Source organism: Peromyscus californicus, unplaced genomic scaffold (assembly GCF_007827085.1).
Source record: "Peromyscus californicus insignis strain IS unplaced genomic scaffold, ASM782708v3 Scaffold_6__1_contigs__length_162567912, whole genome shotgun sequence".
Classification (NCBI taxonomy): Eukaryota; Metazoa; Chordata; class Mammalia; order Rodentia; family Cricetidae; genus Peromyscus; species Peromyscus californicus.
Window position 1 is genome coordinate 21041119 of NW_026294584.1, and position 248930 is coordinate 21290048.

General features: G+C 43.2%; 1 protein-coding gene across 5 annotated transcripts; it reads right to left on the reverse strand.

The window, feature by feature from the left end:
- Positions 1-6207: 6207 nt before the first annotated feature.
- Positions 6208-188949, reverse strand: Slc25a13 (solute carrier family 25 member 13). 5 transcript variants are annotated; one of them, XM_052720290.1, is made up of 18 exons: positions 188806-188949; positions 160453-160506; positions 149550-149692; positions 119396-119511; positions 96991-97130; positions 84305-84451; positions 82348-82486; positions 81548-81641; positions 81259-81343; positions 77213-77297; positions 76634-76792; positions 64549-64601; positions 62853-62933; positions 39445-39585; positions 18719-18857; positions 7736-7894; positions 7549-7639; positions 6208-7319 (listed from the first exon to the last, which is right to left on the reverse strand). In XM_052720290.1, the coding sequence occupies exons 1-18, from the start codon at positions 188818-188820 to the stop codon at positions 7133-7135; spliced, it is 2028 nt and encodes a 675-aa protein (XP_052576250.1). In that variant the 5' UTR covers positions 188821-188949; the 3' UTR covers positions 6208-7132. The 5 variants fall into 5 exon arrangements, with proteins under 5 accessions (XP_052576250.1, XP_052576249.1, XP_052576251.1 ...); XM_052720289.1 differs by having other exon boundaries at positions 77213-77300; XM_052720291.1 differs by lacking the exon at positions 188806-188949 and adding an exon at positions 170321-170419 and having other exon boundaries at positions 77213-77300.
- Between the last annotated feature and the right edge of the window lie 59981 nt (positions 188950-248930).

Below are 248930 nucleotides of genomic sequence, written 5' to 3' on the forward strand. Positions count from 1 at the left end.
ACTCTATCATATAGTTCTGTTACAGTTCCGGTTTTTCCAGCTGTTTGAAGAACACTCTATCACGTAGTTCTGTTACAGTTCCGGTTCTCCCAGCTGTTTGAAGAACACTCTATCATATAGTTGTGTTTCAGTTCCGGTTTTCCCAACTGTTTGAAGAACACTCTGTCATATAGTTGTGTTACAGTTCCGGTTTTCCCAGCTGTTCCATTATGGCCAGAAGCAGAAATTTCCATAAGATTTAAGTTTCAAAGCAGAAAAGTGAAAAAGAGATCAGTGTCTCACAGAAGCCAAAGCTGATCTACTTTATGTTGGGGACATTGATAACTCATTGCTATAGGATTAAAAACTATTCAAACGCTTTGCAGATTCAAAGTGGAAGCTATCAACAAGGTCATACTGATGCCAAATGTCATCATCATAAATTGGCCAGCTATGTATAGAGAGGATTAGAATGTAGTTATTAAGACCCTTCCTAACCTGAGTGAAAGGAAAGAATGCCAGCCTTAACTTCAAAGAGACGAACATGAGGGCCTCTCTGGGTCCACACTCACCAGCAAACTAAAGACAAAGGAAAAAAAGATTACAGACTTCCAAAGCGGTAAAGGGTAGCTTGAAGCTCCAGGTTAAGCTCGACCTGTTTCTTCAGTTAGGAAGAACGGGGCACTCAGTGCTCAGCAGAGCAGGACAGAGCCATGAACTGAACATGAAAGCTGGCCCCCATGGTAATAAACCTCAGGAAACACTGGCTCCACTTCTCTCTGCAGAAAAATTAAGAAGCCTGCTGCTGGCTTCTCCTCGTCTTCCTTCGCCTCCTGTCTTTTTGATTTTATAAAAACAGAGTATCAGCCTAGTATATAACACTGCGACCAGCCCAGATGACAAGCCTTGTCATAAAAAGCCAACTCTTAAAGGCTGGAGGGACGGCTCGGCGGTTAAGAGCACTGACTTGAGGATCTGGGTTCGTTCCCAGCACCCACGTGGCAGCACACAACTATAAAACATATAAGGACTTCTCAGATTAATAGCACACACCACATCATGTAGAACTCAGGTGACAAAATCCTGCTTCAGAAGTGCACAGTCTGAACACACCACACTCTCAAGGAGTGAAAATATGACACTTAAATGTTAAAAAAAAATAAGTATTTTTTGTCCAACAAGAAAATACTGCACATTTTTGGTGTAGTTGGTAACTTGCTCGTGTTTATGTAAGAATGGAGGAGACAAGAGAGATGGTAGGTGCCTTCTTTAATTTAGGGGGTAGGAAGAAGCCTGTTGAGAATACAGTATGACTTTCCTGCCATTCGTGGTGATGAGAATTTCATGACCAAAGTCATTCCAGCAACTCCCACGTTCTGCAAAGGTCCTTTCTTCTCTCCAGACATGTATTCATAGGTGGTTACTTTTAGGAGGCTAAGTATCCATGGGTATTGACTTTTAACTTGGTTTTCCATTATTTCCAACCCTTGTCAAAGAATGACATTTTCTAATTAGAGATTTTGAAGATGATCCAGTTCCGTTGGCTTCATATCATGTTGCATTGTAACAGTTTGTAAACTTACCTCTGCTTTTTCCACACTGCCTTCCAATTTTACTCCCATGAGGCAAATGCTTCACGTTTACCTCAGTCTTCTTTACTGATTTTACTAGGCTGTAAACTTATTTAAGAGGCCCCTCAAAAGGCTGGTTCAGGATTTACCTGGTCCTCAAGTCCTGGAATTCTTTGAGGTAGCGAATGTACTTGGTAAGATAAACAACTGGATATCGGGCTTTCCCCTTACTCTAGGGTAGGCATGGCGTGTCCAACAGTGAGGACTGACCACCAGAAATCTGGGTGCATGTCCTAAGAACTTTCTGCATTGAGTTTTACCACGAAACCTTCCTAGGGGAGGGTGGGTTGCCAGGAAACCGGATTCAAACTGGAGCTCCAACACTGTGGGGCCTAAGTACTGTGAGCCAGAAACTTACTGAGGGTCTTGGTCTCATTTTTAACATGGAGAAAAGGATACTACCTCTTCAAGGACCAGGGGCGGCTTACTAAGACCATGTCTGGCATGTGACAGCCCCTGTTTAACGAGTCCTTATAGACCAGAGAACTCTGTCCTCAGAGAGCAGTGTTTGGGAGAAGACCTCAGCAGGAGCTGACATCAGCAATGTAGGGCAGACCGATGGGATAATATATATATATATATATATATATATATATATGCCTTTAGTGCCTTTTATTACTTTACTCTGGACTGCTTTTCTCCACCTTATTGTACAAGCCTCTTTTAAGAATTTAGGTCAACTTTAAAATCACCTTAGTAACTGCTCCACTGCAAAAAAAAAAAAAAAAAAAAAAGAATCACCCTTGAAGAGAGAGCATCATGCTGAAACAGCCATAAGCAGCAGAGCCTTGGTGGCCAGATCAGAGAGAAGAGAGGCGTGTTTGTGACCCGGAAGTCAGCCTCAGACAGGCACAATTCCTGTGTCTTCCTAATTTTCCCCCAAGAGTTGTTCAAGGGGACTGTGGTTTTGCCTTAAGCCAAACTCCTTTAACAGCCCACCATCTCAAAGCAAACAACGGTATTTTATTAGGAACCCCAGCAGATGAAAGCAGGGCTCCATTTGGCTGCTTCTCAGTCAATTAATGCATTAGCTAAAAACAAACCTTTCTGGAAACGAACCCACCACTCACAGCAGCTTCCAAGAGATTTGAGAAACAGAGAGCAAGCTTTGAATACTTATTCAAGGATAAGAAAAGTGATTCACCACCCATCTCAAGCCCAAGGTAACACTCAGCTCAGAGGGGATGATTTTTAAAACAACAGTTTAGTGTTCACCATGACCGGGGAATTCACATCCATCTTTGAATTTATGCGATGCTTCCTGACTCACAGCAACACGTTACTAATAGTTAAAATTATAGCTATGTTGGTTTGATAAAAGATCGGCCTATGATTTCTAAAGAAAGTGTTCAGTGTGCAGGGGTGTGCCAATTGGTCTTCATTTCTAGTTTTAACTCTAGCAGCAGAAAAGGCCTGTGAAAGGCAGTGGCAGTCAGCTTGATGTCAGTAGCCTGTGTCCCCAGCCTGATGGGACAAGCTTGTATTCCCAGTTATTTGGGTGGCTGAGAGCGACAGACAGATCAAAAGTTCCAAGTCTGCTGGGCCAACTTGGGAAGGAACTGATTCAAAATAAAAAAACAGAAAGGGCTGCGGATGCAGCTCTGTGATGGAACATCTTGTCCAAGGCCCTAGAGTGTAAGTCTTCAGTGTCATAAAAACCACCACAACCACCACCACCAACAAAAGAGAGACACAGTGGAGGAAAAGACATTTATCAAAAATCCATCAATCTGACTATTCATCCATGCATAGCTTCACAATGGGAACTGAAAATTCAGATTCAGTACAAGATTCAGAACAGCCCCTCCCTCACAGAGCCCTGTTAGGTTTCAAGCGAGAGGCTGCCACTGCTCAGAGAAACACGAGTGAGGATGCCCGTGTCTGAGACATTAAGAAGAAGCAGGCAATTTTGTGAGCACATCTTGTCTTCCTAATACCAAAGGTTGAATCCAGGGGAGAAGATTGCCACCCCCCACCAAAGGTAAAACAAAAGGAACACACCCCTTTGTGGAAGACGCTTGTGGAAAGAACATTTTAGAAAGCTGTGGAAAAATCCACATCCTGAAAGCATTCGATTACCCAGAAATTTAAAATGGGATTTTGTTCAGTGGCAAGAGTACAAATTCATCCCTGCAAGTCTGGCTTCTGTGGTCAGAGACGCACGATGGCTTGGAGGGAAGGTTAATTTGGAAGGCAGATAAACTGGGCTCTAAAACAGAGTCATCAAATGTTATCACTGAAGGGCCCCCCCATCCCTGCACCTGAAGCTTTCCAACATGCCGTACATTCCGAACACACAGTCTGAGGAGGTTACAAACGGTTTCAAGCGCAATTTGCTCCCCGTTTTTATTCCCTGCTCACTGAGTTATGTGCTGCTAAACATTTCCAGAAGACTGTCAAAACGTAAGCATCCCAAGGTTTACACAGGCCACACCATTAAATAACATATAAGCACGAAGATTTAAACATTGTTTTCCAGCAATGCTAAATATTTTAGCTAAGTAAAAACTGAGGCTTGAAATGCAATAAGCATTTAAATGACTCTTTTCTGTGCCAGAATTCTTATTTTTCCCTGTGCGACCCTGGCTGCTGGGATTAAGGCGACCCCAGGGAGCTCGCTCGGCAAATGGTTGTGGGTTAGGAGGTGCAACAGGGGCTTGGCGACAGCGTGCCACCCAGCTTCAAGAAACCCAGCCACGACTGGAACCCAAGAATCAGTGTGTTCCCTTTGTGGTCAGCTTCACATTTTTTCCTCTCCTTGGAAAAAAATTAAAAAGGCTGCTACGAAAATTAGGCCTGTCTCCCACCTCCCAAGTAATCATGAGGTGGGCCAAGAGCAGAGCCGAAAGGCTCCAGGGCTCTACACTAGGGGAGCCTGGTTCCCCTGGGCAGGAGGCAAGAAAGCACACTGAGTGAGATGCCTCCAGTGTCTCAGCCTTACAGAGGGACACAGTCCAGGGACCGTCTGCAAACAATGACAGCAGCACGCCGCTCCAGACATGTTGTGCTGTCACTTGGGGGAGAAGAAAAACCCAGAACCAATTTCACGTGGTTTTCACCGCATGGTGATTGCAGTCCAATTCTGGGCCTGTCACAGGCATGCCACCCACTGAGCAGAAGTCACGGAAAGCAGGCCTCCTTCAAAGGCTCTCAAGCCACTGCCTCTCAAACAGAAAAAGTCAAGGATTTCAAAGAAGTGTGGTCCCATCTCCACCGACTTCTGGACCTCTGGTTTCTTCTTATTCACTGTGCAGAATTACCCTCAGCCCCACATAAGTCTAGGCAAAGCCAGGCCGCTCTCCCGTCAAGACCAACAGCTCGTAAAGAAATGGGTGGACTGTGTACTTTTTATGAGACCTGGGTCAGTTTTTTTTCCACGAAAAATCTGATCTTCTATAAAATTTCTAGCAAGTGTCAAAAGGGAATGTAAGAACTCAGAGGCTTTCCTCCACACTCCAAAGCCCAGAGCTGGAGCTCTGTGTTTTATAGCATCCTCACACTGGTACTAATCTTTGAGGGCGATATGTAGGTATCATATAATGTGATGGAAATTACGCCTTTGGTCAAACAGATGTGGAAGGAGTCATATGTACACATGCCCTATTTCTGGTAAAGATCCACACCTGTAACAGGTGTGCAAATAACTTGTGATGTTGACTCTTTCCAACTTGAATATCACTTTGTGAGTCAGCCTGTAGGAACAGGGATGGGGGCCTTCAGACTAAGAATGTTCCTACACACCTCACCAGCTCAATCAGTATCATCTTTGGGCGAAGACTGCTGTTGAAGGTAACCACAAATTCTTTTCAAGATTAACTTCTTTTCCAAAATCAGCACAAGGAAGCAAAGTTCAGGGGTTAGCTACAGCAAAATATGAGTCTGGTATAACTTGGTAGAAAATTACAGTACAAATATCATTTAACCCCAGTTCTTATGTCCAACTTCCATTGAAGCTTTATATTATTTTGGTCATCATGATAAGAAATTGCACCAAGTGGGGCTATAAGGGGATGGCCCCACCATAAAGTGCCTGCTGTCCAAGAATGAGGACCTGAGCTTGGATCCATCAGTCACATAGAAACCCATGACTGGAGGCACTCACATGTTACCCAAAAGCAGGTGGTATGTTTGTGTATATGGGGACATGTGGATCCCTAGAGCTCATTGGCCAGGTAGGTAGCCAAATTGTTGAGCTCTAATTCCATGAGAGACCCTCTCTCAGTAATTAAGATGGAGAGTGAGCAAGGAAGGCATCCAGTCCTGAACTCTGGTTTCCATACATACATGCACACATGTGTATTCACACTTAAGTACTTACAGATAAACATACCGCCTGAGCACATGTTTTCCAAACACACAAATTGTCTTTAAGTATTAAAGATGACCAGGGTGAGATATCAGTTCAGTAGTTCTTTCCCTCCCAGAGTGAGACACACGTTCTCCTACTCATTCTACACGGTGAAAATGAGCTCACACATTACCTTGAGAGCTAACTCCAGGAGGAACAGGATCTCCCCACACATGGCATGAGGACGAATCCATTCATGACAATCATGGTTGCCATCCATCATGGAAATACACAAGAGCAAGCAATCAGTAGCTTTGAAAATAGTTTATTTTCCCCTTCACAAGCACACAAACCTCTGACCATGATACAAGGCACCCCAAATTAAATAAAAACGTAGAGTTTATTTGTCTGACATGATTCAAGATAAAGTGATTTTAAAGGCAAATGGGTGCCAACTATGGGGGTGGGATTAGGCTGGTACCAGCACAAGGGGGTGGACATTATTCTTACAGTGTCTGTTAAAATTGGCAGTAATCAGCATGTGTTCATCATATAAGTATTTATCCCAAATCAGCACGCTCAGGAGTAGAATTGTGTCTCAGTTTCTTCTGTCTCTATAATAAAAATGCCAAAAGCACTTCCTTAACATTCAAAACTTTTCCCTAGTAGACTTGGTACGAGTAAGAGAATATGATTACTAAACATCCTCAATGTGGCTTTCATTACGAAAAAACATGTTTCACATAAAACCTTCATAATATAATCCAGAGGCCAAATTTGTGCATGTTTAAAATTTGAGCCCAGGCTGGGTATTGGTTTTTTTTTCCTTCCAGTGTTTTTCATTTTTATAAATATGTACCCAGCTTTCTACCACTTTAAACATCCTCAGGACTCTTTGCTTTAGGAACCACGGCTGCCTTTCAGTAGACTATCATTCAGGTAGGAGACCTCCATCATTTTCCTTCAGACTTAATCGAGAGCAAGTTAGTGTTGACCAAATCCCAGTGTATAAAAGATACAAACAGGTTTGTGGGCAGAGTGCCAAAGAATAATTAGAAATAATTCCACATGATCTTGGTACAAAAACATCCAGAAAATGAATGATTGCATTTCATATAAAAAGCCTTGACCTGAATTTAAATGAGACAGACGCAGAAGGGGTGAAGCCATGCTTCAATCCGAGATGGGACTCTGCAGTTCCGACCATTTTACAGCCAGATCCAGGTCAGTCCTCCTACGGGCCTCCAGCAGTCACGTTTGAGGTAGATGTCGATGGCTTGAAGAGAGGTAGGTAAAGTCCAAACTTGTTTTCAATGCCTGCAAATGTTGCAACTGCCAGTTTATAGCCCCCGACATGGTCAGGATTGGGAGCAGGCAGAGTAATCCGGGATTTAGGAACTGGCTCGGATCCCACAGGCTTCCTAGGAAAAGAGTAAATCCGAATCAATGGAGTGTTTTAAAAATCCCAGGAGAAACCAATAAAACCATGCAACAAGAAGCAAAAATTGGATTCTAGTCAACTGCATGCTCCCTTTGAAGTGACCTTGTGGACAGTATGACAGGATCCAGAGAGCTTTGTGTGCTTTTCTCAATGGGAACTGAGCATCCGAGGAGGCAGGAATTGAGCAGTACATTCACCATGACACTTACACTCCTCCAAAGTCGACATAGAACCATCGCTGTAGCAATTCGTAAGTCAGCAAGGTGACCCCAAACTGTGGCGAGGACCGGAACACACGAGCTATGACAAAGATGGAAAGAAATAACAGACACCATTAGATTTTTAAAAAATGTACCTGATACCAAAAGGTTAGTTAAGAACCAATTACTTCCGTACCAGCAGCTCCTTTCCACAAGGCTTTTGGGCCTTCTTCCCGGAGGATCTTTCGGAAGCAGTCCATCACACCGGTGTAAGTGGTCTGGCCAGCCCGGGCAGCCACTTGTAATCTAGTCTTGATAACATCAGCAGGGGTCACTAAAGATGCTGCCGGCATACCTGCAGGCGAGACCACACAGTACCATCTCAGTCCACTCACATTCTCACTATATAAAAATAACTGTGCTTTGAACTGCTGGCCGTGGAAGGAAAGGTGAGAAGCCAGTGTAATGAAATGCCCATTTTGCTGTCCCCTGGAAAGCACGACATGCCAGTACTGTCTGCGAGTGTCCACCGCCCCCTCCTACCTTCGTTTGTTGTTTCTATTCTTAAATACATAAATATTTTTAAGCAATTATTTATCCGTAACACTATTTCAAGTGGTTGAGAACAAACAGAGAAAGTGGTTTTCAAAAAAAAATTTTTTTTGCTTTCCTGTTGAAATCAGAACCTCACAAAGTTATTAGGTCTGATTTTTCAGAGGTGAAGCTTATTATGTATTTCCTCTTCATGGTTTCCTGGCTGCTGGCAGTCACAGGAGGCTGCCTTCTCTCACATATCCAGCCACCCTGCACTCCAAAACCCTAGCCTCTCTCACCAGGCTGTAACGATAGCAAACCAAATACCAGGAGCCTGTGTGTGACTCTCACACCGACACAGCTAGATATAGCTAGAAAATTGTAACAGAAGCCTTACAATTTATACTGGCTGGTAATAAAGGTTCCTTCAGTAAGAAAGGAACAATAACAACAACAACAACAACAACAACAAAATCCCTCTCAAAATTACCAACGGGAAAATTTTCTACAGTTGTTTTTATCCAAAAATGGGGCAGCCCATGTTTAGAGTTTTTAAAAGGGAGACTATTCAGAAAACACTGTCTCTTATGGTTTTATTACTTTTCCATTATGAACCTATTCCAAACCAAACTGGTCAGATGCAGATGCATAAATCTCCTTTGCTTTTTTTAAGGCTTAATAATTCTGTAAGAATTTCTGTCCAAACCAACATGGTCTGGCTTAGAACTCCACCTCATCCCTCAACAGACAGTTTTAAAGTCACAGTGTGAGCTGGGGTGGTATGTAACTGTGTACTACATGCTCCCATTTCTACCAGAAAAGCAGCGTCTCTTCCTCTTGCACCTCCACTCAACTCCTATGACACTGATTCTGAGAAACAGTCCTTACAAAACACTCTGCAGTTTTACATGTGAAAAGCGCACTTTCTACCCAATGTTCATCTAAGAAATTGCACTGGGCTTCCTATTAGCTTGGAGGGATTACTGTCATTTTGAGCCAGGAATTTATCCTCTGACATGATGAAAGGAAACACAAAAAAATGCTTAGACACCCACTGTATTCACACTACCCATTTTGCTTCACTTCCTGGTTTAGAGGGAGTTTAGCAGGGAGTCTCTTCTAGACATGAAATAGAATCTTTCTAACCACATTGCAGGTATGATCATGTGGGGCTGTGAAAGACACAGGGGCGATAATGGGGGAAATGTTCTTTTTCTATTACAGTGCTTTTCATAAACATTTCCTGGTCATGACAGAAGTAATGGAGAAGAAGAGAGTATGAAGAATAGATCCAATGGGAATAAAAATGCCTGACTGAAAATGCTAAAAGAAACACAAAAACTACTTAATAAGTTGTCTGGCAAAGCAGATGCGTGTGTGTGTGTGTGTGTGTGTGTGTGTGTGTGTGTGTGTGCGTGTGCACATGCCCTAGAAACCCTACAACCCAAACACAAGCCCAGCCATATCTATCTGTAGCCCCCACAGTCCCTAATGGATGAAGTCTAGAGCCTAGGAGCCACTCCAGACATCACTGTGGAGACTTCTAAGGTGGGGTTGACAGTAAACCCGGAGAACTGGGTTTAGCTACTCTAAAACTTGGCCAGGCCAGCCACAGGTCCTGCAAAGGGCTTGGCCACCAGATAACTGAGTGGGCAAAGACTCTGAATCCATTTGCCTGGTCATTCTCTGCTTTCAAAAGCATGAAGGCACATGGATGAAATGGCCTGGGTGTGGAAGAAGAGGAGATATCCAGAAGACAGGAAAGTGTCTTCTGTGTCCTCAACAGGAAGATTGCAGTCTATCAGTAAGACTCACACATGCATAGCTCTGGGCCATCTACCACCTTAGCAAGAAAACCTACATGGGGTGCTCAGCAGCCAATAAAAACAACTGAGGTTTTTCCAGGGAGCCAGAAACTATAGAAGATCACTGACAGCAAAAAAAAAAAAAAAATGTGACTTGGTGAATCCCGACAGCTTTGGGGACAAAGACATTCATTTTCCTAAGTATTATATTAGCATTAATATAATACTTTGTGTTTCTCCATTTAAGGTTTAAAAAGTGAATGCATATTTCTTTTGGGTCAGGGCCGATATAGTCTAAATTCCACTTCTCGGCTGCTATCGATATGATCAACCTGCTATTGACAGCAATGTGATAAAGTTATTCATTAAGAAGGAGAAAAATCTCATGTTCTGTTTATATTTCCAAGTTTAATTGCAAGAGGCGTGTTGCACTGATAATTCACAAAGGCTGGTTGATACTGTCCAATGGAAGATGACTAGATTTTCTTTTAAAACTGAAATGAAAGTGTTTGTTTTCACTTAGGACACTGGATCCATTTCCATTGATGATGGTGACTGGACTTGTTCCTCATGTCCTATGTGTTTTCTGTCTCTTCCACTTCCTGTTACTTCCCTTTTGATCTGGAGATCAACTATCTCAATAAATATAGTAACTGTGACACAGCTGTGGCCCACAATTATCTACGGCACGGCTGTGCCTCTAACACACACACAATGATCTATGGCACGGCTGTGCCTCTAACACACACACAATGATCTATGGCATGGCTGTGCCTCTAACACACACACAATGATCTACGGCACAGCTGTGCCTCTAACACACACAGCCTCTTCCAGCAAATCGAGGATGAGAGTCCACTTTCGCTCTGGCCTTTTCTTTCCTTCATGTGTCTCCCAACTTCTCTTCTTGCATAATAAATACAAACATCTGAGTCAGCGACAATTTTGAGTGACTTACAGCTACAACTTTTCTGTCAATGCTGCTTGGAGTATCCCACATTGTTCTTCTTAAATTCACTCCTTATTTGGCTGCAGAGAAGGGAACCTTGCAAGCAGAGGAGACACAGCCTTCATCCTCCCCCTGGATGCTACTAAGCCTGGGAACATCACTGTGGTTCCAGACTTCATCTCCTGGGCAACTGGAAAGTATTGCGTTGCAGATGAAAAACCCATCTTCCATTACTCACTTCTTGTTGGTTGTCCTTCTCTCCTAACCCTGATATCCAGGGAACCTCTTTCGAAGGTAGTAGACCAACATGCCTGTCAATGTTCGTAGCTCCCACCTCTGAAATTCCGTGCCACATTCTACAGTGTTGTCCCTATCACGTCTTTATTTCCCAAATGTCTAACTTTTTCTCCTTTTCCTTATTCTTTTCTCAAGGCAGGTTCTTCCTGTGGCACCCAGGCTGTCCTCAAACTCTTAATTCTCCTGCCTCATCCTCCTGAGTGTTGGGGTCATGGATGAGCAGCACTACATGAGGCCTCACTTGGTCTTCTTCGGTCAGATCTATTTTATCATTCAGAACCATATGGATCTTTAATTCTGACAATCATTTTGTTAATTAAAAAACAAAACCCACCCAAAGTCAATTCTGGCTACAAAGTGAGTGCAAGGTCAGTCTTGCTCATCCTAATGTGAAGCTGTCTCAAATAATAAACCACGTAATCAATGCATTAGACCTTGGGTCCAGCCTCAATACCGCCAATAAACACATAAAATAAATTTCAAATGCCACAGAACTTCACATGTGTTATGGCAAGTCAATTTCCTGATTTTGACTTTGTATGATAGTTATGAAAGATACAAGGTTCCTAGAAAGAGTACGTGGAATTTTACTGAATTGTTTTTTACAACTTCCTGTGTACTTACTTTTATTTAAGAATAAAAAGTAAGACACAAAGAATCCCCTCCAGGCTTCCTAATTACAGTTCTTGCAAGTTCCCCTCTGGTCCCTAAATTACCGTTTTCTCCACCATTTTTCAGTTCGCTTTCCTTGCTCTCCCTCCCTGTCTGAGGATGCTTGGCTGTCTGCTGATACTCCGAGGAAACGGTGGGCTCAGCAGCCACTGAATTCGGCCGTGGGTGGCACCTGCCATACTGCAGACCTGCTTCCCCCACAGCTCTCTGTTTCGGAAGGGAGACTCCTTCATGCTGAGGGGGCTAAGGCAGGCTGGCAGGGCTGAACCTTTCCCAAATGCTGACGTGTAGAAAGCTGAACTGTGCAGCGAGAATAATTTATTTTCTCCTCCACTGGGAGAGAGCTGTTAATTTATGTTTCGCTGCACCTGTGGTTAAGGTTCGACATGCGCTTAAGGCCTGCCTTGCTTTCCGTCAGTTCTACACAGGCCAACGGCTCATTCTCTGCATTACAGTTCTGAGGTTTCAACTTGTGGACAAATGTTGCTTGAAGCTCTAGGTGACATGGGGAGTGGCTAAGGTGGCTGCTGTGTGTCCAGAAATGCAGCTCTTTAACTTCTTTCTTTTAGCACACCTAAGGTATTCTACTGTTCACTCAGAGGTCGAGAGTCTCCACTTTGGCTTTTACATTATCAATAGCTTTTCCTGCCAGGGCTTTGGCCTGTAACATCATCAATTTCAGACTCAGGCTGGTTGCTTCCTGAGTGCTGAGTGCTGATGCTGCTCTTTTTAATGTGTAATTTCTAGAAGTTTGAGACATTCTCGAAGAATTGGATGAGTATGTGCACTTCATTACCCCAATCTGTCTCCACTATGTTTTATTCTCAAGGCTCTCAGAATTGAATCATTCAATTATCAAATCTGTGTTAGTAGCCACTTCCCTCTTAGGGCTGTGTAACATACTTGGAGCCACAGGCCCACAAAAAAACTGCTCCTGATCCACACCCAAAAAGAAACATTAAGTTCTTGTTTAGAGCTGAGAAGCCCCAGGGTAGTAATAAAGGCATCCCAGGTGTGCTGGCTGGTTTTTTGTCAACTTGACACAAGCTGTAGTCATCTGAGAGGAGGGAGCCTCAGTTGAGAAAATGCCTCCATAAGACTGGGCACAGGCAAGCCTATTAGTGATTGATGGGGGAGGGCCGAGCCCATTGTGGGTGGGACTACCCCTGGGCTGGAGGTCCTGGTTTCTATAACAAAGCAAGCTGAGCAAGCCTTGGGGAGCAATGCAATAACAACCCTCTTCCATGGCCTCTGCGTCAGCTCCTGCCGCCAGGTTCCTGCCCTGTGTGAGTCCCTGTCCAGACTTGCTTCAATGAAGAACGGTGATGGGGAAGTGTAAACCAAATGAATCGTTTCTTCCCCAAGTTGCTTTTGGTCATGGTACTTCAGCACAGCAATAGAACCCCTAACTAGGACACCAGGTGAGTGCTCAGAGAATAGGATGGCTATGGGCTAAAACACCAGCATAAGGCTGGCGATGTCTCCAGAACTTCACACTTTCCACCAGCAAACTCCGTTCCTAGAATCTGTTTCTCCAAAAGGACAGATCCAAAACCGGAGAAAATCTTTACGCCTCAAGATCTGCTTTATTTTGATAAAATCCAAACTGTCATTTGGACAGTTCTAAGCATCTATGATTAAGAACGATATGATTCTATCTCTTTACTGAATTCTATTTTAGAATCCTGGATATATTCATTTCCATGAGTCGTACATTTGTGTTCTCTTGGGCATCACTCAGGCATTTATTCTCTTAAAGTTCAGTTTCTTTTATTAAGCTGTTTTTCTTTGAGTCTTCTTTAAATTCCTGGAATTCTTTGATGACATTTGTGATTTTTTTTTTTTTTTTTTTTTAAATTCTGTGTCCTGGAGTTCATCAAGGCAATTCTTATCGGCAGACATTTTCATAGGACTGGTAGATTTGGTGGTGGAAAGTGATGCTGTCTTCATCTTTCATATTGTTCATATATTTTGCCATGAGATAGGAGCCTGTGGACTTCTGTTAGTTCCTCTTGTCTAATATGGACAGAGTGGGTTGGGACAGAAGAGGGAATATGCAGGTTGGGCTGGGCCTAAAGGTTGGATGTGGCTTAGGTTGAATGAAGGCAGATGGACACAGAGGACTGGGCTGGTGTGCCGAGTTAGGGACCGTGTCCTAGTTCAAGCTTGGAGTTTGGGGATAGATGTGGGTGTTAGGGTGGTATGAGAAGGGAAGTATTAGGTGAACTTCCCAGGCTAGACCCTAGAGACAGATGTGTAGGATCTGGCTGGGTGCGGAGGTTGGATATAGCATGGGAGGGGCTCGTAGGCTGAGGTAGGCAGGGAGGGTCCTGATGGAAGCCTAGAGATTGGTAGCAGCATAGGTAGGAATGGCCAGACTTGGCTGGGGCACTAGATGTGGGATTGGGGATAGACTTGGGGGGTTGGGGAGAGCGTACGGAGGGGAGGATCAAAAGGACTCACCTAGCTAGACCTTATTCAACAGACCCTTGCTCAGCCATGTTTACTGCTGCTTTCTTCACAATAGTTAGAAAATGAAAACAACCTAAGCCCTCCAGCTGACTAATAGATAATAAAAATGTGGTACGTATGCACAATGGATGCAATGGCTATTATTGTTTGTCAGTTTGACTACATCTGGAGTGAACTACAATCCAGAAATGGAGGGCACATCTGTGTGAGATTTTTTTTTTTTTTGCTTGGTTTGAAGTAGGTGAATCCACTTCTAGTATGGACCTTTGAGGTAGGAAGACACACATCTTTGATTTTGATGTTGAGGCAGGAAGGCACACCTTTAATCTGGGCCACACCTTCTGCTGGAAGTCTATATAAGGACATAGAAGAAGGAAGCTTTTGCTCTTGGCCTGCTTTCCCTCGTGTTGTTAGCACAGATATTCCTACACTGGCATTGGAGCCTACTTCTTTGGGATTCCTACATATACTGAAGACCAGCTGAGACATCCAGTCTTGTGGACTAAGTAACTATGGGATTCTTGGATTTTCCATTCATAGCCAGCCACTGTTGTAGCCTGTATGTCATTCCAATAAATTATATCTATATCTATATCTATATCTATCTATCTATCTATCTATCTATCTATCTATCTATCTATCTATATATATATATATATATAGAGAGAGAGAGAGAGAGAGAGAGAGAGATCAATGGACTGAACTAGAAAAGAACATATTGAGTGAGGTATCCTAGACAAAGAGAGACAATGTATTACATGTTTTTTTCTCACCTGAGGCTCCTAACTCCAAGTCTTCAGAAGAGAGTACATAAAAACTAGGGAAGTAAAGAAGGATACAGATGCTCGTGAATGAGAGGTTGCGGGAGGCTTTAGAGAGAGGGAGATAAACACAGGAGGAGGAGGGAGGAGAGTAAATTAATAAGGCTATCTGAAAAGATCATAAGGAATCACACTATTAGCTATCTACTTAATAAAAAAAATACCTGTAACACGTAAGTCTGTACGTACACATTCACAAATAGTTTAAATGAAATTTTCCCACCTGGGCTAATGATGCCACCCTCAAGAGCCACAGACTATCTAATAAGAATCTCAACACAAGGCATGAAATACCCTCTTATGAGCTGTTGGTCAGTATTGTCTAAGAGACTTCTAGAACATTATTGGCTACTGTTGGTGCCAAAGGTTAAGTTTCAATTGCCAAAGATACCATGCACTTCGGACACAGGACCAGGAGGACCAGAGCTGGGATCTAATCCGAAAGACCCTTCCCTGAGCACCATCGTTCATGACAGCAGAAGGCACCAGGCAAGCTTTGGAAGGAGAGCAGCACCCAACCAATAGTTCTACCCAACTATGATGTCTCTGAACCACAACACCTGGCACAACATCATCATAACCCTCAGGGCGCAAGAGTGGCACATGTACCTTGGTGCTCTCCAACTGGACTTAAGGCCCAGTCAACAAGAAGTGAAATCACACCTTGTGCTGGAAACCTAGCCTACTACTTAGGGTTAGTGAAGTCACAGATGTTGGAGGAGAACCCACTGCCAGTTTACAAACAAGCATAACCCCCAACTACATTCTAAATATTTGTCCTTATACCCACAGGTAAGTAGTTCTCACCCCTCATCAGGGAAAATTCTCTTTGCAGCAGATAAAGACCATACAGAAAACCACAACTGATCAAAATGTAGAATCATGAAGCCTAGCCCCAACTGACAGATCTACCACACAACCCCTGTATTTAAAGCTCAGGGTATTTGTGGAAGAAGGACAGACAGACTGTAAGAGCCAGATGAAAAGGAAGTCTGCTATAAGATTGTGTCTCCCGGAAGGCTTACCAACATGGCTGCCTAAACATGAACTAAATAAGCAAGGATGATGGCCATAGTCATAACTAACACGAAGGGGAAAGCTTGAGACCTCAACCCTGTAGAAAACCTAGAGGCGCCTAAGGAACCCCGAAAGCAGGAGAAACAGTCTTCCCCCGGAAGAGCACACCAGCTGGTTTTCCAATACCAGATAGTCAACTCCAAAAACAGAGATGTACAAGTAACATTATATAGATCAAGTAGGTCGTATTTATATGTTTAGAACATACACACACACACACACACAAAATAACAACAGCAATGACAGAAAAAGAGGCCATGAATGTGAAAAGGAAGGGTCACAATGGGGACATAGGAAGGACTGCAGGGAGAAAAGGGAAGCAAGGGAAGTAATGTAATAATATCATAATCTCAAAAAATTATAATGAAAAATAAGGATATGATCCAGCTATTTAAACTATGTTTAGGGAGTTTAAAATTATACACACTAAAATCACGATAGTTGAACATCTCTGAATACTAACATGATGGCAACTACTTTAAATCTTTGTCTATTATTCCATTTAATCCCACAATACTTTTGTGAAGCTATAACAGTCATCCCCAGATTTGAAGAAGCAGGTCAAGAGGGAATCAGTGGCTTTTGTAGGTCATAGGGGTCTACATGGGGAAGTGAATCTGAGCCTTGGAGTCTGATCCCACAACACAGGCCACTAATCATCACCCTACAGTAGTCAACAATGCTGAAGGATCAAAATGCAAACCACAGGTACAGTTCCATTGAAACTCCATCAAAACCATTCACGTAGGAAAAAGCAAATAAGTTAAGTAAGGCTGGTGAGATGGCTCAGGAGTAAAGGTACTTGCTACCAAGACTAACAGCCCAAGTATGGTTCCTGAGAGCCACACAGGGAAGAGTAACCGACTCCCTCACTTGTCCTCTGACCTCTGTGGACTATAGCATCTATCTACATATACATCTTCATAAAGCACACGAATAACTGTAATAAAAACATTTAAATTAAATAGCAACTCTCTTCCAGCAAATGGAATCATGGATAATACCTACCGTTCCTAAATATTTTTACAGTGAGCTATATTACTTTCATAATGGGGGGGGGATGAAAATAAATGTTTAGCTCTCGTAACATGCCCTACCTAGTATATTCCTACCCTGATATGAAAGTGGTTCTCAGTGCATGTTTTCTCCGAGTTCAATGTTTTTATAGTTTGAGGAAAACAAGGTTAAGAGAGAATCTTTGATCCTGAGCTGAGCTCTAGTATTCCTCCTTAATTTCGTATCTAGTACTTGGGGAGCAATTTATGGACAGATTCTTCGAGATTTAGTCTTCATGTTTACTGAATTCATGATACATGCTAGGCACTATGCTAAGAGCCTCCCATGATACAGGCTGGCCTCTACAGTTTGAGATTCAAAGCTGAGGAAAAGAAACCTAGTGAAGTAACAATTCGACAAAGGCCACACGTCAAAAAGCAGTACTTCGTTTTCCTCAGGCCCTAGTTTATTTCAATTGAGCAATTTAAAATAAATTGTATAATGCTTTCTTTCCATTTTTCCTCATTTATATGTACGTAAATGTGACCATTCAGGACACAGTGAATGAATGGTTGAATTGGAAGTGAAAAATAGGAGTTCTGTATTCCAGATCTTGCTTCCTTAGTGTTGATACAATGGTTTCCAGATCTCATTATGACTTAAACAACTAGAGTCCTCAACTACCTAGGACAGAATAGCCCTGGCTCACAGGCCAGCATCCATGTGTTTGAGGAAAAGATTAAGGATAAAGGAGAAGTGTGACTTGGTTTCCTGCTATTGGGGTCCTGCAGGGAAGGTGAAGCATGAAGTAGCTACTCAAAGCTGGGGTTCACCTCCCATCCTGCTTTCAGGAACAGCTCTAACATCCAATCTGATGACAGCAACATGTCTACCAAAAATGTTGGGAGCCAGGCAGCCTAGAACTGCCCTAGGGTTTGTTAACTCATTAAAAGTTTGTTACCACTTAGAGAGCTAATCCAGACAGATCCAGCCATTAGCTTCTCTGGACAAGGAGGTTCACAAAATCCAGGTGATGATCCTCTACTGTGCCAATAATCAGTATCTATTTTTAATTCCCTATTTTTCTGTGTACTGGGATAATTTAGTGCAGCCCAGCACTAAAGACAGAAGACAGTTACTTCTATGACTCACTTAACATACATCTAGCCCTTGACCTGACAGCCACTTCAAGAAATGTCTGGTCAGCCTAGTCACTTCTAGTTCCATTACACTTCTAAATAAATGACAATAACTTTTGTTTAAGTTCTGGACAAGCTTACATGCACTAATTTGTTTAGACACCTTTAGGGCATGAGCATTTAAAGTTTTAAAAAGTTGAGGCCAACTCATTTTCACTCTTCTAACTTGACAAACTATCGATTAATTCCTTATCTGCCCCACGAAAGCTATTCAAAGACAATCAGGAGGACTCTGTCAAAAACTGCCAGAACAAACAACCCTATTTCTGCAGTATGGGTGGGGTTAGGTTAGCCAGAGGCTGGAGGGTTTGGGGGAAGGGTGGTGGGCAAGCACAGCACTGCATGGGTGAGACTTACCGGCTATAGCACCAGCTAAGAGCAGGCTTCCTGGGCTCACCTGCCCATCTTCGTTTGCAAAGGAGGCCTTCACATGGGCATAGCAAGGGAAGTAGATGGCCGAGAAAGGAATGTCCCGCAGAAAGCATGCTTTGGCACCCTGTGAGGTTTGCAAGGGCAAGAAACACCACATGAAACACACATCCCATTGAGGAGGTCAGCCTTCTCTGGAACTGACCTCAGAACAAAATATTCCTGGAGAAGACCAAATTTGTTCTCACACTGAAAGGGGAACAGTAAACTGTAACCCGAATTCTTGAAGCCACAAGCCTGGGTTTTGCTCTTCTAAACACAACTAGATTTGTCATAGGGTGTGAGGACATGGGAAAGGGGAGTTCTCGTTTACTCTAAGACTGAGATTTTAATTAACACAATTTTGGAACTCTGCCTGTGACTCTTTTCAAGTCTCCGTGGGTGGAAGTTGCTGGCATTTGAAGGAAGATCTGTTGGCTGGTCTCAAAGCAAGACAGGAAGCAAGAATCAAGGTGCCTCTGTGTTTATACATCAGGAGATAGACAAGCTGTGTAGGTGCAAAGGGAAAGGTCCCATTTCTGTATCTTTTGAGAATCTGATGAAAGTGTTGGAGTCTTTCCCAGAAAAAAGCTACATATACATAAAAATATATCTTTTTAGCGAGCACTTGGATTCTTATCCATTGTTTTGTGTTCATGAAATATTGATAAATGCCTACCTTAAAATATTTACCATGATTCTGACACATTCAAGAGCTCAATATAGGACAATTAACTTCAGAAATGAAGTTTTCACTAAATAATTTCTGATGCCAAAATCATGCCATGCTAGGGCCCCAAGCATTGATGATACAATACCAAGGAAGAGAACACGGTGTTATAATGCAAACTACAACACACACACTGTTTCTTAGGCAGGCTGAGTAGGAGGGAAATTAGCCCCTTTCAACACTTAATGACTTAATACTGTTTCTTTCACAGATTTCTAATGCTCCAAATTTCTACCAATTATAGAAATTCCCAAAAGACAATAATGAATTCATCCAGACTCAACAGATCCAGTCACGTCCAATGACAGACACGGAAGCACAGTTGTGCAGTACTGAGGATTTCTGTCTGTTGTTGACTCCAGTCGGCCCAAGTTTTTCTGACCACTCATCTGTCACTTCCTGTAACTGACTCTACCTAACAAACACATTTCACTCCTGACAGAGATCTGGGGGTATAAAACCCTGGGTCTTCTTTCACAGAAACTGTTATTAACCCAGGTCTACTGCAACTTAATTAGTCATCTTACACAAGTAATACAAGTAGAACTTTATACTTAATCCTATTAAATTGAATCCTAGTTTAGCTCCACCTTCCAACCAGAACAAAAGGCTTAGAATCTGGATTCTGTCCAGATTTGACGGAATTTGGGTATTCCTCTTTTGAGTGACCCAGGGAGACTTTCTGCGTCCATTCTGCATGAAGGTCTTAGAAAAAGGGCTGGTCCCCCTCAGGGGTGAGTCAGCTCACGCAAGTGCAGCCTATCACTCCCCCAACCATTAGATGACTAATAGAAAGTAAGTACGACAGCATCCATCACTTCACACACGTAAAACCTGATGCCCAGGACGTTTATCTATCAAGTGTACATTTGAGGGGCACGTTCCAATCCAGTAACTGCAGACAAGTCTAAAACACTAGATGCTAAGAATCTGCTTTCGGACAGTGCCAGGAGCTACCTGGAGCACCCAATGCTTTCTTTAGGGTTAGTTCTTCAAATAAGCTTAGAGAATTAGTACCACTTTCTAATTTCTTTTCTCCTCTGTTTTGATTCTTGCTTCAAGTTTTCCTGTGAGTTCTAGTTATCTGTCCACATGTGTGTGCTGTCCAGAAGATGCAGACTAAATATGCAATTCCAATAAAGATCAGTTAACTAGGGCTCCCTCCCTTAATGTGAGTGAAAAGTACCTCACATTACTTCCTAAATAAATCACAAGGATTTCTTGATTGGTATGATTCTTCCTGCAAATTGTTCTTTTTACTATACCTTTAGCCATAGGGAGCTCCAATGTTACATTTTATAGACAGACCTCTGTCCTTTTTTCTTTGCTAATAAATAGTTTCTCTTAAGGAAACTAAATTTCTATAGAGAAATCCCACTATAGCATATTCTGTTTACTTCAAAACCTACAAATTGAATCTGTTGTCCACTGTTTTCACTCGTCAGGGATTGCAAGCACTGTAAGCATTTTAGAGCATGGTCCACAGAAATGTAAGCAACAACTCCAGAACTGCGGCCACGCTGGAGTTGCTCTGGCTTATTCCGTTCCTTCTTAAACCCACAGTGTACGGCTTTCGTTTTGTTTTGACCAGAAACGATCTAGTGTCTTCTCCTTTAGTCGTGTTGTTTATACTTTGATTCTACTTTAAAACTTGGTGACTTTCCTTGGTTCAGGGTGTCCTGCAGGTCGGTCCCTCTTAGTCTCACCCGTTTCAGAGTTTTGCTTTTCCAGTTTCTTTTCACGGATGCACCTAACTCCTTTCAGCTATCAATGCTCCATTCACCTGACCAGCCACGGTCCACCTATCGCTCCTCACCTTCTTTGATGATTGCGATGTTGGGCACGCAAACGTTTTAAATGCCACCTCTTCCTTCACTTCACCCCCAAACACCACCCTTTCTGTGAGCATTTTTTAAGTAGAAGATAGACAGGCATGGATTCCATATGGTTCCACACTGTCTACATGGTCTCAATACTGTTCTGAATCTTTCAGACCTATATACCTGTCTATTTCAGTGTTGGTGTTGCCTGAAACATATTGGAAAAAACCAGGAATCAGGAATGACTACCTGATTTAATTTAAAAAACATCTAACAAAATCTATAGCTGCCAGGCATGTTCTTGACAACACTGATTTTTGCTTTGGTGATGTCTGTGGATAGAAGGGGCACAACTAGAAAGATCCACAAGAGACTTTGGAATATATTGTTAGCTTTCCACAGGACACTAACTCGCTTCTTTGAAAAATACTCTAGAAAGCGAAACCATGATTCTAGTTTTTTAGACAAAGATCCATTATTTGTTGGAGACTAACAAGCTGTAGCAGAAGACAGTCATTTTGTACTGCAGTGCTAAAGTTTAAAAAAGAGAGCTCGGTCTGTGTTAGGCTTCATAGATTCAATGTGATCAAGGTCAGTCATACATAACAAAGTAAGAGGCACAAACTGAAAATACCCTTGGGACCGAAGAAGAGCAGGGGCACAGGAAAAACAGCTGAGTCCTCCCAGAAGCAGCCTTAGGTATCCCAACATCACACCGCCTCCCTCCTTTCTTGAAAGCATGAGTCAGCTGTACATCCCTGGGAGAAGATGTAGCAAGATTGAAGAGATGAATAAAGACCTAAGACAAATGGCCTGGTCAGAAATCAAGCTTAGAATCAAGCTTAGAAACAAATGAAGAACAAACCCAGAGAGAAGCAGAGTTGTACCAGTAACATGATGGGCACGGAGTAGGAACAGGCTGTATTCTTTCAAGAAACAAGGCAGTCCGGTCAAACAAATCAGAACAAATGTTAGGCTGTGTAAGAGTTCTTAGGTTGCTGATGATCTGAACTCCAACCATCCCTGTTCCTTAGGCAGGATGGCTGTGCCACCAAGTGAAGGCTGAATGCTGCTTCTCTACCTACTCAGATAGCAAAAACACCCCATAGGAGGTCCTCCATTACTGAGGAGCAAGAGCTGGGCTCTGGGAACAACTTTGGACTGTCAAACACCAAGGGGCAGAGAAGGGAGTGGAGCTTCAGGAAAAAGTGAGGCAACACCTGTCACAGTCCTGTGAAGGACCCACTGTCACAAAAATAAGAGGACAAATGTGGCCAGAAAAGTTGTGTTCCCTTGCCTCTCCCTCGGGTGCCTACCTCGATTATTCCCTAAACCTGTACTGGCTCAAGAGACTCCTTTCAGCAAATAGTTCAGAAAGTGCTCTTAGCTTCTCCTGGCTAGCCAAGGCATCCAGTCTTCCGGGAGAGGTAGCTTTAAAACCTAGAGGAACAGTCATGCTTATTCAATTTCCCTGGCCGCCTTTTCTTGACCACTCCCTCCAGGTCTTAGTCACAAAGCAGGCGCCAATTTGCAGGGCCGCCTCAGGCAATCCCTGACCTGTTGCTCCCAACAATGGAAAGGGAAGCAGGATGTTAAAAAGGCTTTTAGGTTTCAAGGGTGAAGAAAATGTTTCTCTACCAGATTCCTGGATAAATCCTTCACTCGGTGAACCCATTCTCCCGCACAACATCAGAACCTGAACCCGCTGGCTTGAATCCTACTTGGCCCCGTGTAAAATCTTTACTAGGTGATCAAGTCATTCTGAAGGAGCAGCTCTGCAGGACAGAGCCAGGCCGTGCAGCCATGTCAGCAAGGCAGAAACGAAGTTGGCCATTGAAAAAAAATTAATCAATTATATAGATTAACCATTTAAATCTTCAATCTTTCTTCCCCCTTATGAGAATGTCCAGAGTTCCTGGCCCCTCTTTCACTACTTATCTGGGTGGATTTGCCCTTATTCTCTGATTGGTCTTGAATTCTCTAGGTATAGAGCAAAATCACATATGGAAAATTACTAAACATAAAATGCAATCCTCTAACCTAATCACTAAAGTACCCCCTATCTCCAAAGAAGGGAAATTTTTCTTTTTCTTTTTAAAATGAAAGTCTTGTTGATGAACAGATGGGAACAATAAAAAGCATATCCAGGCAACCTAATATGCAAATAATCTTGGATTGACTCCGTTCCAATTCTGGACTATTCGAATGTCTTCTATCACCATTCCTCTTTACGGGATAAGGCAAGCATCTTTAAGGTAGGCTCACTTCAAGGTAACAGCCCACAATTCACACGGTCAGTTAGGAGGCATGAGGATGCTGACTACAGCCACAGTATCTTTACAGCAAAAGAATCATTTTTTTTTCTCTCCTGTCTTTTTGATGTGGACACAGTTGAAAGACCAGAAGAGCTTTAATCAGTTCTTAAGTTGCTGAAATCATCCACTCAAGTTTACTCTGGCAGTTCCACAAGACTGTCAAGATACAACACACAGACCACCCCCCCATCTGTCACACACACACACACACACACACACACACACACACACACACACACCTTTAAAAGTTCTTCATCCTGTTGTACCCCACCAGCCTCATCAAACCAACATTAGGCAAGGAAGCCAGTCCTGAAGGATGGCGCTGATAAAGATGTCAGAGACAGGGCAGGTCTTTTTGCATGCTAATTCCTGCTTATTCTAGCAGTACCTGCAAACACAGCTCTAAACAGACGATTTCTAATACAGGGAAAGGTAATTACACTTACAAAGGCACCTCTGTGTCGGGCGGGCGGGCACCAGGAGCCAGCAGGTCTGGGGGACTGGGGCTTAAGGGAGACTCCAGCAGTGAATGCACATTGTCTAGCATGGGGGAAAATGCCAGACTGGGGACCCCCACAGGATTCAGGACAACAGTGGCGCACCTTGTCTGAGGAGGTTATTTAATGCTTCTGGCACCTGTCGTCAGAGCCCCCCCCCCCCTCCTTTCCGATCTTACAGGTTTAGAATTTATTTGGCATGCATAATTGTATATTTTGATCTGGAGCTATAACAATGGGTAGCGTGTCATGTCTTGATCCCTTAGCATTCCTCTTGGCTTACCCTCAGCAAGTTAACCCTTCCATGCACAGCTTGGCAGCAGCAGGGGTTTCTGCCCTGGGCTCAATACTCAGTTTCACCTCCCCTCCCCCACCCCCCACCCCCCAAAAAAAACCAAAGGAAGTTATGCAATATACTTCAGTAGAATGCAAAGTGCTGGTAAATGTGTAGCAGGAAAGACATGAAAAGAAAAACACTGGTGTATGTTTCAACATCATCATCCCAATTTTTGTATGTGATGATATAATGCTAGTTATATGAGACCTGAACTGGATCTTGCCAAGAATCTCACCAGCATCAAGACCCGCTAAGAGGATGGTACCACCATTAAAACCAAATAAACCAGCCACCAACTGAAGATGTCAGTGAACATCTAATGACTTCAATTTGAATACAAAATACAAGTGCCTCCCATTTGGTTCTAACCAAGGGGCTCTGATGGCATTATTTTCTAAATTCCAAAAAATTATCTCGGCAGCCCAGCGTCTCTTGGTGAGAGGAAATACCAGGTAGTGGTCAGCTGTGCTGTGACTGTGAGCTGCTTTGTCACCAACAGGGCAGTCACTCAGCTGCACCAGGAGCCCTGTGGCCAACACAGACGGTTCTGTGTGCAAGTTTAGTCTCATGTCACCATCACAGCGCTAACCTGTAGAAAGGTGCTTTCCTTCACATTTCTCTCCTCCTCCTAGCTGCATTATGCCTGCCAAACCTATTTCCAGTCTGCATCCTGTTTAGTTTAATACAGTTTTTATACTTATCGTCCTCCTGTCCAACACACATTCTTCAGACTACTTAAGTTAAAAGCAGTCTTCATTTTATTATTTGAATATTAATTACAGCTTAAAATATTAAGCACCAATAGCTGTCGTCATATACACATATCTAAAAATCAAGACAATGCTACTAGTCCTCCATTTCATTCGAATGTTTACCTATTATCAGTTTTCCTTCCGCCTTACATATTAATGTGTATTTGTAAATGGAGCTGGGCTTGAATCTATGGCTCATGCATTCTAGGAAAGGACCCTGCCACTGAGGTACATCCCCAGCCCTCTAACTTCCTTCTGTTCACCACAGAGTCCTGTTTAGCTGGGACCTATGTAGGCCAGCCTACCTCAAACTCACAGAGACCCATGTGCCTCTGCCTCCTGCGTGTGTCACCATGCCTGGCTTATATTTCTTTCTTAATGCCTAACTTGACATGCTTCTTGAGTTTCTGTCAATCTTTAAAAAAATAAATAAATAAAAGGGATCTTAGTCTACCCTTGTTCCGAAAACATAGTTTTACAAAATATAGAATTCTAGACTGAAAAAGTTTTGTTTCCCCTCCAGACACGACGATGACACCATGCGAACAACTGTCCTTTGAATCTGGGTGTGTCATCTTTTCTGGTACCCAGGAGCGTCTCTGCAGCTGTGAGGCTCCACGCTCTCAACGAGCTGCACCGAGTTGGTATTTTCATCCTGCTCTTGCAATCTGTTAGACTCCATTCGTCCTGGGGAATCTTCCGCCATCATCTTTCCTTTCCTTCTGATTGTCTTTTATACTTAGTAAGCCATCTCAAATTCTCTCGGAAATGCTTTCGGAATAATTCCTATCTTCTACTTCTCTAATTCTTTATTCAGCTATGTTCAAATCTGGCAAGGCCACCTGTTGAATTTAAAATTCTAACCATCATAATTTTACTTACTAGCTTTTTTTAAAAATAAACCTTCAATTTATATTTCAGTTTAAGACCTTTACACTTTTGTATGTTTGTATTTCCTGTTCTTGTCATCTCTTACTGCTTTATGTGACTTGAGACCTTTTATTTCCCTTGGTACAGTATCTGAAAAAACCTTTGAGGTTCAGGATAAAAGTGGGCTCCTTCTGAGAGGACTAATGTTTTGTTCTGTCAATCACACAGGGATACTCCCAGCCTGGCATCACTTCACCCCACAAAGAAATGTAAGTTCAGCCTGTACACTCAGGTCAGACCAGCTTAGACCTTCTCACTGCTAGAAGAGGGATTCTCCCACCCCTTCCTCTCTTCTTCTATTGATAAGCAAAACCAAGTCCCTTGTAACTTAATGAGGAATGGAACATGGCATTTTGCCATTCACCAAGGGTATAGCTTTCTAAGGTTGCAGTTTTATGGGGGAAGATCCTTTAGCACCAGGAATAGGGTCAGGGGGAGGGGTGCTCCAGCAGAAAGAAAGCATGTGCCAACAGACTGGCTCTGCACATGTAGGGTTGACCTCCAGAACAAATATCGCCCGAAACTCTCCACTTCCTCCTCTTAATCCCAGCCGTATTCCTTCATTCTCAGCACTTCAGACATTACTAAGGTATTTATTTGGAGAATGCCTTGCAGCTGCAGATTTCTGTGAAGTCACCTAACTTTATATTTCCTTCCTTCCTAACTCGTGAAAAGGCTTTTACAAAGTATGTTATTCAACCTTTTCAGTTGTTTCTATTTGGATGTTCTACCAATGGCTGGAAACTCTACAGAGAGACCCTACTGGAGGAACTGCTCAGGTTAGTTGCTTCTTAACCCGCCCCCAACACACACTTACGTCCTTCAAAACACCGAAGATCACAAAGGCAGTGTGCCTTGCAATTAGTTTCTCTTTTCTTCTAACTCCTTCAATACACTCAGTGAAGGTTATTTCTCAGTAACACTAGCCGCTATGGCTGATGTCAGCTATGTCGGAATTCTCTTCCAGCGTGAACATGGATACAAAGTCTGATGAATGCTCACTTACTGCCGAAAAGACGGCTCTTCAGCTAGGGAAGAAGTAGATGGCTTCCAAAGAAACAAATATTCAAATGTATCATCTTAAATAGGGATCTGATTCTAAATCATGGTTGCTCCACGCCAAACCCAGTATACTGTAGGAGCCAGAGCACAGGTCTTATAATAAGAGGATTTTCTCTATGTCAACTTCCTTATCTATAAAATATCAATTTTATAGGCATATTACATGTAAATTTAGTAACTGAAATAAATATAGTAATTAACATACACCTAGTATAATACTCAGCATGGGATCCTCGAAAAGTGATGTCAATCACCATTATCAATGCTCAGCACCCTGCCTATTGGAGGGAAAGAGGAAAATGGCCAGTGTATTATTTTTAACAACTTGTAGCTAGAAAAGGACTCTGGTTTCATAACTAAATCACAGAAGAATACATTTTTCAGCCTTAGAGTCAAATTGCTTTTAGTGAAAAACTTAATCCTACTAAAGACATGGATACAAGTTCCCTAAACTGCTCATTCCCCACACAGGCCTCTGACTGCCAAAGACCTATCTGATTAATATTTAGCTAATTAACATTTTTTAAGCAGGCTGTCCTTTAAGTACATACCTCAACCACCATTAGAAACCAGAGAATGAAAGGCTGGCTTAGTAGAATGAGAAACATGCCCAGCACTTCTGGAAAAATACGTTCAGAGGGGCCTATGAACAGGGGTTGTCATCAGTCTCCATACTTTCTAACATGTACATTATACATAGTCCAACAGTTTAGATCCTGCAGGTTCTTTGCAAAGAGAACAGACTAAACAATGAAAACAACAAAACAAAATACAAACTTGGTAAAAATGCTTGCCTCTGGAAAGACAGATTCACAGAAGTCTGGGTATGAATAAAGTAACATCTAATTGTCATAAGCCCTTTTTGTATCTGAATTGTCTGTGTTGACTATCAAAATACTTAAAAGAAGTTGATGGGACTACAATGACAAGTTTACATTCCTCCATGGCCTCAACACTGACCACTTTGAAGATAATGATGCCATACATATCTCTGTAACTTCAGTAAATAGAGTGTTTGCATGTAATACTTGGTGACTAAACAGAGGGATGGTTGAGGTGGTTTGCATAAAAATGGCTCCCATAGACTCATGCTTGGATGCTTCTCCAGTTAATGGAACTGTCTGAGAAGGATTGGGAGGTGTGGCCTTGTTGGAGGAGGTATCACTGGGAGGGCTTTGAGGTTTTAAAAGACCAAATGAGGCACAGTTTCTCTCTGTCTCTGTCTGTCTGTACCCCTCCCTCCCTCCTTCACTCCCCACCCAATCACTGCTGGTAGATCAGGATGTAAAGCTCTCAGGTACTGCTCCAGCACCATGCCTGTCTACTTCCTGCCACAATGATCATGAACGAAATCTCTAACACTGCAAGGAAGCCCCCCAGTTAAATGCTTTCTTTTGTAAGAGCTGTCTTAGTCACAGTGTCTCTTCTCTGCAACAGAACAGTAATTAAACAATGATCAAACAATCATTTGTGTTTTAAGCACCACATTCCCCCTACAGCCTATTTAACACTGAACTCCACTAGGCACTGTTCTATAAATATCATATTTTCAAAAGCCATCTCCATTTCATTTGATCTTCCAGTGTTCCAAGCAAACTGGGTGTGGTTGAGCCTACCTGTAATCTCGGTGCTGAGGTGGGGGCTACAGGGTTCAAGGTGATCCTCCCTGGCTACATACAGAGTTTGAAGCTAGCCCAGGCAATAGAAACCCTTACTGGAAAGAGGATGGTAGGAATTCTTTCATAATCTTTTAGTTGACATCCTGCAGCTAAAAATTATAATTAGTAACTAGGGCATCATATGTACTGTGTGCTAAGCTCTGTCTAATGTGCTTTATATGCACACAAGATGATTATTTCCATGGAAATTTAAGGTACTATGCATGTCTTCTTTCCTACCCAACTCAACCAGCTTTATGAGCTATATCAAGTTTCAAAGAGAGATGTGGCTGAGTTTGAAGTCCAGACTCATCACTTGATTTATAAGATAAAATCCATCAAGCCTTCCTTTTCTCAGCTGTAACTTGGAGCTTAAAAAGAAAGTATCTGCCTGGTGGGCTGTGGTGAGGATACACTGATGTAAGAGGAAGCCCTCCATAAACAATAGCTTGAATGAACTTGTGACTGACTGTACACACACTGTTCTAGCCCTGGACCCATCTCTCTGCATCCTGAAAGTGCTAGGCATCTCTGATCCTGCCACCTCCAGCTGTGTAAAATCCTGCCTTCGTTGGCTTTTTCTTCTGTCTCCAGATACACATGTTCTACCAATAAAATAGTAACAAACAGGCTGGGTGGGGAGCTGAGTAGTACAGCACGTGCCTAGTGTGCACTAGGCCCCAAGGTTGACTCCCAGGTATTGGAAAAGACAAACGCAATTAAAAAAAATGGTAATCTCTAAATGCCCTTCATTATCCCTTGACCACTTTTTTTCCCCCCCTAGCTTTTCTTTCACAGTGAAACTCCTAGGTTGGGTAGTTTATATACTTGTATTTCCTCATGGAGGTTTCTGCTTCTATGATTCTATTTACACTGGCGGCTTCTTCTTCCTCTTCCTCCTCCTCCTCTTCCTCCTCTCCTTCTTCTTCTTCCTCCTCCTCTTCTTCTTTTGTTTTTATTTGTTTGTTTGTTTTTACAGGGTTTCTCTCTGTAACAGCCTTGGCTGCCGTGGAACTTGCTTTATAGACTAGGGTGGCCTGGAACACACCACTGTCCGGCCATGCCTCCTCCCTGAGAACTACATCTGCTCTTTCCCTGACCTGTAACTCCTGCCACCTCAGTGAGAGTGGTCTCTGCGGACCACCAATAGCTTCCTGCAGCCTGAAGATACCAACACTCGTGGTTTCGTGCCCACGGATGACCTCACATAGCATCTTCTGTGCCCATCCATCTGCCTTCTAGAACCGTCACAAGAGGAGGAAAATTGGAGAGATCAGGAAGGCCTATCTTTGTCCTGCCCCTGCTTGCCTGGGTCACCCAGCTAAGCATCCTTCCATTTCTGGGCCTGTATTCCTCAACAACAAGGAGAAGAGCAGACAGAAGATCTTTTAAAAGTTTCTTGCAGCTTCTCCAACTCTGAAACCCAAAAGTCCCTTTACCACCACAAAAATCTACATTTTCTTTCTGCCTTTCGTTATTTTCCAGGACTTTACGAGACTGAAGCTTCCTTCAAAGGCCTCTTCAATTGCTATTCCAACTGCCACTGCCCCCATCAGGTCCGTGTTCCCGTGACCCAGATGCATCCTTCTGTCCTCCCTGCCTGAAGTCTGACTCTCCCATCACAGTAGTCTACAGGCCAAACCATGTTACCTTTCCTCAAAGCTTACCCGGCTACTTCAGTAGGCCTTCCCCCGGGCTAACGATGTGATACTGTTCCACACCACATCCTTCGGAAGCGCCTGGCCTTCTTGCTGTGAGTGGGATCTACTTCCCTCAGCTCTGTACTGTCCTTGACAGCTCTTCTTAGCTGCGTATAAGCTGCATTCTAGAGATCTGTGAGCTGGATGACTGCTGCCATGAGACAGTAACATCCACGGTAACCACCCCTTGCCCGTCCCCCCAACCCCCCAGCACCAAGACAGCGCACACTGGCAGAAAGGGATCTCCCCCTTTTACACTCAACTCACCCAGGATTGTATTTTGGGGGGGGAGGGTGTCATTACACAGCAGTTCACTTACTTTCATTCCTCTAACACCCTTAAAAACATTTGGCTTTCAGTTACCACGTATTTGCTCAACAACCAATTATCTGGTATCTACTCGTGACCAGAAAAGGTTACAAAGCAGCAGTGAACAAGAGAAGTCCATTATCAAAGACACCGCAGAGAAAGGGACACAGGCACAGAGAAAATATTAGATCACAGGCACAGAGAAAATATTAGATGGTCACTAGCGTGGCCATCTGGAAACAAGTGGAGATGTGATCACAATGGAGTGGTCGCCTTTCTGAGAAAACCGGAATGGAGATGTGATCACAATGGAGTGGCCATCTTTCTGAGAAAACTGGAATGGAGATGTGATCACAATGGAGTGGCCGTCTTTCTGAGAAAGCCCGAGCTGAGCTTCGATCTGAAGGGAAGAGCCTTCAGCACCATTTGACGTATTGGTTTTCTCGAACACTGACTTTTCCTAGCTACCAAACTGTGTGCAGCAACTTGGCTTTTCACAGTCACCTTCTAAGTGGCCACAACTCTGCCAGGCGCCAGAGTCAGCTTCCGATCTTAGTGTGTTGACTAATCTGTCTCCACACTTGCTTTTTCGAGATGTCCTGGAGCCTGTCTTGAGCAGAGTCACCCACTTAGTAACACGCAGTTACCTTTCCCCGGTGTCTCTTCATGGTTGTACAGTTCATTTCCATTTTTTCAATTTTAATTTTAGTTGTATTAATATTTTGCCTGCCATGTATATCTGTGCACTACCCATGTGCCTGGAGCCAGGGGAGGCCAGAAAAGTGCGTCAAATCCCCCTGGAACTGGAGCTACAGAAAGTTGTGAGTCACCATATGGGTCCTGGGAATTGAAACGGGGTCCTCTGGAAGAGCAGCCAGTGCTATTGACTGCTGACACATCTCTCCAGCCCCTACCTCATTTCTTTTTGGCAATTTTCCATTGTCCAATACACCACAGTATGTTCATCCACGCATTTACCAAGGGACATCGTCTTTGCTCCTAGCCTTGGGCAATTATAAATAAAGCTTCTATAAACAATAACACGTGTACTCAGAGAGTGAATTAATGTTATTCACATTACTCCAGCTGCTATGTCTTGGAAAAGTGAAGAGTCAGAGAGAAAGCCCTCGGGAGGCTCCGACAGAGGTCCAGTTAAAAGATACAAGGAGGGCTGGGAGGAGGGGAACGGCCACTAGGGTGGATGCAAGGTGACAACAGCATGTTCCCTTGGTGTCAGGAAGTTTTCAACTGATGTGTCCCCAAAGAAATACCTGCACAACAGCTTTCTTCATGTGGGACAGAAAGACATAGAAAGAGATACTTTGTAAGCAGGCAAAGGGGGTATTATTCCTATAGGTGCTTCTATATAAACAGGATGAAATTGGTAAATGGATGCAATATGATTAAAGCCACTAACACTGAAATGTACATACACATTGACTCGCAACTTCACTGCTGGGAACCTGTACTTTATACACACTCACAAAAGTATGTCATGCACACACTGGAATAGTCTCCATGGCCTCACTTCTAATAGCTCTGTAAGGGAGAGATTGGCACGGTCCATTTTCAATGAGGTGTGCTTAGAGTTCATCACAGTTACAGGTAAGCAGGAGGTGCGAGGCCTCTCTTCCCTGGATGGAGGCTGGCATCAGCTGTCTGAGAACTCTGAGAGTCGGAAAGTCACAGGTAATGTGCTATATGACAATATGGTCAGAAAAGGGAGCAGTTTCAAGGCCCAAATTATTCATTAGTCCCAGCCTATAGGAAAAGAGGACAGAGATTTCTCAAGTTTGGAAGACTTTAAAAATACCAAATCATGTGCCAGCCATTATCTTAAAAATACCAAACCAATGTGACAGTCATTCTCTTATGCTGTATCCCATTCTGCAGAATTATATATTAAATGCTGCTTCATTTCACTAATCTCTTCAATTTGTTATTACCTATTCCAACATCTCTAAAACTGGAAAGAAACAATAATTACTGATAATAGGAAGCTAGATTAAAAATACGTTGAGCAACACACACACACACACACACACACACACACACACACGAACCTTAAAAACATTTTACGTGGCTGTTAAGATGACAGAAGAGACTTCAGATGCAGCATGCTTAGAGACACTGGATTTATAATCAATGATACTCTGCTATAGTTTGGGTTACGAAGAAGTAGAGCTTTACTCATACATCCTGGATGATTTGAACTTGGGAAACAAATGTACTGATGCTACGCTGACCTTCAGAACACACTGACAATAGTTTCAGCAATCTGTTTACACAAAATGGATGAGCATGTATACAGATGAAAAACAAAAAACCTATCTGAATAATGTCATCTACGGTGTAATAAAGCAAATGCTTTTGATGAGAACAGAGTCGGTGGAGCCCATTTCTTAAGTGACCTTCCACAGGCAGCTAACCTCTGGGATCATAGATGAGAAATACCTCTGTCAGTACATGATGGCGCTCATCCTAGTTGCTTTGGTGGCCAGGTTTTGTCTTCAGAGAAACAAATTGTACCAACACTTTCTAGTAAAACTGCATTTGATCTCTATTAGCTGGGCTGCCATTCAATGCTAAATAATAAGCCTTATAAACTGACAGCGCCAAGAGAAAAGGGAAATTCACACAGCCCTCTTTCCTATGATAGATGATTTATTTAATGCTGCAGGAACTTAGGCCATAAGACAGGAGAAGAGAACCATATCCATCTACATATAGAAGGATATGATTCTGTGTGTGCATGTGTGTGCATTGCTGGGGATGGCACCCAGGGCCTTGTGCATACCAGGTAAATGCCCCACCACGGAGCTGCAAGCCCAGGCCTTGATTTCTCATGCTCTGAAGAAAAATAGTTCAGGAGATTTTTTTTTTAAAAACATATTAAATAGTCTTTCAAAGGCAATTACTTACCCCCCTTTATTTCAATCAGCTATTTCCTGTATGCTTTAACTAAATCTCTAAATGTTACCAGTTCAGAGGAGGCTTTTGTTTCACTTAACTATTTCTAACTTCAGGAGTGTAAAATGTTTACTGTATTCACTTTTTTTTTTTTCAGTTGCAAATGTATTTTTAAGGCAAGTACTCTAATTGCCTTTACTGGGAGGTCACAGAATGCTAAGGTATTTTGCAAGTCAATTCAAGAGAAAAAAACAGAAAGGCCGGTTAAATCAATTCAGTTAAGGTGAAGCTCAGCAGTCCTAAACACACAGACAGAACCAATAGCTCACCCTGCCTGCTTCCAACATTGTAATGATAACAGCAGCAAACAAAGGGGACCCTGGGAAGGAGAAGGAAGAGCATCTGTCCCAAGAAAAATTCGGACAGGGGTCCTCCCTGTATAAGGAACAACTAACAGCCTTAATGTATTGGGTTGCTCCAACCATTTGCATTTTTTCTAACCAACTACAACAACAGAGAAACACTTTATAAGTAGAGAGCTCTACATCCTGAAACAAGTAGAGAGCTCTACATCCTGAAACAAAATCACCCAGAACCACACAGAAAGGCCACAGTTGTGATGCTCCCTAGTGGGGCAGTTCTTAACACTGATTCCATGGAAAAGTGAGATGGATCTGGAGTCCAGGTTCACAAGACAAAACTGAGTAACAGAATCGAATCCATCTTGGGTGGTGTCACAGGCAGCCCACACCAGAGAGGTCCCAACTGCTGGGGAACTGACCCTTGGGTCTCTGGGAATCTGGCTGATAAGGATGCCTGCAGGAAGGTGGGGGTGACCAGGGCACTTTCACACAATAAAACCAAAATTTCAGCTCAAAAACACTAGTAACTTCATGTGGTAATTACCAATTCACCAAAATAGCATTTTGGAAGGCAGCGCCAAGCTGTGTGGAATGCTTCTGAACTAGATTAAACCACTAGACTAGTAATTAACTAACTTTATATGGGAGAGTGCTCTTGCTCAAACGTGAGCGATCTTGCTCATTTCAGAAAAGCAACTTTAGCACAAAAGCACAAACAAGCGACGTCTGGGCTTCAGTCTCAGCTCAAATACCATGACTGGCAGTCACAGCTCACCCAACTACAAAATCAGGGTGCCAGGGACTCCCCAGGAGCCTTAGAGGGGATTAAGATTGTGACATAATGTGGAGATGAAAAGCACCAAGCCCCAGCCTGGTGTCATGTGCAGGGAGTCGCACAGCCTGCTCTTGCACCAGCAAACAAGTCCCTACCATTTCATCTACAGAGATAGTCCGATAACAGTCATTGCCATAGTACCAAGTGCCTTTTACTAGACAGCCTGTTGAAAGACTGCCTGGCATCCTGTCATAGTGACAAGCCACTACATCATGTCACAGGCAGCAAGGACCTAAAATGTTAGAACAGAAAGTGTTTTCTCTCCAAGTTGATCTACGCCATGCCTCCTGCCAGTACTGTTTACTTCTTAGAGCTGGTAATATGTGTGCAAACAAAAGAGCTATAGCCACTGTGTTCACTGGCCAATCGTAGCATCTTAAGTGCTATTTAAAAATAAAAGAGCCAACATATCAAGGGCCTTAGAGATGGCTTTGTAGGTACAGCCACTTAACAAAACGTGGCAGCCAGAGTCTGACCCCAGGAATCCATAATAAGATGGAAAGAGAGGTTTGCCCTCTGACTTCATGCGCATGCACACACACATCACATATGTAAAGTTAAAATAGCCCACATCCACATATTTATTCCAAGCTAGCACATGCTAGTTTAAGATGAATCCCAGTAGAGAGAGTCACATGCTCTCTGATTCTGGGAAGGCTCAGATCATGGGGTCCCCTAACAGTCACATGACCTGGAGAAATGCAGAGAACCATCTGGGGCAGGTGGAGTTGCCTAAAAGAAACTCCATTGGAAACCACTCTGAATTTCACTGAGGTCCCCTGCAGAAGCCAGAAACAAAAAGAGAGAAAGTATTGGAGAACCATCTGGGGCAGGTGGAGTTGCCTAAAAGAAACTCCATTGGAAACCACTCTGAATTTCACTGAGGTCCCCTGCAGAAGCCAGAAACAAAAAGAGAGAAAGTATTGGGGGAACGGGAACTCGAACACCTCATTGAATGCCCAAAGTGATTGGCATGGCCAGTTGTTACCCAGACAGGGTTTGTTCCACCCGTTTGGGATGACTGGGGAGGAGAAGGCAGCAGTGTCTCAATGGTAGTGTTTATGGAGTAAATTTCCAGGGCCATGGAGTCAAAAGAGCTTCACCAGCATGGCTTGGGGTAAAAATGGAGGCGATGCACTCTAGAACTCAACCGAAGCAGATGTTTAAAGGCAGAGAAAATACTGATGGGATACTGCTTCAGAATTCACAGCTACTTTGAATAAAGCATCTCTGGATCTGTACATAATTTATTAACTATATATTTCTGCATATATAAATTAAGCTGCGTTGGGCAGACTTTGAATCTCGCTCTGTATTCCCAAAGATTTATTTTGTTTGAGTCAACAACAAATTCTTTTTGGGAATCTTCTGATTTGAGAACAGTGAGTACCTTTTGTTATAAAATTCAGCACTGGGCATAGATGCAGATGACTTCAGTTTATTACAGCACAGCTGTGTGTGCGTGTGCGTGTGCGTGTGCGTGTACGTGTGCGTGTGCGTGTGCGTGTGTGTGTGTGTGTGTGTGTGTGTGTGTGTGTGTGACAGAGAGAGACAGGTGTCACTGTGTACCTCTGGCTGGCCTGAAACTCTATGTAGATCAGGCTGACTTTGAACTCAGAAATCCACCTGCCTCTGCCTCCCGAGCTCTGGGACTAGGGATATATGTCATCACACTTGCCTATTCTAATACAACTTATGGTAGAAGAGTAGGGAAAACTTTTCAAACCACCACTAAAAATTGACACTGTCATCCTGGAAAGCTAGTTTATAAATATAAAGTGAGTGAGATTTATAATAATTAAGATGAGGTACCAATATAGAACACTCACCTAGTACCAGAATATATGGAGGATCAAAAAGTAAATTCTTGATCTAAGAATTTGGGTCTGGGGCTGGGGAGATAGCTCAGTTTGTAAAGTGCTTGTCATGCAAGGTTAAGGACTTCAGTAGGGGTCCCCAGGGCACACATGAAAAGCTAAGTGTAGCCATGTGCCGGCAACCCCAGAGCTGGGGAGGTGGAAACAGGAGTCACTGGGGCTGACTGCAAGCCAGTCTAGTCAACGAGTGAGTTCCAGGTTCAGTGAAAAACAACGGTCCCCCAAAGTGGAATGCTGTGGGATGGTCTGTATGTCAAATATGTTGCTGATTGGTCAATAAATAAATCACTGATTGGCCTGTGGCCAGGCAGGAAGTATAGGCGGGACAAGGAGGAGAATAGAGCTGGGAAGTGGAAGGCTGAGTAAGAGAGACACTGCCAGCCGCCATGATGACAAGCCGCATGTGAAGATGCCGGTAAGCCACGAGCCATATGGCAAGGTATAGATTAATGAAAATGGATTAATTTAAGCTATAAGAACAGTTAGCAAGAAGCCTGCCACGGCCATACAGTTTGTAAATGATATAAGTCTCTGTGTTTACTTGGTTGGGTCTGACGGCTGTGGGACTGGCGGGTGAGAGAGATTTGTCCTGACTGTGGGCCAGGCAGGAAAACTCTAGCTACAAATGGCGTCCAATGTGGTGGCAAGAGTTTCCACCTAAAAACTGAGAAAAAAAGATTCTAAAACAGAGCTAAAAACAGCTTCCTAATTGTCTCTCTCAAATGAGCGGCAGCTGCCGGTTTGAGCTACTGGCGGGTTCCTAGCGTGCGTGCATGCTCGACCTGCAGTATGGCTGGAATGAGGCCTCTGCAAGTGGCACATTAAGCTGCGTGGTGGATTTAGCCTTTGCTAGTACAAAACAAAAAAAAGAGGTTTCTGGGCTACTCACTGCTTGGATAAAAGCATAGACCCACGATAGCTCCCAGAGCTGGCGGTAAGCATACCGCTGCCATGTTGGGAAGCTGAGGTGGGCAGAGCCAGCAGCCACAGCTGCTGCAGTTTAAGGCAATAGAGTTACAATAAGACAGATTCAGATGTAATAGTTTAAAATGTGTGTAAAATACACGTAGGCTTGAAAGAGATTAAAAAGGTGATATATACAGTTACAAAAACAAATACATAGTTTTAAAAAATAAAGTCTTTAAAGAGACAGTAAAATTAATATAAAAAATAAGCCCCATAAAGATGGATATCACACAGAGAATCTGGATTGTGTTGTCTTTGGGATTCTTAACTACAGAGAGATATTTGATTGTAAAGGAAGCTGAGTTAAACAAATACGCATATTTTAACGGTACCTTGACTTCAAAATTTGGATATAAGGATATGTTACTTTGGAAAGGAGACTCTGCTTTTGTTTCCACAGAAAGCCAGAGGCTATGGATTTGTTCCAGATTAAGATACATCAGGTTTGACCAGCCAAGACCACCTGAAAGGTCTCCGATGACACCATGGCCCAGATGATCCAACATCCAGAACCGTTTCAAGGCAACTGGCTCAGACGATACACCCTCATGGACTACTCCATAATCCTAAAGTATTCTTTGTGTTCCAATAAGATACAGCGCCCCCCTCCAGCAGGAAGTAGTAAGAGAAGCTACGTCCAAATTCCCAAATATACCAAGCTGACTTTGGAGATGTGTAAAGGTTAAAACCTTCCTTTTTAAGAAAAGAAAAGGGGAAGTGCTGTGGGATGGTCTGTATGTCAAATATGTTGCTGATTGGTCAATAAATAAATCACTGATTGGCCTGTGGCCAGGCAGGAAGTATAGCCGGGACAAGGAGGAGAATAGAGCTGGGAAGTGGAAGGCTGAGTAAGAGAGACACTGCCAGCCGCCATGATGACAAGCCGCATGTGAAGATGCCGGTAAGCCACGAGCCATGTGGCAAGGTATAGATTAATGAAAATGGATTAATTTAAGCTATAAGAACAGTTAGCAAGAAGCCTGCCACGGCCATACAGTTTGTAAATGATATAAGTCTCTGTGTTTACTTGGTTGGGTCTGACGGCTGTGGGACTGGCGGGTGAGAGAGATTTGTCCTGACTGTGGGCCAGGCAGGAAAACTCAAGCTACAGTGGAAAGCAACAAAAGACACCCAATGCTGACCTCTGGCCATCACATGCATCTGTTCACACAGCCAACATATGAACGCCCCCCAACACACACACACACACACACACACACACACACACACACACACACACACACACACACACAAATGAGAGAGAGAGAGAGAGAGAGAGAGAGAGAGAGAGAGAGAGAGAGAACATCCAGTTCTTATATCAATGCAAGTCCAAAAAGAGCTGCAGCCAGTGGCTGAGGCCAGTGCTGCTGGACAGAGTTGCTCTGAACCTCTCTATCAGGCGCCACACTCCCATCGCAGTCGTTCGGCATTTTAGCCTCTCTCTAAGGACAGTTTGCTGGCAGATGTCAGGAAGGGACACCTCCTAACTGGCACGATACTGACCCATGGGTTCCAGCAGAATGTCTTGTCAAGGTGGAGAAATGAACTGCCTTCAGAAGTACAGTTTTGCCCTTGAAATAACATTCATTAAACAAACAAGGAAAAGAAAAGTTACCTTGTAGATGCCGAAGAAGCCCAGGTCTCGCACCACAGACAGAGCACTGACTCTGGGGCCGGTGGTGATCTCTCCAGCCACTTGCAGGCGTATCTTGACGATTTCTAAAGGGTTTGTGAAAATTACCTGGGAGCCTCCTGCCTAGAGAGAGAGAGAAAAAAAAAAAGGGAAAATGTAGGGTCAAAGCTAAGACATGCTAATGGCGCAGAAGAGAAGGATAACATCTTTGAACAAAGCATAGGATAGTCTGTCCTCACAGGATAATCGGCTCAGTTCCTAGCCATCAATTAAAACAGGTGGTGGAGCAGAAAGATGGCTAAGTGGGTAAAGGTGCTTGCCACCAAGCCCGAGGACCTGAGTTCAATCCCTGAGACCCACATAGTGGAAAGAGAGCTGACTCCTGCTAAGTGGTTCTGTGACCTTCACTTATGTGTGCACAGACACAGAGAGATAAATGCAATTAAATTTTTAAAAAGAAATTAAAAATGCAGCTAGGGATTATAAGTGTGAATCAAAATCTAGTGGTGGTGTGGAAGGCTTCAAGTACAGAGTTCCTACCTCCTCAGTGTGGAGGACAAAAGAAGACCAAGACCAGAGGAAGGTTACCGTTGGCCCCACTCACACTGAAATGACAAGGAATCTTCAGGGGCATGAACAAGGCCTTAGCATGCCCTAGACTCCAGGTCTGATCCCCAGCACCAGGAAACAAAACTGATTGCAGGAACTATAGATAACTGCTACAACAATACCCAAGCCAAAGATACAAAGGCAGCAACAAAATAATAAAATAACAGCAGCATCTTCAAATACCACTTTATAGAATGACTCTTACAATTTTATTTATGCATTGCCTGTGTGTAGAATCACTCTATTTACATAAACTAAATGATATGTCAATGTCGTGAAAACATGAATTACATTGATTACAGCCTAAGCTTTGTACATTGTGTGCTCATTTGTTTCAGTATGTCTGGAGACCACCACACCCCTGAGGTCACCAGTGAGATATTTAAAGTGTGCAATACAGGAAAGAAACCTCATTTTGAAGCAAAATCCACATTCATTACAAGCAACTATGATTTTCTTCTTAATATTCTTCAACTTGTTATTTCTTAATCACAAAGACAGCAATATCATCCAACTGAATTAATCAAGAGGCAGCACAATTCTGAATATTTATTATGCAATGATGTCACTAACACCAGACCACAGATATGAGGCTAACACAGCTTATAAGATGCCATCACAGGAACAGATAAATTGGGGTCAACATCAAACAAAAGTACCTCCTGGAAGGTTTTCTACTCTCAGGACTCAATGCATGCATCCTTTCAAATCGCCTGCCTGTACTAAATGGAATGCATTAAACTATAATGGTGGTCTCGGAAGTACTGCTTATAATAGCTAGAAAAGAGACTGAGAAACAACATAAATATCCAACGGTGAGGAAGGACTAAATGAATATGCCCATTCATTGAATACAAGGTACCGACCACTGTGCTAAATGTTCAACGTGCGTACAACTGGGAAGTGTTACAGCACGCACAGAAGACCCGCACCAAAGGGCTAGTGCAGCGGTGATAAAATTACAGAGTTTAGTCTTTTTCTTGGTATATTGTAAATTTCTGTGTAGATCATGTGTTACCAGAAAAACAATGTTAATTTAAAAAGTGGAGGACAATGTTCATTTATTGTTTTCCTCTTTTCAACAATTTAATATTGTGGTGGTTTGAATAGGTATGGCCCCCGTAGACTCATGTGTTTGAATGCCTGGGCCATAGGAAGTGGCACTGTTAGGAGGTGTGGCTTTGTTAGAGTACAGGTGGCCTGGTTGGAGGGAGTGTGTCATTGTGTAAGCAGGTGGGCTTTGAGGTCTTGTATGTTCAAGCTACACCCAGTGTGACACACAGTCTCCTTCTACTGTCTGTGGATCAAGATGAAGAACTCTCAGCTCCTTCTCCATCATCATGTCTGCCTGTATGCCACCATGTCCCACAGTGATGACAATGAACTAAACCTCTGAAACTGTAGGCCAGCCCCAATTAAATGTTTTCCTTTATAAGAGTTGCCCTGGTCATGGTGTCTCTTCACAGCGACAGAAACTCTAACTAAGGCAAATATCTTCATCAAGACACATTTGTTCTTAAAAAGCAGACATTCCCTGTCTCTGCATTTACAGAGCAGTGGTGTTCACCTTTTCTCAGACACAGGCTACCTCTCCCTGTCCGCTCCGACCATGTTTTATCCATTTCCTTTTCTAAAGAGGTTTTCCAAACAACTTGGGAGGTCCCAGGAAAGTCTCAAAAAGTGGGATATAGAGCCTGAGCTAGCGTGTCCCGGGGCTTCTGTGTCCTCCTGGTCTATACAATGATACCTTGTCCTCTGCTCAGAAAAGCTGTTTCTTCATGCACCGCAGCTTCCTGCAGCCACCTGGACTAAAGCCCCTGCTCCCCCAACCTGAAGCATGCTATGGAGCTTCAGGTGCTTCCTACACAACATGCAGTCGGCAGATGAAGGTTAGCAGGAAGAGAATGAAATGAACTTAGTGACGACATTAAGTACACGGGGAAGAGTCTCTTAGTGCTTCTGGACCACAGAGCTCTTCCGATTAAAGTGAAGATCATCCTCAAAAACAAGAGTGAACTATAAAAGAGGATAGGTTCGAGCTCAGAGAGAGAATGCTCAAGGCCCTGGCTTTGATTCCCAGCACTACAAACAAACAATAAAAAGGTCTATGAGACAAAACTGTTCAGAGGATTTACTGGGATGCAATTAGCCTACAGGCTGGTTTCTCTTTCTGATTGTTGTCTTTTTCAGATTAGAGAAAACTTTCATTGAGCATGCAAGGGGCAGGAGGCTAAGCTTCAAAGAGGCACTATTGCCTGCAACCCTAATGGCTGACTTCTCAAAGCCCCAATCAGGTAACCCAACACATCCTCAGGCCAGCCCTCTCACAGCAGGTCAGGAGGCAGCTGAGTGCCCCATGTAAAGATACAGTCTCAGGTCACTTATCTGGCAAATTACCGCACTTATTATAAAAAGTAAAGAAATGATGAATATATACCTGCCCGGTGCTCAAGGCAGAGCAGTGGTTCTGCACGTACAGGGTCTATTCCCTTTCTCATAAGGTGCTGGTTCTGTGCCCGGGCCAGATCACATTCAACTCTAAGGGGTAGTGACTCCACACCAGATAACTATTAAGAATTTCTGTATCTCTGCTTGTTAAAATCCTTCCTATGTAATAATGCATATGGAAGCCTGAAAACTCTCTTCATTATACAATCTGTAGGATGCCTGTCAATTCTGAGGGTTTTCTCAGCTTCCATGAAAGCTATGATTTCTAATTCCCATCTCCCATATTATTTCAGAGAATAGCTTTTATGTTTTCCTTTGATCTCACAGCCAAGCATTGCCATTATCAAAAGGTATAATTTTTAGGCACAGAATTGTCTCATTATTTTATTTCTTTACAAACACCTGTAAAAGTTAACAACGTAGCCAATAAAGTAGGAACTTATTCTCAACTCCCTAACTCCAAGACAATAGACAGACATGAATTCTTAGGACCAGCAGAGCTACACTGCAAGATAAGAATAGAAGACACAAGAGAAAAAACGCACTTCATACGGCTGCTGGGACTAGATGTATCAGAAAGAAATTGTAGTGGGACCAGGAAAATGGAATGATATATACCAGGGCTCTGGCAGACCAAGGAAAAAAAAAACCTACAGACCCAATGTGGCACACTCGAAAGGTATTGAAGATGAAACAGGTCCTTCAGAGTCTGGCTGAAAGGAAACGAGACTTGAAGGCACCGAGCGAAGATGCTTATCATGAGTCGTCACACACAATGTCTGGGCATCTCCAGGGCTTGATCACTGCACAACACACTCACCGCCTGCTGCTCTTCCAGCTCCTGCTCTATTGTCCATTCATACTACCTTGGCCATCTCCCTCCTCTGTAGAGATCAAAGATACCTCAAATGGGCCAACAATGAACAGGAACGTCGATTGTACACAAAACTTTGTGTCCCTCATCACTTGAGAGCTCTGGCTGTGGGAAGATACTGGCCTTTGTGTACACGTGGTTTTTTTGTCACAAATCATTTTCTTAGGACTTTCGGGAGTCTCTGGTGGGTTTCAAAGGCTGGCTGGCATTACTGGACTCACAGTGGCACACTGTACCTACAGTGAGGGCACTGACTTCTTCCTGTGTTTCCTGCTCTAGCTTCTGTCACTGACTCCAGCTGAGCTAGAAAACACAGGCTTGCTGTGGAGGTTTGAATGAGAAATGTCGCCCTTCAATGCTAGTGTCTGAAACCATGGTCCCCAGGTGGTGACACTGTCTAGAGATACCGCAGGGAGGTGCAAACTCCATGGAGGAATTACATCAATGGGGGGTGGGCTTTGAGAGTTTAACGCCTTAGCCCACTTCCTGTTTGCTCTCCATTTTATGCCTGCTCTTAAAGATCCACCTTTCTCAGCTTCCTATTTCTGCAGTCACATTTATGAATAGCTTCCACACTTCCCTGCCATGATGGATACGTATCCCTCTGAACCATAAGCCCAAATAAACTCTTTCATGAGTGCTTTTGGTCATGATGCTTCATCACTGCAGCAGAAAAGCAACTGACTCACTTGCTTCCACTCCCAAATATTTATCCACATATTTATTCTCTAAATGTTTTATCAACACTCATGTTCAAAGTTGTGCTAAGAGCACGGAGTGGTGGCACAGGACCTGTAATCCCAGCACTTGGGAGACAGACGCAGACAAGAACACGAAGAGTTCCTTGGCTATGTAGAAAGTTTGAGATCAACCTGGGCTATGAAAGATCTTCTCTTAACTTACCCACTTTTTTGCCAAAAAATAAAATAAAGCAAAGTTCACCCCAGGAATTTTGCAAGAGCAACAAAGTATCCCTGTTCTTAGAGAACATAACGTAAGAGCAGAAATAATAATGGACATCCAGTTAACATCCCGCAGGGGCCACTTGGGCGCTGCTTGGCATGCACTGTGTGTCTTTACAACAGGGTAAACACAGAAAGGTCGGAGCAATTGTTATAAATTAAGCAATTTTACCAAAAGTCACAGTTGACTATGACCAAGCTGAGACACCAAAGCACCTATGCTTCAGAAAGTGCATGTATTTGGAGATGGAGCTTCCAAAAAAGGAAAATTAAGTTAAAACGAGTTTTATTGTATATGTTTGTTGGTTTGCTGTTGGTTTTTTTTAAGTGGGTAGTAAGACAGGGTCTTGCTATGTAGCCATGGCTGGTCTGGAACTTGATCTATAAATGATGCTAGCTTCACACTTATGTGATCTTCTTGCCTCTGCTACTTGAGTGCTGAGATTTCACATGTTACACCACCACGCCCCACTAAAACGGAGTCTTTAAGGAAGGCCTCAATCCAATCTTACTAATATTTTTATAAACAGAGGAAATTAAGCACAGACATATAAGAGTACAGAGAAATGGCCATGTGAGGACACAGGACAAGCTGGTCCAACACTTGGAAAGCTAAAGGCAAGAAAACCACCATGAGTTTGAGGTGACCTTGGGCTGTACAACAGAGTCCAGGACAGGCTTGGTTATACAGTGAGACCTATGCTCACAAAATAAAACAGCCACAGAGAGAAGACAGCCAACTGTAGCCAAAGAGGGTGGCCTAAGAGGGACCAACACCAAAGATCAGCACCTTGGTCTCAGGACTTCTAGCCCCCAGATAGGTGAGAAAACACACTTCTATCGTCTGAGCCAACCAGACTGTAGCTAGCACCCACATTTTGGCAATCCTTGCATATTAGTCCAGCAGTTTACCCAGGGCTACAGAACGGCAAGCAGAAGAGACAGCATGTGAGAAAAAATAATCAGCATACATGACAGAGGTAAGGTCCAGACAAGACCACTCAAAGGAGGGCAAGGTGTTTCCTATCTTCAGTCTTCTGGGACATGAGAAGATAAAATGTTTGCTGGCAACAGAAGAGAGCTTGGGATTCAGATGTCTAATCCTTGGTGTCATTAAACATGACTGTTACCCACCAAGGAAGTGCTTGAGAACATCACAGTTGAGTTACCTCCTGAATCACAGGTACGCACGCGCGCATGCGCGCACACACACAAAAGCATGTTTTACATGACTTAGGATTTTTCTGTTGGTTTGCATGTGGTCCAAGAGCCATAGGCCGCACACAACGTAGTGTGAGAAGAAAAGACATCAAAGCCGTGAGAGGATTCTCTGCGTAACGGACCATTGTAACACATCAATCAAATAAAACGTCAGGCAGGAAGGTAAGCATGACAAGACTTAGAGCGCCAGTTACTTACTGCATACCAGGCATTATGCTAACTTGGAGGTGGAGTTGGTCTCCATAATAGTCACTTTTTTTTTTTTTCATTTTAATGAACACACTAAGGTGGACGCAGGTAGTTTAACTTACAGGGTGTCACAGAGCTAGAATGTGAGGCTTAGATGCTAAGGTAGAGTTACTTGCATGGGTCTGAGAACATATTTGTATTTGTTCTTGTTGTTGTTGCTTTGAGACAGAGTCTCGCTATGTAGTCCTGGATGACCTAGAATTCACTATGTAGACCACACTGGCCTTGAACTCACAGAGCTCTGCCTGCCTCTGCTGAGATGAAAGGCAGGCACTAAAATCTTTTTTATATATATAAAAAAAAAAAGAAAGGCAGGCACTACCAGGCTGGGCTCATATTAACCCCTCTTATCATGGCAGCAGGAAGGCCCTGCCCAGAATGCTTGGCTCTAGACCAGCATTTCAACCTTCCTAATGCTGCAACCCTGTAATACAGTGGTGACCCCCAACCATAAAATTATGTCTTTGCTACTTCATAACTGTAATTTTGCTACTGTTATAAACCATAATGTAAATATCTGATATGCAGGATATGTGATATGCGAGCCCCAAATGGTTTACTAGTCACAGACTGAGAACTGCTACTCTATATAGAACAGGTGGGTATGAAAGAGAATAGCCAAAAATAAAACCACTGAGCCAAATCATGGAAAGATCAGGCTGGGGAGGAGGACTGGACCCTGACCATCAGGGTGAAGAGGGACGTGTACAGTGGACATGGAGGTTAAGTTGGAGTAAGGAAAGGGCCTGTAAAGTAAACAGACTGTTTAGGAGCTGCAGGGGAGCATCCAAACCTTGGGAAGAGGCTTAGATAACAAAGGGGTGTGTTTGGTGCTAATTTGGAAAAGAGGGAACCAAGCTCAGGGTAACAATTAGGGTTTTAGCAGATTGGTGAGAGATAAAAGGTACAATTAAGATAATTGTGTCTGTAATGAGAAGGGGAGGGGTGAGAGGCAGCGGGTGCAACCAACAGGGTTAGAATGTAGAATGGGAGGTGAGGTCAAAGGAGTTGAGCTAACGTTGAGCTATTCCACAGGACAGAGAATAATAAAGAGAGCCATGGACACCCAATGTGAGAGGAAAACTAAGACTCAGATGAGGGGACACCCCACTGGAACTCAACCTAGGAGTCTGTATGAGGCTGGAAGGACAGTTACAACAACAGCAGTGAACAGAAACACTGGCTGTACTGTAGTGTCCCGGAAATCTGGGGGAAATGGTGGAGAATGGCGCTTCTAGAAAGGAGGTGGTGAACCAGTGAACAAGATCTGTAGACATCAGATACAGTCGAGCCTGGAGGTGACCTGATGTGAAAGCGAGGTGACTGCTGAGGCAGAGATGGCAAAGTGAGAAAAGGACTGTCATTCCCAGAGTATGCAAGGACAATGGGTATTTAAAGTAACTAAGGAGAAAGGGTGTAGAGTGTAGAGATACAACCCACAGACCCAGAGAGGCTGAGTCCTAAGGAGGGCTCTGAAGGGTGGGGGGAGGGGGGTGTCAATGAATGGATCTCCCTGGGAAGGGGAAATAGAATAGATTTTGTCAGTGGACTGGGGCAAGCGGGGATGGGAACAGGAGTCAAGGAGGAAGGGACAGAGGGAGAGAAGACACGGAAAGACTACTGGAATGGGAGCACTTAGGGGGTGATATGGAAACCTAGTGCAGTGGAAACTTCCTGGAACCTATGAGGGTGACCCTAGGGAGGACTCCTAGTAATGGAGGCTATGAACCCTGAACTAAGCATCTTCTGTAACCAGGCAAGGCATCCAGCAGTGAGATAGGACACCAACCCAGCACTAATCCTTCAACTCACACCTGTCCTGCCTGCAAGATGTGGTGGCCCAGTGCTTGGGAGAACAGCCAACCAGCAACTGCTCTAACTTGAGGTCCAAGCCACAGGAGGGAGCCCATGCCCAACACTGCCTGGATGGCCAGTAATTGGAAGCTGGATGGCCCAGAGACCTAGGGTAGAACCAAACACGACTAACCAAAAGAAGTTAATGAAATGATTGCTCATGATATTCTGCTATACTCACAGATCAGTGTCTAGCCCAATTGACATCAGTGAGGCTTCCTCCAGCAGCTGATAGGAGCAGGTGCAGAGACCCACAGCCAACTATTAGGCAGAGCTCAGGGAACCCCACAGAAGAGGGAGAGGAAGGACTGTAGAAGCCAGAGGGGTCAAAGACACCAAGGGAATATAGCCCACGGAACCAACTAAACAGGGCTCAAAGGGGCTCACAGAGACCGAAGCAGCAGTCATGGAGCCTGCATGGGTCTGCGCTAGCTTTTCTGCACATATGTTATGGTTACTAGTTTGGTGTTTTGTGGGGCTCCTAAAAGTGGAGGGGGTGTCTGATTCTTTTGCCTGCTCTTGGGACCCTTTTCCTCCTGCTGGGTTGCCTCATCTAGCCTTGATCTGAGGGTTTGTGCCTTGTCTTACTGCGTCTGTGATGCTGTGTTCGGTTGGCATCACTCGGAAGCCTGCTCTCCTCTGAAGGGAAATGGAGGAGCTGTGCATCTGGGGGACGGGGGGGTGGGGACGGGAGGAGTGGAGGGATGGGAGACTGCGATCAGGATGTATTGTATATGAGAAAAGAATCAAAAGAAAATCTGAAGACTTTCCTGGAAAGTAAGTTCTAGGCCAGTCTGAGTTACTTTTAGAACAGCTAAAGTCGTGACACACAGCCAAAGCCAAGCCCACTTGGAGCTGATGGCAAAATAATATTCTGAAGTTACAACAAGAAGCTACACAGAGATGATCTTGATGGTTAAAGAGGAAAGCACTTGTGTGTTCTCTCGCTAAACTCAACACAAACAGCTTGCAAGCCACAACAGGCAGCCAAGTATTGTGTTTAGACACAATGGAGAGCTGTATTTGTACCTGCCAGCAGGGGACCTAGAGTCACAGGGTCCTACTGTGTGTACACATAAGAGCCTACTCTGTGCACATATGACCCATAGATGGGTAAGTTCGGTACCATGTGGATTCTTACCCAGGCAGTTACCATACTTAACAAAAACATCTGACGATCCACTTCATTTCCCTGAACACTAGCCAAAAAGGATCCTATGGCATTTATAAAAGACAAGAACCTGATGTTCAAAAATATTACATATCTTCAGAGTAGAGAGACAGAATTGGTATATCCAAAAAGAGTTTACTTCTCAGCTTTTGTTTGCAAATAAGTATCATTAGTAGAAAATAGCTATGTGAAATACACAGGACCAAAATGAAGAAAATTACAGGTTTTGTGGTTTGTTCTAACAGAGATAAAGGAGTCGAAGACTAAGGAACCACCTATTGTTGCTAAAAAGATTCAATGTTATAAATGTATGTGTGCCCATAACACACTTTAAAATGCAGATGTTACAAAAGACAAAACAAAACACCACATTTTCTTTTAATCAAGTCAAATATTATTAAAATAGAATTTCCCCAAATTAATTTAACATTCAAAGCTGTTTTCCTAAACAAAATCTCAGTTTAGTTTTCTGAGATGTTAAAAAATAAGACAGCCTGAATAAAGCCACGTGGAGAATTTTGTTGGTGCCCATTAATGAAATAGACTGTCAGAAGAGTTTAAAGTGTAGCATACAACAAATAAATGAGAAGACCCAAAGACAGAGGGACCGCTGCAAGGCACACACAAGGAGCACAACGTGCCAGCGTCCCAGTCAGCTGCTGTTTACTGATCTTTTCTCCTGTAAACTGGGGTAGCTAGGCGACCGACCGGCTTTTGATATCTATCAGCATCAGTCCCATCAACCACGATGAAGGAATCCAGCTCAACAATCTTTCTAGCATAGTTTCCAGCTTCAGTTAACTCCTGAGTCCCGTGAGTCTCATCTCATCTAGAACACAGTTCGCCGGGGATCCTGTATGCCAGACAAGGTCCAGACACTTTGACAGTACAATGCAAGGATCGAAAGATATTGCATTTAGTTTACTTTGTCACGCTGTGGTTTGCTGGATATGAGGGCTTTCCCAGTAGAAGCAATACAGCCCTGTAGTGGACTTGAACAGCCAACCACTGTTTTGTTTTGTTTGAGAGAGGATCCCTCTTCATAGCCCTGGCTATCTTGGAACTAGCTATGTAGACCAAGTTGGTCTTGATCTCACAGATCCTCCTGAGTCCTGGGATTAAAGGCATGAACCACCACGGCCTGGCTAACTGCCTCTCTATTAACATCTCCTTCATTTCTTTAGTTTTTGAATGTGCAAACTCTCTAGTTCTTCTGGTCTTCTTAGCACCAGGAGGTACAGGCCTTTCCTCTAGGAAAGCTGTCTCCCAACCCCCACCCCCCCCACCCCCCGCACTGCGACCACTGCTAAAATCATCTAGAGAAAGTTCTGACAGTACCAACTGTACATGATGTCCTGTAGGTCTCTTTCTGGAATGAAGAGGTTCCCTAACAACCAAGACAAGGGTAGTGTTTCATCTTTGTTGCTAATGGTGGGCCTTGAGCAGACTAGGCAGGCACTCTACCACTAACCTCCACCCTAGGCCCTTGGAAGGATAGTCATTTCTAGACTGACTTACCAAGAATGAATGGTCCCTAGGTAGGACCAGAAACAAGTCACGGTTATAACTCTTGATTGAATGACAAGCCCGATCAGCCCTTTGTCTTCATCCCTCCTCTCAAGAGGCCAGAGTCTGGCATTTGTGGAGCATGTGCAGTGCAGCAGGTACAGTGCTGAACCCCACAGAGACAGCATCTGTCTCCATTCATGCCTTACAGGCTCTGTCCCTGTCTTTCTGGAGATGAGAGAGGAGCAAAGAGCCCAGAATGGCCTAATTTCAAACCAAAGCTCGGAACTTTATTCTGATTTATTATTAAAGAAGCCAAGCGTTGAAATAGGTTTTCAGTTTTCTTTCTTCTTTGAGTGGAGTGCCTGCTTATGACTTTGGTAAATCTGATCATCTGGACCAGAGTTCCCATGACTTGGTGATGCTTTTGTTAAGCAAATAAACAGAAGATTCAGATAGACCAAAGAAATATGAGGAGACATGGTTTTGAAATGAATAGAGTTGGTTTAACAAATGTGTCCCATTCTTCTTTGTAGATAAGGCAACAAATCATAAAGAAGTCAAACAAGTAGGAATTATAACCCCAAATCATTAAAATATGAATCTTCAAGGCCTGCTTTAGACTCACTGAGAAATGTGTAACTAGTGACAATTTCTATCTTATTGACTGAGGCTTGCAAAGTGGTCACTCTGGTTGCCACAGATTTTACATAAATGCACCATTAGTTCAGGATCAGAACAACAGACACCTCCCCTCTATATGCATACACCACAGCTCACACCTCTGGCTAACAGCTTGGGCTGTTGTAATTCTTGCCGGCCTCCCATCATCCTCACAATCCACCTTTACACCCTGTGGCCCGAGAGCACCAAACAGGGAAATGGGCTGTGGAAGCTGCAACTATGTCAGCATGGAGCCCACACACCAAGCTTCCCAAATGAGTATGGCTCTCTCCACACAAAGCATCATCATTTCCAAAATGCTCTAATTTTTCACATGATATGATTTCTTGGGGCTCAAAGCAAAATTATAGTTTTTTTCTTCTAATATCCCCTCTCACTAAAATGGGCTAGATGGATAGTCTGCAAAGAACCTAAAATGTGGCTTCTATCACCGCTGCCTTTGGTCAATGCCTAGATGTTTTTATGAGCTTGCTGTCTTTGCTTCCTCACAAGTTTGCAACCCCGATTCCTCCTCCCATGTTACAAGAGGACTCCCTTCACTGTTAATGTCTCTGAATGCACAGGGAACGTTATGGTTGGGGCTGAGAGCATAGATAGTTCCCTCAGACAAACAGAATTAAAAAAAATGTTTAGAAAGTCAACTTAACCCTGATGTCATGCCTGTTTTCTCTAAACGTCCAAAGAACAATGACCTTCAATAAACCTCACTAAACTGACACTGTTCTTTAGGTAAAATGGGTATAGGCAGATATATGACAAGAGATATATGACAAGAAAACCTATCTCTTCCAAATTACTTGAATAGGCTCATTATCATGACTGTAGACAGTATCAGCCATTTAAATAGACTATACCTTCAGGAGCTCCTCCTCTTCCTTTTTCTCCATAATCCATTTTCTTTCATTTGTGTGCACACAACTAGCCTTTCTGCAAACCGTCTTCACTAAATGGGACACTGTCCCCAAACATTCATTCTTGGGACCTGGGGAATCCTTTCAAAAGCAACTATGATGGTTTAAAAAAAAAAAAAAAAAAAGTCTCCAGTCGACAGCCTTGTGAACACTAACAGCCTTCCTTTAAAGACAACTGAAGCCTTGCGAACACTAACAGCCTTCCTTTAAAGACAACTGAAGCCTTGCGAACACTAACAGCCTTCCTTTAAAGACAACTGAAGCCATCAGTCTGCTGTCCACAGAAACACAGCACTACATATTTTTAACACAGTATAGTTTCTGCTACATTTTAAATGAAAAGCATTAAATATATCCATAATTTAATCACCTTCCTTTAATTTGAATTCACATGGTAGATACTTATAGCTACTTAAAAAATTAAGTGGCAAAATGTATATGAAGAATATGTATCTTGATATTTTAATTATGCTCAATTGAATGTACTTAGATTTAAAGTGCTTTTCACAAATGACATGTGCTAAGAATATCTAATTGCACACTGACATTCTAAAATATGTGCTTACATGTGTCAAAAATAGATTAATATAAAGTTATTGGATGACTTTTTTCAATAAACCAAATATATTATTTTGATTATATAGATACAAACAAAACTGTACATATAAATAAGTTCTATACTAGTAAATGCCTAATGATGTGTCACATTAATATGAACATATACAATTGTGACAGCATTTGAGATTTGAGTAAGTCAGAAAATAGGCTTCTTAAGAATTCTTAGGTTCAATGTATTTTTCCAGTTAGTCATCCTTACTTGATGTCAACGGAAGCATCAAAATAATTTGAATGTAGGCCAAGTTGTTTTACTCTTTATAAAGATCACAGATAGAAAACAGATATTCATCAAGTAACAGTAGATGGGTTAAATTAATGTACACTACTCAAAAGCAGTCAGGTATTAAAGACAGCAGCCTCTTAGACAAGCTGGCAAATGGGACCAGTTGCAAGAGGTCATTCAAGGTCATTCACTCCATGCTGGGTCAGGTCCCTCACAAAAAGCATCCTCACCCTCCCACAATCAGGAAGTCCTTCTTCAAAGTTGAAAAAAAATACCTTTGCTTACCTTTTGACATTGGGACATGATATTATGTTCAGCCTCAAGAACCACACAATTCAGTTTTTAAAGAGAAGAATCACAAATCCCATTACACTTTAAGGAAGCCGACCATTTTGTATTGAGCTGAATTCATGGCTACCTTGAGCAACGTGTGTGTTGGACATGCCTAGGATCTTAGTCTAATGAACCTGAATCATACAATTCAAAATTTGTATACAAGATTTCTACTTCCACATACCTCAGAATGAGAATACATTTTGAGGTACGACTCTTTGAAAGAGGGAATGCAAATACAATGAGGCCATAGAGTTGGCTCTACTTTGTGACTGGCGTCCTAAGAGATTAGGACACATACAGCACACAGACTGAGAGGGAGTCCTTGACAATAACGAGAGAATGTGATCATTCCTAGAAACCGCATCTGGCAAGACCTGTGCCTTAGCCTTCCGGCATGCTAAACTGTGGTGAAAATAGATAGATAGATAGATAGATAGATAGATAGATAGATAGATAGATAGATAGATAGATAGATAGATAGATAGATAGATAGATAGATAGATAGATAACTGGTGCTTACACACCTGACCCATGGGACTTCACTCCGGCAGACCCAGTCTACCGAATTTCTCTAAAACTATGGTGCTGTACGTGCCTAACCACGAAGCAATATAGGATTTTTCTCCTTAAGTTGGGTATATAAATTTCACAATTCTGAAAAAAAAAAGGTAAGAGCAGATTCTTCTTACCATTTATTTGTTTGTTCCTGAGATACCAAACTGGAATGTTCTATTCTTAATGTTTTTAACCACACAGCAAGGCAGAAAAGAGGCTATTATGTTTACATATTTCATAAACATCAAATTTCATATTTTCAGCTTCATGGGGTCTTAATAGGCCCTTAGGAGCCTGGCCAGGAAACCAAAGTGGAATCTATTTGACATTAAAAAGCAATTAAGTTAGAGACCTGTCAAACTTGTTGACATTTGGGGTCTGCCTGTTCTACTGTGACTGCTACTATCAGAACCAGCTAATGCTTAGCAGGCTGTTGGTGTCTAGTACCTTAACTCTAGGACACCTCTGGTCAAATACAACCTCAAAGTTTTGTATCATAACAAACCCCTTCTCTGTTTACTAGAAACAAGTTGATGGCCTCAGTGTTTAAAGTGTCCCGAATCAAATACTGTAACTGCTGAAAAAGGAAAGGAAAGAAGTCAGCAGCAAGATATCTGGCTTGCTGAATGCCTGCCATGAAAGCTGGATCTTCCTATACAAGATGGCGTTTCCTAGCATCCAAAGGCAGCTCTGATCCAAAAACATTAACGTCTTCATGTGCTCTGGCTGCTATGCCCAAACTTCACAGATTGGGCCCCTGTGCCAGTCAAAGTATGTCAATGACACAATTTGTCATCTGGGAAGAGGTTACCTCAACTGAGAAAATGCCTTCATCCAGATGGTCCTGTAGGCAAGGCTGTGGGGCATTTTCTTGACTGATGTGGCCCTGTGCCACCCCTGGACAGGTGCTCCTGGATTGTATAAGAAACAAGCTGAACATGCCATGGAGAGCAAGTCAGTAAGCAACACTTCTCCATGATTGCTACTTCAATTCCTGCCTTGAGTTCTTGTTCTGACTTCTCTTCATGATGGACAACAAAAATGCAAGCTGAAACCAACCCTTTCTTCAAGTTGATTTTGGTCATGGTCTTTTATCACAGAGATAGAAAGCAAACCAGGACAGTCACATACAAACAATACAAGTTGCTTTCCTAGGGTTCCTAGAGGTGAGCTGCCCCTGGTCAGGTATCACCACAGCACAGGGTACCTTCCTAGTTCACACACACCACTTTCCTGCTATGTCCTTGCATGCCAAAGCACGGAAGAAACTGTGTGCTCATGACCAAGTCCACCTCTCAGAGTGGCGTTTCCCCCTCCTAAGGCCAGAGTATTGGGTCTTAGATTCCAGTGTATGAACCGGGGGAAGAGAGAAATCCTGAATCCACAGCATCCTGAAGGCCTTGGCGCCATTTCCTGAATCCAGAGCACCCCAAAGTCCTTGGTGCCATTTCCTGAATCCAGAGCATCCCAAAGTCCTTGGCGTCATTGGATATTGTTCTTACTTTTGCCTTCAGTCCAAGTAAGAATCATCTAGAGAAATCTCTCAACAAGGCACATGGAGGCATGCAGTCAGTGGAACTCTGGTCCACACCAAGGCTTTAGTCCCATCTCCATGGAACCTTCCGGGGTGAACTTCAATGGAGATGCTTCCTCAGCTTCTTAAAAATTCTCCAAATTTGGATATTGCTATGGCTAGCATTTTTTTTTTTTTTTTGGCTCTTCATCAGCTCCTTCTTTAATCCTCTCTTTTATGATTCTTTCATGGTTTTGACATGACAATTTTACAAGTTAACTATTCAGTAAAACTCTTTTCTGCTTAGAACATTAGTCATCACAAATAAACTATACCAAATTGTCTCCAGTCATTACCTTCATCCTGTTCTTAGGGCTCTGAAGGTATTTGAAGGTTGTTTGTTATTTTTAGAAATGAAGTCAAGTAAAGTAAGTAGGTACTTTTCAAAGGTTGGTTCGGTGACTGAGTGCTCATGGAGTATTTCTTTGGGAAATGTCCTTGATAAGGCAATATGTGGGCATGGCTACAGCTGTTCCCTGAAGTCCATCAGTTCCCCTATCTGTTCCTCTTGGAGTTAGCACACCCCATGGGTCATCCATCTGTAAGTTAATAAACCATGCCACATGGAATATAAAACTATCCTCCTCCTTCTAGCTAAATATTTCATCACCTGATATAGCTTTTAGGCTCTGCAAAATATTTCCCTGGAATATTTCAAATGAACACAATAACAAAAATTTGAAATAGTGAAACCAGTCATTAAAGTCTCATCAAATTACAATACATTATATAAATATAAGCACCGAAAAATAATAAAATTTATATCCATAGCATCCTCTTGGTTACCCGATCTGTTACTCAGCTAAATGACTTAGCTCACATCATCTGATACGTGTAAATTTGATATGTGTAAATGTGCACAGTGAAACAAAAACTCTGTTTTAAGGTTAAAACAAAACAAACAAACAAACACTATGAGGCCATATCTCTACAGCAAACCTTGAGACAAGAAAGATCATAAAAATAGGACTTAAATCCATTTCAAACTATCACCTCACCAGCCCTGACTGCCAGAGCCTGCTTGTTCATTTTTTGAGGAAATTTTCTCCCTGGTTGGAAGTGAATGACTGGGCTTGAAATCTCAAGAGACTTCAAGCTCAATGATAAGGCATCTGGCTTTGGGTTAGGGTACCCACACCATTACTTAGGGCTTACTTACAGAATTCAGAACTAAAAACAGAACAGTGCAAGAAGGCTTTGACAGTGTCCTTGGGTGGTGGAGAAGATGGATCTGCAAAGCGCAGTCCCTGCTAACATTTGGGTGAGGTCACCAGTCAAAACTGTCCCTGGGATTTATAAATAATCAAATCTACCCACCAAATTTCTTCTCTCAGTAAGTCACTGAGTAGTAGAGCACAGCTGAGCGACTTGAGGTAATTACCTGGGTCTAGGACAGGAGCTGGGGAGGTTGAAAGGTCAACCGGAGAGGCCAGGTGCCTAACAAGAGCATGAAGTGCATTCTTAGGCAGCAAATACCATGGAGAGGAGAAACTGACAGTGGACTGAAAAGAGGTGTGGAGAGATGGAAAGTCACTGTGAGAGGGGTCAATGGCCACGTGGAGAAAAGGAAGGAAGCACTCAGTTTCCAGAGCTGCTCAAATTTCAAGTACCTTGCATGTTATTTCATGATACCCTCAAGGCAAACACTTATTGATTATTGCTGTTTTTAGTGAGTTTCTGCTCCTCCGTCAATAGGAGCAATCTGGAGGTCTGGCAATGCAAATCATGCTCAAGAGTTGTTTTGACCTCAAAACTTTTTCATTTAGCAAATATTTAATGAGGCTGATAGCAAGTGGCCATGGATTAGCTGAGATCATTGGGATATGTTAAATAATTAAAAGACTCCTCCCTTATGTCACATGAAGAGGGGCACAGAACATGCATAGCACTCATGAGAAATACAAACAGCATATAGAACACTTGGAAATGACAAGGGCAATGCTGGGGAGAAAGAGAAAGAGAGAGAGGAAGGACCTACGGTAAGGAAAGGTGAGGATAACGGATGTGGGAAGCATTGGAAGTTTGAATTTACTCAGCACTGGGTACAGGTTAATATGATAAAACTGAAGAAAACCCTGCAGTCCCGGTTAGAAACCCTCCATGCGTTAAATGACACAGTGTCCTAACTCTAGGACTGCCGATATAACAGCTCTGTCAAGACAAACATCTGCAACAGACACATGCGAGAGAGGCAGCATTCCGGCGTCTGGAAGTAATGACTCCACTCACTTCTCTCTGCTGACAAGCAAAGCCTAGGAGTAGTGCTGATGGGACCAGCAAAGGCTTGGATCTGGGAAGCCTGGGCGCTCACTCCTATAGCACCAGGCTTGAGTGGAGCATTCAAAAGCAAACATTTACATCGCTTAGGAGACATCCAGATGTAAGACAAAGCAGAAAAAACATGCATAACAGTGAAGACCTGCCTCACTCAGGAAGGAGGTAACCCCGAGGAAGGAAGGAGGGAAGGCCACCAGGGGAGCTACCAAGGGCCTCCAGTTACACTCCAGTTTGGCATTTTAAGGTAACCAAGAGGCATACTTAGGTCCATACCTCTGTGTTTCCCATGGTTTTTCAAAATAATCATTAACATCAACTAAATGTGATATAAAAATGACTAATAACAAAAATTTGCCTTAAAAACAATACTTGGGGTGTTGGGGCCCAGAGAGATAGCTCAGCAGTTAAGAACACCAGCTACTCTTCCAGAGGACCCAAGTTCAGTTCCCACATGGTGGTGAACTACTCCCAGGGGATTCGACACTTTCTTCTGGCTGCCTCGGGCACCAGGCACACAGTTGATGCACAGATATACATGCAGGAGAATACCCATATTCATAAAATGAAATAACAACAACGAAAAGATTAAATAGTTTCTAAGGGATCATTGAAATGGTTAATGGGTTAAGTAAGGTACTAACTAACTAGCTGCTAAGCTTGATGGCCTAAGTTTAATCACTAGAAGCCACATGGTGAAAAGAAAGAGAGCTAACTCTTGCACTTGGTCCTCTGATCTCCACATGCACGTGTGCATGGATACACACGCACATACACACAAACACACACATACACACACAAGGAAAAATAGGTATGTGGCCAGCATGGTGATAAGCATCTGTAATCCCAGCATTCAGAAGTCTGAGGCAAGGAGACCTTGAGTTGCAGTCTAGTTTGGTTACACAAAAAGACCCTGTCTCAAACAAACAACAGCCAAAATAATTAACACACAGCTACATAAGCAGATATAAAACTCTTATACATACGAGAATACAGAAGCTGGGCCATTAGGCACAGGCCTGTAATATGAGCTACCTAGGGGGCTTAAGTAGGACAACTGCAAGTTCAAGCCCAGCCTGGGCAACTTAATGAGATCTTGTTTTGAAATTAAAAGCAGGAAAAAATAATAAAAGAGGTTGGGAGATACAGTTTAGATGTAGACTGCACACCACGCCCAAGGCCCTAGGTTCACTCTCCAGAACCATAAAAGAAAAAGAGAGTAAGAATACAAGCAGATAATAGCATGCGGCCCTGACCAGTTGTTAGGGAGAATAATTAGTCACATTCCAAACCCTTCCAATTGTGCTATACAGTTTTTGTTGGTTTTTGTAGATGTATATGTAGGCACATGTGTGTGCTGGTACAAGAATACACACACACACACACACACACACACACACACACACACACACACACACACACGCATATGGAGACCTGGCATTGACGTCTAGTGTCTTCCTCCATCTTTCTGCACCTTATATATGCAGGCAGAGTCTCTGGCTAATTTTGGCTGGTCTGGTAGCCTGCTTACTTTGGGGAATTCCTATCTCTGTTTCCAATCAGCTGAGATCACAGGCAAACTGCCACTCCCACTTAGCTTTTACATGGGTGTTGGGAATCAGGGCTCAGATCCTCATGCTTGTGTGGCTAGTGTTTTCCCCACCAAGCCATCTCTCTAGCCCTGGCAGAACTTTACCAATCATTTCCAGAACCAGCAGAACTCATCAATGACTTTTCCCATGAATGAATACAAACTCATGAACATCAGAGGCATTCACGTATGTAAGCACCCGGGTACACCTCAACAGGAAAATACTGGGACTGTATTATCACAATCACAGCCATAGCCTTTACAAAAGCTATTACAGAATTTTGTTTTCTACTGATATAAAAATAATTTTTACTAAGTACAAGGTCTATAATACAGGTGCTGTTGACACAATTTTTCTGGTGAATATTAGATTTTCATGCCAGATAATTTCTTTCTTTCTTAAAGACAATTACAACACCATTGTCTTTCCTTACATGATAGGATTTCATAAGATCAAAGAATCAAAGCCGAAGATTCCAAGCTGCCCATACCCCTCACCAAGGCTTTAACCCTACCGGCTCTGGGTTTACTGGAGTCACTAGCAACCTGCTTGAGCTCCTCGACCAAATTTCATGATGACCTTCACTACCAGGCTCTCAGCCACATTGTTTGCAGAAAGAGAAGGATGCAAAGAGATGGAACACATATCTTTTGTACCAGCGGAGTCCAAGGGCCCAAGTCTCTCTTAGAATTCTTACATCATCAATGAATACATTTAAAAATAGCAGAAAATCCACTCAGAGAAAAACACCACCACCACAAAGATTTCTTTCAGATTTAGGAGTTTAAAAAACTCCAGTCTCAGCATCTAGGTGAGTCATGAATTATGGTAAAAATATCTACCAGTCAGTGTGGATCTATTTAGAAAAAAAAAAAAAGAAGGAAAGAAAGAAAGAAAACTCAAGTAAAAATTTTAGCTAGGGTTCTAAACTGAAACTAATCTCAGGAAGAAATATGAGCTTTTTTAAAAAAAAAGTCAGCTTTACACTTTTATATGTGTCAGGAAAGGAAAAGTAGTTTTAGTTTCTTCATTTAAAAGTACTATTTTATGAAGCTAACAAGAAATAGGGTAAGTTTTACTCCTGTGAAGTGCCCGTGACTGTCTCCCTCCAAATGTACTACCACTTCCATTCTTCTACAATGAGTAAATAAATGAGATTGGCCAAGCACTGTGAAGACGCAGGTTACGAGCCAATGCTCTCCGCATATTTTCCCTGTTGTTGTCAAAAACACTGTAAAACAGAGAGGGCTTTGTTCAAAGAAATGAACAGCTTTGGTTGACATGAGTGAAAAGTCAGCCATGTGTGCTGATGCTCAGCAATAAGGAAGCAAGGTGAGCTCCCGGGGACTTAAAAGTCAATGCCCAGCCATGCTTGGCTGAGCTAAAGCAAGGAACTGCTCACGGGACACGAGGTCACAGAACCCTTTGTATTCTCAATTACACAGAGCAGGCCAGAGAACTCATGTCTTTCTACGGTATACACAGGCGCTGAAAGAGAGAAATAGCCTAGAAGGAAAGATGCTGCTGTGACTTGCTCGCACGCACGCGCACACACACACGCACGCACGCATGCACGCGAACGCACGCACGCATGCACGCGAACCATCCAGTCTTCTCTCCCCTGGGTTCTTTGCTCCCTACAGGACTGCCTAACTGAACTCAAACTTTTCCCTACAGCAGTGGCTAGTGTGGGGAGGGGAACAAAACCAGAGGCTTGCACTTCAGAGGAGTGCCTCTGAGGCAAAGGGCGGCAAACCTCATTTCACAGATATTTTAAGTAGCTGGAAAGCCCAAGTGGCTCCGATTTTAAGCCTGTGTTTAGATCAGGCTTGAAAAGGGGCTGTGTCTCTTTACAGTAGCTAGGCACCACTTCTGATGCCAATCTGAGCTCTGTGTTTGAAATGGGCCACCATACTTGAAAACAAGACCACCTACAGAGGGCACCTTGACAATGCATGCCCCGGCCGATCTCCTCGGCACCCCAATGCATGCGTGGGCAAAATGCCTACATTAAGGAAAAAATACATCTCCAGGCTCTGTGCCATGATGGTTGCCTGACTAGAGTCAGAAAATGAATTTTACATTTTAAATTCTTACACGGTTCTAGCATCATCACGTGTCTATGAAGTTTAAAAAATGTAACTTACAAAATACAAAACGAAACCTCCACCTTTACCTGATCAAAATACCCTGCTGTCTCAAGGCTCTTTACAACAGGTTGAAGGACTAGGCTAAACTCAGCCTGTAGAGACACCTATTCAGTACCTTAGGCCCACTGCAGCGTCCTGAAGGACTGAGCTAGATCCAGCCTGTGGAAGCATGTAATTAAATATTAGGAAACAAGCCGGAGAGAAGGCTCTTCCAGAGGGCCCCAGCTCAGTTCCCAGCAAACACCTCAGGTAGCTTGCAACTGTTTGTGACTCCAGCTACAGAAGACCCAACTCTCTCGCCAGGGCAGTGCACACTTGAAATGCTTTCACAACCAGACGCACATGCACAGGCACACGCATGCATGTGCACAGGCACACAAACACACACATACACAAATTAATTGATTAATTAAAAATTAGAAAGTCTCGCTACTTGAATGGCAAAGGCAGGCTTGCTTGAGATGAAGAGTCCTTAAGGGGAGCACTTCTGACTTCCTCAAGTCACTTATTACTAACTACCATGTGTCCCTTGCATTGAAGACATTCATCCTGAATGCTCCTAAACATTCAGGGACAAGGGACCCTACCTGGCCACTTCTGACAGGTCAGTGATCAAACAGAGTCAGGCATAGCCCAATTCCATCGTCTCTTAAAAGTTACCAGGAGCATGGGCTCCCGGCAGGTGCTACATTCAGCCCGAGATAGACAGTGAGCCTCTTCCACACAAGCATTTCATATCATCAGGAGTCTGCTTCTAAACTCTATGATTTTCAAGGAGAGGGGGGGAAAAAGCCTATTTCTTGCCTGAACAGGCCAATTTAAAAAGAAAAGAAAAATGTGACCTCATCTTTTTTTATATGGAAAGTTACATGAGGTTAGAAGGGAAATATACCAATATTGGATAGCCTGGGTGATCAAAGTGAATTTACTTAGTGAACCTTATCTTTAAATGGCTCCCGCCCATGTGCAAGCGTTAATTTACTTGAAGGATTTGCATTCACATGGACAAACTGGTCCATGAGACACAGCCAGACAATGTTCTGCTGAGCTTTAGAACGAGCTGCAGGTTGCTCAGCCATATCCCAAAGCAATGAGTTCACACATTTCTGACAAGGCAGAACACCCTCAGCCATCTGCTTCCCAGAGTTTCTCCCAGAAGCCCTGGAAGTGGGAAGGTTCGCTGCCACTTGCAAGACAAAGCCAAGCCGAGAGCTGGAACAGTTGACTGCAAGCTACAAGCTTAGTGCTTGACCCAGCAGAGGCTGCCACTGGAAACAAGATATTATGAGGAAACTTCAGAAAGGGCTAGCAAAGACATTTTAAAGGCCAAACACTTGTGCGGCAAAGGAGCTGACAGCAGAGCTGACCCAAAGCAATGACAAATGGTAACAGGCATGAAGATCAGGCAGAAAGATCAGCAGTTTACCCTTCACCTCAGGAACTGCAGCCTGTCTAGGAAACTCTGGCCTTGGACAGGATCTGTGGTCAAACAGAAGCCTTAGTCCACACGTGCTGGTCATGGCAGTGACACATGTATGAAGAACAGCTTTCCAGCGTAGAAATGTAGAAGAGATACTTACACAGCCTCCAGCAAAAATCTCTGCCGAAAGTGGGACCGAGCCATCTTTGTGCATAAACTTATCTCTCACAAAATCGTTCACCTTGAAGAGAAATATTTATAGAGGCTGATGAAAAATATAAAGAAAGTCATTAAACACACAAATGTACATCTGTCAATATATGTTACTTTTTTATCTCAGTTGATTGCACAAAGTAACAGATCTTAAAATAGTTTAAGAGAGACTCTTAATAGCATAGAGGTCATATGTATGTGTGTGTGTGTGTGTGTGTGTGTGTGTGTGTGTGTGTGTGTGTGTGTTTGTGTGTGTACATATATATGACATATACATACACATACACACACATATTTATATGACAGGTAAATATATATAGGCATACCTGATATTACAGGTAGAAAAATTCAAAGAAAAATGGCCTAAAGAGCCCAAAATTTAAAAATGTCCTGCAATTATAGTAGCATGAAAAGGGAGACATTGATAGCATAGATGAAAACATACATTTTATAATTTAAAACTTGTCTTATAAGTTATAATTAAAAGTCATAATAAGTCTTTTAACAAGAAATAATTTAAAATAGCATTCCTCACTGAAACCAATGTAGGTTGCTTAGTTTTGTTTGCTTGTTTTTTTTTCAACTTAGTAGGTATTTAGTATCTAAAAATTCCTCAGGGAGCTGGAGAGATGTTTCAGCAGTTAACAGTGTCTCGTACTCTTTTCAAGGATCCAAGTTCAATTCCCAGCATTGTAAAGTGGCTTCTAACTGCCTGTAATTCCAGCTCTGGGGTGAGCCAATGCCCTCTTCTGGCTTCCAAGAGATACCTGCACACACTTGTCATACGTTCACACCTATACACACCTGTCATACATTCACACCTACATACACTTGTCATACCTTCACACAAACATAAACCTCTCAGACATACACATTAAAAAATGAGTATAATCTCTGGGTAGGTACTACAAGCAATTTTAAGAAACAACAATTACATAGTTTGGACAGATAAGGGCCAGAGACTAGCTCTCTCAAAGTCCTGTCATCAAATGACACAAGAAGTATTACAGGGACCAAGGCCCAGTCTAAAGCCAGTGTTGAATTGTCTAGGGCTCTGAGGCCTTAGGGATGTATACGTCCTATCTCCCCACTCTCCAGACACTGAAAACGGGTACCAACCACCTGCAGCTGAGCTGGGACAAGCTTCAACCAGAGCAATGAGCTCTCAGCATCTGGCTTAGAATGCTCCTCAAACACGCTGTGAAGATGCATTCCATAGCATCGGGAGTAAGTGCAAGAGGACATACAAGAGGGCATACTCAGCATTCTGGTTCTGACTCATGAATTCGGCTGCTGGAACCCTACTGGCCTCACTCGCTGTACTCCGAAAATCACACTTTAAACTTTAAGATGACAGGTGCCAAGCACCTCATACGTCAGGTATTGTGGGAACTTTTCTGCTGCTGCAAAGATGAGGAAAAGCCATGGCAGCAGCCACCTACAATCATCTCCAAGCTCATTACAACAGTTTTGGATGTTTAATGTTCCACAGAGAACAAGGAGAAGTTATGTGTGGTGACTGCTCTGACCATCAAACTAATTAGTGTGGTTGAAGGACCACAAACCTGCTGAATCACAGAAGAATACCTGCTAGACTGTTGAGTCTGTGTCTCTTAATAAGAAGCCCCAATTCAAAGACTTACTGTAAGTTTTATGGCCTTCTCCGGGGCGACTCCCAGTAACTGCGGCAGCAAACCTAAAAATCAACAAGCAGCAGAAGCGTATTAAATAAATTAGCATTAACTACACAAATCAACAGCTCTGCAGAGGGGATCCCCACTTGAAAACGGGGGCAATCTTTGCTGCAATTTTCTGCTATTACCTTTAATGAGAACACTTGTGATGGAATTTAAGAACCGACTTCTAATAGCCACATCAGCCCTGAGTAAATTCCCTTGCACATTCTGGACCGTTTGCACATTGGGTAAGTCAACAGTGTTAGTAACACAGGAAACCTCATTATCTTGGGGAGGTTGCTCCTTCCCCTCTGCCTCCTTCTAGCACACACCTTTCTCTCGCTCCCTCAAGGCCCACAGTGCAGTCATTCAGTCATGGGGACAACTATGACTTCGTGATGGGCGGGAACAAATCAAGAGCATGATCTTATGAAGGGAGAGGCCTTTCTGGGACTTGATAACTGAAGAAAATTAATTTCCAAGTGAGAAACAGAAGGGGCATTGAAAACAAGGGCGAGTGAGCCCTGTGTGCTCTAGAAGGATGGAGAATGTGGGCCTGGCCCATGAGAGGAGCATAACTGAGGTGAGCACTGGATGCTACAGCCTCATCAGATGCTGGGAGCCTCAGCCTCACTTGTTCTGTTAGATGAGAAATGAGTTTGAAGCATAAGAGTGACGCACTATTGTATTTTTTTCTTTTTCTTGTCTTTCCTTTTTTCTTTTTGTTTATTTATTTTTTTCTTTTTTGGAGACAGTGCTTCACTGTGTAGACCAGGCTGGCCTTGAACTCATGGAGATCTGCCTGCCTCTGCTGGGATTAAAGGCCACTATATCTAGCGCAAATTTATATTTTTAAAACCAACTCTAGCCACTTTGTGGAGACAGGGTAACTAGTGTGTGTGTGTGTGTGTGTGTGTGTGTGTGTGTGTGTGTGTGTGTGTGTATCCACAAGTACCATTTCAACTCACATACATAAATCTCACTTTCAGTCCCTTCTCCAGGGACATGGATAATCACACATGTTCTTAAAGCTGCAGCCTGAGGCCAGAGCTTGCAGTCTGCGGGCTGTATGTCTCCAAACCCATACATGTGCTTGATTGAGTAGCAGAAGTTTTCAAACATAATCCATCCAAGCTCTTTGCCAAGAAAGAACGACAGATCTGACAGCCTTGGGCCTCTTTCTGATGTCTGTTTAAGACAGGTGACATTCTTTTCTTTGGACACAATCTATTCAACCAATTTGCCAAGGTCCCCACCCTACTTTAAGGCAGACCAGTGCCCAGTGTTGGCTTTCGTTTTATATGTCCTGTTGCTATCCTCACAATAGAGCAGTTTCCTTTTTTGCTCGTGGAAATATGAAAGGGGGGAATGGGAACTATTCATGAGCAAACCATAACAGCTTTGTGTTTTAGAAAAAAAAGGTGAGACAGTCCATTTTACTGTGGAACCACATGACAATGGGGATGCTGACAGTAAGGAAAATGAAGACACACCCATATGATGTCCATTATGTGCCAGGCACCATTTGAGGTCTCTATTAACCCATTTAATCCTAGTAACCACCCCACAGAGAAGAAACGAAGGTTTTCGGAGCTTAGGTAATGGTAAGCGTTTGGTAAATGGAGAGCTGATTTCAAACCCAAGTTCTTCCTAGTCAAGAGTTCATACCAGTAGGCAATACATAATTGTCATGTGATTAACAAGTATCTTCTACGCAGCCTTTGTTGTTCCCTGACACAGCTTGTGGGGTGGGGGGGGTGGGGGGAGGTGGGGGGGGGAGGAGTCCTAAGGCCGTAATACCTCTTCTGTATTTTCCGATCTCACTGAACTCCTGGGGCTTCTGCTAACTGGATAGTATGTAGACTACTTACTAAGAGCTAAGCAGTGACTTAGCAACCTGAACTCTGTACAATGGAGCTGACCCTCTCCAGAAGCACGATTGAGTATTCTTTGAGGGAATGCATCCCAATGTGCCCAGGGGCAGAAAAGTGAAAAGAGGCCTCAGATGGTGCAGGGACATTGGCCAGTTGGATGCTAGGCATGAACTAAGGTCACAAGGAAGCAGAAACCACAAATAAGCAAAGGAACTGGGTGGGTGGAGCAATGTAGGGGGAAAAACGTATGGGACCGCCAAAAGAGAAAACACAGTCCAGAAAAGGCAGAGCTTGGAGACTGCACAGAGACAGCCTGGCTGTTTTCTGGACCCAATGAGTCACACAGGCTCTAGGGTAACTGCTGCCCCTAGATTGCCACAGATTTTGCCTTTACTCGCTCTCATGTGCACTCGTACTAAAACCTCCCCTCCCCTCCCCTCCCCTCCCCAGCCCTCCCCTCCCCAGCTTGGGGGATGCTGTGCTCCCTATACTCCGGATGAGCCAGAGCAGCGCTGGAAGGATTGGGAAGAGCCTCCGGCTGGTGCTCACACACTAGCAAGCACTGAGTCTACAGTGCACTTGCCTATCAACCTCTGAAGAGGCGACTTGCAATTTGAAGAAAGGTTCTGTTATTACCCAGTGATATACTAATTTCTCCTAGGAAAATGTGGGCAAATGCCATTTAAACCAATTCTTACTACCAAAAATCTTGATTTTTCTTTCTGCATTCAGGCCAAATCCCTAATATGCTTGAATATTTAGTTGCTACATGTATTTTTCTCATCATTAAATCATAGTGCAACCCTGAAGACACTGGGATTAAAATGATGATCTCTTGTCTTCATAACTATCCTGTGAGTCTCTTTGATGATGACTAAAACCCAGCCTAGAATTAATGACTGTAGTGTTACATACCATCAGTTCAGCCAGCCAGGAAGCTGGCTGAAATTTGTCCTTCTTGCTATAAATTCAGCGATGTGTTGTGAACATCAAGAAACAAAACAGAAAACCCTTTGTTTAAGATTGAAAATGGAGCAACAAATATTTATTCATGGAGCAACCATCTACCCATTGTCTTCTGTTTGTGTCCAGTAGAATGGACTGGAATGAACACAAATGGGATGGATGACGTCTCAGAAAAAAAAAAAAAAAAAAAAAAAAAAAAAAAAAAAAAAAACCAACAAAAAAAAAACCCCTCAGTTTACAAACAGCCCTACTTGTCCACCAAACTACACATGCTATTCTACTTGTCTATAGGTACCAGAAAGAGGACAAAAACACCTGAAAATACTTCAGTGAGTATCTGAGGGTGGGACATCAAAGTAGCAGAATAATACTGTGGGGAGAACCCGTTATTCTGCCTGCAGGATGGGGGATGTGTCAAAGAAGCAGGGTTATTTGCCGTTGAACTCTGGGAGTCCACCCAAGCTCTCTGGAGAAGAGATCAAAGCAGAATGGAAGGCAGGAATGGCATGTGGAAAGGCACCAAAACCTCAAGATCATGGTCCTTTCAAAATCAGCAAGATGACCAGAGACTGTGGCTGAACCACAGATCTAACAATAATGGCTTCATGAGGGGCATATACCGCACACCAGGTATTACATCTGTTGTTTTATATACATTAAGACACTGGATTTAAATGATAATCTTATTTGGCGCAATACCAAAACTACATCATCATCACCATCCTCATCTCTCAATCCATAAAGAAAATGAGGCTGACTCCCAGGAGCTGCAGGTCACCTGGCTGTTGGATGTGCAGCATGGTTCACCTAGGCAGTCTTGCTCCAACCTGTCAGCTCACCTGGTTAGTACACTGCTTATCATATTTTGAGTCACACTAAGGAGCATGGACCAAATTCTGTAGACACATGAAGTGACTTTTAAAATAAAAAGCAAGGTTAGCAAGAAGTTCTAGAAGTAGTTGGAGGACATCTGTGGGTAGTTTAAAAACCACAATAACAAAACTAAAGTAATATAATCAGAGACCAAGTTTCCTCATATTAAATGAAGACCTCCTGAAAAGAACAAAACCAAACTATACATCCATCCCTAAGACCTGGGCCAGGTGCTGGCACTGAGCAAGGAGAGAGGAGAGAACCATTCTTATTCTTTACTCTACTGCAGCGTCACAGGAAGCACACATGACTCCAGGTTACAATACGAGGTCACAGAGCAGTCTTGACACTGTCAGCTCTGAGCAAAGACCTCCTGAAGGCATCATAAATGGCCAGACAGTGAAAAGCACAGAGGTGGGACTTGCAATAACTCTTCCTAGACGTGGTCCTCAGAGGAAGGAGGGTAACATGGTTTAGTAAGCCTCCAGTTGCCATTCCAGTTACAGCACCTCATTACAATAGCACTTAAAGCTCAGGAACATATGTGTTTGACATCTGGGTAAGTCAGCAGAAAAGTCAGGTTTCTAATATAAGATGTTTCTGGTGGTCTCCAAAAATTCATTTTAACCATTCCAAACAGAAACGGGATGTGCGTGTGTTGTTTCTAACTTGTCAAAACAGCACTCCATTTTCCAACTGCCTCAGATGAAATTTATTAGTGCGGTTTCTTTTCTAATCTTCTCTTTTTAACTTAGCTCCATCAGCACACATGGCAATTCTTCCTTGGCACATTTTAATAGAAGGCTGCTAATGCGAGAAAAGATTTACAGGGCACAGAATTAATGCAGTATTTTCTCTTCAAATTTCACGGGTTGAAAATATAAATCACACTGTTTCTTCCCCCCTTTGAGCAGTCAATGAGAACGGAGCTGGAGGTGTGGGCACAGAGCCCACACCAGCATCCCAAAAGGAGGTTCCTTTGAGCAATGTGCTCAACCAGAGACCTGCTACACTGTTCCGTACCAAAGAACTTTTTATAAATACTTCATAAATATTAGGCAATTCTAGAATTTCAGAGTTGGCAAAGGCTGGGGAAAAGCTCATTAACAATTCAAGCCCAGTTAAAGCTTATTTATCCCCATAGTCGGGAGCAGTTGAATGGCAAGGCATAAGCTTTAGAAATGGACAGATCTGGGTTACAATTCTGGGTTTGTGCCTCTTTCTAGTCGAGAGATCTTTCCTACATTTGGCCTCAAATTCTGCATTCCCCACTGTTAAAACAATAATGCTAGTTACTATCTACTGTTTATTTTGATAATTTAAAGAACAAATGTATACAAAGCCCAGGACACTCATCATCTATTTAACACATTCCTAACTGCATGCTTCTTTCCACCTCATCAAGCTGTAGCCTTGCATCGCATCTTATTTCGAAGGGGCAACTCAGGCCGAATAACCCTTTTGACTCAGCAATGGGTAAGGGGTAACACAATGCAATCACCGTGGCATCATGCCTAGCCTTGGAAGAGCCCTCCTTAATTGGGGGCACTGGGACTGAATCTAGGGGTCCCACCTAAAAAAATAGCACAGAAATAAAACACATCTTCAATTGTTGTTTATTCAAGTTCAAATACAATCTTCTAGTTAAATATTTAAAGAGGTCTCAAGCTCTGCTAGTAAGCAAGTGTTGACAGTGTAATTTCTCCCGAGTGGCGGAGGGGTCACAGGACTAAGGGCATGGGCCTGAGGCCCCACTGCCAGGTTCAACTTCCAACTGCTGTTTACAGGCTATGAAGCTGTCTGTAAATGAACTTATCTCTTTGGGCATTAGTTTTCACCCCTTCCCCAGTGGGAAGAACCATAGTCCCACCTTCTTCGGCTAGTTATAAAGATAAAATGGGTTTATACAAATCTTAAGAACAGTGCCAAGCACACAGTAAAGGCTTCAGAGGTGGACTGTATCGTCATCATTATCACCACCGTCACAACAACACTAAACATCTATTCTCCCTCTTCTTTCTTCCTGGGAACCAGACTCCACATAGCGGCTCAGCAGCTTGGTCCATGGCCCCCAAGCTATTCAGTGCCTGCAGCAGTACTCACATGGATATGTTCCTGTTCATTAACAACTCTCACACCAGGCTCTAGGCTTTTCATGTTTAGCTTTTCTCTCTAGAGAACACACTGCTCAAACTTCCTCCTAGAAGATGCCTCTCATTGAACAAAACCGAATGGGTGACGCCACACCTCCCAATCTGCCACTCCGTCATGAATACCAGGCTCTCTGGAGAAAGCAGTGATCAGAAGTCAGGTTCATCATCCATGGAAACTGTGACCAATGTAACTGCTATTCTAACCACGCTACACAAGCCAAGCAGCTCTATAAAGGCAACGGGGTCTCTAACAAGGAAGGAACTCCAAACCTAAGGCAGCAAAGCTGTGTTAGTTTTCGGACAAAGGCCAGCTCAGGAGCGGCCAGCCCTGAGAAAGGTGGACTAGCCTACACATAATAGGGTGGAAGGCATGCAGGGTGGAATTTAGTAGGGAAACTGAATACACCTGACACCCGTGCTCCCTGAAGCCACAGCCTGCACACTTTGAACCCAGTGGCAACCCTGTGTTGTCTTACCCTCCTGACCTCACTATACTTGTCCCCTGGTCCCCAGAGAGCCCCCCTTGCTTTCAACATCAGATTAACCCTCACTCCGAAGCTATCAGCACTCAAGCAGCCTGCCTTACAGCTTTCTTCTCGTGCCTTTCTCTCCACGCTAGTTCAAGCAGTCTTTTCTTCCTCCTCCCCACTGCTGAGTCTATCGGCTTCTGCCTCATACTGCCCCAGGCAGGAGGCTCCTCCACCTTCGCAAACATACTATCCTGTTTCAAAGCCTCACTACAGTCCAGTTCTCCACAGACTCTCAGAGCAGCTACTCCATGGTGGCTAGATTATGGAGGTGGGGGCGGGTAGGAGAGTGGGGGTGGGCAGTTGGGATTTCAACGCTTGTTTATTGGGTTCCATACTTCATGAAAATTTTTGACCACAGTCTATACTAGGGTTCAGGATGCCTTTGGGAGTCTAAGTATCAAAACATAAAAATGAGTGACATCAATAAAGGTTTAGAAAAAAGAGGTCTTTTGATGCTTCTCTCTTGGGGTTTCCCAGAAGTAAAGGCTGCGGAGAAGCATCATACAGTTTCCTTCAGTTTTGTGCTGGAGTGCGTGGTAACTTTGCAAATGCTGGCCATTTAGCATCTACACTCTGAAGTTTGGTCCGTTTCAATCTGAACAAGGACAACAGCCATTGAAATACTACTGTTCCAGAAGTCTGAAACCGATTTGTCATTAATCTCTCCTCCAGGTTACATAAAATCCCCACACCTGTCAGCCTCCCGAAGTGGCTTCGCTCAGCACTTCTCCTATGTACCCACTCCTCACCCACCCCAGGTCAGCTGTGTCACCTCGATGTCTACGAACGGCTTCCTGTGCTCCCTCGTGAAGAGTGTCCAAGTCTTCTGCTCATTCCTGATCGCCTACAATCGAGTATCTGTCTTTTGATTTCTATAATCTAACATCATAAAGGAAAATGTGAAGAAACTGGGCATGACAATTGGATTCAAAGCAGCCCATTCTGCTGGGCAAGAGTGGACCCATGACTCAAGGGAGCTCAGGAGGTAACTGTGGTCTCTTCAAAGGTGCACATGTCACTAAGTGATGCTAACAGGAGTGACCACAACTTCAATGGCTTTATTTTAGTGTTAGGATTCTTAGGTCTATTTTTATCCACAAGAGTTAAGTATGATGGAGGGCTCTCAGGAAAAACCCACTGAATTTAGATTCTCTCAACTACACTGCCATCAACCATAACAAGAGACTTGGCTTTAACTAGCTGTCCACCAACTTTTTTCTAGAATAGACTGCAGTCAATGGCTTCCTGAAATATCACCACAACATCCTCTAGATGTCACCTTGAGAACATGCCAGGATTGAGGATGACTGCTTTGAATCACAAAAACAATTTGAAATAGACAGTACTAAAATTTTGCATGTCTGATTCAATGGGATAATTTGAATAATTTTTTTATTTATGTAGGGACTGACTTTTATTTTAGTATTCATTTTCCAATAAATACTTATCTAAATTAAGGCATGGTTCATACAATGATCAAATTTGCTTTTCTGGGATTTTTTTTCTTATATTTTTTTATTTCAAAAACAAGCTTTAGGGTTGGTTCTCCCACCAACAGAAATAGAAATCCTTCAGGAAGTGTCTCTGACAAACTCTGATTTCTCTTGGGTCTATTTCCTGTGCCCAAAGTCCTCCCAAAACATCTCCCAATGTCGGAGGCTTCTCATCTTACCCCCTGGGCACTGGAGAGGAGAGGGGGTGCCATCAGTTCAAAAGCAGCAACTAGTTATGTCTGGAACGTTAAGAACATTTGATTATGGATGACTACCCAGCAATTGTTTCTCTTAGACCGGCTCAGATTATAGCAGGCCAATGACTGACTCGATTTGCTCAAGCAGTTCATTCACAGCAAAAGAACTGTCAGGGAATTCATTAAAGTCTCAAACCCCTTTGAGTGAGTTAAATCGCTCTGGAAACCTGGGAGGAAACAAAGATTTTTACGAGTGACTTCAGGGAAACCTGGATTATCCACTTAGTCTAAGGGTTAGATGTTCAAAATTTACAAAAATACCTGAGAAGAGGTAGTCATTTTCTTGTAAAGAGAGTCACCTGCACTACAGAGGAGTTTAAAACCAATGTCACAGGCCTCCTAAAGGGATCCTTCCCAACAACCAAGAGTTGTGTGAAAAACACAGTCCTGGGAATAGAGCGAAAGCCCTACACGGGGCGCAGAGAGTCGGGACTCACAAGCTCACAATTTTAGTTTTTCCAACTCCCCACGGCACTCCCCTGAACTCTACTGCTGTCAAGCAGCCTTCCTGGTGACCAGGGGCAGGGACCCAGACGTGTGTTCTGATTATTGCCCGGGAAGTTGCAGGGCTGTGGACAGATGCTGGCAGTTGCCAAAGGAAAGAAAAGGGAAACAAGCCCTAAGCACTGTCGGAATTCTCTGATGGTAACCTTCACTCTGGTTCCAGAGGGAACTACTTCTAAACACAAAAACAGCTTCCAGTGTTCCTGTTGTGAGGAAAAAAAAGAGTGGGGCAGGGAACCATCAACCTTGGAATAAAAACATGATGCAGAGGTACCCGCTTTCACAGGGGTTGCCAGGCCAGCATTTGTGAAAGCATATGCAGGGGTAGTTCTAAATAGGAGAGAGACTTCATTTGTACCAAATTCTCAAATTATCCTATTTAAGAAACATGATCAACTATATATTTTAGGGTGGAGAAAAGCTCTGTCTCATGCAAATTCTAAAATATGAGAAAATGTCTAATGTTTCATAGCTCACTTACAAATTAGTGATATACTCCAACATTTCAACTACTGCCAGTACAGAGTATTAACAGCAGCAAGTTTATAGTCCCCATTGGACCATTTTCCTCTATAACTATAGAACTTCAAAAAACGATGATACTACATTTAATGTGAAACATACAGAGAGTCGCATGAGGATGTTTTATATAATGATTTTATATATAAAGGCTAAGAACTACTTGTCTTTTTATCTCTATTGTTTTTAATAGTGACTATTTCCCATGGGTTACCTACAGTTTCATTTAGTCTCTCTCTGGCCCATTTACACACACAATGATTGTGCACAATGAACTCAAGAGTACTGGTCCCTCAGCAGTCCAGAATAGAAATACATCATTTTCAGGGCCTTATTCTTCTTAACTTTAACTGTCTATCATCTCTTTGCTCAAGATTCAAATTAAAGACAGGTACTAAGCAAGAGTTTTACAGTCAACTTTTTGTTTTAAAATCCATCCTCTAGCAAAGAAAAACACTCAGGAAGAAAAGAACATTAGTGAGTCCCGGTGCTAATCTTATATTCACATTCTACTTATCATCCTGACAAACAGATCCAGTCCCTGCCCTGAGGGGTTGTGCACCCAAAGCAGGTTAGATAAATGGCTATTTATAAGCCTGGAAACAGGAGAGAGCTGTCTCTTGGTGCCTAGAATGAGCCTCCTCTCTCTATGTCAGCTCACTCTCCCGTCTGGAAGTGAAAAGCAGTGTGTCTTCTCTCTACACCCACAGCTCAATCCTCAAGAGGGATGAACTGTTTTTCACAGCCAGGCACTCATCTCAAGTGCCCTCTGTGCTCTTCAGTCCATGGGGTCAAAAGGTGAGGTCACCCAGAGAAAGATCTAGATATAACCGAGAATCGGGATGTGCCAGATGTAGTCACAGAGGCGAGAAAGGGGACAGAAAGTTAAAACACAAGCAAACCGAAGGAATAACACTGTGTGAGAGGCAAGGTTCCCACAACTGAAAAGGCATCCCTACCATTAATTTCAATACTCATAAAAGTATTCCGCGAAGCAACACCAAGACTTGACAGCTGCGCACACTAGAAGTTCAAAATGTTCCTTTAAAACACCACCACCACCACCACCATAGATGCAGGTAAGGTGGTATTTTTGCCTGAGTTACTGTAGAGCAGTAACTGTGGCATTAACCTTGTACTACCTGGTAGCCATTTATTTGAAAGGTTGTCACCAAAGAGGAAAAGCATTTCAAATGGAAGGTGGTGACCCTACAGGGGTCATCATTAATCATCTAGGGTCAAAGACCTTCCAAATTGTAATAGGAGGCAGGGGGCAAGGGAAAGAAGAGAGAGAAAAGATCAAAAGGCCTTTGATGAGGGGTATCTCCCAACACAATGGCACCTGCAGAATGGAACTTCTCGGCAGTTGGAAGCCCCCAGCTTCTAAGGTGACAGGGTTTTTGTTCATTAACTCAGCTTACTTAAGAGACTAAAGTCAGCAGGTGGCAGAAGAGGCCTAGAGGTCTCTCTCTCATGGCTGTCACTTTCATCATACCTCAGCGGAGGACAAGGCACTCACTGCTTGCTTCTCCAAGACCAAGCACTAGGATCGCGAGGAGGAAAGAGCTGCAGTTCGACAAATGGCAAAGGGCCCACCGAGAACCACCTTCCAGGTCTGCATTGGAGCTTAGGAAAATGTACAGATCTGCTCTTTGCAAAAGGCAAGCATAGGCAGGAAGCTGGGAGTAAGGGTATGTCTCCTCAGGCCAAGCCTGATAGAACAGAAGGTTTGTGGGACCCTTGGTTAGTAATGATGCACTTTTTCCTCCTGTTAACACTGTTTAATAACCTTCACATGTAAAAGAAGCAGGTGGACAGAGAGAATGCCATGGCTATGTGTGAATCAAATCCATCAGATGGAGGAAAGGGGCAACTAATTCAGGATGTGGTGGGCAAGCAAGGCTCCAGTGAACACTTGGAGCCTTATCTGCCTGACAAGTGTCCCCTGATGCAGGACTAGTCTTTGCAGCATCTACGGCAGGAATATCCCAAGGCCTTTAGTGGGTGCTTGTTCTCGGACACTCCAAACCTTGTACGTTCCACTCTTCCTATATGTACATACCTAAGGTAATGTGGAATTTACAGATATAACACAGCAAGAGGTGAGCAACAGTAACATTAATAAAACAACCCTAAATATATACTGTTGTTAAAGGGATATGAATGTGGTCTCTCTCAAAGTCTCTTAGTGTGTCTGTCCTCACTCTTCCTGGGATAATACAAGCTGATATGAGGCCTCGGTGACGTGAGAAAGAGAGGGAACGACTGTGTGATGTGGCACTAAGATGCTACTGACCTGAAGATAAGCGAGGCCAACCACAGGCTGCATTTTGGTGCAGAAACACGAGTGAGTTCATCATGTTCCTCAGGCTAGTATACTATTTACAGTTTGTGAGTTGCTTATTTCTGGAATTTTCTAGTCTGTATTTTTAGAGCACGGTTGACCATGAATAACTGAACCCATGGAAAGCGATACCATGGAATGGGGACCACTGGACATTCCAGGGGATTCACAAATTTCAAGCAAGCTGTGTCCTGTTCCTAGGATTCGTTTCCCTGCTAGATGGTGGAATACTTCAAGAACACAAACAATAAGCCTTTCAAAAACTCACTAAAAATATGTATAAAAATAATTTATTATTTTAAGAAATAAAACACACAACAGAGCAATAGGAATGGCTTTCAGGCTATGGGCTGTTTTGATTAGCCATGCTCTGGATGCCTACAGCTACACCCATTAGCATGGATAATTGAGAATCTGCTGGATTTCCATTTTAACACAGTCTCTCTAATTCATTTCAGGCACTGAGATGGGAAAGCAAAACTTTGGCCACGATTCCACTCACACAAATGCAGCGCCGCACCACTCCATGCTGTACTCACCTCTGTACAGTCCGAAGAAGCCTTCATAGCGGAGCACTTTCTTGAAACAGTCGAAGCTGTTCTTATACATGAGCTCTCCCACAAAGGAGCCAGTCGATCGTTGGTTCTGCATTCGAGTCTTTACAAGGTCAATAGGATACACAGCAGTGGCTCCAACAGCTGAAATTAAGTAATACCATTATCTCAGCCGGAATTAAGGTGAGTTGGGGGAAAGGAACAGGTGGACAAAAATTAAAGAAAGATTTGAAAACAGATTTTTTTTTTTTTAAATGCACAGAATTAGTGAACTACCTTCCTATACTCTTATTTGTAGATTTTTATTCCTGGAAAAAGGATGTCACTAGAGTTTAAATTAAAAGTATATCTGCAAAGTCTAACCTCAGAAAAGGGAAAGAAAACCATCACTTGTAGGATGCTGACCACGTGAAAGTGTAGCAAAAGTCCCCTCTGCTCTGGTCCCCTCAACAGATGCAGGCTGGTAACTGACTTGGGGATGATGCTGAAATTAGGGAGGCAGGAAGAGGAGGAAAGACCACAGGACAACACAGAAGGGACACTTGACACTCATCCGTGACTAACCTCCAGCAACAGAACCCAGACCAAACCTGTAGGCTGACTCTGCGACCTGGAGAAGAAGTGGCCGTGCGACATCGCCTGAGGCCTTCTGCTTCACGTAGGCAGCACAGTGGCAAGCAGGAAGCAGGAAGCCCAGGATAGAGAGGGAACAACACAGAAACATGTATGGTTATTTAACATATCACTGACTGAACTCTACATCTAATACAAGTGAAACAGAAAGATAAAACGAGATCCGAGGTCATCAAATGCTTATTAATAATAGGTGTTTGGCTACTAAGCATGACTGGAATTGCATTGGGACATAAAATCATGACATGAAAAATAACATTATGAGCCATTTTTCCGATGTTCAGTTCTCATCAGTGTTCACAGAAACGTCAATGTAAAAATACCAAGGAGACATCATTCTTGATTAATCAAACTGGCTGGGCTTTTTATTTGAATTTTGTTTGGGTTTTAAATGGTAATACTCAGACTAGTAAGAATTGATAAAATATATACATATACATCCAAACATTTGAAATGAATGTAATCTCTAATGCTGAAATACTTTCTTTAAATTAGGCAAGAAACAACAATGAAAAACCAGGGAAAAAACAAGGATTGGGCTCTTTAAAAAGCAGCACCCCAAGAGCAAAAGTTCTGGAAATACACTAACTGACCAATAACAGGTTTAAAATCCTATACTGGGGGGCATGGAGACACAAACCTTTCATCCCCGGGGTTGGGAGGGTGAGGCTGATCTCTGTGAGTTCGGGGCCAGCCTGATTTACATGTCAAAGTCCAAACAAACCAGAATCACACAGTGAGACACTGTCTCAAAATAAATAATAAATAAATGAAATAACAATCACTTTTAAAACAAAAGTATATTATTTAAAATGGTATCTCCAAAGAAGAGCTGATGTTGGTTTAAAAAAAACAAATGTTCACAAAACTTTCATTTTATAAAGAAACCGTAAGGGGTTGGAGAGATGGTTCAGTGGTTTAGAGCACAGGCTGCTCTTCCAGAGGACCCGGGTTCAATTCCCAGCACCTCCGTGGTAGCTCACAACGGTCTGCAACTCCAGTGTTAGGGTCCGATGCTGACACCAGCCACACATGTGGTACACAGATGCAATGGAAGCGAAACACCCACACACATAACAATAGATTAATAAGATTTTAAATTAATGAAAGAAAACAAGCTGAAAAGAGCATGGTGAGTGGGCAAGTATTTGTGATATTCCTTTTACCTTTATGAAGTGCTTGAAATACTTCATGGCATTTTCTTGACGTGAGTGAGTGTTTTGTCTGCTGTATGTGTATGTACCACATGTGTACCCGGTACCCACGAGGGTATAGAATCTCCCAGAACAGAAGGTAAAGATGGTTGTGAGCCACCGTGTGAGTGCTGGGAACTAACCCCAGGTTCACTACAAGAGCAACAAGTGCTCTTTGTAGCTGAGCCGCTCCTCCTGCTCTTCATGGTATTTAAAAGAAAATGAAAGAGTGGAATATGAGCCGGGCGGTGGCGGCACACGCCTTCAATCCCAGCACTGGGGAGGCAGAGCCAGAAGGATCTCTGTGAGTTCGAGGCCAGCCTGGGCTACCAAGTGAGTTCCAGGACAGGCACCAAAAACGACAGAGAAACCTTGTCTCGAAAAAAAAAAAAAAAGAGTAGAATATGAAGTCTTTTGTTGTTGTTAAGATTATTTGTTGATACACACACATATAAAATTAATACTAGTATTTTCTCATCTCTATTACCTAGTGACACTCAAAATGTTTACAATGGCCCTAACTGGATGGGCAAATTATAGGTGACTGCAAAAACTGTTTCCACATTTGGGCCATCCTCCTAAAATCTGCATCTCTCGGCACTCAGCTGTCTACTGCTGTTCTTGTGATCTGCTATCTTTCACATTTCTGAGGCCAAAACATTTTAGAATATTGTACTACCCTGTCAGCGTACATAAAGTATTAACTTTGTCCCACAGAGTTGTCAAGTAAAGGTGGCATACAGTCAGCACCAAATAATACCTGTTGAATGAATAAATGCATTCAATAACACTTGTTTTCAAAAGGCCCGATAATTAACATCAGCGAACAATGAAAACAATCACCAACCTCAGCTACCAACGCACTGGATTTTAACTGCTGTCAATGCAACACAATTCCAATACAATGAGATCATTTGAAATCTTCAGTCATTTAACCAAAAACAGCTTTACGTAGAAATATGCATGTCGAAGAAGGCAACACATTTCTTCTGAAAATACCATGGGTTGTCTCCAACTCTACCCCTGTACTCTACCTTCAGTGTGACAGAAGTATTCAAAGGAGGAACATTATTTTATTTGCATTTATGAAAACATGTGATACTAAAAATGTTCTGGCGTCAAAATAATGAATGAGAGTACTTTAAAGATACTACAGGAAGGGACCTGCCCTTACTGCTGACTCTTCCTTTAGGGGACAAACCAAATTCCAGGTTCCCATTTAACTTTTAGAAGCTGCAAAGTGCAGTATGTTCTTCAAATGACACGGGGAAAGGAGTCCACCTTCATTGCTCCCCGTCTAGGACAAACACCGTAAGAGCTATAGGGTGCTGGGACCACGGGTAGATGACCTGCCTTGTTTGAATTTGTCAGGAGCAGTGGGGTCCATGCAGTAGAAACCACACTAGGTTTCAGGTAGGGTTGCTATGAATTGCTCTAAAACCCCTGACCATCAGCCAGTCACTTCCTACTGTAGTAGAGTTCATCAGACTCCTCTAACCCTTTCGGGGCCAGCACCAAGCACCCCTTACGAGCCCTCCAAAGCTGCAAAGGGCACAGAGCGAAAACGGAGAGGCGCTGCTGCCAGGGGGAAGCAGATCTGAAACAGCCCCTCTGCTTTCCTTAATCCCCAAATTTCTACAATAGCTGGTGGCATGCAGACGAAGAGATAATTATCTCAGACACAGCGTCTGAAATCAAAGGGAGGAGAGAGCAAGGCTGCTTCCACCTCTGCCCGGGATTACACAGTTCTTTCTGCTGCACCAGGGGTAATCGGCTTCCTCTTTTAACCACAGCCAGCTGCTTTCCCAGAGGTGCCTAGTTAGGATTTACTGAGCACACACCCACTCCCTTCCACTTCCATGCCTCACACAGAACTCACTGCTGCCTCTGGGTGGAAGGAGCTAGAGGGAGGAGGGGTCCTGGCTCCAGGCCTGACAGCCCTAAAAATGCAGCCCGAGTCAACCCATTGTGGTCAAACTGGCGTCTCTGTACAGACCCAGAGCTCCAAGCCAAAAACAGTTAAGTCTCACAAGACTCGAGGATGGCTTAGCCTTAAAGGCGGTCTTTTTCTAAAAACGACGCTCTGTCTGTTCGTGGATTTATTTTACAAGTGCCATGCAGGCAAAGCACATGCAATAGGCGTGCTCTCTGAGTTCCAGCTACAGAGGGTTAAGTGAGGAGGACCCATGTCTTAAGTTTCTGACTCCCACAACTCCAAGACATGGGCTTCTGTTAACCATAAAATAAAATTTAGCATTCCTAACATTGTTTCCACATAACTTATGAATCCTTTCACAGAGAAAATGGGTCTAAAAGCCTCTGAACTATGACTCCAGACTAAACAAAATTATCTCATTTTGATACTCAGAAAGAGCGGAAGGCACGGCTGTGAGACAATGCCCTGACAGTGCCCCGCTGAGGAGCAAAGACAGCTTTCATTTAGCAACGCCAGATGCTTCGGGGGACAGTCACAAGAACCAGCGCTCCATGCCCACGTCCCTCAGTACCAGATGGAAAAAAGAAAAGAGCTGCTTGTGTTGGGAGTGTTGGGATTTCTAGTGTTGGGGGAACTGTCCTGTCTTTCTAAGAAATGCATGCCCTGTGTCTGTTCACCAGAAGGTTGCTGAACAATTTCCCTTTTCAGCCTCTTCCAATGCTTGCATTCGGAGAGCAAAACTGGAGAATGATTAAATCAGAAACCAACTCTGGGAAGGCAGTGGAAGTGTAAGGGGCCTGGTCACTCCGTGGAAAACACCAGGCGAGAACTCACTCCTGCTCACTCACCTGCCTCTGGGCCTCAGCCAAGTTGAAGGGCAGCATTCCTTCTTCTAGGGGAGCAATCCGCTCAATGTCTGCTAAGGTCATGCGTCTGGACAGAGAGCAAAGATAACAATGACAAAGGCCCAGATTTCTTAAATTCACATTATAGAATTCCAGAATGTTCCTTTTATCACTTCCATATTTCAGTGTTGTCCTTCATTATTTGGTTTCTTTCTCTCCTGCTGTATTCTCCCTACACCTCACTCCTAACCCTCCTTTTATTAAACTGACTTTAAAAAAAAACCCAACTTACCCCCTTGGCTCATATAAATCTGCTAACTGAAACAAGATGTCAACTTCCATGGGTGTAACCTGACCAAACTTCTGGGCTGCCAGAGCAAATTCCTCTGTATGGAGAGAGAGAGAGAGAGAGAAAGAGAGAGTCAGAGAGAGCAACACTAAGTTCATCATTTACTCAAAGCAGTGGAGGAATGGAAATCCCAAGACGTCACCATGGAGTCATTCCACCTCTCCTCAGTTCCTTCACCCACATGGAAGAGGGCAGGCCACCATCCTAACACTCAAAGAAAAAGCTTGGTGCCATCTGAAGGCTCTCAATGAACGACCCTGGATGGCATTCCAATTATGGGGCAAGGAAAACAAGGAAGCGTGTATGACACTTCACCTGGCTCCTGGTACTGACACCCTGAACCCCCAAGTGAATTTTCTAGTTTTTTTTTTTTTAATCCTATTGAAATGCTGATAATATCTTCGCTGAGTTCACAGATCACATCGTCAATATACGTTTCTGGAACTCTCAGATATTTTTGAGGGCCACTGACCCGCCTGCTAATTTGGCTCAAGTTCTTGTAAGAACTGAAAAGATTCAACAAACTCTGTATCTTGTCTTCATTCAAAGGCTGTCTTCAGTTTACCAAAAATTTTGTGAAGATTGTTTGCCTTAGTTTGTCTGATCATAGAATGGAGGCCACACATCACCAATTAATTAACATGTATGAATGGGACAGAAAATTCTAATACTAACTCCAGGTTACCTTTCTCAGTCCCATTGCCTAACACTTAAAGCAAAAATTCTGCTGTACTCTCACTCACCCTTAGTCACCTCCACGTCTTTCCTGCTGCCAGCCAGAGTGCTGTAGATCTTTCTAATGAGTTCCATGTTGTTAAGGAGTGAATTAAATCCATTAAAATAGGAGAAACTAACTTGATGGGATGTTGTGCCTCCGGCGGCCTTGGTGAGCAGAAAACAAGAATGAGAGCAAGAAAAAAAAAGATAAATAGGTGAAGAGATTCCAAAAGAACATATATTTAATGCTGTTTTGGAAGTAACCAGGAATGATCTAAAGTATTTTCCTTTCAGACTGGAAATGAAACTATAAGTGATTTCTAAAAGTAACTGCAACCAGTCATGGCCAGGGCTTGTACTTCCATATACAACCCCTGGAAAACTAAATAAATACATGTGTAGGATTCGAACAGGACGAGCAGTCATTTACAGAGATCAAATTTCAGTTCGAAATGTTTTATAAGTTGGTTTATTTCATCTAAAGAGCAAATCTTAAGGCCTTAAACATACAAACTAGCACACCCACGTATGTGCTCACACATGCAAAACTGGATTTTATCGGTGCAGACACACTATGAGGAGTGACTAATGCAACCTTAATATCAAGACATGGCATGACACTTAAACCAGCAATCAAGAGTCACTTAAGTCTTTACGTTGGTGAGATTGCTAAAGTATCAGTATATTCCGGTAAAATTTGGAGATGCCATATGCTTAGGTGGGGGCTGAAGCTGATCAGAATTCTGATACTCAGAATTTGTAAGGAAACATTTTTCTTCACTGGGGACAGGGAAACAAATAGCAAATGTCCTCTGTAAATGGAACTTCAGTTTGGGGTTTCAAATTCTATCCTTCCCTAACAAGACAAAATATTTTTTATTGGGAAAGCACCTCTTTAATAACAGCCACATAAATCTTCACTTAGCAATCATTTAAAGTAGCTGACAGGAGAGTCAGTGGTGAGGCATGGGCCTACAGGAAACCTGGATTCCACTGTAATGATCTTCCCTGGTGACCTAGACATCCCATGGCCAAGGCTTGGAACCACTACCCAGCATGCTGCAGGACACCCTGGAGGTCCAACAGGTAAGGGCATCAGTTGGACATCCCTTGGGATGGGACAATCACGGCACATAATGGCAGAGCTCTGCTTGTCACAAGCACCTCTGCAACCCCAACAGACACCAAAAGCCAAGGAAAAAATCTGAGCTTTGAGACTTCTGGTCTACCTATGACTCCAACAAGAGGCCAATGTGTGTGTGCTTGTGTAGGTGCCTGCGTGCATGCATGTCTCTTTTTCCTTAAAGAGGAAACATGAAAATCAACATAGGACATGTCTCAAAATATAAGGCAAGATTAGCATGCAATCACAAATCATTTTTATCTTTCCCCTTTTTAATCAGTTAATACAGGTAGACCCTCTGTATTCATGAATTCTACATGTGCAGAGGCAACCAACTGCCGAGTTTTACAAAGATTTGGGGGGAGAAATTCTAACTGCACTTAACTGCGCAGATGTTTTTCCTTGCCATTATTCCCTGAACAACACAGTGTAACAAAGATTTAAAAATACTTACACTGCATTAGATGTTACAAGCAATCTAGACATGATTTAAAGTACAAAGAAGATACATGTAGGTAATATCCAAAGACAATGTCATTTTGTATAAATGGTTTGAGTATCTGCAGAATTTAGTATATGAAAGCACCCTGGTGCACTCCTCCTGGGACACTGAGAAACAATTGTACACATTCCTAAGACTCCCTATATAACCCAGACAATCAATTAACCTATCCATTAAAATGAACCAAAACATTTTTGGTTTGTAAGGATGGTAATATAAGTGATCACATTAGAAAAATAGTAGTGTTTTAAATAGGAAAAAACAAACCTATATACTTCATAAGAACTGTTCTTTACTATCCCAGCTTACTTAGCTCAAATCAGGGAAAAGCTGCTTCATTAGGACAATGACAACTTACAGCCACTAGGCATTCTTCAACAAAAGGAGTCAGGACGTGGGGGCGGATGGTGACCATGATGTCCCGGAAGTCAATGGCGGTGACTTTTCCAGTCTTGGCACCGTCTCGTTGCACAAAGGCTTGCTTCGCATGCTCCAGCTGTATTTCCTACAGTCAGAAAAGGTCAAACAGTTATGCCTCTTCCTTTCTTCCTGTAAATGGCTGCTCATTTTTAAATCAGACAAAAGAAATAAGCCTACTGTTTCCTTTGAGAGAAAGAACCTTTCTCAGATCGGTGAATATAAATTGGAGAAAGCATACTCTACTTTAAACCTTACGCCCACTGGAATCAGAGCCAGACATGGTGGCACTTGTCTGTGATCTCAGCACTTGGGAAGCAGAGGCAGCAAGACCAAGAGTCGAGAGGCGGTCCCGGACAGCACATTATGGCTCCGACGTCAACCTGAGCTACATGAGAAGACCCTGTGTCTTAGTTACTGTTATAATGTCGTGAAGAGGAACCATGGCCAAGGTAACTCTTACAAAAGAAAGCATTTAAATGAGGGCTTGGTCATAGCTTTAGAGGGTTAGTCTAAAAGAGGCAGGCATAGAGCCAGAGCAGTAGCTGAGAGCTTTACATCCATCCGGGCAGCAGGCAGAGAGAGAAATTGGGCCTTAGCATGGGATTTTGGAACCTCAAAGCCCACCCCCAGCAACTCCTCCAAAAAAGCCACACTTCCTAATGGTTTTGAAAAGTTCCAGTAACTGGGGACCATGCATTCAAACACGCGAGCCTGTGGGGCCATTCTCACTCAAAGCACCATACCCTGTGTCAAAGAAAAGAAGAGAAGTTAGGAAAAGAGAAGGAAGATGAGGGAGGAGGAAGAGGAGGAGAAAATAAAAAGTTAAAAGAATAAAATCAGTTTCCTTTCTTCTAGAATCTGAGATAAAAAAAAGAAAGAAAAGAAAGGAAGGAAGGAAGAAAGGAAGGAAGGAAGGAAGAAAAGAAAAAAGAAAAAAAAGAATGAAGTTTGGTAGCTTCAAGGAGCTGGCCAGACCCAGCTAACATGATGTGAATAAAAGGGAAACACACATGGGAGCATGAGCCTCTCTCCAAAGTCAGGCAACCTTGACCATGATCTAATATGCAAATGCTCGAGGTCACAACAGTGAAGGAGCACTACTGGTATTTGGGGCTAGTGAAGTCTGCCCTATGCCAGTCCATCTTCCCAGTAGCTGCTGGTAATTCTCTACCCAAGGCTATGAGGGTCAAAACTGATGCCACATACAGCCCTATGTTCTAGAATGAGAAGTTGGACAGTGTGTGGATCAGGAGGCAAAGATGTGCCAATGCATTTGGATATATAACTCACATGATCAAATTCCAGAAAGAATCATGGCTCTCTATTGCTATTCCCAGGAAATAGGTTCAGGCACACAAACCAAACATGGCCCCACTGAAGCTCACGTCTCCCCACATGGCAGAAGCATCCCTTCTGTAGAAAACATGCTATCACCTTCCTCAGGACACACAGCCTACCATCCAGATGGGCCTCAGAAAGTTAATCTGCATGAAATTAAAAAGTATCACCAAAGGACTAGCAAGTTATTTAGACGAAATGCAGTTTCATTAGTAAGGATGCCATCTCAGCTTTTGTAACATAATGACACAGTTATGTCAACATAGATTGTCCTTATGAGTCACTGCAATTTGAAGGGACAAGTCCTCCATGTCCTTTCCTTGCAACACATGGGTGAGCATAGGAAACACGATTGATAAAATATTAATAATGTTGTATCTGGGTAATGAATACAGTCATGAGTTATGCTATCCTGTCTGGTTTTCTATAGTTTCAAACCAGCATAAACGCTGGAATTTTAAAGATTAAGTCATTAATAAGCTGGGAAATAGTCATTATCTTATTTGAAGCTTCTTCTCAGTTACGGTGTCTGCCATTTTTGGTGCAGTATGACCCTGATGAAACCCTCCTCATGGGCCCAACTCCTTTTAGAGCCCTGCATTTGATCTTTACTTAAGGTGTCAGCCTGCCCATCCTCAAAAGCAGCTGCCACAATACGTCCAAGACTTCTCACGAGCTAAAGGTTACTGTCTACCTCCAAATCTCCACTCCCACCTGCTAGATCAAAATCTCTAAGAATATACGCTGTATGTATCTTATAAAGGCCATAAAATTATACATCATTAACCCCACTATTAATGTCCCCCACCCAGGACTCAACTCTGATCCCTTTTCTGGGTTCAAAGCTTCGTTATTGGCATGTTGGTTTCCTGGTGACATCACCTGAAAAGCTGTCGTTTTCAATTCTCTAAGTTTCCTTTCGCCAAGTGTAAACCAGTTACCAAATTATGTTCTCTGGGCCTTTCACGGTTCACTCAAATGCATCTGTTCCTTTTCTCTCTTAACAGCAGTGGCTCAGTGCCTCCTCAGACCTGGCTCAAATGTCTCTGTGGTCCTCGCTGTCAGTCTCTGACCACAGTAGTCCACCTTGAATGCATCAGGTCACCTTTCAAAGTCACAAACCAACAGGTCCAATGGACTGTATTATAGACATCCATCTCCAGCACAAGGTGCTCAGGACTGTTGGGGAGCTACCTGGAGCCACATCTCTGCCATGCAGACCCTCTATTTGACTAGAAAACCCAACTTGGCCTCTGCATTAAAAATTAGTGCCCTGTCATGTGGTTCCAGACATGAACGTGTTATGAGATAATATTCCACTCTACATCAGAAATAGCGTCAACATTATTGGCTTTCCCACTATGGATGAGGTGCCACATTCTGCTTATGCTTTTCCCTAGCTATACTGTTGTGGTGCTAGGCACAGCGGGCACTAATATGATAGATGTTATCAGTGGCAGGCTGTCTGTAAGGCCAACTAAATGAACAAATAAGGATCTATTCAACAAAAATGGAGCTGTCTATCGAAGAGACCCCAAATCAGGAGGAAGGAATTAACTGCTCAACAACTGTAGTGAAAATGACCATAGTAGTTATTCCATTGAAAGCAAAGACCATAGTAGATATTCCATTGAAAGTAAAGCCCTCAGACCCACCGCAAACGTTATCAAAAGCCAAAGTTACTCTCAGCAACAGCAGGGGTACCTTCGGGTATTTGCCATTTTCCTAGTTAAAACTCAAAGGACCCAAAGGCTGTCATTCCAAAATCAGCATCACACACCACAGCCAACCCATCTCCTCACGGAGCAGAAACCCAGACTACGAAGACCAGCTTGTCTGGAATGGCAAAGAGCAAGGCAGATACCAAAGGCTGGGGAGGGCCCGTGACCACACCACAGAAGAGGGGATGTGTGTGTGGTGGGAAGATGTCTATGAAGGGAATAATATTGCCTCCTTTGCTGCCTACATAATTTCAATTGAAAAGTTGCCAGCAGACAAAAAATAAAGAAACAAACAAAAAACCAACAGCTCCTTTTACGCTGATGATGAGCAAATTGAAAGTTCATTTTGGATAACTCCTACTAACTGGAGACATTAAAATTCCATGCAGAACTTGAAACTGTACCAGTGAAGTTGCCTCAGTAGGAAGACAGGGAAGGTTTGGCTATTCCTTCCACATAAACTAGATCACTAAAGACGGGGCTTGCCTCCACCCCCACAACTGAGGCAGCGTTCTGATGTGTAACCTAGGCTTACCGTACACTTACTACACGGTCCAGAATAACCTCAAATCCTCTGAATCCTCTTGCCTTTTCTTCCTGAGTCCTAGGATCTCAGGTTTGTACCACTGGACCCAGTACATAGATAATAAGCATTTGCCTTACTGCATCCAGGGAGGGAGCTGTAGTCTACCTGTCAAGAGCAGCAAAGCTGGAATTCAAGCCTGGGTACCCCCTCCAACTCCCAAAACACAAACACCCCATGGACAAGTGCATGCTTGCTATTTCACCATGGTGCGTGGGAAGCCCTGGAGCACCCTACTGTGGGAAATTTGACTAAAAATACACTTGACACGGGACTATAAATGTTACTCTATTTATCTATGTATTTATTTAAGACAAGGTCTCGTGAAGCCCAGTTTTCTACTCACTCTACATACCACCCACAGATTCCATCTCCTCCCTCCTCCCACCCCCCAGTCCTCCCTCCTAAGGCACCCCACATCCCCCAAATCAAGGTCTCCCATGGGGAGTCAGCAGAGCCTGGTACACTGAGCCTAGGGCTCAAACTTCTTACATAGCCAAGGAAGACCTTCCACATCCCTTCCATTTCTTCCACCCGCTGAATCCTGAGATTATGGGCATGTGCCCCTATGTCTAGTTTATATGGTGCCGAAGACTGAACGTAGGGCTTCATGACTGCTAGACAAGCCCTCTACCAAATGAACCACATCCCTAGGCCTGTTTTAAGTTATCCTCCATGCTCTAGATTTTGCCTCTGCCTGGGAAAATAATAAAATTGCTAAGTTTCCACTAAGGCAAAAGGCAACGTGTGGAGAAAGCCTGGTTCTCCTCACCCACAGTCACGGGGAATGCAAGGCAAAAGAACGAGGAGGTATTTCCTCCCTCACGTCTGATCCCCTCTTAGTCCTAAGAACCCTGACAGAAGAAAAAAATCGGGAAGCCTGTAGGACCAAACACACCAGCAACTCTACAAATGTTAAATTCAAGAATGTGCTAGCTTTGAAATAAATGACCAGGCTTGTTACCCATGACATAGTGCCTTGAATCCCTTGGCGGTGTCTCTTTGGCTACTAAAGAATATCTGACACGTATGTAAGGGCCACCAAGAGGTTGGTGTCTCCCGCATGTATGCCAGAAGGGACAAATGCAGGATGGAGAACACGGACCATCACACTCACTTCCTAAGTGAAGGGAATGAGCAGCAATGGAGAAGCAATTGTCATATTAAATATTTAAAGGTTAAATGATTGGCAGGTTAACAATCCAGGGAAGGGGCCACACTGACTCCTTGTACTTCTTTTAAAAAGTAAATCAATGGAAAGAAGATACTGGGGTAGGTTACATCCCAATCCACTAGCATCTCGTGTATAAAACTACAGAGAATTCAAATAGATGCACCACATTAAGCAAGTGTCACAGTAACACTTGAACTCGGGGGGAAGGAACACCTGTCACAGCTTTCATTTTCCTTTGATGGAGGGGAGTGGAAGCCCCAGTGACAGCAGAATGTAATGCACCATGACACCATACTTGGGAGAGCTCAGATGAGCCAGCTGGTGTTTCAGGCCCCATGGCTTTCTCACAAAATGCACACACCAAGGCCTGCTGTTTAGGTCATGCATGACAGACACTTGGTAAGTGGTAGCTCTGATTTCTGTTGAGGTGAAGGGCTTAAGCACCTGTAAAGTCCTTTCTAATCCAGAACAGTGCTTCTGCTGAGTCATCCGAACCAGCCACAGGCTCAGAAAGATGACTATATGAACATGATAGAGAATCTTAGGGACAGCTGAGCACTAGCAGGCCTGAGGTTGAGACCGTGTTTGATTGAAGCCTTATACTAACTTGGGAAATAAACATTATCTTCATTTTACAGAGACACACTTGAAGCTTGGGATAGTTAAGATAACTAGCTCAGGGCTGGAGAGATGGCTCAGAGGTTAAGAGCATCGACTGTTCTTCCAGAGGTCCTAAGTTCAATTCCCAGCACCCACATGGTGGCTCACAACCATCTGTAATGAGATCTGGCACCCACTTCTGTATACATAATAAATAAATAAATCTTTTTTTTAAAAAAAAAAGATAATTAGCTCAAAGTCCCACAGCAGCTGAGCTGAGATCAACCCTGAGGACCATATGACTCCAACAATAATATTCTTCATGGCTAAATACTTATGTTATCTTGAGGAAAATCACAGTGGAACCATAAACTGATTTGGACCCTAAGAAGAAAAAAGAATTTAGGAAAAGCTTTGACGGAGCTTAGGAAGTCATCTCAGTCAAAAAGGTAACTTTAACCCACCCCCCAACACACACACACACACACACACACACACACACACACACACACACACACACACGATGATTTGGATGCTATAAAAATAAAGCAAGCTGTATCTCAAAAAGAATTCTCACTTAGGATCATGGAGGAGACAGAAGAGTCCAGCACAAATTAAAAATCCTTCAAGCAGAAAGAGATGCAGTGGTTGACCATAACGAGAAACACAGAGAGGAGAGTTTATGTTAAAAACAAAAGTTACGCCGGGCGGTGGTGGCGCACGCCTTTAATCCCAGCACTCGGGAGGCAGAGCCAGGCGGATCTCTGTGAGTTCGAGGCCAGCCTGGTCTCCAAAGCGAGTTCCAGGAAAGGCGCAAAGCTACACAGAGAAACCCTGTCTCGAGAAAAAAAAAAAAAAAAAAAAAAAAAAAAAGTTACACTCTCTACAAAAGAAAGCTGGAAGTATATGTAGAAGTGTAAATCTGGGAAAGTCAAAACATCTGAAAGTCAGGAGAAACAGAAGGTAAATTTTGTGCTGAGAGTATGGTGTGTGTGTGTGTGTGTGTGTGTGTGTGTGTGTGTGTGTGTGTGTGTGTGTATGCCTGTGAATATGCTTGTGCAGAAACCAGAGGATGATGTCAGGTGCCTGGCTCTACATTCCCTAATTATTTCTCTCTCATTGAACCTGTACCTAGGCTGACAGCCAGTGAGCTCTCTTGATCCTCCTGTCTCCACCCCCTAATACACTGGGGTTACAGGCACATGCACAGCTACACACAGTTTTTCACACACGTGCTGGGATATGAATTCAGACGTCATCTTTGTACATGCTTATCCACTGAGTCGTATCTCCAGCTCCAAGATCTACATTTTAAAATGGAGTAAGAATGGAACTGAGCAATGACTACGCAGGGTGAAGGCATTTCCATCCTTCACACTTTCCCATAATTCACACATTCTGCTGTACGATCAGATTTCAAGAGTTCACGATGAAATTCTGGCCTAGTTTCTTGGGTTGAACCTTCAATAAGAGCCCTCAGAAGAACGTCACGTGATTCTCTACACATTCGGCAACGCCGTGATGGAAAACAAGTACAGTGCGCTTCTATGTTTCCTTGCTCTTCTGATTTTCTGCTAAATTTCTCAGTGGCTAACAGCTGGGGAGATGCTAGAAGAAGTGTTCACTCTCAGCAGGGTGTTACTGTAAAAGCCAGTTCAAACTGTTCAACAGGAAGGCAGGCTGACCAACCCTGGACACAATAGCACAGTGAACCTTGATTTCCTTTGTCCCAAACGTAGAAAGTGTATGAAAAATGGAATCTAACCATCCGAGTGACATGGATGCCAAACAATTTATCTTTGAAGAGCTGGGGTAGACGATGTCAGCTTACTGCACTCCATATTTGTCTCTGAAACACTAGGGTTATTTCACTGATAAACCAGTACCAACATGCATTACATAGTCTGTCGGGACCAATTTATAATCGATATGAATAGATTCACATACCGCAGACACAAACACTGATGTGGTCTCCGGCTACTAAAGACTTATGGCCTTGATACTTCCATTAACCCTAATGGCAAGTTGGGGGGCAAAGGGGAAATACAAATGACTTGGGCTACTCAAGCCCACAGAAGGATTTGTTAGATGGCCACTAACCTGTTTGAATCATTTGGACTTCACGCAGCTCTGCAAATGGTCGTTTTCCATTAGCATCTGCAACCCCTTCTCAATACCAAAGCTTGAGAATTTGCTGTTGCCATGGGTGAAACCATGTTTGGTTTGGTGAAGGCAACAGAGAGCAATTTCTTTTTCAACAGAAGTGGACTTTTGTGTTGGCACTTTTGTGTTATAGCAGGATACCATGACAAACATTGCAGCCAACCCTAAGTAATGATTCTCTAGGAAGCCAAGGCCAAAGATGACTACTAACAGCAGAGAGTCCCTGGCTGATCTAGAAGCAACGGACTTGGAAGCACTCTTAGGCTCAGAATATGAACAACCAAAGATCCATTTCTATACAGAAAAAAAAAAAACTTTAGCTGCTCGATATGGTAGGTCAGATCTGGGTGAACCCCACAAGCTAAAATAATGAGCAATCTGACTTAATAGTAACAACCAACACCTAAAAGCATCCATGTGCATATGTTCTGGCGTCTGACAGATATGATCTAAGCACAGGGACCCCAACCAATGTGATAGTAGGTCTTGGCACAGACACAGCGCTGCCTCCTCCAGTCTGCTTCCTGTTCTATCAACTAAAATTTGTGTCTCTTGAATATCATCACCTTCATCTGACAAAACAAAAGGCCCTGAACAAAACAAGTAAGTACTCATATGCCTGGAGTCAGGTGATTGCATTCTTAAGCTCTACTTGGTAAGAGGGTATGAGATGACTTCCAGACCCATGCCCTCTCAAGTCAGCTAGCCCATTTCTTGATTAATGGAATCTCGGCCTCAAAATCTGCCTCCTCTACCCATTCAGGACAGCTGATTTTCTGAAGTGCCTTCTAAAGCAATAGGAGGCAGGTCCCTATAGATGCAGAACACTTTCCCTGCTCCATAAAATGGGGAACAGAATTCCTTCAAAAAGCCCCAATCTATATAGGTGGGAGTCCTGTGGAAGTGTCTTCTTAATTCCCAACAACTAAGAAGGCAATGCACACTGAATGTGTGAACAGCTTTCTTGTAGAACCCAGGACCACCAACTCAGGGATGGCACCCCCCACAATGAGCTGGGCTCTCCCCCATCAATCACTAATTAAGAAAATGCCTTACTGGCCTGATCTTCTGGAAGCATTTTCTCAGTTGAGGTTCCCTCCTCTCAGATGACTACAGTTGGCATGAAACTAGTGAACACACTTAGGTATTTCAGAAGCTGTCTGTACCCGGCAACGAGCCCACGGAAGAAAAACAGGAGGCCTGAAGTAGGGGGCTCAAAGCTCAACCTGCCTGGAGACAGGCATTCAAAGGAAGTAAACAAAACATCTGGAATGGGGAGAAGTGACCCAGTGTAGGCCTCAAACCCAGCACTGATGGAAAGCCTGTCTCGATTCATCAACTCCTTCTTTCTTCTGGGTCTGGAGTTGTGTCTAAAGCAAAGTCCTTGTCAATATCATTAGGTGCTCACAGCCACTTTGAATCAGTAAAAGTTTCAGGCATCCATTCTGGCTCCAAAGGCCAAATCATCCCATGCATGACACTGTGGGATGCTCCTATTAACCATCAGGGAGCAGAGTCAAGTTTAGGCAAATGCCTACAAGCTGCAGCTGAAACCAGAACACGTAACCCCTGAATCATCTAGTCCTGGACTCAGGCTCCCCACCTCTTAAGGAAGGCCAAGAAGCAACCGTGAGGAGTTTACAGTTGACTGGCCGCAACATAATTGAAACTTGCTTGAAAGCGGCAACTCAAGCATCCTTACTATATTGCTAATGTCCCATTAAAACTAAAAATTAATTAGGCTGGGTTCCACAAAGTCAATTTGAGTCATTTGTCTCAATAGCATTATTATAATCATTCCTCATCAAGGGAATATGCCTCCTCCTATGTGCCAATGTCCTGTGTAAACAGCAACAAAAAAACTACCTCACATTCCATCCCCCACCTGAGTCACTGAACTAGGTTTATGTCCCCATAGAACTGGAAATGGAGATTCATAGACATTAACATGTTTAACAAGGAAAATATAAAGCCAGGAGTAAGGTATCTTGTCCTTGGTTTTTGCTCTTTTTTTTGGGGGGGGGGGGGGGTGTTGAGAAAGGGTCTCACTCTGTATGCCAGCCTGGCCTTGAACCTGCAGCAAGCAATCTTTCTGTCTCAGCCTCCTGAGTGCTGAGATTACAGGTGTGATCCATCAGGCCTGGTTCAAGATATCTTTGAAGCTTTGTAAGGACAATGACAGCAAACTTAAAAGCCTGACCAATTCTGTGTATGTAACAGTATTATTAAAAGTCTAAACGAGGGCCAGGGAGATGACCCAGTCAATAGAGTGGATCTGAGTTCAATCTCTGGAAACCGTGTATAAAAAACTTAATAAAACGAAGTACAGTGGGGCATATTTGTGTAAGAGGCCCCAAGATCTTAACACAACTGACACCATGTTAGAGGCACCATTTTAACCTTAAAACCCAGCATGTAGGCCTCAACACCTGCCTAAACAGGATCAAAGACCTAGTCCATCAAAGACCTGGTGGATAGTTCCAGCGTCCAGGAAAGTCCCTAAATGTACTAACCTTGTCGTTTAGCGTCTGTGGCTTTGCTTCTTGCCAACTGAAGGGTGTCAACCGGGATATGGTTTTTGTACATAAAGGATAGAGAACTATGGGGATCTGAGCTGCATGATTTGGTTGTTTCCCATGCAACCACTGGCTGGCAATCAAGACTTCCTATTCGGCTTTCAAAGTGTCTAAGTATGTTGTCTGGTAGGCAGGCAGCATTTGTGACCTCAGTGCTGGGGAGGCGGAGTGAGGCGGGTCCCTGGGCTTGCTGGCTGGCCATCCTAGTCACTTCAAGTTCTCATGTCTCAAAATAAAAAGTGGATGTTGCATGTGGTGATATTTTATTTGTATGTTAATAAATAAAGCATGCCTGGAGATCAAGGGGAAAAAGGCCAGCCATTTTTAAGTAAATATAGAAGTCAGGCAGTGCTAGCACACACCCTTAATCTGATCACATGGCAGGCAGGGTCTCTGTGTGTTCAAGGACAAACTAGGGGACAGCCAAGCGTGGTGACACATGCCTTTAATCCCAGTACCAACCATAGAAACCTGGAGGTCTATACAAGCAGGCAGTGACAAGGAAGTGAGGTAGCTGGGCTAAGAGCCAATGAGAGGGCAGAACAGCAAGGCAATAAAGGCACAGGTAGACAGGAAGTAACTTTTTGGTAGCTGCAGAGCTGAAGAGGTAAGGTTGGTGGCTATCACTATTTCCCTGATCTGTAAGGCTTTCACTCCTATATTTGGCTCCTTGTTCTTTATTTAATAAGACCTCTTAGAAATCAGTCTATAGTTGCCTGGGGAACAATAATGCGCTCTCTCTCTCTCTCTCTCTCTCTCTCTCTCTCTCTCTCTCTCTCTCTCTCACACACACACACACACACACACACACATACACACGCACGCACGCACTCACGCACATGCACGCACACACACAATGAAAAGTCCAAAAAAGAAGCACCTTTGGAAACTAAATGGCTACATACGCCAGTCAGTGTCTAAGCATGGATGCCACAATGTGCTTTATAAAGGAGTAACCCCGCTGGGGATTTGGCTGTTTCCATCCTTACCACTCCATCCCCTTTCTGCCTTCATCCTCTGTGTCTGGAAAGATTGACAGCAAGAAAAAGACCCAGATAAGCTGAGATACTAACAACACTTAACAGAGGAAGGAAGAGCAAAGAACTGAAGGGTGATTTCCCAGGCAGCCTTCCTCCAGGCTCAAGAGTGAAAGATCCCAAAAGACTAACATTCAACAAAGGTTTTTAAGTAACATATTTTGTGAAAGAAATGTGACCACTGAAGAAACAAAATGAGTTAGTAAAAATCCAAAAGAAGTGAATTTCTTATGGAGATTTGTATACCAATAGATATTGACCCCCAGTGACTAAACGTTAATATGGAAATTTAAAAAAATTTTAAATGTCACTTGAAGAGGAAAACGAAGCCATAATCATAATTTTGTTTTTTTTTAATTCATTCTTAGTCTAGAAAAGATAGGATTTATTATAGCATTATCACAGAATAAGAACAGTATAATCATATTTAAAATTACTGTTGGTTGGGCTGATCTCATCAATGCTCCAATAATCCAATCATAATAAGGGGAAGAAGGAACATGGAAGGGACTGAACTAGCTTAGGAGAGGAGCTGGGAAGTCAATACCCTCACAGCAGGGGTAGCCTAACAGGGCCACACAAGGTAACAATCTCTAAAGGCTGGTCCAAGAAACAGTTTTCAAAGCTGCCTGGATGATTTCAATATGCAGCAATTTGAGATAAAAGACCTCAGAGGGAACTTTTACAGTTACAGGTAGCTGGCTACATCTGCTAGTCTTCTCAGGGAAAAACACAATATTGGTGCATAGTAGGACAACCAGGCACAAATCCCAGTTGCAATCCTGATTGCTTTCTTAGAACTCTGCAAGAACAAACAACAAATGCTCTTAACCACTGAGCCGTCTCTCCAGCCCTATGATTTTGCCTTCTTTGACCTAGCAACCTTGAGGGGGTCATTTTCACATTCTCAAACAGAAAGAGGTCCATATAATTCTACAATTTCAACATACTGAAAAAGAAATCCTTCTAAATTTCCAGCCTTACAAGCCTGCGGTGAATCAGGCTTTGAGGCAAAAGCAAGAACTTATACTTAATTATTTTTAATTATTCTTTCCCTTTTTTTTCCCCACTTTTTAAGAATAAGACTCCAGGAGCAGGACAGATCAATCCATGGTTAAGAGCACTGGCTGCTGTTTCATGGGACCCAGGTTCAATTCCCAGCACCAACATGGCAGCTAACTCACAGCCATCTGTAACTCACCCTAGGGCATCCAATGCCCTTTTCTGGCTTCCTCAAACACTGCATGTGGTTGCACAGACAATAGACAAAATACCCATACACATGAAACTAAAACCATTAAAAAAAGAAATACTGGCAGAACAAAAATACAAATAAGACCTTTGATATAAAAGTATATCAGAAACCATAAAGAAAATAATTCAAGGTAAAAACATCAGGTAATTTAAGAAGAAAAGAAAGAATTAGACCCACCAGCAAAAATTGAGTGAACTCCGCATACGTAAGGTGTCTTTTCCTTTCTTTTCCAAAATGTAGTTGCACAAATTCCGAATCCCAGTTAAATGGAATATGCTGGTGAATTGTAGTCTGTCCAAAAACTTGCTTAACATCCTCTGAAAAAGAATAAATGGTGATTAAAAGAAAGGAAGTTGGCTTCTTTCTTAGATGTATTCAAATGGGCACTCTTACTTCTTATTAAAAAGTGACTCAAGCCGGGGGTGGGGATGGGGGTGAGGGGGGTGCACGCCTTTAATCCCAGCACTGGGGAGGCAGAGCCAGGTGGATCTCTGTGAGTTCTTCAGAGTGAGATCCAGGACTGGCACCAAAACTACACAGAGAAACCTGGTCTGGAAAAACCAAAAAACAACAACAACAAAGTGACTCAAATATGAATCCATACTTGTCATAAAAACTTGGCAGAAACAGAAATCAGAATATCCATGGAAAACGTCGAAATATTAAAGCTAATAATCTTACCAAATGAAAAAAAGTCACATAAAAAGCTAAATTTTGATCTGATTTGTTTTGTCTCAACATACAGTGACTGTTTCTAAGATGGGATTTCATCTTCAGTGGCTGTGGTGGTTTGAAAGGGAAATGTCCCTCCTAGGCTGACACACTTAAACACCTGGTTCCCCACTGGCGACTCCATGTTGAGGGGATTTATGGAATTAGGAGGTCGAGCCTTGCTGAGAAGTGTGTCACTTGGGGCAGGCTGTAAAGGTCTATCTTTTTCTCACTTCCTCTCCCGCTCTCTGCTTCCTGTGCGTGGATATAAATATGGCCGGCCAGCTTCCTGCTTCTGCCATCTGCCATCATTCCTTCAGAAGCCAAAATAAGCTTGCTTCTGGAAGCTGCTTTTAGGCATGGTGTTTTATCACGGCAACTGAAAAGTATCTAATACAGAAGCAGAAAACCCAGACACAACAATCATAACATAAGTAAGACAAAGAGAAGGCATTATCGAGTTTCTGAAAGATTTAGACCCTGGTGAAGAACTGAAGCTCATGTCCAGCACCCGAGATCCATCTGAGCTGGAGTCAGTACAGATTTCTCAAGTCCATCTTGCAGTAAAAGACTAGAAGAAAAGCCAGCAAGCAGTCTGAGTTGTTAACTTTAATCCCTGCCTCCACAAGGCAGGGTTTCTCTGTGTAGCCCTGGCTGTCCTGGAACTCACTCTATAGACCAGGCTGCTCTTGAACTCAGAGATCTACCTGCCTCTGATTTCCAAGTCTTAGGGTTAAAGGCGTGCACCACCATCCAGCCTAACTTTAATTTTTTGGGGTGGGGGTGGGGGAAGCGCTGGAGAGAAGTTCTCAAATTGTTCAGATAATTTCATTCCAAGTTGTGTTACTCAATGTCCTGGCTTCTACTCATCTCTGTTCACTCTCTGAAGAGGGGCTGGAGTGTGGCTGGCTTGTAGAGCACCTGTGAGCATTGGGGGAGGGAGGCAGAAGGGTGCATGTGTGTATGCACACAGAGAGAGGTATAGGAAGACTCACAAAAGAGTATGAAAATTATTTTTCTAAATAAAGTATTATTTTAACCACTAGTCTCCATCCGTAATGAAAATGTGCCTTTAGAGGGTAACGAGCAAACAAGTGCGTATACTGGTGAAGTTTATCCTTGCTTTCACTTGTCTTAATATACCTGTCAAAGGTGCTCTTTTGAATAAGCAAACTACGCCTGGTTCCTTCTCTTCCCCCTTTTCCCTTCAAAGGAAGCAAAAAAAAAAGACCAACTTCTTGAGTCTTCTTAAGAGTGCCAAAATCCTTTGCCCTTGTTTCCACTGCTTCCCCCAAATTTCCTACTTCCGCCTCATTATGCCCACAAAATTTTCATTCCGTGTTTTTAATGGTTCCAGAAAATTTTACTTGTCATGAAAATAGCAAGGCCACCATCAGCACATGGTTGCCTGTGTTTGCCGAGAGAGTAATAAAATCAAAATTATGCTGGGCATGAATTTTATGAATGGTGGCAAAAAAAAAAAAAACCTCAGACTGACCATGGTGAGGACAATAAAATAAAATTTTCAAAGTATAACCTTCAAGTTTTCTTAGAGAGAGAGAGAGAGAGAGAGAGAGAGAGAGAGAGAGAGAGAGAGAGAGAGAGAGAGAGAGAGAGAGGCAGGCCATAAGGGAAATAACATAAACCAAGAAAAAATTGGTAAAGAAAGAGAGGTATCCAGAACATCTTTCCCAGGGGCCAATAAAATGAATTAGCTGAGAGGCTCCCTCTTGCACTGAGAAGAAGTTTCTGAGTTGAAATTGGAATGTCTAGGGCTCTAATGCCACTATCAGCAACAGTCACCTTTTCTTGGGCGCTCACCAAGTGGCAGGATTACTCTAATAGTTCCAAGTCCTTTCACCTGAAGCCACATTGTCTTCAGCAGCAAAGTTTCCTAGGATAGCCTGTAGCTCCTGTCCATTCTGTGTTCACATCTCAGCAGGGAGCAGGCCCAAGAGAGTCAACAAAGGCACCACAGTTGCTATCCGATAGATTAGCAAGTGAGCAGCCACACGCACATGATAAGGACGCCACCAAAACCACACAAGAATTTGTTTTCACACCTTCAATACAGTTTTACAGTGCAATAAGTTCTTAACAACAAGCAAGCAAAACCAACTGTTTAGGGCACTAAGGGAAGCTGAGGATTCCTTTCTACCATGGAGTCCATGAAAAGTGTTTTAATTCACTAAATCCAGGATAGCTGTCAACAGCATCCTTTCTCAGTCCTTCCTTCATGTCTCATGGAAAGTAAGAGGAGGTACTGAACAGACAGAACATATAAAGCTAAGGCACCCAGGCATTTTAGTGTCCACGTGGCCTGTGGAAGAAGGCAATCTGTAGAAAGAGTAGAAACACATGCTACAGGTTTTGGTACCTTTTGAAGGTCTAAAACCTCCTATGTATACTTATACCTACACACACATATCTACACATACACATAGGAGCTTCAATAAATTAATGAATAAGTTTCAAGTAGACGTCATCCTAACCGATAACTTTATTTTTTCCCATAGTTAACTATCATCTACTACTACTTCCTTGAGGTCAGACAAGAGCACAGAACTGTGAACCTTTAACTCTAGAGGTAGGGTGCTTTCAATTCTAGAGAGCCTAACTTTCTAAGTACTGAGGTCACGTGCTGAACTTTAGAAACTATGCTACCACGAAGATATTGCTCAACCCTAAAATCTGCCAATCCTAGTTATTTTTTAAAAAGGATATTTATGTGTTCCATGTGTGTACATTTGTCCAGAATTACTGTACATCTTTTAGTTCCAAATAGATTATGAATCCTTTGATGGCACAAGCCTCATTGTCCACATCTGATTTCCCTTCCTGGCTGGCACAGTGTGGGCAGAAGACAAGGTCTCCCTACGTAGATTTCTTTTTCTTTATTAAGAAATTTTCTACTCACTCCTCATGCTATCCACAGACCCCCCTCCTCCCTCCTCCCAACCCCCAGCCCTCTTTCCCAAGCCACTCCACATACCCCAAATCGAGGTCTCCCATGGGGAGTCAGCAGAGCCCAGCACACTGAGCCTAGGCAGGTCCAAGCCCCTTCCCACTGCACCAAGGCTGCGCAAGGTGTCACACCACAGGCACCGGGTTCCAGAAGCCTGCCCATGCACCAGGTACAGATCCCGATCCTCCTGCCTGGGTGCCCCCCAAACAGATCGAGCCAAACAACTGTCTTCCGTGTCCAGAGGACCTAGTCCAGTCCCATGGGGGCTCCACAGCCACCAGTCCACAGTTCATGGGCTTCCACTAGTGTGGTCCGTCATCTCTGCACATCCTCCCATCATGATCTCGACATCCCTCACCTGCAGTATCGCTCCTCTCTCTCATCAATTGGATTCCCGGAGCTCAGCCTGGTGCCTGCCTGTGGATCTCTGTATCTGCCTCCATCAGTCACTGGACAAAGGCTCTATGATGACAGCTAGGTTATTTGCTACGCTGGTCACCAGAGTAGACTGGTCCAGGCACCCTCTGGACCACTGCCAGCAGACCAAGGTGGGGTCAACCTTGTGGATTCCTGAGAGCTTCCCCAGCACCCTGCCTCTTCCTATTCCCATGATGTCCTCATCTATCATGGTATCTTCCTCCCTGCCCTCCCACTCTGTCCCTGTCCTATGTAGATTTTTAACTGAAGTCAGTCGGCAAAGTTTACACTAGTTGACGGGTCAAAGACAGTAGTTTTCTGAAACATTATGGTTTCCCTTACAGAAAAGCAATTTCTGTAATCAGTTTGCAACAGTTCATTGGTAGTCATGCTCTGCTCATCCTGAAGCCCTCTTCCTAATGACCTTCAGGTCTACAGAGGAGAAATAACCTCTACGTTCACACCCTCAAGGTTTTTGTGACACAAGGGTAAAAGACCTTTTTGCAAAATGAGCTTAGTAAGCTATGGAAGGGATTCAGTCATCATTAATCATTAACTCTCCCCTGAAATAGCCAACAAATCTGAAAGAAGGAGCTAGGGTAGGTTCCAGACCACCCAGTGCAACATGGTCATGTGCAATGTCAGTCATGCGTAGGCCCTGGAGGACAGAGGGCCACTGCATTGACGGACATTCCTTCCACGGTCCATGTGACTGCTAACTCCTTGGAACTGGATGGCAAAAACACTAGGCAGCCTTCAGAATGTGGCCCAATTACCTGTTTCTCAGCTGTTGTCACACACCAGCTACTGTAAAACGGATGCTGTGGAGAGCTAACTGCAACTTGGAACCAGCAGAGCGTATAAGCACTGCACCCACTTCTGTGGGAGAAATGTGTATCACAGGAGGTAAGGGGCTAAACCCAAGTCTAACCCCACTAAATTCATCAGGATCAGGTCCAAGGGTATTAGCACTGGGGGGGGGGGGGTGGTGAGGGGGGTGGTAGAGAGTTTCCACAACAAGGAAGCAGATTTTGAAGAAGGCAGGCACAGAAATGGGAAGCAAAAGCTTTTTAAATTCTGATGTCAGTCCTGAAGACTGTGCCATAAGTTTACTCATGGGTGCTTTTGCGTGAGTTCTGAAGCAGAAAGCGAAGTTCATTTCTTTTGAGGCAAATCAAAGGTTTGGACACAGTATTTGAGCCCAAAGCCACCCTGAGACATGGCAAATCCTGCGTAGACAGTCAAGGCATTTCCATGCAGCAAATTCTACTAGTTTTAAATTCCTAAGGCTTGATGTTCCATTTACAGGAAGAAGGAAGGAATGTTCTGGGAAGAACACAGCCCTCCTCAGTATAGAGAGGGTGGGCGAGGCAAGAACTAGAGTCGTGATGTGCCGCTTGGCACAGATTCTGTAAAATGTCACTGTCACTCTTCTGACCAACCCACCAGGATTAGCACTCCCAACGTGAACTTGCCAAGCCAGTAGATGGACCACAGCCAGTGAGGTGCAAAGCACACAGGATCCTTTCTGTTCACTTTCCCATCTAATGAACTCTTAGGAAACCTTCAAAAATTAATTTCTGTCATCCAAAAAAAAAAAAAAAAAACACGCATATTTCCTCCAAAACTATTTTGGGGGTCATAAGTCTGAACATTTTGTTCTGCCTCAACAAATGGCTTGGGGACATTCATTTGCTAAAATTGTCACCTTCAATTGTTTACAAACAGAAGTAGTATCTGAAAGTAAAAGAATCACAATAGGTTAGTGGCATTCCTCCCTCACTTTAGAAAACATGAAAATGCTGCCCCAGACAGTATTCTCCTCAGGGACACAGATACCTTTGTCATTTAACCATTGATTGTTTAAGAAGTCTCCAGGTCTTATGAGGCAATGAGAAGAGTGTACCTCATCTGACAGCTAGAAAATGGAAAAACGAAACAAAACAACATGTATGGCTGATTAAGCTCCACACTCTGGTTTCCATAGGTGGATAGGCTCTACCACAAAGGACTCCAGGAATTCAACTTAGGACTATCCTATGACTAACCCCTCACCATTTCCAGACCTTTCCAGAATTTTCTGGAGCTAAGGTGGTTTTTGTTTGTTTTTTAGATTTATTTTTATTTCATGTGTAAGGGTATATGGGATTTTCCCTGCATGTCTGTATAACATGTACATACAGTGGCCCCAGGGGCCAGAAGAGGGCATTGGATCCAGTGGGACTGGAGGTACAGATAACTGTAAGCCGCCATGTGGATTTTGGGAATTGAACTCAGGACCTTTTGTTTGTTTGTTGTTTTTTGAGACAGGGTTTCTCTGTGTAGCTTTGCGCCTTTCCTGGAACTCGCTCTGTAGACCAGGCTGGCCTCGAACTCACAGAGATCTGCCTGGCTCTGCCTCCCGAGTACTGGGATTAAAGGTGTGTGCCACCACCGCCTGGCTAAAATCAGGACCTTTTTAAGAGCAGTAGCCAGTGCCCTTAATCACTGAGTCATGTAGAAGTAACCGCCGCATTCAATAAGAAACACAGAGCCAATGCAAAGATGAAAACCCAAGAGGTCAGAGCTAAGAGCCTTACCCTTCACTGCTGCAGCTATCCTCTTCAGCCAAGAGAACTACTTCCTGTGTGTTTGTCTTTATATAGACTTTCTGTTCTGCCTTCCAATTGGTTGTAAACCCAACCACATGACCGCCTTGCCACTGCCTGTCTGTACAGACCTCCAGGTCTTCAATGGTTGGTATTGAGATTAAAGGCGTGTGTCTCCATGCTGGCTGTATCCCTGAACACACAGAGATCTGCCTAGCTCTGCCTCCCAAGAGCTGGGATTAAAGGTGTGAGTGCCACCATTTTCTAGCCTTTGTATCTAGTGGCTGTTCTGTCTCTGACCCCGGATAAGTTTATTAGGATGCACAATATTTTGGGGAACACAATACCACCACAGAGTCATCTCTCCAGCCACTAACCTTAAGTCTTAGGGAAGAAGAGAAAGCCCAAAATTTTTCTGCCATTTTGTTGCTTACTTGGTTTATAAATCAACAGCTGAGAGCTTTTTGGCATATTAAAAGGAACGAGAAGGAGGTGGAGGCTTCTCCTGGCATGAAACATGACTCTCAAATCATATCCATGGAGTAAGGTCTGTCAGGCAAAGGCGGCAAGCTGGCCTGGCTGTATAATGGGAGCATAGCACAGGGTACAGGGTACAGGGTATTGATGCTGTGACCCTTTAATACAGCTCCTAATGACGTAATCCCCAAGGTGAGGAACTGTTGCTACTTCATAACTGTGATTTTGCTACCATTATGAATTGCAATGTAAGTATCTGTGTGAGAACTTACACAGTCTTAGGTGACCCCAGCGAAAACGTCATTTGAGACCCTAAAAGGGTGGCAACCCACAGATTGAGAACCACTGGTTTAGATTAGTCAGAGGCATGCTTTTCTAAGCTCAGCTACTCTTCCTAAAAGTGAAAGCAAGTAGAATGCTTACCTCTCACAACACGATCACTGTTATTTCAGTCTGCGGCAAACTGTGGGGAAGGCCTCTTGCTCCCATCAGATCATCAAGCAACGGTGAAGTTATTTAAGTGAAGACTACCAAACAAGCTTAAGGTTCCTCTGAGTTTATTTATGGGAGTTTTCCCCAGTCTTGATTTTCCAGCTTAAAGTCAGCTACACTTTTCACATTGTAAAGACATAATTACAATGGGCTGAGTGATGCTGGCCTCTAAGCCCAACATTCAGGAGACTGAGGTCAGAGGACTGTAAATTTGAAGCCAGCTCAGGCTACATCGTGAGATCTGGTGTTAAAAGTGGTGGGAACAATTGCAAAGTAGCAATTATTTTTTCCCTCAAGATAAATGGTCATACTCCCATAAGTTATGTATAGATTCCCTCCCCAATCCTAGCAGGCTTCTTGCAGAAACACAGTAGCCTATGATAGAAGATTTAAGACTTCTAAAAGATGGTTCACAATAAATTGTTCTTACACAAGTGTGCACATGCACGCGCGCGCGCGCACACACACACACACCCACACACACACACACACACACCCACACACACACACACATATATATAGTCCCAAGGATTCTACTAAAAAGCCATTCACACTAGTAAGCCAGTCTGGTCAGATCAGAGATTAGCATAAAAAAGTCAGTTGTATTTTTACATATATGAAATAACAGCTTAAAAACTAAATAAGGAAACAATCCCATATGCAATGTCCTCAAAAACTTACCAAATTTAATACAAGATCCAAAAAAAAAATCTATTCTCTAAATATTACAAAATTTTAAAATAGGCAAGGGCTGTGCCTTACACCTAGAACCCAGCACTCAGGAAACTGAAGTAGATGTGAGGCCAGCCTGGGCTACACAGTGAGTTCCGGCTGGTCTGAGCTACAGTGTGAGACCCTGCCTCAAAATTAAGTAATTTGTGATGGGAGAGTGGAGGTACATTCCCAAAGTTGGTGCTAAATTGTCATACTCCCCAAAGTGACATACAGATTCCTCACAAAATCCTAGCTGGCTTGTTGAGGAAACAGGCAAGTGGATTCTCAAATGCATGTAAGAACTCAAGGAATCCAGAAGAGTCCAGGAAATTTTGTAACAGAAGATCAAAGTTGGGTTTCAGTCAGTACACAGTTACTGCAAACCAAGACTGTGGTTACAACACAGGACAGGCTAACAAACAAAGCAAGGCAAAAACCAAGATCTAGCCTCAAGCATATGTCCTTGCTACCAGTAGATTCCAACAAAGATGACTGACAATCTGCCAAGAAAAACGGGCCCTTAACAAGGGACAGGTACAAGTGACCTCTGCCTGCAAAAGAATCAAGTCCAGTCCTGACCGCCTACAACTTAAGATAGATCCAAAATCTAAATGTAAGAGCTAAAGCTATGAAGGTGTTAGGAGGTAGATTAGGAAATAGTTGACTAAATATTGAAAAAAAAAGAAAAGAAAAGAAAAGAAAAAACTGGACAAATTGAACATCATCAAACTTTTGTATTCTAAAGCATACAACCAAAAAGCAAAAAGATAACTTCCAGATGAGGGGTGGTGGTTTAGAAATCATGTCTGACAAGAAAGTCTGGAATGTACAAAGGACTCTCACGACTCAGAAATAAAGTCAATTCAACTTTATCTTTTGATGATTCTATGTGTGTACATATGCTTGTACGAGGAGATCAGAGGGGTGTCACATCCCCTGGAGTTGAAGCTACAGGCAATTGGGAACTGCCTGCTGGTGCTGGGACTCGAACTTGGGTCATGTTCAAGAACAATAATGTGCTCTTAACCACTGAGGCGTCTCTCCAGCCCTGACAATTCTAGTTAAAATGAACAAAAGATAAAAGGACAGTTTTAAAATGGGAAGAAGAACTGAGGAGACATTTTTTCAAAACGACATAAATATGGCCCACAAGTACACAAAAAGGTGTTCAACATCATTAGCATCAGGAGGATGAAGACCAATGGCTAACACTTAACAAGGGCAGCCATAACCAAGAGGAAAATAACAAGTGCTGCTGAGAATGTGAAGAAACTGGAACCCTCAAACACTGCTGGAAATATAAAATGCCACTGTGGACAACAGGTTACAGCCAGAGTCATAGTATGACCTAACGATGCTATGTCCAAGAAGAAATGGAATCGCATGGCCACACACAGTATGTACATGACTGTTCATAGCAATATTATTCATTGGCAAAAAATAGTAACATCCTGTGTAACTGACAGGCTAAACATGTGCTAAATCCATATAATGGACCACTATCCAACAATTAAACAAGGAATAATTATATGTTAACATGTGGACAAGTGTGCTAACATGTAGGTGAACTTTGTAAACATTATGCTATAAAGTCTGTACTAACAGATCACATAGTCCATGAGTTAATTTAGATAAACTCCCAGCAAGATGGCTCAGCAGGTAAAGGTGCCTGTCACCAAGCCTGATGACCTGGGTTCAACCACCAGTTCCCACAGAGCAGGAGAGAAGTGACTCCTGAAAGTTGTGCTTTGGCATACACACAGATACACATACACACACACACACACAGTGACATTCGCACACACACAGTAAATAAACATTAAAAACAATGCTAAGAACAGACAAATTGATACAGACAGACAGAAAGTGGACTCAGGGTTGCCTTGGACTAGAGGAAACCAAAGAATCAAAGAGGTATTGAGAGGAAATAGTTGACTGCTAACAAATACAGTTTCCTTTGGTAGGGTGAGAAAACGTTCTAAATTTCAAAGTGTTGGTGGTTGTGCAAATCTGTGACTGTACTTAAAACCAAAGAATTATGCAGCTAGGAAGAGTAAATGGGGGCATCTTCAATCTCAATAGAGCACTTTTAAAAACTAAGTGACGCTACAGATTCACCTCTGACTAATTCCTACCACCGGGACAACTGCTTGACTTAATCCTCAGTCTTTAAAGTGGAATGAAATACCTGTCTTGGAGAGTTAGTTGAGTTGAGTATGCCTACTACAATGTTCTGCACGTAGGAAGTGAGGTGACCACTAAGATGGTCAACTCCAAAACCAAGAGTCTTAATTATACCAACATTTATTTGGGCACCAAATATTTACAGATAATTTTTTTAAGTCAAGCAGAGTGTACTTTGGAAATATCATAGCTCATACATCTCTCAAAAGACACCAGTTTGCCTGCAATACTTAAAATCCATCCTTCCTTGAACTCACATGCTGAAATTTTGAATGAAAAGTGATCAAAATCTACGTAATTTTCTATTATGTTTCTTAAAGTATGAAATTAAGAAAGATTAAGAACCTCCACTCTTTACTTTGAAGATCTTTCAAATACTAGAAATATTTAATTGGCAAATTACTTGCACATGCCATTAAGTGGTTAGACTGAATTTGTTTTTACAAATTCTATGGGCTCTTATTCCTTAACCTCCACCACACTATAATCTGAAATCATCAAGGTCTTCACTTATGCAAATTTTAACTTTCTACATCTTTGTTTCCATACAGAATAACTGAATTAAGGCTCTTTAATTTCTAGAAGATTCACTTTTCGAAGCCTCAAATCAGTGAAAACGAGTTTTCCATGAAGATAAAAAAGATTCATCAAGCCATATTATTCCAAACACTAAACCATAATATCTTTCCTATTGATCCTAAAATGTCTATTAATACAATAAATACAAAAAGATGTTTCTGTTAAACACCAAAGTGAGCCCTTTTCAGAGTCAAGAGAACTGCGGATGCCCTCACCTTCTCTCTGAAGGGTTCCCTGCTTTCTCTAAATCTTAGTCCTCAAAGAAAATTTGGGGTGTTTCTATGAGAGGTAACATTTCACCTGCTGATACGGCTAACGGCAGCTTATGTGGACACGGCTCCAAGCACCACACAAAAGATGAATTTGAATTGACAGCGTAAGCAACACACTGGACTGAGCGGACACGGACTCTCTTTGTCATGTGCCCCATTGTCAAGGTCGACATTTCAAACCCTTCTACCAAGTGACTTTTTACATTAATCACAGTCAAGGGTCTGAAGAGGAAAAGAGTATGCTGGTTACAGCAGAGGCTCACTCAAGGAACGTCTAGGAAGAAAATGGATGTCATTAAAACAGGAAGCATGGAGTACTCCACATGAAAAATGAGTTTTCTTTAAGATCTTAGAAAGTTTTCTATTGTTATTTTGAACACACACATACAGTGGTGATGCAGATCTTAAAAAAAAGAATACACATGTAATCAAGCTGAGCTCTAGTGAAACCATGTATGATGTGAGCATATTTAACAGTCATGTATGATTTAAAACTCTTCCAGTTTTACACCTTGAGAGGAACAGAGCTACCCTAACTGAAAGTCATGTGACATTCTGGAAAGAACACTCCTGTAGTGCAGAAGACAGGCTGTGGTTTCTATGAAGTCAGTCGCCTTTCCCCCAGTGAGCCCTCTCACGCATGGAGGAATGAATGAATGACACCAGCTATTGTTCACCTGAAGTATGAACTGTGTTCCCTAGGAGAGCACATTTAAAACACATTCCCAAGCCTCACACCCAAACATTCTGAATCAGCCCACGGAAGCTGGAGCCAGAGTGTCCACAGTTCTACCAAACACCGTGTGCAAGCACAGTAAGATCCCAGGGTCAGCCTCCTGGATAAGAACCCTATTCCAAGATCCCAGGTATCTACGAATGCTCAAGCACAACACGCCATAAATCACTAGAGTGATGTTGGTGAACCCTGCGGCCCAAAGGCAAAGGGCCAGCAGAGATCTAGCACCAGATACAAATGGCCTCTCCCATGCTCTACTTCAAACAACAGCAAAGAGGCCCGTGAGAGGCTTTCTATGTATCTGCTGGAAAAAGTATTTTCCTTACAGCAGACTAAGAAGGTCAGCAGCCTGCGAAGCAAGTCACTTAGACTGGTGTTTAGAGGCAAGCAGCGGACTGTGGTCAGTCTCCAGATGTGCTGCTTTCATCATCTGCTGTGTCAATTATCATGACCTTTCATCCCCAGCAAGGAGCACAACCAAGCAACCCTAAAGCTCCGAAATTTTTCAACAGTGTAAGAATCCTAATTCATTCCGTAAATGTAAGCATAATAACTATATTGTTTAAAAAAAAAAATTCCTAAGCTAGTTTCCTGAGACGGATGTTATCAAAAATAATTTTCTCACAAAAGCATTACCATACATTTAACCCTACTTAACGGCTTCAGAGCAGATGTGCTACAAAAGCACACCCACAGCGAGCCCATATTAGTATGAAACTGTTTTATTTCAATTAAAATGTCTAACTATCCACCCCCAACATATACCTAAACTGTAATTTTCTCTAAGAACTTCCAATATGCTCTTGATTTTGTTTCCTTTATCCACCTATCAGAGCAAATCTGCCTTGCAACTGTTGGAAGAAATCAGTCATTAGCAGCAAGATTACAGCGAATTTTCCAATTTAGAAAAACTGTATTTTTATCTCTCTCTCTCATACTGAAAGAATAATGGTATAATTTTACTATTTTTAAATGAGCTGTACAGTTTAAAATAGTCAAATTTCCCCACAGCTCCAAGCTTCAGGATTTAGTGTTAGCAGCTTAGCGTTCTGTTCTCTACACCTTCCTTCTCATGAACAATTCTCTTCAGCGTTCATCTTGCACACACAGGGGCATGCACACATGCACACACACGTGTGCAAAGATGGATGGACAGGCGGATGAACAGATGGACAGACAGATGGTAGGGACCCCCAATCTAAGCTCTCCAGACCCTTGTGGAGGGCGGTTAACCTCCAGGCCCATGGTTAACTAAGAGTGACTTCACATGGCTGTTGTGATTTACTCTTCAATTGACATTCTTCCACCTTCTCAACAAGCCTGCCCTTTTTTAAGAATGTCCCTATTTTTAAAATGGAGTGATGAAGTATCAAAAAGTACAATATTTTAGCCATTTGAGCATGGGCGATTCTCAAATTATCGCACCAACTGGAAGTGCCCTCTGATACTACTATCTTTCAAAATTGAAGCCATTATGGTCAATCGTGCAAATCCGTATTTAGCTTCTGGTAAATAGCGGATTTTTGACCCAATGAACTGGAACAGCTTCTGAACAGTGTCTACGCTGACAGGATGCTCCAGCTAGGGCACGTTCACTATCAATGTGGAGGAATCTGCTTTCAAAATCATGCTGTTTTTACCTGGAATCGTAGCCCTGCTGCAGTGAGAGGGTGAGCAGGAACCCTCACCTCCACATAAAATCTTCTTACTGTAGGACACTAGATTTCTTTCAACAATGTCATATTACCTTTATGAAATGCCAAATCAAAAATCAGTATTAAGAAAGGTAGTCACAATGACTTTCTTTCCCACTGCACTTTAAAAAACATGCCTCAAGTTTCCCATCTTGCCCAATCCTGAGAATGTCCCAGTCTTTTATAAAGTCTGCCTTACCTGAAGTGTGTGAGCTCCCCTCTGACAGTTCATGTTCCCCCACTGTTAACTCTCATCCCTTTCTGCGACCTCCCCTGCCAGGGACATACTTCCTTACATCATCTGGTCTGCTTGCTGTCCCAATGTTCACTGATTTCACATTTGTCAGTACGGGGATTCAGAGACCGACTCTAACCGTGAATCCAGGGAGGGTCCCTCTACATGTCACGCATGTCAGAGTCAGCTAGTCGAAAAGCAACAGTGTGGAATTAAGAATGAGCTACATTAGCAATGACCTCAGTTTTATGGGTTTTGCAGAGTGTCCCACAAACACAGGACAGAAAGGCCATGTTCGACCTTGTGTCTCAAATGCTAGTTCAAACAAAGTTAAATAGACTTCTTTTTCCTGCAGGACTTGTCAGGACCTTAATAAACTTGGGCTTTTATGCTTTATGGCTGCCTAACAGAGTCCTTTCCACATGACCCTTATTAACATGTACAGGAAACACTGAATTAAATAAACAACATCTTTTGATGTAAAAATTAAAGGACAAAGTCACTGTACTTTCTAATAACAGGGCAAGACTGAACTGGTTTCTGGGGCTTGTTTTGTTCTGGTTTTGAGGCAGGGTCTCACTCTCTCTGGCCAGGAACTTACAATGTAGGCCAGCTGTCCTACTCACACACGAGAGGCTTCATCTCCCTGCTTCACACATACAAAGGTCACAGGCATATGTGCTTGAGGCCTTGTCCCACTCAACCCCCCTGCCCATTCCAAGCATCATCATGGTCCTGAACAGTTCTATGAAGGACCAGCACCAGTTCCCAACTGCCTCTCCTATAAGATAAACTCTTGTCCAGGGTTCTGTAGTTGATGTTTCATGATTTCTCCTCCCCCACAGGCCCATTCACATCTCTAAATCTATACCTTTTAATCTCCTCATTCTGTGCCAAAATCTACCTTCCCACACTCCCTCTCACCATACTCAAGCAGCCTACTCAATAGCCTCCATCCTTTCCACCCACTTAGAGGCGATAACCTTTCAGAGTGTGCTCCTTCCATTCCATTAGAATAAAGTTCCATGAGGAGGAAGTGTTGGTCCTCTACTTCTGGCCCAACACAGTACGGACTCAGGAGTTAACAGTTCCATCCATTCACAGCATTTGGGCCAGTGGCTTGAACCACTGATATGCTAAACCCCTCCCCCAAATTCCATCTCTCAGCTGGCACATTCTGGGTCTAAACGCCTACATGCTTACTTAGAAAACAATAGGCAGGAACTACTGTGTGAAAAAAAACAAAAAACAGAACCCCTCAGCTGAACTCTACCCTTCCATTGGATCTGGTCTCTTGTAGAATATTAAAAGGGGCAGCCTTAATAATATACTTCCCAGGGGCTCAGGAGAGAAACTACAAACAGTGAGGATTATTTTCAGGAAAAGAATCTAAGAACACCAAGCTCTTTGTCCGTCTACTTTATTCCTCTGAGATAAAATCCTATCTACACAGCTTCAGTTCTGTTCTCGTGCCTAGCTCCTTTCTTGTCTGATTTCTCTCTACCTTTATCTACTGTTCCCTCTAAGTTCTATCTTAATTCTCTCATCTTAATTCTGCCTCATCTAGGTCCTTCTCAATTCGTTCTTTTCTTACCCAGCTAGTATTTCCCCATCTGGCTCTTCCTCATCTTCCATCTCATACACATGTTCTCTCTGATCAAAGTCCTCCTTATCCCTCTCAGTTCTCTGTCCTCAAGTTCTCCACTCCTCTCTTCCTCTCCATCTCCTTATACCTCTAAGTCCTCTCAAGTCTTTGAGGAGTTCAGTTATAAACCCAAGCAATTGTGATGATCCCCTGCCAAAGCAAGGTCACCAGACTTGAATTCTTATGGGGTCATAAAGGTAGGTAAGAATTTTCCTCATTTAGTAACTGTCAGGCTTTCTTTTACAACCCAAAATGGGAGTGGTAAAAGAGAAGGTCAATTGAGTGCTAATGACCAGTTAGTATATCAAAAGGGCGGTCTATGTGCTCAATCTACATTTCTAGAAGTGGTTAAGTAAGAAGTTAGGGATCTATTAGTAAGGTTGTGTAAGAAAGGAGGGTCTCACCCTAAATGGCACAAGAAATAAAGCTATCTGCCTGACCTAGGAGACAGGTGTTTGGCCTTGGATGCTTGATAGGTATTTCAGATAAATATACTGTTAGGAGTTCTAAGAAGCACGCATAGCATTATAAGAAAATCACTGCAGGAACCAGCTAATATACATACAAAAGCTAAAATATCACCAACACTTCTTAAGCCATGACTTGACCTTTGGAGAAGTCCTTGACTTGCAAGTAGTAGCTTTTGTGATAGTAGCTGAATTCCATGACGTTTTCCTGCGGCTTTCAGCACTGGCCACACTGCACAATCATGCTATTCCGGGCTCTCTCTCCTTCACACTCTCAACTGTCTTCTTGTTCACCTGCTCTCTCAAACACATCACATCCAGCCTATCAAAGAACCCCACAAATTCTCTCTTACATATATACCCAGAATCTGGGTCAGCAAGATGGTCAAGATGGTAAAGGCACTGGACAAATTGAGTTTGATCTTTGGGAATCATATGGTGGAAGGAGGGACCTGACTCCTAAAAGTATTCTGTGGCGTGGGCATGTATGTGCACGCACACACATGAGCAACAAAACGGACCCAGAATCTAACCCATCTCCCTGGCCCCACCACAGCCTCTAGTCCTCTGTCCCAGCCAACACAAGATCTCTTTTCTTCTACCCAGGTCCCTGTACTCTCAAAACAAAAATGAGAATGACCCCAATCACCACCAGCCAGCCAACATTCTTAAAGGAGTATCTCGGTGTTATCCCACTTACATTAACTTCAAAAACAAGCAGGCTCAACTGATTGATAGTGATTGATAGTGATGAATGCAGGCTGTCCTTCCCACCACTGGCTCTGGTCTCTTCTGATATGGACAATGGCAACACCATATACATTTCATTAAGATATTCGCATGTCTGCTATATACTATAAATGTCAGGGAAGTATGCTTTAAAAATGGAAGGCAAGTTTAGAAAGTACCATGATATACGCTAAAGTGGAAATAAAAGCATTTAGAACATTCTTTTCTCCACATATATAGAATCACAACTTATTATCTAGAATTTCTCACTTATCCTGACATCCTGTCACCAACAGGTTCATATAAAATGTTACTTATAAATACCAGATATCAGAATAGAAAACATAGTGTGTGCTGGGGATGTAGATCAATGAATGGCAGAGGGCTGCCTAACGTGCAGAAAGCCTTGGATTAAATCTATAGCACTGTTAAAAAAAAAAAAAAAAAAGAAAGAAAGAAAAGAAAACATAGTGAGAGCAAGAATCGTGGAGGGGAATTTTCTCACAGGAAACAGAAGATAATGAGTTGGATACAAAAGGAAGAAAATTGGCCTAATCGAGATCTTTTCATTGTAGCAAACACAGGGAATGATTCCAGACAAGAAAATATGAGAGATGTAAACAAGGCCTTAAGAAACAGGGAAAGGCCTTATGGAAATATGACACTGTCCATCTGACTTTGTTGAGTATCAGGGCCAGGATTACCGAAGGCAGGCTCATGGCCACTGGTGACAAACACTGGTGGCCCCCGACCCCACCTGCAGAAGCTAATCTCCTGTGGAAACCCTATCCACAAAGAGATGTAGAGTGCATCTGCTCTCAGCCTGTATGAAATGCAAGAATGGGGTGTGGAACGGGGTCGGGGGGCACTCTTAAGCCATCCTCGGTTCTGGGGAAAGCTCCAAATGACCACAGTGCAGTGTGAAATCAACGCCCCCTCTGTGATCACCACAGTGGACAGAGCCTTCTGGGAAGTCAACATGGAGCCTCTGCTCTTCCCACCATCGCCATTCATCTCTTCCAGAGATGTACACTATCTTCCAAAACCGCCAAGGGGCCATTCTAGAACAAGGAACTTCTAAGGGCTAAGGAGGTGAACGGCTAAGGCAGTCACTCCCTGCACTGCCAAAGAGCCTCATGTAGAACGACAGCCAGGCAGGCTGTGCATCTGGACTTCTGTTCTCTGAGGACTTTGGACTCATGACACCAGGACTGAGTAGGGACGTCCTCTTGGTTTGTCCAATGGTGTGTGGCTGTCTGGCTGTTTTTATTTCTTCAAATTTATGAGGAAGTTCCTAGAACACATGGCTAACTTTTTTTTTTTTTTTCAAGACAGGGTTTCTCTGTGTAGTTTTGCGCCTTTCCTGGATCTTGCTCTGTAGACCAGGCTGGCCTCGAACTCACAAAGATCAGCCTGGCTCTGCCTCCTGAGTGCTGGGATTAAAGGCATGCGCCAACACCACCCGGCATGGCTAACTTCTTACAGCGCCTGTTGTCCAAAAGTCCCTAGGCTGCTACATCCCATTTGACTTTGTTTCCCTGAACTAGAAGACAGTTACCCACACCTACGTTTGATGACTGCCCTACCCGTGATGAATGTTTGAACTTGGATATTAATCTGCAGCTCAATTGTCATCTGGTTACCTTAGTACTATGTATTTATCTTTGTTAGAATCATCTGGGGGTCAATGGCTCAGAAGATCCAGGCCATATATTAATGAGACTTGTAGGGGAGCTCCTAATGGATTTATCATAAAGCAGACAACATGTCATTATATTTAAGTGATGATATAGGTAATAAATTATGTAAGGACAGGGTAGTGGTGGAGGGGCTGTGCATTCTGAACCAATCACAGGCAACTAACTGATAGTATAAATAGAATGTGGTGAAACACCCTAAAATTGGGATTGCCAATCTCAGATGGCCTGAGAGATGGACACTGCTCAGCACACAGCAGATGGACCAACAGTAACACTACTGGACCAAAAGACTTCCCAAAGAATAAGAAAAACAGAAACCAGGTATCCTAGTTTGAGGCTCATCTATTTGAATACTTGGTCCCCAGTTGGTGGAATTGTTTGGGAAGGATTATGAGGTGTGGCCTTGTTGGAGAAGGTGTATCACTGGTTTGAGTTTTCAAAAGACTAGAGCCATTCCCAGTGTGTCTGTCTGTCTGTCTTTGTCTCTGTCCCCATCACTACCTCCTGCTTAGGGATCAAGATATCAGTTCTCCGTTGTTCCTACAACCATGTCCTTGGGACGTCACCATGGACTCTAAACTCAGAAACCATAAGCCCCAAATTAAACTCTTTCTTCTATAAAGTCCCTTGATCATGGTGCATTATCACAGCAACAGAAAAGTAACTAAGACAGCGGGGGGAAGGGAGAGGGTCCTTTACTCAATACCATTTTTCTAAAGACCTTTGCTTTTCACAGAGAAACCTGGTATGTGGTGATGTTTTTCACGTGGTCTGGAAATGGGAGGCACTGCCTCAGTTTTACAGATGAGAAAATAAAGTTCAAAAAGCTAAAACAATTCAGCCATCCATAAACCTCACGCCTCTGTCCTTTCTAAATTCATAGCTGACTCTTGTCTGCTACCCCTGCTTCTCGTGTCCTAACATCTGCCCCTCCACTGGTAAGAGTCTGGTCTGTTGATTTCATGGGAAATGTCCATCACAGGCTTCTGTGTCTGAAGACCTGGTCTCCCTTGGCAGTGTTGTTCCAAAAGTTGGTAGAACGTGTAGGACGTAGAATCTCACTGGGGGAAGTACGTCATCAGGGTGGACCTTGGTGTGAGCCCAGCCTCACTTCCTGTCAGCTCTCTGCCTCTTGACTGTGGCTGCAGTATACCTAGCCACATCAAGCTCCTGCCCCATGTGTTCCCTGCTGCAGACAGTATCCCCTGGAACTGTAAGCCAGAATAACTCTCTGCTCAACTTTCTTTCAGCCAAGTCCATGGTCACGGTAACAAGAACAGTTACTGATACCTCCTCCTCCACCAGGGCCCCTAGCATGGCTGCTGCCACCAATATCCCTTGCCAATTTGTCCCTAGGAAGAAAGGTGTGTTATGTATCAAGGAGTTCATTCCTTACTCTTTTCACCCCAACCCAACTTCCTCCCATTTCTACTCAGACTTGTAGAGCAAAGGAAGTCAAAGAGGCAACATACAGTGTGGAACCCACTAGGCAACACTACCATAGCCCTGTCATCAGACCAACTCCCACTGGCCTCCGTGTCACCCCGAGCTGGGGCCCACTGGCTAGTTGAAGGCTCTGGCAGTACCTTTTCAGTGCTGCTCCACTGGAAGTTGTGTGTACAGTGCTGCTGGGGGAACTGGGTGACAGCTCTGTCATAACCAATGAGCACAGAGGAACAGATGTGGAGCCAAAGGTCAATACAATAAACCAATTAACCTATCCTACCTATGGTGTTCTTAGCTCCACTTTTGATAAGAAATGGGCACAACTACTCATAGGGATAAAAATAGCAAAGTTGATGGTGGCTAAGTCTGTTGTTTGGTTGAGAACCTGTGTTGTGTGACATCATCTGTACTTGTCTCTTATCTGTGCCCTTCCCACAAAACATCAAGGCACATCCAAGAAGTCTGAACAAACTAGAGACAGAATCCAACATTTAAAATGGGCACTGTGATAATTAATCTTCATAACAACTTGACTATCTTTAGACTCACCATGGAAACACTCTTCTGGATGTATCATGAGGGTGTTTCCAGAAATATTTAACTGAAAAGGAGGTGACCCACCTTGAATGTGGGTGGCACTATCCCACCTGGAGTCTTAGACTAAAAAGAAAATTAGTGGAGTGTTGACATTCAACATCCTGCTTCCTAAATGTGGACACAAAGTGATGAGCTGCTACATGCTCCTGCCTCATGCTCCCACTTCAATGCCTTCCCCATATGGACTCCTATCTCAAACTGTGAGCAAAAATCAGTGCTTTCTCTCTTGTTACCTTTGGTTGGCTATGTGGTCACAGGGATAAGAAAACTCACACAAATACATTGCCATTTCCCTAAAGTACAACCCACATGCTCAAGGGACCCCAAGCTTCTATCTAGGCAAGGGTACAGCAGGTTTGCAGATATCTCAGTCTGAGGCACTCGTGGAACTTTCCAGAACTTCATTAGCCAGCTTCTTTAAAGAAGAGCTTACTCCAGCCTCAGCACCTCCGGGTCTTCCTCTTCTAAACTTAGAAGATTTCAAGCTTTGCAGAAAACTTGGATGAAGATGCACTTGCCTTTTGAAATTAAAAAAGGATGCCACTGGGAAAGCGCCATGTGCACAGCATCCGGAGAGGACTAGTTCAAAGCTCACGGTACTCAGAACCATTCAAAACCAGCAAACTGTTCTGTGAGGACAGGGTGACCACAAGAAGTCCTGGGTGTATGGGAACTTCCTGTGGTGGGCGGCTTACAATCACCATTCCCCCGGGCAGTTGGAAAGCATAGCTCGCAGAGAGGAAAGGGGACAAAAGTTCTTCCTAGCTGTCACCTTCTGTGACTGTGCAAGGAGTCCCAGAACACTGTTGCCCACCTAGAAACTAAAGTAAAGTATTCAAGGTAAGCCAGAGCAGAGTCCTTCCTCTGCAAACAGAAAGGCATGTGAGCTCCAGATCCCAGTGTACCACTGTTTAAGAACATGCTACTTCTTAAAAGAATGTGTGTGGGCCAACCCAGCCACAAACCCTTTGATCTACAGTGGTGTCCTGCCTGCAAGATATGCTAGGGCAATGGTGGTACAAAGCGTGTGGGAGTCACCAACCAATATCTGATTTGACTGAAGGCCCATTGCACAAGATGAAACAACCCACAGACAGCACAAGGACCAAGGGCAAAACAAAATACTACTGTTCTTAAAAAAAAAAAAAAAGAAAAAAGGGGAAAAAATGAGCATTGAAAAGAAAAAATGAAATGACCCCTAAGACATTCTGCTATACTCATAATCAGTGCCTTGATCAGCCATCACCAGAGAAGCTTCCTCCAGCAGCAGATGGGAACAAGTAAAGAGAGCCACAGCCAGACATGTGCAGAGAGTGAGAGACCTTGGGACACTCAGCCCTAAATAGGATGTCTCCATCAAATCCCTCCCATCAGGGCTCAGGGAACATTGAGGAAAAGGAAGCCGAAAGAGTATATGAGGCAGAGGATATGGAGGACATCAAGAAAACGAGGCTTTCTAAACCAACATGATCAAAGCTCACGTGAACTCACGGAGACTGAGGCAGTAGGCACAGGGCCTGCACAGGTCTGCACCAGGTCCTCTGTGGATATACTATGGCTTACAGTTTACTGTTTTTATGGGATTGTTGAGTGTATAAACAAGTGGGACTGTTTCTTGTGCCTTCTCTTGGACCCTTTTCTTCTGTTTCTTTTGTCCAACTTGAGGTGCTATATTTTATTTTATCATATCATATCTTATCATATTATTATCCCTTAGAAATTTCTGATGAGACAGAAAAGGGGTGGCTCTGGATGGGAGGGGGCGTAGGGGGAACTGGCAGGAGTAGAGGGAAGGGAAACCATAATCAGGACATATTATATGAGAAAAAAAATCTATTTTCAATAAAAGAAAAGTATGTTTAAAAAAAAAATAGTGAGTATGGGTAACTTTCGTTCCTAAAACAAAGAAGCACTCCCACCACCATGTTCCTTACCAAAAGTAACCTCTCCTTTACCAGCCTTGTCGAACAGCTGGAAGGCCACCATAAACAAGGCATCTGGAGCACACAGGACAGATTCAAATGCTAGAAATTCTTGGAAGGATATTAACCTGCAACATAAAATAAGCAAAGACACAAGTCAGTCCACTGCAGAAAATAAAAACCATACAACTATCCACTAAAGTAACAAAATCAGATGCCATTATTGATCTGTAAAATCCAAATTAACACATCAACACTCAGCATGTTGCTCGAGCATTCAATGTGAGGCAATCGTACACAGAAACTGAAGAAGGGCGGGGTGGAGCGCATGGACAAATACCGACTGCACTGTGACGTCTAATTTATCTGTCTCCTCCGCACTTGAGACCTCATTCTTCCCTCGGCACGTTGTTGGGTTCTGTGATTAGAGCTGGGGTGCTTTAAAGTGATGGCGACAGAGAGAAGCAGTTCTGTCTGCTGTTAACCGCCTTACACCACATGCAGCCGACTCCTAGGTACCCATTCATTGCAGGCAGCTCCTGACCACACATGAACAGGGATGCTACAAAGGGTAGATCAGGCCGGTAGTGCGGCTCAGGAAACGTCTGGTTTCGGTAAAGCAGATAGCTTTAGTCTGGGGACAGTACTGGAAAGATAAATCTAAATGCAGGGACCAATACAAAGAGCAGATTTCTGGCAGAAAATAAAAAGAGGGAGGTGAGAGATGAGAAGGGAAGCAGACAAGACTCCAACATTCTTGGCTAACATCAGGAGGTCGTCATGAGCACATATAACTCCAGGAACACAGGCGTCACGTGTAAAGAGCAAAAGAAATAATGCATAAGGGGCACGAGAAAAAGGCAGCTTCTTTTCCATGGAAGAACTGGGAAGCGTGTCACAAAGGCATGATGTTTAAAACACATATTTTAAAAGCAACTAGATTTTAGAGATGTTTCTGTCAAACCTATTTTGCCTTCGAGGAAACTGAAATGCCTCTGGCATTTTGTACTGCAGAGAGGATAGACTAGATGTTCCGTCTGGAGAGAGATGGTGGGGACAGGGCAAGAGAGGACGCTGCATGTGGGCACAGCAGCAGGTGAAACCTGAAGAATGTACTGTGCACACAGAGGATATCATGAAGAGCAAGAGAACAGTCTGAGCGGTCATGCCCGAAATCCAAGTCAGGAGACACACCTCCATGGCGTTACCAGAAGAGAGAAATCACTCCAAATTTTGAGATTAAAGTCGGAATCATGTCTCTGCTTATGAAGGAACGATGCAAAAGATGAATTTAAAGGCGGAGAGACCATTTAGGGTTGACTAATACCTCAGGTACAGGAGGCCCAAACCAGATGGGGACCTGTGCGAGCAGACACAGAAGAACTGACTAAAGACATCAGGCGGGGCCACAGTGACCATCGTGGTCAGGAGTAGACATCAGAGGTAGGCACAGGGACAGGGACCACGAAGCTCCCAAGCCTCCTAACGTGATGACTGAGTGAGGTGAGGTGACGCAAGTACTACCACAGGAAAACGACAACGGGGCGTCCGGGAGAGAAGAGGCTCCGGAGGTCTGTGGTGGCTTCACCTGAGTGCAAGCAGTTCCGATGCTGGTGTGTGCAATGAATTGTGTCTCTCCAAAAGCCTACATCCCAGAGCCTTAGTGCGTGTGCTTCCCCGTGACAAGGGCTCTTACCCCTGTGCTTAGCTGGGATGAGGAGCTACTGGAGCAGGCTGGTGAGCTGACTCAAAAGGATTAGAAGCACATGCACAGCAGACAGGGGAACACTGTGTGAAGATGGAGAGGAGGTCATGGTCATGTGTCTATAAGTCAAGAAACACCGAAGACTGCCAGCATACCACCAAGAACTGGAAGAAAGGTACAGAACACACGCTCTCTCTCACGGCCTCCAGGAAAGAACCATCCAAAACATGAAAAAAGAAATTATAAAAAAAGTTTTGAAATTGTTTTGGAAAAAAATGTTTATTTCTGTGCATTGGTGTTTTGCCTGCATGTCTGTCTGTAGAAGAATGTCAGATCCCCTGGAACTGTAGCTGCGGACAGTTGTGAGCTGCCATGTGGGTACTGGGAATTGAACCTGGGTCCTCTGGAAGAACAGCTAGTGCTCTTAACTGCTGAGCCATCTCTCCAGTCCCCAACTTTCAAAGACATGTGCTTTGGATAGTTTGTTACAACACCTGAGAACCCTAATATAGAAGCTAAGATTAGAAAGAAAGACCTGGGTGGGAAGGGGTTAAAGAAGAGTTATTGAAGGTGGGAATGAAGCTGTGACAGTGTTTCTCATCATCTTCCCAAGAAGGTTCTACTAAAGGATACCTCTGAGGAGCTCAGGAGCTGGCCCACCCCTCTCAACACTCCAGGGAACTGAGGTAACTGTTTCTGTCTGCTTCCTCTTCCATCACTCCTTGGGCCCTGACCCCTGCTGGGCAGATACCAGTATCCCTACAGTCACCCTGTCACGCTCACTAGGAGAAAGGCAGTGGGCAGCAGGAGGTGGGGGGTAGTGTACTGAGACAGCAGGCAAGCATGGGGTTAAATCAGCCTGCAGAGGCATCAGGCTAGCTAAAAGAAGCACGGTGTGTGGGATATAGAAAGAAGCTCTTGTTCTGGGGACCGAACAAGGCTTAAAATTCAATCAAAAGAGCATCTTGCCTTTCTCAGAACGATGAAAAGCCTCAAGACTCTCTATGGGTGTAAGAGGTTCTCCTCCAGCATCTTAATGTCATTTCAAAACCATAACTGGCCAGTGAAGACTGGTATTTTAGGCATGTTACTGATACCAAAAAGGTATGTAATTTGGTAATCCTATTAGATACAAGCATTATACCTCTATGTAGGAGGTATACAGAGGAACCATGAAATCATAATGTGCTATTGTTCATCAAGATCATTCTGGATTTTCAAGGTAATCTGACTGGAAGGCCATGGGAATAATTACATAGTACTATATTCACTTACTGCATGATTTCCACACACAACTATATTTTCGTATAAACACTGTTTCAACCTTACTTTACAGGTTTAATGGGTATTAACGTGTTACAAGGAAGGATACAAGCCTCATCAAGTTCAAACCTGGCTGGTGAACTCACTTGCTTCCTTTTCCACCACCCTCAACTGCCAAGATAACTTTTCGAAATAATCACACGCGTCTGATTAATTCCACGCCAAGTATGTAAGGAGAGGTATTCTACGTCAACACTCATTCACAGCAACTAAGAGCAGGATGCAGCCAACGAACATGGAAGCGGACACAGAAGTCACATCTCATGACCCTGCTCACAGAGGAAGGGAGACTGGGGGTCTAAATAAACAGAACTTCTGTCTAGCATGCCATTTGGATTTTCCAGAGCAGCAGGGTCACTGTTCTTCTGGACCATTTATAATGGCAGTAACCCTCCAGCACCTTAAAGTCCAGGTGAAACAACCCGGACACTGTGTACCACTATAAAACACTCAGCGAAAGAGGAACCAGGATAAAAATGGATTGCATAGGGTGAGAAAGTTGACTCAAGTGTTAAGACGACTTGTTGTTACTCTCATAGGGTTTGATTCCCAGCAGCTCACAGCTATCTATGGCTTCAGTCACAGGGCATCCGATGCCCTCTTCTGACCTCCTAGGCACCAGGGACTCATGTAGTGCACATGCATGCAGGCAAAACATTCATATACATACAATCACAAAATAAATTAATTTAAAATAAATCAATTTTAAAAAATGGATCACATATGAACATGTCATAATGAAGCCCCATTTCTGTTAATCAATAGATGCTAAAAGACAGAAATTTGTAAAATACATTGTTACGCTGGGCGGTGGTGGCACACACCTTTAATCCCAGCACTTGGGAGGCAGAGGCAGGTAGATCTCTGTGAGTTTGAGGCCAACCTGGTCTACAGAGTAATTTCCAGGACAGCGGTTGTTACACAGAGAAGCCCTGCCTCCTGGAGAAAACAAAAACAAAAACAAAACATTGTTACAATTTACGACAATTAGATACTGTATCACATAACAGATAGTAGATGGCTACCTACCAAGTGAAAATACCTTTGTTATCACAACTTTTGGTCTTCCACAATCCCAACTTTGCAACAGATGCTCTTAGTAATACAAAAGAATAGAGAGAAAATTACACTTTATGAGAAAGGTAGGCAATAACATCAGAGAACTAGAGACTGGTTACTAAGTCCACAGAAACAATTGTTGTTATATTGAGAGAGGAGACAGGAAAAACTTGCTGAAATCAGAGGAAAGATGTGATGGAGTGAACACGAGTGAACATGAGATCAGTCTCTGTGAAGGGACGAAGAGACCGGTGAATGTCCAAAAATCGGCCCTGCAGCAGAGCCGAGGTGGGGTGATGTATAAATGTGGGAAGTGGCTGAGTGAACTGAGGTATGGCTTCTGTGCTTCGTCCTCTGTGAGCTGGGCACAGGCGAGTGCTAAAAAACACTGAGATAAAAACTGCCATCTCTGCTCCCCCAGAACTGGTGGGCCAGAGGAGCAGCAAGTAGGCCAGGAACCAAAGAAGGGAGGCCTAGGTGCGGAGGCACAAAGGAACCGGCTGGCTGGCGTGCAAGAATCATGGAGCTGGAGTGAGGACATCCACGGGGGTAGCAAAGGCCTGAGGGTTTCGTTGACATGCCCATGTATTTATTCTTCAGAATGTGCTTCATGACTTCAAAGGGAAGAGACTCAGCGTGTGAGGATGTGTTGGCAGGAGACAGAGAAGAACCAGAAAGGCCTGGGTGACAAAGATGAGTGGCTAGCACCAAGTACTCTTCTTCTCCTCTGTTTTAAAAATAATTTATTTATTTTACTTAATGTGCATTGGTGTTTTGCCTGTTTGTATGTCTGTGTGAGGGTGTTGGAAAACTCCCGCAGTTACAGATAGTCTTGAGCTGCTGCCATATGGACGCTGCGAATTGAACCCGGGGTCCTCTGGAAGAGCAGCCAGTGCTCTTAACCACTGAGTCAGCTCTCCAGCCCCAAGTACTCGTTTTCTGAGTACAATTTGAGAACAGAGCAAGCATCTTAAAAGGTCATTATTCTTTGTCTTCGTCGGGGTTTCCATTGTTGTGAGGAAACGTCAATATCAAAATACAAGTTTGGGAGGAAAGGGTGTATTTGGCTTACACTTCCACATAACTGTGCATCATCAAAGGAATTCAGGACAGGAACTCAAACAGGACAGGAACCTGGAGGCAGGAGCTGATGCAGAGGCCATGGAGGGTGCTGCTTACTAGCTTGCTCCTTGTGGCTTGCTCAATATGCTTTCTTATAGAACCCAGGACCACAAGCCCAAAGCTGGTGCCACCCATAATCGCTGGGCCCTCCCACCAATCACTAATTAAGAAAATGCCCTATAGGCTTCCCTACAGCCCAAACTTATTTAGTCATTTTCTTAATTATGGTTCTCATCTCTAAAATGACTTTAGTTTGTGTCAAGGTGACATAAAATTATCCAGCACATTCTTTGGCACTACAATCCCACTTCTAGGAATTTATCCTAGGAGAAAAGTTAATGAATTTGTGTAAGCGTTTACTTCCAGGAATGTTCACAGAACACTCACAATACTAGTCGAAAACTCAAAAACAACTTCAACATACAATATGTGGTTGGTTTACTAAAAGAACATTTGTATATACAGTGTTACCTAACCACCAAAATGTTATAAACAAAGCCGTGGGATTAAGCTAGAAATCACTTAAACGAACTATGTTGTAACTGATTCCCTTAGTGGACGCCTGCTGGTGGACGGCTGCCACCTCAGCACTTGAAGACAGACAGGAGGATCTTAGCCTAAGCTTCAGGGGGATAGCTCAGGACAGCCTGAGCTACATGATGAGACTATAGTAGAATATTATTTTAAAGGTATGTTACTTTTGTTTATGTTGCATTTGTTTAACTCTGTGAAGCTGTGTGACTGTGCCTATGTAAAACACCTGATGGTCTAATAAAGAACTGGCCAATAGCAAGGCAGGAGAAAGGACAGGCGGGGCTGGCAGGCAGAGAGAATATACAGAAGGAGAAATCTGGGAAGAGAGATCTAAGATCTAGGAATAGCCAGAGAAGGAGGAGGACTCCAGGGGCCAGCCATCCAACTACACAGCAAGCCATGGAGTAAGAGTAAGATTAATAACAGAAGTAAGAGAACAGGAAAAGCCCAGAAACAAAAGATAGACAGGATAATTTAAGATAAGGAAAGCTGCCGGGCAGTGGTGGCGCACGCCTTTAATCCCAGCACTCAGGAGGCAGAGTCAGGCGGATCTCTGTGAGTTCGAGGCCAGCCTGGACTACCAAGTGAGTCCCAGGAAAGGCGCAAAGCTACACAGAGAAACCCTGTCTCGAAAAAAACCAAAAAAAAAAAAAAAAAAAAAAAAAAAAAGATAAGGAAAGCTGGCTAGAAATTAAACCAAGCTAAGGACAGGAATTCATAAGTAAGAATAAGCCTCCATGTGTGACTTATTTGGGAGGTGCGTGGCGGGCCCCCCAAAAGGAGCAAAAACCTCCAATAGCATGAGACACTGTCTCAAAAACCCAGGTCTGGTGAGAGGGTTCAGCAGGTCAAAGGTGCTTGCTACCAAGCCTGGGGAAGTGAGTTTTAGCCCTGGGACCAATATGGTGAAAGGAGAGATTCTCACAGATTATTCTCTGTCCTCCGCACATACACTTGCACATACCCCAAAATAAACAGTAAAAAATATTCTTAAACACAGTCAAAATAACAAAACCAAAAAGTAACCCCATTTTGCTAAAAGTGGACAAAAGTGTTTATATAAGCACAAAGTCTGAAGCATACATATCTAAGTATTAACTGTAGATCTCTCTGCCATTAAATTTAAGTTTTTTCCTTGCTCATATTTCCTAATTTTTTCCAATGACACATGAACCATTCTTTTTTTGAAACAAGAAAGAAATTAAAATTCATATAAAACAAAACGGCAAAATCCATGCCTTGATAAGGGCAGAAGGACTGCATGAGAGGGCAAGGGGAAGACAGGACTGAAGAGGAAAACCAGTGCTTGTGAGCATCATCCCAGGAACTTCAATTACAGAAGATGGGTAACTCTGGCCCTTGTCTTCCTCCCTGCTGGGGCTCATTCCCACCCTGCAGAGGCTGAGACCCCATGTGGTCCTTTCATCTTCGCCTGGCTCCTATCTCCAGGCCAGTTCTGCAGCCATGAGAATTTACGCAGCTGCACATGAGGCTCTGATCTGCTCAAACCTTAGGAAGTCTGAGTGTAGACAATGCACCATATCAAAATCCAGTTACCACTTTACTCCAATTCCTAACCGCAAGAGTGCTTCCCAAAAGTAACTTTTCCTTATTACCTCCTTCTGTGTGTGTAACACAAATGTTAAATTGGTCTTTTAATTAAAAAAAAAATTCTGTACCAGATATTGGGGTGAAAGCTGAAAGATCAGAGAAGCAGAACAAGCCACAGCCACCACCTCTTACCTCACCAACTCCTCAGCCTGAAAGAGCTCCATCCGAAAGGGCTTCTAGCTGAAAGGGAGGCTTCTGCCGTTAAAAGCCTTTTAGTTTCTGTCTCCTCATGTCTTATATATCTTTCTCCTCCCAGCCATCACTTCCTGGGATTAAAAGCATGTGTGCTTCCCAGTACTGGGATTAAAGGTGTGTGCCACCGCTGTCTGGCTCTGTTTTCTCTCCTAGACTGAGTCAATCTCATATAGTCCAGGATGGCTTTGAACTCACTGAGATCCAGACAGATCTCTGCCTCCCGAGTGCTAACATTAAAGGTGTGTGCCACCACTGCCTGGCCTGTATGTTTAACTCTGTGGCTTGTTCTGTTCTCTGATCTCCAGGAAAATTTTTATTAGGGCACACAATATATCACCACGTGGTATACTGCAACAGAAGCCAAGCAATTGTCCAGAATTAGTGGCAGAAATCAAAGTGAAAGAGTAAAATCTAACTCCAGAAACAGAGTTCCAAGACCACCCAAGTTCAGCGACTGAGGAAAAGGAGGAGGCAGCAATCAGAATTGGACTCTGTGTACCCAGTAAAGAGCTGTGGACTCCATAATTTTAACATCTTTCAGTAGCTTCTCGGCTTCTCCAGTCTGTAACTTCCCTCTTGGATGTCCATGACTCAGGACAACAGCAGGATATCTGAGAGAAGTTTCAGGGAGGGTCCAGGGATGATGGTGTGCCAGAGACCTTGAACCAGACCAATGACTCACTGCAATGAGCGTTTTGTGGATGGGGCTGATTGGACAAGAGGGTACACTGCGTGACACACCGCAGCTCCCAATAAGACTAGAATGAGTGAAGAGGTGCTGGAAAGGCAAGGAGTGAGGTGGGTGTTTTTGTTTTGTTTTGAATTGGCTTGTGGGCGTTTCTTTTGGGAGGATGCTACAGGGGTGAGGGGAAGGTATGGAGGGACTGGGAGGTCAGCAGGATTGGGGTGCATGATGTGAAATTCCCAAAGAATCAATAAAGAATTGTTATTAAAAAAAAAAAAAGGCAGCTGGTGGCTAGAAGAAGAGTGGTAGGGCCATTCCAAGAGTTGTCCCCCCATGTCCGTGGAAAGAGCATCACGGGAAAGTGTGTGCAGAGGAGTGGTGTGTCCCCTTGAGACAGTACATCACAGCCCATAGACCAAGTTGCTCTACTCAACGGAGAGAATGCGGCCACATCCAGAATCGATTTGCTGTAAGGCATTTGAAGGAGCCTCTACTAGAAGTCACAGCCTAAGGCCCTGTCGCCCTCACCCCCGATGACACCAGGAGGCCTGTGGCTGCAGGAACAGAGGCAGTCAGAAGACTGATAGGGCCCTAAGGTCACCAAGGATATGAAAATGGAAGCTCACACGCACACACTCTTATTTAACAGACTGGTTGATGGTCAGAAAGTTCACGGAGGCCTCCCAGCCCTAATTATGAAAATTCATAGTAACTGTTTAAAAACCGCTCTAAGAAGCCAGCAGGAATAAGGCGGAAACTAGCCCAAGTTCCAGTCTTACCTTGGCCTAGCTGCCCAGTGGCCCCCTTTCTTAGTCCATGAGGGATCTGTCTTCTCTCCCCTGACTTCCCTCTGAAATCTTCTCTCTCGTGTGGGGTCCTCTGGCCACAGGGAATCTTCTCACACCCACCCTGGCTCCAGCACCGGCTTGGCCTCATCCGTCTGGAGGCCAATGTAAATCAGAGCACTACCATACTCTGGTTCAAACCTCGCTGGACGGTTTGCCAAGGGCCTATTTAAATTCATTGGCTCCAATGAAACCTGGCAGATTACATGCCATTCACACAGGCAGGCTACTGCCTGGCTTTAAAAAGCTATTAAAGATTTTTATTAGTGATTTTACTGTGCTGTTATCATGAATTTGGTCTATAAATACCACCTCTGCATACATCACTACCTCCATATTGGCAAAAAGGAGATAAATAAATAAGCTTTCATAACTGTGAGCTTAACTCAGTGAGTGACTCATCCACATTGCCAACCCTACCTATCTGCCCCCAGCCTTATAACTCAATTCAAATAACACTCAAGCTACTCAGGCTGACAGTGTCAACCAGGGGGGTGGCGTTCCTGTACCTTTGGCATTCTCTTCCATGCCAGAGACATCAAACACTTACACCAATATGACTCATCTCTCTTCTAGTTCTCCTTTACCAACAGTCAACTAACACTAAATGATGTCTTTTATGGACACAATTTATACCCATCTGTTCATTCTTTCCCTGTTAGCTAATCACTGCCCAATGATCTTAGGGACATCTGTCTCCATATCCATCCAAGCCACATACCCAACATTCTACCTTTCGCACTTTGAGATATAAAAAGGTTCTGATTGTGGCCAGTTTTATCCTAGAAAAGAATACTAAAAGCTTCCTAAGCTAGAGACAATTAAATTCTGTCTCTACAGTCTTAGATGAATAGATATTAATGGTAGAAAATGTCATTTCTAAAACCTGGAAATCTGGGGCTGGAGAGATGGCTCAGCACTCTCCCCTGGCCACCACAGGCACCAGGCATGCATGTGGTGCATATACACACATGTGCACAAACTAAAATAAAAATTTTAAAATGTTTTTTAAAAACCCCGAAAACACACCCCATCATATATTATATACATTTACAAATACTGAAAGCAGACTGATAAATGTTTGTCACAAACATTTTCCCTATATATTACATCATTTTATGATTACCCAAAGACTTAAGGAAAAATGTACTGATCTTAAATGGGGGGGAGGGGGGGAGCTCACTATGAACACTATGAATCACTTATTTTAATTTCAATATTGTCTTTTAAAAGACACTAAAGAAGACAGGGAAAGTAACTGTATGGCCTGTTGGAATTATGATTTACGTTAACAGTAGATTTAAAAAAAAAAATCGTTCCTACAGCTTTCCTTCTTCTTTAGTTAAGGCTGGATGAGAAGGCTTCAACTTTATTAAAATGGCAAATGATGGATAATGGGGAGATTAAACCACAGAAAAGCAATCACTCACTGAAGAGGCAGCAGGTGAACACTCTGTCGGGCAGCTCTAAGTGGCCACTAAGATTGCTGATTCTCCAATCTCAGCTTCTTGTCTTGCCTTCCCTCCAAAACAGTAGTGGGCAGGCAGCGAGGGGAGGGCAAATGACAGGGACTCTTATTTGTCTTGAGGGAGACAAACAATGCAATAGGAAGGAAGGACTCAAGGGGAGCCCAGGACTCATCCAGCTTCCCACGACCACCGTCTGCTGGGCAAATGTTCCCCATGACGAGGCTTGTTACTTTATCCAGATTAACTTTGAATAATGGGTTATTTTAAATGCACAGAGACCAAGCAGCATGCAGAGCAGACGCTGCAAACCCCTTGCTCATCAGACGGCGCTCCCTGGACTGAGAGCTGGAAAGCTCATAAGGCACCCCGAGACTCTAAGTCAGGTGCGGCTGAAGAATTATTTTTGTCATGGAGACTTTCAGTATGAGACAGTTACTTACGTCTTTGCTCAAACAGCATTTAAAGAAAGTCGAAACTGAGCAGAATGATTTTTGTTGGAAGACGCTGCGGTTGGCAGTGGGTTTTTCTGGGTCTCTGAACCCAAGTAATAATAATGAAAACAATATTCTAGGACAAATAAAAGGTCATTTGGCACACACAAAGTGACAAGGGCAAACAGGCTTTTTTTTTTGCATCTGCCAACGGTGAATTCCTATTTTAACACTCTGCTTTAGAAAATATAAATAAACCATAAGCATCAACTGAAATACTGTTTAAATACATGAAATCAAGTTAGACTGATTTCCCATGAGAAGAGTTTTTAATTACTTACAAATGTTTTAGCACTTTCTTTCAGTCAATTATGATTCCTAGGTTTGGGATAAAAGTCCACCAAAATTTCTCTTGGTGTGAATGTCATATAAACCCCAGGCAAAGCAAAATGTAAATGACAGGAAAGGCCCCTATCATTTTTAAAAACACGAAGTAATTCATGGTGTGCACAAAAAGAAATAAGAGTACAGGGTCTTGAGCCAGAATACCACCCCAAGTCCCCAGCAAACATTAATATCTGCTGTGCCAGCTGAATTCAAATTAACCCAATTTTTACATGTTAATTAAACCAGCTATTTTCTTCTTATTGTATTTTTGCTTCTTAAATACTAGAGTCTACGAGTGATTCCCAACAGACTTGTTCCAACAACAATGACGTATTCATTTACTTCTATTGTGACCATACAATACAGTAACTGAGCAGTAATTTTTCACAGTCAATTACATGTGTGGTTCTTTATGCTTAAAGATGCTGAAATAATGTGTACTATAGAGCCATATGCCTGAATCTCCAGTCTGCCAGAGGCAGTTGCCTGGGTAACACATTTTCTCTCCAGTTCAGCATAACCCTTCATTGAATATCATTAGGTGTCATTAAATAGCAAACATTAACATGAACTTCAATATACGACTTGCATAGAGTCATTTTACCCCTGTAAACAAGTGTTCCATCAGTTACAATAAGCTTAAAATAGATTATGATTTTCTGTATTTAAGAACATGAAAAAGTGCCCACGTGTTGATCCTAAATTGAATTTGCACAAATTTCTGGTCAAATGAAAATTCAGACTGAGTTTCAGGGACAATACTTCTCATCAACATGGTCACAACATCCCATGTAAACAGAGAAGGGTGAAGTATTTTCAATTTTACTCTGTGTTGCAAAAAACTACTACATCTCCTATGAAAGTGTTACGTTCGTTTCTAACAGGAATCAGGGAGAGACTGCACTGGCCTACAGCAACAAAAGAAATCTAATGAAGGTACTTAGGAAGCAAGACGTGTAGAAAGAGAAAGCGTGAGATGTTTCATGCATTATCTTAAACATGTTTCTAAATGTACTGAGCTATAATTGACCCCCGAAAATTGCATGCACTGGAGGCGTACAACATATTTTCATATGCATACACATTCTGAAATCATTACCATAATCAAACTAATTTATGTATCATCATCTCACAGTTATCGCACACAGTTAAAATATTTTAAATACTCAAAATTTAATGAAGTATCATATAGTTTCAATTACAGAAATAGCTGGTTTGTGCAGAGTGTTCTAGAAAAATGCCTGAATTAACAGTAGTAGCCATCCCGTATAATGTCAGGCCTTTACCCCAGGCCACCACAAACAAGTATCTATGTATAAAGACCCAGTGTATTTCTTTCTGTAAAATGTCTCAAATGACAAAGACACTGCTTTCAATTGGCCTACCCCTCCCAAATCACGGAACGATGTTGCTTTTGAGACATATCCTGATTGCACATAAGCTCAAGCCCTCAGCCTACGCACAAGCACGACCTTTTCTCTGTCACTGCATCATAACGCGCCTCCAAATGTTCACTGTTAGTTTTAAAGAACACACAGGAAGAGAACCCCTGAGTGGCTCTGTGACCCCTTCATATTTTCTTACCTCTCCCCAATACAGAAGCAAGCAAGCCTGCCAGCTCCTAGAAAGGGAAGGTGGAGGTTGTGTGAGGCAGCAGCAGTACTGTCCGGTCAACTTGAAAACAAGTGAACAGAAAGAGCTACCGGGAGAAAGAAGTTCCTGCTGGTGGGGACAGACAGCGCACCTGTTACCTGAGGAAGGAAGAAATGCCACACAGAGTGGAGTGGCTTTGCTTCGGGCGCCTTGCTGCCTGCCACCCCGAATGCTCCAATAACATGCTTCCAACCATAAGGTGAACAAAATAGCAGCCACATGTTTGACTCGGGGGCAAAAGGAAAAAACAAACAGACACTTGATAGTAAGTATATATTCCGTTTTGCTTTCAATAATCTACTTTGAATGGATGTTTCTGCAAAGCAATTACTAAGAAACAAACTGACTGCAGAGGTAAATGTATCTTTGAGCAAAACACAGTCCAGGAGAACAGGAATCAACCAAGTCGGATGGAACTATGGCCTTGTCCCCTCTAGATGGTTACATAGGACAAGCCATAGTTTTAAATCAAGTGCAAGCTGGATTGCATCAACTGTAATGGCTGGGAAGTGAGCCCAACAACCTAAAAATCATCAAGAATGAAAAGTGAAACTAAAAAGTCATTTCTGTTTATAAAATTCTAATTAAGTAGTTATTTCTAGGTTTTTACCTAAAGTTCACAATATAGAAAACATTACTTACACTCTACTCCTAAGTCTCATAAAGATTAAAATTTTATTATACGAGCAAAATTTGCATAAAAATTGGCAAAAGTTTGTCCCCAAAAAAGTGAATTTTTCATACAAAATTATGTTTTGTTGCACAAAGAATCTCAACCAAATGTAATGAGAATGTCCCTATTGCAACAGGGGCCACCCTTGGATGTAGACTTTCATTAAAATCATCATAAGAGTTTATTATAACTGTCTATACCTGGGTTTGTTCAAGTTAGGAGCTGTCTCTGTCCACTAATGCTGTGTGCTCCATCCTACCCTGCACTACCAACCCACTCATTTGTTACCAAGTCCATTTTCTAGAGACCTCACGACAATACCACACTTTCCTAAAGCTGCAGGTACAATGCTGAGCAGCCGCAGCAGGGGATCATGGGAATTACAAGCTGTGTACTTCCTGTCTTTGCAAAGCAAATTAAGCTCCAAGACTCTGAAGACTCTCCCTCTAGATACAATCATTGCAGAAGAGAAACTCCAGTTCCTTTTTTTTTCCGTTCCTGAAGTCAGTGACTTTTCACTTCCTGTCTTAAAAATATATATAAATAAATCACTGAAGCAAACAAACATGAGGATCAGAAATCTTGAACTGCATTTTCAGCCAGCCCTCAGATTCTTTCAAGGCTTGGCTAGTTTATTTCTGAGGTGAAAAAATCTATAACATTTAATGAATCTAAAAACTAATTCTAACCTGAAACATGATGTGTATCCAAAGAGAGGGGACATATCTGCATTTACTTAACTCTTCTGTAGAGGCAGAAATTAAGCAAATACATGCCACAGATGAAGGATCAGAAGGGATGTGCCAGTGAAAGTCAAGACTAAACACCTTCAGTGTGCTTCCAAGTCCAGGCCCTTGCGTGGGTGCTGGGAACGGAACAGGAGTCTCGAAAAGAGAACTATACTTCGATGGAGGTAAGTGGACTGAAGCCATAAAAGCACAAAAGTATTGAGTATTTAAGATGTGACACAGGAAATGAAAACTCAGAAAGTATTAGTGGAAACCTGAGAGATGCAGAAGAACCAGAAAAGGAGGCTGAGATGGCGCAGACGGCGAGATTGAAGGAAAGCAGGCGAACACGGTGTGCCCAGAGTAAAGACAGAACGTACTTCGAGAAGGTGTGAAGGAGCGGCTGTGCCGACCCAGGACTAATATTATCATTGGAGACTGCCGTGCTGACTTAACAAGGGCAAATTCAGTCCAGCAGCGAGAGAAACCTGAGGAGGGCGGCTGAAGAATGAACGAGCAGAGAAATGAATTGCAAAGTGCAGAACAGACACCTCTTTAGAGGAGGGTGATGGAAAGAGAAACAAGGCGGAAGCTGGTGGGCAGTGAGTAGAATCAGCAAAGGCTGTTCTTCACCTGGAGGAAAGGCTAGGACGATCATGTACAAGGACCCCGAAACTAAGGGAGCTGTGGAAGATGCCGGCCACAGCAGGAACTGGGGAAGGGATGGAGGAGTGTGGTATCTGTGAGTCAACAGAGATGGGAGCTAACTGGACTCTTTCACATGCCCCTGGGTAGCACCATCAAGAAGTCACAGAGCAAGAAACAAAACAGGCTCAGAGAGTGTAGGTCATTTGCCTAAGGTCTCCCGGGTTTTAAGAGACTCAGTAAGATGTAAATGCTGTGCCAGCCAGTGTTCCTTCCATATGCAATGCTTTTCCCAAGAGAAAGATCCATTGTGCCTGATGGCAGGAGTTATCAGAAGTTTGTATGTGTGTGTGTGTGTGTGTGTGTGTGTATCTGTAGGTGTGTATGTATGTATGCATGTATATGTCTAAATGTTATAAAAATGGTAAGAACATGATATCAAAAAGAATCTAAGAAGTATTTGTTGAACAAACAGGCACAGAGGAGCAATTCTGAAGAACAATTAGTACATGTCATGTTGTGTCCAGTTCTAACAACTGTTTATTTTCTATGTCAACTTGATTAAGAAATGAGGAGCCAAGATGAAACACTGCTTTGCGGTCTATCTATGAGGGGTGTTTTATGATAAGATTAGCATTTTTCTAGATGGACTTGCTCCCCGACACGGTGTGCATTAGCCAGTCACCCAGGCTTGAATGGAACAAACACTTGAGAGCAAAAGAGAAGATCATGGTCTCTTAGCTGAGCACTTGAGCTGGAACATGGACTCATCAAGACAGATGTGTGTGTGTGTGTGTGTGTGTGTGTGTGTGTGTGTGTGTGTGTGCGCGCGCGCGCGCGCGCGCGCACATCTGCATCATACATTTGTGTGTGTGTGCAAGTGCTCATACACGGGTAAAAATCAGAGGATGCTAGGTGTCCCTCCTCAATACTTCTCAAAAAGAAAATTGTTTTCTGAGACAGGGTCTCTCACAAAACCTGGAGCTTACAGATTCAGCTAGACTAGGTGACCAGCAAGCCGCAGAAACCTTGTCTCTGCCTTTGCGGCACTGGGATAGTAGGCACCCAGCACCATGTCCGGTATTTTATGTAGGTGCTAGGATTACATACGCACTCAGAACCTCGTGCCTGCATGGCAAGCACTTTACTGACTAGACCATCTCCCCAGCCCCAGAGCTATTCCAACTGCTCACAGGTTCTCTCTGGCCTCTGGGGTCAGAAGGTAAACAACCACACCACCACCAGCTTTCCTCAGTCTCCAGCTTGCACACAGGAAAGACAGTGGGATGGTTCAGATGCCGTACTGAGAGCTGATTCCTTATAGTAAACTACTGACTCTTTCCTTGGAGACCCTAACACATATGTACATGTGCCTATAAGCAGTCTCTCCAGCATGTGTGTGTGGGGGGGGTGTGAAGAGGGGAGAGGGAGAGGCAGCACTTATTAGCTGTCTGTTCCATATGAATAAGAAGACAATATGAACATGAATATTAATCCCAAGTCACTTATTGAGAAGGAGATCTACTTGATGGAAGGAGACACCAAAGACCGAAGGCGAAAGAGAGACTCCAGAGAGGAAGGCACACAGACAAGAGACGTGGTCAGGCTTCCCTGCAGACCTCCCTTCTATGTTACAGTCTGGACTTTGGAAACATATGTTTTACATATGCAAAATGCAATTAAATCCAAAGGCAAAAAAAAGAAAAGAAAAGCAATGCCTAAAAATTGAAAACAAACTGAAATCAATGAACCTAACCATGTATCAAGTCAGTGGCAAAGTCACACAGAGCAGCAGATTACCTCAAATCCTCTAGAACGCAATATTTTAACCGTATATATTTCATGGAATACAGTCTAAGTACAAACAGCTGAAAAGAAATTTTAATCTTCACTCAATATCTATTGTTAGAAACAATACAGGTGTTATTATTTTGAACATCTGCATAACACAAAGATGCAATTAAGTGAATGCCGCTGGCAACTAGGATTTCCAATGAAAAAGACACAGAAAACCGAAGAAACAAAAATACTTTGAATTTAATTTCATCAGTTTAATTTACCTGTGAATCAGAAATATTAGTATGAACTGGAAACTCACCCCCACTCTCTCACTCACTGGAAAGGTCGTAAGTCATTCAAAGTTAATGGCAACCCACTTCCCAGAGAAGCTTCCCATAGAACTGCTCATGAAAAACGATTAAGAGACTAGCATGTGTATAGACTCCTGAAACCCCAACCCTTGGGGGGCTGAGGGATGAAGGTCTCTCAACTCTTGCCTTTTTACACTTTAAACAGATAGATGACCTCAAAACTTTTTATATTAGATTGCAATTCAAGTCTTAACCTCAATAGCTTTTGAAAATCCCAATGTGTACAGTGCATTCTGAGAAGTGACTCACTGCCGATTACCAAAGGGAAAGTTAATAAGCACTAAATCCCCTAATGGTTTTTCTCTTCTGTGCTGCTCCAGCACTGGGCCATCTATAAACAGCAGATGTGCACTTCCTCACAGAGCTGGAGGCGGGGGGCGCTCCAGACCAAGGTGCTGCCATTTGTTCCGGGCTTCTTGCTGCATCCTAAAATACCAGAAGGTATCACACCAATGAGGAAAAGAAGGCCAGTCACAGGGTTTCATAAAGAGCGCCTTCCCATGCTAGAATCATCAGCCCACTCGGGAGAGCCCCATGCTTCAAGAGCCCACCCGTCAATGCTGTTGCCTTGGGGATACATTTCCAACAGGAGCCATGGGGGACGCATGCAAACCAGATCGGTTTCGCTTCAGGATTTCCTCACAGCTTTAGATTGTTTTAACTGAAGCAACTGTCACATCCTGTTCTGATACTAACACTTGGTAGAGAAACAGATTTGTGGTGGTGAGCTTTATATAACAGTGGTTACATTTGATCTCCTTTCTTTTAAAATGTTGTATTGAGATTTAATTATGTTTGGTCCAGAGGAATATTCACATCACACTATGAAAGTTGGCACCCTTCCTGGCTTTCTAATACCTCATCACACTCAGTTCCCTTTTCACCCATCTTTTTAGGTGCCAGACTGGCACTGTCTCCAACTCCACTCCTACCTTAATCCTTAAAATGTTTAATATATTTATCCTTCAAATCAAAATAGTTGCAATATACTATTGTATCTCAGGTGCTTCGCACACCAAGGCTTCCCAGTTATATTAACTTCCCTTTTGCTAGATCTCTTCCCTCATCCTTCCTAGCCATTCACTCCATGGTCACAACTAGGCTTTCAACATACCAATAGCTCCTCATTCTCAATTTCATGCTTCTTGCTTTTGGGCCATTGTCTTTAAGTTTTCCTGAGCTCTCCTTTGTGCCCCAGTTTCAGTAGCTTCCATCCACACTGATGTTGGAGCCCTCTGAGGCTTCTAGCGGCTTTACCCAGCAGGACTGCATAAAAGGATGATTGGGTCACAGGCCTGGGTACCAGGTGTTTGGAAGGGTCTACCTAGGTTTTATCTAGCAGGCTGAGGTCTTTTTGCCTCACCTGTTGGCATTGTTATAAAAAGCCCTTTTGAAATAAAGTTGGGGGCTGGTGGGTTTTGACCCAGGCCCTCCCGAGGCTATCCTGTGTTTCTGTCTTTCCTCTTGTCGTCTAGGTATCTCTTTCTGTCTAAATATTTCCTACTTCTCCCTGCTCAAGAGTATCCTGGTTGTAAAAGAGGGGGCTGATTCCACACATACTGAACAATGCAATTCATTAAGCCTACACCTTTGTATTACCTCTCATTGCTCTGACGCCAGTATCCTCTTTGCTCCTTACAGAAAAAAAATCTGCCTGAGAGTATCATTCAGTGATGGAGTGTTTACTTAGCATCCACAAGTCCCTGTGTTCAATGACAAGCACTACACCTCTGCCCCCAGCAAAAAAAAAAAAAAAAAAACCAAAACAGAAAATATGTACTATACTATAATTGTTTCCTGTATGTCCCATACCTGTATGGTCTGGCCCCTATTCTAGATTCTTAATGGCGAGACCTCAACTCTTGCTACACTTAACCTTTCTTATTCCATGCCAGGGCTGGAGCAGCTGAAATTTAAGGAAAACACACAGCTCTACTGTGCTTTTTGAAGGTGGGATATTTCTCATAGGTTTGTCACCAGCTGGTGATGCTAATTTGGAAGGTCATGGAACCTCAGGGATTGTGGACAGACTACCAAGCTTAAGTGAGTCACTTGGCCAGCCTTGAAGATGGCATCCACTTCTGATCTAGTCCCAGTTTTCTGCATGATGATCCATCAACTTCTGAACAAGCTGTGCCTGGAGCTCCTGTCCCCACAGACAGTGCAAGCACAGAGATGCCCAGTTACCATACCCTCCCTGCCAAATAGACGCTGTCTCCTGAAACACAAACCAAAATAAATCCTTCCTCCTTCTAAGCTGCTTCTGTCACAGCGATGAAAGAGACAGCTAACACATACACTACCGGGTCTTATGTTCAGTTCTACAATAACGCTCAAGTGGGCCGACCCTCAAAGGGGTTCTGTCCAGTCTTGCTAATCCCTCATCCACTCATCCCAGTCAAGATGACTCTCTCCGCAAACAGCCAATACCTCAATCTATACCTCCTACTCATCTATTTCCAGGAAAGAAAAAAATATCAATGAAATCATAAGTAAACGTCTTTCTAAACCTCACTCATGACCAAGTCTCCAGTCTGGCAATCTAGACTCTATCTTCCTTTCCATTTTTTCCTAGCTCAGCAATCATCAAATCTCTGCGTCCTGGGGACCCCTTAGCAGTCTATAAATTGCTTGGACCCCAGAGAGCTTTTATTTATAAGGATTATATCTACCATAGTATTAGAAATTAAAACTGAGAAGTTTTAAGTGTGTATATTAATTCATTAAAGGAGAAATCTATGTCAGGTGGTGATGGCACATACCTTTGATCCCAGCATCCAGGAGAGGCAGGCAGGTGGGGCTCTGTAAGTTCAAGGCCAGCCTGGTCTACAGAGCAAGCTCCAGGGCAGCCAGGGCTACAGAGAGAAATCCTGTCTCAAAAAAATTTAAAAAAAAGAAGAAATCTATTACATCAGTGGTTCTCAACCTTCCTAATGCTGCAATTTGGTTTCATTTGTTTGCTGGTTGGTTGGTTGTTTGTTTTGTTGTTTTTTTGGGGGGTTTTTTTGGTTTTTTGAGACAGGGTTTCTTTGTGTAACAGTCCTGGCTATCCTGGAACTTGCTTTGTAGACCATGCTGGCCTCAAACTCATTGAGATCTGCCTGCCTCTCTCCTAAGTGCAGGGATTAAAGGTGTGTGCTACCATCGCCTGGCTTTGCTGCAACCCTTTAATACAGTCCTCATGTTGTGGTGACCCCCAACCATGAAAATATTTTTCTTGCTACTCCGTAACTGCCATCGTGCTACTGTTATGAATTATAACAGTATCAGTGTTTTCCAATGATGTTACGTGACCCCGTAAAAGGGTCATTTGAACCCAAAGGGAGCAACCCACAGGTTGATAATGGCTATATTACATGTTAACATAAATATTTGTTTGAAAAATATCTATGTTTTTAAACAAAGGAATTAGTGAAAAGAGCACATTTAATTCTAAAAATTCTCTTAACATCTCAGCGGAAAACCACTACATTCGGTCTGTGGGGATGGATATGTTCTAGTTGAAGAATATGAAGGACTACAGGCTTGAAATAAGACAAGAAAGTAGGGTTTGATGGCCCTTTCAGAAAACCAACACCAAGCAGCAGAGGTTTCTTAGGGACTAGTGGCACCATGGAAGTTGAAGCTATGAGGACCTTTCCCACTGTGACCTTCAAACCCAGCACGGTGCCGCTTGAGTCCATATGGGATTCTTTTACAGCAGGTTTTGGTCAAATGAATAGACTGTCCCCCTATGTAGATCTTCCAAACACTGGGGACATTTTATTACCACATTTAAAAGGCTACTTTCATTAATGTTATTACCAGTAACATTAGGAAAGTCTTTAATATCTGGAAGTTGTCACATGAAAAAATTTAATTATTCTAAAACAAAAATTCCTTCTTGGAGGAAAAAATATTAATTCAGCTTCCCTCAGCCATCAAATTACGGTAAGCATATGTACTTTTAAGTTCTTATATGTACTTCCCCACTTAGTCCCTCAATGTATGTTCAAGAACTTGAGAAAAGTCAACAACTTTTATACTTTGTGAACATTCTGAAGCGAAAATATTGTTATCGCTGTGGTTACGGTGTGATAAGGAAGAGAATGGAAACTCACTGTCTTGGAATCTGCCTTACTCCATTCAGACTGCTACAACAAGATTATGAAGAACAGAAATGTTTGGCTCACCATTCTGGAAGATGGACACCAGAAGATTTAGTGTCTGGTGGAGAACTGTTCCATACAGGACAGTACCTTCTGTGTCTTCCGCAGATGGTGGGAGGTATGAACAGGTTCCCAAGTCTCCTTCATAAGATCACTAACCCCATCCAGGAGTCATAGCCCATGTAATCACTTCCCCACAGCCCCACCTCTTAGATTCATAGCTGTGGGGTCAGGTTTCAGCATGAACCTGGGGACACCAACGTTGGGTGGCAACACTAGCAATTTCACCATCCTCAGCCTTAGAGACACCTGTTCAGCATCACCAGCATCAGAAGAGTGTGCTGCACTTCCATATCTCTACAGGAACAGTTCTCACCTCCCGGGCTCTTGAAAAGATCATTGCATTGGGCTTCCAGGGGGCCACAGGCCACACTGTTGTTCTAGAACTCTCCACGTCATTACAAGAAGCCAATCTCCTAGTCTAGACCAAAATGTCTTCGCTTTCCTACCTACATGATGGATTTGCTCCACTCTCCAGAGTCCTGCCCATCAGCACGGCCTTTTGTTAGCAGTCCATGTGCAAAAAGAGCTTCATGTGACTTCCCTTTCCCCTCTAGCTATGGCCATTTCTTACCTTGCCCTTTCAGCAAAACTCTCCCAAAGAGGGCTTGGGTGAGTAGGAGGAGAAGGTGGGGGAGGGGGGCACTGCAGGTACATATGAATGAGATGTGAAATCAGTACCTAGTCATTAATCAACCCTTTCTGGAATCAAAAAGAAAAATAAGACCCAGGCATCTGACATTCCTAAAGATTTTCAAATGCATCAGCAACATAATACCAACCTTTTTAAAAATCCTTTTTAATTTACTCCTTGTAGACAGCGTCTAGCCACCACATTGCATGCACCCCCTATGATTTCAGACATCAAATATTAAACATGGAGTGAGTAATGCAAAAAGAAAGGGGGTTAATCAGACCTCCACAGAAAGAGAAAGAAAATAACACTGATTCAATGAGAGCGCTAATGAGGCCTTTTGTTTTGGTAGATTAATTTGGGAGTCTGATGACTACGAAGAACATTTAAGCTCCCCGGTTTGACTGGTGATGATTATTATCAAGGCTTTTTTTTTTTTTTTAATTAAAGAGATGCCTTTGCCTAATTCTCTAGATTATGAATTTCAGGTGTTTACCTGAAATGCATGCATGTCCACCGTCAGAGTGTGGAAAACTTCCCTCATTAGCAGACAGAAAGGCCTCCTCTACCGATGGGGACTGAACTCCACAATGATGAGCAGCTCAGCCCGTGAGCAGCTGATGTTTAAATACATTACCCTAATACTCTTTAAGCACTGCCAATTGTAAACCTCATTAACTCCCAGCATGTGGCCAAGGCCTGGATTTCTTCACCACAGCCTCACAAAGTGAAAACAGGTATATAAAAATGATTTTATCATCAACACGATTACATCCTCCTTCACCCTGGGAAGGATTTAAAAGGCTATATTTTCTTCACTAAGAAAGAAGTGCTGAGCTCCAGAGAAGCTAGCTAACCAGGAGGACCCTAAGAGGGATGCACGGATGGCCCTAGAAAGGGGAAATAGATGAGATCTCCTGAGAAAACTGGGGGTGACGGAGAGCAATAAATGGTAGGGGATGGGGGATGAGAACATGAGGGAATGGGATGGTCGAGCTGGAACAGGGGCAGAGTGGGAGAGCAGTGAAAGAGATACTGTGATAGAGGGAGACATCATGGGGATAGGGAGAAACCTATCTGGCGCTAGGGAAGTTCCCAGGAATCCACAAGGATGACCCTAGCTTAGACTCCTAGCAATAGAGGAGAGGGTGCCTGAGCTGGCTTACCCTGGTAATCAGATTGGTGACTACCCTAACTGTCATCATAGAGCCTCCGTCAGTAACTGATAGAAGCAGATGCAGAGCAAACACCAGGCTGAGCTCCAGGAGTTCAGTCAAGGAGAGGGAGGAGGGATTCTATGAGCAAGGGGAGTTAAGATCATGATGGGGAAATCTACAGTGACAACCAAACCAAGTTAGTGAGAACTCATAAACTTTAGACCAAAGCTGTGGAGCCTCCACGGGACTGAACTAGGCCCTCTGCATAAGCGAGACAGTTGTATAGCTTGGTCTGCTTAAGGAGCAGTGCGATCAGGATCGATCCCTGGTGCATGAGCTGGCTTTTTGGAGCCCAGTGCCTATGATGGGACACATTGCACAGCCTTGATGCAGGGGGAGGGGCTTGGTCCCGCCTCAACTGAAGTATCAGGTTTTGCTGACTCCCCATGGGAGGCCTTACCTTTTTGGTAAGGCCTTTGGGAATGGGGGGGGAGGGGGTGTTAGGGGAGGAGGCTGGGGGGTAAGCAGGAGGAGGGAAGAGAGGGGTATCTGTGGTTGGTATGTAAAATGAGTTAAAAAATTTCTAATAAAGGAAGAAAAAAAAAGGAAGCAGTGAAGAATGGAAAAGCAGAAGACACTTTGCACAGGCCACATGTCCAAAAACCATTTTCTACCTATTCTGGCACCCCTCCATTCCTCGGGCAGCAGTCCTGTCCCAGGACTGAATCTTTGTTCTCTGACCAGAAAGGATTTATTCATGTGCGTTGATTATCCTCTCAACTCAAGAAAATGGAGTGGGGGCTGACAAGGAGGTAGCCTGTACCTTTAGGCCCATCACTGACCACAGGTTATCCAATACTCCCCAAGTCTGTTCTCACAGAACACATCTTCTCACAGTGCAAAGGGTTCTATACCCAAGGTGGAAGGCATATACAGATGGCCTTCTGTGTCCATGGGCCCTAAATCTAGACATTTAACCACCTATTATAGCTAGAAAACACTCAGAAAAAGAAATGCATCGGTACTGAACAGGGACTTTCTTGTCACTAAACAATATGAAAAAACTATTTGCATAGCATTATATTGTGTCAGCTATTAAGTCATCTAATGATGATTTAAGGCACTGTGGAAAACATGATAGGTTAGATGTAAGAACCCCAGCGCTTTATAGAAAGCACCTGGGCATGCACAGATCTTGGCAGGATCCTGTGAAGGTCCTGAAACCAATCTGCCAGGACCATGGAGGGACAACCATCTATGGAAAACTTAGATGTGATGCTAGCAAGTCAATGAGAAATTCCCAGCCACCTGAACCCCCTAATAGGCAGGGCTCAGTATCTGTTGCAGGCAGCCAGCTAGACACTCAACAACCCCAGCTCATCCTAGCCCCACTTAGTCGCAAAGTTTTTTGGTCTTAGCTTGCTCTCATGAGACAATCATTAAAAACAAACAGAAATGTGTTTGCAAAGCTCATGTGGACCAATGTAAGATTTCCACCTGGTTCTTAGTAGATAAGAGGTATGAGTGTAGATGTAACCAACCGTCTTATTAAATAAGAAACATAGAGCCGATTCAGAGAAGAAAGCCAAGAGGTCAGAGCTAAGAGCCTCACCCTTCCTGATTCAGGGATCCTCTTCAGCCAAGAGAGCTCTCTGAAAAAGACCTACTTCCTGTGTGTCTGTCTTTAAAGTCTTCCTGTTCTGCCTTCTCATTAGTTGTAAACCCAAACATGCGACTGCCTCATCACTGCCTGAATGTACCGCCCTCCAGGTCCTTAAAGGCGTGCGCCACCGCCGCCACGCACTTGCTATGGCTCTAATAGCTCTGACCCCCAGACAACTTTATTTATTAACATACGATTAAAATCACATTTCAGTACAAGTAAAATACCACCACACATGAGCTATAGATGAAAATTATACTTAGATGATACACACAGCATAGCTTCCATCCTAATTGGAAGCTACAGTCACCACCAAACCTAAAAGACACATCAGAACCCATACACATTCAACAGCTGGTAGATCATTCACACTGCTCAATTACATGGCTTTGTATGAGAGTCTGGGCCCTGAGAAATCCTGAAACTCATCTCTTCCCCTCCTCAGATGTGAGGCAAGCCCCCCTCATTCAGGAAGCCCCCAAACCAGAGGCTTCCACCCCCAGGCATTCAAAATCTTTTTTCATCTCCCTCAAGGACCTTCAGAAATTGATTAAATCCACCCTTAAATCGATTAAGACAGTAGAACAAAGGAAAATCTAAACACAACAAAGAATATCAATAGGGATTATCCTGCCCCACAGGAAACCATGCCAACTTCCTGATTCAAACCAGCCTTGGGTGGCTCTCGGTAGCTTGAGATAAATGTTCTCATCCTCACCCTTAAGAATGAGTCCTTATATGGTCTAGACAGGGCCTATCTCTCCCACCAAGCCTTGCATTACTGTACCCCGGACATGCTAGACTCACATCTCAGAATTGCAGGGCCTCTTGGGGGGCCTGTTCCTTCTGCCCCAAATGTTCTGTTCTCTGTTCTTGACCACAACTCCTACGGCCCACACGTTACTCATGGGATATCTTTCTTGACCTCTCCGTGGAAATGAAGCTTGTATAACTGTCTCTCACACCATGTCTCTCATGCAGGGCTCTTCCTTGTGCTACAACAAATAATCCTCTGGATCTATCTCAGAAAGACCCTGATGGGACTGGAGAGTTGTTCAGCATTTAAGAGTACTGGTTGTTCTTGTGTTGTGGAATATTATTTTAAGGTGTGCTACATTTGTTTATGCTCTGGAACATTTGTTTTAATGATGCAAAGATGTGTTGCATACTTTTATGTTGCATTTATTTAACTCTGTGAAGCTGTGTTACTTTGCCTGTCTAAAACACCTGATGGTCTAATAAAGAGCTGAAAGGCCAATAGCAAGGCAGGAGAAAGGATAGGCAGGGCTGGCTGGCAGAGAGGATAAATTGGAGAAATCTGGGAGGAAAAGAAGAAAGAGCAAGAGAACAAGGAGAGGAGGATGCTGGGGGCCAGCCACACAGCCACACAAGCAGTCATGGAGTAAGAATGAAGGTATACAGAAGTAAGAAAAGGAAAAAGCCCAGAGGCAAAAAGTAGATGGGTTAATTTAAGTTAAGAAAAATTGGCAAGAAACAAGCCAAGCTAATGCCGGGCATTTATAAGTAAGAATAAGCCTCTGTGTGTGATTTATCTGGGAGCTGGGTGGCATGCCCCCAAAAGAGTAAAAGAGTAAACAATCAACAACACTCTTGCAGAGGTCTACCATTCAATTCCTAACACATTCACAAGAACTGTTGCCTGCTTCTGACTTCTTGGCACCATGACCAAGCATGAATGTGATACACATATATAAACACAGATAGAACACTCATACACATAAAACTATATCTAAAAATCTATTTTTAAAGATTCTGAGGATGGAATTAGAGCCCATGGGGATAGTGCAGAGAATTATTTTCATATCAGTTCACATGTATTTGCTTGTATTTCTCAGATTAACTCTGCACATTGATTAAGCCCATCATTAGAAGGTCTAAGCTGAACTACATAAAAAATATCAACCAAACTGGGCTAGCAAAACTCTGACTCAAAAGCCAAAGCAAACCAAACCAACCTGAGGCAAGGAAGCATAGGGAGCAGTTTAGTTACTCAGGGCCTCTACTTAATTTGAATTATTAACAGCCTCCTCTTCTAATAGTGGACATGGCAGATAGTTCCTTCTCCTTTGTTTACTGTGCACACACACCCCTCATCTAACAAATGCACTTAACAACCTCAGAGTCCTACCTGCATCAGGGTAGTCATACACCTCTCAGGATAAGGGAGTAAGTTTCTTCTCCCCGAGACACAACCAACCTTAGTTTCTATTCAAATATATTCCCAATGTATCCACATAAAAGAATGAAAGTTTGATCCACTCTAGACTGGTTTTGGGAGCATAAGCAGTAAGGCAGTACTCTGTCCTCAAGTGAACTTTTCGAATCCCCTATTTACCATCTTATGCCTATGCATGATTGGACATGCATATGATTAAAATCAGATGCATTATGAGAAGAGGACATGTAAAGTAGAAAAATATGATATAATCCATCAATTAAAACAGAAGCCATCCATCAATTAAAACAGAAAGCCACACTCACTAACACCCCTTAATAGCTCAGTTCCTTCTCCTATTGAACCCCATAAAAAGAAGACTCAAACAATAATCAGGGCCCTTGAGTATCTACATTCTTGAGGACTGCTGTTCTCTTGAAGTATATTCTGATCTTTTTTTTTTTGGGGGGGGGGTTGTCCAAGACAAGGTTTCTCTGTATAACATTCCTGGCTGTCCTGAAACTTGCTCTGTAGACCAGGCTAGCCTCAAACTTACAGAGATCCACCTGCTTCCTCTGCTTCTCCAGTGCTGGAATTAAAGGCATGTGCCACCACCATCTGGTTATTCTGATTATTTTTACTGCTTTGCTTTAAATAAAGTTTCTTCACTATTTTGCAATCTTTGTGAGAGCTTTTGTTTAAATTTCTTGAATAAGAAACCAAAAATCTGAAAACACTTGGCCCAGACCTGGACCACCAGCACCAGGCCAGCCCACTGGTCATGCTTCAAGAAGGAAAGATGGGAAATACAGTTCGGCAGGGTCTGATGACACACTCCTGTCATCTCAGTGTGTGGGAGTCTGAGGCAGGACGATTGCTGAGTTTGAGGGCAGCGTCAACTATAAAACAAAACAAGAAAAGAGTATCTCTGAGATGGCGAACACATGCTCTTCCCACACACCATGAGTGTCAAACAGATCCACCACTCGGCTGCTAGACAGAGCACCGGGGAGATGTTCCCAGCACCCAAAGCTGACCAAGTCAGCAACTCATGAATCTCTAGCTTAGAAACAAGTGAGCTTCAGCAAGCCGGAGATGTTAAGATGAGAAGGCCTGGGTTGAGGATTTAGCTCAGTGGTAGAGTGCTTGCCTAGCAAGCTCATAGGCCCTGGGTTCGGTCCTCAGCTCCGGTTTAAAAAAAAAAAAATGACAAGGCCATGATGACCACAGGCATTTAACTCTGCTGCCGAGTCCAATCCCAGGTTAGATGGAGGCAGTTACTAACAGGAGTCACTGCTTAGCGACCACTGGGTCAGCCAAAAGGTATCACTGGGCGAAGAAAGGGATGTTTTTCATAGATAAAACTGGTCATTGGCCGGGCGGTGGTGGCGCACGCCTTTAATCCCAGCACTCGGGAGGCAGAGCCAGGCGGATCTCTGTGAGTTTGAGGCCAGCCTGGGCTACCAAGTGAGTTCCAGGAAAGGCGCAAAGCTACACAGAGAAACCCTGTCTCGAAAAACCAAAAAAAAAAAAAAAAAAAAAAACAAAAAACAAAAAACAAAAAAAAAAACTGGTCATTGACCAACAAAAATTCTTTACAACTACAGGCTTTCTAATTCCCCACAGAAAAGAACTGCTACAGTCGATTACAACACAGGTAAAGGTCAATGGATTAAAGAAATGCCTGTCCTCCCATGCTCACTACAATAGGAGTCAAAACAGGCAAGATGAGGATGTCAACTCAAGCATCTATCAATGGATGAGTGAATTAAGAATGCACTATAAACACCTAATGGAATAGTACTCAACCTTGAAAAAGGAACTCTGTCACATGTGGCAATGTGGATGAACCTGGAAGATATAATATCAAGTGAAATAAGCCAGGCATGGAAAACAAATGGCACACGTTCTCACCTGTAAGCAGAATCTTAAAACATCAGAATCCATGAAAGCCGAGAGTAGAATAGTGATCACACCGGGCAGGCATGAAGGAGGAAGTATTAAGGAGACTTATGTTCAGAGAACCAAATATTTTCAAAAGACAGTCTTGGACACTGTGGGGCTACGTTTAATAAAAACACATGTATACTTGAAAATTGCTAAGGGAGTTTGAAATGTTCTGAACACAAAAACAAAACAAGCACATAGTGTGATAAATATGTTAACTAGGAAGATTGGTCCATTCTGCAATGAGTGTGTACAACAAATTGGAAGACTGAACACAGCAGTAATATATTCTATTACAGTTCGACAACCCAGAAGTCCTAAACCAAGGTGTCCGCAAGGCCAGACAGGACCTCTCTCCAGAAACTCTAGCAACTCCATCCTGGATTCACGCAGGTGTGGGTAGCTGCAGGCACTCCTGGTTAAGGATGCAGGACTCAGACCAGCCTCTGCAGTCATATGACACCAGGTCCTTGTGTCAAATCTCCCTCTGCCCCCATCTTCAGAGACACTTGTGATGGAATTTCAGTCCACCCAGATAACACAAAGTAACTTTTCCATCTCAATATATTTAATTACACCAGTCCCAAGGTTCCTCCATCAAATAGGCCAAGATATACCAATTCCAGAGAAGACACAGAGGAAACACAAGGTGGTGGGGACAAGGCAGAAGGCATCCTACCGAGTGCCTGCTCAGGACTACACAATGGAGTCTCTACTCTGCCAGGCAAAGGCTTGCTTCCCTGAGACTTGGAGTCATCACATTTTTCTGTCTCCCATTTCTATACCATTTAACCACATGTGAAATTTTAAAGACAATTTGGAGAAAGGGAAAGATGATAGAAGTTATGTCCATAGAGTCATGTTGAAGTTCATAATTTTATAGCAACCTTGAAATATAAAACATACACTCATGTATGTTCACACCACCTCATCAGCTACAACAGTCCCATGCAGCTAGAAACACATCTTCCAAACATGCAATCACCAACTCTGAAATGATTCTTGAAGGAATATTAAGAATAACATTTCTAAAATAATGGATTAGTAGATAGAAAAACATTTTTGGAGCTAGATAGGATGCATACATTTAGTGAGTTCTTTATTAGTAAGCAAAAGAAAGCTGTCTTGAAGAGAAGACTTAGGAAGAGAATTAGAAGTACACATACCCATCTTTGGTTTGATCCACCACACCACTTAAAAGTTCCACAGTCTTTGGGTTGGGCTGGCTTTCTCCAAAAATATTCAAATACCGAGTGACAAAGTCATTGGGAGACATAAAAAATTCACCGTTTTTTTCAATGCTCGCATACTGTTTAAAAAAAAAAAAAAAGGAGGGTAAGGGGAAAGAAACATTATCCAATATATCTGATTTTAAAAGTATATAGTCATGCGCTCAATACTGAAAAGGCCACAAACATTCAAAAGATAAAATCACATCGGTTAATACCATCTTCAAAAGGCAGTTATCATCCACCACTTCAAAGAAAGATTTTAAACAGTCAAATTTTATGCTGATCAGTAGCTCACACAGTGTCCCCCATCCCCACCCCTGCACTCGGGGACATCTGGCAATGTATGATAACAATTTAAATTGTCATGACTTGGGGAGAGGGAAAGCTACTAGCAAACATGAAATAATGCCCTACAGCGTCTCGCTATGAAGCCCAGGTAGTCTCAAACTCAAGATCTCCCTGTCTTAATCTCCCAAGGGCCGGGGTTCCAGGCATGTGCACTTAATGACATGTCCTTTCTAAAGTGGGATCAGTTGTGAAGTATTAAATACTCTTTCCAGGGAGGCTGTTGTGAAAGGCAGCTCCTACACCTTGCATCCCTATATAAGGAAACCAAGCCCCACCTCAGTGCCAACACCGAAACAAAACGGAAGCTTAGCCAGCCTGGAGCCATCAGACTTCTAACCAGGGACTTCCAACCCCGCCTTTCTACTTTAGCTGGTCAGATATATTTTCTTTATTTTGCTCGCATAAGCACTTTATAGAAGTTTCTCCTGCCACCCTCTTCATGGAGTCCCAGATGGCTTGGGGTTTTCCCAATTCCTGAGTCCTAGACTGCTCAAATAACTCACTCAAATTCTAACAGTCCCAGGTTCATCTTCCAACAAAACTCAGGGAGGCCCACAGTCTGAGAAAAGATTACAAACTGAACTGAAACACTACCCTGGAGCCACACAGCATCTTCCATGACACTGGACGCAGGTTTAAACTGCTGCCCTCCTTAATGTCTCTTACTCAACATTACACAGGGACTTGCTGGCACCGGATTCTCCTCCATGGTGGTCTTCTAGGACTCGGTCCAGCTTAGGCAAGGGGGACTTGGCTGTGTCTCGTTCCTGGGGACACCCATGTTTCGGGAAATGCTGAGAATAAACATGAGGATATGGCATCCTTGTGGGGCAGAAGCAGATCTTCTGATTCCCAAGATAAAAGAGCAAAGGAAGAGGAAGACAAGATACCTGAGAACAGGGCTTACTAGGTGATTAGAACCACACCAGCAGCCAGGGTGAGGAGGGGCAGAACGTAAAGAGGTGCAATAGCAGACTTTGCAGTCCTGCAATGTGGGGCTGCGCCTGCTACCATCTGAAAGTCTTGACAGCTAAATAAGTTTCCTGGGCTCTGATGCTTCCTCTGCAAAATGAGTATAATAATACTACCCGCTCCATTTGGCTGACGTGTGAAACAAATGAGATAATAATGAAATACATTATAAACAATGCCCAGAACATAATAAGCACATTTTTGGTTTGGCTGTTTTATTATTACATTTATGTACGTATGTATGCATATATGTATATGCACATGCCATGGCGCCCATGAGAAGACCAGAGGGCGACTTGCAGATGTCTCCTTTCCACCATGTGGGGCCTGGGAGTGGAACTCAGGTTACCAGGGTTAGTGGCATGACCTGCTGAGCCACTTCACGGGTCCCTGTTTTGGCTATTTTAAAAATTCTTTTCTTGGGGCTGGAGAGACGGCTCAGCAGTTAAAAGCACTGGCTGTTCTTCTGGAGGACCCCGGTTCAATTCCCAGCACCCACATGGCAGCTCACACCTGTCTATAACTCCAGTTCCAGGGGGTCTGACACCTTCACACCAATGCACATAAAATTAAATAAATGATTATTTTTTAATTCTTTTCTTTAATGCTCTGCTTCACTGAGTGACATCTGCTGCTGGTATAGCACCAAGTCAAGGATGTAACAAGGACTTTCTTGCGCCAGCAGCTACCCAGTCCTGGCCACTGCCTAGGGAAGGCCATGGGAAGCGGTAGAATACTATTTTCTAAGTACAGTACAAAAAGAGACAGCGAGGGACGCCACCATCCTTCGGCGACATTCACTTCACTTTGGGGGGAGTGGGAATCTACAGAAGAAAGAAGTGATTGTGATTTTTTTTCCTAAATGAGGACAAACAAGCTTGAAACAGAAGGCGTATGTCACTGCTAATGACAGCAATCCTGCAGTGTGGTTATACCAAGGTTTCTCTAGGACAGTGATTAATTTACTTCAAAACACAACTTAACTTTTCTCCTGCTGGCCCACATTTAGATTATTTCCAGTTTGGGTTATTTTGTAAGAAAACCTAAGATAGCTATTCTTTTATATAACATTCGTACAAATTCCTGACTATTTTCAAAAACTAGAGTCCATGAGAAAAGAAATTGCTGAGTTAAAGGACGGGAACTTTCAGGCGGCTGGCACTTATTATCGCTCTGGTCTCCGGAAACGATTGTACCAATCCATACTGCCACCAACGGTGCGGGAACACGCTCTCGGCCCCTTGCAGGGTCACATTTGTTTCAAATACTTTTCCAGGTTGACATTTTTATGTAATTGAGTCTACAGGGCTCTTTTTCCCCCTTTGCAAATCCCTCTGTTACTTTTCTGACCTTAAAAAGCTAGTCCTTTCTCATCTCAAGACCAAATACCAACACAGTTTCATTCTCTCCTGGCTTTTGAGCAGATCTGTATTTACCTTTGGGTTTCAGCATATCAGGGCTTTGTTTCTGCGTGTGGTCTGACATGAGGATATCCCAACTGCAGCTTCTGCCGCTCAATCTATTGGTTGCTCCAGACCCACAAACCAAGTCTCTCCCCTACCCACTCTCTAGGATGCAGGTTTTTCACTACTAAATTATCATATGGTCACCAGAGGAAACACAGAGAAGCAGACCCCGGCTGCAACTTCAATTCTGACAGGCTGGAATGGCTTCCTGGGGCCAGCGTGCACCGTGGAATTGCCAGGCACAACACCAAGAACGCAGGATGGCCTGGCAGTTCCGATCAGTGGGAGACAGTCCAAGGCCACCCTTTCTTGTCGACCTGTCTGTCTGTCCTCACAAGATAGCAGTGACTCTTGCTCCAACTGCGGGAAGGGCTCTGTCAAGACAGGGCTTTGGGGCTGTGTTCTCATTGTTCCCTCAAATTCCCAGACTGCTGCCTGGCAGTGAAATGTGTTTAAGAAATACTTTTCGAATGAATGAGAGGCTCAGAACGTTGTATTACTTTTCTCCTAGAGCTTTTCTTGGCCTGATGATTAGCCTTTGAATTTTCCCCCAAATGACCTTTGGAATCATTGTCAAGCTGTGGACCCTAAAAACATTTTTCACTGAAAATGCACAATTAAACTGCAGTGAACTACACTACTCACTCACAAGATAATGAAGGATAATGAAGGTTGGCAAAAATGGAGAAAACTCCCACATACTAGTTGTGTAAGAATAAACTGATGGTACTGGAGAGATGGCCCAGTCGTTAAGAGCACTGGCTGCTCTTCCAGAGGATCCGGGTTCAAGTTCCAGAACCCACATGGCAGCTCACAACTGTCTGTAACTCCAGTTTGGGGAATCTGGCACCCTCACATAGATATAGATGCAAGCAAAACACCAGCGCACAGAAGAATGAATAAATGTTTTCTTAAGTAGATATATCTAAAAATAAATAAACTGACCAACCATTTTAGAAAACTGCTGGGCAATGTCTTCTGTAACTGTGCCTAACACACATACCATAGACAGCAATTTCAATCATAGGGAAATCTCCAACAAAATGGATGAGTTATAACACCAAAAAGTTGAGGTATTCGCAGCAACCTGATTTATGTCAAAAATGCTATAAAACCCGGGCGGTGGTGGCCCACGCCTTTAATCCCAGCACTTGGGAGGCAGAGGCAGACGGATCTCTGTGAGTTCGAGGCCAGCCAGGTCTACAGAGCGAGTTCCAGGAAAGGCATAAAGCTACACAGAAAAACCCTGTCTCGAAAAACCAAAAAAAAAAAAAAAAAAAAGAAAAAAAATGCTATTAAAAAAAAGGCCCAGATGTCACCAAACAGCTGGAAACATAATTGACTGTCATAGTCAGTCACACAATAAAATACAACATAGTAATGAGAATAAACTAACTCCACCCACCCGAGACAACACAGATGTATCTACATAAAGCAGGGTTGGGAGTAGAGCTCGGTGGAAGAGCATTAACCTGTGATGTCTGAGGCCTGTGGCTCCACCCCCTGCTGTGGAAGAAGTAACAGAGACAGACAGAATGCAGACTGCATGGCTACTCCTTATCATGGAATGAGATCATGAACAGAACTAAGATGCCACGGGAGAAGTCAACCAGCTGCCTTTGGGCTGTGGGGAGTGGCCAGCACAGGGAGCAAGGAACTCTGGGTGCTGGTGCCACAGGCACACTCACGCTCTAAATAACCATGGAGACGTTGCTTATTATCTGTGCACCAGACTCAGACCTCAATAGTCCACATTCTCACCAAGTATTTTTTTGTTTTGTTTTGTTTTGTTTTTTTTTCGAGACATGGTTTCTCTGTGTAGCTTTGCGCCTTTCCTGGAACTCACTTGGTAGTCCAGGCTGGCCTCGAACTCACAGAGATCCACCTGGCTCTGCCTCCCGAGTGCTGGGATTAAAGGCGTGCGCCACCACCGCCCGGCTTCACCAAGTATTTTTATTGGCCTCGTTTGTTTAGAGGTGACAAAGAGATCATCTCTTAAATAGGATGGCATGCAATTTGGATACAAAATATAGTTTTATTAAGTTTAAAACAAGCTCATCCACCAAACAAGGATGAGTCATTTTGGGGTTCAGTAAATAAGTCAAAGGTTGTCTCTTGGACTCACGGATATAGGCCAACCATGGTAAAAAGCATGTACCAGGGGTTCTGGCAAAGACGGCCTGGTTGTCCTTGAGGCAAGGAACAGGGGTCACTGTCAGAGGAAGAGATTCTTTCTTACAGTTGCCTCATGTCTAGAATACCATTCATATCTCTCTGGGAATGTCTAAGTGACCTGAAGCTTCCCTCTCTTCCAGGTTTTTGAGGGAGGTTTTAAGATGATGAAATACATGCTCAGGAAGGCTTTTATAATTCTTTAAGTGATTTTGTGTTTCTGTTAACACCACACTGAACGAGGAGAGTAGCAAAAGGACTCTGAAAGGAACCTGTCCCCATAGTACCCGCTCCACAAGGACAGGAGTCCTATCTGGCCTGCTCCCCACTAGCCATTTAATAAAAGCCTGTGAGTGATGACCTGGGTCAGAACCCTCACCATGTGTCTGCCAGGAGTCACTCACATCCTGGGGCTGAAAGGCAAATTCTCCTTGACCTTCGCTCAGCCAGAGATTCCCTATGCACACCAGGTCCTGTCACCTGCCAGTCTGTACCTTGATCCCCGGTTCTAAGGATGGAATAAAACAAAACAGACCATACTAATACTGGTGTTCGATATTGTCTGTTATCAGGAATCATTGTTTTCTTTTTTTAATTGGGTCCACAATGTAAAAAGGAAACTGTGCGTATTAACTGAAGATGTGTATTACAGCACCCCAGGTGAATTATAATAAATGCCAAACAAAGAAATAAGTTAGTAAAGTATGTGTGAAATTGTACTAATATGACAAATATTCATTTAAATTAAGGGCTAATCATGCAGGTATTTGCTTTATAATTCTATTTCTGTTTGAAATTGTCACAATAAAAAGTTAACATTCAAGCATCCTAAAGCTTTTCATTTTAATAATAGTCTAAATTGCTAACATAAATGTGGGAATATATACTGCTACATTCCAACTCAAAATGCAAAGACAAGAGAGCACAAATGGCAGCCTGCTTCCTTAGAAGGCATGAGGCAGAGTTCACCACGCAGCATCCTAAAACGGGGTGGGCGGGGCAAGCCCTATTCATTACAGCGTTGCTGTGATAGCGAATGAGAGATAGCAACTGAACAGATGTTATAGAGAATGACTAGATGAAGTACCATACAACATCCATAGTTAGGAATGTCATAGTTTCAAAGCTTACAGAGAAGCGGCTAGACTTAAAGGCTATATCTTGTTATATGTTTTTTTTTGGGGGGGGACTATACAAGGTAGTATTTTTTCCTCTCCTGTTAAGGAAAATAACTGAAAGAGGGAGAAAAGGAGAGAAAAGGAGGGAGGGGGGAGAGAGAGAGAGAGAGAGAGAGAGAGAGACCTGTGTCTATGCTGAGATCCAAAGTCAGTTTTCTTTATGTATTTTCTTCATTGGAAATATCAGAAATGTAATCACTCTAGGCTCCTATTTCTGCAGATGACACCTCTCCTCCTTTCCACACTCTGGAGCTCCCCCTGTTCTGTGACTGGTGTCTTTGCAATGAGGACATTCATATAGCCAGCCCCCTCCACTATAAAGGATGGCACAGGCTGCACGTGGTGGCCCATGCCTTTAATCCCAACACTTAGGAGGCACTTACTTAGCTTTGCAAGTTCAAGGTTAGCCTGGTCTACAGAGTGAGTCCCAGGACAGCCAAGGCAATGTACAGAGACCCTGTCTCCAAACAAACAAACAAACAAACAAACAAACAAACAGGCAATCAGTTTCATCAAATATTCCTTCAAAGTATCCCTGACTAGCTAGCTCATTGCCCACTGCTCCTGCAACCAAGAACTTCATCAGAAGCCGGGCGGTGGTGGCGCACGCCTTTAATTCCAGCACTTGGGAGGCAGAGGCAGGTGGATCTTTGTGAGTTCGAGGCCAGCCTGGTCTACAGAGAGAGATCCAGGAAAGGCGCAAAGCTACACAGAGAAACCCTGTCTCGAAAAACCAAAAAAAAAAAAAAAAAAACTTCATCAGGGATTTCCAAAAGGATCATTCTCAAGGTCGGCCACCTCACGGTCACCGAACTAGCCCATCCTCAAGCCCACCCTCCCGGTGCTTGAACTACTCGGAAAACTTCCAATGCCTTCCACCTGTTCACTGTCATTGCAGGCTTGCTGTGAAACCCACCTGCAACGCTTCCGCCTCCCACACCCTGTAATGCTCCCTGACAGTCGAAGCTCAAAAATAAAAATTCAAAAAGTGCAGAGTAAACAAGTTCAACCTGGAGAAGTTCTCTCCCAAATCGTCTGTCTCCAGGCCTCCACACGGTCCTCTTCTCCACCTCCTCATGCTCTCCCCAAAGCATCTCCGCTCCACACAACTGAACTCTTGGAGTCTGCTTACTCAGTCTCTTTACCTGCTCGTGCCTGTAAGTCTGCACTAAATCTGAGCTTCTGTGAGACCATCATTGGTGTGTTCCTCTTTTGCTCACCCCACTGAGGATGTCATAGCACTTGATTTCAATCACAAATCTCTTTCAATTAACATGAAGCTACAGCAAACACGCTACGTAGAAAGTCTTCATGGCATTGAGATTAAACCCAAAATTGACCGTCCGGAGTTCATCTTCCACATGCAGATAAAACCTTGGCTACCACTTTCCCCAAGACGAGCCTGCAAAGTGAGTGTTTTACCCCAGCATATTACAAACCAAGTACCAATATTCCAACCATTTTCTAACCTTTCCCCCAAACTGGATCAATAAAGATATGGTTGTTCATGCTACTTTCTGTCTGGAACAAATTTCATACCCTTGTCTATCTGATAAACACCTATTCCTTTTCAAGTCCAGTTCAAACCCCCTTTCTACACTTTTGATGACCCTCCAAAGAAAGATGTAATTGCCTCACATAATCTCCCTACAAATTAATGCTGTATCATACTTATCAACCATATGTTGGCTGTTTTCTTATCTACACACAGTGAAATATTTAAGGATAGGAATCATGATTTACGTATCCTTACCAGGCGCCCAACATCTAATAGACAACCTCAAAGCAGGGTCGGTGGATGGGATACAGGGTGGGTGGATGAGACAGAGTTTCACTCTTCTCAAAAACATACAGTAAAAAGCCAGAAGGGTGTCCACCTCAGTCCTCTGGAGCCAGCTTCCTTTCCCTACCTGCTCAGCTCCACGGCTCGCTCTCATTTCCAGGGCTGCCAACTCCCCCACAGCCCAGACACCTAATATCCAAGGCTCAGATGAGGTGCCTTTCCATCCCTCCCTACTACAGCAGAATCCTTCCTTTCTGCCTAGTTCGCCAGAGAGACGGCAGAGACATTTCCCACAGAGCTCTTATTAGAGAGAAAATCAAGTCAGAAAAACTCATGAGGAGGAAAACAACACAATAAACGGGCTTGCAGGATGCTGACTGCTCATCCCTACAGGTCCAGCCTGGCAGCCTCCATGGCACCTCTTTCTCCTTTGATCCTTTTACCGCAACCACCATCTACACCAGACAGTAAACAAGAGCTCCTCCGCATGCTGAGCCAAGGTGGATTTGTGTTGGTCCCACACTATCCAGGCCTGGTGAGGTCACCAAGACCCTGTGCCAGATCCAAAATCCCTTCTCCAAACTGCTGATTCGGTTTTCTTCATGGATCCACCTCCTCCCCCGCATCATCTCAGACTCTAAACCATAAAAAAACCCTCACTCAAAAATCACGTAGTCTCCTATCTAGTGCCAAGGATTCTAACCCCAGCCTTGAGGCCCATCTACATAGAAACGTCACCCGTGGCTGTTCAGGGACCTGCACAGAGCTCCAACCCTCCCTTGGATTTCCTTGGGCCAAGTGGAGCCAATGCTCCAGTCCCCGGGCATTAACTTAAGGAAGAAGACATGAATATCAAAAATTCCATCACCGGGGAACCATTTCTTCCTGACAACATTCTATACTGGCCCTTCTCAGCTAGAAACAAATTTAAAGGGGTGGGGGAAGAGAGAGAGCAAGTGCTGGTGTGGCGGTGTGTACAAGATGTGTATAAATACCAAACATCCTTACAAACTCAACCTTCTTTCTTCCTCTGAAAATGTTTACGTTTAATTTTTCTTTTGGGGTCTTTGTGTTTCCCGCATTTGCTTTCTTGTTTGCTTTAATTATTATTTTTTGTGTACATGTCTGTGTGCCTATATGAGTTTATGTGCGCCACATTCATGCAAGGGCCCTCAATTTCCAGAGAATGTCAGATGGCCTGGAACTAGTTATACGCAGTTTTGAGCTGCCTGGTATGGGTGCTGGGAACTGAACCTGGGTGCTCCGAAGGGGCAGGAAGCACTCCCAACCTTAACCACTGAGCTATCTCTTCAGCCCATTCTCCCTGTATTTGCATCATTTAATTTCAAGCATTTACTGAGTCAATCTAAGCATGTCAGGTGCTTGGCAGTGCATACCAGTTAATTTATTGAATATATTTTTTTCTAATTTTCATTATGAAAGCATTCAAACATACAAAGTAAAGAAATAAGAGTGCAATAAGGCTAATATTCCATTTCCTAATTTCAAGTTTTTTCACAATACCACCCATCTCTGTCTCCCACCCAAAGTGAGATTTTAAAGTGGTCTCTACTATTACACTGTCATCTATAGATGCTTCAATCTCATCTCAAAAAGACAGCACTTCTGTTGGTTTTTGAGACAGAGTCTCTATTATATAGAACTGGGTGTCCTAGAACTTGCTTTGTAGATGAGGTTCTCAAACTCACAGAGATCTGCCTGCCTCTGCCTCCTGAGTGCTGGTATTAAAGGCGTGCACCACCATTGCCCAGCTAAATAAATAACAATTCTTAACCTCAAATACCCTGTCCGTGCTCAAGCTCCTTATTGCTTCTCCATTCCTCAGCACTGAGGGTTATAGCTGGGGCCTCATGCATGGTAGGCAAGTATTCTTAGACTATGCCACAATTCAAGTCCTCCTTTTTTAAAAAAAAATATGAACACATTTTTCATAAAGAAAGTGAGTCCCATGTAATCAACACTTTTCTGTATCATAGTCAGTGCACATCAAGTTTCTGATTTTTGCTTTGGTGCCTCTTTGCATCCAGATAAAACCTTGGCTAGCACTTTCCCCAAAAACAGCCTTCAACGTGAACTGAAATATCTTAGCAAGGTATGTTGCAAGCCCAGTACCAACATCCCAACCATTCTCTAACCATTACCTAAAATGGACCTCTGAAGTCATGGTGTTCCCTCCACACACCTGGCACACTTTGATTTGCACCTGTTGTCCTTCAGTGTTTAGAGAAGGCCCTCATATTTTTTTTTTTTTTTTAGTGTCTTTACAAAACAGGCATTTTCTTTTTTGACTATGTTGAGCAACAAAAAAAAAGATTTGAGACCCAAGGAAGACTTTTGGTGCACTGACCATTTATTGTCCAGAACTACAGTGGGGGGGAGTACAGGAACTAAGTTCTTAGGGTATCTGCGGCACCCCAGTGTCAACGACTATCCAGTGTCGATACACTGAAGATGGCAATAATCAAAACAAAATGGGCTTCCTCTACCCTGGGGAGGGAGGACGATCCTCTCGGCACAATGGAGAATTATCAGGATGCTGACACAGAACCTGAAACTTCCTAGGAAAAAAGTCATTGCTATGGACCTTCAGAGATCCAGCCCTCAATAGGTAATGAGTCACAAGACTCAACCCTCCAAGTACTTTTTCAGTTGAACTGTATGACATGAAAGAAATTAAAATATAAGCCATATCCCCATCACCAGAATTCACCTACATGGTTTCCATATATTTTTTTTAAATAGAATTATAAAGGATCCCTTTCATAAATCCTATACTAAGATACGTTGAGGAATGTTTTTAAATTTTCAACAATGAAATAAAGAGCTGTTTGAAATAATCGTCTAAAGTTATAGAACACAAACCAAACAAGAAACAAAATAGATTCCTTTATACTGACCTTCAAAAATATTGGTCTAAGCTCAGCTGGATCTGCTCTCTTGGTTAAAGCCACCTATAAATAAACACAAAAATGTTTATGTTATTAGAACAAAGCTGAGAAATCAAGCTAGCAGGAGGGAAAATAAACTTTGGGCTAGAAATTAGTAGATTTCATTTTTGTACATAAAGTACCAAATTGCTCCAGTGTGTAAACTAGTCCCCAGATTTTAATGTGGACTCCATGTGGCTTCTAAAATGATAACACTCTCTATGAGAAACCAGAAAGCCCTTAATATCTAGTGTTCAATGTATAAAAGGGGAAAAAAAGTTGAAACAGATTAGTGAACACCTGGCATTTCTAAACCACACCCAAGGGTAACTCATGCCTTCTCACATAGGAATATCTAAATATTAAGTACAACCTGTCTGCCAATCCTGCATAGGAGCTCATTTCTTAAAAGTCAGTGAACTTGTAAATCATATTAAGGACCCAAAGGGAACTGCTTCCCACAGCTCCTCCATGAACAGCACGTACACCCACCGACCTAGACAGGCCAAGGAACTTCTCCACCTCTCCCTAGCCTTAATAAATCATAAGTCTCCAAAGGTGTGACTATTATTCTTCACATTCTAGAAACTCAAGGGACCGTGGTTACCTTCCACCAGTAAAATTTGACAGATTAGCTCAGAATAGGTGTTGTGCTTAATTCTCCAGGCCACAAAGTCCAAAAACATCACTAGGAAAAAAGCAAGACAAACTTGAACATGACTGCCCCAGGCCAACACAAAAGAACCCTTATGCAGAACCAAACAGTGGGCTTATTCAGTGTCCCATCACCCAGTCCTGTTGGCAACAGTGGTCATAAGACGCAGTTCTCAGCAAGCAGAGTGTCACCCCATGATACAACCAAGGCAGGGCCCCTGGAACCACCCCAACACTGGAACCATGTCCCTATCCATGAGGAGATTTATGCAAATTGTTCTAAATCCCTTCTGTGTGCTTGCAAAGGCTCTTCTGAGATCTTTAGACAATGGCTTTTCTGTCTCTCCATATGGAACTACCAGAGCTCCTTGGCCCAACACTGTCAGGAATAAATTTACTAACGAGTCACTGGAATGGGAGGTAGTCTCTCTGAAAGCAGCTGGATGGTCACCATGCTAACACTGATACTCTTTCCACTTTAGCTGAATACCTGACACTATCAGTGTCTTACACCCAGAATTAGCTGGTGTCCTTTGCTGTTCAATAACAGAGGGAAAATAAGACTGCTAACCAACCCAGGCATGATTAATGATGCTGCTGACCACTAACCAACCCAGTCATGATTAATGATGCTGCTGACCTCCAGGTTTTAGAAGAGGAGGCCCTGTTAGTGGAAAGGTGGAACTGGAATGAACACTCCTAGAAAAGCATCACCAAAGCCCCCTCTACCTCCACTTCCAGAGCAGAGCCATTCGTCCCCCCATGGTGAAAAATCCTATACCCACGATGGGCTATTTACTAGGCATGAGAAGGGGGACTGTGCGTAGTATGCTGGCCTAAGTTTCTAGCATTTTTCCCTTTAAAGGGCAAAGAAACTTTCTACACAATGAACTATGCTTGCTCTGTCTGGATGCATGCTTGCACGTCTGCTTAGTTCACTATACTATGCACTTTGTATGAACAATACTGGGCAGTGCTAGCCAGAATGCACCTCCCTGGCCTGAATCCCCATGGCACCATAATTTCCTGATCCCCAAACATAAATCATGCAATGCTCCTAGTCAGAACTGGACCTGTTTGAGAGAAAAAGCACTCTTTACATTGTAACCCATCCAGGGTCTCAGCATAGCAGAACAAAAAGAAAAACAATCCCTCCAGGGGCCAATGCTTTGAAGTTGTGCCCCCAAGAAGGTACCCTGTAGTTTACAAAGCACGGCTGGGTCCTCACAGAGAGTCTGAAAGTCAGGACACATTATTGTCCCCATTTTCCAAACAGGGAAATCAAGATTCAGAAAAAAGTTGTGTACTTCCTTTCCCTAAGTCAGATGAAAAGCCATTTCCCCCCTTGTGTTTGTGTTTTCTCAGTCTCAAGTCTCCTATCCTCCACACTACAAGCAGCTTCACTGTAACCCAGCTTACAGGAAATATACAGCACAAGGATGAAGATCAGCACTGTAAATGCAGTCTGCCTGGTAAGGCTAGGTCCTCGCATGGTGGTACATACCTGTAAACCTACAACTTCACTTCATAGACTGCGCCAGAAGGATCTAGAGCTTGAGACTAAGCCAGGTTACATAGTATGACACTTTGTCAGATAAACCAACCAGTAGTTGTGGGATATGTCTACAATGTGTGAAGATGTTGCTGTGATTGGTGTAATAAAAAGCTAAACTGTCAATAGCTAGGTGGGAGATATAGGCAGGACTTTCGGGCAGAGAGAAGACTCTGGGAAGAAGAAAGGTAGAGTCGCCAGCCAGACACAGAGGCAGTAGGACATGCAGGAGGAGAGGTAACAGCCATGAGCCATGAAGCAGGGCATAGATTAACAGAAATGGGTTAATTTAACTTATAAGAACTAGTTAGAAACAAGCCTAAGCTATAGGCCAAGCTTTTATAATTCATAAGAAATCTCCATGTCATTATTTGGGAGCTGGCTGGCGGGACAGAGAAAGAGTCATTACAAACAGTGAAAAAGAAAATGTTAGTGTCAGACTGGCCTTCCACAGAGTGCAGGCCTGCCCTCTTAACTCACTGGCTGGCCTGGGTTCTCTGACTGGTCTCATTTCCTCGTCTATCCATGAGAAATGGTGGATAATTGCAAGGAAAGTGCTAAGTACCAACAAGGCCCTAAGTTTAAAGCACTCAATAAATGCCATCTATTATCACTTTTGTATTACTTATCCAAAAGCTTTTATATTCTACCATGATCATGTGTCTAAGTAACGAGTAACCTACTTCATAATTTAGAAGGGAGAAGTAGGAAAGAAAAAGGGAAGTCAGGGTTCTTGAAAACACTCACCAAAGCCCCAACCAAACGTCAATTATCACCTCTGTTCTCCTAGCCTACATAAAGCTACTCTTGAAAAGAGACCCAAAGCCGCAGGTGTGGTAAGTGGTGAACGATCTCACGCAGGAATTTGCCTGAGACTGAGACCCATTGATATCTGTACCATTCTTAAGCATAAAGAACCATGGAACCAGGAGATCATTTCTTCAAACTTAGCACCAGCCTCCTGGCTTCATGTGTACTCACCCCATCTACTGCCCACTCAGCAAACACTCGGTGGCTATTTGGAATTTCCATTTTGGCTTCTACTCACACCCCAAGTCATCCACTGCAAAGCAGGAGCAATCTCTCTGACGACCACATAAAGTCGCACTGAGACCTACAATGACCTGAAGGTGCACTGAGATAGATAAGTCTCCCTGGTGACAAATCTAATACCCAAGAAGATATGTGCTGGGAAAAGTCAGCCAGAGAAACGGAGCTGTCTTCTTTTTTAAGTCAACACAGGACAGCTGATCAGTATGCATGCTTTAGTTATAATCAAAAAGCCTGGAGGTTTTAAACCTAGCTTATTCTTGGGCTTCAGAAGACTTGTCAAACTTAAGATAGTTTCCAGATGGCTCACCTATGTACATACACACATTTGGGTGTGTGCCTCTTACATAATAACATGTAAATGTAAATATGTACAAGCAAAGTACCATTCATTTAATTACTTGATGTCATGATTACTTATCATTATCTTATTCTTTATCGTCTGTACTGAAAGACTGAAGTGTAATACAGTCTAACATTACAACAAAAATTGTACTATGTTTTACATAAATGATGTAATGCATTTCCAAATCTAAGAAAGGAGTTCTTTGCAAGTGACTATGAAATATCATTTGATATTTAAATCAGCACAATAGAGAATTTTGTACTCAGTCAGATCACATGTTACAACTGTTCCAAACTTAAGAGAAACAGAAGCAACGAGCTGCATGGCTGTTGCTCCCATACACTGGGAAAGGTCTACTAGGATTAACTTAGAATGGAAATTTCAAGTCCATGCTTTGAAATGGTAAAATCTGAGAGTCACGAAATATACAATACACTTTAACAAGATAAATACTAGTTATACCCATGTGACTAGCTCACCAATAGCATTCGTAAAACATACCCAAACTAGGTTAAAAAAATTTTAAGAAAATAGTAATATAATAACACAACTTTAGGAACTAGCTTTTTCATAAAGGGAACGAAAATATAACAGGAAGAACCAGAAAGGTGTCGTTCAGAACAAATAAACTCTCTCATTCTAACAGGCATCAGAGTTGCCAACGGCAGGGGAAGATTCCTACTCACATGAGTATTTTTTTCAGTCAGCTTGCTTACACTGGAATCAAGCCACAGTACCAGGCTCATTACTTCCACAAGTTGCAGAGGCACATAGCTGTGCTCTCAAAATAGTTAGTAGGTGTGACAGATGGCAGTAGGGACAAATAAAAAAATCCAACATAGCTGGGTATGGCAGTCCCAGCCTTGGGAGCGAGAGTCGGGAGATGCGGGGGAGTTCAAGACCCTTTTCATCACCCAGCAAGTGTGCCTGAGACCACCTTGAGATGGAGGAGAGCCTGTGTTAGGAGGCAGAGGAAGAAAAAGGAGGGAGATAAAATTGGGTCACTCCTCTCAGGAGGCTCTGAAGATGTGACACCTGGTTGGACCTCCCTGGGGGCATCCTCAGATCCCCAGCCTCTACAAAGACCTTAAGGGGCTCCTCAACTGATAACTGAGAGTCTCGGTGAGTGAGACATCAGATCTCTACTGGTGGCTTCCTTCAGATCAGTGGTTCTCGAAGCCTGGGTATTTGCACTCACATGTACATACCCATATGCAGACGCACACACATACACATAACTAAAATATTTTTGAAAAAAAATGAAAGGAGCATTCAAGAGCAAAAAGAACTTTTTAGGCCCCTGAATTCAGAATCTCAGGAATGCGTATATTATTGTTTGAATACAAAATTTCTCCCACAAGCTGCATGCTTGAAGACTTGGTCCCAGTTAGTGGTGGAGCTTTTTGGGGGTGAGGGGTGTCTAGTTGGAGGAAGTGTCAGGGGGAGCAGAAGTTTATTGCCTGGGCCTTCTTCCTGTCAGGTGTTTGATTCCTGACAAGCCCCCACCTTGACAGCCAAGAGCACCCCCCCACATCATACCTTCCCCAGGATGGGCTAGATTCCTTTGAACCCTGAGTTGAGGTAGTTCCTCCCTCCCTCAAGCTGCTTTAGCTAGGTATTTAATGACAGTGATGAGAAAAACAACAAATCTAAAATATCTTTAAAACTATAAACTGGATGGTAGTGGCAGCAGCACATGCCTTTAATCCAGCACTCAGGAGGCAAAGGCAGGGATCTCTATGAGTTCAAGGCGCCAGCCTGGTCTACAGAGAGAGAGTTCCAGGGCAGTCAAGACTACACGGAGAAATGCTGTATCAAAAAAAAAATCAAAAAGAAAAAAGAAAAGAAAAACTATAAAAATAACAAAAATAGCATACTTTTAAAACTATCCAGAAAATAACAATGGGTGGATGCGAAGAGCCACTGGCTTGACGCCAGCCTCAACCTCCCCACACAGTACAGCTCTCCTTCAACAGTATTTCCCAACTCACTTCCCCAACATGAGAAATCTCTGAAAGTCAAAACAATCACAGGATTGCTTATCCAAAAGATTACCTTAAATGATTATTTATCTTTGATAGGTAAAAACCAGAAAAGGTAACTCATCAAAAGCAGGCCATCATGTGTACATGTGAAAGCCAGCATGGGGTAACAAGAAAGGAAACAGGAGAACCAGTGTAAGAGGACCCAAACCCTAGTGGAAAGTGCTCTTGGTATCGCCTAGCAACTCAGCAGCTGCAGCCCACATCCTCTCTCCATCTTCCTGTATTGCCAACTACATAGCGAACATTACATTTCTCAGAATCCTTTGCAGCTATATGGCCCAGGGCCTGCCAATCAGAAGAACTGTGGAGGGATTTGCAAGGAAAAGACTGGGAGGCTCGGGCCACCACACTCTTACTGCTTCTGCTAGCAGACACCTCTGTTCAGAGTGACTGGTTTTCCTGTGACACTGTCCTGGCCTCCCACATCGTTCATAGCCATGTCCTCCAAAACACCCCTCACTTGGCAGGAGACAACCTGACTGCACAGGAGGCCACTGCTCCCTTGGTGGCCTGCTCTGCTGTGAGGCTCTGGAAGTCATTCCTAAGAGCTCAACCTCAAGTCTGTTTCTTCACCTACCCAACAAATTCTATAAGCCATTTAATAGCCTGTAATAAATCTCCCTCTGCTGAAACCAGCCAGAGAGGATTCTGTTCCCCGCAAGTCAACCTTGACTGATACAATCAGTTATTGCAAAAGAAAGTTTGGAATTCCCTAAAACCACAGTTACCATTGCCTTGAGGGAAGAAAGAGGGTGTCTCATCAAATTTACAAAAATCATTTCTTACTGAAGTCACCGAGAATCACTCGCTTGAGCCTTGTGTTACATTTCCTTAGGTTCTCATAAGTGAAGAGCTGTAATTATACAAGAAGTGACTGAGGTATAAATCGGTATATAGACAAAATGCCGAGTTAAGCATTCTCCCAACCACAACATTTCTGGGCAATCAGCTCTCAAAGGTTCCTATCACTCAACAATTCACTTCCAAAGCACCCGAGGGCCCACAGGGTAATTAACAGGCAGGTCACTTCAGAGTGCTGCAGATGTTCATCAGAACAGCTCGGTAACTTGTGACTGTGCTGCGGCAGACAAACATTAACCAACTCTAAACCACCGAGATTAAAAATCTGGTATTAAGACACCAAGTGTAACGGGTAAGCGCACTCGATGGGGGTGTTTCAGCTGTGGGTTCTGTTACGCCAAAAAGGCTTTAAACACACTTTCAATTCTCCCATCGTCATTAAGCTGAAACTTGCATTCCAGTAAATGCTCCCTGGAGGAAAAACTGACAAGAGACACTCTGAATATTTTCTAAAATACACACCTTTCTATTTACATGTCCCTGCCTTATAGAGACGAGGAGCTGCTAGTATTGCCTGGAGTCCACAGCAGAAGTCAGGGAGAAAACCTGGAGACCCAGCCAGGCCTAATGACCTTGGGCCAGTCAGTCAACAGGTCAGTCAGTTAACATCTCTGCGTTTGAAATCTGCGCTTAGGAAGTGAGCAAATGATAAGAAACCCTACCTTCTCCCTTTCATATGCCTGCCTAACAGTCAATTAGAATGAAGAAAATGTATCCTCAAAATCTTCAGCTGTTACTGCTGGCAAGGATTAGTATCAGCTACTGCCAAAGAAAACAAGCTGATAACAAGACTTCAGGACATCGCCCACCGCTCCCAAATACAAATGGAAGGTAACAGGGCCCAATGCCCTGAACTCAGACCTAGATAACAAAAGATGATATGCTAAAGAGAAAAGCAGTTTACATAAAATGCTTTTGGAGGGCTGGGAGCACAGTTCCTTTGGTAGACTGCGTGGCTATCATCCACAAGAGCCTGGGGTCTGCTCCCAGCACTGCACAAGCCGGGCATTGTGGCCCACACGTATAACCTTAGCACTGGGAAGAGGGACGAGGATCAGAAGTTCAAGGTCACCTTCAGCTACACTGTGAGTTCAAGGCTAACATGGGATACAATGCGCCTGTCATAAATAAATAAACAAACAAACAAACAAATAAAGTGCTATATGGAACATCTGCTGTCTCCTGAGGAAAGCTGGAGAATCAGCCACCACCAAAGAGCTACCAACAATACCCTCAAATGCCTAGAATGGCTTGGGAAGAATCCAGTATCACACTCAAAGCAGGACACACTGCCTGCCTATTTATACACTGCCTAGGTAAACTGAAGTGAAAATATCACACCATCCCGTGCCCTCATGTTGCATTACTCCTAATCACTTGGCACATGAGTGTCTGCTCGGCAGAGCTGAGGTCACTGCTACAGGCCTTGTCTGCAAGGGAGGGAAACTGAGCTGACGCCTATGCTGGGAGAGCCAGGACTGCTATGATGAGGAGTTGCTCCAACGCAGGAAAGCTGGGCAAAGGATGATGGGTAGCTGGAAACGTCAAAATGAACTTGATTGGGCAAAGTCACTGGACATACACCTGAGCAATCCCCTTGCTTTCCATACAACCTTATTGCCAGGTCCCAAAGAAACCCGGGACAAGTATCCATGGTCCCTTTTAGCACTTCTCACTCTGTCCCCTACCCCGAACCCAGGGGCTAGGCTTCCCTTCCCTTCCTCCAGCTTCTGGCCTATATATAGCACAGCACTTTGGCCACGGACTCCCTCAACCTTACTGCTGGTCGCTCCTGGAGCGCCTCTCTTCATCTGAAACACCTTCTCGACTCTTCTTGCTCCCCACCCCCACCCCCAACCCCTCCTGGCCGAGTCGATTCTGCTGGCCATGTTCAGTCTGAACTCTTCCAGATGCTCTGGCTGTTCTCTCCCTCCTATCTACAATAAACCTTCTCCTCAGCCACACCTAGGAGCAGTCGCGTGCTCGTTCTCATTCACTTAGTCTTGTCCTTCACTACTGAGAACACTGCGGGTCCAATACAGACTGATCTGTCCCAAGTCCATGCCTCCTTCTCCTCGGGCTTACAGTCCAGGTGGTCAGGTTGCCTCATATCAGGTCTCTCAACCTTTGTTGTAGGACCCAGTGATCATTCTTTGTTGCTAGGTAGGATTTTAGCAACATTCTTACCCTCTTCCCACCAGATGCCAATAGCATCAGACTGGGACAACCAAAACAATTTCTCCAGACGTTGTCAAATTATCTCAGGGGGATGGGAAGGGTAGAGGGCATCTACTCAACCCCCAGCTGTCGAGAACAGGGTAACTAGTGATGTTCCACCTGCTCACTTACATACTACCATCACCTATGAGGGCTGGAACATTCCAGGCCTAATGTCAAGCACTGATAAGACCCTCTCCCAGGGGAAATGGCAGACTTAGCAGTGAGTGACTGGTACATATTATATGATGATGGCACATACTTTCACACAGTATACCAGAGGCAGAAGCAAAGCTTGGGACTGGATCATTTAGTTTTGGCCACAGCAACATCCTGGTAGCTTTTACTGGACCCTTAACTCCACGAAAGGCCTAGTGCTCAGTTTTTCAAAGCAGATCTCATGTAAACACCACTGAAGCTCTTGAAGGTGAAAAAGCCATCAACTCCTCTAATTTCCAGAGAAAGAAACAGAAGTATTTCAGACTTTTAACTATGTAGCTATATACATTACAAAGTCAGAAAGGACCCCAGATAAGGGCATTTGGATATTCATTTTAACACTTGAGGGACATGGGAGGAGAGTCTGAAGCCCTCTGAAGAATCCTGCAACTGGACCACACTGGACATCAAATTCACGTCTTTGTCACTTAGAATCATGGCCTGCCTGATGAAGAATATTACTCTCTGGTATTATATGCTGAACTTAGTCTCAATTTTTTAAAGCATAGAGATTAGAGTATAATTAGGAACCAGCTGCAATTGTAATTATCCCTCCCAATATAATTGGTTACATATTAGCAAGTGTCAAATTACTACTGCTCCTTAAATGAATAAAACCTGATTGTGCTGTCCTGAAGACAGGGAAGCATATTCCTGTTGGGGAACAAAGCAATATAAAAGCGCATGACATATTTATAAAGTCCTGAAAGGCCCTACTTAAGCTATCACAAGTTCCTAGAGCCCAGACAACATTCTAAAAACTTAGAATGGTTTCCGGAGAGAGAACAGCTAACTCAGTAAGAGCAGAGGGAGAGAACGTCAGAGGCAAAGGGACAATAGAGAAATGGCTTCCGCTAAGTGACACATCTGTTCAGAATTTCGCCAGGCACCAACCTCCTCTAAATGAAGCAGTCGACATCCAGACAGAAGTAAAGGAGAAGCAGCATTCTGCACAGCCGAGAGCCCTGTCCTGGGCTACACCTTTCTGCCCCAGCACTCCATCACCCTCCTGCACACTGCAGGGACTTTTGATGGGACTCCAAAGTCATGGCTGACACTCCCACAAAGCTTACAATGCCTGGCTCTATCCTAAGCTTGGCAAACATAAACACATTGGACCTTCCCAACTGCCTCCCCGCAAGTAGGTGAAATGATGCCACTTTGGTAGATGAGGAAATTGAAGTATAGGCAATGTACTGGATAGTTTTTATGTCAGCTCGATACAAGCTAGAGTTATCCGAAAGGAAGAAATTGAGAAAATGCCTCCCTCCATAAGATCAGGCTGTAAGGCATTTTCTTAATTAGTGATTGATGGGGAAGGGTGTAGCCAGTGTGGGTGGGGCCATTCCTCAGCTGGTGACCCTGGTGGTCCTGGGTTCAATAAGAGAGCAGGCTGAGCAAGTCATGGGAAACAAGCCGGTAAGCAGCACCCCTCCATGGCCTCTGCATCAGGTCCTGCCGCCAGGTTCCTGCCTGCCCTGTTTAAGTTCCTGTCCTGACTTCCCTCCATGATGAACAATGGTATGTGTAATCCAAATAAACCCTTTCCTCCCTAACTTGCTTCTTGGTCATGGTATTTCATCACAGCGACAGAAACCCTAACGAAGACAGATAGGTTGAGTAACTTGATGGGATGTCACACAGCACATGGCAGAGTCTTAATATGAACATATATCCATGGTTTGAAGCAAAATATTATCCTACTTTTCAGGTGAACAGAACCAGCATGAGGTGAACAGAGAAGAGCACTCAGGTCAAAAAAGCCTTATTGATAGAGCAATGCTACGATTGCTGAACACAAAAGGGAAACGGTAAAAGACACACCAGAATGGTTGCTTATAAATACTGAATTACTGTAAAATTTCAGGTGTGAAAATGGCATTGTGATCCTGTTTTTAGGAATCTTATGTAGGGCTTGGTGGCACGGCTTTATCCCAGCACTTGGGAGGAAGAGGCAGGTGCATCTCTATGAGTTCAAAGTCAGCCTGGTCTAGATAGTGTGTTCCAGGCCAGCCAGGGCTACATAGTGAGTACCTGTCTCAAAAAGGAAAAAGAAAATGAAGCAAAAGAAGGAGGGGAGGGGAGAGGAGGGAAGAAGAGGGAAGGGGAGGGAAGGGAAGGTTGTTTAGGGGCTGTTGAGATGGCTCAGCAGTTATGGGCACTAGCTGCTCTTCCAGGCAGCCACATCTGACTTCCGGCATCCACACAACAGCTCACAACCTGTACTCCAGCCAGGGCAGAAATAAACAGAAACCTTGTTTAGATGCAGTTCAACAATGGTGGAGTGCCTGCCTTGCCCTGGGTTTAATCCCAGCACTACAAAGAGAAGGAAAAGAGAGAGACAGAAGAAAGGGGGGTGAAAGAAAAGAAAAAATATGAGCCGGGCGGTGCTGGCACACGCCTTTAATCCCAGCACTTTTGGGAGGCAGAGCCAGGCAGATCTCTGTGAGTTCGAGACCAGCCTGGTCTACAGAGTGAGATCCAGGACAGGCACCAAACTACACAGAGAAACCCTGTCTCGAGGGAAAAGAAAAAAGAGAAAGGATGAAAAGGGAAGAAAAAAATCCATTTGTAAACACAGACTAAAGTAAAGTCCTTAGAGATGATACCATGGGGTCTGAGGTTCACCTTTGAGAATGAGGGATGAAAGGATAAACTAGTGACTATAAACTGGTAAGTATTACTGACCAGATAGGGGGATAAGAGCTCATGATACGATCTCACCTTTGCATGTTTATGGGAAATATCCAGAAGGACGATTTTTTTTTTTTTTTTTTGGTTCTCTATTTTTTGGGGGTTTTCGAGACAGGGTTTCTCTGTGTAGCTTTGCGCCTTTCCTGGAACTCAGTCTGTATCCCGGGCTGGCCTCGAACTCACTGAGATCCTCCTGGCTCTGCCACCTGAGTGCTGGGATTAAAGGCATGCGCCACCACCGCCCGGCTTTTTTTTTTTTTTTGGGGGGGGGGGTCGAGACAGGGTTTCTCTGTGTAGTTTTGGTGCCTGTCCTGGATCTCGCTCTGTAGACCAGGCTGGACTCGAACTCACAGAAATCCCTGGCTCTGCCTCCCGAGTGCTGGGATTAAAGGTGTGCGCCACCACCACCTGGCATAAAGAGGATTCTAAGTAATGCTGTTTTCTTTCAAAAATGGAAGTATAGTGCCTCTTCCTCCAGGGAGACTTTCCGACCAGATTCTCCTCACTTGTGTTACCTGGACCTTTCCGAGGGCCTCTGCAATGTTTAAACTCTGACTCTTTCACTAAGAAGCAACATGAACTCGGGGATTTTTTTCTCATCTGTTAAAAGAAAATATAGATTGCATGAAAACGCATAGCCCGGGCCAGTTCTAGCAGTTCTTGGTTTTGCAGCAGCCTCATCCTTTCAAGGACAGAACAGCCCAGCTGAGTGAATCAGCAGCACAAGATACCAGAGCTCGGGAGACTGCACAGCTTCCTCTGAACCAGATTTGATGCCAGTGGCAGCAGGTCACGCTGTTGATCACATGGCACCTGTGATGACTAGTGAATGCTCACAATTAAACAAGAGAAAGAGATGGAAAAGGCACTAGAAAAACACACAGGTGATCATCTCGTCTGAAAGATTAAGCACGAAGGCTGGCTTTTAAATACGGCACACATGAGAGGTCACACAGGAAGAGGTGGATCAACAGAGAACGAATGTGAGTCAGTTAAACATCAAGCAGCTGAGAAGAGCAAAACAAGATGCCAAGAGGGCAAGGGGGCAAGGTCTTCATGTAACTGTCCTCTCGGAACAAATCAATGTGAAAAGGCAAATGACCCAGTAGCAAACCAGGCTAAAGGCCACCACCAGACTCTTCAAGCTGCTGACGAGACCAAACGTCTCCGTGAGCCACGCGGAGCAGAGGACCCGGGGCTGAGCTTGGAAGAACAGAGATGGGAGACAAGCAGAAGAAGGTGGAATTCTCCAACTCAAAGCCCACATCAATGGGAAGAAAACAAGAGTATGGATGCTAAGAAGTACATGCATTTCTTGTTGATAAGCACAAAGGTCAAAGAAGAGATCTGAAGGGCCGGGGGATGAAGGGCTCAGCCAATAAAGCGTTCGCCAGGCAAGCTTGAGAACTTGCGTTCCCATCTCCAGCACCCACATAAAATGCCAAGTGTGGACACACGCGTATGCAACTCCAGCATACTAGGGAAGGGGGGGAGGCAGACATGGGCCGATCCCGCTGTTTGCTGACCCACCAGCCTGACCCGCCAGGTGTGCCCAGGTTCAATGGAGACCATACACGTCTCTTTTGAGAGCAACTGAGAAAGCATTAATACCCAGCATTGACTTCTGGCCTCCACATGCATGTACACAAATTGATTAATTAATTTAATTAAAAGTTTTAAAACTGAATGAGAACAAGAGATTAAAAGAAAGAAAGAACAAAAGAAGGAAAGAAAGAAATAGCTGGGCAGTCGTGGCACACACCCTTTAATGCCAACACTCGGGTGGCAGAAGCAGGCAGATCTCTGTGAGTTCAAGGCCAGCCTGGTCTACAGAGTGAATTCTAGGACATTGAAGGCTACACAGAGAAACCTCATCTCCAAAAACCAAAAGAGAGAGAGAGAGAGAGAGAGAGAGAGAGAGAGAGAGAGAGAGAGAATGTACAAATGGGTTAGGGAAGGGTTCCCCAAAAGCAGCAGTTCCAAGAATATCAGATTCTTCAGCCAAGAACACTGGAACTGAGCTCTGGTTTCTCAACTCCTAAATGGCCATCCTTGCCTGAAGGATGTAAGTGAGTGATGGTACAGACAAACTACAGAACTAGACCACTCAGTAGCAGAAATATTAATTGGGGATCAAACTGCCAAGGTCATCTCTTGGGGAGACAGATCAAAGAGAAGAGGAGAAGAGGAGAGGAGAGGAGAGGAGAGGAGAGGAGAAGAGAGGAGAAGAGAGGAGAGGAGAGGAGAGGAGAGGAAGAGAGGAGAAGAGAGGAGAAGAGAAGAGAAGAGAGAAGAGCAGAGCAGTTTTTTTATAGGACAATCAGCAGAATGGGGACCCGAGCTTATAGAGGCTGTCCGTATTGGGCGGCAACTGGGTGCCCTGGCCAGTCAATTGGCCCTTGGGGAAGTTAAAGGAGGTTCCTGGAGGTTTAAGAGACGTTCCTGGTGAACAGATACTACTTTAGAGATCTGCTTTTCTTGCAAACAGAAACCTTTCGGCTTATTTACACAGGCAAAGTCCTTCAGTTTAGGACAATGTCACCAGTACTGCCATCTGGGGGATGAGGGGCTTTGGACTTGACAGCTATACATGACGGTGTGACTGAAGCGCAAATCCAGACATTAATCCGTCCTGGTGAACAGCTTTGGAACCAGATGTCTGGATTTTCATGATGGAAATGGCTTACATCTAACTCCTGATTTCAGCCCATCTCTTACGATCATTATCACTTCAAAGTAGAGAATGTCACAGGAGCCCAGATCCGGGTGCTGCCAAGGACCACTAGAGAAAGGTGTGCCTTCCTGCTCAAAAGACTGCAATCTGTCTCTGCCATTGGAAGGACACCAACATTCTAAACTAGCCAAAACAAAAGAGTTAGTCCAACTAGGGCCAATCCCCAGGCAAAAAAAAACCACCCCTGAGGAAGGCTGATTCACTTTAAGCCATGCTAAAGATGCGGAAGGGAAAATTATCCCTTTGATGAGAGCATGTATTTTTTCCTTACAAAAAACCCTGCTCTCACAGCAGCCACTTAGAGAGCCATTCAGCTGGATTATGCCTGCCAGTTTTTCTGAAGTATTCACACCAGCATAACTTTCCCTTTTTCTTTTCTCTCTTTTTCTTTCAGATACTGGCCATGGCCTGGGCATGCTTTCCGAACATTCTGGGCTTTCTCACCCTCCGTCTGTCGCTCCCTCCCTACTACACCCCACGTCTGCCCCATGGATGTTTGTCTTGGGCCTCTATAGTTGCGCTCCACGCCCAGCTCCGAAGGCATGGTTTCCATCCTCCTCAGCCTGGTGCTGCTGAGATTTTTACAGCTTGCCTGCTCTGGGGTTTTTCTTTTAAACTCTAATAATAATTGTCCTCCAGTCGATTCTTAAATTGCTAACAAGACTAAAAACCCTGAGAGGAACCCCAGTTTTCTGAGTAACACATTAACACCCTAAATGGCACTCCCCAAACTCTCCAGTGACAATAGCACCAGTCCTCAAGCTACCTGATGATCCAGCATACCTGGAACGAGCTGCAATGCTGTTTGGACTTGCTGGCAATCGTCCCCAACAGGGCAACTGAACTTTCATAATCAAAAGGGAGTGTTTGTCAAGGTTTCACCTTTGGAAGAAGCCTTTCTGGGTTCATCTACCTTCAGACAACCCAATGGTATGCTTAGCAGCTCACTTGTCAATTCCACTGGTCAAGAATAAGACCACTACCACAATTTAAAGCCAAATTTGAAGCAACCTTTAAATAAATACTGGCCAGGTGGATGGGCTCTGGCCAGGTCCATACCCAGGTTCCTGGAAAATGGCCCAGAATCAGATTTTGCAAGGGCTTAAGAAGAAAAACCCACAATTCATTACGTTTTCCATCAGGTCCAATCAGAGGCAAGCATACATCCTGACTTATCTCCAACCTACACCCAATCAGGGGCAAGCATACATCCTGACATATTTATCTCCAGCCTACATCCAATCAGGGGCAAGCATACATCCTGACATATTTCTTGCCAGTGACCCTCGCCCACATGGGATCGAGCACATCCGGTGCAGATGGGTGAAAACCATGTGACTTGTTATCTCCCATAAACAAGCCTCCAGCATTTCAGGGACTATCTGTCCTTGGGCAAGGGGCTTACAGATCAGAGGTGTTTTTGTTTCATAGATCTCTTAAGCATTGTAATTAAAACTGAAAATGTAACTTTGGCTCTCACAACTCTCCATCTTGCTTTCTCTTGGAGATCATTCATACACATTCCAAGTATTTCCAAACAGTTCTTTGTTTTGTTAGGAGACGGAGGGGACTAGATGGATGTTCTATTAAAAAGTGAAGAAGTTCCCAAGAAACCATAAATCTACAGCAGAAAATCTTCCTCCACTCACCTTGCCATGGGTTAGTGTGTCAAACGAATGAGTCAATCAACGAACAATGTGTCAGAATGTCATGTGACAGATATTCTGAGGGATATCAAGGTCTAAAGAAGGTCCCTGATCACAGGAGCTTCAAATATAGCAAGAAACAAAACAGCAAGGGGGGCTGGAGAGATGGCTCAGTGGTTAAGAGCACCAACTGCTCTTCCAGAGGTCCTGAGTTCAATTCCCAGCACCCACATGGTGGCTCATTACCATCTGTAATGAGATCTGGGGCCCTCTTCTGTATACATAATAAATAAATAAAAACTTAAAAAAAAAAAAAAAAAAAAAAAAAAAAACAGCAAGGATTTCAAAGATTAGTGTCCTGAGAGCCTCAACATTACCACACTGGATAGCTTGAGCATGAGTTATTTTCTGTCCTGAGCTGAACTGTGTCTCCCTAAATTCTAATCCCAGCACCTCAGAATATGACCACTGTAAATGAAGAAAGGTCTATAATGAGGTTATTAAGTTGATACGATAAATATGTCCTTGTGCCTGGAAATTATGCTCTCTCTCTCTCTCTCTCTCTCTCTCTCTCTCTCTCTCTCTCACACACACACACACACACACACACACACACACACACTTGCTCCCCAACAATACCCATGCTTAAACATTCATTAAGACCTTTTAATAAACCCCAACAATAAGAGAATAGGAAGAAGGGAGGGAGGACGGACTGGAAATCAGGATATAACCTCAGATGGCATCACACAAAGATACAAGAAAGCATCCCACTATGTCAAGGAGAGATGCCACAGGCAAAGTCAACCTTGCCAAGATCTTGATATCAGACTGTTAGCTCTCCAGAATTGTGAAAATTAATTCCAGCCATTTAAGCTGCCCAATCTTTGGCACATTGTTATGGAAGCCCTAGCAAATGAATATACTCCAATAAATACAAAGTTGTTCCAAGTAAGGCAACTGTTTCTTTCATTCATTTTGTAACCAAGATCAAACACTGCATTTGGTCCTGTCTCTTTGGGAGTCTCTTTTCTTCAGCCCTTTTCACTCATAATACATTTTTAAAGTCAGGCCCACTTTCTATCAGATTGAGATTAGAGAATTTGGCAAGAACTCGACAAAGATCTTCTTGGATACTTCCCACTGCACCACTTCAGCATATACAAAGGCTAGTTTCCCCATATGTGTCTGACCACTTGGTTGAATTCCCCACTGTAAAGGTCCCTTGCTCCTCTTGTAAGGAGTAAGTCATTTATTTACCAGGTAACACTTTGAGAAGACGGGAATTCTAACAATCATTCACCAAAGGGTTTTAGTAGCTGTAGACAATTCTTAGCTGAATCAATTATTACTTGCAAATTACAGGATGATTCTTGTCTTGCTTTCTAATTCTGACATCTTGTTTTAAATTTTCCTAGGTGATATCCTTTGGTTAACAAAACTAAAAATAACACAATAAAATAAAAAACCTTTACCTCTCTGTCTCAATTTGACTCATTTGAGAAATAGTAATCATCCATTATGGACTACTGGAATTTTTTTTAACCCAATGTTACAATCTATTTCTAATTAATTTGTTTCTGTTTTGGTAATCTAGCACATTATATTAAATTTATCTTTTTTATTTTTTTCTAATTTTTGTTCTGTGCACTGGTGTTTGGTCTGCATTCATGTCTGTGTGAGGGTGTTGGATCCCCTGGAACTATAGTTACTGACAGTTATAAGTGGCCATGTGGGTGCTGAGAATTGTACCTGAGTACTCTGAAAGAGCAGTCAGTGCTCTTAACCACTGAGCCTCTCCAGCCCCCTAAATTTACCATTTTTAAGTATATAATCCAGTGGCATTAGTATATTCAAATGTTAGAATCCACCAGCACTATTTTATCATCCCAAACAAACTCTATGCCCATTAACTAATACCTATTTTGTTCATAATATCCACTACTTTTCTAAGAATTATGATTCATACTCATGTGTATACATACATACTCATAAGTGCATAAAGTATAAGCATATGCATAAGCCTGCATATTTAAAGGATGAAAACTACTTTTGATACTCCATGTAGAGCAACTGCCAATATTCAAACTTACTAACAAACCATTAGCCAAAGACCTAGATGATACCATCTGAACCCACTCATCAAACACAATCTCAAAATAACCAAGAATTATGTGCTTCCAGGTGAGCCCCAGTGCCTGATGGGAGCACCTAGTACCATCTAATGTGCTAGTCAAAACTAAAAGCATGAGCCAGGTGGCGGCGGCGGCGGCGGCGGCGGCGGCGGCGGCGGCGGCGGCGGCGGCGGCGGCGGCGGCGCACGCCTTTAATCCCAGCACTCGGGAGGCAGAGCCAGGCGGATCTCTGTGAGTTCGAGGCCAGCCTGGACTACCAAGTGAGTTCCAGGAAAAGGCGCAAAGCTACACAGAGAAACCCTGTCTTGAAAAAACAAAACAAAAAAAAAAAACAAAAAACTAAAAGCATGACACTAACATGATCCTTCAGAAACCATCCAAAACACGAAGCATAAAGGGGATGCAGTCAGTAAATTTGAAATTGTGGGAAAGTGCAGGAAAAGCAATAAACTTCCCTCATGAAATAAACTTCAAAGAAACAAAAAAAAAAGGAGGAATAACCTAAAGATTAGCAAAACTTCAAGGACTGACAACCATAGGCCAAATATAAACTATGATGAGTAATCAAAACAAACCTGCCACAAAAATACAACTTGGCCAGGTGTGGTAGCACACACCCTTGATCCCAGCACTGGGGAGACAGAGGCAGGAGGATCTCTGTAAGTTAGAGGCCAGACTGGTCCAAATAATGAGTTCCAGGACAGCCAGGGCAATGTAAAGGGACCCTTTATAAAAATGAAGATGGATGGATGCATGCATGATGGATGGATGGATGCATGCATGCATGGATGGATGCATGCATGATGGATGGATGCATGCATGCATGGATGCATGCATGATGGGTAGATGCATGCATGATGGGTGGATGGATGCATGGATGCATGATGGATGGATGGATGGCAGGCATGTTGCAGGGTGACCGAATACCCACTTATAATCTATACAAAGCTCTAGGTTCCATCCACATCATTTCCAAAATATAGCCAATTCTAAGGAGAATTTAGCTTTCCAAAGAGTTTAAATGTCATGTTATAGGCAACAGTATCCACACTGTATCGAGGTACATTAAGAGAGTTAGTGATGCATATAGACTCTAGAGTCAAGCTACCTGTATTCAAACCATCACTCAGCCCTTTACCAGCTGTGTGACCTGAGAGGATACTTAATCTCTCTGTAACTCATGAAACATACCTATTCTGTACCAGGTGAGTTTTCCCATCTGAATAGTAGAGATAATAATAGCACAGCCTATGCCTATTGTGGAGATTCAATAAGCACTTGATATATAGTGCTTACTGAAGTGCCAGGCTGCTCTAAGTGTTATACTCTTGATATAATACAGACATTACTATCTGCATAGCCTTTGTGAACCTTAACTTTCTGGCCTGCCAAATGACATGAGCAGTACCTTCCCTGCTTTTTCAGAGATGAACAGAAAGATCAAATAATGAAGCTTGGGTCTTTGGTCACCTCACTCCCTAAGATGATCCTGAAAACAAGCCAAGCACCGCCCCCACCCCACCCCCCAAAAAACAGCACTTAGAACAGGGCTGGCAAACAGTTGGTGTCAACTACACGTTTGAATGCAGTTTTAAAAACTGTTAAGTGCTGTGCCTGTGAACACAAGGCTGTTACCATCACAGGAACAGGAGCTGATCTCTGAGGATTACTTGGAGAGGTGTGGGAAGAACGGAAAGGGAGAAACCAAAGATGGGAAGACCAGTGTGGAAACCGAGATGACTGTATAACTAAGAAGTAATAAGGACCTGGATTCAATGGAGTGGCCAAGACACAGCACTCCAGGAAAGGAGGTGGGTTTAATGACACCCCATTTTCCACACATCCAGATGCCTGCAGATAGCCTCTCCTGGCTGCCCAGAGCAAACAAATTACAGGTAGAAACTAAAAAACACCAAGAAGATATCCTCAGCGCTAGGTGAGCAAAGTTTGAAATATCACTGGGATACCCAAATTGAGGTTTACAGCAAACATCTGAAAGTACAGGCTGGCGCTCAAAACGACACGCATGGTCACTCTTCAAAAGACACGTACAGGCACTGAAGGGAGAGGAGGCGTGCACTGGAGACGCCAACCTCCCACAGAACTCAGGGACTCTGGAGAGAAGCTGCAAAGGAGAATTAAGGAGGGTGAGCAGAAAGAGATCAAGCCTGAGAGTTCACCACAAAATGCTGATGGCAAGAAGCCCACAAAATCGGTAAGACTCTGGGTCACATGAGGCTAGCAGTGAGAACAGGATATTAGGGCTGAGATCACTGGAGAGAATGTCAAAATTCAACAGGCAAGAGAAAAGTAAGGAATAGGAGGAAAGCACAACCCCTATACAGTCCCCTTAAATAATCACTTGAAGATGGCTACAAAAGAATACCTGGGCCCCAAGGGACACTCAAAGCAAAGATCCTAAAATGTATACAAGATTTAGACACTATGTATTTAATTCTGCAAGCAGTTGGACTAACTTGCAAAGAAACCAAAGTTGTTACATCCTTATCAAAGAGAGGCCTTTAATTACGTGGTGGTGAGTGCCCAAGATGCATACCATCCGAACTTCCTCATGCACAGGATTTCCTGGGGAGGGGAATAAAATGCAGACGCTGATGCTACAGGCCTGGGGCCTACCTCCAAGGGCTCCACAGCTAACCAGCACCTAAGGAAATCATCTAAGGAAACCTGTCAGACCGCTCTCAGGACAGACAAGAAGTTCAGCAGCAAGGCTCCCCAGGGGGACCATGTGGACAAAGTCATCCTCACTAAAGCAGCCATAGTTCAGCCACCAGGTGGATGTTTAGTGCATTCAGAGTTTCAGTAAAGCCCCTGTGTGGTTCAGGCGCCTGTCCCTGTGTTTGCAGTTGGGTAGAATGTTCCACAGACTCCAACAGACATCTTTTGATATTCCCTCCCATTGAACGTCATGATTTCCTAAATTGCTTTCCCATGTTGCATGCCACAGGATCGACAGTCATGAATGGTCCCCTGTTTTCCACAGGGTGATAAGGCGCACCCAGAGAGATCAATGTTCAAATTCCAGCACCAGAAGTGGGCTAGAGGGGCTGGAGAGACGGCTCAGCGGTTAAGAGCACTGACTGTTCTTCCTGAGGACCTGGGTTCAATTCCCAGCACCCACATGGCAGCTCACAACTGTCTGTAACTCCAGTTCCAGGGAACCTGGCACCCTCACACAGACATACATGCAGGCAAAACCCCAACGTACATTAAATAAATAAATCTTAAAAAAAAAAAAAAAGTAGGCTAGAAACCAGGTTCACCTACTTTCCAGTTACTGAATAGAGATTGTAGGGGAAGGGCTCTGGTAGCCTCATCCTACTTAGGAATGTTAAGCCAGTCCTCTGCAGCTCTATTCACGTGATGCCCAGCACTCAGAACGGTCATTCCACACCACATCGTGTCTTAATTCTGAAAACTACTGAACATGCACCCAGGGCTACACACATCTGTTCAAACTAGACTCCCTCACACAACTTCCTTACCAAAAGTACGACATGCCTCACATACAAGAGCTGTCTTATCACAAGCAGTAAGGGTATCGGGAAATACCTGACTCTCCCATCAACAGTGTTCATGGATAGGATGTGCAGACTGTAGCCTCAGGTGGAAATCAAGACAAAGCGACCAGCCTAACAGTCATCGAGCAGAGCAGTTCACTGGAGTTGGATTGCAAGGAAATCGCAACATTGGCAACTGAACTGTGTTACCAACACCAAAAGTCAAAGGGAACCAACTCGGTTCTTCACTCACACGACTACAGGGTGTTTTCCAAAGGGAAGGGAGACTGTATGTGGTATTAGATATTTCAAAGAAACAAGCCGGAACATCCAACCATACTCCTGCACATATGCCTCGGGGAACCACTGATTCAGCAGGGTTCTGTGCCTAATGTAAGCATTTAAATGAGTTGGCTGGACTCACCCACCGGGAGAGTCTGAGTGGACAAGTCCTAAGGGCAGGCTTGCTCTGCTATGATCAAGTATTTGCCTTAGGGACTGTGTCCTTTCAACAGACCCATCCTCCTCCCCACACAAAACCAACCCACAGCTTCAGGAGACTAGGCCCACCCTAAAACCCAGGACACATGAAGCAGGGGTGCTTAGGACCAGGAAAACTGAGGATTCGAGAAGCAGGGGCGCTTCAGATGCAGCAGACAGCAAGCAGGGAGTGGAGGAACGAACAGTCCAGCAGGCCTAATCCTCAGAGATAACGGGAGATAGCAAGAATTGGTTCAGTATGGACACAGGGTAGAAGCTGGTCGCAGGGTGAAGGGCTCAAGAGTTGGCCCTAAGAAGTCAATGCTCCTCTGGTATCTTCTAAAAGAACTCAATGTCCAAAAACAAGATGTGCAGCCTGATTTTCTTACACTGCACTGCCCTCCTCTCCCGCCTTCCAGTCTGTTTCTGTGGGCCAAAGTCTGTAAAGCTGCATGCCCTAAGTGAGGGAGCCCTAGACTCCCCACGTGTCAGACCAGGAGCAAGGAAGGGGCTAGAAGAGGTCTGCGCATTTCACCTTTGGACACCTGCAATGGCTACAGAAAACCACTGACACATTACAATAACCAAAAGGAGCTTCCGGGGTGCTTTGAGTTGCTAAAAATCTAAGTTCTCAGATAATTATATAAAACTATATGACCTTGATACCCAAGCAACAAAGAAAACATCAGCAAGACTGGAATTTTTGAAAAAGAGAATGAAGTGACCACTGCCTTGACCCTCATGGAGTTAGAACACCATTCCCTCCCCTTAACTTGTCCTATGAGTCTGCTCTCCTGCCTTGTCCACGAAGCCAGCAGTGAATCACGAGGCAGATTACGTGGTTAGTGGCTGCCAGACACAGCAGATGTCAACTCAGTCCTGAAAGGAGGTGACAGTTACGCATCGGCACCTCCTAGAGCCCTCGAGATGATTCAAATGCCTGGGAACCACTGCCCAGGAATAGTCTAAAAAGCAAAGGAGTTTAAGGGGACAGCGATCAACTACAAATTTTCCCGGGACTTCCTATCTTCCACTGGTAGAAGGCAGGATTAAGAACAGGAGCAATAAAGACCTTCCACTGCATTAAGTCCCAAAGCCTATCCCTAACAATTTCAGAGACTCGAAAAATCCAAACACTAATCTCCATCACAGGAACCTGCTCTCTTAAAATCCATTCCGGCAACAGCAACACAGCTCACTTTATGCAAGATGGGGTGCCGGGCAGTGGTGGCGCATGCCTTTAATCCCAGCACTCGGGAGGCAGAGGCAGGTGGATCTCTGTGAGTTCGAGGCCAGGCTGGTCTACAGCGCGAGATCCAGGAAAGGCGCCAAAGCTACACAGAGAAACCCTGTTCCGGGGGGGGAAAAAAAAAAAAAAAAAAAAAGATGGGGTGACTAATGTTTACAATCACAGCACTTGGGAAGGAGAGGGGAGATCACTTCAAGGTCATCCTCATCTGCATAGAGTTCAAGGTCAACCTCAGGTCCTAGAGATCTGACTTCAAATAACCTCCTCTCTTTCCTTCCTACTAGCCCAAACCTCAGTGGGCTTTACCACTGCATTACCAAGACCTGACAGTTCTGAGATGGACACGCAGGACTACAGTCCAGGCTGGATCACTGAAGAATCACCAAACCCAAGATTTCTTTCTTCCCACTGTAAAATGAAGACAAAACCCACAAAGCACTCGTTACTGTTGTGACAATGACTACTTGTAAAGCACTTAGGAAGAAGGCACCTGTCACACAGGAAGCACTCTGTAAACAATTAAGAGGCTTCATTAAAAGGCTGATTTCCAGGGAGGAACCTAACTTCTCCTGCGTCATCACTCACACCTTCCCCGTAGGCTTGGCTTGCCTCATGCTCTGCTAGCATAGTCAGTCAGCACACAGGGCAGGAAAAAACCCTGGAGCCAGCATGGCAGGACTGGAATGGCAGATTCAGAATGTTCTAATGAGGAGGTTGTAGGTCTCTCACATCACAGTTTGGAGTTTCTGAGTCTTGCTCTATTGCAGAGATGGCAGTACTAATATCTAATTCAGAAGACAAATTCATCAGCAGAATTAAAACTGAAAAGCATTTGGAATGGAATTTGGTATCTAGTAACCATACCTTCATGTTAGCTACTATTGTTTTGAGCACACGTTATTTCCTCGATGTAGCATGGGTTCTCATTCTCCAGCTTCTGAGACGCTGCTGACACTGGGGTGGCTCTTTCCTATTTCTATTTATTCATTCTGGGATATAGCTACACTTCTGAGAAGGCTCCCTTCAGACCAGCAGAAACTCCTTCTCTAGAGCCGCTCTCTAGTATGGGTTTGGTTTGTTTGTTTGTTTTCTTTTTTGAGGCCAAAGTCTAGTTCATTTGCAATACTGCAAAGATCAGGGTACACAGTTCCAAATTAACCAATGATCACAGCACCAACGCACGCACCTAAAGATGGGGGGGGGGGGCGGGAATCAGCAGCATAAACACCAGCCCTCCAGAGCACTGTTTTTGTTGTTGTTGCTTGGTTGGTTGGGTTTTTTTTTTTGGGGGGGGGGGGTTGGTTTTTTTTTTTTTTATTTGGTTTTTCGAGACAGGGTTTCTCTGTGTAGCTTTGCGTCTTTCCTGGAACTCACTTGGTAGCCCAGGCTGGCTTCGAACTCACAGAGATCCGCCTGGCTCTGCCTCCCAAGTGCTGGGATTAAAGGCGTGCGCCACCACTGCCCGGCCCTGTTTGTTTGTTTAATGGATGCTTTCATTTTATCACTGAATTCCTTTCTTTTAGTTCTAGGCTGATTTAAATAAACCCAGCAATGCAGCCCATGTCTGGGTTTACACAAGAACATCTCTCACTGCTTACAGCTGAACTTAAGCGAACATTCTCTAACTTTTCAGTTTCAAGTGGTTTAATTCCATCATCCTTAATGCATAAACTTAGCCATTGCTAAAGAGGCTTTCGAGATCACCTCAAAAACACTGATAGTTCCAGATCATTATTGCATGAAAAAAACAAGTAATTTTTTGACTGTTGAGTTGATGGGAAAAGTCAAATAAAAAGATACAAAGGAAATGAATGATTGTGTATGAATCATTCACACAAAGTCCCAGCAAACTAAAATGAGACTAGGAAATAGATAGCTGTGGCTACATCTTTCCAGTCAACCTACTTAAACACTCCAGTGGTTCCCTAGAGCAAACGAATTCTCTCACAACTGTTGCCTTCCCAAGCTCACAGGCCAGTTTTGTAAGACTCCCTTGCTCCATTGGGGTGGACTTTTCTCCTTCATGAGCTGCCCAGTCCTTCCCAGGTATGTCAGTTTTACCCCTAAATGAAAATTTTCCAGTCTACGGCTCTGTGCTCAACTCCAAGGGAAAAACAATTAGCACTTCCTTTATCTCAGAACTGCCCAGAACTAACTAAAAGCTGGAAGAAACAACCAATAAGCATGATGCCCAAATACAACTCAATGGGAAACATGCATTCTTGAACTAAGCTGGACCCACAACAGCTTCATCTGGGACCTTTCAAGACTACGTTGACTATAATGTCCTTGATCTACAATGGGAGACATTCCAAGAAATGGGCTTATGGAATCCACGGATGGGCATGGCCCTCAGTGGATTCTGAATGCAGCTCAGACACATCATAAACAAGGACATGGAGCCTGGAGCCTGGAGCCTGTCGTGGTTTTGTATGCCTTTAATCCCTGCACTTGAGAGGAAGAGGCAAGCAGATCTCAAGGCAACTCTGATATACATAGCAAACTCCAGAGCAGCCAGAGCTACACAGTAAGACTCAGTGAGAGAGAGAGAGAGAGAGAGAGAGAGAGAGAGAGAGAGAGAGAGAGAGAGAGAGACTGCCCAGATAACAGTTCAAAGTGAATTCTCTCCAAGTCTATGTCTTTGCTTTAGATGCTAGAAGGCCCAGGTACCTGCAGTAAGGACACACTTGCATTTCATTAGCCTAAGATCATATCTCCCTCTGTCTCTGGCTCTCTGTCTGTCTGTCTTTCTGTCTCTCTCTCTCTCTCCCAAGACAGGGTTTCTCTGTTTAACGAACAGCCCTGGCTGTCCTGGAACTCACTGTTGACCAGGCTGGCCTCTACCTCCCAAGAGCTGGGATTGAAGATGGGAGCCACCACGCCCAGCCAGCTTCACCTACTTTCTGTTTATCCTGGCTTTCTCATCCACTCAGAGCTGGTTTTGTTATGTCCACCTGGACTGTAATTGTGTGTCTGTCTGTGTCAGCTATCAGAACTGAAGAGGTGAGTTTCAATGAATAAATAACAAAGAACACAGGTTTCCAAAAAGTAAGGGGGAAAGGAAGATTTCATTTTCCCAATCTCTCATGATTTGCATAGAACCAGCTGCCCCTTTTTTTTTTTTAGATCAGGCTGGCCTCAAACTCAGAGATCTGCCTCTGCCTGAGCCTCTGAGTACTCAGACTAAAGGCATGTGCTACCCCTGCCTGGCTCCAACTGTCACTTTCCTATTAATAACTTAGTAAGAAAAACGCAACTAAAAAGTTGAGCCTAAGCTGGGCGGTGGTGGCACACGCCTTTAATCCCAGCACTCGGGAGGCAGAGCCAGGCGGATCTCTGTGAGTTCGAGGCCAGCCTGGTCTCCAAAGCAAGTTCCAAGAAAGACGCAAAGCTACACAGAGAAACCCTGTCTCGAGAAAAAAAAAAAAAAAAAGTTGAGCCTGTGTCCTTACTTAAGTTTCTCCATATATGCCAAGTCTAACATTCCATTTCGAGGTATATGCCACAATTTGGTGCCCACTATTACTTTAATCTCCAAATAAAGTAACACTACTTAATTCCTCAGCAAATATGTAAATGGAGAGTGGGTATTTACTCCAGAGAATGGATTCATACCAATCATTGTATTCTGATATCATAAGAAGTTAACGTAAACAAAAGGGCTATTGTCTTGAAAGAGCGAATGTAGCTTCCAAAATAATTCACACACCCTTGTACTCATGCAGACACATGCACGAATACACCCAGTACACACTCTTGAGGGTTACACTCCCAGTAGTTACAGGGAAAGGGCACCCAAGGCACCCAGTCTGGGAACAAGAAGCCTGTGGATTTGGGGAGCTTGGAGAGACTCTAGTCACAGAAGAGCATTTAAATATATTTGTCTGCTTACAATTTCCATTGCAAATGTGATTAGTTTGCTTGAATAAATAAGAATATGATGTGTTGGCCATGTTTTCCTCTTGAGGGTTATCACAGAGTTTTGATTAAGGACAAATGTTTGAAATGTTGGGTATATTTAAGTTCACTGCACTTAAAATGATCTAAGAAGTTGTATAGGCTTGATTAAAGGGCTGCCTTCGTGAACTTAAAATTAAAAGCAATAAATTCCAATGATTCGAGTGATTGGGACTGAATATGGTATTCTGCCAGAAAAGTTGAAATGCAGTCCAGAGAGGCTGAAATGGTGCGCAGGTTTGAAGAGCCGGTGAAAGAGGAAAGGTCAATGTATCAGAGCTGCCTTCTCCCCGGGTTCGCGAACGATTCCCATTACACAGAATTCCTTTTAAGTACAACTTCACAGGAGTGACAAGCTCCCAGGACAATCTGTTTTGTCATTTCCAAAAAGAAGCCTCTCCGAGGCTGGCTTCTAAGTGTTGTCAGATGGAGAGAGGGAGGGTAAGGATGGGAGGTGGGGGGAGGGGAAGGGTCCCAGGACTAGCTACGAACATGCGCAGGCCAAGTCCCCCAAGCACTTTCCAAAACGGAAGTCAAGGTGACTTCCCTACCCGCGGGAGGGCGGAACCCTTGAAACGTAATAGGATCAGGCTTCAGCCCCAGCTGGGGCCCCTGGAAGGAGAAACCCAGGTCAACAACAGCCGGGTCAGAATCAGGAGAACCCCGAGGTGGCAGAGGGGTCTGTGTGACCCCGGGATCTTTCCTGTCCCAGGCCACCTGGCCCCATCCGCGCACTCCTCCTCGCTGGCCCAGGCTCCGTCCCGCGGGACACTGCTCCTTCCCGACCCGGCCAAGTGGGAGTGTCCGGCTGGCAAAGTTTCTGCAGCACGATCGGGCCGCGGTAGGCACGCGGCCGCAAGTGCGGTCCCCTGTGCCCTCCCTCGGCTGCCAGGTGGAGCCCCGCATCCAGCCCCCCGGCTGCACCCCGCTAGGCGCCAGATCGCCCCTGCCCGCCGCGCTTACCTTGGCGGCCGCCATGCTTCGGCCGGGGTGCGGGCGGCTTCGGGACCCGCTCTCCGGCTGGCTTGCTCTGGGGACCCCGGCGACTCACTTCCCGTCCCGGCTGAGGTGGGGGCGGCGATTCGGCCCGGCGGCTTGCGTTCCCGGCCTGCCTCCCCACGCCCTCCCGGCGCGGGTCATGCGGGTGCCGCCAGCCCATTGGCTGGGCCGGGCCAGGGCCTCCCGAGCCCGCGTGATCTGAAGGCCTCTGCCCTGTAGCCAGGGAGGGCCCTAATCTGGAAGCTGCTGAGGGACCAGGACACGTGACTCTAGCCATGCTGTCTAGCTTCAGCAGCCACCTTGGTGGCTACCCAAGGGCCATGAAGAAATGCAAGCCACTCTCTCCCCGAAGACAGGTGACCTGGTGAGGGAAGCTTCTGCTTGGGCTGGGGCCAAGGGCTAGTCCTGGGCCCATGAGCGAGCCAAGTAAAGGTGGTTTGGCACACAACACCTGTAAGTTGAGACACATACTCTCTCACATACACACCTAACTGGGGCAGGTTCTTGCTAGGTTCACCTTGGTTTTTTGCTTCAAGAAGGACCCCACTGCAATACCATCATGACTCCCCAAAGTATTGACTAATAGAAGCAAAGATAAACAGCAGGCCAGCCTACTTGGACAATCTAACTTGACAAACTCTGGAGTATAGTACAGAACACACATTTGTAGAGCTATTTTGCATCAGCTCTGTATATTAGGACAAAAGAGGTTACAGACCATAAAGAGTCTACGGGCTAGGGAGATAACCAGCATGTGTTCGCTTTCATGTAATCTCCTAAGGCAATAGCTTGTTCCCAGGTCACTGAAAGAGCAATGAAGCCTGGACAGCCTCTCAGAGATGACTCCTGAGGTAAGTATGTCAGTCCAGTGCGTAGATAACAAGAGATGTCCCAACTGTACAGAATGAGGGGAGACAGGAGGCCCAGAATTGACGGGGAACCCAAGGGTTTGGTGAGAGAAGGCAACCTAACTTAGGGACTGCTGCAGGAAGAATGTGGGTGACAAGAAGGGACTGTGTTGTGGCCCTGGGTAGCCTGCAGAAGGATGTAGACTGCCTGAAGGCTTTTAGGGCTAGAAGCAGCTTATCTAAATTCCGATGTAGTTGGGTCTCCACCCTGTTGCCTGAATGTATCCCAGATTCCCAAGTTAGAAACTAAATCATCAGTGTAACATACTCAAGTCCTAAGGGTTCTGCCCTAGCATCCGTCGATGCCTTCATAAAAAGGCCTTGCAACCCTTACATTCCAAGCGCCAGGAAGGTGGGAGCAGGTGGACTGAGAGTTCCAGGCCAGCCTAAACTGTCTAAGGAGACCACTGTGTCCAAAAAGAAAGAGAAAATAAACAGGCTGGTAGACGTGAGCTTACTCTCACTGTCCTCTGCCATGTGAGGCCATAGCTTTCCTGTCCCTGAAGATAGAGTACTCAGGGAACCAGAGAGACAAGGCCCTTGCTTGTTGGAACCTTGGTCTGGAATTTCTCAGCCACCACAACTAAGAGGAAGAAGTTTATGTCCTTAGTCTCAGGTACTGTGTGGTAGCAACGTGAACCAGGCTGACAACTTGTTTGATGTATGGAGCGTGGGTCTGGATGCAACTACCAGAATATCTAAACAAGATGGGTGAGAGTGGAGTAGGACTAACAATATAGTGCCTGAAAACAGAGGGCCTTATTGGCTGCCTGCATGTGGGATTATAGGTGGGGACTCAATAGTTGTCCATGGGTGTGCAGTATGGATGTCTGGGAAGATACCCAAGTGAGTAATACCGAAGGAGGGGGTTGGTCTACTCAAGTACGCATTTGCAGCATGCAGACCGTGTTAGAGAAGCCCACTAAAGAAGCATTACTTGCCTTTCCAGGGGCTCAGGGAGTTTCTCCATCTCCAGAGCCAGTGAGCATCTCATCTCTTACTCTGCTTCTTGAATGTGGCCTCTTTGCTGTCTGTAACCTCTCTGTCCCCCATTTTAGAAGGTCGTGGTGGCACACATCTGTAAACCTATCCCGGCACTTGGATAGTAGAAGCAGAGGATGTAAGGTTCAAGGCTGCCTGGGATGCATGAGATCTCGCCTCAAGCAAACAAACATGAAGAAGCACTTTAAATTGCTGTCAGCATCTAGGGACCACTCTGAGAATCTGAGCCATCTCTCTACCTCCATTCCTCAATCACATTTGTGAAGTTTCTGTCATACAGAAGAAGATTATCAATAGGCCCCTGGATGTGGACATCTTTCAACCCACTAAACATACCGTACTGTAAAAATAGACTATAAACATGTGTTTATGTTATCTCAATTTACATGTAAAATCATTCTCAGTTACTTCTCTTAGTGACATAAGTGACTGGCCTCACATGTCCTCTTTCTATCCCCGGAACACTCCCCACCACCGTCATTTCAAAGTAGCTGGCCAGGTTGATTTGTGAGCACAAGATTCCTAACCCCGGTGTCTCAGATTGGACCATTATTTGGAAACTGAAGATGTAATCATTTAAGATGGGGTCATAGTAGAGTATGAAGGACCCTTAATCTGATATGGCTGGAGTTCTTGTAAGGAGACACAGGTCGGGCATGATGGTTCATACTTTTGATCCCAGCACTCTGCAGACAGAAGCAAGCTAATCTACACATGGAGTTCTGGCCAGACAGTAGCAGACAAAGAAAACAACAAAGAAGAAGACATAGAAACACTACGTAGCTGTTTTGTACAATAAAAGTAGAGACTGAGGTGGTGGAGCTACAAGCCAAGGAGCACGAAGAATGTACACCCTCCACGTTTCAAAGCTCCTGTGCCTCGAAGGGATTGGGAAGGGACTCTCCCCACCTCTGAGGAAACACAGCCCTACTAATTCCTTGGTTTGGGACTTCCAGCCACCAGAAATGTGGAAGAACAAATTTCTGTTGTTCCAAGCCACATATCTTGTGGCGTTTTGTTCTGACAGCCCTCGGAAATGAATATAGGTCTCCTAACCACCTGTGCTTTATGGCACATTTTGCCAACCTTGCTGGCTGGGAAAGCAGCCAACCCAAACCTCGGGGAAAGCTCACTGACTCAAAGGCATACAGTGTGAGCATGAGCCCAAGTTCAGAAGAGGTAGTGACGTGGCCAGGTCTGAGATTTCTCTGTTCCCAGAGCACCTAGGCCTTGTAACTGCCCTTTGACCGTGCCCTTTATTGATCTGATTCGCCCTGCTCAGTTAATAACAAACAAGCAAACAAAAGCCACCACGGCTACTGCCATCACACCAGATTGGATGGCTAGGAGGGACATCCAGCCAGAAGGCAGGCCAAGCACACCAGCTAAGGAGGGCTTAGCCAGGTGACTGCAAACTGCAAGGTGGATCGCCTTTGTGAGAGCATAGAGCAGGCGCCACGAGACTGAGACGCTCCCAGCTCTTTATAACTGGCACTGGGGCCACTTGAGGACACAGAGGAGTGTCACACATGCCTCCCCTAAGAGTGGGCTAAAGACAGGTCAAAAATAACCTATTCTTAATAGACACACACAAAAAGGGAAAACTGCGTCAACATTTTTAGTTAGGAAGGAAGGGAAGGAAGTGGGAAATGAGTCAGGAGGAAGCATGAGACACCTTGGAAAAGTGTGACTGAAAACAAGTCCCCCAAATTTGTGGTCTTATACTCTGTAAATAAGCTTTCTTGATATCTTTGGTTTTTAGACTGGGTTCCTCTGTGTCGCCCTGGCTGCCCTTGTAGACCAAGCTGCCCTCGACTCAGAGATCCACCTGCCTCTGCCTCCCTAGTGCTGGGACTAAGAAGGGTGTATGTCCTCACCACACCAGGCTTGAACAAGGCTTTCAAAGGAAGTCTTTGTAAACAGAGCAAGGCTGCTGCCTTCTGGAGATTGTTTGAGAGAATTCTTGAAAAAGTTTCTAGAATTCACCTACATTGCCTGGGTCACATGTTCCCCATATCTTTGTACTTTTTTTATTTGTTTGTTTGTTTGTTTGTTTGTTTGTTTTCTGAGACAGGGTTTCTCTGTGTAGCCCTGGCTGTCCTGGAACTTCCTTTGTAGACTAGGCTGGCCTCGAACTCAGAGATCTAGCTGCCTCTGCTTCCTGAGTGCTGGGATTAAAGGCGTGTGCCACCATCATCTGGCATCTTTGTAATTCTTTAAAGCCAGCAGCCTAGGGTCCAGTTCTACAGCACATCACCCTAATCTCATTTTAGGCCTCTCTCTTCTTTATTTGATGCTTATAGCTACACCATGATCCCCTGATAATCCAGGAGAGCCTCCCAATGAAAAGTTCAGTAACTGCTATATTAGTGTACTAAAGTTGCCATAAGAAAACATCAGAGTGGTGGTACACTCCTTTAACACAGCAGTCAGGAGGCAGAATCCCTGTGAATTCAAGGCCAGTCCAGTCTACATCTACAGAGTGAGTTCCAGGCCAACCAGGGCTATACAGTGAGACCCTGTCAAGGAAGAAAGAGAGGGGTTGGGAGAAGGGAGGAAGGAAGGAAGGGAAGAAGGAAGAAAGGAAGGAGGGAGGGAGGGAGGGAGGGAGGGAGGGAGGGAGGGAGGGAGGGAGGGAAAACACAAGAGACTTGATGGCTTTAAACATCAACAGTTTATTTTCTTAGAATTCTGAAATCAAGTTGTTGGCAGAGTTGGTTCCTTCTGGGACCTCACTTTTTGATCATGAGAGCATCTTCTTCCTATGTCTTCCCTCTGTGTCTTTGTCCTGATCTTTTTAATAGAAGGTCACTAGTCCTGTTGGGTGAATACTAAATGAATCTGAACTCATTTTAATTAGTGACCTTTTTTAAAGATCAAAGTTTAGTCTCCCTCTGAATATCAGGTTAGAACATCCAGAGAGGAAGGGATGTTCAGCCTATAAAACTGGCAAAGTTAACTCCATCTGCTACCTTAATTCCCTTCTGTCATCTAGTACAATATATTCACAGGTTTCAGGAGCTGGGACACTGACAAATTTGAGGATCCATAATCTTGTTTAACATGCCTTATTCTGAAATATTTTCACCACGTCACAGACTTTACGGAAGCACTAGTTCTTAAGAGTACATATACAGTAGCTCCGGCCATAGTTCCATATTCTCTCAGTAAAGCAAAGGTGATTTCTTGGGGTAATTTCATCACAAGTCCTTAAAGGTTGAGCCCAGTTTGAAGGATCCACCAAACTAAACCAAAGTCTATGTTTATGAACTCAGCTGAGATCCTCTGGGCCTAGCAATGTCACCTGATTCAAGGACAAATCCAGCTCAGGTCACACTGGCCCTCCAGTGCACTGAGAGACACTTATCAGACGTGGCGGGTGCTTGCCAGCTCCTCATCTGACTGACAAGAAGGAGAAGCAGTGAATGACGCACACAGGCAGCGTTTGGCCCTGCTACCACCCTGCACTGGGAGTGTGTTTTCTAAGAGCAGCAGGTGCTTCTGAAGAATTTCAGAAACACTTTACCAAGAGTGCCACAGCATTTTAATTAGATGCTTGGTTAAACAGTCTTACTCAGGCCAGTTTTTGTTTGCAGGAGAAAAAGAGTTTATTCACGAGGAGGCCATTCCTGCGGAGAGAGGGAAGCTAGCCTCAAATCTTCCTCCTGGAGTAGGGTGTGGGGGATTTATGGGCTAAAGGAAGAGGGTGGTCTGAGGTATGGGATACATGAGGGGAGGTAAGGAAAAACTGCTGTCTTCCGGTCTGTAGAGCTGGGATCTAAAAACGCTATTCCTTTTGCAAGGCTCCCACAAGTATGAAATGGATGGATATAAATCACTTGGCACATGGGGAATGTATTAATAACCATACCAATAGATATTAGAATGGGAAGGTCAGAGCAGTGTCTAAGACACCCCTAAGCCTAACCTTCCAGTATTTGGTTAACCGGATGAAGGTCATTTATGCCTAAGCCTTGCTATCTCAGGACCTTCAAAAGCAGAGAAATCTGGGGGTGAGAAGAAGTAAAGGAAATAGGGCAATTTAAAAGTCAGTGTGTGTGCGCGTGAACACACTAAAACTCTGACTCCAGCCACATACATGCTACCATTCACTCTACCATGGAGCCATACATCTCCATCCCCAAAACTTACTTGAAATGCTGGGACACTTCTACTCAGGAAAGGCAGAGAGAGAATGTGAAAACACTGAGGTATTTATGTACTGCCTGCCAGCGTTAGCTCTAGATTTCCGGTTTGAAGATACTGAACCAGACTTTCCCTGTTGAACTTGTCAGGGGGATACAGTCATGATGCCAGCCTCAGGGCCACCAGCCTCGGCAGAGGGGTCACTTCTTCCCTGCTTCAGCTGCTAAGTCTGTTAGGGGCCCTTTGTTAGGAGCAGGCAGCACGTGTACCTTCCCCTGTGCCTGCCGGGAGCAGGTCTCTTGCTTTCCTTTGTAACGCAGCTAAGAAGCGGCGAGAGAGGTGGGGTTAAAATGAAACTAAACATCAAGAGAAACAAGGAAATCCAAATTCAAGCTGATCCAAATGTCTAGGTCATTGCCATAAGCCCGTTTCTCATGGGGGTCTACTACCTTGGAGGGTTTCCCTGTCCACTGCCCCAGGATGCCTCTGTTTCTCTATACTCCAAGCTAACTGGAGCTCCAGGGCTTCCGCACTTGCTGGAGTTCAGTCATCCCCTCCGCAGGCTTCTCATTCTTATCTTTCCCACCCTTGGCAAATAGACTGCAACTCGTCTTTGGCTCTGAAGCCCTGCCTTGCCCTCTTTAAGACCTGTCATGGTGAATAATTATTTTTGACTGTTTTTGTAGTTTCTCTCTCAGAAGATGATAGGTTTGTTTTTTTTGGCTGTCTGTCTCTTTGCTTGTTTGGAGACAGGGTTTCTCTATGTAGCCCTGGCTATCCTGGAACTCACTCTGTAGAAGAGGCTAGCCTGGAACTCAGAGATCCGCCTGCCTCTGCCTCCCAAGTGCTGGCATTAAAGGCGTGCACCACCACCGCCCGGCCAGAAGATGATATTGAAGAGCAAAACAGATGGGTGAAAAGTTTCCGTGTCCTGGTATTGGGTTTCTCCGCCGATGCAAATGAATCAGATCAGGCCAGGTTAATAAGTCCAGTTTTAACCTGAGCAAAACATTCCTGGGTGGTCCTAGGAAAGAGGAGAAGCCACAAGAGGAACCACAAGGGGAAGTCTATGAGCTAGACCTTAAATACCCTCCTAGGGTGGAGCAGCTGCTTGGCAGGCTTTCTCAGGGGCGAGTATGGTGATACATTGTATACCCTAATAAAATTTGCCTGAAGATCAAAGAACAGAACAAGCTACAGAGTTAAACATATAGGCCAGGCAGTGGTGGCACACACCTTTAATGTTAGCACTGGAGAGGCGGAGATCCATCTGTGAGTTCAAAGCCACCCTGGACTACATGAGGTTGATTCAGTCTAGGAAACAGAGCCAGGCAGTGGTGGCACACACCTTTAACCCCAGTACTTGGGAATCACACTCCTTTAATCCCAGCACTAGGAAGGAAGTGATATGGCTGGGCGGTGAAAGGTATACAAGGCGTGAAGAAACTAAGTCTCTTTTCTGCTAGAGGCCTTTTGGTTGAGCGCTTTCGTGGCTGGACTCTTTTTCAGCTGAGAGCTTTTTCAGCTGAAGTCCATTTCAGCTGGCCCCCTTTCGGCTGAGGACTCAGAGACATTCAGTCAGAGGATTCCTGGAGTTGGTGAGGTGAGAAGTGGCTGTGACTTGTTCCTTTGTCTCTCTGATCCCTCAGCATTTACCCCAATATCTGGCTCCATGGTTTTTTTTTTTTTTTTTTTTTTTTTTTTTTTTTTTATTTAAAGACCTAAAGAAGGCCCATAGGGAGTGTCACTATTAGGAGTTGTGTCTTTGTTGGAGGAGATGTACCTTTGTTGGAGGAGAAGTGTCACTGGGGATGGGGTTTGAAGTCTCAGACACGTAAGCCAATTCACTTGCTGTTTTCTAGAGCAAAGATGTAGAGCTCTCAGCTACCCCTCCAACTGCATGTCTGCTTGTACATCACCAGGCTTCCCTCGATGAGGGTCATGAGCTGAAGTTCTGTAACTATAAGCCAGCTCCAGTTAAATGTTTTCTGTTATAAAATAAATAAATAAACAATGGGGAAATGAAGGGTCTATTCTTGGGGTATAGATCCTGAGACATTCTCTTGGTAAATGACCTGAACATGAACCCTCTCCACATCATCAACTGTGACTTGATGTAATAGACTGACCTAGACCATGACTCACTCCAATTCTAATCTTTTCATAGCTGAGTTTCTCCATCAATGATCTGAGTTAGGCTGCTTTTCAATAGACACAGCACATACTAGGATTCTAATTTCTCTTCTTGTATTTGCTTAGACAGACAGACAGCTTCAGACAGGAGATGGAAGAGAAACATTGACTCATTAGCGTGTTGGCTGTGAACTGTCTACTCAGAAGGAACCATATTAGTTACTTCTCTAGTACTCTGATAAAACACCAGGACCAAAAGCGACTTAGGGAGGAAGAATTCATTTTAGCTCACAGTTCTGGAAAGACAAGAGTCCATCATGGTGGGAGGTGACAGGAAGCTGAGTTCACACTTGAACTCAAAGTGTAAAGCCAACTGAAAGTGGTGTGAAGCTTTTCATCTCAAACTCCACCATCAGTGGTGGATTTCCTCTACCAAAGCCTCACCTCCTAAACCTCCTGAACAGTGCTATCAACTGGGGACTAGCTGTTCCAATATCTAAGCCTTTTAAGGATATTTTCATTCAAATCACTGCAGGGAGTTCCAGGATAGCCAGAGCTACACAGAGAAATCCTGTCTCGAAAAACTAATAAATAGATAGATAGATAGATAGATAGATAGATAGATAGATAGATAGATAGATAGATAAAATAATATAAAAAGGATAAGGCACATAAAGACGGAAAATTAAAAAAAAATCACTGCAGGGACAGGATAGACTTCTTGATTCCATCAGTTACGCTGGCTGTATTCCTTCGTTAAATGGCTGACTTTCTATTCTGTATGACAGAACAGAAAGAATATAAAAGTTACTTTTCTACCTCAATCTGTTTGTCACACTGTGTAACAACCAGTTGCCCCTGAAACCTGACAGTTTCCTGATTAGGTTGAAGCCTCACCTCAGTTCTCTCTCTCTCTCTCTCTCTCTCTCCTCTCTCTCTCTCTCTCTCTCTCTCTCCTCTTCTCTTCTCTTGCCTTTCCAATAGTCATCAGGAGGGAGTTGCTTTGCTCTGTTTGTTAAACCTGGACTTAATTCGGCTGGATTTGGCTTATTGCATCAACAGAGGATGCCCAATAGCCGAGGATCTAATACCTATCATTTCCTAGTAGAGCCAGTCTCAAAAGCCAATACAAGTTTTTGTATTTTTAGAAGCTCTAAACTATGTGGTCACATTGTTATGCCCAGATCATGGGGACCCCCAAAAGACCACCACGGAGACTGAGTCCCATATGTGAAGCAAAGAGCCTTTGTTTTTGAGCTCTGAGCTTGTACTCTCTGTCTATCCCATACAGCGGTGAGAGCAGAGACCCCTGAGCCCAGGTAGGGTAGAGTTTTTATCATACCAGAGGTTAGGGTGAGGGAATTTCCAGGGTTCAGGACCCTGATTGGCTGACATTTGTCTAGGAGTATCTGTAAAACAAAAATAGATGTATGCTAGACTCAGGGACATCTGGCTACCTTATCTAATGGTTGGAATGTTTGGGATGTAAGGTACTTCCCCTTGGATGTAGGCCCTCCCTGGGTGGGGTCAGCTTATGGCTTTTCCTGGGTCTGGGGGTTGCCTGCCAGTAAACTTGTCACAGAAGCCATGTCTGTGCCTCTAAGCCTGTCATGGCAGCTGTGTGGTCAAGCTGTTTTGGGGCCCCTCCACAGTATCATAGAAGTCATAAATGGTTTGAATGTCCCACACAGGCCTATGTTTTCAATGCTTTTTCCCTAGGTGGTGTCCTGCCAGAGACCTGCTTCGAGGGCCAAAGAGGATGTGTGGAGTTGGTGGGGGGTAGGGTGGGGACACGGGACAGACATGGACATGACACTACACGGACATGATCTGAGGGTGAATCAGGATCAGCGCTTACTGAAAAAAGAATACACCTTTTATACTCTATAGTTGCACATATGATTAAATGGAAGTAAAACGGCATGAGAGCTGGGATGATCAGGGCTTGAGGAATCTAGCCTTGACCTTGACAACAGGCACCAGTCATATGTTAATGGAAGGGCCACAAGTTCCTTTTGCCAGAGCTAAGGAGAATGACAGCTTTAGCAAGCAGGAACTTTCCTCAAGCCCCTAAGGGAATGGAGACCCTTATCCAAATGTCTGACCTTGGGAAAAGGACTTCTGGGGACCAGACACTCCACTACAATTTAAGAGCAAGTTTCATTCCTCAAGGGGATAATCACTGAGCTGTTCCCTAATTATGCCCCTTTTGTGACTTAGTCTTACTGTATGGGCCTGCTCCCCTCATACACTCTAAAAGGGAAGGTCCTGATGTCTTTATCTTTTCCCATTATACAATACCATTCTGATTTCTCTATGCTTATTAACTGACCTCTTGCCCTTAACGGCCTCAGGCTCTGCATCTGAATTGTAGGCATTTCATCCTTGGGATCAGGTGTGTCTAGTAAACCTCTAACATTCCTGCTCTTGGTGTAAAACACAATGGGATTCCTGGTTCCACAGTGGTGGGGATTTTTTTCCAAAGAATTATTTTGTTTAAAGAGGCTGCCATTTCATACATTTTCATCCTTCAAAGCTCACACAAAATCTCCCAAAGGAAAAGGCATATAGGAACTCTCCTAACACATAGTGAGAACCATTAAAAATGAAACTAAAAAGGTGCTGGAGAAATGTAGTCTGCAATGTAAAAATGCTGGAACTTTGTCAAGCAGTCACTGTCCATGTGGTGCACACCAGTGGCCCTTTCTTGAGAGGATTGTGGAACCTTTAGGAGCTGGGGCCTGGCTAGCAGAAGTAGGTAACTAGATTGGACCTTTGAAAGTTATTAGCAGCCGGGTGGTGGTGGCACAAGCCTTTAATCCCAGCACTCGGGAGGCAGAGCCAGGCAGATCTCTGTGAGTTCTAGGCCAGCCTGGTCTACAGGGTGAATTCCAGGAAAGGCGAAAAACTACACAGAAAAGAAACCCTGTCTTGAAAAACCAAAAAAAAGAAAAGAAAAACAGAGAAAGTTATTAGCTAGTCCCTAGTTCCAGCCAGTTCGGCTTCCTGATCCACCACCATATGAACCCCCACTGCTACCCGCTCCCACTGCCACCTGCTGAGGTGTCCTGCAATGCTTTCCCCACCATGGTGGGCTGAAATGTCTGAAACCAGTGAGCCCAAGCAAGCCTGTCTTCCCTTCAGCTTTCCACCAGGTACTTGGTCACAACCACAAGAAAAAACTAATTCAGAAGAAGTAGAAGAAAAGATCTCTTCAGACATTTATTCTCCTAGCCCATAACCACACATCCAGGTAGCTACTGAGCACTTGAAGTATAGTAATGGGAACTGGGGTGTGCTGAAAGGTGAAATAAACACGGAATTCCCAAGATTTTGTGTAGAAAGAATATTCATTAAACATTCATTAAATGTCTCATTAAATAATTTTTACAGTGATTGCATATTGAAGTAACAATATTTATTTTAAATATGTGGTTTAAGTTAAATGTATTTTGAAGTTAGTTCCATCTGTTTCTTTAACATTTTAATGTTTCTGTTAGAAAATTTTAAATCAAAGACTTCAAAATAATTACCTTTTGGATAGTGTTGAGTTCTAGCTCTAGCTTGGGGTGTGTGTGTGTATGTGTGTGTGTGTATGTGTGTGTGTATGTGTGTGTGTGTGTGTGTGTCTGTCTGTCTGTCTGTGTGTCTGTATGTGTAGGGTAATTCATGGAGGAGTTCCAGATCTCTGAGTGAATCAAGAAGACATTTCACCTAATGTGTCCCAATTTGGACCTGTTTGCAATATAAGCCATCAAGAAAAAAAAAAAAAAAAAAAAAAAAAAGGCCTGAAATGTGAAGAAACTACCTGGAATTACCAAAGGTGAAAATTGTAAGGATTTTCCAGCTCTATGACTTCATATGAAGCAAGGTGTGGTGAATTAAGTTCAAGAGGCTCAATGGAGGAGGAAGCTGAGAAATGAGGTCAGACTGTGCAGTCCCAGGCTGTTCTGCACAAACCATGTGGTACACGGCTTTTCCTCACAAACGGGGAAAGAAATGGGTAAATGGAAAAGATTTCTCACAAATAGAAAAGAAAAAATAATGAGCAGTTTATACAGATAATGAGCCTTCTAAATTAGTGAAAGTTATTTATTCAGAATGAGATTTTTATTTTGTTGCATGAGGGATTTTTAAAATTATGATTATAGGAATTTTGAAAGCATGGAAGACAGTCAAGAAGAAAAATAGGGCTGGGAAGATTGTTGTGTAACTGTAAGGACCTGGGTTTGGATCCAGAACACCCACACAATAGCCCAGTCTGGTGCTTGCACCTGTAACCCCAGGACTGAGTGTGAATGGGGCAGACCCAGGAGAATACCTGGGGGGAGAGGCTTGCTGGCCAGCCAGTTTAGGGAGCTGGTGAACTCCAGATCAACCAATGAGAGACTGTCTCAAAATCAAAGGGGAGAGTGATGGGAGAGACACTCATCATTAATGTCAATTTCTGGTCTCCTCAGATGTACACAGGGATGAGAGCGCCTGCACACATATGCAAACACACGTACACAACATTTAAAAAGAAGCAAAATAAAAACATTACAATTCCCTAAATTTCGTTTTAGTTATTTTAATATTTTAGTCATTGTGGAGAATGCAAAGGAATTCAATGAAGTTAGTTCTTGGTTTGTTTTTGCTTTGTTTTAATGGAGGAAGCTAGTTTAGAAAACTATGAGTATATTTTTTCATTCTTTTACATCATTAACAGGCACAGTAGTATTTTTATCCATGGATCATTTAGGACCTGTTTTGGCTATGTGGCTATCGACACCACGTTCGTAAGTATATTTCATTTTTACTGACTATAGTTCTGTTCTCTCTATCCCAAATCTCACTTAAGGAAGAACAAAAATCATAAAGACACATTTTAAAGCTAAAAAACTTTAAAACATGAAATAATTCATAACAAATACTATATGTGATGTGAAGTCTGACTTTGGAGGCTATGAAAAGCCTGAATTTTTTTTTTTTTTTTTTTTAACCATCAAGCTGTCAAGCATATAGATGCTGACAGAGGCCAGGAGAATGCTGGCTTGGAGACAAAGGACAGTTTATTACTAAAGTAATATCAATAGCAATAGCTAGACTATGACTCCAGGTCTCCACAACTCAGTTTCCACAGGACAGCATCTGGGGGCTAGGTCATACCTCCATTGGTAGTGGGCAGTTGTTGAGAAAAGATAGGTTAGCTAAGTCCTGTATTCTAATGCTGTCCTGCATCTGGGAGCTGCAGAGGCCATTTGTTACACAGATGTCTGGCCACCAGTGCTTCGGCAAGATATCCACAACACATGGAGAATTATCTTTAGTACAAATACTAAATTTGGAGCTTCCATTATATTTTATTTATCACCTGATAGCCCTTTCTTCATGTCCAAAGAGAGGCCTGTGTGGGGCTGGCATAGTCTATCAATTTTCTTTCCAAATTCCTTTGTCACAAAGCTTAATGCATAATCTACAGAGAAGCCTAGGCAGAAGTCCTTCTGTGATGGAGCTGTTTGTCTCTCTGTGGACTGTCAGGTCTACTTCCATAAGCACAGTCAAGGTAACCCATCCTTGCTCTGCCAGCAGGATTGGCAATGTGTCCAGAAATGAGACTCGCTCTGTTCTTGCTAGAACACAACCTATTTGTTTCCTATAGCAGCCTCTTCCACTTGATATGGCTGAAGTGTCCCTAATGGTCCAAAACATCTAAAAAGAGATCTTACCAAGAAGATTTTATTCCCTGAGAGAGATGTCATTCTAATGTTGGCATGAATAAGTTATGAAAAGCCTTCACGACTGAAAGAGACATAATCATCATTCATGTATAACAGATTTGTTTATTCTGTAAAGATTCATTTCAGTTGATTAATTATCAGTATCTGCTGATGGTGGGGGGGTAAGAAGGCTGCTCTGATGAGAGAATTATTGAAATACATGTTTAGAATATTTATCACGGAGCATGTATTAGATAAACAGCGTATTTATTATAGTCTTTCTGTGTGGGATTTTTCTTCCCCAGAACAGATTCCATATCCAGGGCCATGAATTTGACAGTTTCCTATCCAATACACTCTACTCTTTGTGGAGGAACATACATATATAATGGCAAACATCCCCAAACCCAATTAAATGTGATGTTTTGATTCTTTTGTCTCCCACAACCTTAGGCAAAACTACTCCAAAATAGAATGCAAATGGCTACCTCTAACCACATCAGTTTTGATCTTTGTACTATCCTGAATAGTATGAATACTGTTTAAAGACAAGTTATAATGTGTGTAAATCAATATTAGATATTAAATCCAGTGTGACAAAGTGGCTAGATTTAAATGGAAATATTAAATTCAATAGTCTTCAACAATCTATATGGGATGATCTTCAACTAAACTTGTGCCTTCTCTTTAGTGAACATGTTTAGTAACTATTCATTTATGAATTACTTACCATATCATGTGTCAGCGGAGTGCTTTAGATAAGCTTTCTTATTTCATTTCTGCAACATCCTTGAAGTTGATATTATCATCTCCTGACTGTAGGGTAAGGAAACAAAGCAAAAAAGGACTATGTCATCCATGTCATACCACTGGGCTGTCTTCTCCCCCCATGCCAGGGCTCTCAATTGCTACAGTCCTTAGCCAAGAGGGACTAGGAGTTACATGACCTGAGTTATTTTCCCAGCTCTAATGATACTATCTATGTGACATCTTTATTCTTGCTAGCACCAGCTTTCCCATACCCTCATCTCCTTACCCCATGGCTCTAATATATGATGTCCAAATCTTGTCTCTTTCCTTATCTCTCTCCTTGAGCCTCCAACTAATAACATTTATGTGTTTATTTGTCTTCTCATTTATACTCTAATGTATCTCACACAGACTCTTTCCCAAACAGCCCCTCTCATATTGATCTCTATCTCAATAAATGGTTCCGCCAACCTCCCCCATCATATACCTCCTCTTCCCATGTCTACTGTGGGGGTTCAGGCATGATCGTGTTTTGAGAAGTTCTGATAAGGGCTCTCTCTCTCTCTCTCTCTCTCTCTCTCTCTCTCTCTCTCTCTCTCTCTCTCTCTCTCTCTCTCTTTCTCTCTCTCTTATTCATTCATCAAACATTTATTAAGTATGAATGTTTGCTGGATCCCAAGCACTGGAACTCATCATCCCTTCCAAGACAAAATTGGCTGCATCATGACAGAAATTGTCACCTTCTTGGTCTTCAAACATCTCAGCTAAACTCCTGGAGTGATAAGGAGTCTCTTAACCAGTCTCCTCACTCTCTGCCTTACTCTGCTTCAAGCCATTCTCCTCTTTTCACCCCAAGTCTTGGAAAACACAAATCACCTCAGGGGCCCCTGCCCAGAATCTTTCAATAGTTTCTTATTGGCCTTAGACAAGGTCTCGAGGTTTTAACACTGCTTGATGGCTCCTGCCCACCACTTCAGGCTCACTTTTGGCCACTTTCCTCCCTGCAATGTCTACTTAGTCGATCTAAACTAGTTTCTGTTTCTTAAATTTTTCTTTTACTCTTTTCTTGATCCTTTTCACAATTTTGTTCATTGATACCTGGGGACGAGCTTCCTATCTTAGCTTTCCATTTCTATTTCTATTTAGCCTCTGAGTCACTAGCCTTGTGTGAGCATCCCTACGTGCCATCCAGCTGCCTTTGCTGTGTATGCTCTCATTAATGCCTCTTTCCTCTCCCCGGTAGAGTGTGAAATTGAAATCAGGGATCTCTTGTTCCCTGACGTGTCATAAATTTCATTTATAGAGTGGAAATTAGAAGCAACACCTGCCATGCTTAAATCTTAGAGATTTTGGAGATATTTAAGAAAACATTTAAAAAAACTTATACAAGTAAACAAATACAAGTTGTTTTATTATTCAGCTTAGCTCTGCTCCTAAATTGAAGACAGCAAAAAAAAAAAAAAAATTAAATTGAATTAAAGGTGTCTGAGATCTAGTTACATTAGAATCACTTTGGAATATTGTTTGGAATAAATTATGAATAGGAACAGATCCAGAGAAGTTGTATTATTTTGAAATTCTCCAGATGACTCAGAGCACAGACAAATTTGGGGAGTGATGACTGAAAACCACTTTTTTTTCTGATCTGAAAGATTATGGTCCTCATGAGTCAGTGTAGAGAAAAATATGGGTAATTTCCTTGGTCAGATTAATCCTACAGGGATAGATGAAGCATATTCTTCTAGAAAGGAGTCTATCAAACCCAATAGTATAATGACAATTGACCAATCCGGCAAGTAGGTCATATTTAACTTTTGAAGGTCAGAAACTAGTTACCAGGAGGCAAAACTTTCAGAGAAAATGACTCATAATGGAGGAAGGAGAATCAGCCACTGTGGCTTTAAAAATAGACTGTAGCCCCAAATGGGCAGGAAGAAAGGGGCCCCGTGCACTGTGTAAGGGATGGGCACTGTGTATGTAACACTTCTTCCCAAAAAAGGGTCCTTTGGGAACCAACAAAGAGTTACACTGTACTATCTCCTCTTTGCAAACTAACAGGCCACAGATTGAGATTTTAGCATTGTTTTCCTGTGTTTGGTAAATGTATTTGAGAATGAACAAATCACCTTAAAGCTACTCTGGAAATAAGAGTGTTTTAAATTAAGCATCAAGCAACTTACCTGGAATGAAAAAGGAAATTGAGAATCAGACCTGTAGAAGCTCCCTTGAGAAAGTTAGGATGTATAGCTCACTGTGGAGCATGTATCTAGTGTGCCAAAGGCCCCAGATAAACAACAACAACAACAACAATAAATAAATAAATAAATACTTCTTTGAATAACCATTACAATACAAAATATGATTTTCAAAGTTCATAGAGATTAAAAGCAGAGAAATTTGCTTTTTTAATTTTTGTGTTGGGGAATATTATTTTAAGGTGTGTTATTTTTGCTTATACTGCATTTGTTTAACTCTGTGAAGCTGTGTTACTGTGCCTGTCTAAAACACCTGATGATCTAATAAAGAACTGAACAGCCAATAGCAAGGCAGGAGAAAGAAATAGGCGGGGCTGGCAGACAGACTATATAGAAGGAGAAATCTGGGAGGAAAAAAAAAGGAGTAGCTAGAGAAGGAGGAGGACATCAGGGGCCAGCCACCCAGCCACCCAGCCACGCAGCCACCCAGCCACCCAGCCACCCAGCCACCCAGCCACCCAGCCACAGAGTAAAAGTGAAAGTAAGATTACAGAAGTAAGAAAAAGCCCAGAGGCAAAAGGTGGATGAGATAATTTAAAGTTATGGAAAGCTGGCAAGAAACAAGCCAGGCTATGGCCGAGCATTCATAAGTAAGAATAAGCCTCCGTGTCTGATTTATTTGGGAGCTGGGTGATGGGCCCCCAAAAAGAGCAAAGACAAGCAACAACAACTTTGCATTCTGAGAATCTTATATGCAATTGGGCACAGCAATAATATATGCAGAACTGCAAAAGTTTTCTGGTACTATTGCTCAAATAAAGACATGCTTGTTTATATATAGACCATATGTATATACATACACACATATGAACACACACTGTGGAACTAAATAGTTTTCCATCTCATTAAATGAATAGTATGACATTTAAATCTTGAGAGCAGCTGGAGATGTATCTTCCTGGTAGAGCCCTGCCCTGGTGCCTGGAAGATTCTGGGCTCAGTATCTAGAACTACAGGGAGAAAAAAATCATTTAAGCAGATTTCAGTTATTTAGGTACATTCTCTTAATCATTAAATATTTCTTTAATCTCTTATATATATACCATTATAATTGTCACTGAGTGGTGCTGAAATGTTAAATTATGTAGCAAGAAGGTCACATAGCCTTGGAGACTTACTATACACAATTATTTATTTCCTTTCCATTACAGTGTAAGCTTATCTTAAAGAATGTTAACCAACTAATGTTCTGTGTTTTATAATTTAGATTATAAATGAGAAAAATAATCTAAGAGCTGTAGGTGGAGATTTTCTGTGCCAGCAACTGCTCTCAAATAACCACTTAGAATCTTAATATTAATTATAAATCCTTGGCCAATAGTTCAGGCTTTTTACTAGCTAACTCTTATATCTTAAATTAATCCATTTCTATTAATCTACATGCTTCCCCAAGGCTCATGGCATTTACCTCTTCGGCATGTTTGGCTTACTCTCTGTCTGGCTGGTGACTCCTCTGACTCTGCCCTTCTTTCTCCCAGCATTCCTTCTGTGTCAGGCTGTCTCGCCCACTCTCTTCCTGTCCAGCTATCAGCCAATCAGCTTTTTATTAACAATGAGAGCAATACATATTCACAATGTAAGCATGGATTATTCCACAGCATTTCCCCCCTTTTGTCTAATTAAAAACAAAGGTTTTAACCTTAATATAGTAAAATTATATATAATAAAAGTTATTAGCAAGAATTACAATTACAATATCCAGTCCATTTGTATTTGACAAATTTAGAGAAAATACTCTATTATCTATCTTATCTTTGTGACTCTAAAGTTTTGTACCTGATTTACCTTTTATCATAACTATGGAAAACTTCAACTGTGACTATCTAGTCTTCAACTCTGTCAAAGACCCCAGAGGGTGAAATGTTATCTAATGACAGGGACATCTGCTACCTGGACTATTGTGATATTGTGTTCCCCAAAATATTGTGCACTCTAATAAACTTATCTGGGGTCAGAGAACAGAAAAGCCACTAGATATAGAGGCCAGAAAATGGTGGCACACACAGCTTTAATCCTAGCATCCGGATCTCTGTGAGTTCAAAGGCACACTGGAAACAGCCAGGCATGGTGATACACGCCTTTAATCCCAGGAAGTGATGGCAGGAAGCAGAAAGGTATATAAGGCATGAGGACCAGGAACTAGAGCCTGGTTAAGCTTTTAGGCTTTAGAGCAGGAGCTCAGCTGAGATTCATTCCAGATGAGGACTGAGATGCTTCCAGTTTGAGGAAAGAGGATTGGCTGAGAAGTTGGGGAGGTAAGGTTAATTGTGGCTGTTCTGTCTCTCTGATCTTTCAGCATTCACCCCAATACCTGGCTCCAGGTTTGTTTTTATTAATAAGACCTTTTAAGATTTGTGTTACACTGGACAGTCACCCAAGATTCTTTTTTTTTTTTGGTTTTTCGAGACAAGGTTTCTCTGTGTAGCTTTGTGCCTTTTCCTGGAACTCACTTGGTAGCCCAGGCCGGCCTTGAACTCACAGAGATCCTCCTGGCTCTGCCTCCTGAGTGCTGGGATTAAAGGCGTGCGCCACCACCGCCCGGCTCCAAGATTCTTTTTTTTTTTTTTTTTTTTTTTGGTTTTTTGAGACAGGGTTTCTCTGTGTAGCTTTGCGCCTTTTCCTGGATCTCACTCTGTAGACCAGGCTGGCCTCGAACTCACAAAGATCCACCTGCCTCTGCCTCCCGAGTGCTGGGATTAAAGGCGTGCGCCACCACCGCCTGGCCCCAAGATTCTTATGTAATGTTGGGGCATCCAACTTTGACCTACAGGCCTAATATATTTGACAGACTTTTGTGAGAAGCAGGGAATTTTGAAGGACTTCCTACTTGTCTTAGCAAAGTTTGGCTGTCACTTCCTTTTGTGTGGACAGTATACTGTCAGCAATAGTATTTTGCCCAAATGGCTAGCTTTTGCCATAAGGAAAGCAAATTCCATACGGAGGTTCTTTGATGCCCATCATTTTCTCTGAAGTAGATTCATGCTGCCAGGAGCAAATGTGTCTCACTGTCATGAAAAGCCTTTAGGTTATTGAAGATATGAAATGCCATATTCTGTAGGGTTTTGAAGTTTTTGAAGACCATCTATCTACCTAAATATATCTGTATATGACCTTGAAAACACACCTAACATGACTATAAGTTTGACTATTATAGATGAATAACTGCTCATCTGTATTTCTTAATTATACATTACATTTTTAAATGAGTTGCACAAGCACAATATCTCAAACAAGAGTAGAAACATACATATCATATAGCAAAAATAACATTAAATTTGTATCAATAGTTGGAAATCCATACCAATATAAAATATTTAAGACTAGTAGCTGTTTTTTTAGTTTAGAAATACATTCAGTAATCTACTCTTTTATCCTATTGTTTCTATATCCCCCCTTTTTCTTTACAGAAAGAGATTCTTGATTCTAATCTCCCTTGTTCAGTTTTTTTCTGTCCATTACCAACAATAACTTATAATCAATCCCCCTTAAATGATAATAAATATCCATAACCCATCTTTTGGGGATGTGGACATCATTCTCTAGACTACTTCCTGTTGTTTGTGGGCACTGGTAATCTTTGGGGGAACCTTAAAAAAATCAGGATAATTGTTAGGTCTTTGCTGGAATAGTTTGTGAGGTTGAACCATCTAAGCCAGCAGCCTTGAAACTGGATGCTGGATCACCTGTACCATCCATTTTTATTGGTGTCTGGTCCCCGTATTCTGAAAATATATTAACTTTTAAAGGTAACATACATATCTGCATTAATACAAGTATAGACTGCATTGTACACAAGTCAGCCAAAGATGATTTTTTGTTATGTGTTTGAGCAGGTAAATATATATATATATATATATATATATATATATATATATATATATATATATATCACATGTCTTATAGTTCTTTTTCGGTTTCTTTCTTTATGTCTATAGTCAGGAATTCAGAGGGTCTTTCTCGATAAAACCTGACCATCTTTAACCTTGAACGAATCCACAGCCTCTCATTTTTGTGTGGAATAAAACTATAACCTCTTCCCCAAAGTAACGTATCTTTTGACTTAAATTTTGAAATCAAGATATTTTTAAAATATATAGATTGGTTTAATCTAGTACCTTTTATAATCTAGCAGACAAAAATTTTAAAGACAACACAAAAACATATAGAATCCAGACTCCCTATGTATTTTCCATCTTTGTGTGGCTTATTTCTTTTATATTGCTTTCCTCCCTTTTTTAAGAAATTTACTTTATTATTTTAAAATGGTATATTTTTTATGACTGTCTATACCTTCTCTTTTCTCTCCCAAGCCTATGTATATTTTTAAACACACTGTAACCCATTTAGAGGTTTTTTTTCCATCTGAATCTGTCTTTACTATGTATCTATAATCTTTTCTGTCTCCAGATTTGTCACTTGAATTGGTTTAATAAAACACTGACTGGCTGGTAGCCAGGCAAGAAGTATAGCCAGGACAACCAAACTAAGGATGCTGGGATGAAGGAGAGTGGAGCCGAGGGAGACTCCAGCAGACGCAAAGGAAATAGGATGTATAAAAAATGTGGTAACAAAGCCATGAGCCATGTGGCAGAAGGTAGGTAAGAAATATGAGTTAATTTAAAGTGTAAGAGTTAGCCAGTAAAAAGCTTGAGCTATGGCTGAGCATGTACAATTAATATTAAGTTTCTGAGTGGTTATTTGGGAGCACTGCCAGTAGAGGAAAACTCTGCCTACAAAGAGCTGTAAAAGATTCCTGACTGAGTTTTATTCCCAGCTGTGATTCATTATTACATTTCCTTCCATGAGCCTTTCTACCTTCCTGTTTCAAGCCACCTGGACTAGTGCAGTTGGCTTATATGGACTTCTGCAGCTAACTGCCCTCTGTACCTCCATATCTGATCCAATCTTAGGCTAGTCTCTGTGCAGCTATCAGGAATCTTGTGTTGGTTTTTCATCACTGTGACAAATAACCCAAGAGGGGAGAAATTTAGTTCTGGTTCATTGTTTCAAAGACAACAGTGGGCTCCTTCACTTTGGGTCTAGTGCAAGGCACAATCAGCAGGTAGCAGATGAATGTGGCAGAGGCTGCTGACTGCACAGTGGCCAGAAAATAGAGAGAAGATTCCTATGTGGAACTCTTTCTTCCTTTTCTCAGCTATCAGATGGTGCTCTCCATATTCAGATTGAGTTTTTCACTAGTTAACTGTCTCTGCATAAACCCTTATAGATACACCTTGAAAACATGCTTAACTGACCTTCTAGCTATCTGCAAATCTAATTAATTGACAATCAGCATTATTGTCATCCTTCTCTTTCAACTTACAACCTGGACCATGTCGCTGTGCTTGGTTTAAACTCTCCAGTGTGCTCCCTTGGCATGCTCCTTGATGTAGTACATGGCACTCTCATTCTCCATTCTTGTTTTCTGGCTGTCTCTCTCCTTTCTCACTATGATCCCTAACCTGAGCTTTCCTTGTGTTCCTGAAGATGTCAATCTGTTTCCCATCACCAGTGCTCTAGCAGAAAGGCTCTCCTAAAGCTCCCTTCCTCTGCCAACCTCAGTATCTGTGATTCCCCTCTCCAAGGGGGCAGCCTCCCTCCTCTGCTCTCATCTCCTCTTATTCCACTTCTTTCAGATACTCTCTCACTCCCTTGGAGCTCTCTGTTTCTATTATGTTTCTCCCACTAAGGCTCTAGGAGAGCACTGCCTTCTTCTTTGTTCACATCTGGCACAGTTGCTGGCATGTAGGAAGCCTTTAAGCACTGCTGAAGTAATGAAGGAAGACGTTAATTATTATCTAGTATTTAAAAGCAGCTAACCTTTTCTTTCCAGTAGAATTAAAACTTGGCCAGAACCAACTGTTCCTATTTCTTTGAAACCTAAGACAGCAGGACCTCACATTTGCATGTAACTTTGTACAACACAGCTATTCTTTTTTGTGTGCTTTTTATTGTGTAAATGTATACATGCCAAAAAATTTACCACTTTAACCATTTCAAGTGATTTACAGTGCTGAGGCATGATGTTTACTGTATCATATGACCATCACAACAAGAACCATTTACAGAGCTGTGATGTCATCCCAGAGACTTTGATGTTAAATGCTAGCTCCCTGACCTACCCTCTCTCAGCCCTGGTACCCACCCATCCTGCCTCTCTAATTCGCCTGACATTATTATTATTATTATTTTTTTTTTTTTTGGTTTTTCGAGACAGGGTTTCTCTGTGTAGCTTTGCGCGTTTCCTGGGACTCACTTGGTAGCCCAGGCTGGCCTCGAACTCACAGAGATCTGCCTGGCTCTGCCTCCCGAGTGCTGGGATTAAAGGCGTGCGCCACCACCGCCCGGCTTGCCTGACATCTTACAAGTACAGTTGTCCAATCTTTGTCTCTTTATGTTTAGCTGATTTCACTTAGCATAATATTTTCAAGGTTCATTTATTTGTAGTGCACATTAAAATTTTCTTCCTTCTTAAGGATAAATACTGTCTTGTTGTATGTATATTACAAATTTTATTTATCTATTCATGTGTTGATAGACACTTGAGTTTTTCTACCTTTGGCTCTTTTTAGTAAAGCTGCTGTAAACATCATTGAATAGTCTTCATTTGAGACAGTTCTTTGGGATATACACTTAGAAGTGGTATTCTGAATCATGTCACAATTCTGTTTAACTTTTGAGCAGCTATCATGCCTACTCTACCATGAACTTGACCTTCCTCCCTAACTCGTTACCTTCTAATTCTACAAAGCAAGAAGATGGCAGAGCTCCAGCATCCAGTTCCATTTTGGGAACAACTCAGAACTCTGTACTTTCTATCAGAATGGATCTGTTTTCAGTTATCTACAACACCTACCACACTCAGAGAAAGCATGTCTTTTGGGCTAAAACATTCAGCTATGTTAAAATACAATTGAATTATAGTAAGAATAAAACTAGCTCAGAAAAGTGTACACTAATGGTTTCTCCATGAGAAAATTGATCCTTGATCGATTAGAATGACCAATGAATGATGTATGGTTGGGATAGAGTCGGCTCAGCAATACTGTTCAACCCAGTAACACAGGACTGAAGGTATCAAGTGTTACCACAGTCCTGGCACGCACGGACACGTGAAATCCGAGGCTACTATTTGCTTTCTTGCCATTAGCCTAGGAATTTATCATGCTCCTAGAACTTGTCAGTGGTTCTCAGCCTGGTGAGGCTTGATGCAGCCACATGGAGCTATATGAAGCCCCATTGTTTATGGATCACTTCGTTTCCATTCTCTCCCTCTGTGACTTTCTCCATCATTCTTTTCAGCATCAGAAAAATGCATTCCAAAGATTATAAACAGCAGTTGGTAATCAGTGCATAACAGCTCCCTGTGTATAATACAATCATTAGGTGTACATTAGACATTTGGCATAATGGAAATACTGTCGCTGTAATAGAACTCTGTCAAAGTACCAATGCCTCCTGCTTTGAAAATGCACAGATCAATTTTGTATCACTCTAAAGATGGAGAAAGTATGTCAGCAGCATGGTATTACTCTGTGACAAAGTTCAATTGATTGTGCTTATCAAATTTTGAAGAAAGACAGTATGCATGTAAATGTGTTAATATCAATTTTTATATGCCATTTAATATCCTTTAGTCTCCCCGCATTGAAGCTGTACACTTCAGGCTTTTAAGCTACATTTGAACATGACTGCAAAGCTTATCCACAGCTACTACCACAGAATTGGTAAAAAAAAAAAAAAAAAAAAAAAAAAAAAAAAAAAAAAATTATAATGTTGAGTATTGGGTACATCCCAATTATACTAAAATGCAAACTAGATATGGTGATATATACCTGAAATGCTAGCGCTCAGGAGGTCAAGAGAAGGTCATCTCATAATGTTCTCCTTTCTCCCTCCCCCTCCCTCCACCAACACACACACACACACACACACACACACACACACACACACACACACACACAGAGAGGAGAGAGAGAGAGAGAGAGAGGAGAGAGTGACACAGACAGTATAATGTCACAAACCCAGAAGGGTTGTTGCAGAGCGGAGAAGCACTAATGAATAAGCAGGGCAAAGGAGAGAAGCGGGAGGGAGAGTGAAGAGAACACAGGGTGATAAATGTGGGATACCGGCACAAGTCACAGTGAAACCCATTTCTTTGAACCTTAACCGAAAGAACGAGGAAGAGGAAAAAATGGTTGTTCCGAAGGTGCATAAATATGAAATTGTCAACCCTCTCCCCCTCAAAAAAAAATATAAATATGAAAGAAAGCAGTGGGGGGGGGGCTGTGGGGACAGAAGTAAACCAGTGGGCTTGTACAGAGCTAAGAGTACAAACAGAATGTCAAAGAAATGAAGGGTCTTCTGGAGAGGAAATAAATATTCTGAAATTGAATTTCTCATAATGATTGTATGACTAAATTTACTAACAGCCATTAATTTGTGTGGTTAAAATGAGCAAATTTTATGGTACATAAACTACAATTAAGTGTTTAGAAAGACTAAATGAGAAAGAACATCCTTACACCCTTGTGGTCCTGTGTAAGCACATCTGTAGAATTAATTCTGACATGTGGAATGTTCAATTTTTTTTTCTGATATTTTTGAGACAAGGTCTTGATGTGCAGCTCAGGCTGGTCTCAAACTCATGATTATTTTAATTCACAATTTCAGCTTATGGTCTAGCATTGTGGGAGAAGTCAGGGCATTAGGCACCTGAAACAGCTAATCTCATACATCCATATTCATGAAGAGAGAGAAATGAAGGCATACATGCCTACCATTTAGCTCACTTTCTTCACTCTGGCACCCAAACTCAGGGTGAGGCTGCCTTCAGTGGGCGTGGTCTTCCCACCTTCAGTTAGCTTTATCAACAGTCTCCAAGATGCCCATAGACTAACCTGATCTAATTAGTCCATCTTTGAGACACTCCTCCCAGGTGATTCTATCTTATGTCAAGTTGAGAATTAAAACTATCATAGACATTTAGCTTTTGTTTTGTTTTAGAACTAATTGCAGAATTGCATGAAGCTGCCATGTACCCTTCACTCAATTTCTCACCTGTGGTTACATTTTACGCAATTAATAATACAATATCAAGGCCAGAAAATTTATATTGGTACAATGTATATTGTATCTATGCCGTTTTACCACACGTCGAGATTCATGTAGCCACCGGCTTAATGAAAATAAAAAACCAGCGCTGGTGAGATGAATCACTTACGCACCCTGACAACCTGAACTTGCTTCCCTAGAACCCACCGTAGAGGTGTTAGGGAAAAACAAACATTTGAGTTAAAATCGAGGTTAAAATGTAAAGGCTAAAACAACGGTTTGGAAGTCCCCAGGAAAGCAAGAGGAAGGGTTTCCAGCCAGGTATGAGGTAACCAAGCTGACCAGATAAAAGAAAGGACCGGTCTGATTAATGCGTGCTGGGACTCGAGATGCCTTGAATTCTTGCACAGCAGGGGTTGGGTTTGCTCCAGCTGACTAGGCTGAGATGCACACAGGGCTTTTCTAGAGCATTGACTGCTTAGGGGTAAAAGGGCCTGAACACTCTCACACCTACTCATAAATATTCATAAAACATCTTTAAAAACTGCAGTGCAAACTGGCTGGACCTCCTGCTTTCTGGACCATATCCTGCCTAGAAGCAGCCCACTGTAATCTCCCTGCAGAGGGCTTTGCTTAGCCTCACTAACTCACTACTGCCTTGTTAAATAAACTTCTTAAACTCCGTCTCAGTCTTGAGTGAATTCATTCCTTCAAGAAGATAAGGACTGAGGGATCCCCTACAAAATCTGCCACAGATGGGGAGAGCCACCAACTCTGAAAATTTGTTCTCTGATTTCCACATACAGGCCTGCAATTTTCATGTATACATCACACGCACGCACACATAATAAATAAAAGTTTAAAAATTAAGAAAGACCTAGTCCATGGTCACAAACAGCATTCATGCCCCTTTCCTGTGGTCACTGCTATACACCTGTCTCGAGTCGTACTCACCCCCAATCACTCATTTGGTCTCCAGTTCTACAGCTTCATTGTTTCGGTGATGCTATATAAATGGGATAGCATGATATGTTACTTTGGCGTTGGTCTTTTTTTATTTATAATGCTCTTGAGATCTACCCAAGTTCTTCTCTTCATTAAGAGTCAAAGTCTTCTCTTTTCTGGTGGGAACCATGGGAGGTATCAAAGAGAAAAAGAGAGAGTGGGGAGGCCTTCCAGCTAGATAGAAACCCCAAAGAAAGGGTGTGAGAATTTCAAGAGCTGAAGGTGAAGCAGTAAAGTGTCTAAGAAAAGTTTGCCTAAAAGATGCTTTGAAAGTGAAAGGGAGGAAAAAGCTGAGCACCATTGTGTGAAATGTGCAGGATCACCAGGCAGAAGTCTGGTTTGGATGACTGAGCTATTGAGAAAAGCTGGCCACTTCTCAAAGCCGGCAGAACCTGACTTAGTGTTTGCCCTCGGGAATAGAGAGACATTGCTGATGTCAGTCATGATGAGTGGCACAGCCTCTTCGCCTTTACAGGACCTTCATTGCTCCTACTTTGTCCTCTATAAGGCTTTGATTTACAGTCTAAGGCTTAGGAAGCACCTGTTACCTTGGGGCAGCACCACCCCAACCCCCACTGAAGCCAGTGAATGACCTAATTACAAAAGTAGCTATATATAGCTAAATCAACAACAAGTCAATTGTCTTCCTAGGAGACTTTTCACAGGCTCATCTCATGGAAAACAAAGCATTGTTTGCAGGGAGGCTCTGATCTAGAGGTCCATGCTATTGGAAAACATTTCAAAAGGTGAATCCCTCCAGGGATTCCCCGCAGCAGAGGATGGAGAAATAGACCATCTATTTTGGAATAACTCAAATAAATGAGGTAGGTCAAAGCCTCTGAGGAAAGCAGAATAAAAACAATAATGCAGGGCTGTGATGAGAGATACAGCTCATGGAGCCCTGCTGCCGCCTTTCTACCTGGATCGTCCTCCGCTTCAGAGTTCTTTGTTCTGTTTTGTTTTGTTGAGACATGGTTTGTCTGTGCAGTCCTGGCTGTTCTGGAACCCGCTAAGCAGACCAGGCTGAACTCATAGGGATCCACCTGCCTCTGTGTCCCAAGTGCTGGGACTAAAAGTGTTCTACACCACCACCACCTAGCCCTCTATTAAATAGTTTTTTGTTTGTTTTGTTTTTGTTTTTTTTGTTTTTCAAGACAGGGTTTCTCCGTGTAGTTTTGGTGCCTGTCCTGGATCTCGCTCTGTAGACCAGGCTGGCCTCGAACTCACAGAGATCCTCCTGGCTCTGCCTCCCAAGTGCTGGTATTAAAGGTGTGCGTCACCACCGCCCGGCCTATTAAACAGTTTTATGAGACAAAACCCAGCTGCACTTTGGAGAGGAGAAAGAGGAGTATGTATATTCCTTTGAGGACTGTGGGAAATCAATTTCCTTTTCACATAAATAAAAGTGTGCAGGGAGGGAGAGGAAGCATACGCAGATTCCTACTCCTGAAGGTTAAGAAGTTCTCCAATCAGTGGTTGCCTTTGTCCTTTGGATTTTAAATATTTCCCATCTTTCTTCACTCTTTTCCCAGCTAAAGCCATTGATCAAAACTTTTGTTTGTTTCCCATCAAACCAGAACAGAAGGTCATGAAGGGTTTTAAGGATCTACCTCAGCAGGAGGCTTGCAACTAATTAAAATTCAAAAATAGAACTAGTGTTCACCTCTAAGTTGACATCTGTCCTATCCACCTATGACACCCCTCACCAGTGTGGGAAGCGCAATAATTTCTCCTCCTAACCTTGAGTTTATAAATATGTTAGTTTGCAAGATAAAAAGGACTCAGCAGATATGATTAAAAGAAGGATCCTGATAGTTTAGGTGGACCCAGTATGATCTTGGTCAGTCATGTAAGTGGAGGCAGGAGAATGAGAGCCAGAGGGAAGGGAATGAAAATGCTGATGGTATTTAAGATGAGAGAAGAGGAACTGAGCCAATGAACACAACAGGTCCCTAGAAAGGAAAGAAAATATTCTTTCTGCAAATGATCTCTACTTAATACGTAAGTCTGTAGAGACAGAATATTGGCACAAGTCAAGGTGGGAGAGACGCTGCGTTTTTGGAAGCCTTTTACTCGGCAGGAGGATGTGTTTCTGAAAGATTCCAGAAGATGAGATTATAGGTAACTATAGCCACAGCTCCAGCTTTCTGATGGGGACCACTGATAGATAAGAAGACACCCGTGTCCAACATTATGACAACACATCACTTAGATTGCCAAGGAATCATTCCTAATTTCTCCCGACATTAGGCAGTGAGATGGAGGGGTGTGTGTGTGTGTGTGTGTGTGTGTGTGTGTGTGTGTGTGTTTAGTTATATGGAAGAGAAATAAGACAAGGCATGCCGATGTATCAGTAAATAGTAAATCCATCACATGCCTATGACTTCACATTTATCCTTCAGAAGTAGAATCACTGCCTCTCTCCTCCCCTTGACAGTGAGGCGTGAGATACAAAATGGCAGAAATCATGTTGAGAAGGATCCAGCAGAAATGAACAAGGGACTTTTATACTGGTGTACACAGTATTAAAAAACTAAACCCCCAAACATAGGCAAACAAAATTGTCCTGATGAATGTAGCTGATCCATCCTGACCACAAAGAATCCTCTGTCCTTGTATTTCTGTCCCCTTACCACACCCCACAAACCACATTTGTGTTTTTACTTGGAGTGGCTCCTAACTACCCTCTTTGGATGAGATCCAGCCTTTGATAGAAATAGGCAAAGGAAAAACCTAGCCAGCGGAATCTGGTTTGGCACATCATGTCGGTGCTGAGCAGAAACTGTGGAAATGGGAATGGGGTGATGTGTGCTAGGCGCTTCACAATAAGATAACCCAGCTCCAGGGTTCCTGGTGAGGGGAAGTTGGGAATCCATCTACTTTCACTGCTGCATATAGATGAATGAATCAGAGCCCAAGTTACTGTTTATTGAGCTGTTACTCTGAGCTAGTCATTACACTCAAGTCTCTTGCAAGTATTTTCTCATTGAATGGTCATAGCCTTTAGGCATAAACTTTATTATTCCCATCTTTCTGATGATGAAATAATGTCTACAGATATTATCTTATGGCATGGAAGTAGTGGAGTCAGGATCTTGATGACATCCACTGACGCCAAAACTGCTATTTTCTTAACCCACAATTCTCTCTTCTAGAATTCAGGAATCCCAAATACTCAAATGTATTTGCAAATTCCATTCCTACTTAATCTGCATCTTGAGAGCTAAAAAGCCATCTTACATTTAGTCAAATCTTTCTGAGCATAGTGGCACACACCTGTAATCCCAGCATCAGGGGTAAAGGCAGAGGGACTGCCACAAACCTCAGGCCAATCTGGGCAACAATTAAACCCTTTAAAACTAACAACAAACTAAAACCAAAACCAAACTAACGAAAACCACCGGAGAGTAAAATCCGAGTAATAATGTAACACTGTTGCCCTTTCATGGAGGTTGTCTGCATGGCAGCTTGTGTTTATATGTCCCTTGGTGCCCAGTGTCTTTCACGTGCCTGCTCATCACTGAGTCCTGAGATCACAACGGAATGACCGTTGTGCTCACGATCTCTGGCACCTCAGCCAGGCATTCATGTGAATACACAGAGATGAGTACTTATTAAGCACCTGTAAAGGGAATGGTTCAATCTGAGGATGCACCTCATCCTATACTCTCAGGGACAGAATGGGGTGGTGAGAAGAAGTGACCAAATAAGCCACAGTTTCAGCCAGCGATACATATGACGAGAAAACCACACAGGTGACTCGGCAGGCTAGTTTTCTTTTACTGCTGGGATAAATTCTACAAGCTTAGTATATTAAAGCACAATTATCATCTTTCAGCTCTGGAAGCCCACGTTGGATCTTATAGACTGAACTGAAGGGGTCGGGGAAGATGTGGCATTCCTGGAGGGTCACCAGATGACCTGGGCTGAACCAGCTCTTCACTTCTTGCCTGTGGTCCTTGTGCACACTGTACAGAGAACGCAGCATTCTGAGCGAAGAGGAAATGCCAGGGACAGCCAGACAGTGTTCTCACTCTTGTAGATCAAGATGTTCTGTGATACTAAGCTTGGAGATCTCGGTTGTTCCCAGGGTATGTCAGCCCAGTGTGCAGTGCCTTCTGACCTTTGGCTGTGGTATGACACACTACATGTGCAAACAGAGCTCCACCTTAAGCAGTGCTCCTGAGCCCTGGGGACCAGTTCACCGGTCATCCCTAGGCTGCTTTATCTTTGCTGCCCTTTTGTAAGCAGTGTGCTTTTCTTGACTTGTGTCAATGGCCTCAATAGGTAGAGATCGTTTACACAGGGGATTGTACCAGGCTTTTTCTTTTCTTTTTCTGTTTTTTGTTTGTTTGTTTTATTTTGTTTTTTTGAGACAGGGTTTCTCTGTGTAGTTCTGGCTGTCCTGGAACTCACTCTGTAGACCAGGCTGGCCTCAAACTCACAGAAATCCACCTGCCTCTGCCTCCTAAGTGCTGGGATTAAAGGTGTGCACCACTCCCTCCAGGCTTTTTCTTTTGGGCCACCAACCAGCTCCCAAATCATGACATAGAGACTTATTCTTAGTTTTGAATGCTTGGCCTTATCTTAGCTCTTATTTTATTTTATTTATTTTTTTAATTAAAAATATTTATAGATTAAAATCGATAGAGTAGAGACTTGTACACCTACACATATTTTGTCCCAATCACACAGGACAATGTAAAGCCTGTCCTTCCCTGGTGATCTTTCCTCTGCATAGGCCTGAGATGTTCATGCAGAGAAGCCCATCATTTGAACCAGAACTCTGAGCTCTCCAAACTACAGATGCATGGGAACCTCTTCCAGGGGCTCCAGATCTGCCATGAGCTCCTCCCAGTTCCACTGCTTTTTCTTTCTTTTTATTTTATTTTATTTTTCTTTATTAAGAAATTTTCTACTCACTACTCATGCTATCATGACCTGCCCCCCTCCTCCCAGCCCTCAGTCCTCTTTCCCAAGCCACTCAGCACTCCCACATCCCCCAAATCGAGGTCTCCCATGGGGAGTCAGCAGAGCCCAGCTCACTGAGCCTAGGCAGGTCTAAGCCCCTTCCCACTGCACCAAGGCTGTGCAAGGTGTCACACCATAGGCATCGGATTCCCAGAAGCCTGCCCATGCACCAGGGACAGATCCCAACCCCCCTGCCTGGGTGCCCCCCAAACAGTTCGAGCCAAACAACTGTCTTCCGTGTCCAGAGGGCCTAGTCCAGTCCCATGGGGGCTCCACAGCCACCAGTCCACAGTTCATGGGCTTCCACTAGTGTGGCTGGTCATCTCAGGACATCCTCCCATCATGATCTCGATGTCCCTCACCTGCAGTATCTCTCCTCTCTCTCATCAATTGGATTCCCGGAACTCAGCCTGGTGCCTGCCTGTGGATCTCTGTATCTGCCTCCATCTGTCACTAGACAAAGGCTCTATGATGACAGCTAGGTTATTTGCTATGCTGGTCACCAGAGTAGACCGGTCCAGGCACCCTCTGGACCACTGCCAGCAGACCAAGGTGGGGTCATCTTTGTGGATTCCTGAGAGCCTCCCCAGCACCCTGCCTCTTCCTATTCCCATGATGTCCTCATCTATCATGGTATCTTCCTCCCTGCCCTCCCACTCTGTCCCTGTCCCAGCTTGACCCTCCCATTTCCCTATGTTCTTATCCCCCACTCCTCACCCTCTGCCACCCCCCACACCCAGTCCACTCATGTAGATCTCATCCACTTCTCCTTTATGGGGTCATCCATGTGTCCCTCCTAGGGTCTTTTCCTGTTAGCCTCTCTGGAGTTGTGGGTTGTAGTCTGGCCATCCCTTCCCTCCCTCCCATTTAGTATCCACTTATGAGTGAGTACATACTATGTTTATCCTTCTGAGTCTGGGTTACCTCACTCAAGATGACATTTTCTAGATCCATCCATTCGCCTGCAAATTTCATGATGTCATTGTTTTTTACCGCTGAGTAGTACTCCATTGTGTATATGTACCACATTTTCTTTATCCATTCTTCAGTTGAGGGGCATCTAGGTTGTTTCCAGGTTCTTGCTATTATGAATAATGCTGCTATGAACATAGTTGAGCATGTGTCCTTGTGGTAAGATTGTTAGCTCTTATTTTAATCTGTTTCTCTATATCTACGTTTTTGCCTTGGGGCTTCTTACCTTTTTTTCTTTTTGTATGTCCTACTTTCCTGCTTCTTATATCTGTCTGTCTGGGGGCTGCCTGGCTTCCGGCCCCGAGTGTGTCCCTTTCTTTCTCCCTCATTCTCTCCTCCTTCCTCTCTCCTTTGCCTAGATTTCTCCTCTACTTATTCTCTCTGTCCAACAGCCCCATCTATCCCTCTCCGGCCTAGCTATTGGCTGTTCAGCTTTTTATTAGACCAATCTGGTGCCTTGGGCAGGCGGAGTGAAACAAATGTAACAAATCCTTACATGATTAAACAAATGCAGCAGAAACAAATGTAACAAATCCTTATATGATTAAACAAATGTAGCAAAAACGAATTTAACAGACCTTTGCCCAGTTAAAGTAATATTCCACAGTATAAACAAATGTAACACATCTTTACATAGTTAAAAATTCTCCAACAGGGCCGGGCGGTGGTGGCGCACGCCTTTAATCCCAGCACTTGGGAGGCAGAGCCAGGCGGATCTCTGTGAGTTCGAGGCCAGCCTGGACTACCAAGTGAGTTCCAGGAAAGGCGCAAAGCTACACAGAGAAACCCTGTCTCGAAAAACCGAAAAAAAAAAAAAAAAAAAAAAAGAAAAAATTCTCCAAGAGGGATGGTCTGCTGTCCCCCATGTCAAGTTTTTCGAGGCCACCAGTGTTCCTGAGCTCATTGCTCTGTCTCCAATGTTTCAGAGCATCAACACAGCATTTGACTTCATTGTTGCTGTCACCATTGTCCTATGTGTGGGGTATGTTTCCTTAACTAACGAAGCACACAAATCAAAGGTCGGAAACTGCAAACTTACATCAACTCATTTGTATATAAATGCAGTCAAATAAGCATTTCCTACTGTTTTTGTTTAAGTTTTGTTGTGGAATTTATCATGTATAAAAAGAATATATAAAATGTATATGAAAGTAAATTGTCCCAAACCTGATCTGAGAAAGAAACCCTGTGTATAATGTTAAGAACATACTAAAGGGGACTAAGTAGTTCCTGTTTTATTTTGAAAACATTTCAAACTTAGCACAAAAAAAAAAACCACAGAAACATTTTGTATACCATTTATCAATATTAAGTAACTTCTAATATTTTATTAATTTCATCCTCTTTTTCTTTCTCCTATATATATTTTTTTCTCTTTGTAAATCAAGGATATTTACTTAGAATTTATGGACCATTATCCAATTCAGAACACCCAACTTATTAACCATATATACTCTAATATATGGATTATATTTCAAGTTTGTTGATTAGCACTATTATGGCTTTATAAAATATCTTCCTCAGCAACATAGGATCTATCCAGGATCACATATTGTATTTAGCTTGTCTTTTTCTCTCTCTGTCCCTCTGCCTCTCTCCCTCTCTCTCCTAGGTCTCCCTGTGCTGTTCAGGCTGAGCACACACTCCCAGGGTCCAGCAGTCCTCTCATTTTGACATTTTAAGTGCTGGGACTACAAGTGCCACTGTGTCTGGTTCTTCCTAAGTTTTAACATGGAAGCATCCTAAGCCTTTCTTGACATTAAGACTTTGGAGACTATAGGCCAATTATTTTAAAATATTATTATTCATAGTTGTTGTTATTGTTGGAGAAACTGAGTTAAATGTTTAGCAAGAAGACCAGATACAGTTGCAGTTGCCTGCCATCCCAGCAAGAGAGGAGGCAGGAGGATTGTGAATTTGAGGTCAAGGCAGGCCAGGCTACATGGGAACACGCTAGTCTGATTATATAGCAAGACACTAATTTCTTTAGTTGGCAAAGGAGTAATTAGAAAGATGAAAAAGGACTCAGGAAATGGCTCAGTCAGCAAAGTGTCTGCTGCGCAAGGATGAGGATCTGAGGTCAGATCTCTAGCACCCACATACAATCTGGATCGAGTGGCACGCACACATCTGTAACCCCAACACTGGGTGGGTGCAGAGAAAGGCAGACCTCTGGAGCTCATTGGCCAGCCAGTCTACCCAAATTAATAAGCTCCAGGCTCAGGGAGAGACCATGTCTCTCAAAATAAGGAGAGCAATGGAGGAAAACTATTGAAGTCAGCCTCTGTCCTCTACACATGTGAATACACACGCACCTTCAAGACCCCCCCCCCCCAACACACTCACAGACACACACAAGTGCATACACCACACACACAAGAAAGGGAAAAATGAGAAACGGATAAACTCCGTTTATCAAGGGCTAATGTCATAGAATTCAGGATTCATTAGAGACCACCCTTAGCTATCCATTAGACTGACCTTAAGAACTAGTCCACTTAGTCAAAAGAGCACATTAATGTTTATCAAGTGCTTGCTGTTTGCTAGGAATCCAAGTAAAGATTTTGTTTCCATCACTCTGCATAGCAACCAAATGGGAAGACTGGCATTGTTTCCATCTCGCAGATGTGGGAAGCTGGAGAGAAGTGGTTAATGGTTAAAGACTGTTTCTGGGTCACATAGCCAACCAGTGGTGGTGCTGACGCCCAGTTAGACCCATGTTTCCAACCGTGCTTTCCCCTACCATGGCCTCTAATATGACTCTCATCTGGCATGGCTGTCGTGGACGGTTATACTCTGGAACAAACAGTGCTTAGAATAAGCTCAGAAATAATTGGCCTTCGGTACAACTGCCGTCAGCTTACCAGCAACTGACCATGTCTTCTGTCTTGAGACATGTTCTTCATGAGCCCAGGAGACTCTTTCATGTGAATAGTCTCAGTGTCTGATATGCAGAGGTAGGTGATTCCTGGGGCTGGGCCACTGAGCTTTTGTTCTTATGTATCTAGTCTTATACAGTGTAATGGTTAATTTTGATTGACAGCTTGGTGGGATGTAGTATCACAATAGAAAAACCACCTCTGGGTATGACTGATGATTTTTTTCCAGAAGGTTTAAGAGAAGAAAGATCTGTGCTAAATGTGGGCAGCACCTACCCATGGGCTGAGATCTCTGACTAAATAGAAAACAGAAAAGCAAGCTGAGCATTGATATTCATCTCTCCCTGCTTCATGACTGGAGGTACAGTATGAACAGCTGCCTCATGCTCCGGCTACCATGATGTACCCTCAAGTAATGACCCAAAAGAAACCTTTTATTCATTCATTTGATTTCATCAGGTATTTTATCTCAGTAATGAAAAATACAACTAAAACATTCAGGCTTTGCAGTTCCCATCTAGTCACATGGATTTCCATGTGACCTACACATATGCATGTTCCATAATTATTTCTAAATCAAATCACTCCGTTGAACTCTCACTGAATATCTCCAGGGGTGAATTTAACACCCCAGCTTTGAGAGGACAAGCACCTCAAACTTAGCATGTCTGAAACTGAGCTCCTGATGGCATCTGTCTCAAGTCTGTTTTCCCATAGTCCCCTGTGTCTTGGGCAGTCACAGCTCCAGAGATTTAGCTACTCAGTCACAGACTTTTGAGTTCTCGATCACTCTATCTGTGCAACCCTGTTCGATCCACAAACAAATTCTGTCAGTCTTGCCTTCAAAATATATTCAGAAGTCATCTTCTCACTCCCCTTCCTAAAAGCCTTCCCAAATGCCCTTACTCCCAACACTTCATTCCTTTCTGCTCTATTTTTCTAATTATTTAATACCATTTAATACATTACTGATTTTAACTTCACTTAGTGCATTTTTTAGCCTGCTTATTATTTTAGGATGAAAAGACATTCATGAAGGAAAGAATTCTGTGTGTGTGTGTGTGTGTGTGTGCTGTGTTGTATGCATGTGTATGCACATGTATATGTGTAGCTGTACTTGAACATATGCACATGTTTATAGGCTCAAAGTCAATGTCAAGTGTCTCCCTTAATAACTCTTCCCCTAATTTTTTGAGGACATGGTCCCTCATTCTAGCCATTCAGCTAGACTGGCTGTCCAGCCAGCTCCTGGGATCCTGGGATCCCCCTTTCTCCCTGTACCTCCTGCCCCAGAGCAAGGGTTACAGACGTGATCTAATGCATCTGTTTTTGTGTATGTGTGTGTACGCGGGTGCTGGGGACCTGAACTTGGATCCTCACGCTTGTGCGGCAAACCCCTGAGCCATCTCAGCTGCTGAAGAATTTTATCTGTTCTGCTCAGTGCAGTAATTCCTGGACCGGAAACTGCCTGGCACCCAGTAGCTACTTTGTATAGATTTGTTATAAGATCGGGTTGTGAGCCAGTTCTTCAGCTTACTCATAGACTGAGATATGTAAAGGGATGTCCGGGGCTGGAGAGATGGCCCAGTGCTTAAGAACCTTTGTTGCTCAATTGTGAGGACTATAGATCAGATCCTAGCCACTCACAAGGCCTATGCCTCCAGCTCCAAGGGATCTGACACCTTCCAGCCCCCGAGGGCATTTGCATATATGTATACACACCCCTCCACACACACCCCTTCCACATACACTCTTTAAAAAACCTGAAATCTTCATTTGTCAAAGAACATTGTAAAATTTTGCCATCTAAGTATTCAGGAAGTTCAACTTTTTTTCCTTTCCTAATAGGCTGGAGATTATATACAGTTATGGATGAATTCTATAATTTCTTATTATAAAAAAATTATTGTAGGAAATGTAGGATATGTAAGCAGAGAAAATACAGTTAACTAACTACTAACACAACTACCCAGAGGCCGTTAATAGTTTGGGTATACTTCTTTCCAGATGTGTTTAATTTCAGCGCTATTTTATTTGAAAGTTTCCTCATCCCCATGACAAGGAATGCAGCAAATAAGCCCAAGAGCTCGATGTGGTTTCAAGCTTCCAGCAACATGCCATCCTCATAGCCACAAGCACTTCCATGGAATTTTTGGGCGCTACTATTTTCCTTTTCCAAGAAAGCATGCTATAATTTCGGATATTTAAGTTACCCAAGCTTCCACCAAGGGGTCTCCCTTCTAAAGTGACCTCAGAATTCCCAGAAAAATAAATACTTGGAACTTGGGGAATTCGGAGTGATTGCTGTTTGACCAAAGTCCTGGACTAACGGGTTCTACCTCAGCAGCTTGTTCAGGTTTCAGTGTGTGTAGCTTCAGGCTGGTCATGCTTTCCAAGCTATGGCTACCCAACTATGAAATGTATGTGATACTGGCCTCAGTAGTGGATACAAGTATTAAGACCTGTAAAGGGGCTGAGCGTGGTGGCACACTCCTTTAATCCCAGCACTCGGGAGACAGAGGCTGGTGATCTCTGAGTTCAAGGCCAGCCTGGTCTATAGTGTGAGTTCTAGGACAGCCAGGGCTGCACAGAGAAACCCTGTCTCATAAAACAAAACAAAACAAAAAGAACTCTAAGGGCAGCACAATCATCGAAAATGATAATTTCAATTGAAGTGTGGCAGATCAGGGCAGCGATGCCCTGTGAGACAGACTCTCCATGTCCTACAAACTCAGGGGAAAAAGGATTTTCACACTTATTCAGAACATTTTCTTATCATGAGTGTCTTGTTAGGATTTCTATTGCTGTGAAGAGACACCATGACCATGGCAACTTTTTTTATTTATTAAAATTTTTTTTATTCATTTTGCATACCAATCACAGATCTCCCTCTTATCCCTCCTCCTACTCCCCCCACCCCCGCTAACGCCCTCAACCCATCTCTCCTCCCTTCTTCCAAAAGGGTAAGTTACCCCATGAGGGGACAGCAAAGCCTGGTGCATTCAGTTGAGGCAGGACCCAGTCCCTGTCCTCTGTCTCAAGGGTGAGCAAGGTGTTCGACAATAGATAATGGGATCCAGAAAGCCAGTTCATGCACCAGGGGTAGATCCTGACCACACTGCATGGCAACTCTTACTAAGGAAAATGTTTAATTGGGGTAGCACACTCACAGTTCAGAAGTTCCGTCCATTATCATCACGACAAGAAGCAAAGCAGCATGCAGGCAGGTGACACACTTTCTCCCCAGAGACACACTTCCTCCAACAAGACCATACCTACTCCAAGAAGGCCACACCTCCTAATAGTACCACTCCTTTGGGTCCACTTTCTTTCAAACCACCACAATGCATGTGTGGTCTTTCCACCAGAATCTGAACTTCTGGATGAAAGAAACTTTCTTCCCCTTATTTGTTGGTATACCCTCGTGACTTATTCTCAAGATTTAAAAACCTACTGTGGCCAGGTGGTGGTGGCACACACCTTTAATCCCAGCACTCCAGAGGCAGAAACAGGTGGATCTCTGTGAGTCTGAGGCCAACCTGGTCTACAGAGTGAGTACCTGGGCAGTCAGGACTGTTACACAGAGAAACCTTGTCTTGAAAATAATAATAATAATAATAGTAATAAAAAAAATAAACTTACTGTGTCAAAAATATTACACCATGATACGCTTAGGAAGCAGTCCTGTGGGTGCTTTTGCATATGTTAATAGAGATAAAGTTAAGTGGAAAAGAGAGGGATCTAGCTTGGAATCAAGAAAACTGTCTTGAGTTCGCTCTGTTGGTTACCATATGACATTGGCTAAGTAAGTGTACCCATTTGCTGAGATCTTTCCCAGCTCCAAACATGCATGAACTTTGACCTTTGCAATGGTAAATGCAATAACCGGTATAAGTGCTTTTTGAGACGAGGGATTGTTAGCTTGATATACACTTGCCTTCAAAACGACAAGCTTCAGTTCTCTGTACTATCTGGTAATATTCGGAATTTGTTAAATCATTAACAGTCAGTTGTTTACAGTTTAGAATGTGACAATACTCTTTGATGTTCCCTAATTATCATGCATGTTTTAAAATGAGTTCTGAACCACTTCTCTGCCTAATTAAACCTCATTGAAAATTTGTTGAATTTTAAAGAAACATTTGATTTGCAAAAATAAGTTATACATTCAGTAACCTTCAGTATTTCACAAAAGAAAATGTTTTAAAGCATAGTAAGGTAAAGTGAATGGGAGATGTCCTGAACTAAATGGAGCAAAATTTGGAAAGCATCATCTTCAAACTACTCTCTTTGTGCTCGTAAATTCCTGCTGATAATATTTATCCTGCTATTTTAATGGTCATTTACTCTCCTATTTAAAAGTCTGTAAAGTATCTGTAAGCCTTAAAAATTAATTAAATTACTTAAGAAATCATGAATGAATACCTTGTGGTATGATTTTTTTGTGAATTCATCAGAAAAAAAGGTGAGCTTTTCTCTTTTATTTTTTGTTTATTTACATTTTTAAGTTAAATATAGAGGTATGTTTCCATACATGTACAGGAGCCCCTCCATATTTATCTCTTCCTATTGTCAATTAAATGTTCATACAGACATTCATTTGAGGACATATACACTTTATGTTCTTACAATGATAAAACAGATTTACAGATGCTGGTATGTAAATTAGTAGAAACACATAATTCCCCTCATTGCATTCCCTCTTGCTGTGATAAAATGCTCTGACAAAAGCAACTTAAGGGAGAAAGCATTTATTTGGTTTACATTTCCAGGTTAGTCTGCTGTTATGGGGAAGTTGAGGTGACAGGGACCCTAGTCACATGACATCCACATCAGAGAGCAATGAACTAATGTGTGCATGCTTGGGCTTAGCTTGTGTTCTTCTTTCTCTCTCCCTCCCTCCCTTCTCCCTGTCAGTCTTCCTCCCTCCCTCCTCCCCTCTTCTTTCTTCCTCCCCCACTCTCCTTTTCACTTAGTTCTGAGCCCAGCCCATGAAACGCTGCCATTCATATTCAGGGTGGACCTTCCCATCTCAACCAATTAAGATAATCTCCCCCACACAAGCCCACAGGCTGCCCTAATCTAGACATCCCCTAACTGAGACTCCCCAGGAATTTCTAGAATGCATCAAGTTAAAAAACTGAAAACATAGCTGCCAGAGAAGAGAGAAAAGAAGTAGACTGAACATGGCCAGTAGTCTGGACCTGGCCAGAGCTATCTGCAAGAGGGGGAGGATATCAGAGGATAGAGGAAAGAGAAAGCACAGTGAGAGGAGCAGGGAGCGAAGCATATATGTAGATAAACATAGCGAGAATAGCGGGGTTATAAGGAGATTGAGTAGCTGCAGGGAGGAAGCCTGTGAACGGCAGGGAGTTTAGGGTAGGGGAAGAGGTGAGAAGGACTAGGATGTTAGCAGGGACTGTGGAATGTGTAACAGGTACTTGTGATACTCAGGAAGCCTGGAGGTCAGTAAGTGCTTCCCTGTGTTGGTAGGTGCCACAGGGAGCCATATGTCCCTTCTGCTAGAGCTAAGGGAAATGACTCCTTTTGGTAGAGGGGAACCAACTTTTAAATTCCTGGGGTTTTATCTAGCTGCTAGAAATCCTCCTATAGTCCAGGTTGGGCCCATGTCTGCATATTTGGACCGCCTTTTGGAGTTTCTTTTGGACTTGACAGTCATCACCAGCAGTAAATGAGAGGTGGGCTACTCCACATTGTTGCCAGCATTTGGTGCAAATAAGATTGGAAAAGACTAAAATTTTCTTTGTTTTGATAAAAAGTTCTTTAAAACACGATAAAGTTGGTAAGATGATTAACTAAACTAATCATAAAGGGACAAAAATGCCAAATAAAAAATGAAAAATGAGCCGGGTGGTGGTGGCACACGCCTTTAATCCCAGCACTTGGAAGGCAGAGTCAGGCGGATCTCTGTGAGTTCGAGGCCAGCCTGGGCTACCAAGTGAGTTCCAGGACAGGAGCAAAGCTACACAGAGAAACCCTGTCTCGAAAAACAAACAAACAAACAAAAAAACCAAAAAAAAATGAAAAATGAAAAAAATGACAGAGGGGAGATAAAAGACAGAAGTAAGAAAAGAATCACAAGAAAACTCCACTTGGCTCTGTGAAATTACATTTGAAAATCTAGAAGAAAGGAATATCTTTGATATAAAAATATACTATACCAGCCCCTTAGTAAAATCACACGTTATAAAGAAAACAATGTTCCAAACAAGGAAAAACAATAAGATCTCAGGCCTATTTCTTTCTTTCTTTTTTTTCACTTTTTTAAAATTTATTTTTCTATTATCAGCTTGATACAGTATAAATTCTTATCCTAATTGTGAAATGTTTCATTGAGGCTTGTCCAGTAATTGAGTAAAACCAAAACTTATTATAAGCCACAGTCATCCTAGGGTCCCGCCTGCTATATAGCCTTCTTGGTTCTATGGGTTGCAGTCTGATTGTTCTTTGCTTTATATCTAGCATTCACTTATGAGTGAGTACATACCATGTTTGTCCTTCTGGGTTTGGATTACCTCACTCAGGATGATATTTTCTAGTTCCATCCATTTGCCTGCAAATTTCATGCTGTCATTGTTTTTCTCTGCTGAGTAGTACTCCATTGTGTATATGTACCACATTTTCTTAATCCATTCTTCAGTTGACGGGCATCTAGGTTGTTTCCAGATTCTGGCTATTACAAATAATGCTGCTATGAACATAGTTGAGCATGTATCTTTGTGGTATGATTGAGCATTCCTTGGGTATATGCCCTAGAGTGGTATGACTGGGTCTTGAGGTGGATCGATTCCCAATTTTCTGAGAAACTACCATACTGATTTCCACAGTGGTTGTACAAATTTACATTCCCACCAACAGTGGAGGAGTGTTCCCTTTACTCCGCATCCTCTCCAACATAGACTGTTATTAGTGTTTTTGATCAAAGCCATTGTGACAGGTGTAAGGTGATATCTCAGGTGCATTTCTCTGATGATTAAGGATGTTGAGCATTTCTTTAAATGTCTTTCAGCCATTTGTGATTCTTCTTTTGAGAATCTCTGTTTAGCTCTTCAGCCCATTTTTTAATTGGATTGTTCAGTATTTTGATGTCTAGTTTCTTGAGTTCTTCATATACTTTGGAGATCAGTCCTCTGTCAGATGTGGGGTTGTTTCTATGTAGCTAAATTCAACTTGTAGAGGGAAGATGAGACAGTCCACACTATTAAAATGGGATCATCACCCCAAATTATTTTTATGATGTGAACATTATATTGATTTTAAAATATGAGAATTCTAAAGAAAATTGGATAATATAGGCCAATTTGATTTACAATTATTAACATCAAATTGACAAAGAAATTCTAGCAGTAAAATTTTAGGTTAAAACATTGTAACTTTGGGCACCTAGTTAATGAATTAATCACAGTTCTATATTTAAATATTACCAAGTTGAAGGATCCAATTAAAAAAATGACCTCATTTTCATTAATGCTGAACAGGCACATCATAAAATTTGATACAATAATTTTTGACAGAAATGGTCAAAGAGAATGTGGTGGTTTGAATAAGAATGGCTCCCATAGGCGCATAGATTGGAATGCTTGGTTAACAGGGAGTGGCACTATTAGGAGGTAGAGCCTTGTTGGAGTAGTTATGGCCTTGTTGGAGGAAATGTATCACTGGGGGTGGGCTTTGAGATTTCAGAAGCATTAGCCAGGCCCGAAGTCTGATTCTCTCTTCCTGCTGCCTCCTGATCCAGATGTAGAACTTGCAGCTACCTCTCTGGCACCATGGATGTCTGCCTGTGTGCTGCCATGCTTCCCATACTGACGATAATGGACTAAACCTCTGAATGCAAGCAATCCTCAATTAAATGCTATCCTTTTTATAAGAGTTGCTATGGTCATGGCATCTCTTCACAGCAATTGAATTAAGACAGAGGGATATATGAATATCTCTGAAATGTTCAGTTCAGCCTGGAAAACAACCCTGTGATGTAGCTAAAGTTTTCCTGCCTGGCCCACAGTCAGGACAAATCTCTCTCACCTGCCAGTCCCACAGCCGTCAGACCCAACCAAGTAAACACAGAGACTTATATTGGTTACAAACTGTATGGCCGTGGCAGGCTTCTTGCTAACTGTTCTTACAGCTTAAATTAATCCATTTCTATTAATCTATACCTTGCCACATGGCTCGTGGCTTACCGGCATCTTCACATGCTGTTTGTCATCATGACGGCTGGCAGTGTCTCCCTCACTCAGCCTTCCACTTCCCAGCTCTATTCTCCTCCTTGTCCCGCCTATACTTCCTGCCTGGCCACGGGCCAATCAGTGATTTATTTATTGACCAATCAGCAACACATTTGACATACAGACCATCCCACAGCACTGTGACTAAATGGGAAACACTTGAGAGTCAGCTCTTTAGAAAAGTCAACTCTCCAGTCCACTGTAGCTTGGTAATGGAGGTAAGCTTGGAGATTTGGAAGAGGCCATCAGCATAAGAACTGGTAGGTCTTTCAACATCTTTACAAATGAATGCTATGTAGCAAGCAAGAGGATGCCGAAGGTCATCACCTGGAGGAATGTCAGAAACATGAACAACTTACCTCCAAAGAGATAAAACTACTGTAAGGTATATAGCTGTGTAGAGTGGCTACCCTCAACAGATGGTAAGGGGAAGTGATTAACATGGGTGCAGATCATGGTCTTTTTCTCAAGCTGGTGATCGATGCATATAGCCTCGTTTTTTTAGCTATACATCCGTTATTACTATGTAGTATTTTTACAATTAAAGTAAACTGCTTTTGATATATTTTCCTTATAGTTTTTTAAAAAGCTGATAAAGTACAAGTTTACAAGTTGCAAGTAATTGATGTATTATATCTCTTTTGAGTGATAGATTCTTTTTCATCTTTTATTTCTTTCAATGGCAACACATTTATTTAAGAAATACAGAGGTTTTTATATTTTAGACATGCAAAATGTGATTTCATTGATAACATCTCCATGGCATTAGCTAACATATCCCTCTGTCCTTTGCAGTTGGTCTAGATTGAACTAAAGAAGTTGTTCCCAAAGGGTGGTTCTGGACCATCGCCTCAGCACATCTGTGTTAGAAATGGACCTGATTGAATTGCATCCCATGCTTAGTGAACCAGAAGCTTTGGATCCATAGCCTAGCTAGCGATATGCGATTTCACAAGATGTTCAGGTATTCTGCTGTTTTTTGAGAATGGTTGATATAGTCTTTATATCATTCATCTGGTGTGTGTGTGTGTGTGTGTGTGTGTGTGTGTGTGTGTGTGTGTGTGTGAAGAATACTTCATAGAACTACAACCAGCAAGTTCTTTTAAAAAATCATATAGTATCCAGTATTTTTTTTTCTTTCATGGCCATTGATGAACTAAGCTACTGAGAAGTTCAAAGAATGAAATGAAAACTCACTTTACTTAGATTTACCAAGTCTTAACATTTTGCAGCACTTAACTTTTGCAGTTAATGTCCCTCTCTCTCTATATGTACACACAGGTATGTGTGCATACACATGCATTAGTGTTTGAAAGCAACTTACAGAAATCATGACCCTTTACTCCTAAATGCTTCAGTCTGAATTTCCCAAGAAATAAGATAATCTCCTTTAAAACAATCCCAGTAGTGGAATATCAAGTAAATAACATCTTATATAGAATAGACTCCACATTCAAGTTGTTTCTCCAGTTATTCCCCAAATGTCCTTTATTGCAGTTATTTTTGATCTCTAATATTATATATACTTTTTTTTGGGGGGGGGGACAGGGCTTCTCTATATAGCCCTGGATGGCCTGGAACTCACTATAGAGACCAAGCTGGCCTTGAACTCATGGATCTGCCTGCCTCTACCTCCCAAGTGCTGGGAATAAAGGTGTGGACCACCATGCTCGGAGTCTCTCTTTGCCATGAATGTTATTTTTGAAGACTTCTGCTCCTGCTGCTTTAGGGAACTATCTGCATATAGAAACTTTGATAGTTTTCTCGTGATTATGTACAGATTGAAGATTTTAGTGAGAACACTGTATGAATTATAGGAGACACTTGCAGTGGTATCACTTCTAAGGTAATAGCATGATGACCTGTTTCATTACTAAGGAGACTGGGTTTGATCACCTAATGAAAGAGTTTTCCACGGTGAAGAAGGGAAGTTCATCTTATGAACAAGAAAACTTAAATTTTCATGGTCACATATGGATCTAAAACTTAGTCTGTAGCTTTGCAAACGGCGTTAATATACACAGAACACTACCAACTGTTTCTCCCAAGCCATCACAAAATTCACTCAGGGGACTCCTTCTTGTTCAACAAAACAAAACAAAACCTGCAGCTGAAAGTTCTCTTTTTGTTCTTTCATCTCCATTAACTGGATGCCTATTAACATGAACACTTCCAGTCTCTTGTAAAAACAACTGTTGGACTATGGAATTATTTCAGGCTATCCAGATAAAAGAGAGAGGAGCTTTACTGATTTAGTCTCAGAATATATATACAGCGTGTGCTTATATACATACACACATATGTACTATAGTCAATCTTCAGAGGAAATAATTTCTCTCTTCTTGAATTCTCAATATTCAAAACCAAAATTCTTTCCTTTGCTCTGTATATGTTTCAAGCAAATTTTGTTATGGCTAGAGTGGAAGACTAGATTTGTGTATATTGTTGCAGTTGGTACAGGAAAATGAATCCCTTATTCCACGTGGGGTATTGGAAGACGTCCCTGCTCTGGCATTGCTTTCATGTCTGAGGACTATTCTTTGGCTACTTTATTAATCACTTCATTTCAGAAGTGAGTTTATTTTGATTTCCAGTTCAGCCCTACTTTCTCCTTAGTTGTTTTTCGCTACTCATCTTTCTCTTCTCTGTGCTTTCGTGAGTGCTCTGAACGTGCATACACACGTGTGTGTGTGTGTGTGTGTGTGTGTGTGTGTGTGTGTGTGTGTGTGTGCATGCATGCTCCCACATAGGTTAGGAAAGCAGGAAGCCACTGCTTTATATCTGATTTGCCTAACGAGATTGTTTTTTAATTAATACTCCATTCGTATATTTGATGTAGTAGAGAGACTAATAAGATATAAGCTTGGCTCCTAACTATCCTTAATAATACATACTATTAATCACTATAATTAATCTTTATGAAATTCATATAAGCAAAGACTATTTGACACTCTTGCTTCATATTTTTTTAATTTAAAGATTTATTTATTTTTATTTCATGTGTATGGGTGTTTTGCCTGAGTGTATGTCTGTGCATCATGTGTGTGCCCGTGCCTATGGAGGTCGGAAGAGGGCATTGGATCCCCTGGGGCAGATGGTTGTGATCTGCTACATGGGTACTAGGAACAGAACCTGGGTTCTCTGGCAGAGCAGCAAGGACTTTTCACTGCTGACCCATCTATCTCTGCCACCTCATCCCTCAATCTTTTGTGCTATGGGCAAAGGCCTTGGCTAGAGCTGAGTGAAGCAGAACATCAAACCTGCCTCTTCTAACTGGGGATCCTTCCTGTCTCAGCCCCTGAGGGCTAGTTTCGCTGTTCTTCATCATCCTGTAGTCTATCTATCCTGTGGTCTTTGGGATAGTTCTAAGTTTTTAGACTGGCTTTTTTTTTTTTTTTTTTTTTTTTTGGTTTTTCGAGACAGGGTTTCTCTATGTAGCTTTGCGCCTTTCCTGGAACTCACTTGGTAGTCCAGGCTGGCCTCGAACTCACAGAGATCCACCTGGCTCTACCTCCCGAGTGCTGGGATTAAAGGCGTGCGCCACCACCGCCCGGCTAGACTGACTTTTAAGATTACAAGCCACACTATTTTTTTTTTTTTTTACTGGAGGATATTAGAATGTTCTTTTCAAATAGACTGTATTATTTGGCTCCCGACTCTAGCTTTTCATGCCCCATCACAATTTTCTCCATGGCAATGAAGAAAGGAAATGTAGCAGGAAATGATTTGGGGCCAAAGCTACCGTGAGACAGTCACGGGTGGCTTGAGAAGTAGCTCTCTGGAATTTAGTCCTGAGAGTCAAGTGTCATGGGGGTTTGGAGATGGGGATGTGAACCTGAGGGAGCCCTTACTCACCTGGTGTCTCTGTGCCCTGCCAGTAGGTCTGGGTGGAAGGTGGATTGTGAAGTCAGGCTTTAATGTCCTCAACACTTAGAAGTTCTCAGATTCCAAAAGGAAGCTTCATCTCTCTCTTCAGCAGCCCTTTGGGTGGAGCTTGAGCTACACAACCCTGTGGTGTCTGATCAGGTACCCGGCAGTCAGACTGCCTGACAGACCTAGACTGACCCAAAGACCTCATAACAGTTTTAACCAGTAAACTCCTTGGTTTTCCATGGCAGTAAATAAATCTGTTTTTTATGATTGTGAAGAATATATAGGCTTTTATTTTCTGAGATGGAAAATATATTCATTTATAAACATTTTCTAGACTCACTTATTCCTCAGAGACAAAAGCTGATCACCCTTTAAGTCATATTTTTAAAAAGAACCATAACTCTTTAAAAGTATTTTTTATTTAGCAGCCTCTTAATTCTTTAAAAAAAAGTCTTTCACAAAGCACGATAAAAATAAAAAGTCCCCACTGTTTCCAGCTTCTATCAACATATTTCTGTCTTTAAATGTTTCTTCTGTAGTTGAAGTCATTATTTATTAAAAAAAAACCTTTGTTTTTGCTCAGAACAAAAATCCATTGTCAACAAAATGCCACGAAAGAATGGATTCCTTTGTTTGTGTTTAGAAGCTCAGTTTACTCTGCAGAAAAGATAGTCTGACATGACATATCAACACACTGGTAAATAAGACACTGAAAAAGAGTAGACCTTCGTTATTAACCATTGCATTTTTCTCCAACAGAAAAGTCATATGGAAGCAATAAGGCCTGAGATTAGTATATTTCTTCCGCGGAACTTAATTAGAATTATCTTGTCTTATTAGCAGTTTGCTCATTATATGGGAAGGGGTCAGTTAACCACTATGTGATGATTTCAAGGGAAGAGAGAGTACATTTATAGGGTCAAGCGGTAGGTTGATGTGTGAGTCACTTTTTAAACCACAAGTGAACTGTTTTTCAGTTCACTTCAGTTTGTGTGATGACTAATCTTCTCGGTCAGTCGGACTGGACTGCCAGTGACCCAGGAGACACACCCTGGGGATGTGTCTGTGAGTGTTTCCAGTGACATTTAACTGGGGAGGAACGGTCTACAGTGAGTGTGGGGGGCACCATCCATGGGCTATAGGGTCCACACCGAGGAGAGAAAAGTGAGAAAGGAGCCGAGCACCAGCATTCATCTCTTTCTGCTTCTGGCCATGAGACCTTTACCCTCCTGCCCCACAGCTGGGTCACCACGCCTTCTCTGCCAGGACGAACTGTCCCCTCACAACTGTGACCGAAACCAAACGGTTCTTTCCACTACTTGTTTTCATCAGGCGTTTTGTTATAGCAATTAGAAGAGTAGTATGGAGAAGATATTGAAGATACTTAAATTACTCAAAACCTATATTCTAGAATGATTACCATGCAGCAGCTGCCCATTGGCAACACTCACCTTAGTGGCTACACTATCAAGACGTCAACTAATGATGAATAGTTTTTTTTTAAGCCATTGAGCTTTGAGAAGAGGTAATTTTCATGAAATGGTTTAGCTTTGCTCCAAATAATATACATGTGCATGTATGCCTACCCTGTGCAAGACATAATGTGACTGCATAGCTGAGCTTCGGTCCTGCACTGTTTAAAAAAGAGAAAGTTTGCTGAGCATAGTGATGTGTCCCCCATTGTGTTCATATATATTTAGTTAGCTACATATTTATTTTGAGACGGGGTCTCTCTCTCTATAGTCCTGGCTGTCTTAGAACTCACTGTGTAGACCAGGATGGCTTTCAACTCACAGAGCTCCTCCATCCTCTGCCTCCTGATTAAAGCATCCTCTGCCTGCTGGGATTAAAGACCTGTACTACCACACCTGGCTTCCTCTGCTTTCTGAGGGCAGCTGCCTCAAACTCCTGCTGCCAAGATGGACTGCGCCCTGGAGCTGTCAGTCAAAGATGTCTTTGTAAAGTATTTTATCCTAGCAACAGAAATGATAGCAAATAGAGAATGCCCATGTTCCGTATATTGGAAGAATCTCAAATAAGAAGTAAATTCTCCACAAACAAACAAACAAACAAACAAAAAACATGGGCCAGGGATGGAGGTCTGCTTTTCCTACAGGAAAGATGGACATCCTGATGAAACTGAGGGCTAAGCTCAGGTTAGACCTGTTGACGCCTGCAACAGAACCTCATGAAGTCATTTTAGATGTCACATAGCCCCAAGAGTAGAGGACAAAACAGTTGTTAGAACACACGGTGCGGTGTAAAGGACGTTTCATAGTTTAGTAAGATCTAGATTGTATTATTAGTGAATTCAGTTAGTCTTCAAAATTATGTCATCTATACATCATAACACAAACAGACACACACATGTTATACCTTTTAGATCCTAAATTATTGTCACTAATCATCCAATGTTAAATGTGAGAAAGGCAACAACATCTCTTTTAGCTTGATTATCTCATATTCAACACACTATGAAAAACCCTGGAATTATTGCTCTCTTAGTTGAAGAAAGACCTAGCCCCTGAGACATTCCTCACTCTCTCCTAAGGCAGAGAGAGAGGGAGAGAAAGAGAAAGAAGAGGCCATTATCCAAGTCTCTGAAGGCATCAGAGTGAAGGATGGGGAGTTCTTGGGCTGGATTCATGCACAGGTTAAGTAAGCAGGTATTGATATGGTACAATAAGAAGTGACCTTGATAAGTTGATGTCCATCTGCCCTTTTGCAAGAATGGATGCAGTAGGTCATACACTCATGGGCCAGGAAACATACCATATTAAACAGGAATCTGCTGAGAGCATACCCACATACCTAGAGCCCTTCAGGTCAGCTTTGTACTGCAGAGAAAGACAAGTTTAGATGGTGGACAGATAATGTGAGACAGTGTCCAGTGTCTGGAAGAAAGATGTTAGGAACCTCAACACTATGAAATGTAAATGCATTGTACAAGACTTTGTAAGGGTGCTGGGTTCTGGAAGTTGGGATCCCCTAAAAGAGGTACAGTCGATGGAGGGGGGACTGGCAGCAATTGTAAAGCATATCAGTTGCACATTTTTTTTTCTTTTGAAACAGGTTTTTCTATAACTGAAGTCTACTGAAGCGGGTGTAAAGGAGTGTCTGCAGTTATCAGAGAACACTGCTTGAAGGAAGGGTTCGAGGTGACAGGTTCATGGTACTAGTGAATCCAACTTACTCAGTCACATAGAACTTGGGATTTAAGTTTTCAAAATTACATTTATGTGCTTGTGTGTGTATAAATGTGTCTATGTGTATGGGTGTTTGTGTGCCACCAGGCTCTTGTGGGGGTCAGTGGATAACTTGAGAAAATCAAAAATCTCCTTCTGCCATGTGGGACCCGAACTCAGGTCATCAAGCTTTTTTGGCAAACACCTTTACCTGCTGAGCTACATTGTAGCCCAGGAGTTAGGATTTTATGAATGTTTTCAGATACAATGTCTTGAATGATCCTTAAAGTGAGCATTTCAGTTAAAATCACATACGTTGAATTAACTCACTTGTTAATCCAACTTGTGTTTATATTTGTATTTGTAAATATTTGCTGAATGTTTGTCGTGTGCCAGGCTGCAGATGTCATTAATGATCCAAAGAAATAAATCTGTGGCCTTGGGAACCATAGAGAGACACGGAGACCCTTGTGTTTATAATTGGGTGCGTATCTGGCTACCTGGATCTTGAAAAGTATCAGGCTTTTTGTTGTTAGTGGAAGTGGCTTTCTTTTAGAAGAGCACCCAAAGACAAGCTGGGAACATACATCACTGGGGTATGGATCTGGAAAACTTAATATTTAGAGGAAGTGGACGTGGGAAGTGCCAGCAAAGCTGAGGTCTTGAATTCAATTCTCTCCCAGGGGAGATCTTTATCCTTGAATAGATTTGCTGTAACTTAATTCATGGCCTGTGCTAATAGTCTCTGATAGCTCCCTGATTCTGTTTTATTATTATTACCAAATTTATGTTACCATTCAGGAGCTAGGGTTACACCGTAAGATTGTTCTTAAAGCCAGACCGAAGGTTTTCAGACACATAAGACCCAGGAATGTGAAAAGCTGACCCCAGTCTCCTGGAACTAAATAAATCCACAGCCCAGCTCAGATCTGCAAAACCCAGCAGGGCAGAGCTTATGGGGAACAGGCCAAGCACATTTCCCAGACCTGCAAAGTAAGCAGTGATCAGCCTCCAGCAGAGAGACTTGGTTAAATTCCACCAGGAAGAAGCAGCAGACCCAGAAGCCGAGCAAGACCTCAAAGGAAAGAAAGAGCGGTATCTCCAACTACACAGCTAAAGCGCCAGCCTGATTCTCCACCTCCACCCCAGGTTTTTTGAGACAGGGTTTCTCTGTGTAGCTTTGGACACTATCCTGGATCTCGCTCTGTAGACCAGGCTGGCCTCGAACTCACAGAGATCCACCTGGCTCTACCTCCTGAGTGCTAGGATTAAAGCCATTCACCACCACCTCCCGGCCTCAGCTTGACTCACTTACTGCTCAGAATGTGGTGCCTAAGAAAGCGCACGGAATTAACAGTTTGATAACAGCAGGCGAATTTTACCTAGACTCAATCATTTTCAGTTGCTGAAGTTGAACTTAAGCCACAGTACCTGATAGAGTCAATGAGAGTCGGAGAGTGCATCTGACGGTAAGGGCCACTACATGCCACATGCAAACATTTTATCAAAGATTTTGGAGTGGTCTTTTATCTCATCTTCTCCTTCATTATTTTCACTTGGCTCAAGAGCTCCTTTTATGTTTGTGTGCACGTGTGTTTATGCATGTATGCATATGTCTGTGTGTATACGAGTGTGTATATGTGTATGCATATATGTGTATGCACTTTCATGCGTACATGTGTGTGAGTACATGTGTGATACAGTGTCTGCCATGGGATTTTGTAGCATATGGGAACCTTCTTAGGGTTAAAGAAAACAGCATTACAACAGTAGCTACATATGATAAAAAAAAATGAAAGCAAATTCATGATATGGTGAGATCCATGCTTCTTTGTTAATACATTGAACAACAATATCTAAGGGTGAATACACAAATTGCATCACTTCAAAACAGGGATGAGAATAGAAGATATTTCTGAGGTGCAAGTGATATGCCAGCTTTTGGACCAACCTATATATAAAAATTCTACTTGTGGCCTCTGACCTGGGCTGCTCTCAGCCTCCTTCTGGGATAGTAATGAGTCATGACAAGCTCATTTTTCTGTTAGTTTTTTTATAAATCTTTTTTAAAACTTACTTTTATTTCTTATTTCTTATTTATTTATTTATTTATTGGTACTTTGCCTGCATGTATGTCTGTGTGAGGGTGTCAGATCTTGGAGTTAGAGACAGTTGTTAGGTGCCATGTGGGTGCTGGGAATTGAACCCGAGTCCTTTGGAAGAGCAGTCAGTGTTCTTAACCACTGAGCCATCTCTCCAGCCCCTCAACATCTTTTTCTGTTTTGTTTTGTTTTAAAGGAAGGGTCTTACTATGTAGCCCAGGCTAGCCCTGAATTCATAATTCACCTGCTTCAGCCTCTTGAGTACTGGGATTATAGGTACACATCACCATGCCAAGCTCATTTATCTTTTAAACTGCACAATAATCTTGTGAACTAGAGACTGTGCATATTCCATTCTGTAGAAAAGAGGAAAAGTTCCCAGGCTTGCTAAATCCTCCTCATTTCTTATTTGGAACACGGCACTTCATTTATTTTGCTTTTCAGTCCCTAGGGGTGCTTTCGTCTGATGAGCTGTCTTCCTTCTGTTCTCTGCTAACCTAACCTTGTCATCTTGGTCTTCTCCTCAGAGCAGCATTTCCCTGTGGGACGCAAAATCTTAACTCAAGTGACTGGTCCTAGATCAAGAGTAGGAAGTGAGATTCTATGGCAAGGTTCAACTTCTCCAAGCCTTTAATTCTTATTCAAATTTGAGCATTTCCCTACTCCTTTCCAAACTAATAATTTATGTATCAATCAATCTTCTTGAACAATTTCCCTGAGGTATCAGATTGAAGGAGAGTTTCCTCTGAACTTTGCTACAGGAATCAGTGCCTTAGCATTCATCCAAAATCTATCTATTCACTCCTTTAGCAAGGATTTCTTGGGTTTTGTGATAGGGGACGTGGTCTCTCAAGTTTACCCATATTCTGATCCCTGGAAAGTGGGAATATGTTAGATTGCATGACTATTATGGACTGAATTGTGTTCCCCTAAATTTATGTAAGCCCCACCTACAATATGACTGAGTTTGAAAAAAGGGCCTTTATGGAGGTAAATGAAGTTAAATGAAGTCATAGAGTAAGGCCTTATTATTCTAGAAGAAATCTTATTATCACAAGAAGAGAAAGAGACACCTGGAATGCCCACATAGGCACAGAAAGCTGACATCTACAAGCCAAGAACACAGACCCTGCTAACCCCTTGATCTTGGATTTATAGACTCCAGAACTGTGAGAAAATCAAATGCCTTACTGTTGTTAAAGTTTCACAGGCTTCGGTGGTTTTCATGGCATCTCTAAGTGGCCAGAACAATGAACAGCACAGTGGAAACAAGGTGTGGATAGAAACAAGGTTGCTGGGGCACTGATCTTGGTTTATCAAGATCAACTTCAGACCTCTGACCTCTAGAACCGTAAGATAATAAAAATATGTTGTTTTAAGAATTGGTAATTTGGGTTGGATGGTGGTAGTGCATGCCTGTAATCCCAGCACTTGGGAGGCAGAGGCAGAGGCAGGTGAATCTCTATGAGTTTGAGGCCAGCCTGGTCTACAGAGTGAGTTCCAGGAGAGCCAGGGCTACAGAGAAACCCTGTCTTGAAGAACAACAAACAAACAAACAAACAAGAAATTGACAATTTGGGAGTGAGGTGTGACTCAGTGGTGGAGCACATGCTTAGTCTACACAAAGCCCTGAGTTTAATCCTCAGCATGAGAAAGAAATAAAAAATTAAATAAAATAAAACCACCAAGCAATATTTAATTTAGTCAGTTTGTCGTGGTGACAACTGGCAACTAATTCTCGTGCTACAGTGTTCAGGTCATCACAGAAACATACCGGTGCTATATACACAGGTCATATTCTACCACAAAACTGTAAACTTCCTGTGATGAAGCGCCATGCCTCATTGTATTCTAAATTCATTTAAAAACAGGTTAAAAAAAAAAGCATAGTCTTTATTACCCTGCTGTCTTTATGTTCCATCTCTCTTTTTCATACTTGGAGACACTTCTGATTGCTTTGGGCCCACCCACACAATATGAGGTCTCCCCTTCCCCCATTATTAGACTAGCAACCTTCCTTCCCTTGACTCTGTGGTCGCTTGATTAATGATCCTCTTGAATGCAGTTTCTAGCTCAAAACACAGTTTCCAGATGTGGTCTGCGCACAGCAGAGGTGAACAAACCATTATCTTTTGTGACTGGTATATGATGCCATGTGGACTCTACTAATTTTGTAGGGAGAGGGAAGTCATTCATTAATTATGTTTATCTTGCAGTATTTTTATATTGTAAAAGTATATTAAATTGACCTTTCTTAATGCCATACTTTTAAAATTGATTGTTTGAGTCCAAGAGGGCAGAATTCATTTATCTCTTTCCAATATTATTGTATTTATATTTTACTTTCTTTCTGCCTAATGAACTAATTTACAATTGCGATTCCATCATGTAAAACATCAACAGTTTCCTCTTGATTAAATTCAACATTTATTGAACTAAGTGCCTAGCACTGCACTAGATGAATTGGGCCATCTGTAAAATTAATACCCTGTGTCACTATATGTGATTATAAGTTTGATGAATTGGGCAGAGTTAAAATTAGAGCCTTTTCTAGAAAATGTAGGGAATTCATTCATCAACACCTCTGGGTATTGTCAGATGTGAGCTAGTCTAAGCACACAGCCTTATACAATCTCCATTTCTTCACCTCGTTCCTTGTCCTGAAACTTAGCCAAACACCTTTTGCAAATCCAAAAGAATCACACTGCTATTGCACACCCATGCAGTCATATATTTTAACAAGGAAATGAGTTTAGATTCTATACTCATGTACCTGCTAGAACCTAGTCCTAAGCTGCAATGGTACCCCAGGTGCACACATTCTCCTCTCTCTGCTCCTTTTAGATGTTTTCTTTCTTTCTTTCTTTCTTTCTTTCTTTCTTTCTTTCTTTCTTTCTTTCTTTCTTTCTTTCTTTCTTTCTTTCTTTTCTGAAATAAAATACTAGCAAATGAGAATTAAAATATCTGAAAATAAAATCAAATCGAACTTTAAATTGTTTCCGTTTAAAAGTTTGTGGCTGGGGAAATTGATAGCAAGAATAAAACGGTCGACAGGAAAAGATTTCAAAGAGACATTTTTGGAAAAGACCGGTGAAGCGGTTGTCTTTATGGGGTTGTGATTTTCCAAGCAATCAGGGCAGGTTTAATCTCGGAGCTCAGCAGAAGGCATCTTGGTGTGATGGCCTAAGATGGAGTTGTGTTAGCAAGGAGGCCCTTTCCCTGCCTGACTCAGCCCAGCGGGGAGGTGAGGGCAGCTTTGAGGAATGTGCTGAACTTGACAAGAGGAGAGTTTCCAGCTCTCAGACAAGTTAAATGAAAATGTCTTCAATGTATGTGATACTCTTATTTCTAAGCCTTATGGTTTAGAGAATTGGCTGGCGGAACGTCCTGACAAAGAGGGTGGTGAGGGACCTTAACGACATAAGCAGGCAGCTCAAACACCCTTTCTTTCTCCTCTTGCTGGAACATGCCAAAGTCACCACAGTGCAGAGGCCCGCAGCACGCTGGCTGCTAGCTTGGGGGCAGCATTGACTGTCTGTCTGCTTTCAGGCCCCCTGCTAGCCATCTTTCTCTTCCAGTGGCCAGAAACGTTTTTCCACTCTCTGCTCTTCAGATGAGTTGACGACGTCCCCGGTTTCCAGAACGGGAATATGCTATAGAAGACCCCAGAAGATGCGGCTCCTGTCTTATTATGCCCACTGTCCTACTTTACTCCTCTTATACTTCAGGCCTCCAGAGCTACTGACATTCATCCATCACACCCGGTTCCCACTAGCCACCATCGCCTGTGGCTTCATGTATTTGGGGCGTGGCACTTTTTAAGATGTGGGGGGGTGGGGTTGGGGGTTGGGGGGCAGCTATCATCCACTTTTCCCAAATGTCTTCCCCAACCTCTCTTTCTCTTCCCAGACATTGTGGAGATAGTAGTTCCATATGTCATTACTTTAGTGATAATAATGCTTTGAAACAATAATGACAGGTGGGGATGTAGTTCAGAGGATAAGAGCGCTTGCTGGACAAGTATGAGAACCCGAATTTAAAACCCGAGCACCCGCACGAAAGCTGAGTGGAGCTGCGTGTGCCTGTAACCCCTTCACTTGGGGATTGAGACAGGCAGATCTCTGGGAGCTCACCGGACAGCCATCCTACACAAAAGAGAGAGTTTCTTGTGGGGATCTTCTTCCCCTCTGGGCCTGTTGGCTACCAGGCAGAGAAGGGGAAGAGGCAGATGGAGTGACAGAAAGCTTTGGCGGCTCACAAACATGAATGGAGATCGCCCTCCGGGAGACAGATTTTGGTGAATCAGCTTGATTTTACTCCAGAGTACAAAGAATATATAGGATTGTGAAGCTTGGGGACAAACCCTAACTTGCATTAAATGGCACACTCCTCTCACAAGGCTTAGCATGTGGCAGTAGGGTCCTATAGCAGAGCCCTTAGTGTTATGCCCAGATCGCGGGAACCCCCAAAAGACCACCGTGGAGACTAAATCTCATATGTTAAAGCAAAGAGCCTTTATTTTGAAGCTCTGAGCTTGGTCTCTCCATCTGTCTGATGCAGTGGTGAGAGCAGAGAGCCCTGAGTCCAGGCAGGGTATAGTTTTTTTATCATAGCAGAGGTTGGGGTGAGGGGATTTCCAAGGTTCAGGACCCTGATTGGCTGACTATTATTTAGGGGTATCTTGGTAAGAAGAGGAAATAGGTGTGTGCTAGGCTCAAGGACATCTAGCTATCTTATCTAATGGTTGGGATGTTTGGGATGTCAGGTACTTCCCCATCCCTGGGTGGATCCCTGGGTGGTGTCAGCTTAAGGCTTTTCCTGGATCTGGGTGTTGCCTGACAGTAAGCCTGTCACAGAAGCTGTGTCTGGGCCTCTAGGCCTGTCATGGCAGCTATGTGGTCAAGCTGTTTTGCGGTGTTTCCCCCCACCCCCTCACACACCTAGCACAAGCTTCAAAAGCCCTATCCAAGTTCAGTTTCTCTCTCTGTCTCTCTGTCTCTCTGTTTTTCTGTCTGCCTCCCCCCCGCCCTCCGTGGATCAGGATTTAAAGCTCTTAGCTATTGCTCCAGAGTCATGTCTATCTGCTTCCCACCATGATGATCATGGACTAACCCTCTAAAACAATAAGCAAGCCTCCAACTAAATATTTTCCTTTATAAGAGTTTTCTTGGTCATGGTGTCTCTTCACAGCAGTAGAACAGTGACTAAGACAGCTACTGAAGTGCTAGGATTACAGGCATGAGCTACCTTGTCTGTCTCCCTCTCTTCATCTGTAACATGTAAACATGCTCACTTGAGGTTCTTCATAAGCTCTACACTTTGGGTTGCTACTCCTTTTCAGTACGTAAGTTATATTCCCTAATAAAATTCATTGTAAATAATCTCCATATCAGGGTGATCAACAGGAAAGTCAAAACTGAACTGATGATCTGGAGAATGAAGCCATACATCTGTTTAGAACAGCATACAGGGGAATAAAGAGATGGAAAATAAAGGACAGGGTTTTTCAGTATAGCCCTGGCTGTCCTGGAACTCGCTCTGTAGACCAGGCTGGCCTCAGAAAGATCCACCTGCCTCTGCCTCCAGAGTGCTGGGATAAAAAGCATGCACCTGGCTGGATGAAAGATTTTGAGTTAGAGTCTTTTTAACAGTATGTGGTTCCCTTAGGTGACTCTGGAGGAATAAGATAGAGGAATGAAGGCAATTTTCACATCAACAACAGTAAGGGTACCTGAAAAACTAAATGACTTCTTAGGCCTGATGACATATTCCAAGTAAGATAGAAGAACCGACAAACCCACATGAAATTATAACATTTTGGGTCAGCTATATCACATCAAGTTAGATAAAGAAATTAAGTTAGGAAGAGTATTTCTTGAACCCAACCAAGAGTCTCAGTTTCCTTATTTGCAACATTGGATGAGAGAAGACAGAAAACTCTTCAGTGTTCAAGGACGAAACTTGATGAGTTGAGAACTGAGATCTAGCAACAGCTGGAGAGTGCCAACCAGCTGTGGTGCAGGATTCACTGTTCCTCCCACTTGATTGACTTTGTGGCTAGTAGAGCATGTGTGACCGAAGTGTACAATCTTTCCCCACTTGATATTTGGGAATGAGGCAAGATGAACTCTGCCACTGGAACCAAGGTCTTAGCCTATGCTCTCTTATGTAGCCTAGCAACAAACTAGGTCAGGAAGAGCTACGATGTCTGTCTGTACTTGGCACCAGAGCTGGAAACAGACCTTGTCCAAGTGGTTGACATTCTAATTACACATATTCTCATATCAGCAAGCCCATTCCCCTGATGGGAAACTGTCATTGGTACATTCCTGATGATCCAGCTTCCTTGTAAATGACTAAACAGCATAGAGTAAGCTCTGTGTCCTGGCATAACACTGACGCTGAATCCTGCTTGGCTTTGTCTAAGTGCGGTCCTCTATGGAGACCAGGGATGTCTAGGGAGAACTTCCTGTGAGTATTCTCTAGTACAGCACACACCAACTGTGCCTCGATGGCATTGTTGTTGGTCCTCACTTTGGTCTCAAAAAGAGTCTGCATGCTTCATTCTGTCCAGTTAGAGAGAAGTCTATTGATTAAATAGACTTAAATGAAATTTAAGTTAAATTTCTTGAAAGAGATTAAGAAAGGAGGTGGTGCCTGGAGATGGCGGTGTATGCCTTTAATCCCAACATTCAGAAGGCAGAGGCAAGCAGATCTCTGTGAGTTCAAGGCCAGCCTGGTCTACAGAGCAAGTTCTAGTACAGCCAGAGCTACACAGAGAAACCCTGTCTTGAAACAACAACAACAACAAAAACAAAACAGAGAGAGAGAGAGAGAGAAAGGAAGGGACAAAGTCCTCTGAATTTGTATATTGTCATGTCTGTCTATGATTCCTGGACTGTGGTA

What these genes read in the sequence shown, in the direction of transcription:
- Slc25a13 (XM_052720289.1), bottom strand. An exon ending in TTAGACCAATATTTTTGAAG is followed by an intron (nt 149,693 to 160,452) that starts GTCAGTATAAAG and finishes TTTTTTAAACAG; the next exon opens with TATGCGAGCATTGAAAAAAA. An exon ending in TCTGGGTTCTGTTGCTGGAG is followed by an intron (nt 76,793 to 77,212) that starts GTTAGTCACGGA and finishes ACTTAATTTCAG; the next exon opens with CTGTTGGAGCCACTGCTGTG.